Here is a 256922-nt window from a genome sequence, read left to right as displayed (position 1 = left end):
GAGCCAAACCGGCCAGGGCAATATACCCCCATTCTAATAGCTCTTATGGTTTTGTAGAGAAAGGAGAATTGATATTTGTAACCACTGATATAAACTGTTCTCAGTCAATGGTCAGAATAAAATAAAGACCCAGTCTATGACCAGAGGTTCTCTAACAACATTTAGATCATGGTGGCAATGGTATACCTATCATCTTTACTACATACAGTCACATTTCCAAAGAGCAAAAGCTTCAGTTATCATTTGGTTAAGCACCCAACTATTTAGGCACATCATGACTAAATGAATAAGCACAAGAAAATTTTAAGTCATGTGAAATACTCCATTAAAGAATATTTTAAATTTTAAAGGAATGAAACCAATTTGTCTCAAAGTTGTTCTTAGAGGAACATGATTTAATGCAATTAAGAAATATTTTAAACAAAGTAAAATTTTTAAAAATGAGTAGAATTCCACAACACATATAAACTGCAACAACGTCAACTGAAAACCAAAATAGAACTATCATCTTACTACAGTGTAGCCTCAGCCTCCTCCACCAACCCTGTGGCACCTGAGGGCCCAGGAGGAACTGAGGAGCCCATGGCAAAGAAGCATGCAGGTGAGCACAACAAGAAGCTGACAGCCAAGAAGAAGATGGACAAGAAGCATGCTCTGCGGCGGCTATAGTGGGCTCTTCCTTCCCCACACCTGCCCGACCCTCAACTCTGTCTCTAAGTTATTTAAGTAATGGCTGGGGTAGGGGAGGGTATGGGACACTGGGATCTGAATTTGTTTTGATAAATAAAGTTAGAAAAGCAAAAGAAAAGAAAACTATCATCTTACTACAGCAAGAGAGAACACTGAATTCTATTTCAAAAAATAGACTTCCAATTTAAAAGGAAAGTTAGAAATTCCAAAATGGCGGTGAAGTGAATGGAAGCTACACAGACCATCTCCCAAAACCAAACTAAAGTTACAACTAAAATATAGACAAATTGTTGGGAAAAAGCAACAGAATAGGTGCCTGCAAGGACCATATAACCAGGGACACTGACTCGATCTTGGGAGGATTGTGGAGGCGCAAGAGGTGGGCTGGGAGCCCACGAACAGCAGTGGTCTCGGGTGTGAACACTGCCCTAAAGGTTCAAGTCCCAAGCTAACTCCACAGTACAGAAGGCCAGGACAGAGCACCAAATTAGCTATAGCCACTCACCTTGGGCTCCAGCAGAGGAAGTGTGGACTGCACTGGAACTGTGTGGGGACACTTGGGTTTTGGAGAGTGCCCAGAGCTTTTGCTGAGGTGTGGCCACGCAGGATGGTGGCCATCTTACTCCTTCCCTGGGCTCTGGGGAGAGGCAGTGGCCACTGCCTTGAAGATTCAACCCCACCAAGGTGGGTAAAAGAAATGCAACCAGCATCTACCCCACCCTTGGAAAATCCTCTTAGCTGAACACCTCAGGGAGTTTCTCATTCAACTGAGAACCCAAGGCTCTTCAATTAACCAAGACTAATACCCTTCAGGCAAAGAGCTAGAGAACAACTGAACCATTCCTGGGCTTGTAAATCTACCCAGGAATGTAAGACTTGACAGTGGTGTTTAACATGGGTCTTCCAACACTCACACAAACACAGTAGAGAAAGCCACAAACAGCACAACACCAACACTCACCAGAAAAAATTGGCAGGCTCTAAAACCCACTGAGATAGCCAAAATGGTGAAACAAAGAAACAAATCACAAAAGAAAGAACAAGAGACCCCTACCAAAAATGAGATAAATGAAATGCAGTTAAGCAAGTTATCAGAGGTAGAGTTCAGGGCCAAGATCTTGAAGAAGCTCAACAGTATGAGTAAGGACCTCAACACCATAAGTAAAGATATAGAAGCTTATAAAACCAATAAAGTGAAAATGAAAAACCACCAAGAAAAAATGAAGAATTACATAGCACAAATAAAGAACACATTGGAAGGTCTAAACAGCAGAGTGGAGGAAGCTGAGGACCGGATTAGTGAATTAGAAGACAGGGTAGAATAAAAACAACCAATCAGAAAACCAAAAGAAAAAAACAATTAAAAAACAGACAGACAACTTAAGAGAACTGTGGGACAACTGGAAACGTAATAATATTCGCATCATAGGAGTCCTCGAAGAAGAAGAAAATGAGCAAGGGTTAGAGAATATATTTGAAGAAATAGTGACAGAAAACTTCCCTAATTTGGTGAAGGAAGAAGGCATTCAAGTCCAAGAAGCACAGAGAGCCCCAAGTAAGAAGAAATCAAACAGACCAAGAAAAGTACATAGTAATTAAAATGACAAAAATTAAAGAGAAGGAGAGAACCCTAAAAGCAGCCAGAGATAAGCAACAGGTTACCTACACAGGAACCCCATAAGGCTCTCAGCGGACTTCTCAACAGAAACACTACAGGCCAGAAGGGAATGACAATGAAGTAATCAAGGTCATGAAAAACGAGGATCTGAATCCAAGACTACTCTACCCAGCAAGGCTAGCAATCAGAATAGAAGGTCAAATAAAGAGCTTCCGAGACAAAAAAAAAAAAAGGCTAAAGGAATACATTAGCACCAAACCAGCACTGCAAGAAATGTTAAAGGAACTGCTGTAATTAGTAGAAGAAATAGGAAGAAAAATATAACCACACTAAACAAAAATGGCAATAAATAAGTACATATCAATAATCACCTTAAATGGAAATGGATTGAATGCTCTGATAAAAAGACACAGAGTAGCTGTTTGGATAAATAAGTATGACTCACATATATGTATTTTACAAGAGACAGAGACCTACCTCACAACAAAAGACTCACAGAGGCTGAAAGTAAAGGGATGGAAAAAATCTTCCAAGCAAATGAAAAGGAAAAAAAAAGCTGGGGTAGCAATACTTATATCTGATAAAATAGATTTCAAAATGAAGGCCATAACTAGAGACAAAGAAGGCTACTACATAATATTGAAAGGATCTGTCCAACAGGAAGATATCACCTTGATAAACATATATGCACCCAATTCAGGAGCACCAAAATATATTAAAAATCTTCTGGAGGACTTCAAAGGAGAAATCGACAGCAACAATCGTAGCAGGGGACTTCCAACACCCCATGGACATCACTGGATAGATCCTCCAGACAAAACATTAACAAAGAAACAGAGACTCTAAATGAAGCACTAGACCAAATGGATTTAATAGCTATCTACAAAGAATTACACCCCAAAAGTAAAGAATTCACAGTCTTCTCAAGTGTACATGGGACATTCTCAAAGATAGACCACATGTTAGGACACAAACTAAGTCTCTACAAGTTCAAGAAGAGTGAAATCATATCAAGCATCTTCTCAGATCACAATGGCATGAAACTAGAAATCAATTGCAACAAGAACATGCAAAGACATTTGAACACATGAAGACTAAACAGCATGCAATTAAACAATAAATGGGTTACTGAGGAGATCAAGGAAGAAATTAAAAACTTCCTGGAAACCAATGAAAATGAACACACAACAACACAAAGTTTATTAGATGCAGGGAAAGCATTTCGGAGAGGGAAGTTCATAGCACTACAGGCCTACCTCAAGAAACAAAAAAAATTTTAATAGACTAACCTCACAACTTAAAGAATCAGAAAGCAAGCAAAAAGAAAATGCCAGAGGAAGTAGAAGGAAGGAAATACTAAAGACCAGAGCAGAAATAAATGTCATGGAGCCCAGAAAAACAAGTCAAAGGATCAATGAAACAAAGAGATGATTTTTTAAAAAGATAAACAAGATTGATGGACCCTTAGCTACACTCACCAAGAAAACAGAGAGAACCCAAATATACAAAATCAGAAATGAAAGAGGAGAAGTAACAACTGACACCACACACATTCAAAAGATTGTTAACAAATACTATGATCAATGATATGGCAAAAATTTGACAATCTAAGCAAAATGCACAAATTTCTAGCAGCACATAGTGTCCCAAAACTGAACCGGGAAAAGACAGAAAACTTGATTAGACCAATAACAACATGTAAGGAAATAAAACATGTAATCAAAACTCCCCAGCAAACAAAAGCCCAGGCACGGATGGCTTCACGGGGGAGTTTTACCGAACATTCAAAGAACTCGGCAAACTATTTGAAAAAATTCAAGAAGAAGACTTCCAAACTGGTTCTATGAAGCCAGCGTAATTCTAATTCCAAAACCAGAAAAAGATACTACAAAAAATAAAAATAAAAAAAATTACAGGCCAATATCCCTGATGAACATAGATGCCACAATCCTGAACAAAATATTAGCAAATTGGATCCAGCAATACATCAAAAAAATTATTCACCATGAATAAGTGGGATTCATCCCAGGGATGCAAGGCTGGTACAATATTCACAAATCAATAAATGGGATACACCACATAAACAAAATGAAAGATAAAAATGACATGATCATATCAATAGATGCTGAAAAAGCATTTGACAAAATCCAGCACCCATTCGTGATAAAAACGCTCAGCAATGTGGGAATGGAGGATCATATCTCGACATAATAAAGGCCATATATGAAAGACCTACAGCCAACATCATACTCAATGGGCAAAAACTAAAAGCATTTCCCTTAAGAACAGGAACAAGACAAGAATGCCCACATTCGCCACTCTCATTTAACATGGATATCTTAGCCACAGCAATCAGACATGAAGTAAAAATAAAAGGAATCCAAATTAAAAAGGAGGAAGTGAAACTGTCATCATTCAAAGATGATATGATATTTTACATACCCTAAAGACTCCATCAAATATCTACTAGATTAATAAATAAATTTGGCAAAGTAGCAGGATACAAAATTAACCTCGAGAAATCAATGGCATTCTTATACATTAATGATGAAGTCACAGAAAGAGAAACTTAAAAAACAATCCCATTCACCATCGTGGCAAAAAAAATTAAGATACCTAGGAATAAACTTAACTAAAGAAGTAAAAGGCCTATTTGCAGAAAACTACAGGACAATGAAAAAGATAGAGAGGAAGATATAAAAAAGTGGAGCCACATACCTTATTCATGGATTAGAAGAATTAACATCATTAAACTGTCCATATTACCCAAAGCAATCTATGTATTCAATGCAATTCCCATCAAAATACCAACGACATATTTCACAGAACTAGAACAAATACTTCAAAAGTTCATATGGAACCAAAGAAGACCCCAAATAGCCATGGCAATCTTGAAAAAGAAAGACAAAGTAGGTGGAATCACAATACTAGATATCAGGTTATACTACAAAGCTACTGTAAGCTGGCACAAATCTACTGGTACTGGCACAAGAACAGGCATATAGACCAGTGGAACAGAACAGAGAACCTGGAAATTAACCCAAGACTTTATGCTCAATTAATATTTGCCAAGGTGGCAAGAGCATACAGTGGAGTAAGGACAGCCTCTTTAATAAATGGTGTTGGGAAAATTGGACAGCTATATGCAAAAAAATAAAACTAGACCATCAAGTTACATCATACACAAGAATAAACTCAAAATGGATAAAAGACTTAAATGTGACCCATGAATCCATAAAAATCCTAGATGAAAATGTAGGCAACAAAATTTTGGACATCATATGCAGCAGAATTTTCACTGATACATCACATAAGGCAACAGAGACAAAGGAAAAAATGAACACATGGGACTACATCAAACTCAAAAGCTTCGGCACAGCAAAAGAAACCAGCATCAAAATGGAAAGTCAACCCACTGTATGGGAGAGCATAATTGCCAACGATACATCAGATAAGACATTAATTTTCAAAATATATAGAGTGCTCATACAACTCAACAAAAGAAAGATAAAGAACCCAATTAAAATTGGCAGAGGAGCTAAATAGACACCTCTCCAACCAGGACATACAAATGGCCAAGAGACATATAAAGAAATGCTCATCATCACTAATCATCAGAGAGATGCAAATTAAAACAGCAATGAGGTATCACCTCACACCTGTCAGAATGGCCGCCATCAACAAATCAAACAACAAGTGTTGGCGAGGGTGTGGAGAAAAGAGAACTCTAGTACACTGCTGATGGGAACGCAGACTGGTACAGTCACTATGGAAAACACTCTGGTATTACCTCAAAAAATTAAAAATTGAACTTCCACTTGACCCAGTGATCCCACTTCTAGCAATATACCCTAAGAAGCCTGAAACACCAATCAGAAAGAATATATGTACCCCCATATTCATAGCAGCACTATTTACAATAGCTAAGATCTGGAAACAGCCCAAGTATCCATCAGTAGATGAATGGATGAAAAAGCAGTGGTACATATACACAATGGAGTACTATGCAGCTGTAAGAAAGAAAGATATCTTATCCTTTGAGACGACATGGAGAGACCTGGAGAGTATTATCCTAAGTGAAACACACCAAGCAGAGAAAGACAAATATCACATGATCTCACTTATTTGTGGAACATAATGAACATAACAGTCTGAGGAACAGGGTGAACCCAGAGACATGGAAGTAGCGTACAGACTGATAACCCTCAGAAGAGGGACTGGGTTGAGGGTAGAGATAAACCACAGAACTTACATGCATGTATGCATAACTAAAGGACATCTAAAGGACATGGACAACAAAGCTGGGGATGGGGTGAGAGGGATGTGAAGGAGAGTGTCAATGGGGAAAAAAGGAGAAACACCTTTGACTAAAATAAATAAAAAATAAAAATATAAGTAAATAAAAGAAATGTCATAGCTATCCTGTTTTGAAGCCAATTCAAGATTAAAAATAAAAAGGAAATAATGAAAAGAGTAAAATTAACTATTCTTTTATCAGCAATATCAGATAAGATTAAAAACATGGGCACCCATGCCTCCAAAGCAGTTTAATCGTATAATCTATGTTTGTAACAGGTCTAATTGTTTTGCATTCAAATATATATTTTCATGTCCCTGTATCTTTTTTAAACAACCTTTTAAAATGAAAAATTTATTATCTAACATACTAAAAAGTTGGAGATAGAAAAAAAAAAACCGTACCAATTAGAATTTTATCTTTGGAAAATTCAAGTTCTCTCATGGTAACCACTTCTTTTCCATTAGCTGCTGACTTTAATTTCTTTTTTTTTTTAATTCTCACCTAAGGACATTTTTCCATTTTTTTGTTCAGACAAAGTGGGAGGAAGAGAGGGGAAGAGAGAAAGAGAGAAATAACGACATGAAAGGGACACAACGATTGGCTGCCACCCACATGACCCCAACCAGGGCTGGGGATAAACTGCAACCTAGGAATGTGCCCTTAGCAAGAACCAAACCCAGGTCTCTCTGGACCACAGGCCGATGCTCTAATCACTGAGCCAAACCGGCTAGGGCAGCTGCTGCCTGTAATGTACTTGGTTCACGAGAGTCTCCAGCTCTGCTCCAGAAAAGCCAACAGCACCTCAAGCTATAACTTCTGGATCAACAGCTATGTAGACATAACACAATATATTAAAGTTCCAAAAAATGAATAGAAAGTTTCTAAGAAAAAACCCAAATTCCCAAAGAGGGACTGTGTGTGTGTGTGTGTGTGTGTGGGCAGCCATCACGAACTATAATTTAAAATATTTATCTTAATGAAAATAAAAACTAAACTTACTTTGTTAAATTCTAAGGGGGAAAAGCCAAACTTGCTATTCAATATGCCATGTCTTTGGGACAAATCACAAAACTTCTTAAATATGAATAACTTTGTGAAAACTAAAGAAATGTACAGTTATCAGACCATATTAAAACCTTAATTATGACCTATATCATTACTGGTCTAATGACAAATTGAAAAAGCATACCCATAGTAACATTTTGTTTTCTAATTTCATCCTGAACTACTTGGCACATAAACGCTGCCTTCATTATGAGAACCACATTTGGTTTTATAACATGATTCAGGCATCTTTGAAAGTACTGCAGCTTTAATAGCTGCATTTACTACCAGGGTTGGTCCATGATATTTCCTTTCCATGTGTTTTCTTTTACAGGTGGCTTTCCCCTCCTTTGGCACCAAAGTGATTATATCATAAGGCACTATGCTCATAATATACAGGTCTTTTTCTATTATTTCATATTTTACATATATACCTTTATCTTCAAGTATTATCTATCTGAACACTCAAAGAAAACTTTAATTAGAATCAGAATTCAAAATTATAAAATCTCCTGGATATACATTAATTATTAAATGGGTTTTTTAAAAGGGTATATAAATGGAAGAAAATAGAATATATAAGGAAACAGGTCTTTTAAGACACTGCTCAACTAAGACCCAAAAACTGGGTGGCTGACATATTTCCATTAAATAAAGGAAACAATGTTTGTGTCATGGAATTAGACTTACAGTGATCAAACTTTATTTTATGGAGACACCATTTGAAAATTTCTGCTCGACCTTTTTTTACATCTGGACTTGGAACTGTAACCTGCATGTCAAAATGACCAGGACAAATTAAGGCACTAAGGAGCGAACACAAAAAGAAAATGAAAATTGGTAAGCTGACTGTGCTGAAGGCCAGGTTAAACAGGACAACCTCACTAAGGAGATGATGGAAAGACAATGCACCTTGAGGTTAGATGGACTTTTCAATGTAAGGCTCCAGATAATGCATTGTAAAACATGGCTCAAATAAGTTTCAACAACCAGAAGACAGAACAAGGGTTCACACAGATATATATGTGTGCATCCAGATAGTACACACCCCTCAGAAACAAAAATGTGCCAGTCAGTCGGTGAGCAAATAATTCTATACCAGTCTATTATGAGAGCTACATGCCCATCTTAACTGCTGTAAGCACAGAATGTTAAATTAGAGTCTCAGGCTAAGACAAACTATTAGATCAAATGAAAATATAACTTCTACAATAAAATCAACAAAAATGTAAAACCATAGTAAATTTTATTTTTAAAATGCTCTCTGCCTTGGCCGGTGTGGCTCACTGGTTGAGCATTGGCTGGCACACAACAGGGCTGCAGGTTCAATTCCCTTTCAAGGACACATATCTGGGTTACAGGTTTGATCCCCAGCCACAGCTGGCGTGTGTGGGAGGCAACCAATTGATGTGTCTCTCTCACATGGATGTTTCTCTTACTCCCCATCCCTTCCTGCCTTCCACAATCAGTGGAAGAAACATCTTTGGATGAAGATTACCGGAAAAGAAAAATAAAATGCTCTCCACCCAAAAACATTTTGTGATATATAAGTCATCAGAAGGTTCTCTTAACTGCTTTCCTGAGATATAATTCACACACCACCAAATGTCAAGTGGATAATCCAATGAGCTTTTTCTCTCTCTTGAGCATGCCTGGGCCATTCTCTCTATCCTTCCCCCAGGCTCATTCTCTCTGCCTTTCCCTTTCCTAAGCTCCACGTGCCCTTCTTTTGCCTTGTAACTCATTTCCTCAGCCCATTTCTTCTATGGTTCACTTCTTCTACCTTTGTGACTTTCTAAATAAACTTTGACTTATAGTTGGAGTATTGGATCTGAATTCTTTCTTAGCCAGAATTCAAGTACTGAGTTATAGAATTCAAGTAACTCCACTGGTCTAAAACCTAATGTTGATTTAGTTAATTCTTTTGGTGTGACAGAAAATAAAGAAATATCAGTATGACTAGGAATTACTGCAGACCATTGGGGTATGATTTTTTTTAGCTTTGCCATTTGCTATATCCATATGACAATATATCATGAACAGTCCTCCAGGTCAGATGTGCTAGGTCTAGTTCTTTTCTTTAAATATGTTTTTACTGTTATTTTTAGAGAGAGATAGATAGATAGAAACATCAATGTGTCTCCTGCACACCACCTACTGGGGAGTGAGCCTGCAACCCTGGTATGTACCCCAGAAATCAAACCAGGACCTCTCAGTCCATGGAAGGACACTCAATCCACAGCACACCAGCCTGGCTCTAGTTCATTTTTAAAAAATAGATTTTATTGCCCTGGCCAGTTTTTCTCAGTGGTTAGAGCATTGGCCCGAGGACCTAAGAATCAAGGGTTCAATTCTGGTCAAGGGCACATCATAGCTTGGTTGAGGTTTGGTCCCCGGCCCTGGCCAGGGTTTCATGAGAGGCAACCAATTGATGTGTATCTCTCACATCCATGCTTCTCTCTCTCTTTCTCCCTCCCTCCCACCCACTCTATCTGAAGATACATGAGAAAATATCCTCAGGGGAGAATTTTTTAAAAAAAGGTTTTATTTTCCAGAGCATTTTTAGGTTCACAGCAATATGAGCAGAAGTTATACAAATGTCCCATTGGGGTATCATTTTTCTAGAGTAACATTTGGAAGTAGATGATCCATTCAACAACAAACAAAATTATTCATACCACGGGAATAATCTCATGACTAGGTGAATGAGTCACTATTTACTTAAACTGTTCTCACTTTGCAGGTGAAGGAGAGACCCTCTGAGTGGCCCAGGGCCTAAGTATGTATGAAGATGCCCTATGTTCCTCTGTTGGCCAGAGCACTTAGAGTCCTGCCGAGCTGGGGCACCTGCTTACATAACTGTAGATGGAACATCATTCTTTTAAAAAATATATATATTTGTATTGATTTTTTAAGAGAAAGAGGAAGGGAGAGAGAGAAACACTGATCGACTGCCTCCTGCATGCCCCCTACTGGGGATCAAGCCCACAACCTGGGCAGGTGCCCTGACCAGGAATCGAACTGGGACCTCTCAGTCCATGGAACCATGCTCAATCCACTGAGCCACACCAGCTGGGCTGGAACATCATTCTTTATTCATTACCCTGCACATCTATCACCAAGTTCTGCTGATTTTAATTCCCAAATATATGTCTCGAAGCAGGCCTCTCTTTCCCATCCTTGTTAACAATGCCTTATTTCAGGTCCGTGCCATGGATCACCCTGACTGCCACTCAACCTCTTCACAGAAACCACCACAGTCCTCAGACCTGACCCTTGAAATCCCACTGAAGCCAGAGGGAGCTATCTGAAATACTGATCTGACCACTTCCCTTCCCGCTTCAAACCCTTTGTGCCCCAACAGATGTGGCCGAGGGCCAGATGTGGCCGCTGTTTTTTTTTATAAGGTCCATGAGGTAAGAATGTTTTTCTATACTTAAATAAGAATTGGTTGGAATTCATATTTAAGTGTCTATAGATAAAGTTTCGTTAAAACACACCCACCCCTAGTCATTTGCACACTGTAAGGCTGTTTTCACATTGCACTGGTATATTCAGAACTTTTGACATAGCCCACACGGCCTGCAAGGCCTGAACTATTTACTGTTGGCCCCTTAAAGAAAAAAATCTGCCAACCCCTGACCTATGGGATATATTTGAAGGTACCGCAGGCAGGCCCCCCCTGATCCCCACATACTACTCACAGGCCCCAGTCACTGTCCCACACTTTCCCTCCCTCCTTCCTGTCCTCCCTCTGTCCCATGTCCCATCTGCAGGAAATGCCTTTCGACAGCTTCACTCTCATGTTGCTAATTCCTCTTCATCCTTTAAAAGTCCTAGTTAGTGTAGCTCAGAACAGCACCAGGTTCAGCATCTGCTCCAGACTCACAAAAACCTCCCCAACTAGCTCAGAGGCTCCTCATCTCCAGCCCTCAACTGTCTACAGACACTGCTCCTTTCCTGTCCCCATCTCAGTCACACTCACTGTGGCCGACCTGAGGGCAGACACTGGGGATCAGACCCTGGCCCCGGGGAGCTTCCAGCTGTAGATTTTAAATGAACTCCATATGTAATTATGAAATGAGAGCAGGGTCTCAAAGAAAAATGGCTGTCACAGGAGAACACAATGGAAGAGCATTCAATAGGCTGGTCAGGGAAGGCCCTCTGAGGACCTGTCACTGAAGCTCAGGCCTGAGGACACACAGGGCCAGCCACACACACAGGCACAGGCAGAGCTGCCAATGCTGAGTCAGAATGACCTGGCTGCTTGAATGGCACAGAAACCAGGGAGGGGGAGCTCAGTGTGGAGGCCCTCGTACCTGCAGAGGGGGGTCCACACCTCACACTCACACTGCCTCACAGTAGCTGGTGTGCTCTATGGGTCCCTGAGAAGTACAGGTTCTCAGTTTTTAAAGTTAATTTTCATACCTTTAAGGCCGCACCTGGTACCTAGAGCCAGCAACTGTCAGTAAAAATGTGCTGCAGTGAAAATAATCCTCTTCTAATACTACACTGTCCATATGGAAAACGCTGGCCACATGTGGGCATGTAAAGTTACATTTAAACTAATTACAATAATCACAGTAGAAACAGAGCTCCTGGGCCACATGCCTTATTCCAAATACACTTTAGGACTTTGGTTTCTTATAAGTTTTCAGTTTAGAAGCTGGATCTGAGGTACCTCTGAGTTTCTCTATGTGTGTTTCCTGTATTGTATACAAGTCTGGGAATAACTGGTCACCCACATGCAGAATCTGATAGGATGGGGCTTGGGATATAATTCAATCCCCAGGACCCCTGACAGCTGCCAGGACCACACCAGACCTGTGCTGTTCTGAGCTACACTGAACCTTCCAGAGCTTCAGAGCCTGTCCCGTCCCTGCCCTGGTTCCAGGTATGCAGGCGTTTCATTCAGCACATGATAGTCCTTGGGAGGAAAAGTGTTTTAGCAGTAAACAACTGAATATATTGAAAGGTAAGCAGACCTATTAGTATTAGAATTGTGACTTTTACTGCTGGGTCTTTGACCTTCTAGACTGAAGACCAAGAGCCAAAATGCAAGACACTCATCCCATGACAGAGATTTTTAAAAAGCTCTCTTAAATTTTTCTAAAGTAATTTTATCCCCAGAAATAAATCTGAAATGCCCACTTATAGCTTTGTCTCTTCTGCTACATACATATATGTACACAAAACATATGTGTGTGTGCACATGTATGAGACTGAGAAGCAGTGGGAGAACACAAGTTGTCCCTTTTTGTTGCTCACAGACCAATGTTTACAAAAATTAATAGACTTTAATTTTTAGAGCAGTTTTAAGTTCACAGCATAACTGAGCAGAATGTACAGAGTTGCCATGTACCCCTGCCACCCCACACACCATCCCTCTATCAACAGCCAGTATGAAGTCACATTTAAAGCCTCCTATAATTGCAATTCTTTTTTTTTTTTATCCTCACTTGACATTTTTCCATTTTTTGTTCAGGTAGAATGGGAGGGAGAGAGAGGAACAGAGAAAGAGAGAGAAACATCAACGTGAAAGGGACACATCAAGTGGCTGCCACCCACATGACCAACCAGGGCCAGGGACAAACTGCAACCGAGGTACGTGCCCTTAGTGGGAACCAAAGCCGGGACTCTTTGGACCGCAGGCCGATGCTCTACCTGTTGAGCCAAACCAGCCAGGGCTATAATTGCAATTCTTGAACAATCAACACATCAAAACTGATGCAGACAAGTTTTAATATGTACATTCGTATATCCGAATGTTTGCTGGGATGGCACTTATGAACCCTACCAGTTTTTTGTTCTAAGATACTCTGACTCCACAGTGCCACTGGAGAAGCCAGCCCAGGGAAAGTCAACATAGGCAAGAAAAACAGGTGCCAGTCAGTGTCCAAGAATACAGGGACTGACAGAGACATGCCAGCCCACCTCCCCACCATGGCCCATGTGAGACCAGCGAGACTCACCACAGCAGGAACTCATGTGAATTGTTAAACTGGAACACGTTGTCGTCGTCCTCCACGTAACTCTCCTTTAGCAAGGTGGACAACTCCTGAGCTACGGGACCAAACAGGTGTCGTGTCTGTGGTCTCTGAACCCACTCAGAAGCAATCCGCGTGAACACAGGTGTTGAATTTAAGAGCTTCACTCACCACTTCAGTATCACCCGGACCTACAGTGTCCCCCATAAACCCTGTGGCAAGGAACATGGTTCTTGATGCACATTGTCTTTATCTGCTTCGATTGCACCATGAGACATTATCACTTCATCTGGAGAGAAAGAGAGAAAAAGACAAACAGAGGAAATATTCAATTATGAAACATTCTGATGACCAATTTGGTCCGATACATAAAATAAAATAACATTTATGGCCCTTGGGTTTAATATAATCATTAATATACTATTATTTCATCTACCCCTAGAGTAAAACCAGGAAGTTAGGTAGTGGTGGAGAATAACTGCTATCTCACCACTAAAAGGAGAAATCCTCTGTCATGCAGGAACAAAGTATATAATGAAATGATGGTGATTTCTCAGTCTCAACCCCGAGAGTACAGATCAATTGTACAGCACCATGGGAGACAAGATAGTTCTGATGCCAGACTTAAGAGATGTTCCCTCTTTTCAATTTTATCTTTATTGTTGAACCCCCTTTTTCCCCAATTGACCCCCCTCCTCCCTGTTCGCTCCCACCCCTTCTGCTTTCCCCAAACTATTGTCTATATGCATTGGTTGTGCATATATTCATATAAGTTCTTTGGTTTATCTATTCTCAAGCCCCCCCTTCCCTCTGAGGTTTGTTATTCTGTTCCCTACTTCCATGTCCCCGGATCTATTTTGATCAGCAACCTATTTTGTTCATGATATTCAATACATAAGTGAGATCATGTAGTACTTGTCTTTCTCTGACAGGCTTATTTTGCTCAGCGTAATACTCTTTGGGTCCCTTCAAGTTGTCTCAAAGGATAAGAGATCTTTCTTTCTCACAGCTGCCTAGTATTCCATCGTGGATATGTACCACAGTTTGTTTGTTTTATCCACTCATCTACTGATGGGCACTTGGGCTGTTTCCAGATCTTAGCTATTGTAAATAGCGTTTCTATGAACACAGGTGTGCAGGTATTCTTTCTGTTTGGTGTTTCAGGCTTAAAATGTCCCTACTACCCAAAGCAATCTACAGATTCAATGCAATCAGTATTAAAGTACCGATGGCATATTTCACAGATCTAGAACAAATACTCCAAAAGATTATATGGGACCAAAAGAGACCCTCAAATAGATACAGCAATCTTGAAAAAGAAGAACAAAGTGGTAGGGATCACAATGCCAGATATCAGGTTATACTACAAAGCCACTGTAATCAAAACAGCCTGGTACTGACACAAGAACAAGCATATAGACCAGAGGAAAAGAACCGAGAACCCAGAAATCGACCTAAGACATTATGTGCAATTAATATTCGACAGGAAGCAAGAGAATACGATGAAGTAAAGACAGGCTCTTCAATAAATGGTGTCGGGAAAATTTGGCAGGTACATAAAAAAAATGAAGTTACATCTCCAACTTACACTATACATAAGAATAAACTCAAAATGGATAAAAAAACTTTAATGTAACTCGTTAAATAACAAAAATTCTAGAACAAAATGTAAGCAGGAATATCTCAGACATCACACATAGTGGAATTTGTACTGATATATCACCTAGGACAAGAGAAACAAAGGAGAAAAGTAATATATGGGACTAAGTCAAACTAAAAAGCGTCTGCACGGCAAAAGAAAACAGTATCAAAATAGAAAGGGAACCCACTATGTGGGAGAGCATAATTGCTAACAATACATCAGATAAGGGGTTAATTTCCAAAATATATAGAGTACATATACAACTCAACAAAAAGAAGACAAACAATCCAATTTAAAAATGGACAGACCTGAATAAACACTTCTCCAAACAGGACATGCAAGTGGCCAAGAGACATATGAAAAAATGTTCAACATTACTAATCATCAGAGAGATGCAAATTCTCTCATGAGGTATCACCTCACACCTGTCACAATGGCTGCCATCAACAACTCTTCCAACAAGTGGTGGCGAGGGTGTGGAGAAAAGGGGACTCTAGTACACTGCTGGTGGGAATGCATGCAGACTGGTGCAGCCACTGTGGAAAACAATATGGAGGTTACTCAAAAAATTAAAAATGAAACTTCCATTTGACTCACTGATCCCACTTCTAGGAATATATCCTAAGAAGCCTGAAACACCAAAGAAGAAGAGGTGTTCCCTTTTTATTCTGCACTGCAACTAATTGGGGGTGGGGAGTAGTGGAAGGAGAAGAACTGCAGAGACCTCTGACCTCTTCCAGCAAAAGCTAAAATTAATTTCACAACTGTTTGTGTCTCTCCACCTGGATTGCTGGCAGCACAGTTCAAGTCAGCAACGTTTCTAGCAATTTCCACAAAGGTGCCCTTTCCAATGTCTTCTCTGGAGCTTCCCAATGTGGCTGGGATAAATCCCAGCCTCCTGACCATGTCTCTGCCTGTCTGTCCACCCTGGTCACACCCACCTGGCCCACCTCCCCAGGCTTAGCCACACTGACTGCCCTCATGCTGGCCCCAGCTCAGAGCCCTCCTCAGGCCCCCCATGCTCTCCATGGGGCTGACCATTGAGTTTCTTTACATAAAAGCTCACACACAGCTTTCTCACAGCATCTTTCCCTGACTAAACCTTGCTCCTACCTGGAGTATACCCTCCCCTTCACCCTCACCTGGCCACCACCTATCCTACTTTTGCAGCACCATCTCCCCAGTATGTACCTCAGTGCCTTGCATTTAATAACAGACACTCAACAAATATCTGCTAAATATAATTCATCCATAAAAAAAGAAAGTCATTTCATTTGGACCACATGGATGGACATTGAGGGCATAATGCTAAGTGAATAAAGTCAGAGAAAGACAAATACCATATGATCTCACTTATGTGTGGAATCTTTAAAAACAGAAAGAATTCATAGGTACAGAAAACAGACTAGTGGCCATCAGAGGCAGGAGGTGGAAGGTGGGGAAGTAGGTGAAGGGGGTAAAATGGTGCAAACTTCCATTAATAAGATAAGTAAGTCCTGCCCTGGCCAGTTTGGCTCAGCGGTTAGAGCGTCAGCCTGCGGTCTGGAGAGACCCGGGTTCGGTTCCCGCTAAGGGCACGTACTTCGGTTGCAGTTTGTCCCCGGTCCTGGTTGGTCGTGCGGGTGGCAGCCACTCGATGTGTCCCTTCGCATCGATGTTTCTCTCTCTCTCTCCCTTCCTCACTCTCCCTCCCACTCTATCTGTACAAAAAATGGAATAATATCCTCGGGTGAGAATAAAAAAAAAAAAAAAAAAAAAAAAAGATAAGTAAGTCCTGTAATGTACAGCATGGTGACTAATTAATAATGCTATACTGCATGTTTGAAAGTTGATAAAAGAATAAATCTTAACAATTCTCAGTACAAAAAAATAACTCTAATTGTGTTGTGATTGACGTCAACTACTTACTATAGTGATCATTTTGCAATATAGACATTTATTGCATCATAGTTATACACCTGAAACTAATATAATGTTGTATGTCAACTGTACCTCAATAAAACAAACAGATAAATAAAACCAGGAAGGGGGGGTAATCCAAGTATCTGACTAAAAATGACCCTCAGGTACAGGTTTTCACCATCACAGACCTTTTGACAGGTAGAACTCACAGGGTTTGTACAAGCTCAAAGAGGTTTCCTTTTCCCTTCTTTCTAATCCCTGACTTTGTTCCATTCATCCTATCTCCACCCTACCAGCTCATCCCCAAAGGGATACCTTAGGCTTCCTCAAGTCAGCCCAAATGATTGGATTCTCAGTTGCTCCCTCAAAGTCTCTTCAGACCTTTGCTTAGGGCTTGGCTATCCACACATCATCAGGGGACCATCTCATTCAGGCAGCTGCAGTTGGCTGTGTTTAGAATCTGAGAAATAGCTCTGGAGAGCATGGAGAGGCACAGTTGTCCCGACTTTTACACTTTCTGGAGCCTGAAAGAAAAAGCAGGGAGAAAAATGTCTTCCTTCTTTCTCTCATACTTTGGAGTTCATGCTTGTTAAGTGGATTGGGGTAGGTGTGGGTGGAAGACAAAAGGTGACTTCAAATACCATTGAAAACCATCAGTGGAAGGCACATAGAAAAATTGTTTTCTGATTTATATGTGATAAAATTGATTATTTGTACATAACTGAGCTATTAAGATGGTATCCTGGTTAGTTTGGCTCAGGGTTAAAGCATCAGTCCATGGACCAAAAGATTGTGGGTTCAATTTCCAGGGCATATGCCTGGGTTGTAGTTCCATCCCTGGCCTTGGTTGAGGTCATGTGAGAAGCAACCAATCGATGTCTCTCTCTTACATAGATGTTCTTCTCTCTCTCCCCCTCCTTCCCTTCCACTCTATCTAAAAATCAATGGGAAAATATCCTCAGGTGAGGATTAACAAAAATTTTTTTAAAAAGAGTTTTGACTGGCAATTAATCCTTTATTTTACATAGATTGTGGAACTCAAACAAACAGAAAGAAAAATGGGAAAGTAATTATATAATAATCGATTGCCATTTAAACATAAAACAAAGCAGAAGATAAACATTGTCATGTATTTATAAACAAAATATGGCATTTTATCATCCTCTTGTTTTGCATAGTGTAAAGGAGAAACAATTAAATGACATTTATGGAAACAAGTGGTAAAAGTCTAAGTAAAATATCATGGAGCAGGCAAAGTGCTGAGGGAAGAGGCCAGTTTAAAAGGTTCCTACATGACTCAAAGCCCTCACAAAGCCCTTCAGAGGTGTCCCAATTTTCTTTATTATACTCAAATATGTATTAGCACATTGGGTATAATCAACACCACTGGTCAGTGTTCAGAATCTTACTGTTAAACAGCACAAAATTTTCTGTTTCAGTAAGATTTAATAGGTCAAATTATCTGTCCTCTGGAATAATAGAGATATGAAACTGTTAAAATTTTATGCATATGAGAAACAGCTTCACGAAGATCACAATAAAAAAAATATAGGGGGTTGGGGAGACTCCCTCTTTAATACGGATTTTTAATACACTAATGGTTCAACTGTGAGAAAATTGGAGAAAAGAAAATGACGGTGGAGTGAACAGAAGCTACAGAGACCGTCTTCCAGAACCAAACTGGAATTACAACTATAACACAGACAAATCGCTGGGAAAAAGCAACACAAAACCAGCTTGCGAGGACCATATACCCAGGGACACTGACTCCATCCTGGTAGGATTGTGAAGGCTTGAGACAGGGGCTGGGAGACCACAGACAACAGCAGCCTTAGCTGGGAGCAGTGCCCTCGGGTTACACTCCACAGCACAGAGCCGGGACAGAGGCTAAAATAGCCACAGCCACTCACCTTGGGCTCGGGCAGATGGAGGGCAGAGTGGACTGGAAATGTGTGGGGACACTTGGGATTTGGAGGGCACTCAGAGCTTTTGCTGAGTTGCACCCACCCAGGACAGTGGCAATCTTGCTCCTTCCCAGGGCACTGGGGAGAGGCAGCAGCCCCACTCTTGGAGATCCAACCCCATCCTGTGGGCCATTGAAATGCTAATTGAGGCTCACTAACGACCAGCATCTGCCCCACCCACAGGAAATCCCCTTGTGCTGAGCACCTGAGGGAGTTTCTCAATCAAATGACAACGCAAAACTCTTCAAGTAACCACTATTGCTAGCCTCCAGGGAAAAAGCTAGAGGATAACAGTACCTTTCCTGGGCTAGCAATTTAAACCAGGAAAGTAAGACTTGACAGTGGTGCTTAACGTGGGTCCTCCCACTAAACCCAGGACAGGGAGCCACAAACAATAGAACACCAACACCACAGGGAAAACTTGACAGGCTCCAGAGCCCACTGTGATAGCCAAAATGGTGAAACACAGAAACAAAAGCCAAATGAAAGAACAAGAGACCTCCACCGAAGATGAGATCAATGTGGAACAGTTAGGCAAGTTAATGGAGCTAGAATTCAGAGCCATGATCTTGAGGAACCTCAACAGCATGACTAAGGACAAAAAGATGATAAAAATAAACCAACTGGAAATTAAAAACCACCAACAAGACATAGAAAGTGACATATCAGAAATAAAGAACACATTGGAAGGTCTAAAAAGCGGAGTAGAGGAAGCTGAAGACCAGATCAGTGAATTAGAAAACAGGGTAGAAAAAAAATTAACCAATCAGAAAACCAAAAGGAAAAAATGATTAAAAAACAGGAAGACAGCTTAAGAGAACTGTGGGACAACTGGAAACGTAATAATATTCGCATCATAGGAGTCCCCGAAGAAGAAGAAAACTGGCAAGGGTTAGAGAATATATACAAAGAAATAATAACAGAAAAATTCCCTAATTTGGTGAAGGAAGAGGCATTCAAGTTCAAGAACCACAAAGTGCCCCAAGTACGAAGAACCCAAACAGGCCCACACCAAAACACATACTAATCAAAATGCCAAAAAATTAAAGACAAAGAGGGAATCCTAAAAGCAGCAAGAGATAAGCAACAGGTTACCTACAAAGGAAACCCCATAAGGCTCTCAGCTGACTTCTCACAAGAAACACTACAGGCCAGAAGGGAATGGCATGAAGTAATAGAGATCATGAAAAACAAGGACTTAAATCCAAGACTACTCTACTCAGCAAGGCTATCATTCAAAATAGAAGGTCAAATAAAGAGCTTCCCAGACAAAAAAAGGCTAAGGGAATACATTAGCACCAAACCAGCACTGCAAGAAATGTTAAAAAAAACTGCTGTAATTAGTAAAAGAAATAGAAATAAAAATATAACCAAACTAAACAAAAATGGCAATAAATAAGTGCATATCAATAATCACCTTAAATGTAAATGGTTTGAATGCTCCCGTAAAAGACACAGAGCAGCTGACTGAATAAGAAAGCATGACTGATCCATATGTTGTTTCCAAGAAACCCACCTCACAACAAAAGATTCACATAACTTGAAAGTGAAGGGATGGAAAAAAATTTTCCAAGCAAACATAAAGCAATAAACAAAAAAAGCTAGGGTAGCAATACTCATATCTGATAAAGTAAATTTCAAAACGAAAGCCATACCTAGAGACAAAGAAGGCCACTACATTATATTGAAAGTATCTATCCAACAGGAAGATAAAACTTTGGTAAACATATATGCACCCAATTCAGGAGCACCAATATATATTAAAAATCTTTTGGAGGACTTCAAAGGAAAAATCAACAGCAATACAATCATAGCAGGGGACTTCAATACCCCATTGACACCACTGGATAGAGCCTCCAAAAAAAAATTAGCAAGGAAACAGAGACTCCAAATGGAGCACTAGACTAAATGGATTTAATAGGTATCTACAGAGAATTACACCCCAAAACTACAGAGTTCACATTCTTCTCAAGTGTACATGGAACATTCTCAAAGATAGACCACATGATAGGATACAAACTAAATCTCTACAAGTTCAAGAAAATTAAAATCATATCAAGCATCTTCTCGAATCACATTGGCATGAAACTAGAATTCAATTTCAACAAAAACATGCAAAGACATTTGAACACATGGAGGCGAAATAGCATGTTATTAAACAATGAATGGGTTACCATGTAGATCAAGGAAGAAATTAAAAACTTCCTGGAAACCAATGAAAATGAACACACAACAACACGAAATCTATGTGATGCAGCAAAAGCAGTTCTGAGAGGGAAGTTCATAGCACTACAGGCCTACATCAAGAAATAAGAAAAATTTCTCATTGACAGAGTAACCTCACAACTTAAAGAATTAGAAAGCAAACAAAAAGAAAACCCCAGAGCAAGTAGAATAAAGTAAATAGTAAAGATCAGAGCAAAATTAATGTCATGGGGACTGAAAAAACACAATTCAAAGGATCACTGAAACAAAGAGCCGGTTTTTCGAAAAGATAAACAAGTTGATGGACCCTTAGCTAGACTCACCAAGAAACAAAGAGAGAGAACCCAAATACACAAATTCAGAAATGAAAGAGAAGTAACAACCGACACCTCAGAAATACAAAAGATTGTTAACAGCTACTATGAACCACTATATGGCAACAAATTTGATAATCCAAGCGAAATGGACAAATTTCTAGAAACACACAGTATCCCAAAACTGGACTGGGAAGAGATAGAAACTTGAACAGATCAATAACAACTAAGGAAATTGAAGAGGTAATCAAGACTCTCTCAGCAAACAAAAGCACAGGCCCTGATGGCTTCATGGGGGAGTTTTACCAAACATTCAAAAAAGAACTAACACCCATTCTCCTCAAACTATTTCCAAAAATTTAAGAAGAAGGAAGACTTCCAAACTCGTTCTATGAGGCCAGCATAATTCTAATTCCAAAACCAGAAAAAGACACTACAAAGAAAGAAAACTACAGGCCAATATCCCTGATGAACATAGACGCCAAAATCCTGAACAAAATACTAGCAAATCGGATCCAGAAATACATCAAAAAAATTATTCACCATGACCAAGTGGGATTCATCCCAGGGATGCAAGGCTGGTACAATATTCACAAATCAATAAATGGGATACACCACATAAACAAAATAAAGAATAAAAACCACATGATCATATCAATAGATGCTGAAAAAGCATTCAACAAAATCCAGCATCCATTTGTGATAAAAACGCTCAGCAATGTGGGAATAGAGGGATCATATCTCGACATAATAAAGGCCATATATGAAAGACCTACAGCCAACATTATACTCAATGGACAGAAACTAAAAGCATTTCCCTTAAGAACAGGAACAAGACAGGGATGTCCACTTTCACCACTCTTATTTAACATAGTACTGGAAGTCTTAGCCACAGCAATCAGACATGAAGAAAAAATAAAAGGAATCCAAATTGGAAAGGAGAAAGTGAAACAGTCATTATTTGCAGATTACATGATATTACACATAGAAAACCCTAAAGACTCCATCAAAAATATACTAGAATTAATAAATGCATTTGGCAAAGTAGCAGGATACAAAATTAACGTCAAGAAATCGACAGCATTCTTATACACCAATGATGAACTCACAGAAAGAGAAACTGAAAAACAATCACATTTACCATCACAGCAAAAAAATTAATATACCTAGGAATAAACTTAACCAAAGAAGTAAAGAACCTATTTGCAGAAAACTACAGAACATTAAAAAAAAAAGAAATAGAGGGAGATATAAAAAAGTGGAAGCACATATCTTGGTTATGGATTGGAAGAATTAACATCATTAAAATGTCTATACTACCCAAAGCAATCTATAGATTCAATGCAATCCCCATCAAAATACCAACGACATATTTCACAGAACTAAAACAAATAGTTCAAAAGTTCATATGGAACCAAAAAAGTCCCCGAATAGCTACAGCAATTTTGAAAAAGAAGGACAAAGTAGGTGGGATCACAATACCAGATATCAGGTTATACTACAAAGTGACTGTAATCAAAACAGCCTGGTACTGGCACAAGAACAGGCATATAGACCAGTGGAACACAACTGAAAACCCAGAAATGGACCCAAGGCAATATGCTCAATTAATATTGACAAAGGTGGCAAGAGCATACAGTGGAGTCAAGACAGCCTCTTTAATAAATGGTGTTGAGAAAACTGGACAGCTACATGCAAAAAAATGAAACTAGACCATCAACTTACACCATACACAAGAATAAACTCAAAATAGATAAAGGACTTAAATGTGACCCGTGAATCCATAAATATTCTAGAAGAAAATGTAGGCATCAAAATTTTGGACATCATACGCAGCAGAATTTTCACTGATACATCACATAAGGCAATAGAGACAAAGGAAAAAATGAACACATGGAACTACATCAAACTCAAAAGCTTCAGAACAGCAAAAGAAACAACCATCAAAATGGAAAGGCAACCCACTGTATGGGAGAACATCATTGCCAATGATTCGTCAGATAAGGGGTTAATTTCCAAAATATATAGGATACTCATACAACTCAACAAAAGGAAGACAAAGAACCCAATTAAAAAATATGCAGAGAAGCTGAATAGACACCTCTCCAAACAGGACATACAAATGGCCAAGAGACATATGAAGAAATGCTCATCATCACTAATCATCAGAGAGATGCAAATTAAAACAGCAATGAGGTATCACCTCACACCTGTCAGAATGGTCGCCATCAACAAATCATCAAACAACAAGTGTAGGCGAGGGTGTGGAAAGAAGGGGACTCTAGTACACTGCTGGTGGGAATGCAGACTGGTGCAGTCACTATTGAAAATAATATGGTGTTACCTGAAACAATTAAAAATTGAACTTCCGCCCTGGCCAGTTTGGCTCAGCGGTTAGAGCGTCGGCCTGCGGTCCGGAGAGACCCGGGTTCGGTTCCCGCTAAGGGCACGTGCTCCGGTTGCAGTTTGTCCCCGGCCCTGGTTGGTCGTGCGGGTGGCAGCCACTCGATGTGTCCCTTCACGTCGATGTTTCTCTCTCTCTCTCTCTCCCTTCCTCTCTCTCCCTCCCACTCTATCTATACAAAAAATGGAAAAATATCCTCGGGTGAGGATAAAAAAATAAAAAATAAATAAAAATTGAACTTCCATTTGACCCAGTGATCCCACTTCTAGGAATATACCCTAAGAAGCCTGAAACACCAATCAGGAAGAATATATGTACCCCCATATTCATAGCAGCACTATTTACAATAGCTAAGATCTGGAAACAGCCCAAGGGTCCATCAGTAGACAAATGGATAAAAAAGTGGTACATATACATAATGGAGTACTATGCAGCTGTAAGAAAGAAAGGTATCTTATCCTTTGAGACGACATGGAGGGACCTGGAAAGTATTATCCTAAGTGAAACAAGCCAAGCAGAAAAAGACAAATACCACATGATCTCACTTATATACAGAATATAATGAACATAACAGCCTGAGGAATAGGGTAGACCCAGAAACATGGTAGTAGGGTACAGACTGACACCCTTCAGAAGAGGGGGTGGTGGGGGTGGGGAGAGATAAACCACAGAACTCATATGCATGTATGCATGACCAATGGACATGGACAACAAAGCCGGGGATGGAGCGGTGGGGATGGGGAGGAGGGCGCCAATGGGGTAAAAAAGGAGAAACATCTGTAACAAAAATAAAATTTAAAAAATAAATAAATTTTAAAAATTGAAATAAAAATGAAAAAAAAAAAGAAAATTGGGTTTTTCATAGGGATAAAAATTAGACTAAAATTGTTGTTACTGAAAGGCAATGTCCACTGCTCAATACACAGTGGGGCAAAAGCAGGTATATAACTGTTTTTATGCAAAATAATACAATAATTAAGAAATAATAATATAAGAAAAAACTCATTTCACATACTCACAACTGTAAACCTACTTTTGCCCCCTATGTATGTATGTGTGTGTGCATGTGTATATATGTGTGTGTGTATATATGTATATATGTGTATGTGTATATATATGTATGTATATATACTTTTTTTTTTTTTTTATCCTCACCCGAGGACATTTTTCCATTTTTTGTTCAGGTAGAGTGGGAGGGAGAGAAAGGAACAGAGAGAGAGAAACATCGATGTGAAAGGAACACATCGAGTGGCTGCCACCCGCACGACCAACCAGGGCCGGGGACAAACTGCAACCGAGGTACATGCCCTTAGCGGGAACCGAACCCGGGTCTCTCAGGACCGCAGGCCAACGGTCTAACAGCTGAGCCAAACCGGCCAGGGCTATATATACTTTTTTTAAGAAGAAGAAAAGGATCACCTTTCTAATCTGTAATATAAAGCAAGTTACATAAGCAAAATGAAGCCTCTTTTGTGTTTTTTTTTGTTTGTTTTTGGGGGGAAAGAAAGGCAGAAAAAGTTTAGGTACCAGCTGTGTGTCCGAAAACTGGTATCTATGTTTGGCAGCCTCACTGATGCTCCTGGCGGGACCCTGGAACGCATATAACAGCTCCGCTGCTCTCTGGATGCCCTGCGACTTCTGCACTGGAATGGCAGTGTCAGCGTAGGTAGCTAGTTACTAATACAGCTAGTTGTTAACATAAGGAAGAAAGGAAAAGGAAACTGTTATCAGAGAAATGCGTAGATGGTCTTTCTCCATTGCTAGTGGGAGTGGGGTCTTTACTATATCTCGAGAAAAAGAAATTTTGAGACTCATACAGAAGAATGAATGATTTATTTATTAGATGTGGAATTACATCTCTCTGTTTCCAAAGTCCCATTTCCCTTAATCCAGCCCTGGAAGACATGCAGTAGGGGATTCAGTAGAGCTACAAGAAAGCCAGTGTCCAAAGTTTCCATTCCATGATGGAGCTGGGTCCACTTTAGCATTAGGCTAGTTGTAGTTTGTTAGTTGACTGTGTGTGGGGTCCACGTGGCTGTGGGCCATGGGGGTGAATGCAGGAGTGAGAGCCCCACAAGCCAGGAGTCAAGTGCAAGCAAGCCAGAGAGCTGAGAGCCAAGGGTAAGAGAGTTAACTCCTGTTTTTAGGAGATTAAATGATCTCCTATCTTCCTGAGCTTGTAGCGGCCACACTTACTCTGGCCAATGACCGGTTCCAAGTGTGACTAACAGTCAAGTGCCTTCCCTATGTCCCCCAGACTTTACTGGGTATGCATCTAGTCTCCTCTTGTCCAGTCCCCCGCCTCAGGATCTGCAGGGGATAGACTAGGGGAGTGTCAACTGCAGCTTCCTGGCAAAGCTACACAAATGACATGACTATACTATTTGGTCTTCCCCTTGCTCTTTTTCTGTTAATTACTAACTGGGTTCATAACCATGGTATCAAAACTAAATCTTTTTTTCTTTATTGATTTTGGAGAGAGATAGAAACATCGATGAGAGAGAACATCGACTGGCCACCTCCTGCATGCCCCCCAATGGGGATCGGGCCCACAACCTAGACATGTGTCCTTACTGGGAATCAAACCAGTGACCTCTTGGTGCATGGGTTGATGCTCAACCGCTAAGCCACACAGGCCGGGCACAGAACTAAATCTTAATAAACTATGAAGATGAAGTAGGTAGCAGTACAACACTCCATCTAGTATAATGGTAACCAGACACACTCACACACTCCAGGGAACTGCCTGCTAGGAGATTTAATCCTGGTAAAGGATAGAAAAACCAGCCGTGGGCTGCTAAAGGCCTTGTACCAGAGGGAGGGGTGGAAATTACTCTGCTGGGCTCATGCTCAATGACAGTCAGGGTGACAAAACAGAGGGGCAGGGCCTAGCCTGGGAACAATCGAAAGGGTAATCAGATAGGATAAAGGGCATGAAACCTCAGCAAAATTTTCTGGGTGGAGGGCCCAACTCAGGACCAGGAAAAATTAGAAATTTGGGTTAGATCATTTGAATGGTTCTTTGTTCTTTACCCGAACCAAGAAGATCTATGGAGGATTAACAGGAGCCTAGGGGCAGCCCTCTAGAGCCTGCCCACCACTCAGGGGTGGAGAACATCTGAACCCTGGGCCTTAAAAGGCCCTCAAAATTAATACCAGCTAACATCACATGCCTCACCAAATTAGCCTTACCAAACTATAGCAAGCTAAAGTTTAAGCTGGTAATTTTGTAAGGCTGGTGAATTATGTTATAAACATCCAAATGGCCTTTGGCATTGAAAAGGTTCTCCACCCCTGCTCCTGAAGGGTGCATTAATTCCCCTTAACTCACAATAAAATCTTGCTGTCACATTTGAACTTCTCCAAGAGTGTGCCTTTGAAATTCCTTTCTCATGACACAGCAAAAGAATCCATTACTTTTGCCAACAAATGCAGCATTTTGCAACAGCAGATACACACACATGGCGCGTGCGAGCGCACACACACACACAGACACACACAGACACACAGGCTATGAGGAAGCTGCCACTGATCCAAAAGCTGGAGCAGAGACAGACACATCTGCCTCAGAGACCGCAACACCAAAGAACAAAGAGTCCTCTTCTAAACCTGGTCAGGACCTTGGGCTCATGTATGCCGATATATTAAAATATAAGCAATCACATTATGTTAAAGATAAACATAACTCTGTAGTTTTACTGGGGCTCTGAATATTAATTTTGTATCCTACTATTCTGCCAAATTCATTTGTGAGATCTAGGAGTTTTCTGGTGGAGTCTTTAGGGTTTTCTATGTACAATTTCATGCCATCTGCAAATGCCAGTTTTGCTTCCTCCTTTACGATTTGGATGCCTTTAATTTCTTCTTCTTGTCTGATTGCTTTCACTAGGATTTCTAGTACTATGTTGAATTAACAGTGGAGAAAGAAAACTTCCCCGTCTTGCTCCTAATCTTAAGGGAAATGCCTTTAGTTTCTGCCCAGTGAGTATCATGTTGGTTGTAGGTCTGTCGTATATGGCTTTCATTGTGTTGAAATATAATCCTTCTATTCCTACTTTGCTGAATTCTTATCATAAATGGGTGCTGTCTTTTATCAAATGCTTTTTCTGCATGTATTGATATGATCATGTGACTTGTATCACTTTCTTCATGTGATGTATCACATTTAGTGATTTGCAAATATTGTACCAACCTTGAATCCCTGTAATAAATCCCACTTGATCATGGTGTATAATATTTTTTATGTATTGCTGAATCCAGTTGGCTAACATTTTGTGAGGATTTTAGCATCTATGTTCATCAGGGATACTGGCCGATAATTTTCTTTCTTCATAGTGTCTTTATCTGGCTTTGAAATTAGAATAATAGTGGCCTTGTAAAAGAACTTGGATGTCTTCCCTCCTCTTCAAATTTTTTGGAATAGTTTGAGAAGGATAGGTGTTAGTTCAGGATAGGTGTTAGTTCTTCGTTGAATGTTTGGTACAATTCACCTATGAAGCCATCTGGTCCAGGGCTTTTGTTTGCTGGAATTACTTTGATTAATACTCCAATTTCATTAGTTGTAATTGGTCTATTCAGGTTTTCTGATTCTTTCTGGTTCAGTTTTGAAAGTCAATATATTTCTAGGAATTTACCCATCTCCCCAAGTTGTCCAATTTGTTTACATATAGTTGTTCATAGTATTTTCTTAAAATCCTTTGTATCTTTTGCCCTGGCCGGCTTGGCTCAGCAGTTAGAGCGTCGGCCTGTGGTCCAGAGAGACCCGGGTTCGGTTCCTGCTAAGGGCATGTATCTCAGTTGCAGTTTGTCCCCGGCCCTGGTTGGGTTGTGCAGGAGGCAGCCACTCAGTGTGTCCCGTTCACATCAATGTTTCTCTCTCTCTTTCTCTTCCTCTCTCCCTCTCACTCTACCTGAACAAAAAATGAAAAAAATGTCCTCGGATGAGGATTAAAAAAATCCTTTGAGTTTTTGTGATGTCAGTTGTTACTTCTCTTATTTCTGATTTTATTTATTTGGGTCCTCTCTCTTTTTCTCTTGATAAGTTTGGTTTTATCAACCTTGTTTATCTTTTCAAGGAACCAGCTCTTGGTTGCATTGATCTTTTGTATTTCTTTTTAAGTCTCTGGGTCATTTATATTTACTTAGATATTTATTATTGCCTTCATTCTACTTACTCTGGGCTTTTTTTGTTTTTGTCCCCTCCTTTTGTCCCCCTCCCCCCCCCCCCCCAATTCCTTTAGGTGTAGAGTTAGATTGTTTATTTGAGATTTTTCTTGCTTCTTGAGGAAGGCCTGTAATGCTATGTATGAACTTTCCTCTTAGATGGTTTTGCTGTGTCCCAAAGATTTTGGGTTGTGTTCATGTTCATTTGTTTCCAGGTAATTTTTGATCTCTTCATTGTTCTCATTGTTAGCCCATCCATTGTTTAACAACACGCTATTTAGCCTCCATGCGTTTGAATGATTTAGAACATACAATGGTGCAAACACAGTCTCTTCAATAAATGGTGTTGGGAAAATTGGACAGTAAATGCCAAAAAAAAACAAATACACCACCAGCTTACACAAGAATAAACTCAAAATGGATAAATGACTTAAATGAAAATCACAAAACCATAACAATTCAAGAAGAAAACATAGGCAGTAAAATCTCAGACATCTCTTACAGAGCAATCTCAGACATCTCTTGCCTGTATGTCTCCTAGGGCAAGGAAAATAAAGGAAAAAAATAAACAAATGGGACGACATCAAAATTAAATAGTTTCTGCACAGCAAAAGAAACCGTCAGCAAAATGAAAAGAAAACCAACTGTATGGGAGAACATATTCAGCAATGATACATTTGATAAGGGGTTAACTTCCATAATATATAAAGAAATTGAACAAGTCAACACCAGGAAGACAAATAATCCAATTACAGAAGGGCAAAGGGCCCTGGCCAGTGTGGCTTAGTTGGCTGAGCATCACCCCATGCATCATAAGGTCACCAGTTCAGTTCATGATCAGGAACATACAAAGGTAGGGGGGAATCCCCAGCTGGGAGGGAGGGTATGGGAGGCAAATGGTTGATGTTTGTCTTTCATATCAATGTTTCTCTCTCTCTCTCCCCTTTCACTCTTCCTCTCTAATGTCAATGAAAACATATTTCAAAAACAAAATGGGCAGAAGGACCTGAATAGACATTTCTTCAAAGAGGACATACAGATGGCCAATGAACACATGAAAAAATGCTCAACGGCACTAATCATTAGAGAGATGCAAATTAAAACCACAGTGAGATATCACCTCATAGCTGTCAGAATCACTATCACCAATAAATCAACAAACAACAAGTGCTGGAGAGGATGTGGAGAAAAGGGAACCCTTAGGTACTGTTGGTGGGAATGCAGGCTGATGCAACCACTGTGGAAAACAGTTTGTAGTTTCCTCAGAACATTAAAAATGTAACTGCCTTTTGATGCAGTGATCCCACTTCTGGGAATATATCCTAAGAATCCCGAAACACCTATTGAAAAGACTATATGCATCCGTATGTTCAGCATTATTTACTGTAGCTATGGTTTGGAAATAGCCCAACTGCCCATCAATAGATGAGTGGATAAAAGAGCTGTGGTACATATACACAATGAAGCCATTAAAAAAGAAGGAATTCTTACCTTTTGCGACAGCATGGAAGGACCTGGAGATTACTATGGTAAGTAAAATAAGCCAGACAGAGAAAGACAAATACCATTTGATCTCACTTATATGTGGAATCTAATGAACAAAATAAACTGATGAACAAAATAGAAACAGAGGCATAGATACATGGAACAGTCTGACAGCTGTCAGAGGAAAGGTGGGAGGGGGGACTGGATGAAAGAAGGTGAAGGGAATAGCCAAAAAACATATATGCATAATCCATGGACACAGACAACACAGTGTGGGGATCACCAGAAGGAAGGGGGAGGGCTGGATGAAGGTGGGCAAAGGCGGGAGGGAGGAATGGGGATAACTAATATTGTCATCAAGAAGCAGATACTCTAAATGGCAGACCAAAAAGTCCAACTCAAAAGATCCAAAATTCACTATTCATGTTTCCTCTTCCAATGGATTAAATATATATTAATAGATTGCACATTCTTATTAAAGCCAGAGCGATAATGTGTGACTCCTTCCTCAATTCCATATTCAACTGGTTGACAAGTAAATCCTGTTCTTTATTTGCAATAGTCTATTCCCATTGCCTTAGCCTAGTTGAGACTATTAAATATTTTCACCTAAAATACAACCACCATCTTTTTTAAAAAAATGTTTTTATTTTTTTAAAATAAAAATTAAGGGTATGATCCGCAGCCCTAGTCAGGGTCGTGGAGGAGGAAACCAATGGATATATCTTGCTCACATCGATGGTTCTCTTTCTCCTTCCCTCCAACTGTATTTGAAAAAAATGACTGGAAAAATACTTCAAATGAGGATTAAAAAAACAAATGTAACTCACCGTATTTTTCATATAAACAGATTAAAAATTGATTACCCCCTAACATTAATCAGTATAACTTAAACCTCTTATGTGTACATGAAGAGTTTTATTTATTTATTTTTTTATTTTTTTTTTTTATGAATTTTTATTTATTTTTTTGTTACAGATATTTTACCTTTTTACCCCATTGGCACTCCCCACCACACCCCCCCTCCACCCTGTCCCCGGCTTAGTTGTCCATGTCCATTGGTCATGCATACATGCATATAAGTTCTGTGGTTTATCTCTTCCCACCCCCCCACCCCCATCCCCTCTTCTGAGGGATGTCAGTCTGTGCCCTACTTCCATGTGTCTGGGTCTACTGTATTCCTCAGACTGTTATGTTCATTATATTCCGTATATAAGTGAGATCATGTGGTATTTGTCTTTTTCTGCTTGGCTTCTTTCACTTAGGATAATACTTTCCAGGTCCCTCCATGTCGTCTCAAAGGATAAGAGATCTTCCTTTCTTACCGCTGCATAGTACTCCATTGTGTATATGTACCACACCTTTTTTATCCATTCGTCTACTGGTGGACACTTGGGCTGTTTCCAGATCTTAGCTATTGTAAATAGTGCTGCTATGAACATGGGGGTACATATATTCTTCCTGATTCGTGTTTCAGGCTTCTTAGGGTATATTGCTAGAAGTGGGATCACTGGGTCAAATGGAAGTTCAATTTTTAATTTTTTGAGGTAGCACCATATTGTTTTCCATAGTGGCTGCACCAGTCTGCATTCCCACCAGCAGTGTATTAGAGTCCCCGTTTCTCCACACCCTCGCCAACACTTGTTGTTTGATGATTTGTTGATGGCGACCATTCTGACAGGTGTGAGGTGATACCTCATTGTTGTTTTAATTTGCATCTCTCTGATGATTAGTGATGTTGAGCATTTCTTCATATGTCTCTTGGCCATTTGTATGTCCTGTTTGGAGAGGTGTCTATTCAGCTCCTCTGCCCATTTTTTAATAGGGTTCTTTGTCTTCCTTTTGTGGAGTTGTATGAGCACTCTATATATATTGGAAATTAACCCCTTATCTGACGAATCATTGGCAATGATGTTCTCCCATACAGTGGGTTGCCTTTCCATTTTGATGATTGTTTCTTTTGCTGTGCAGAAGCTTTTTAGTTTGATGTAGTCCCATGTGTTCATTTTCTCCTTTATTTCTGTTGCGGTAGGTGATGTATCAGTGAAAATTCTGCTCCGTATGATGTCCGAAATTTTGTTGCCTACATTTTCTTCTAGAATTTTTATGGATTCACGGGTCACATTTAAGTCTTTTATCCATTTTGAGTTTATTTTTGTGTATGGTGTAAGTTGATGGTCTAGTTTCATTTTTTTGCATGTAGCTGTCCAATTTCACCAACACCATTTATTAAAGAGGCTGTCTTGACTCCACTGTATGCTCTTGCCACCTTTGTCAAATATTAATTGAGCGTATTGCCTTGGGTCCATTTCTGTGTTTTCAGTTCTATTCCACTGGTTTATATGCCTGTTCTTGTGCCAGTACCAGGCTGTTTTGGTTACAGTCGCTTTGTAGTATAACCTGATATCTGGTATTGTGATCCCACCTACTTTGTTCTTCTTTTTCAAGATTGCTGTGGCTATTCGGGGTCTTTTTTGGTTCCATATGAACTTTTGAAGTATTAGTTCTAGTTCTATGAAATATGTCGTTGGTATTTTGATGGGGATTGCATTGAATCTATAGATTGCTTTGGGTAGTATGGACATTTTAATTATGTTAATTCTTCCAATCCATGAACAGGGTATGTGCTTCCACTTTTTTATATCCTCCTCTATTTCTTTTTTCAATGACCTGTAGTTTTCTGCAAATAGGTCCTTTACAGCTTTGGTTAAGTTTATTCCTAGGTATCGTAATTTTTTGGGCGCGATGGTAAATGGGATTGTTTTTTCAGTTTCTCTTTCTGTGAGTTCATCATTGATGTACAAGAATGCCGTCGATTTCTTGACGTTAATTTTGTATCCTGCTACTTTGCCAAATTCATTTATTAAGTCTAGTACATTTTTGATGGAGTCTTTAGGGTTTTCTATGTACAATATCATGTCATCTGCAAATAATGACAGTTTCACTTCTTCCTTTCCAATTTGGATCCCTTTTATTTTTTCTTCATGTCTGATTGCTGTGGCTAAGATTTCCAGTACAATGTTAAATAAGAGTGGCAAAAGTGGACATCCCTGTCTTGTTCCTGTTCTTAATGGAAACGTTTTTAGTTTCTGTCCATTGAGTATGATGTTGGCCGTAGGTCTTTCATATATGGCCTTTATTATGTCGAGACATGATACCTCTATTCCTACATTGCTGAGCATTTTTATCAGAAATGGATGCTGAATTTTGTTGAATGCTTTTTCAGCATCTATTGATATGATCATGTGGTTTTTATTCTTCATTTTGTTTATGTGGTGTATCACATTTATTGATTTGCGAATATTGTACCAGCCTTGCATCCCTGGAATGAATCCCACATGGTCATGGTGAATACTTTTTTTGATGTATTTCTGGATCCGATTTGCTAATATTTTGTTCAGGATTTTGGCGTCTATGTTCATCAGGGATATTGGCCTGGAGTTTTCTTTCTTCGTAGTGTCTTTTTCTGGTTTTGGAATTAGAATTATGCTGGCCTCATAGAACGTGTTTGGAAGTCTTCCTTCTTCTTGAACTTTTTGAAATAGTTTGAGGAGAATGGGTGTTCGTTCTTTTTTGAATGTTTGGTAAAACTCCCCCATGAAACCATCTGGGCCTGGGCTTTTGTTTGCTGGGAGAGTCTTGATTACCTCTTCAACTTCCTTAGTTGTTATTGGTCTGTTCAAGTTTTCTATCTCTTCCGGGAATAGTTTTGGGAGACTGTGTGTTTCTAGAAATTTGTCCATTTTGCTTAGATTGTCGAATTTGTTGCCATATAGTTGTTCATAGTAGTTGTTAACGATCTTTTGTATATCCGTGGTGTTGGTTTTTACTTCTCCTCTTTCATTTCTGATTTTGTGTATTTGGGTTCTCTCTCTTTGTTTCTTGGTGAGTCTAGCTAAGGGTCCATCAATCTTGTTTATCTTTTCGAAAAACCAGCTCTTTGTTTCATTGATCCTTTGAATTGTTTTTTAGGTCTCTATGTCATTTATTTCTGCTCTGATCTTTACTATTTCCTTCCTTCTACTTGCTCTGGGGTTTTCTTTTTGTTTGATTTCTAATTCTTTAAGTTGTGAGGTTAGACAGTCAATTAGAAATTTTTCTTGTTTTTTGAGGTAGGCCTGTAGTGCTATGAACTTCCCTCTCAGAACTGCTTTCGCTGCATCCCATAGATTTTGTGTTGTTTTGTGTTCATTTTCATTGGTTTCCAGGAAGTTTTTAATTTCTTCCTTGATCTCCTCGGTGACCCATTCATTGTTTAATAACATGCTATTTAGCCTCCATGTGTTTAAATGTCTTTGCATGTTCTTGTTGCAATTGATTTCTAGTTTCATGCCATTGTGATCTGAGAAGATGCTTGATATGATTTCAATCTTCTTGAAGTTGTAGAGACTTAGTTTGTATCCTATCATGTGGTCTATCTTTGAGAATGTCCCATGTGCACTTGAGAAGAATGTGTATTCTGTAGTTTTGGGGTATAATTCTCTGTAGATATCTATTAAATCCATTTGGTCTAGTGCTTCATTTAGAGTCTCTGTTTCCTTGCTAACTTTTTGCCTAGAGGATCTATCCAGTGCTGTCAACAGGGTGTTGAAGTCCCCTGCTATGATTGTATTGTTGTCAATTTCTCCTTGGAAGTCCTCCAGAAGATTTTTAATATATTTTAGTGCTCCTATATTGGGTGCATATATGTTTATCAAGGTTATATCTTTCTGTTGGATAGATCCTTTCAATATTATGTAGTGGCCGTCTTTGTCTCTAGTTATGGTCCTCATTTTGAAATCTATTTTATCAGATATGAGAATTGCTACCCCAGCTTTTTTTTGCTTTCCATTTGCTTGGAAAATTTTTTTCCATCCCTTCACTTTCAACCTATGTGAGTCTTTTGTTGAGAGGTGGGTCTCTTGTAAACAACATATAGATGAGTCATGCTTTCTTATCCAATCAGCTACTCTGTGTCTCTCTATGGGAGCATTCAATACATTTACGTTTAAGGTGATTATTGATATGTACTTATTTATTGCCATTATTGTTTAGTGTGGTTCTATTTTTCTTCCCATTTCTACTGCTAATTACAGCAGTCCTTTTAACATTTCTTGCACTGCTGGTTTGGTGCTAATGTATTCCCTTAGCCTTTTTTTTGTCTGAGAAGCTCTTTATTTGATCTTCTATTTTGAATGATAGCCTTGCTGGGTAGAGTAGTCTTGGATTCAGATTCTTGTTTTTCATGACTTTGATTACTTCATGCCATTCTCTTCTGGCCTGTAGTGTTTCTGGTGAGAAGTCAGCTGAGAGCCTTATGGGGTTCCCTTTGTAGGTAACCTGTTGCTTATCTCGTGCTGCTTTTAGGATTCTCTCTTTGTCTTTAATTTGTGGCATTTTAATTACTATGTGTCTTGGTGTGGGCCTGTTTGGGTTCTTCTTACTTGGGACTCTCTGTGCTTCTTGAACTTGAATGCCTTCTTCCTTCACCAAATTAGGGAAGTTTTCTCTCACTATTTTTTTAATATATTCTCTATCCCTTGCTCATTTTCTTCTTCTTCGGGGACTCCTATGATGCGAATATTATTACGTTTCCAGTTGTCCCATAGTTCTCTTAAGCTGTCTTCCTGTTTTTTAATCGTTTTTTCCTTTTGTTTTTCTGATTGGTTGATTTTTTTCTACCCTGTCTTCTAATTTACTGATCCGGTCCTCAGCTTCCCCTACTCTGCTTTTTAAACCTTCCAATGTGTTTTTCATTTCTGATATGTCATTTTTTTATCTCTTCTTGTTGGTTTTTAATTTCCAATTGGCTTATTTTCAGTGTCTCTATGTCCTTACTCATGCTGTTCAGCTTCCTCAAGATCATGGTTCTGAATTCTAGCTCTGTTAACATGCCTAATTGCTCCATAATGATCTCATCTTCGGTGGAAGTGTCTTGCTCTTTCATTTGGCTTTTGTTTCTGTGTTTCACCATTTTGGCTATCACTGTGGGCTTTGGAGCCTGTCAAGTTCTCCCTGTGGGTGTTGGTGTTCTGCTGTTTGTGTCTCCCTCTCCTGTGATTAGATGAGCGAGGGAGTACCCACGTTGAACACCACTGTGAAGTCTTACTTTCCTGGTTAAAGTTGCCAGCCCAGGAAACGTACTGTTATCCTCTAGCTTTTTGCCTGGAGGCTAGCAGTCTAGGTTAATTGATGAGTTTTGGGTTGTCAGTTGATTGAAAAACTCCCTCTGGTGCTCAGCCAAGGGGCTTTCAGGAGGGTGGGGCAGATGCTGGTTGTTAGTGAGCCTCAATTAGCACTTCAATGGCCCACAGGGTGGGGTTGGATCTCCGAGGGAGGGGCTGCTGCCTCTCCTCAGAGCCCTGGGAAGGAGCAATGTGGCCACTTTCCTGAGTGGCTGCACTCAGCCAAAGCTCTGAGCGCCCTCCAAATCCCGAGTGTCCCGACACAGCTCCAGTCCAGTCCACCCTCCCTGTGCCAGAGCCCAAGGTGAGTGGCTGTGGCTGTTTCAGCCTCTGTTCTGGCTGCGCTGTGGAGCCGCCTAGGAGTGTAACCCGAGGGCGCTGCTCCCAGCTAAGGCCGCTGCCGAGCTGCCGACCATGGGTTCCCAGCCCCGTCTCGCGCCTTCACAAGCCTACCGGGATGGAGTCAGTGTCCCTCATTGTATGGTCCTCGCAAGCTGCTTTTCTGTTGGTTTTTCCCGTCGATTTGTCTGTGTTATAGTTGTAATTCCAGTTTGGTTCTGGGAGACGGTCTGTGTAGCCTCGTTCACTCCGCCGCCATTTTTGTAATCTCTACATGAAGTTTTAAAAACTTGGTAGGCTCGATGGACTCCAAAGTGGCAGCAGAGTGAATGGAAGCTACACAGACCGTCTCCCAGGACCAAACTGGAATTACAACTAAAACGCAGACAAATCGACGGGAAAAAGCAAAAGAAAAGCAGCTTGCGAGGATGATATAACCAGGGACACTGACTCGATCCTGGTAGGCTTGCAGAGGTGTTGGGTGGAGGGGGGAGGCTGGGAGCCCACAGACAACAGCAGCCTTAGCTGTGAGCAGCGCCCTCAGTTTAAACTCCCAAGCGGCTCCACAGCGCAGAGCCAGGACAGAAGCTAAAATAGCCACAGCCACTCACCTTGGGCTCTGGCAGAGGGAGGGCGGACTAGACTGGAACTGTGTGGGGACACTCGGGATTTGGAGGGGGCTCAGAGCTTTTGCTGAGTTGCGGCCACGCAGGACGGTGTCCATCTTGATCCTTTCCACAGCTCTGGGGAGAAGCAGTGGCTTCTCCCTCAAAAATTCAACCCCACCGAGGTGGGCCACTAAAATGAAAACAGAGGCTCACTAACAACCAGCATCTGCCCCACCCACAGGAAATCCCCTTATGCTGAGCACCTGCGGAGTTTTTCATTCAACTGGGAACTCAAGGCTCTTCAAGTACCCGCTACCGATAGCCAACAGGAAAAAACTAGAGAATAACTGTACCATTCCTGGGCTAGCAACTCTAACCGGAAAGTAAGACTTCACAGTGGTGTTTAATATGGGTCCTCCCTGGCTCATCCCAACCCAGGAGAGGGAGACACAAACAGCAGAACACCAACACCCACAGGGAAAATTTAACAGGCTCCACAGCCCACTGTGGTAGCCAAAATGGTGAAACAGAAACAAAAGCCAAATGAAAGAACAAGAGACATCTACAGAAGATGAGATAAATGTGCAGCAGTTAGGCAAGTTAACAAAGCTAGATTTCAGAGCCATGATCTTGAGGAAGCTCAACAGCATAAGTAAGGACATAGAGATGTTGAAAAACAACCAATTGGAAATTAAAAATCACCAAGAAGAAATGAAGAATAACATAGCATAAATAAAAACACATTGGAAGGTCTAAACAGCAGAGTAGAGGAAGCTGAGGACCAGATCAGTGAATTAGAAGACAGGGTAGAAAAAAATCAACCAATCAGAAAACTAAAAGAAAAAAGGATTAAAAAACAGAAAGATGGCTTAAGAAAACTGCGGGACAACTGAAAATGTAATAATATTCACGTCATAGGAGTCCCCGAAGAAGAAGACAGTGAGCAAGGGTTAGAGAATATATTTGTAGAAATAGTGACGGAAAATTTCCCTAATTTGATGAAGGAAGAAGTCAACAAGTTCAAGTTCAAGCACAGAGAGCCCCGAGTAAGAAAAACCCAAACAGGCCCACAAGAAGACACATAGTAATTAAAATGCCAAAAATTAAAGACAAAGAGAGAATCCTAAAAGCAGCAAGAGATCAGTAACAGGTTACCTACAAAGGAACCCTCATAAGGCTATCAGCTGACTTCTCAAAATAAACACTACAGGCAGGAAGGAAATGGCATAAAGTAATCAATGTCATGAAAAACAAGGATCTGAATCAAGACTACTCTACCCAGCAAGGCTGTCATTCAAAATAGAAGGTCAAATAAAGAGGTTCCCAGACACAAAAAAAAGACTAAGGGACTACATGAGCACCAAACCAGCACTGCAAGAAATGTTAAAAGGACTGCTGTAACTAGTAGAAAAAACAGAAAGAAAAATATAACCAAACTAAACAAAAATGGCAATAAATAAATACATATCAATAATCACCTCAAATGTAAATATATTGAATGCTCCAATAAAAAGACACAGAGTAGCTGATTGGATAAGAAAGCATGACTCATCTATATGTTGTTTACAAGAGACCCACCTCACAACAAAAGACTCACATAGGCTGAAAGTGGAGGGATGCAAAAAAATCTTCCAAGAAAACAGAAAGAAAAAAACAGCTGGGGTAGCAATATTCATATAAAATAAAATAGATTTCAAAATGAAGGCCATAACTAGAGACAAAGAAGGCCATTACATAATATAGAAAGGATCTATCCAACAGGAAGATATAACTTTAATAAACATATATGCACAAAATATAGGAACACCAAAATATATTAAAAATCTCCTGGAGGACTTCAAAAAGAAAACGACAGCAATACAATCATAGCAGGAGACTTCGACACCCTGCTTACATCACTGGATAGCTCCTCTAGACAAAAAATTAGCAAGGAAACAGAGACTCTAAATGAAGCACTAGACCAAAGGGATTGAATTGATATCTACAGAAAATTACACCCGAACACTGCAGAATTTATATACTTGTTAAGTGCACATGGGATATTCTCAAAGATAGACCACATGTTAGGACACAAACTAAGTCTCTACAAGTTCAAGAAGACTGAAATCATATCAAGCATCTTCTCAGATCACAATGGCATGAAACTAGAATTCAATTTCAACAAAAACATGCAAAGACATTTGAACACATGGAGGCTAAAGAGCATGTTATTAAACAATGAATGTGTTACCATGGAGATCAAGTAAAAAATTAAAAACTTCCTGGAAACCAATGAAAATGAACACACAACAACACAAAATCTATGGGATACGGAGAAAGCAGTTCTGAGAGGGAAGTTCATAGCAGTACAGGCCTACGTCAAGAAGCAAGAAAAATCTCTAATAGACTATCTAACCTCACAACTTAAAGAACTAGAAAGCAAACAAAAAGAAAACCCCAGAGCAAGTAGAAGGAAGGAAATAGTAAAGATCAGAGCAATGACATAGAGACCAAAAAACAATTCAAAGATTCAATGAAACAAAGAGCTGGTTTTTCGAAAAGATAAACAAGATTGATGGACCCTTAGCTAGACTCGCCAAGAAACAAAGAGATAGAACCCAAAAACAAAATTCAGAAATGAAAGAGGAGAAGTAACAACTGACACCACTAACATTCAAAAGATCATTAACAGCTATTAAGAATAATTATATGGCAAAAAATTCGACAATCTAAGTGAAATGGACAAATTTCTAGAAACACACAGTCTCCCAAAACTAGAACAGACCAATAACAACTAAAGAAATTGAAGAGGTAATCAAGACACTCTCAGCAAACAAAAGCACAGGCCCGGATGGCTTCATGGAGGAGTTTTACCAAACATTCAAAAAAGAACTAACACCCATTCTCCTCAAACTATTTCATGAAGAAGGAAGACTTCCAAACTGGTTTGATGAGGCCAGCATAACTCTAATTTCAAAACCAAAAAAAGACACTACAAAGAAAGAAAACTACAGGCCAACATGCCTGATAAACATGGACGCCAAAATCCTGAACAAAATACTAGCAAATCGGATCCAGCAATATATCAAAAAAAAATTATTCACCATGACCAAGTGGGATTCATCCCAGGAATGCAAGGCTGGTACAATATTTGCAAATCAATAAATGGGATACACACATAAACAAAATGAAAAATGAAAACCACATGATCATATCAATAGATGCTGAAAAAGCATTTGACAAAATCCAGCATCCATTTCTGATAAAAACACTCAGTAATGTGGGAATAGAGGGATCCTATCTCAACATAATAAAGGCCATAAATGAAAGACATATAGCCCACAGCATAATCAATGGGCAGAAACTAAAAGCATTTTCCTTAAGAACAGGAAGAAGACAGAGATGTCCACTTTTGCCACTCTTATTTAACATAGTACTGGAAGTCTTAGCCACAGCAATCAGACATGAAGAAAAAATAAAAGGAATCCAAATTGGAAAGAAGGAAGTGAAACAGTCATTATTTGCAGATGACATGATATTATATATAGAAAACCCTAAAGACTCCATCAAAAATTTACCAGACTTAATAAGTGAATTTGGCAAAGTAGCAGGATACAAAATTAAAATCAAGAAAACGACAGCATTCTTATATACCAATGATGAACTCACAGAAAGAGAAACTGAAAAAAAAATCCCATTTACCACCGCGGCAAAAAAATTAAGATACCTAGGAATAAACTTAAGCAAAGAAATAAAGGACCTATTTGCAGAAAAGGACAGGACATTGAGAAAAGATATAGAGGAAGATATAAAAAAGTTGAAGCACATACCTTGTTAATGGATTGGAAGAATTAACATCATTAAAATGTCCATATTACCCAAAGCAACGTATAGATTCAATGCAATCCCCATCAAAATACCAATGACATACTTCACAGATCTAAACAAATACTTCAAAAGTCCATATGGACCTTGAATAGCCACAGCAATCTTGAAAAACAAGGACAAAGTAGGTGGGATCACATTAGCAGATTTTAGGTTATACTACAAAGCTACTGTAATCAAAACAGCCTGGTACTGGCACAAGAACAGACATATAGATCAGTGGAACAGAACAGAGAAACGAGAAATGGACCCAAGGCCATATGCACAATTATTATTTGACAAAAGTGGCAAGAGCATACAGTGGAGTAAAGACAGCCTCTTTAATAAATAGTGTTGGAAAAACTGGACAGCTACATGCAAAAAAATGAAACTCAGACCATCAACTTACACCATACACAAAATAAACTCAAAATGGATAAAAGATTTAAATGTGACCTGTGAATCCATAAAAATTCTAGAAGAAAAAGTAGGCAACAAAATTTCGGACATCATACGCAGCAGAATTTTTACTGATACATCACCTAAGGCAACAGAAACAAAGGAAAAAATGAACACATGGGACTACATCAAACTCAAAAGCTTCCACACAGCAAAAGAAACAACCATCAAAATGGAAAGACAACCCACCGTATGGGAGAGCATCATTGCCAATGATACATCAGATAAGGGTTTAATTTCCAAAATATATAGAGTGCTCATACAACTCAACAAAAGGAAGACAAAGAACCCTATGAAAATGGGTACAGGAGCTGAATGGACACCTCTACAAACAGGACATACAAATGGCCAAGAGACATATGAAGAAATGCTCAACATCACAAATCATCAGAGAGATGCAAATTAAAACAGCAATGAGGTATCACCTCACACCTGTCAGAATGGTCACCATCAACAAATCATCAAACAACAAGTGTTGGCGAGGGTGTAGAGAAAAGGGGACTCTAGTACACTGCTGGTGGGAATGCAGACTGGTGCAGCCACTATGAAAAACAATATGGTGTTACCTGAAACAATTAAAAATGGAACTTCCATTTGACCCAGTGATCCCACTTCTAGCAATATACCCTAAGAAGCCTGAAACACCAATCAGAAAGAATATATGTACCCCCATGTTCGTAGCAGCACTATTTACAATAGCTAAGATCTGGAAAGAGCCCAAGTGTCCATCAGTAGACAAATGGATAAAAAAGCAGTGGTACATATACACAATGGAGTACTATGCAGCTGTAAGAAAGAAAGATCTTTTATCCTTTGAGATGACATGGAGGGACCCGGAGAGTATTATCCTAAGTGAAAAAAGCCAAGCAGAAAAAGACGAATACCACATGATCTCACTTATTTGTGGAATATAATGAACATAACAGTCTGAGGAATAGGGTAGACCCAGAAACATGGAAGTAGGGTACAGACTGACAATCCTCAGAAGAAGGGGTGATGCAGGAGGGAAGAGATAAACCACAGAACTTATATGCATGTATGCATAACCAACTGCCATGGACAACAAAGCCGGGGACAGGACGGGGAGGATGGGGAGGATGGTGTCAATGGGGTACAAAAGGAGAAACATCTGTAACAAAAATAAAATTAAAAATAAAATAATAAAAAATAATTTAAAAAAATAAAAACTTTTTGGCTCAAAAGATAAAATTGCTTTCCAAGGTTATAACTTTACATTATTGTAGGTACCACCTACTACTCATACACTCAATGTCCTCACCACTGAAAACAGCAGTGCAGAAGGAAATGGCCTTCCTGGAGGCGGCCCCAAATCCACAGGGCTGAGGTAACCCAACTTCCTTTAGAGAGGAGCAGTCACAGATCCTCATACTTCTCTCTGTTGCTCCCTCCACACCTCAGTCATATCTACCAGCTCCAATGTCTGTTTAGAGCCCGTACTTCCAGGTTCACAAGTTAAAAATAATAGGTTTTAAGTTAAAAAATTAATTCAACAAAGATTTACTGAACAACTACTATGTGGGAAGCACTGTTGAGAACACAAAAATTAACAAGACAATTTTCATCTTCTAGAACTCATGATTAAATGCACACACACACACACACACACACACACACACACACACACACAAATAGCGCCTTATAAAGCAGATTATGTAAGTGCTATAAAAACTTCCAACAAGGTACAAACAGAGCTCTATGAAGAGAGAGAGATTAATTTATCAAAGAGTTATCTGAGAAGCTCCAAATGAGAGAAGGGTTTCTTTTTTTTTTGAATCCTCATCCAAGGACATTTTCCCATTTTTTGTTCAGGTAGATTGGGAGGAAGAGAGAGGAACAGAAAAAGAGAGAAACATCAACGTGAAAGGGTCACATTGAGTAGCTGCCACCCGCACTACCCAAGGAGAGCTGGGGACAAACTGCAACCAAGGTAGGTGCCCTCAGCGGCAACCGAACCCAGGTCTCTCAGGACCACAGGCAGATGCTCTAATCTCTGAGCAAAACCGGCCAGGGCATTCTTTAAATCAAGAATTAACATTCAAGATTTTCAAGATAAATTATTTTTGAATTAATAATTACATTTGTTTTAAGTATTTTTATTCACTGGAATTACAATAGAATTGAATTTTTCCATTAAAAATGTCCTGATTTGACATGTTAACATTTTAAATCAATTTTTTTTAGCTCACTTTGAAACATGGGGAAATGTATTTTACAGACAAAACTTGTGGCCTACCATTGAAAATAAAATTTTGTATGTTCAAGAGAAAGATGATAACACATCTAATAATGCATATTGATATTGACTTAAAATTATACTCCCAGAGAAAGGCTGAATACCTAAAAATGGGCCACCCAATTTTTACAGAAATTTGTTCAATATACTAATAGCATATTAAAAGGGAAAATACTGAGCCCAGTCCGTGGGGCTCAGTAGCTGAGCACTGACCCATGCACCAAGAGGTCACCAGTTCAATTCCCGGTTAGGGCAAATGCCCAGGTTCTGGGCCAGATTCCCAGTGGTGGGAATGCAGGAGGCTGCCAATTAATGTTCTCTCTCATCGATGTTTCTATCTCTCTCTCCTTCTCACTTCTTCTCTCTCTCAAATCAATAAAGGAACCCTGGCCAGTATGGCTCAGCGGTTAGAGCATCGGCCTGCAGTCCAGAGAGACCCGGGTTTGGTTTCTGCTAAGGGCATGTACCTCGGTTGCAGTTTGTCCCTGGCCCTGGTTGGGTTGTGCAGGTAGCAGCCACTCAATGTGTCCCTTTCACGTCAATGTTTCTCTCTTTCTCTTCCTCTCTCTCTCACCCATTCTATCTGAACAAAAAAAGTGGAAAAATGTCCTCATGTGAGGATAAAAATAAATAAATAAAAATAAAATCAATAAAGGAAAATAATAATGATAATAATAATAACCTTAAATGTAAATGGCTTACATGCTCCAATCAAAAGATATAGGGTAGCTGACTGGATAAGAATACATAACCCCTATATATGCTGTCTACAAGAGACCCACTTCAGAACAAAAGACTCACACAGCATAAAAGTGAATAGATAGAAAAATATTTTCCAGGCAAATGGAAACGAAAACAAAGCTTGTGTAGCCATACTCATTATCTGACAAAACAGACTTAAAAAATGAAGGCCATAATAAGAGAAAAGAAGGTCACTATATAATATTAAAAGAATCACTATGGCCGGCTTGGCTCAGTGGTTAGAGTTTCAGCCTGTGGTCCAGAGAAACCCGGTTTGGTTCCTGCTAAGGGCATGTACCTTGCTTGCAATTTGTCCCCGGCCCTGGAAGGGCTGTGTGTGTGGGAGGCAGCCACTTGATGTGTCCCTTTCACATCAATGTTTCTCTTTCTCTCTCTCTCTTCCTCTCTCTCCCTCCCACTCTATCTAAAAAAAAATGGAGCCCTGGCTGGTTTGGCTCAGCGGTTGGAGCATCGGCCTGCGGTCTGCAGAGACCCGGGTTCGGTTCCCGTTAAGGGCATGTACCTCAGTTGCAGTTTGTCCCCGGCCCTGGTTGGTCGTGCGGGTGGCAGCCACTTGATGTGTCCTTTTCACGTCAATGTTTCTCTCTTTCTCTTCCTCTCTCTCCCTCCCACTCTATCTGTACAAAAAATGGAAAAATGTCCTCGGGTGAGGATAAAAAAATAAAAAAATGGAAAAATGTCCTTGGGTAAGGATAACGAAATAAAATAATAATAATAATTATTATTATTATTATAATAAAAGGATGGATGCAGATCGGCCTGTGTGGCTCACTGATTGAGCATCGACTCATGCACCAAGAGGTAGCTGGTTTGATCCCTGGTCAGAGCACATGCCCAGGTTGTGGGCTCAGTCTCTAGTGGGAGGGCATGCAGGAGGTGGCCAATCGATGTTCTCTCTCATCAGTATTACTATCTCTCTTTCTCCCTTCCTCTCTCTCTAAAATCAATAAAGAAAAAATTTTTTAATAAGTAAAAATAAAAGGATCGATCCAACAACAGGATATAACACTGGTAAACATATATGCACCGAATACAGGTAACTAAAATATTTTTTAAAACTTCTGGAGAACTTCAAGAGAAAGAGTGACCGCAATACAATCATAATGAACACCCCACTGATTGACACTACTGAATAGATCTTCTAGACAAAAAATAAATAAGGAAGCAGAACCCTAAACAACACACTAGATCAGCTGGATTTAATTGATATTTACAGAACATTTCACCCCAAAGCTGCAGAATATGCATTCTTCTCATGCGCACATGGTCATTCTCAAAGATAGACCACATGTTAGGATATAAACAAAGTCTCTACAAATTCAAGAAGATTGAAATCATACCAAACATCTTTTTGGATCACAATGGCATGAAATTAGAAATCAATTACAATAAAAACACTCAAAAGCACTCAAATACATGGAGGCTAAACAGCAAGTTATTAGACAATAAATGGGTTACCAATGAGATCAAGTAAGAAATAAAAAAACTTCCTCAAAACTAATGAAAATAAACACACAACACAAAATCTATGGAACATAGTGAAAGCAGTCCTGAGAGGAAAATTCATAGCATTACAGGCCTCAAGGAACAAAAACTTCTAATAAACTATGCAACCCTAAAATTAACGATTTAGAAAGAGAACAACAACAACAAAAATCGCAGTCAGTAGAAGGAAGGAAAAAATAATGATTACAGCAGAAATAAATGACATATAAACTAAAAAAAAAAATCAATGAAACCAAGAGCTGGTTCTTTGAAAAAATAACAAAGATTGATCAACCTTTAGCTAGACTCACTAAGAAACAGAGAGGACCCAAATTCATAAAATCAGAAATTAAAGAGGTGCAAAAACTACCAACACCACATAAATACAAAGCATTGTAAAAAAAAAAAAATACTAAGAACAATCATATGCCAAATAATTTGACAACCTAGGTGAAATGGAAAAAATTGTATCATGCAGTCTTTCAAAACTCAACTGTGAAGTCAGAAAACCTGACCAAGACCAATAACAACAAAGGAAATAGAAACAGTAATCAATAACTCCTAGCAAACAAAAGCTCTGGTCCCGATGGCTTCACAGGGGAGTTTTAACAAACATTCAAAGAAAAACTAACACCTATTCTCCTCAAACTATTCCAAAAAATTCAAAAGGAAGAAAGACTTTCAAGCTCTTTTTATGAGGCCAGCATAATCCTAATCTCAAAACCAAATAAAGACAATACAAAAAAAAGAAAATTATAGGTCAATATCCCTGATGAACACAGACATCAAAATCCTCACCAAAATATTAGCAAATTGGATCCAGCAACATATTTTTTAAAATTATACACCACAACCAAGTGAAATTTATCCAGGGTTGCAAGGCTGGTACAATTTTTCCTTTATTGAGTTTTAGAGAGAGAAGAAGGGAGAGGGAGAGAGAGATATATAAATGTTGATGACAGAGAATATTGATTGGTCACCTCCTGCATGCCCTCAAGTGGGGGATCCGGCCCACAACCTGGGCATGTGCCCTGACCTGGAATCTAACAGGCAACCTCATGGTGAATGGGTCGACGCTCAACCACTGAGCCACACCAACCAGGAATAGCACCCATTTTTTTATAAGACCTCTCAGCAATGTGGTAATAGAGGGTTCATACTTCAACATAATAAAGGCCATATATAACAAACTAACAGCCAACACCGTACTCAATAAGCAAAAACTAAAAGCATTTTTTTAAGAACAGGAACAAGACAGGGATGCCCACTTTCACCATTTTTATTTAACATAGTACTAATAGAAGTTTTAGCCACAGAAATCAGATATGAATAAAAAAATAAAAGAGATCCAAATTAGAAAGGAGGAAGTGAAACTGTCACTATTCGAGGGAGATATGATATTATACAAAGAAAACCCTAAAGATTCTACCAAAAATCAACTAAATTAAATAAATGATTTTTGAAAAATAGCAGGATACAAAGTCAACATCCAGAAATCGAAGGCATTTTTATATACCAATAATGAACACACAGAAAAAGAAACTAAAAAAAAAAATTCCCATATACTATTGCAACAGAAAAATTAAGATACCTAGGAATAAACTGAACAAAAAAGTAAAAGACTTGTTCTCAGAAAACTACAGAATATTGAAAAAGGAATAAAGGAAGATATTAAAAAGTGGAAGCATATACCATGTTTATGGATTGGAAGAATTAACATCATTAAAATGTCCATATTACCCAAAGTAATCTACAGACTCAATGCAATCCCCATTAAAATACCAATAACATACTTCACAGATCTAGAACAAATAATGCAAAAATTTATATGGAACCAAAAAAGATCTTAAATAGCTACAGCAATCTTGAAATAGAAGAACAAAGTGGGAGAGATCATAATCCTGGATATCATGTTATACAAAAAATCATTATAATAAAATCAGCCTGGTACTGGCACAAGAACAGGTATCTAGATGAATGGAACAGAACAGAGAACCCAGGAATTGGCCCAAGACATTATGCTCAGTTAATATTTGACAAAGGAGGCAAGAGAATACAATGGAGTAAAGACAGCCTCTTCAATAAGTGGTGTTCAGAAAGTTGGACAGCCTTATGCAAAAAAATGAGAATAGACCACCAATTTACACCCTACACAAGAATAAACTAAAAATGGATAAAAGACATAAATGTGACTCGTGAATCCATAAAAATCCTAGGAGAAAATATAGGCAACAAAATTTCAGACATCACAGCACAGCAGAATTTTCACTGATACAGTGCCTAAGGCAAGAGAAAGAAAGAAATTACTAAATAGGACTACATCAAACTAAAAAGCTTCTGCACAGCAAAAGAGACAAGGGTCAAAATGGAAAGGGAGTCCACTAGATGGGAGAGCATTATTGCCAATGATACATAAGATAAAGGGTTAATTTCCATAATATACAGAGTACTTATACAACTCAGCAAAAGACAGACAAACAATCCAATTTTAAAATGGGCAGAGTACCTAAATAGGTACCTCTCCAAACAGGACAAATGGCTGAGAGACATGAAAAAATGCTCAATGTCACTAATTATCAGAGAGATGCAAATTGAAACAACAATGAAGTATCACCTCACACCTGCCAGAATGGCTGCCATCAACAAATCATCAAACAAGTCCTGGAGAGAGTGTGGAGAATAGGAGACCCTAGCTCTGATGGGAATGCAGACTGGTGCAGCCACTATGGAAAACAATATGGTGTTTCCTCAAAAAATTGAAAATTAAACTGCAATTTGAACCAGTGATCCCATTTCTTGGAATATATCCTAAGAAGCCTGAAACATCAATCAGAAAAAATATATGGAGCCCTATGTTCATAGCAGCACTATTTATAATTGCTAAGATCTGGAAACTGCCCAAGTATCCATCAAAAGATGAGTGGATAAAAATGCTGTTGTGTATGGCCAGTGTGGCTCAGTGACTGAGCATTGATCCATGCACCAAGCGGTTGCCCATTTGATTCCTGGTCAAGACACATACCCAGGTTGTGGACCTGATCTCCAACTGGGGGCATGCAGGAGGCGGCCAATAGATGGTCTCTCTCATCAATGTTGGTATCTCTCCCTTTTACTTCCTCTCTCTCTAAAATCAATAAAGGAAAAAAATGTTTTTTTAATCTTTAAAAAAAAAGCTGTGGTCCATATACACAATGGAATACTATGCAGCAGTAAGAAAGAAATCTCTCTTATGCTCTGAAACAACATGGAGGGACCTGGAGAAAATTATGCTAAGCAAAATAAGCCAAATATCACATGATCTCATTTATTTGTGGAATATAATGAACAAATAAGCTGATGAAAAAAACAGACCCAGAGACACAGTGGTAGGGTTCAGATTGACAAACCACAAAGGAGGCAGGTGGGGGGCAGGAAGAGATAAACCAAAAAACTTATATCCATATATGCATAATCAATGGTCACAGACAACAATGCTGGGGAGGTTGGGGGGGGGCAGGATCGGGAGGAGGGTGTCAATGAGGGAAAAAGGAGAAACATCTGTAACAAAAATCAATTAATTAAAAATTTAAAAATTTAGAAATATATTCCAAGTTGCCCCTACCTAGCATTGGATATGCTGAACACAGACAGATGAAAGGACCACACTGGTTTCAGATTAATATAACTTGCACAGAGGGGTGGGAAAATTCCCAGTTGACATGCCTATGGAACACTATTAATTTTTAAAATCTTTACTGTTGAAAGTATTACAGATGCCCCACCCCCTTTCCCCCATTGACCCACTCCTTCCTGCTCCCACCCTCTTCCTGCTTTCCCCAAACTACTGTGTCCATTGGTTATGATATTGGCATGTAAGGTCTTTGGTTTATCTCTTCCCAACCACCACCCCAGCAACCCCTTCCCTCTGAGCTTTGTCAGTCTCTGAGGTTTTCCAAGTCTCTGGATCTACATTGAGCAACAGCTTATTTTGTTCACGACATTCCATAAATAAGTGAGATCACGTGATACTTGTCTTTCTCTGACTGGCTATTTCATTCAGCATAATACTCTCCAGGTCCCTCCATGTCCTCTCAAAGTTACGAGATCTTTCTTCCCAATGCATACATTTTAAAAAGAGCAAATTATGATAAGGCAGAAATAAAAGCAAACTATGGAACACATAGAAAGAAGTATGGTATTCCAAATTGTTAGTATTGTTTTTAAAAAACTTCCAGCTTTTAATTACATTACAGAATTCATCACATGTTATGTAATTACTGAGCAGTTAAGCAACAATCTGTGAAAAAGCTTTAGGATAAATTATATGTTATTTTAAAAAACATATTTGCATTTAAATATTTCATTAAAACCAATCTCTTGAGATTAACTATAAATACAAAGGAACTAAAATCTGATTACACCCCTACCTGTTTTGGCCCAGCGGTTAGAGAGTAGTCCACTGTCCCCAACATCAGGGTTGGATTCCAGGTCAAGGGCATTTACCTCAGTTTCAGGTTCATCCCTGGCCTGGTCAGGGTCCTGCAGGAAGCAACCAATAGACGTGTATCTCTCCATGTTTCTTTCTCCCCCTCTCTCCCCCTTCCTCCCACTCTATCTAAAAACCAATAAAAAAACATCCTCAGGTGAAGATTAAAAACAAATAAAATCAGATTACAGATTTAGGCAGGGGCAGCTGGAATGAATATCTAATATAAATTGTGTATCATGCTACATGGTGCAGTGTCCTGCTACAGTAGTCAGGCGCACACAAAAACACCAGTAAATGGGTTGAGCACAGGAATATATGCACTAATTCAACAGCTAGCAGCTCTACCCATCCTTGGTCAAGTTCTTTGGGGCCTCTGACAGGTCATCCTTTCAACTTATAAAGCAGTCATCTTTCCCCCCAAGAAAATAATTTCTGTGCGGGGGAGCACTACTTGCTCACACTTCCCTGCCTGGGAATGAGCTTTCTCCAAGGTGGGGAAAGGTCTCCCTGGCTAGGAAGTTATGTAAAGTGGTCTTCCTGGGGGATCTTGACCAAGCTTGCAGCCCCGCAGACACCTGGGAAAGGAAGTGGGTGACCTGGAGAGAACCATGGGTGGGGGCAGACTTCGAACCTGTGTGTGCTCCAAGTGGCCGAATCTCTGACTCTCCCCAAGGCAGAGCCTCAGTCTCACCCAGGACTGAGAAATCCTGCAACTTTGGGGGAGAAGTGCCTCCCAGTAACACGCCCTCCAGAGAGAGGACATAGCCAGGCGGTATGGGGGGAGGAGGGTGACCCACTCACGTTCCTGAGCATGCAGGGCGGCGGGCTAGGGGAAGGTCTGCAGGCAGCGGCTGGGGAGCAGGGAGGCCTGGGCAGGGTGGGAGCCCCAGAGGAGCACAGAGGCTGCAGCTGTCAGGGCAGCTTGGCCTGGGAGGGATGGGTGGGCGGAGCTGCAGGCAGGGGAGCATGTTCCTAACAGGGCGTGGCGCCCGTGGGCTCCCCCAGGATCTACAGCCTGGAGAATCTTCATGGTGACAGACTGTTTATAGAGAAAAAAAAGAAATCAGAAACCTCTCTAGCCACATGGCCATCATATGCTCCATAACAAACAGTTACCACTAACAGGCAAAGGGTTCTCATTACAGCGAATTAACACCCACAAACATTGCAAAATGGCAATGGACTGTAGTATTACAAAATTTTTTAAATAACATTTTATCTATTAAGTCAAATAGGAAATATTCATTCTGAATATTTAACACACCAGGAATATTTCACATTTACACAGAACATCTTTTTCAGCATTCTTTAAAAGAAATGTTTTTATTGATTTTTGAGAGAGAAACATGATGTGAGAGACATACTTGGATCAGCTGCTTCCCGAACGCCCCCTACTGGGGATGAGCAGGAAACCTGAGAATGTGCGCTGAAGGGGAAGCAACCAGGACCTCTCTCTCAGTCTAAGGGGCAATGCTCAATCCACTCAGTCACATCCACAGGGTTTTTTCAGCATTTTTATTCCTTATTTAGCTTGTTTAGTAAACTAGCCATGGTTAATGGGAAAATACACATTCACACAAATATTCCACACACAAAATTATACAACTATGCAAATATTATTTCATTTTATGCTTCCTTTGTTGTATTTTAAAGACATAAAATAAAAATGCAGGTTTAAAAATGTTTCCAAATAATATAATATAATAATATAAAATAATACAAAGTCTGATAACCACATAACCTACTTTAACACTACCACTTGAAAAAAATTTCAAATCAAAACACTGCTTTAAGACAAAACATGTACAGTTTGGATTATAAAACTATGCTCCCCTCCTAAATTATATTTGGATTCCTCTAGACCATGCATTATCAAAATTTCTTTACATTGTTAAAATTACCCAGGATCCCAAACAGATTTTTTACATCAATTATTTCTACTGATATTTAGCATATTAAAAACTAAAAGAGACTTTTTAAGATTTTAGTGGTTCATTTAAATCAAACAATGATAAAACTATTGTTACATAATTAATATTTTAATAAAAAGTTATATTTTAAAACAAAAACATTGAAAAATATGTTATTTAAATTTTTTTAAATTAAATTCATGGGGAGGAATTGGTTAATAAATTACTGAAGTTTCAAGTGTATAGTTCTACAGTACATCATCTGTACAAGGCACTGTGTTCATCACCCAAAGTCATCTCCTTCTGTCACCATATATTTGACCCCTTTACCTGTTTATATCTCCCCAATTCCCCCTTCCCTTTGATAACCATCATACTGTTGCCTATGTCTGAGTTTCTGTTTGTTTGTCTTCTTTGTGAGTTTGGTTTCAGTTTTATATCCAACATGTAAGTGAAATCATATGATAGTGCACACAAACACAATTTAAAGAGACACAATGCTTTTCAAAGTTAAAATAATGTAATGTGTCAATGAAAATTGTTAGCTAGGGAATATGTTTTTTCAATAATGTCATCCAAAGTAGAAAACTATGTCAAGATCCACCTTGCACAGGTAAATTCCATTGATTTTAAACTTATATGTATTAACATAATTACATACAATATAATATATATAAAATTATATATACACAAAAATAACACCAATCTTATTTTATTAATTAATTTTTGTTACAGATGTTTCCGCTTTTTCACCCACTGATTCCCCCTCCTCCTCCCTCCCCGCCCTGCCCCCAACTTTGTTGTCCATGTCCATTGTTTATGCATACATGCATATAAGTTCTGTGGTTTTTCCTCCCCCCCTACCCCCTCTTCAGGAGATTGTCAGTCTGTACTCCACTTCCACGTATCTGGGACTACCCCGTTCCTCAGACTGTTGTGTTCATTATATTCCACAAATAAGTGAGGTCATGTAATATTTGTCTTTCTCTGCCTGGCTTGTTTAGCTTAGGATACTTTCCAGGTCCCTTCATGTCGTCTCAAAGGATAAGAGATCTTTCTTTCTTACAACTGCATAGTACTCCATTGTGTATATGTACCACTGCTTTTTTATCCATTTGTCTACTGATGGACACTTGGGCTCTTTCCAGATCTTAGCTATTGTAAATAGTGCTGCTACGAACATGGGGGTACATATATTCTTTCTGATTGGTGTTTCAGGCTTCTTAGGGTATATTGCTAGAAGTGGGATCACTGGGTCAAATGGAATTTCAATTTTTAATTTTTTGAGATAACACCATATTGTTTTCCATAGTGGCTGCACCAGTCTGCATTCCCACCAGCAGTGTACTAGAGTCCCCTTTTCTCCATACCCTTGCCAACACTTGTTTAATGGTTTGTTGATGGCGGACATTCTGACAGATGTGAGGTGATACCTCATTGTTGTTTTAATTTGCATCTCTCTGATGATTAGTGATGTTGAGCATTTCTTCTTATGTCTCTTAGCAATTTGTATGTCCTGTTTGGAGAGGTGTCTATATAGTTCCTCTCCCCATTGTCTTCCTTTTGTTCAGTTGTATGAGCACACTACATATATTGGAAACTAACCCCTTATCTGATATATCATTGGCAATTATGCTCTCCCATACAGTGGGTTGCCATTCCATTTTGATGGTTGTTTCTTTTGCTATGCCGAAACTTTTGAGTCTGATGTAGTCCCATATGTTCATTTTTGCCTTTGTTTCTGTTGCCTTAGGTGATGTATCAGTGAAAATTCTGCTGCATATGATGTCTGAAATTTTGTTGCTTACATTTTCTTCTAGGATTTTTATGAATTCATGAGTCATATTTAAGACTTTTATCCATTTTGAATTTATTCTTGTGTATGGTGTAAGTTGATGGTCTAGTTTCATTTTTTGGCATGTAGCTGTCCAATTTTCCCAACACCATTTATTAAAGAAGCTGTCTTTACTCCACTGTATGCTCTTACCACTTTTGTCAAATATTAATTGAGCATATGGCCTTGGGTCCATTTCTCGGTTCTCTGTTCTCTTCCAATGGTCTATATGTCTGTTCTTGTGCCAGAACCAGGCTATTTTGATTACAGTGGCTTTGTAGTATAACCCGAAATCTGGTAATGTGATCCCTCTAACTTTGTTCTTCTTTTTCAAGATTGCTGTGGCTATTCAAGGTCTTTTATGATTCCATATGAACTTTTGAAGTATTTGTTCTAGTTCTCTGAAGTATGTCCTTGGTATTTTGATGGGGATTGCATTGAATTTATAGATTGCTTTGGGTAGTATGGACATTTTAATGATGTTGATTCTTCCGATCCATGAACAAGGTATGTGCTCCCACTTTTTTATATCTTCCTCTATTTCTTTCTTTATTTTATTTATTTATTTATTTTTTTCGATATTTTGTTCAGATAGAGTGGGAGGGAGAGAGAGAGAAAAAAATATCAATGTGAAAGGGACACATCGAGTGGTTGCCACCCACATGACCCAAACAGGGCCGGGACAAACTGCAACTGAGGCACGTGCCCTTAGCGGGAACCGAACCCGGGTCTCTCGGGACCGCAGGCTGACGCTCTAACCGCTGAGCCAAACCGGCCAGGGCCCTCTATTTCTTTTTTCAATAACGTGTAGTTTTCTGCGAATAGGTCCTTTATTTCTTTGGTTAATTTTATTCCTATGTATCTTAATTTTTTTGCTGCGATGGTAAATGAGATTGTTTTTTTAGTTTCTCTTTCTGTGAGTTCATCATTGGTGTATAAGAATGCCATCGAGCCCTGGCCGGTTTGGCTCACCGGTTAGAGCGTCACCTGCGGTCCAGAGAGACCCGGGTTCGGTTCCCACTAAGGGCACGTACCTCCGTTGCAGTTTGTCCCTGGCCCCGGTTGGGTCGTGTGGGTGGCAACAACTCAATGTGTCCCTTTCACATCGATGTTTTTCTCTCTCCCTCCCTCCCTCCCACTCTGTCTGAACAAAAAATGGAAAAAACTGTCCTCGAGTAAGGATTAAAAAAAAAAACGCCATCGATTTCTTCATGTTAATTTTGCATCACACTACTTTGCCAAATTCATTTATTAAGCCTAGTAAATTTTTGATGGAGTCTTTGGTGGAGTTTTCTACATATAGTATCATGTCATCTGCGAATAATGACAATTTCACTTCCTCCTTTCCCATTTGGATCCCTTTTATTTTTTCCTCCTGTCTGATTGCTGTGGCTAAGACTTCCAGTACTATGTTAAATAACAGTGGCGAAAGTGGGCATCCTTGCCTTGTTCCTTTTCTTAAGGAAAAAGTTTTTATTTTTGCCCATTGAGTATGATGTTGGATGTATGTCTTTCATATATGGCCTTTATTAGGTCGAGATATGATCCCTCTATTCCCAGATTGTTGAGGGTTTTTATCAGAAATGGGTGCTGGATTTTGTCAAATGCCTTTTCAGCATCTATTGATATGATCATATGATTTTTATCTTACATTTTGTTTATATGGTGTATCCCTTTTATTGATTTGCAAATATTGTACCAGCCTTGCATCCCTGGGATGAATCCCACTTGGTCATGGTGAATAATTTTTTGATGTATTGCTGGATCCGATTTGCTAGCATTTTGTTCAGGATTTTGGCATCTATGTTCATCAGGGATATTGGCCTCTAGTTTTCTTTCTTTGTGGTGTCTTTTTCTGGTTTTAGAATTAGAATTATGCTGGCCTCATAAAACGGGTTTGGAAGTCTTCCTTCTTCTTGAATTTTTTGAAATAGATTGAGGAGAATGGGTGTTAGTTCTTCTTTGAATGTTTGGTAAAACTCCCCCATGAACCCATCCGGGCCTGGGCTTTTGTTTGCTGGGAAAGTCTTGATTACTTCTCAATTTCCTTAGATGTTATTGGTCTGTTCAAGTTTTCTATCTCTTTCCGGTTCAGTTTTGGGAGACTGTGTGTTTCTAGAAATTGGTCCATTTTACTTAGATTGTCGAATTTGTTGCCATATAATTGTTCATAATATTTGTTAACAATCTGTTGTATTTCTGGGGTGTCAGTTATTTTTTTCTCCTCTTTCATTTCTGGTTTTGTGTATTTGGGTTCTCTCTCTTTGTTTCTTGGTGAGTCTAGCTAAGGGTCCATCAATCTTGTTTATCTTTCAAAGAACCAGTTCTTTGATTCATTGATCCTTTGAATTGTTTTTTTTTTTTTTTTTTTGGCCTCCATGTCATTTATTTCTGCTCTGATTTTTACTATTTCCTTCCTTCTACTTGCTCTGGGGTTTTCTTTTTGTTTGCTCTCGAGTTCTTTAAGTTGTGAGGGTAGATATTCTGTTAGTAATTTTTCTTGTTTCTTGAGGTAGGCCTGTAGTGCTATGAACTTCCCTCTCAGAACTGCTTTTGCTGCATCACATAGATTTTGTGTTGTTGTGTGTTCATTTCCATTGGTTTCCAGAGAGTTTTTAATTTCTTCCTTGATCTCCTCGGTAACCCATTCATTGTTTAATAGCATGCTATTTAGCCTCCATGTTTTCAAATGTCTTTGCATGTTCTTGTTGCAATTGAATTCTAGTTTCATGCCATTGTGATCTGAGAAGATGCTTGATATGATTTCAATCTTCTTGAACTTGTAGAGACTTAGTTTGTGCCCTAATATGTGGTCTATCTTTTAGAATGTTCCATGTGCACTTGAAAAGAATGGAATCTGCAGTTTTGGGGTGTAATTCTCTGTGGATAGCTATTAAATCCATTTGATCTAGCGCTTCATTTAGAGTCTGCATTTCCTTATTAATTTTTTGTCTAGAAGGTCTATCCAGTGATGTCAGCAGGGTGTTGAAGTCCCCTACTATGATTATTGTATTCTATTGATTTCTTTTTTGAAGTCCTCCAAAAGATTTTTAATATATGTTGGTGCTCCCATTTTGGGTCCATATATGTTTACCAAAGTTATATCTTCCTGTTGGATAGATCCTTTCAATATTATGTAGGGTCCTTTTTTGTCTCTAGTTATGGTATTCATTTTGAAATCTACTCTATCAGATATGAGTATTGCTACTACAGCTTTTTTTTTTTTTTGCTTTCCATTTGCTTGATTTTTTTCCCAACCCTTCACTTTCAACCTATGTGAGTTTTTTGTTGTGAGGTGGGTCTCTTATAAACAACATATATATGAGTCATGCTTTCTTATCCAGTCAGCTACTCTGTGTCTTTTTATTGGATCATTCAAACCATTCACATTTAAGGTGATAATTGATATGTACTTATTTACCACCATTTTTGTTTAGTGTGGTTATATTTTTCTTCCTATTTCTTCTACTAATTACAGCAATCCTTTTAGCATATCTTGCAGTGCTGGTTTGGTGTTAATATATTCCCTTAGCCTTTTTTTTTTGGTCTGGAAAGCTCTTTATTTGACCTTCTTGTTTGAATGACAGCCTTGCTGGGTAGAGTAGTCTTGGATTCAGATTCTTGTTTTTCATGACCTTGATAACTTCATGCCACTCCATTCTGGCCTGTAGTGTTTCAGTTGAGAAGTCAGCTGAGAGCCTTATGAGGTTTCCTTTGTAGGTCACCTGTTGCTTATCTCTTACTGCCTTTAGGATTCTCTCTGTCTTTCATTTTTGGCATTTTAATTACTATGTGTCTTGGTGTGGGCCTGTTTGTGTTCTACTTACTTGGGGCTCCCTGTGCTTCTGGAACTTGAATGCCTTCTTCTTTCACCAAGTTAGGGAAGTTTTGTGTCATTATTTTTTCAAATAATATTCTCTAACCCTTGCCCATTTTCTTCCTCTTCAGGGACTCCTATGATTCGAATGTTATTATGTTTCCAGTTGTCCCACAGTTCTCTTAAGCTATCTTCCTGTTTTTTAATCATTTTTTCCTTTTGTTTTCTGATTGGTTGATTTTTTTCTACCCTGTCTTCTAATTCACTGATCCAGTCCTCAGCTTCCTCTACTCTGCTGTTTAGTCCTTCCAATGTGTTCTTTATTTCTGATATGTCATTCTTCACTTCTTCTTGGTGGTTTTCAATTTCCAACTGGTTGATTTTCAACATTTCTGTTTTTACTCATGGTGTTCATGCCCTACACATGTTGTTGAGCTTCCTCAAGATTATGGCTCTGATTTCTAGTTCTGTTAACCTGCTTAACTGCTCCACATTTATCTCATCTTCGCTAGAGGTCTCTTGTTCTTTCATTTGGCTTTTGTTTCTGCGTTTCACCATTTTGGCTATCACAATTGGAGCCTGCCACATTTTCCCTGTGGGTGTTGGTGTTTTGCTGTTTGTGGCTCCCTCTACTGGGTTTGGATGAGCCTGGGTGGGTCCACGTTAAACACCACGGTCAAGTCTTACTTTCGTGGGTAGATGTGCAAGCCCAGGACAGATTCGGTTATCCTCTAGCTTTTTCCTGGTGGCTAGTAGTCTCAGTTATTCAGTGCCTTCGAATATAGTCCTGGTGTTCTGCCTAAGAGGCTTTCCAAAGTGGGGGATAGATGCTGGTTGTTAATGAGCCTCAATGTTTATTTATTTGACTCACCTGGGAAAGGCTGAACCTCCACGTGGGGGGACAGGGTGCTGCTTTTCCCCAGAGCACACTGGCCACCATCCTTTGTGGCTGCAACTCAGCAAAAACTCTGATTGCCTTCCAAATCCCAAGTGTCCCTACAGAGTTCCAGCCCAGTCTGCCCTCCCTCTGCCGTAGCCCCCAGGTGAGTGGTTGTGGCTATTTCAGTGCTCTGTCCTGGCTCTCTAGGCTGTGGAGCAGGCTTGGTTTTTATTCCCCAAGGGCACTGCTCACAGCTAAGACTGCTGCTGTCAGTGGGCTCCCAGTCCGCCACCTTCTTGTGGGCTCCCAGTCCGCCACCTCCGCAGATCCTACCACTGTCCCTGGTTACATGGTCCTGTCCTACTGCTCTTCTGTTGCTTTCACGAGGATTTGTCTTTATTTTAGTTGTAATTCCCGTTTGGTCCTGGGAGATTGTCTGCATGGCTTCTATTCACCTTCTTTTTCATATCCTCTAAGCCTATCTTGTGTGCAGCTGGGTCGCACAGGCCATTTTGGTGCCCCCGCACCCTGCAGGTCCTGCGGGTAACTTGATCACACAGTCCCTCTGGGGACCTGGATCTATACCTATGTTATGTACTGCTGGGTCACACAGACCTCTCTGGTGCTTCATTACCCCACAGGCCCCGTGGGTAACTAGATGGCGCAGTTCCTGCTGGGTCGCACAGGCCTCTCTGGTGCTTCAGCATCCCACAAGTCCCTTGGGTAACTGGATCAAACAGTCCCTGCTGGGTGGCACAGGCCTCTCTGGTGCCCCTGCACTTTGCAGTTCCTGTGGGCAGGCAGCTGGATCGCACCAGTCTCTCTAGGGCTCAGGCTTCCCAGTGCTCTTGTGAGCTACTGGACCACACTGGCTTCTGTGGAGCCCCAGGTTCTGCTGCTGGCGGCTGGGGAGTGCTGCTGCCCAGTGGGGCTCAACTCCTGCTCAGCTTTTGCTGTAGTTTTTGGGGATGGTTTTCATCTGCTGGTCTGTGCTTCTGTTGCCTGGGAATGGATTTCTGCTCCCCAGCCTCTGTTGCTGGGGGTATATCTCGACTCTGATTGGGCTGCTACTATGGGGGATGGTGCTAGGCTCCGGGTTGTCCGCAGCTTCCACAACTGGCACCTTGGGAGCTCCACTACTATGCCCCGGTCTGTGTTGACACAGAGTGTCCACTGGTCCGATGGTGCCAGGTGTGCTGGTAGGCTCAGGTTGCTGGGCCCTAGCCGCTCCCACTGGCTCCTCCCATGGAAGACCCAGGATCTTCCAAAATGGTGGGACCTCCCGGTGGCGCAGGAAGAAGAGCCCTGAAGTGCAGCTTACCGTGGTAGCCGGCTGCTCCCGTCCACAGCACAGGAACCTTCCGCTCTGCAGCTCTGCACTGCTCAGGTTTGGTTGTCCACCTTCGTGTCCACTCACACTCTCTCACACTTGCTCACTCTCTCACACACTCACCCTCCCTCTGGTCCTGCCCGCAGCCATCTTTTTCCATAACACCAATCTTATAAAAACTCTTTATAAAAATAAAGTCAAACATACACCTACTATATGATCCAACATTCTACTCCAAAGCATTTACTCAAGAGAAATGAAAGTATATGTTCATACAAAACCTGTACACCAGTGTTTGTAGCAGCTGTATTGTGACAGCCCAAAATGAAAACAACCTAAATGCCCATCAACAAGTTCCTGAATGAACAAATTGTAGTATATAGATACAAGGGTGGAATACTGCTCAGTAAACAAAAAAACACCAAAAACAACAAATTTGTTTTTTGTTATTAATCCTCATCTGAGGATATTTTTTCGTTGATTTTTTTTTTAGAGTGGGAGGGAGAGTTAAAGGAAGGGAAGGAGGACAGCGAAAGAGAGAATGAAGGAGGAGAGCGAGAGAGCCATGCATGTGAGAGAGACACATCGACTGGTTGCCTCCTGGAAATCAAACCTGCAACCCAGGTACATGCCTTCCTTGACTTGTATCAAACTGTTGACCCTTTGACCCAAGGGCCTTTGCTCTAACCACTGAAAAAAACTGCCCAGGGCAAAACAACAAATTCTTGATGCATACAAACCTGTGAATGAATCTCAGAATTATTAGGCTGAATGAAAAAAAAATACATTAAACCAATGAGTTTACATTAAACTCTAGGATATGCAAACTCATTTAAAGGAACAGAAAGCAGATCAGAGGTTGCCTGTGAACAATGTGGAGTTGGGACGCAGGAAGGGTCAGGAAAATGGATTACAAAGGAGCAAAAGAAAACTTTTGGGGTGAGATGGATATGTTCACTCGATTGTGGTGATAGCTGCACAGACATATACCTATGTCAAAACTCACCAACTGTAAACTTTAAATATGTATGGTTTACTGTATGTCAATTATACCTCAGTAAAGCTGCTACAAAAATAAAATATCACAAGGAAGAATCAGGAGAATTAGGAGGACAAGGAGGAAGAGTCAGGAAGCAGGAGGAAGAGGTGAATAAACAATAGAGAGAAAAACTAGTCCTGGTGGTGGAGGCATTTGCACTGCCTGACATGAAGGCTCCCCACAATGCTGCAGCAGTCAAGAGGGGGTGGAACTGGCACAAGGACCAATAGGGAGATCACAACAATGGAGTACAGCACCCAGAATGGAGCCACACACACAGTTACAGTTCATTCTTGAGCCACATGGGTTTGAATTGCATGGGTCTACTTATATTTATTTATTCAATAAATACTGTTTTCTAACAGGTTATATTATTTTATATTCCCAGATAGAACACAGAAAACAGTAATCATAAAAAGTGATAACCTGGGCTTTACCAAATCAAAAGTTTTTGCTTTAAGAAAGTGATACATGTTCTTAAAAAGAGGAGATACATGGTGATGGATGAAGACTTGAGTTAGGGTGGTGAATGTGCACACACACACACACAATGTGTAGAAAATGAGTAGAAAACCCACAGTCTGGTAGAAAATATTCACAAAACATATACCTGGCCAAGGACTGGTATCCATAATATATAACGAATTCCTTCAAATCAATAAGAAAAAAATTGAAAAACATGCAAGCAATTTTAACCTACTCCATAATAAATGATAAAAAGCACACCACATGAAAAGTACTTAACATCATTAATTATAAGGAAGATGCAAATTAAAACCACAAAGAAATATCACAACACATCCACCAGAATGGCTGCAACTTGAAACACTGACAAATCTTTGAAACCATGTAAGGCATATGAACTCTCTTACTTTCCTGGTGAATGTGTAACATAGTCCAACCTCTTTGGAAAAAAGATCTGCTTGCCTTTTATAAAACTAAACATTTAGGTACTCTATGACCCAGCATTCCACTCCCTGGCATTTTCCTAAGAGAAGTGAAAACCTAAGACTTGTACAAAAAGGTCCCCAGCACCTTTAATCACAACAGCCACATCTTGAAAACAGCCCATCATCAGCACAGTGGATTAACAAACTGGGTATATACAGACAAGGGAGTACTGCTGAGCAGTAAAAGGAATGAACACTCATACATACAACAACATGAATGAAACTCAAAACATTATTCTCACTAAACTGTGGGACATGAAAGAGTACATAGTATGATCCCTTTATGTGACTTTCTTTTTTTTTTATCCTCACCAGAGGACATTTTTTCATTTTTTGTTCAGGTAGAGTGGGAGGGAGGGAGAGGAACAGAGAGAGAGGAGAGAAACATCGATGTGAAGGGACACATTGAGTGGCTGCCACCCGCACGACCAACCAGGGCTGGGGACAAACTGCAACCGAGGTACGTGCCCTTAGCGGGAACCGAACCCGGGTCCCTCTGGACCGCAGGCCGACGCTCCAACCGCTGAGCCAAACCGGCCAGGGCGCCTTTATGTGACTTTCTACAGCAGGCAAAACCAAATGCAATGGAAAGAAATTACAACAGTGGTTGCTTCTGAGGCAGTAGGGGCAGGGATTGAGTGGAAGGTGGAGTGAGGGTAATATATCTTGATGCAGATTGGGCTACACAGGTGCATGAATTTGTCAAAATTCATTAAACGGCACACTTATAATTTGTGTATTTCTTCTTATGTAAGTTTTTGCATACACACCAAAAACAGTATAGACAAGCACTAAACACTAATGATATGCATGCCAAATTATGAGAGGTGGAGTGTACCAATATCTGGAACATAATTTGAAATGCATAAAGATGAGTGAGTTGTTTTCATTACCCCAACTGCAGCTGAAAAACACCTGTCTATTTGCAATTGCTGTTCCAGAAGAGCTGCTGCATCTGTGGTCATTGTAAGTGGCGTCAGCTTCTTATCTGTGATAGTTGATACAGTAACTGCTTAGCTTGTGGTGGCCTCTTGGCAAAGTGGAGAAGCTGCTGAAAGAGCCTGTCACCCACCCTAAAATGTCCCACCTGGTATAATTCTGCCAAGGTTAAAGTTGCCTATATGCTGCTAGATGAACTGATGAATAGATATAGAATGATGGATAGATGGATAGTTACATGATAAAGCAACTATATTAAAATGTTGATTGCAGGGTTAATTGTAGAGTCTAGGTGTTAATTCTTTTGAGTTTTCTGAACGTTTGAATATTTTCACTGATTTTGATGTTGATGTAAACCTGTGCATTAAATCTTGATTAAGGCCTGAGATGGAGGACATAAGAGAGGTGAGTACTTGAACAAGCAAACTGATGAGTAGGCATTTCAATACAGAAGGGGAATGAAGATGATCAGAAGAGTTCAGAAACACTCAAGAGAACAAATCAGTCCTGACTCTAAGGGAGATGTATTCATTTTAAAAATATGCATGCTAGCCCAGCCCGTGTGGCTCAGTGGATTAAGCATCGTCCCACGGACTGAGAGGTCCTGGTTCGATTCCTGGTCAGGGCATATGCGCCAGTTGCAGGCTCGATCCCCTTTCGGGGGCATGCAGGAGGCAGCAGATCGATCTTTGGCTCTCACATCAATGTTTCTATCTCTCTTTCCCTTCCTCTTTCTCTAAAAAAATCAATAAAAACATATTTTTAAAAAATTGTTTAAAAATATGCATCCCATTTCATCAAAATATAATTTAAAAAGTGAAATATTGCAACTAACGTAGACGTCCTAAAGGAGAGAAGTTACAGTTCACACATACAACTCAATAATGTAGAACATCAAAAATCATGTTTCAAAACATATTCAATGATGTGAAAGTGCTCATGATATAATATTTAGTCAAGAGGGAAAATTAATTAAACTAGAACTATAGCATATAGCCTCTATTGGTAAGAAAAGCATGTAAATCTAGAAAAATGATTGGAAAAAAAAACATATCAAAATATCAGGTTGTTACCTGTCAGTAGTACCTCTGGTGATTTTTCTTTTCTTCTATATACCACAATTTGGTATAAATTCCATAACCTGGAAAAAATACATACTGAATGCAATCATTTTGTTTATTAAATTATTATTGAAGTTCTTCATAAAATTTTCCAGCCTAATTACTTTAGAAATTATGTATATATAAATTTTAAGTAATGCCAAATTTTAAAAAAGGTCAGAAAGCAAAGTATTAGACAAAGTATATATATATTTTATTTTATTATTATTTTTTTTATCCTCACCCGAGGACATTTTTCCATTTTTTGTTCAGATAGAGTGGGAAGGAGAGAGAGAGAGAAACATTGACGTAAAAGGGTCACATCGAGTGGCTGCCACCCACACAACCCAACCAGGGCCGGGGACAAACTGCAACCAAGATACATGCCCTTAGCGGGAACTGAACCCAGGTCTCTCTGGACTGCAGGCCAATGCTCTAACCATTGAGCAAAACCAGCCGGGGCAAGTATATATATTTTAAATCTTTATAATTATTCAATCAATATTTAAATATTTTCCATGAGCTCTGTATTATCATAGATTCTTTGGCCTAACCCAAATATAAAAAATGGTCCTATCCTTGGGGATATTACCAGCTAACTTGAGAATAAAGAGATTCTGAAAAAGGTAAACTAGATAAGATAAATATGATTTAATAGCATACATGGGGCTATAATGAAATATTCACAGAAATTAAAGAGCAGTCATTTCCTAAAAGAAGAAATAGTAAGAACCAACATATGATGGATGAGATTACTCCTCTGTTGGAGTAACTCATCCTAAAATATCATTTGTCATTTCTGGAGACTGCAGGAAATACCAAATCTGAGCAGGATGGCCTGGATTTGTTTTGTTGCTGTCCTAAGGGATAGAATGTAACTTGGTTTTTTGTTGTTGTTTTTTTAACTATACAATCTAACACAATGGCCCTCAATCTTCAGAGTAACCTGCAGGACTTTGAAGCTCAGACTGCTGGTCCTGATCCCCAGAGAATCTATCTCATTCAGGAAGTTTGGGGTGGGGCCCAAGAATCTGCTTTTTCAACAATTTCACAAATGAGGAAACTGCTGTTGATCCCCTCTTTGGGGGAGTGAGGGGAGTGGGTGAGTCAGAAACTCAGTCTGCATGGAGTCTTGATGGACAGAAGTGGAACAGGAGGCCTGTGTCTGCAGCACTGTCAGGGGTGTCTCTTGGGGCACCTGCCCACTCACAGTGACACCGCCATCAGTTTCTTAATAGAAGGGGGCAGGCTCCCTCTGGATGCAGCCACGTTCACATGCCTGCTTTGTGTGGGTATACCATGGGCAGGTGCCAACCCAATCTGGGCCAGTCAGAGCCAGTTCCCTAGAAAGTGGGTAGCAGAGTTATGCCAGTGGCATGTGGCTCCAAGCTAGTCCATTCTGACCTGCAAGAACTCAATGCTAAATTCTAGAGAATTTTGTGAGTCAGCTGTTAAGTGTAGCCATTATTAAAAGTTAAATGTTTATTTACAATTAAACACAAATAAAACTAATAAATACACAGAATTTATTACTAATTATATTACTATATTTTACTATTATTTATGCTCTTGGAGTTAGCTATGACTATTGAATCTTCATGTTGGAAATACTAGATACTATGGCTACTGCATATCTTCTACCCATTCCACACTTGAGGATGTCTAATATGGCAGCTTGGAATCCACCATAGCACGAGTATCCTTGCTACAGAAACAAATACTACAAATCTGGGTGTGATTTATTGTTTTGTTGATTATCTAAACTTTTTAAAGTTTAAAAAGTTATAGAGAGGATTTCCAAACTGGCAGTAGAGTGAATGGAAGCTACACAGACCGTCTCCCAGGACCAAACTGGAATTAACTAAAATAAAGACAATCGTTGGGAAAAAGCAACAGAAAAGCAGCTTGCGAGGACCATATACCTAGAAAACCTGACTCGATCCTGGTAGGGCTGCGGAGGTGTGAGAGGAGGGCTGAAAGCCCACGAACAGCAGCAGCCTTAGCTGTGAACAGCGCCCTCGGATTTACACTCCCAAGTGCCTCCACAGCGCAGAGCTGGGACTGATGCTAAAATAGCCACAGCCACTCAACTTGGGCTCCAGCAAAGGGAAGGCGGATTGGAACTGTGTGAGAAACTCCGGATTTGAGGGCGCTCAGAGCTTTTGCTGAGTTGCAGCCACACAGGATGGTGGCCATATTGCTCCTTCACAGGGCTCTGGGGAGAGGCGACGGCCCCTCCCTCGGAGATTCAACCCCACCTGGTGTCCACTGAAATGCAAATTGAGGCTCATTAACAACCAGTATATGCCCTACCCTCTGGAAATCCCCTTACACTGAGCACCTGAGGGAGTTTTTCATTCAACTGAGAACCCAACACTCTTCAAGTAACTGCTACTGATAGCCTCCAGGCAAAAAGCTAGAGGATAACTGAACCAGTCCTGGGCTAGAAACACTAACCAGGAAAGTAAGACTTGACAGTGGTGTTTAACGTAGGTCCTCCCTTTCTCATCCAAACCCAGGAGAGGGAGCCACAAAAAGCAGAACACCAACACCCACAGGGAAAATCTGGCAGGCTCCAAAACCCACTGTGATAGCCAAAATGGCGAAACAAAAAAAACAAACAAACAAAAGCCAAATAAAAGAACAAGAGACCTCTACCTCTAACAAGATGAGATAATTGAGGATCAGTTAAGCAAGTTAACAGAGCTAAAATTCAGAGCCAGGATGTTGAGGAAGCTCAACAGCATGAGTAAGGACATCAACACCATGAGTAAAGACATAGAAATGTTGAAAATCAACCAGTTGGAAATTAAAAACCACCAAGAAGAAATGAAGAATGACATATCACAAATAAAGAACACACAGGAAGGTCTAAACAGCAGAGTAGAGGAAGCTGAGAAAGGGATCAGTGAATTAGAAGACAGGGTACAAAAATGAACCAATCAGAAAACCAAAAAGAAAAAACAATTAAAACACAGGGAGACAGCTTAAGAGAACTGTGGGACAAATAGAAAAGTAATAATATTCGCATCATAGGAGTCCCTGAAAAAGAAGAAAATGAGCAGGGGTTAGAGAATATATTTGAAGAAAAAGTGACAGAAAACTTCCCTAATTTAGTGAAGGAAGAAGGCATTCGAGTTCAAAAACCACAGAGAGCCCCAAGTAAGAAGAAAACAAACAGGACCACAACAAGACACACAGTAATTAAACTGCCATAAATTGAAGACAAAGAGAAAATCCTAAAAGCAGCAAGAGATAAACAACAGATTACCTACACAGGAACCCATATTTGGCTCTCAGCTGACTTCTCTACAGAAACACTACAGGCCAGAAGAAATGGAATGAGGTAATCAAGGTCATGAAAAACAAGAATCTGAATCCAAGACTACTCTACCCAGCAAAGCTATCATTCAAAATAGAAAGAAAACTACAGGCCAATATCCCTGATGAACATAGATGCCAAAATCCTGAGCAGAATACCAACAAATTGGATCCAGCAATACATCAAAAAAATTATTCACCATGACCAAGTGGAATTCATCCCAGGGATGCAAGGCTGGTACAATATTTGCAAATCAATAAATGGGATACACACATAAACAAAATGAAAAATGAAAACCACATGATCATATCAATAGATGCTGAAAAAGCATTTGACAAAATCCAGCATCCATTTCTGATAAAAACACTCAGTAATGTGGGAATAGAGGGATCCTATCTCAACATAATAAAGGCCATAAATGAAAGACATATAGCCAACAGCATAATCAATGGGAAGAAACTAAAAGCATTTCCCTTAAGAACAGGAACAAGACAGGGATGTCCACTTTCGCCACGCTTATTTAATATAGTACTGGAAGTCTTAGCCACACCAATTAGACAGGAAAAATAAATAAAAGGGATCCAAATTGGTTTTCTTTCTTTTTTTTTTTTTTTATCCTCACCCGAGGACATTTTTCCATTTTTTGTACAGATAGAGTGGGAGGGAGAGAGAGAGAGGGAAACATCGATGTGAAGGGACACATCGAGTGGCTGCCACCCGCACGACCAACCAGGGCTGGGGACAAACTGCAACCGAAGTACGTGCCCTTAGCGGGAACCGAACCCGGGTCTCTCCGGACCGCAGGCTGACGCTCTAACCGCTGAGCCAAACTGGCCAGGGCAAAAGGGATCCAAATTGGAAAGAAGGAAGTGAAACTGTCATTATTTGAAGATGACATTATATTATTATACATAGAAAACCCTAATGAGTCCATCAAAAATCTACTAGACTTAATGAATTTGGCAAAGTAGCAGGATACAAAATCAATGCCAAGAAATCGATGGCATTCTTATATACCAATGATGAACTCACAGAAAGAGAAACTGAAAAAACAATCCCATTTACCATTGTGGAAAAAAATTAAGATACCTAGGAATAAACCTAACCGAAGAAGTAAAGGACTTATTTTCAGAAAACTAGAGGTCTTTGAAAAAATAAATAGAGGAAGATATAAAAAAGTGGAAGCACATACTTTGTTCATGGATTGGAAGAATTAACATCATTAAATTGTCCATATTGCCCAAAGCAATCTATAGATTCAATGCAATCCCCATCAAAATACCAACGACATATTCCACAGAACTAGAACAAATACTTCAAAAGTGCATATGGAACCAAAAAAGACCCCGAATAACCACAGCAAACTTGAAAAAGAAGGACAAAGTAGGTGGGATCACAATACTGAATATCAAGTTGCACTACAAAGCTAATGTAATCAAAACAGCCTGGTACTGGCACAAGAACAGGCATATAGACCAGTGGAACAGAATAGAGAACCCAAAAATGGACCCAAGACATTATACTCAATTAATATTTGACAAAGAAAGCAAGAGCCTACAATGGAGTAAAGACAGCCTCTTTAATAAATGGTGTTGGGAAAACTGGACAGCTACATGCAAAAAAAATGAAACTAGACCATCAACTTACACCATACACAAGAATAAACTCAAAGTGGATAAAAGACTTAAATGTGACTCATGAATCCATGAAAGTCCTCAAAGAAAATGTAGGCAACAAAATTTTGGACATATACACAGCAGAATTTTTACTGATGCATCACCTAAGGCAACAGAAACAAAGGAAAAAATGAACACACTGAACTACATCAAACTCAGAAGCTTTGGCACAGCAAAAGAAACAACCATCAAAATGGAAAGACAATAAACTGTGTGGGAGAACATCATTGCCAATGATACATCAGATAAGAAGTTAATTTCCAAAATAAATAGAATACTCATACAACTCAGCAAAAGGAAGACAAAGAACCCAATTAAAAAATGGGCAGAAGAGCTGAATAGACACCTCTCCAAATAGGACATACAAATGGCCAAGAGACATATGAAGAAATGCTCAACATCACTAATCATCAGAGAGATGCAAATTAAAACAACAATGAGGTATCACCTTACACCTGTCAGAATGGCTGCCATCAACAAATCATTAAACAAGTGTTGGCGAAGGTATGGAGAACAGGGGACCCTAATACACTGCTGGTGGGAATGCAGACTGGTGCAGCCACTATGAAAAACAATATGGTGTTACCTCAAAAAATTAAAAACTGAACTTCCATTTGACCCAGTGATCCCATTTCTAGCAATATACCGTAAGAAGCCTGAAACACCAATCAGAAAGAATATATGTACCCCCATGTTCACAGCAGCACTATTTACAATAGCTAAGATCTGGAAACAGCCCAAGTGTCCATCAGCAGACGAATAGATAAAAAAAGCAGTGGTACATATACACAATGGGGTACTATGCAGCTGTAAGAAAGAAAGATCTCTTATCCTTTGAGACGACATCGAGGGACCTGGAAAGTATTATCCTAAATGAAAAACGCCAAGCAGAAAAAGACAAATACCACATGATCTCACTTATTTGTGGAATATAATGAACATGAATAGGGTAGATCCAGAGATGCGGAAGTAGGGTACAGACTTACAACCCTCAGAAGAGGGGGTGGTGTGGGGAGGAAAGAGATAAACCACAGAACTTATATGCATGTACACATAACCAATGGACATGAACACAAAGCAGGGATGGGGTGGGGGGGTGATAGGGAGGAGGATGTCAATGGGGTAAAAAAGGAGAAACATCAGTAACAACAACAAAAAAAAGTTATAGAGAAAATGTTAATAATACAGACCAGGCTTTCTCAACCTTGAGCCAGATCATTTTTGGGGGGGATGGTGGGGAGCTGGGGTGGGGATGTCCCTGACTCTACCCATTAAATGCCATTAACACCCCTCCTACAGTTCTGACGACCAAAACCATTTCTGAACACTGCCAAGTGTCCCCTGAGCAGCAAAATCCCTCTCCACTTGAGAATCACTGACACAAATCAAATATAAACATGTTGCATCTGTAGCTGTTACATAGTCAAGAGGACAAAGACTTGAGGAGATACTCTTCCAAGATTGGAAAACTATTATCTAATTCATAAAGAACTTTCTTACATTATTGACAAATGCAAGATCTGAACATGCATCTTTGTCGTTTCACTTTTATTTTATTCACTAATTTATGCAAAAATATCAACCAGAGTTCATGTTAGGGCTGGATGCATTCATCACAGACTTGCTAGGGATATGAGTTCTGCAAAAATCAGTTAAAGCATTCTGTGAGAATCAACTGGTTACATAAAATTCACAATAAGGCTATTGTATACTTCATCATTATTTATGAATCATGCCCTCCATATCCTTTATATCAGTAAAAATTATATGAATATATACACATACATCTTTTCCTCCAAAGAGCCAATTTCTAAACATTTACCAGCACAGCACTAGCCATTATCCACCTCCTGTGTGGGCTTTGCTAAACAGTTTAGGAAACAAACTGGAATATCAAGAAAGGAATAAAACAGATTCACAAGAAGAACCATGAATGACAGACAATGGAGAATAACCCCCGAGGCCCTCTGGATTTCCAGTTCTCTACCCTGGTTTCCTGAAGTCTAATTTGCATTCATACCAAAAACCACTACTGAATTCTCACATCATATTTCTACCTTTTTAAGGTGTACTTTTTCCCCACATTTTAACATTTCTGAATTCGGAATGCCTCTAACAACCTATATGTTTGTAGTGAGTGCTATGGTATTCTGCCCACTCTCTTCAGGGCCAAGGCACCCATCCTCCCTGTTCTGGGTATAGGGAGCTCAACAGACACACCCTCACTGGGCACTGGTGACAGGAAGCACCCACAACCAGTGACTGACTCGCATGGAGATTCCAAGCCCCAGCTCCATTGCCTCAGCTGAGGTCAACTCTAAGTGGTCATCCTAGCTCCAGAGCTCCCCTTGGGATCACAGGAGTGTCAGTTGCAACCTCACTGTGGTCCAGTTTCTTTCTCTGCCAAATTCTGCCTTCCTCATGTCCTTACAAATGCCATCTCCAAAAGCAGTCCCTAGGAAACCACAAACACTTGTATGCAAAGAAAAGAAATGCACTGACAGGTAGACATAGGTATTCTGCTTTGTTTGTTAGGGAACTATTCAACTGCCACTCTAGCTTTCACATCAGTCATTTTTGTGGTTAGCCACAGTTACTCCAGAGTTTGATCCAAGCCTGTTTACACAAGCAAAACTGAATATAAGGATGCTAAAAGTGGAGAGGCAGAGCTTGGATCTTGGTGAAATCTACAACTATCAATGGCCATGTGACACCTAGGCCGAGAGACCAACTGACAATCCCCACTGACATCTTTTTCTCTTGAACTTTCGCAGTGATAAGATGAGGGAGACAGCCCCTACAGCACATCCGTCTCCTTCCTTCTTCCTTGACATTTCTTGTCAACTGTGCTCTCCTCTTCTACTCTTTATCCCAAAGCTTTTATATTGTTTTATCAGTGGTGTTTCTAAAATAAATGAAATAAAGAATGAGTTCAAAAGAAAAAAATCAAGATGAGGAAAAGGAGAAATAACCAAGGTACAAAAATTATTAAAGGAAATATGAGACATACTACCTGTGAATCAATAGCAATAAATTGTTCAACTAATAGAAAACTGAAATAGCAATCATAGCAGAGAGAAAGAAGTGATAGCCGGTCCTTTGATTTAAAAGATACCAGATCCGGATGTTTTTATTGCTGAGATCCATGTCATCTTTAAAGAACAGACAACTCAAACTTTCTGGTCTCAGAACCCCTTTTTATTATTCTTTTTTTTTTTTATCCTCACCCGAGGACATTTTTCGGTATTTTGTTCAGATAGAGTGGGAGGGAGAGAGAGAGAGAGAGAGAAACATCGACGTGAAAGGGACACATCAAGTGGTTGCCACACATACGACCCAACCAGGGCCGGGGACAAACGGCAACCGAGGTACGCGCCCTTAGCGGGAACCGAACCCAGGTCTCTCCGGATCGCAGGCCGACACTCTAACCACTGAGCCAAACCAGCCAGGGCCCTTTTAAATGCTTGAGGACCCCAAAAAGGTTTTGTTTATGTGGGTGATAACTATCAATATTTACCATGTTAGAAACTAAAACAGAAAAAATTTTAATGATTAATTCATTTTATTAAACATTTTTTTCTTTATTGATTTTTTAGAGAGACAGGAAGGGAGAGAGATAGAAACATCGATGAGACAGAACATTGATTTGGCACCCCCTGCATGCCTCCACTGGGGATTTGACCTACAACCTGAGCATGTGCCCTGACCGGAAATCGAACCGGCAACCTCTTGGTGCATGGGTCGACGCTCAACCAGTGAGCCATACCAGTTGGGCTGATTAATTCATTTTAAAAATAACAATACCAATCACAAATAATACATTACTGTGAAAATGATGTTTTCCAAAAATTTAGAGAACAATGGCATTCTTTTCCATTAATGCAACCTTTTTAATGTCTAGCCAAAATAAAAGCAATCTGGATTCTCATATCTGCTTCTATATTCAATCTGTTGTAACATGTTATTTTGCTTGATGTATGTGAAGAAAATCTAGCTTTACATAGATATGTAGTTGGAAAAGAGAAGAGTCTCTTAATCAGATAACCGTGGACATTCTTCTTAGATACTATACCCAAACATAACAAGTGGTAGTTTTCTAAAAGTTAGTTGCAATGTGGGATCTGAAACCATATCCATAAACCTTTCATATTGTTACATTAGAAATCTGCCCTGATTGGTTTGGATCAGCAGTTAGAGCATTGGCCTGTGGACCAATGAGTTGCAGGTTCTATTCCAGTCAAGAGCATATACCTCAGTTGCAGTTGGTCCCCTACCCTGGTGGGGTCGTGCAGGAGGCAACCAGTGGATGTGGCTCTATCACATCAGTGTTTCTCTGTCTCTCTGTCTCTCACTCCCTCCCTCCTACTCTATCTGATAATAAGTAGAAAAATATCCTCAGGTGAGGAATAAAAAAAGAAAAAAAAAAGGAAATCCATTGGTCTAGTGTGAACTTTGAATAGATCTTTTACTGATGCATGATTTTGTAACATCATGCATTGGTCATTTGGAAAATATTAGTTCACTGATTTATACAGATCTTCCAAAAATGTTGACACACTTTATTACACAATATTTTAAAAATCATATTCATTAATATCACCCCTTCATGTCATCAGAAAAGCCTTCAGTTATTGAGAGGATAATAAGCTCATGGTAGTGGATACAATTTGCTAATTGTAAAATGCTCATTTTTACTGACAGCTCATAATTTATCACCGGCAAGAAATATGGTCAGTCGTTTTCTTTAAGTGACAGGCTCACTTTGCTCATTTGCAAGACAATATCTATCAAATACCCAAGTCTAAATGACCATAATTTGTCTCTTGGTTATTTTTCAAGTAAAAGAAATGTCCCATTAAAAAAAAAAAAAAAAAAAAAAGAGCTACTTCAACTTGCAATTCAAACACTCACTGGGCGCTTTCCTTAAAGCCAAGCATCACACTTCAGTGTGCAGCCCAAGTGCTTTATGCACACTTCCTGCTTGATCCCACGGAATATTAAAAAGATGCTTAATCAAGTGTCTAGGTCTGAAAGAATAAATAATTTTTACTCATTATTAAGAACATTTTAAAAAGTGAAACTGACTGTTTTGTGCATGGGAGTGCATGGGAAGGAAGAATATGACTACTGTTCAGTTAGTGCCACTGCTTTGATTCAAGCTGATGCATCAGCAAACCTACCATTACTTTTGACCTTCAGTGCAAATGTTCCCTTTCCCAAAAGTAATATATAAATTCCACGTTTCACTTATAATTTTTATGGAATGGGGTTTGCAAAAGGAGAAAGTGATCTTTGTTTTTTTTCTTTGTTTTTTTTTTATCCTCACCCGAGGACATTTTTGCATTTATCTTCAGATAGAGCGGGAGGGAGAGAGGGGGCAAGAGAGGGAGAGAAACATCAATGTGAGAGAGACACACCGAGTGGTTGTCACCTACATGACTCCAAATGGGGCTGGGGACAAACTGCAACCAAGGTACGTGCCCCTAGCGAGAACTGAACCTGGGACTCTGGTCTGCAGGCCGACGCTCTAACCACTAAGCCAAACTGGCCATGGAAGAAAGTGTTCTTGAAGATCACAAGAAAGTATGCATTTTCAATGATAGTCAGAAAATGGTGAAAAAGCAGAGTGGATTGTTGCTCCTAGCCTGAAGGAGTAACTGCTACAGAACTTTTGTCCCATCATAAGAAACTACAAAAACAGGCAAAATATATGAAACAATAATTTTTCAGACATGGGGCAACAGGCAGAAACAGGCTATGGCTCGTAAGAGAAAGGAAACAAATGAGGTGAGTGCTAGCCCTGGGTTACTACCTGGAGGCGGTGTCCAGGATACAGCCCAGATATAGGAAACCCAAACATAGGCCAGTATCTCAATAAATTGAGGGAAAAGAGATTACAGTTCTAGGGGTCTGAGGAAGCTACATGTGTGAAGCAGAATATGAGAAATGAGAAAGTTGTTCAGCGGAAAATCTTGAGAGATCTACAAAGGAGTCCTTTATAATCATTGGCTGATTACTAATCTACATATGTTTAGATAAAACTCCCCAGGCTGAGTTAAGAACCACCATAAAGCAGTGGGCCATGCAACGCCCAGAGCTCACACAAGGATGGGCATATACCAGGCATGGGATAGAGTCTTCTGAAGGGAATCACCCAAGTAGTGGGGCCAAATTATCCTAGACTGAAGGCTGCACTTACTCACCTAAAAAAGCAGAAAAGCAAGCCTAAAGCATTAAAATGCATGTCAGATCAGAGGCCAATATTTTTTAAGGAATACAGCAAAATCCAGCACCCAAAAATATAAAAATCCAGTGTCCTGAGAGCTAAAAAAATTACCATGCATGCAGAAAATATAATCCATAATCAGAAAAAAAAATCAATCAATAGATATCTTAAAAATGATGGAGATGATAAAATAGGAAAGCTTCTAAGCCAGCTGTTATAAATATGTTCCAGATACTCAAAAATGTAGAAGAAAACATAAATACAATGAAGTGAGAAACAGAAGAAAACAAGATCCAGGCGGAACTTCTAGAGATGAAAAACAGAACATCAGAAATAAAAACAAAACAAAACTTATAACATTAACATCAGATTAGTTATAACAGAAAAAGTCAGTGAATTTGAAGACATCACAGTATATATGATCCAAAGAAGAAACAGAGAGAAAATAATTTTAAAAAAAGAAGAAGAACAGAGCATCAGTGACCAGTGGAACAGTACCAAGAAATCTAATGTATCTAAGGGTCATGGGGCAAGGGGGCTGATATTTCAAGAAATAATGGCCAACATTTTTCTAAATTTTATGAAAACTAGTAAACACACAGATCCAAGAAGCTCATGAACCCAGCAGAAAACTAAACCAAGACACATTATAATCAAATTTCTGAGAACCAGTGATAAAGAAATATGTTAAAAGCCATACCCACCAAGTTATTATATAATGAGTTACCAAGTAAAGAATGACTACAGACCTACTATTACAAATGATGCAGTCCAGAAGACAAAGGAGTGCCATTTTAAAATTATGATTTCCACACATCACTATCTGTAATTGTTGGAATAAGTAGACAGAAGATCAGTAAGGATATAGTAGGCTTGAACACTATTAACTAATATGACCTAATTAAAATGTATACACTCCACCCTAAGCTTCAAAATGCATACATGCTCTTTTAAAATACATTTGGAACATGTACTGAGACAAATCACATACTGGGACATTAAACAAGTCTCAATAAATCTTAAATTATTAAAAGTATACAGTATATGTTCTCTAATAACAAATAAACTAAAACAGAAGTCAATCACAAAAATATCAAGAAAAATCCCAATATTGGAAATTAAACAACACAGTTGTAGTTAACCCACAGAGTCAAAGAAAAAATCACAAAGGAATTTAGAAAGTATTTTGAACTGAATGGAAATAAAAATACAGGGTATAAAACTCTATGGGATAAAAACAAATCTCCAGGCCCTGATGGAGTCACTGAAGTTACCAAATATTTAAAGAAGCATTAAAAAAAATTCTGGACAATTTCTTCCAGAAAGTGGAAGATGAGAGAATAATTCCCAACTTGTTTTATAAGGCCAGCATTGCTCCAAACCAGGCAAAGATAGTGAAGAAAAATTACACACCAGTATCTACCATGAATTTAGACAAAAAAATATCTTACAAAGTGTTAGCAAATTGAATCTAACACGGTACAAAAAGAATTACATTCCATAATAAAGTGGTATGCAAGGGTGGTTCAACACCCACAAATCAATCAATATAATCCACTGTATCAATAGGCTAAAAAAGATAAAGCATGGGACCATCCTAAAAAGCATTTTACATCATCCAACACACACAGCAAAAGGCAGCAAGCTAGGAAAAATCATTTCACAGAAAAAAACAAAACAAAAACCCTATAGCTAAAATCATGTAGTAATGAAAGACTCAATGGTTCCCTACTGGGTTAAGGAAACAACCCAAATGTATATCAACTAATGAATGGATAAGTCAAAAGCTATATAATCCATTCAGAGAAATGCTATTCTGCCAAAAAAAAAAAAAAAAAATCAACAGCTGAGACAATCAACAGAATGAAAACGGCTCAAAACATTATGCAAGTGAAATATTCCAGACACAAAATCACACACTGGATGATTCCATTGATAGGAATTCTTTTTGTTGTTGTTGCAATTTTTATTAATTTCTTTTTGTTGCAGATAGTTTTCCTTTTTCCCTCATTCACACTCTCCTCTGGATCCCACCCTTGCCCCCCAGCATTGTTGTCTATGTTCATTTGTTACGTAAACATGCATATGAGTCTGTGGTTTATCTCTTCCCTCTCCCCCATCACAATCTTCTGAGGTTTTTCTGTCTGTACCCTACTTCTATGTCTCTGGGTCTATTTTGCTCATCAGCTTAATTTCTTCATTATATTCCACAAACAAGTGATATCATGTGATACTTGTCTTTCTCTGATTGGCTTCTTTTGCTTAGCATAATACTCTCCAGGACCCCCCAGGTCGTCTCAAAGGATAAGCGATCTTTCTTCCTTACAGCTGCATAGTATTCCATTGTGGTGTATCACATTTATTGATTTGCAAATACTGTACCATCCTTGCATCCCTGGGATGAATCCCACTTGGTCATGGTGAATAATTTTTTTGATGTATTGCTGGATCCGATTTGTTGGTATTCTGTTCAGGATTTTGGCGTCTATATTCATCAGAGATATTGGCCTGTAGTTTTCTTTCTTTGTAGTGTCTTTTCCTGGTTTTAAAATTAGAATTATGCTGGCCTCATAAAACGAGTTTGGAAGTCTCCCTTCTTCTTGAATTTTTTGAAATAGTTTGAGGAGAATGGGTGTTAGTTTTTTTTTTTTTTTTTTTTTTGAATGTTCGGTTAAACTCCCTATGGAGCTGTTGAGGCCTCAGCTTTTGTTTGCTGGGACTTTCCTTATTACATCTTTAATTTCCTTAGTTGTTACTGGTCTGTTCAACTTTTTTCTCTCCTCCAGGTTCAGTTTTGGGAGACAGTATGCTTCTTGAAATTTGTCCATTCGACTAGATTGTCCAATTTGTTGGCATATAATTTTTCATTGTACAGTATTCTTTAATGATCCTTTGTAGTTCTGTTGGGTCATCTCCTCTTTCATTTCTGATTTTGTGTATTTGGATTCTCTCTCTTGGTTTCTTGGTGAGTCTAGATAAGGGTCCATCCATCTTGTTTATCTTTCAAAGAATGAGCTCTTTTTAAAAAAAAAAAAAAATTATTTATTTTTGTAATAGATGTTTCTCCTTTTTCCCACATTGACACCCTCCTCCTGATCCTTCCCCACACCCCACAACATTGATGTCTATATCCACTGGTTATGCTTATATGCATAAGTTCTTCTGATTATTTCTTCCTTCTCCTCCGCCCCAACCCTCTGAGGTTTGTCAGTCTGAACTCTACTTCTGTGTCCGGGTCCATTTTGTTCATCAGCTTAATTTGTTAATTATATTCCATAAATAAATGAGGTCATGTGATACCTGTCTTTTTCTGACTAGCTTATTTTGTTTAGCCTAATACTCTCCAAGTCCCTCCATGTTGTCTCAGAGAATAAGAGATCCTTCTTTCTTATACCTGCATGGTATTCCATTGTGTATTTGTACTACAGCTTTTTTATCCACTCATCTATTGGTGAACACTTAGGCGTTTCCCTACCTTAAGCTACTGTAAATAGTGCTGCTATAAACATAGGAGTACATATATTCTTTCTGATTGATGTTTCAGGCTTCTTAGGATATATTCCTAGAAGAAGGGTCACTGGGTGAAATGGCAGTTCCATTTTTTAGTTTTTGAGGAAACACCATATTGTTTTCCATAGTGGTTGCACCAGTCTGCATTCCCACCAGCAGTGTACTAGAATCCCCTTTTCTCCACATCCTTGCCAGCACTTGTTGTTTGATGATTTGTTGATAGCAGCCATTCTGACAGTTGTGAGGTGATACTTCATAATCATTTTAACTTGCATTTTTCTGATGATTAGTGACATTGAACATTTGGTTTAATAACATGCTATTTAGCCTCCATGTGTTTAAATGTTTTTGCTGTAATTGATTTCTAGTTTCATGCCATTGTGATCTGAGAATATGCTTGATATGATTTTAATCTTCTTGGACTTACAGAGACTTAGTTTGTGTCCTTACATGTGGTCTATCTTTGAGAATGTTCCATGGACACTTGAGAAGAATGTGAATTGTGCAGTTTTGGGGTGTAATTCTCTGTAGGTATTTATTCAATCCATTTGATCTAGTGCTTCATTTAGAGTCTGTTTCCTTGCTAACTTTTTTTCTAGAGAATCTATCTAGTGATGTCAGTGGGGTGTTAAAGTCCTCTGCTATGATTGTATGGCTGTCGATTTCTCCTTTGTAGTCCTTCAGAAGTTTTTAAATATATGTTGGTGCTTCTATATTGGGTGCATATATGTTTATCAAGGTTATATCTTCCTGTTGGATAAATCCATTCAATATTATGAAGTGGCCTTCTTTGTCTCTAGTTATGGCCTTAATTTTGAAGTCTATTTTATTGGATATGAGTATTGCTATCCCAGCTCTTTTTTCCTTTCTGTTGGCTTGGAAGATTTTTGTTTCATCCCTTCACTTTCAACTTATGTGAGTCTTTTGTTGTGAGGTGGGTCTCTTGTAAACAACATATATGAGTTATGCTTTCTTATCCAATCAGCTACTCTGTGTCTTTTGATCAAAGCATTCAATCCATTTACATTTAAGGTTATTATTAATATGTAATTATTTATTCCCATTTTTGTTTATTATGGTTATATTTTTCTTCCTATTTCTTCTACTAATACAGTAGTCCATTTAACATTTCTTGCAGTGCTAGTTTGGTGCTAATGTATTCCCTTAGCCATTTTTTGTCTGGCAAGCTCTTTATTTCATCTTCTATTTTGAATGATAGCCTTGCTGGATAGAGTAGTCTTGAATTCAGTTCCTTGTTTTTCATTACCTTGATAACTTCATGTCATTTCCTTCTTGCCTGTAGTGTTTCTGTTGAGAAGTCAGCTGATAGCCTTACGGAGGATCCTTTGTAGGTAACCTGTTGCTTATCTCTTGCTGCCTTTAGGATTCTCTCTGTCTTTAATTTTTGGTATTTTAATTATCATGTGTCCTTGTGTGGGCCTGTTTTGGTTCTTCTTACTTTAGGCTCTCTGTGCTTTTTGAACTTATATGCCTTTTTCCTTCACCATGTTACAGAAGTTTTCTGTCACTATTTCTTCAAATATATTCTCTAACCTTACTCATTTTCTTCTTCTTCTGGATCTCCTATGATGTGGTTGTTGTTATGTTTCATGTTGTCCCACAGTTCTCTTAGGATGTCTTCCTGTTTTTTCATTTTGGTTCTCTGATTGGGCGATTTGTTCTACCTGCCTTCTAATTCACTAATCAGATCCTCAGCTTCCTCTACTCTGCTGGTTATTCCTTCCAATGTGATCTTTATTTCTGCCTTGTCATTCTTCATTTCCAATTGGTTGGTTTTCAATGCTTCTATATCTTTATTCATGCTGTTTACCTTCCTCATAAGTATTACTCTGAACTCTCCCTCTGATATCTTGCTCAATTCCCTTTCATTTATTTCTTCTCCTGTTGAAATATCATGTTTTTTCATTTGGGATTTGTTTCTTTGTGTCACAATTTTGGCTGTCTCAGTGGGTTTTGAAGCCTGCCAAATTTTCTCTGTGGGTGTTTGTGCTCCGTTGCTTGTGGCTCCGTTTACTGGGTTTGGAAGAGTGTGGGAAGACCCACGTTAAATACCACTGTCAAGTCTTACATTCCTGGGTAGATCTGCAATCCCAAGAAAGGTTCAGTTATCCTCTAGCTTTTTGTTTGGAGGCTATTAGTTTCATTTATTTGATGAGCCTCGATTTGTAGCTTTCAACTGAATGAAAACTACCTCATCTGTAAGAGGATTTAGAGTAGGTGGGGCACTCGCTCACTATCAGACTTTAGATATTAATAAGCCTCAATTTTCATTTCTCTGGCATGGCCTGGTGGTGTTGAATTCCTGCAGGAGGGTTTGTTGCTTCCCCCCAGGGCTCTGGGAAAGGGCTCCTGAGTAAGATGGCTAATATCCACCCATCCAGTTCTCTCCTAAGCCAGGAGCCCTGGACTCTCTCCACACTATTCCAATCCAGTCCACCCAATGTCTGCCAGAGCCCAAGGTGAGTGCCTGTACGTGATTTGTGCTTTTAATATACCCCTGCTGAAACTTTAATACCCTGCTGACATTACTGGATAATCTAAACAAAAAATTAACAAGGAAACACAGACTCTAAATGAAGTGCTAGATCAAACAGATATAATAAATATCTACAGTAAATTACACCCCAAAACAGAAGAATTCACAATCTTCTCAAGTTCACATGGAACATTCTCAAAAACAGATCACATATTAGGCCACAAACTAAGTCTCTACAAGTTCAAGAATACTGAAATCATATCAAGCATCTTCTCAGATCACAATGGCATGCAACTGAAAATCAATTGCAACAAGAACATGCAAAGACATTTGAAAACATGGAGGCTAAATAGCATGTTCTTGAACAATGAACGGGTTACCATGGAGATCAATCTATAGATTGCTTTGGGTAGTATGGACATTTTAATTACGTTGATTCTTTTGATCCATGAACAAGGTATGTGCTTCCACTTTTTTATATCTTCCTCTATTTCTTTTTTCAATGACCTATAGTTTTCTGCAAATAGATCTTTTATATCTTTTGTTTAGTTTATTCCTACGTATCTTAAATATTTTTGCTGCAAAGATAAATGGTATTATTTTTTTTTTAGTTTCTCTTTCTGTGAGTTCATTATTGTTGTATAAGAATGCCATCGATTTCTTGACGTTAATTTTATATCCTGCTACTTTGCCAAATTCATTTATTAAGTCTAGTAAATTTTTGATGGAGTCTTTTGGGGTTTTCTATGTATAGTATCAAGTCATCTGCAAATAATGACAGTTTCACTTCCTTCTTTCCCATTTGGATCTTTTTTATTTTTTCCTCCTGTCTGATTGCTGTGGCTAAGACTTCCAGTACTACGTTAAATAAGAGTGGCGAAAGTGGGCATCCTTGTGTCGTTCTTGTTCTTAAGGGAAATACTTTTAGTTTCTGCCCATTGAGTATAAAGTTGGAGCGATCACATTACCAGATTTCAGGTTATACTACAAATCCACCGTAATCACAACAGCCTGGTACTGGCACAACAACAGACATATAGACCAGTAGAACAGAATAGAGAACCCAGAAATGGACTCAAGGCCATATGCTCAATTAATATTTGACAAAAGTGGCAAGAGCATACAGTGGAGTAAAGACAGCCTCTTTAATAAATGGTGTTGGGGCCCTGGCCGGTTTGGCTCAGCGGTTAGAGCGTCGGCCTGCGGTCCTGAGAGACCCGGGTTCGGTTCCCGCTAAGGGCGCATACCTCGGTTGCAATTTGTCCCCGGCCCTGGTTGGTCGTGCGGGTGGCAGCCACTCGATGTGTTCCTTTCACATCGATGTTTCTCTCTCTCTCTGTTCCTCTTTCCCCCTCCCACTCTATCTGAACAAAAAATGGAAAAATGTCCTCAGGTGAGGATAAAAAAATAAATAAAATAAATGGTGTTGGGAAAATTGGACAACTACATGAAAAAAATGAAACTACACCATTAACTTACACCCTACACAAGAATAAATTCAAAATGGATATAAGACTTAAATGTGACTCAAGAATCCATAAAAATCCTAGAAGAAACTGTAGGCAACAAAATTTCAGATATCATACACAGCAGAATTGTCACTGATACATCACCTAAGGCAACAGAAAGAAAGGAGAAAAGAACACATGGGACTACATCAAACTCAAAAGCTTCTGTACAGTAAAAGATACAATCATCACAATGGAAAGGCAACCCACTGTATAGGAGAGCATAATTGCCAATGATATATCAGATAAGGGGTTAATTTCCAATATATATAGAGTGCTCATAAAACTCAACAAAAGGAAAACAAAGAACCCAATTAAAAAATGGGCTGAGGAAATTCCAAAATGGCGGTGGAGTGAATGGAAGCTACACAGACCATCTCCCAGGACAAAACAAGAATTACAACAAAAATAAAGACAAATTGTCAGGAAAAAGCAACAGAAAATCAGCCTGGAGGACCATATAACCAAGGACACTGACTCAATCCTGGCATGATTGGGGAAGCGCGAGAGGGGGGTTTGGTAGCCCAGACAGCAGCAGCCTTAGCTGTGAGCAGTGCCCTTGGGGTTACACTCCCAAGCCGCTCCACAGTGCAGAGCCGGGATAGATGCTAAAATAGCCACCGGCACTCAGCTTGGGCTCCGACAGAGGGGGGGCGGACTGGACTGAAACTGTGTGGGGACACTCAGGATTTGGAGGGCGCTCAGAGCTTTTGCTGAGTTGCGGCCAGGTTAGACAGTGGTCATCTTACTCCTTCCCAGGGCTCTAAGAGAGGAGGCGGCCCCTCCCTTGGAGATTCAACCCCACATAGTGGCCACTGAAATACAAACTGAGGATCATTAACAATCAGCATCTGACCCACACTCGGAAAATCCCCTTATGTTGAACACCTGAGGGAGTTTTTCATTCAACTGAGAAACCAAGGCTCTTCAAGTAACTTTGACTAATAGGCTCCAGACAAAAAGCTAGAGAATAACTAAACCATTCCTGGCCTTGCAACTCTGCACAGGAAGGTAAGATTTGACAGTGGTGTTTAACGTGGGTCCTCCCACGCTAATCCCAACCCAGTAGAGGGTGCCACAAACAGTAGAACACCAACAACAACAACAGGAAAAATTTGGCAGGCTCCAAAGCCCACTGAGTTTGCCAAAATGGTGAAACACAAAAAAAATGCCAAATGAAAGAACAAGAGACCTCTACCAAAGATGAGATAAATGAGGTGCAGTTAAGCAAGTTAACAAAACTAGAATTCAGAGCCATAATCTTGAGAAAGCTCAACAGCATGTGTAAGGATATGAGCACCATGAGTAAAGACATAGAAAGGTTGAAAATCAACCAGTTGGAAATTAAAAATCACCAAGAAGAAATGAAGAATGACATATCAGAAATAAAGATCACATTGGAAGCACTAACCAGCAGAGTAGAGGAAGCGGAGGACCAGATCAATGAATTAGAAGACAGGGTAGAAAAAATCAACGGATCAGAAAACCAAAAGGAAAAAACAATTTAAAAAAAAGAAGACAGCTTAAGAGAACTGTGGGAGAACTGAAAATGTAATAATATTCGCATCATAGGAGTCCTCGAAGAAGAAGAAGAAAGTGAGCAAGGGTTAGAGAATATAGTTGAAGAAATAGTGACAGAAAACTCCTAATTTGGTGGAGGAAGAAAACATCCAAGTTCAAGGAGCACAGAGAGCCCCAAGTAAGAAGAACCCAAACAGGCCCACACCAAGACATATAGTGATCAAAATGCCAAAAATTAAAGACAAAGAGAGAATCCTAAAAGCAGCAAGAGATAAGCAACAGATTACCTACACAGGAACTCCCATATGGCTCTCAGCTGACTTCTCAACAGAAACACTACAGGCCAGAAGAAATGGCATGAGGTAATCAAGGTCATGAAAACAAGGATCTGAATCCAAGACTACTCTACCCAGCAAGGCTATCATTCAAAATAGAAATAAAATTTAAAAATAAAATAAAATGAATAAATAAATAGAAATTCAAATAAAGAGTAAATAAATAAATAAATAAATAAATAAATAAAATAAAATAAATAGAAATTCAAATAAAGAGTTTCCCAGATGAAAAAAGACTAAGAGAATATATTAGCACAAAACCAGAACTGCAAGAAATGTTAAAAGGACTGCTGTAATTAGCAGGAGAAATCGGAAGAAAAATAGAACCACACTAAACAAAAATGGCAATAAATAAGTACATACCAATAATCACCTTAAATGTAAATGGATTGAATGCTCCCATAAAAAGACACAGAGTAGCTGATTGGATAAGAAAGCATAACTCATATATGTTGTTTACAAGAGACCCACCTCACAAAAAAAAGACTCACATAGGTTGAAAGTGAAGGGATGGAAAAAAATCATCCAAGCAAACGAAAGGGGAAAAAAAGCTGGGGTACCAATACTCATATCTGATAAAATAGATTTCAAAATGAAGGCCATAACCAGAGATAAAGAATGCCACTACATAATATTGAAAGGATCTATCCAACAGGAAGATATAACCTTGGTAAACATATATGCACCCAATATAGGGGCACCAAAATATATTAAAAATCTTCTGGAGGCCTTCAAAGGAGAAATCAACAGCAATACAATTGTAGCAGGGGACGTCAACACCCCGCTGACATCACTGGATAGATCCTCCAGACAAAAAATTAACAAGGAAACTCAAACTCTAAATGAAGCACTACACCAAATGGATTTAATAGATATCTACAGAGAATTATACCCCAAAACTACAGAATTCACATTCTTCTCAAGTGCACATAGGACAATCTCAAAGATAGACCACATGTTAGGACACAAACTAAGTCTCTACAAGTTCAAGAAGAGTGAAATCATATCAAGCATCTTCTCAGATCACAATGGCATGCAACTAGAAATCAATTGCAACAAGAACATGCAAAGACATTAGAACACATGGAGGCTAAATAGCATAAAGAATTGGTTACCGAGGAGATCAAGGAAGAAATTAAAAACTTCCTGGAAAGCAATAAAAATGAACACACAACAACACAAAGTTAATTAGATGCAGTGAAAGCAGTTCTGAGAGAGTTCATAGCAGTACATGCCTACCTCACGAAACAAGAAAAAGCACTAATAGACTATCTAACCTCACAACTTAAAGAACTAGAAAGCAAACGAAAAGAAAATCCCAGAGCAAGTAGAAGAAAGGATATAGTAAAGATCAGAGGGAAAATAAATGACATAGAGACCAAAAACACAGTTCAAAGGATCAATGAAACAAAGAGCTGGTTTTAAAAAGATAAACAATCTGGAAGGACCCTTAGTGAGACTCACCAAGGAACAAAGAGAGAGAACCCAAATACACAAAATCAGATATGAAAGAGAAGTAACAACTGACACCACAGAAATACAAAAGATCGTTAACAGCTACTATGAACAATTATATGGCAGCAAATTCGACAATCTAAGCGAAATGGACAAATTTCTAGAAACACATAGTCTCCCAAAACTGGACCAGGAAGAGATAGAAAATTTGCACAGACCAATAACAACTAAGGAAATTGAAGAGGTAATCAAGACTCCCCCAGCAAACAAAAGCCCAGGCCCTGATGGCTTCACCGGGGAGTTTTACCGAACATTCAAAAAAGAACGAACACCCATTCTCCTCAAACAGTTTCAAACAATTCAAGAAGAAGCAAGACTTCCACACTCATTTTATAAAGCCAGCATAATTCTAATTCCAAAACCAGAAAAAGACACTACAAAGAAAGAAAACTAGAGGCAAATATCCCTGATGAACATAGACGCCAAAATCCTGAACAAAATACTAGCCAAACGGATCCAGCAATACATCAAAAAAATTATTCACCATGACCAAGTGGGATTCATCTCCAGGATACAAAGCTGGTACAATATTCGTAAATCAATAAATGTGATACACCACATAAATAAAAAAGAATAAAAACCACATGATCATATCAATAGATGCTGAAAAAGCCTTCGACAAAATCCAGCATCCATTTCTGATAAAAACGCTCAGCAATGTGGTAATAGAGGGATCATATCTCGACATAATAAAGGCCATATATGAAAGACTGACAGCCAACATCATACTCAATGGGCAAAAATTAAAAGCATTTCCCTTAAGAACAGGAACAAGAAAAGGATGCCCACTTCCCTCACTCTTATTTAACATAGTGTTGGAAGTCTTAGCCACAGCAATCCAACAGGAAGAAAAAATTAAAGGGATCCAAACTGGAAAGGAGGAAGTGAAACTGTCATTATTTGCAGATGACATGATACTATACCCCAAAGACTCCATCAAAAATTTACTAGACTCGTCCTGGCCGGTTTGGCTCAGTGGTTAGAGAGCCAACATGCGGTCCGGAGAGACCCAGGTTCGGTTCCTGCTGAGAGTATGTACCCCGGTTGCAGTTTGTCCCCACCCTTGGTTGCGTCGTGTGGGTGGCAACCACTCGATGTATCCCTTTCACATCAATGTTTCTCTCTCTCTCTCCCCGCCCCACTCTATCTGAACAAAATATCGAAAAATGTCTCCGGGTGAGGATGAAAAAAATAAAAATAAGAAAAAAAAATTTACTAGACTTAATAAATGAATTTGGCAAAGTAGCAGGATACAAAATTAATGTCAAGAAATCGATGATGCCCTGGCTGGTTTGCTCAGTGGTTAGAGCATAGGCCTGCGGTCCAGAGACACCCAGGTTCGGTTCCCGCAAAGGCAATGTATCTCGGTTGCAGTTTGTCCCCAGCCCTGGTTGGATTGTGTGCGTGGCAGCCACTCAATGTGTCCCTTTCACATCGATGTTCCTCTCTTTCTCTCTCTCCCTCTCCCTCCTACTCTATCAGAACAAAAAATGAAAAAATGTCCTCGAGTGAAGATAAAAAAAAAAAAAGAAATCAATGGCATTTTTATACACCAATGATTAACTTACAGAATGAGGAAACTAAGATAACAATCTCATATTCCATTGCGGCAAAAAAATTAAGATACCTAGAAATAAACTTAACCAAAGAAATAAAGGAACTAGTCGCAGAAAACTACACGTTATTGAAAAAAGAAATAGAGGAAGATATAAAAAAGTGGAAGCACATACCTTGTTCATGGATTGGAAGAATTAACATCATTAAATTGTCCATATTACCCAAAGCAATCTATACATTCAATGCAATCCTCATCAAAATACCAATGACATACTTCACAGAACTAGAACAAATACTTCAAAAGTGCATATGGAACCAAAAAAGACCTCGAATAGCCAAAGCAATCTTGAAAAAGAAGAACAAAGTAGGAGGGATCACATTACCAGATTTCATGTTATACTACAAAGCCACTGTAATCAAAACAGCCTGGTACTGGCACAAGAACAGGCATATAGACCAGTGGAACAGAACAGAGAACCCCGAAATGGACCCAAGGCAATATGCTCGATTAATATTTGACAAAGGTGGCAAGAGCATACAATGGAGTAAAGACAGCTTCTTTAATAAATGGTGTTGGGAAAATTGAACAGCTACATGCAAAAAAATGAAACTAGACCATCAACTTACACCACACACAAGATTAAATTTAAAATGGATAAAAGACTTAAATGTGACTCATGAATCCATAAAAATCCTAGAAGAAACTGTAGGCAACAAAATTTCAGACATCATACGCAACAGAATTTTCACTGATACATCAACAGAAACAAAGGAGAAAATGAACACATGGGACTACATCAAACTCAAAAGCTTCTGCACGGTAAAAGATACAATCATCAAAATGGAAAGGCAACCCACTGTATGGCAGAGCATCATTGCCAATGATATATCAGATAAGAGGTTAATTTCCAACATATATAGAGTGCTCATAAAACTCAACAAAAGGAAAACAAAGAACCCAATTAAAAAATGGGGAGAGGAACTATATAGACACCTCTCCAAACAGGACATACAAATGGCTAAGAGACATATGAAGAAATGTTCAACATCACTAAGCATTAGAGAGATGTAAATTAAAACAACAATGTGGTATCACTTCACACCTGTCCGAATGGCCACCATCAACAAATCATCAAACAATAAGTGTTGGTGAGGGTGTGGAGAAAAGGGGACTCTAGTACACTGCAGGTGGGAATCCAGACTGGTGCAGCCACTATGAAAACCAACAATATGGTGTTATCTCAAAAAATTAAAAATTCAACTTCCACTTGACCCAGTGTTCCCACTTCTAGGAATATACCCTAAGAAGCCTGAAACACCAATCAGAAAGAATATATGTACCCCCATGTTTGCAGCAGCACTATTTACAATAGCTAAGATCTGGAAACAGCTTAAATGTCCATCAGTAGACTAATGGATAAAAAAGCAGTGGTGCATATACACAATGGAGTACTATGCAGCTGTAAGAAAGAAAGATCTCTTATCCTTTGAGATGACATGGAGGGACCTGGAAAGTATTATCCTAAGTGAAACAAGCCAGAGAAAGACAAGTATCATATGATCTCACTTATTTGTGGAATATAATGAACATAACAGTCTGAGAAATGGGGTAGTCCCAGAGACGTGGAAGTGGGGTACAGACTGACAATCCCCAGAAGAGGGGGTGGTGGGGGAGAGATAAACCACAGAACTTATAGGCATGTATGCATGAACAATGGACATGGAAACAAAGCTGGAGACAGGGCGGGGAGGGAGGAGGGGAGAATCAGTGGGGGAAAAAGGAGAAACATTTGTAACAAAAATAAATTAATTAATAATAAAAAAAAGTAAAGTAAATAAACCCCTGCTTTCTCAGTGGGAAGAACACACTGCTATGACAGCCTTCCATTGCTGTTTGTGGGCTCCCAGCCTGCCCTAATGCACCTGCGCAGTTCCTACCAGGCTCGATTTGGTGTCCTCTCTCTGTCCCTGGTTGTGCTGGCTCTCTTGAGCTTCTCTTCAGTTGTTTTTTCCCGAAGATTTGTCTTTATTTTAGTTGTAATTCCAGTTTGGTCCTGGGAGATGGTCTGTGTGGCTTCCATTCCCTCCACCACCATCTCTGTTCCTTCCATTGAGATGAATTCCTTAATTTTAAACTAGAATGATAAAGAGATTAGTGGTTGCCAGGAGCTAGGGCCTGGGCTGGCAATGGACTACAAAGGAGGAGGTACTACCATTCATAGCACCCAAGAGGAGGCAGAATACACTACAAGTGGGCAACAGTGATTCCATAAGAAAAGCTATGAGCAGCACACAAACGTTAGGAAAATCTATTAAAACACATTTATATGCTATAGTTCATCATTTTACATTTAACTTCTCTGAAACAGGGATGTATCTTTCCACTGATGGCACCATACAATTACAACTGGGTATGTTTCTTATTCTTAGTGGTAAATTTTTAAACATTGCATCGTAGAATGATGACAGAATTCTGACTCTGAATTTCCACAGAGTCAATAAAGTGCAGAATGGCTGGACACAGGTTCCATGAGATTTTGCTGTGCATAAGGGAGCAGAAATGAGAGCCAAGGCAGACTTGAGTACTGGACCCTATGCCTGGGCCAGAGTCTCCAACTTAATTATAAATGAACAGACCTGCCCACACCTATTCCTGTCCTTAGTTAAGGCTGAGGAGGTACCCTGGTAAGTAGTGGCACAGACTTTGGAACAAGGAGTCATTCATAGAAATTGCTGGAAAAGAATACAGTAGTGGTAGGGAAATGTTAACAAAAGCAGGTCCCATCTACCTCCAGCAGGTGGCACCATAAACAGAGAAGACACACAAGGTTAGGCAAGGATTGCTCAAGGAGGCATATGGCTCACCAATTGCATTATGAAATTAGGTAACTAAGGAACTTGCCACAGTGCTACTGGTGAACTAGACAACAGGGCCTGAATATTATAATTACTTAATCTTTCTGGATTTCAATTTTTTATCTGTGAAATAGGGATAATACCTACCTAGTAGAATGAATGAAATGATTAAAAAGAGATAACGTGTAAAAAGAACTAAAAGAATAATGCCTGCCATGCCCTGGATGGTTTGGCTCAGTGGTTAAGACATTGGTCTGTGGACCAATGAGTTGTAGGTTTGATTCTGGTCAAGGGCACGTACCTTGGTAGTGATACATCACTGGCCCTGGTTGGGGTAATTTGATTGGTAGCCAGTCAATGTGTGTTTCTCACATTGATGTTTCTCTCTCTCCCTCCCTCCCACTCTAAATAGAAAAATATCCTCGGGTGAGGATTAAAACTAATAATAAATAAAAAACAGTGCCTGCCATATGGTAAGTATTCGATAATTACACGTATCATTACGATCATTTTCATAAATATTTTTAAATTCATCCATCCATTTATTCATTCTTTCCAAAAACATTTATTTAGCAGTTAGGATGCTAGAAGCTGAGGGGTATTGTATTTCATTACTGTTCTCTAAGTCTTTTTTTAAAAACTATCTTGATTATTGTATGTATTACAGGTGTCCCCCATTTTTGCCCTCATTGACCCCCTCCTCTTCACTCCCACCCCTCTCTTGCCTTCTCCACACCAGTTTTTGTGTCCATCAGTTATGCATATAAGCATATAAGTTCTTTGGTTTATCTCTTCCTACCCCTCTCCCTTCTTCCCTTTGAGGTTCCTTAGTCTAACAACCAATTTGTACCTCTTAATCCCTTCACCTTTTCACCCATCCCCCCAATCAACAAAAAGTTCTTTATATCTGAGTCTGTTTCTGCTTGTTCATTTGCTTTATAGATTCAAATGATAGATATGTATTTATTGCCATTTTATTGTTCATATTTTTGATCTTCTTCTTTAAGAAGACCCTTCAACATTTCATATAATACTGGTTTGGTGGTGAATTCCTTTAGCTTTTTCTTGTCTGGGAAACTCTATATATGTCCATACATTCTAAATGACAGCTTTGCAGGATCGTGTAGAGGTTGTAGGTCCTTGCTTACCATCTAAGTCTTTTTAATCTGCTAGAAATGGCCAGTGATATATTCCAATTCCTCATAACTCTTACTTATCCTCCTCAATATATTTTATTTCTGTTCCATCATCCTTCCAGTAAAATAATTAGTTGAAAATATGGCCAGCGTTTTTACTTCTTTTTTTAAAAATCTTTATTGTTGGATATATTACAGATGTTCATTTTTCCTCCATTGACAGCCTCCTCCCCACTCCCGCCCCTCTCCTGCCTTTTCCCACACTGTTGTCTGTGTCCATTGGTTATGCATATAAGTTCTTTGGTTTATTTCTTTCCACCCCCCAACCCTCTTCCCTTTGAGGTTTGTCAATCTAGCAACCAATTTGTACTTCTTTATCCCTTCACCTTTTTCACCCATTCCCCTAACCCCCCTCCCATCTGGCAACCAACAAAATGTTCTCTGTATCTATGGGAATGTTTCTGTTCTGCCTGTTCATTTTGTTTGCAGATTCCATTGTCAACAGATATGTAGTCATTGCCATTTTGTTTGTTCATATATTTTATCTTTTTCTTCAAAAAGACCCTTCAACATTTCATATAATAACGGTTTGGTGGTGATGAACTCCTTTAACTTTTTCTTGTCTGGGAAACTCTTTATATGGCCATCGATTCTAAATGACAGCTTTGCAGGATAGAGTAATCTTGGTTGTAGGTTCTTGCTTTTCATCACTCTGAATATTTCTTGCCACTCCCTCCTCTGGCTTGCAAAGTTTCTTTTGAGAAATCAGCTGACAGTCTTATGGGAACTCCCTTGTAGTTAACTAACTGCTTTTCTCTTGCTGCTTTTAAGATTCTCTGTCTTGAACCTCTTGCATTTTGATGATGTGCTTTGGTGTGGGCCTCTGGGGGTTCATCTTGTTTGGGACTCTCTGTGTTTCCTGGACTTGTATGTCTGTTTCCTTCAAGTTAGGGAAGTTTTCTGCCATTATTATTTCAAATACATTTTCGATTTCTTGTTCTCTCTCTTCCCCTTCTGGCACCCCCAAGATGTGAATGTTGGCATGCTTAAAGTTGTCCCAGAGGCTTCTTACGATATCCTCATGTTTTTGGATTCTTTTTTATTTTTGCTGTTCTGATTGCGTGTTTTTCGCTTCCTTATATTCCAAATTAATGGTTTGCTTCTTGGCTTTACCTACTCTACTACTGAATCTGTGTAAATTATTCTTTATTTCAGTTAGTGCCTAACTGGTCCTTTTTTATACTCTTGAGGTCCTCACTAAGTTCACTGAGGTTCTCACTAAGTTCACTGAGCATCCTTATAGCAGTATTTTGAACTCAGCATCTGTTAGGTTGCTTATCTCCATTTCGCTTAGTTCTTTTCCTGGGGTTTTGTTCCATTCTTTCATTTGGGACCTGTTTCTTTGTCTCCTCATTTTGGCTGCCTCCCTGTGTTTGTTTCTATGTATTACTTAACGAGAGGTATGGGGCTGAGACCAGATGCTGGTTTTTTGAAAGAATTTAGAAAAACCTGAAGCAGGATCCAAGACAGGTCAATCCTATGGTTAAGCAACTGGCAACAGCTTGGGTGGGCCTGAAAGTTGGGTGGGGCAGGGCCTCAGGGAATCATCAGGTTGGGGTAAACTGTGTGAGCCAGGTTGCTGGAGTCCCAGATATAGCAGCTGTCTGCTGCCTTAGGGAAGGGCTCACCAAAGGGACAAAGGCCTCTGACAGTAAGTTTGTCACTGAGAAAGCCCCATCTCCAGCCCTTGCTCCAATGCCAAACAGCTCAGTTCTTCCCTGTATGTCTCTGGTGCCCTTTGAACTGCCTCCCCTCCAAGCTTAGAGGGAGTGAGTCCAATAAGTCTGTGCACGGGCCCTTTAAGAGGACCTGCCTGGGGCTCCAGCCGCCTCAGTCTCCCTGAGCCTCAGTTCCCGCTGGTTTTTCCAGCCAGAAGTTATGGGGACTTCTCTTCCTGGCACTGGAACCCTGAGTGGGGCACCTGGTGTGGGACGGGGACCCCCTCAGTCCTCAGGGAGGACCTTTTCAGCTGAGGTATCCTCCTGATTTTTATCCACCACACGAGGGTGTGGGACCAGTCCCTCCACCTCTGCCCCTCTTACCCGTCTCGATGCTGCTGCTTCTTTAATTCCGTAGTTGTAGGACTTCCATTCAGCTCGATTTCAGGCGATGTTGAATGATGGTTGTTCTGTAGTTGAGTTGTAACTCTGATGTGGTTGTGGGAGGACACGATACCGTGTTTACCTACCCGCCATCTTGACCGGAAGTTCTTTCACTCTTTATATTAAAACCAATACTATTGATTCATCATAGAAGATACCAGATGTTCACATGCCAACAAGATCTAGAAAAACACACACAGGACTAACAGAAAAGTAGAAAACGGCTTTGTCACTGAAGAGCTGTGACTGTGGGCCGGTTATTTGCAAATTATACTTTTTAATTTTTATATTTTAATTAAAGTTGACATACAATATTGTAAGTTTCAGCACAGCGGTTAGACAGTTATGTACTTTGTGAAGTGATCCTCCAATAAATCTAGTACCCATCTGGCACCATATATAGTTATTACAATATTAATTATATTCCTTATGCTGTATTTTATATCCTCACGACTATTTTATAACTACCAATTTACACTTCTTCATCCCTTCATCTTTTTCACCCAGCTCCCTAATCTCCCCATCTGTATCTATGAGTCTGTTTCTGTTTTGTTAGTTCATTTATTTTGTTTAGATTTCCCATGTAAGTGAGATTATGTGGTATTTATCTTTCTCTGACTGACTTATTTTACTTAGCATAATTCCCTCTAATCCATCCATGTTGTCACAAATGGTAAGATTTCATTCTTTTTATGGCCAAGTAATATTCCATTGTATATATGTACCAACACTTTTTTATCCAGTCATCTAATGATGAACACTTGGGCTGCTTCCATATCTGAGCTGTTGTAAATAATGCAGCAACAAATGTAGGGGTGCATGTATCTTTTCAAATTAGTGTTTTGGATTTCTTCAGACAAATACCCAGAAGTGGAATTGCTGGGTCATGTTTTCCACAGTGGCTGTACCAATTTGCAATTCCACCAACAGTGCATGAGGGGTCCCTTTTCTCCACATACTCACCAACACTTGTTTATTGATTTATTTATGATAGCCATTCTGACAGGGTGAGATGATATCTCATTGTGGCTTTAATCTGCACTGCTCTAATGATGATTGAGCATAAAGATAATACTAAACTGGTAGAGATTTTGAGAGAAACAAATGAGATGATGTAGGTCAAAATGCATTTATTTTCTAAGTAGACTTTAAATCATAATAGGTTTTTGTTATAAAAAATAACATGGTATACCTGAAACTAATATGTTATTTGTCATTTATATTTAAATATTAAAAAGTAAAAAATTCAAATAAAAAAATAACATGATTTTCTTTTGAATGATAAAGATTTTTAGTAATTAAATATATTTACATAGTAACTTCCTACAAAATAATTCCCAAATTCAAGTCTCAGAATGCCTAAGAGAAATAAAGGATAGAAATAATATATTATTATGAGTTTATAGACCACTTTTTATGGTATTGATAAGAGAAAATTATCCAAGATTTATTAGTGGGCCCTAGTGTCAGATCTAGAATCTGTACCTCCTACTTCCCAAGTTTGCATTTCTCTCCTTGAATTCTAAGCACCTTAACTTCTCAAATGAGAAAACTTACATCCGCACCAGAATTACGTGGGAGCTTTAGAAAAATACTAGTGCCCAGGTCTTATTGGAAACCTATTGCACCAGAATCTCTGAATGTGGAGTCTGGACATTAGTCATTCACAAAGCTTCCCAGATAATTCTAATGTATATCCAGTATTGAGAATCACCAGTAGAAAATTAAACACCAGTTATACAATGTGAATATCACACATGCTACAATACACTTTTCAGTGTCATTTCTCCTGAATGGATTTTGTCAACTACATACATACTCCATACAAAGCATAGCACTAAGTGTTGACTGTCATGGCATCCTTTCTTTTTTAAATCCCCATCTCACTTCATTTGTAATTTTCTTGTCGTGTTCAATAACCTGCCTTATTGTATAGCTATTTTTTTATTTATTTACACCGTCTTTCGAATATACCTTTCTTTTTTCTTTTTTTTTATCCTCACCCGAGGATATTTTTCCTTTTTTTTTTTTGTACAGATAGAGCGGGAGGGAGAGAGAGGAAGGGAGAGAGAGAGAAACATCAACGTGAAGGGACACATCGAGTGGCTGCCACCCGCACGACCAACCAGGGCCGGGGACAAACTGCAACCGAAGTATGTGCCCTTAGCAGGAACCGAACCCGGGTCTCTCTGGACCGCAGGCCGACGCTCTAACCGCTGAGCCAAACTGGCCAGGGCCGAATATACCTTTCTTAAAGGAAAGAACTGACAGTGCCCTTTAATGTCAGTCCTTTGTTAACTGTTTTTTAGTTGCCCACCTTATCATTTCACCTTGGAATGGTCTTGCATCCCATCTTTTTAGCCTTCACTCCCATCATGCACCTCGCTGCTATTACAACAATAATCTTCTCCTATTGTTCTCATAGAATTCCATTTACCAATCATCCTCATTCTTTCAAGTGCTTTATCCCCAAAATATTACTGGAACATCTTGACATTTTTCCTTTCCCTCCACAGTTCTTCCTACTATCTTTTTGCCTCGTTCCTTTCCCCTATCACTTAACTACCTTTCTTCTAAATTCCCCATAGGGGGTATTAGCCCTATTCAAAGGAAATCAGTTGTCAAATGGAAGGGAGCAGGGGTGCACAGGAGTATCGTTTCTGGTCAGTGTTCAAAGAGAGCTAGACCTTGAAACAGAGCAAAGGGTGGCAGTTGGGGGAAGAGGACCTGATCATTCCGTGTTAAATAGGCAGGGTGGGGGATAGGCAGAAAAAGACAATATGCTCCACTGTTAAAATGCCAAGTGGAAGAGGTAAGCCAAGACTATAGCCAGGAAATTCAAGGATCCAGCCAATATCCAGATAGGTTAGACAAACAGAGAGGAAACATAGGTAACACAGGGCAGAGGTCAAAGTCCATTAGCAAAACAATTCGATAAATATATATATACTTATAGCTGCCTAGTTTTAATGGCACTCCACAACTCTTTTTGCTGTACCCTGTCAGTCTTAAAGTGTTCATACTTAATGCTTTCTGCCTCTTCTCTCTGTAGATCTTGCTCCAGAGCATTAACAGATTGGGACTTTGTGCGTAAATGAGGTGAAAGTTGCTAAGAAGCTATAGTCCTTACAGTAGAGAGTAGGTTGATATGTTCGTTTCCTTTTGTTCTGATATGTAAGTTTCTTATATGTGGTTCCTATTAACAGGACTAGGGTAGAAATACCTGTCATAAATAGGTAATGTCAGGTGTTGTGGGGGCTGCGATGAACCGGGCAGAATTGCCAACTCAGAGAGGTGGAAGCAGAGATAATATTAGGGGTAAATGCAAGTGGTTGTTGTGAAGAAAAATCAGAATTCTATGACCCAAGGGTAGCCCAAAACATGAGATCAGAGAGGAGTATACAGACATAAGTAGGAGATAGGGGCGGGGGATCAAGAGCCAAAGTAATCCAAACTATTTCATGCAGCAGAATGGCATCATGAAATAAACATTTGGCATTCCAGGCTGTGCACAATGCATCAGAACAGCCATCCATTTACACTGAGCATTGAACTCATTGCTGGGGGAGGTGGCCAACTTAAAGACACAGGGTCAAGTAAGACCCACCAATAGGTCCCTCCTATCAAACAGGATAGTCCAGAGTTGCCCATTTGGGTTTTGTTTTATAGAAGGTGGATTGCTCTTTGGGTCCATATTAGTATCCCTTGAGGATCCTTCAGTGTGTGCCCCTCCCACTGAATCAGAGTTGGAACTTGTTTTGAAGGTTGTGGCTACATCAACTTCACTAATCATTTATTTGGGGCCTCATATAAGATTGCTGGGAGAGTCTTTAGAGTATGTAATAGAGGACAGGTGCTGATATTTGAGGTGGAACAGCACAAACAGAAGGAACTGAATATGGAAGTCAATCAGAGCTATAAACTGTAATTACAGAGAGCCCTAGATTCTCTGGCAAGGACAGATAAGAAGAGTGGTAAAAGGGGAGCCAGGAGATCTCACATCTGAATCATTCCCCTTGCAATTTGGGTTAATGACAATGGCCTGGTATTGTAATATCCCTTGTGGTGCTAGAGGTTGTGATGTAGATGTTTCTGAGCAGCCAGAGTTCCTACATAGATTTGACCAGCAGCTGGGTTCACAGAGGCTATGGACCATACCAGGAAGAGGTGGTGGTAAAGTCTTAAGTACACAAAAGGGAGTATTCAAGGGAGATGAGTTCAGAGAACTATTATAAACAAATTCAGAGGCTATTTCTGGACTACTTGCTTATCTGTTCATCTTTGCTCTCATTAAGGCAGACAAAAAGTGCCATGTTCCCCACCTCCTCTGAATATTGCTGTCCTCAATAAATTCTGGGCACCGCATGATGGTGACTTTCAAACTGTCCCAAGGAGACAGTATTTCAGAACTCATTGAGTCACACGTCATTAAGCATAGCCCTGCCCTAACCTCCCCCAAATGGGGGGTACAGGATCTATTCAGGGGCCAGCACCCTTCTCCCTCTGCAGTAACTTGGTGGGGCTGAAAGACAGCTCTATCAACAGCTCTTCCTTGGCCTGATTAGAACCACCCTCCAATCCCACAAGGTAAATAACATCACCCCCTGAGCAAACAGAGACATGTCATGATTAAGAAACTTGCCCACTGTCACTCAGCTATTAGTAGAGAACCTATAATTTAAACCCGGGTCTGCCTTATTTCAAAGTCCATGATCTCATCAACTATGTTAATACTGTGTCAAGGTAGAGATAAAGAACAGTACTGAGATAAAGAACAGTACTGAGATAAAGAACAGCACTGAGGGACAAAGAAGCACAGCTGAAGGCCAATGGTCAGGGTTTGTTGATTTCAATATTGATTGCCATCATGGCCAAACGGGAAGGGAAAGTGACTACAACAAAGTGTTGACATCTGGTGGCCTAGAAGGGCACTGAAGCCCAGCTATGTTAGAAATCAATACTAAATCCAATGCGAAGATTTTCAGTAACTAGGTTTTCCTTGGGGTGCCTGGAAATAGATGTTTTGATTGTTGTTGTTGCTTGCTTGTTTTTATTTTTTCATCAGGACCAAACCTGCTATTGGTGGTTCAATAATAACTTGCTGAAAATGGCTGCATTCATATTCACTCAAGACTTGTTCCAGGATCTAGGAGACATCAGAATACCAATTAATTTATCAAAATAATCATTTAAACATACATGGACTTAGTCTAAATAGGAAGTTAGAATTACAGAATCTTTAAAATTTTTTTTCTTTATTGATTTTAGAGAGAGAGGAAGGGAGAGTGAGAGATAGAAACATCGATGCGAGAGAACATCGATTGGCTGCCTCCTGCGTATCCCCAACTGGGAATCAGGCCAACAACCTGAGCATGTGTCCTGACTGGGAATCAAACCAGAGACCTCTTGGTGCATGGGTCAACGCTCAAACACTGAGCCACACCGACTGGGCAAATTACAGAATCTTTAAAACCAATATAACCATATTATAGATATTTGGAAAATAGAGAATATAAAATCACACAATTCCAACTCCATCAAACAATAATTGATATCTTTTATGTGCATATCTATAGTCTTTATAATTTTGTGCGTATTATTGTGTATCCTGCTTCTTTCCTTAATATTATATATGCACTTTTCCATTTTGATTGTCCTCATAATAGTTTGTTAATTAGTTACATAATATTTCATTAAGTGGGCTATAACCAAAATTTAAATAATTTTCTTGCTGTTAGATATTTAGGTCGTTGCAAGTTTTTGCTATTATAAATTATTCTGCAGTGAACATCTTCATGCAAATACAATTTCCATAAAATGTTTTTAGATTAATTACTTTTATGTTCACTACCACTCTAGGCCAGATCTTTTAAAAAAATTTTTTTCCTTTGATTTTAGAGAGAGAGGAAATGAGAGGGAGAAATAGAAACATCCATGAGAGAGAACACCGACTGTCCGCCTCCCACATGACCCCCCCCCCCCCCCCCAGTGAGGATCAGGCCCACAACCTGAGCTTGTGACCTGACCGGAATCAAACTGGTGACCTCTTGGTGCATGGGTCGATGCTCAACCACTGAGCCACATCAGCCGGACTCTAGGCCAGATTTTAAGCACCACACACCTCAATTAATGGATTAACATGCTGGCCAGTCTTTCCTGCTTTTATCATGCATACCACTAAGAGATCAGTCATCCTAAAATGCCACTTTCTTACTTATCTGCCTGTCTTCCAAGTAGTATGGTTTGACAACTCTTATAACCCTGACAGACCAAAATGTGAAGCAGGTCAGGTCCCCAAAGGCTATGCAGCAGGAACCATAAAATAACCTGGAGCTAGTGGGACTAGATTTAGGATACCACAACCCAGAAATGTTGGGCCCCAAGATGCATGCCACAGTGTCCACTGGAGCAAGAAAAACTTGGGCCATTTCAAGCTGAACCCTCCCAGGAGGTCTCATGTGGTAAGTGAGGGCACAGCAGTTAACGGTCTCTGAGTAATGGTAACACACACCGTCAAGCAGAACCAAAAATCAGAGTCCAAAACAACTGTATCCAGGTTGAACTAGACTTAGAGTGGAGTGGGCAGTGTCAGACACCCTGGGGCACAGGAGACAGCAAAAACTATACAGGGGATCAGAGTCCAGTGTAAGTTTGCTAGAGTAGAACCAGGGCAGAAGCCCAGCTGTATAAACTAGTCCTTCGTGGGGAGTGGTGGGGAAGGCTGTGCCCACATGCAGCAGACATGCTTGGAAGCAATCCGATTTTGAGGGAATCACCACAGTAGATTTCTGGTTGAGAGTAGTACATCTTGAACTTATGGACAGGGGTTTCTAATCTATTACCCATGGACTGAGAAAATCTATTACTCAGAGACTGTGAAGCCAGCCTGCTGATGTAGGTACCCACTATCTGTAGGCAGTAGAGACTGACATCCAGGAAGATCCACCAACAAAGACAAGATAAGTAAAACACATATCTATGTATTTATAATCAAATGCTTATACGGCACAGTCCACCAGCCTTTAGGACTCCTTTCTTTTGGTTTGAAGATACTATACTGTGAAAAACATATATAATGTTCTATCAGTTTCACAAAAACAACAATTTATCTGTTTCTCTACAAATTGAGAATTAGTTGAAAACTGATTCAGGTTGCAGGCAAAAGTGGGGCAAGAGGGAGTCAGAACAGGTAGTGGACTATTAGCCATTGGATTAGCCAGAGAGCCAGGGTTCTCCAAACAAAACCAATAGAATATGTAGATATGCATCTAGAAATATATATATATATATATATATATATATATATATATATATATATAATAGAATTCCTTCTTTAGGGGAGAACCTCTGTCATTTTCTCTTAAGATCTTTATCTGATAGGATGAGGCCCCTCACATTATGGAGGGTAATCTGCTGTAAACGAAGTTGATTTAAATGTTGGTCCCACCGAAAAAGCAGCATCAAGACTAGTTTTTGACCAAACAACTGGGTACCATAGCCTACACAAGTCACATTTTAAATAAATATAATTTTATATAATTATGTTATATTTATATCTGTTACATATATACTATTATTTATATATTATCATATATCTGTTCAAGTTTATAAAATTATAATTTTGCTCTCATGAAATTATAAAATTAAGCATCACACTGAAACAAATCAAAGTAATTGAACTTCTGAGAATGGAAGATAAAGACAAATGCATCTCCTCCCAATTCTTCCTAGATTGTGACCAAACCCAAACTTCATTGTTATATCTAAGGACTTAAGGACTTATTTCTCATGGCTCCTGAAAAGCTTCACTCATCCAGTCAGGTCAGCTCTGCCTCTTTCCAGTTCACTACCACTCACCAGTGGACCATGGCTACTCCTGCTCTATGAATCCCAATCTCTGACTATCCAGACCTCCCACTTCTTCAAGTATAAGTTCACAGCAGTGATTCTGAACCAAAATTATTTTTGCATATGGACTCAAACGAGAAGTGGCATTTCCCTTCTGATTAAATGCAAAAAAAGCCCAGCCGCTGTGGTTCACTGGTTGAGTGTCGACTGATGCACCAAGAGGTCACTAGTTCAATTCCCAATCAGGGCACATGCCCAGGTAGTGAAGGGCATGCAGGAGGTGGCCAATTGATGTTCTCTCTCCTTGATATTTCTATCTCTCTCTCCCTCTAAGAAATCAATAAAGAAAAAATATTAAATTTTAAAAAATTAAATGCAAAAGATAAAATGAGGCCACAGTTGGGAGAAATGAAACCTGGAACTGGTGTTTTTCCCTCTGCATATTAACCTGAAGAAGTCCTACTCTACAAGGGTTTGCATTTGAGAGCCATTCTCCACCATTCATGATGCTCAACAATGCAACATCTCTTCAAGGCCAAAAACACTTATTAATAGCTGTTCCACTTCCTTTAAACTTTTCAGTGTTGCATCATATATTTAGTTGACTACTACCAACATAAGCACAGATGACAATGTAGAGTTGATTTTATTATTGAGATAAAATTCACATGCAGTTAAGTCTACAGAACTTAAGTGTATTATTAAATGAGTTCTGAGTAATACATACACATGTAACCACCACCCTAATCAAGATGTAGACATTTCCATAGCTACAACTCTTTCCACATGGAATTGGCTTTTTACATTTCCTCTCTTCTCTTGAATTTTTTCTTTCTTTTAATATCATTTAGAGAGGTTTTGGGTATATAGAAAAATGAGCAAAAGTACAGAGCTCCCAGACACCCCTCTACCCCCTGCACTGAATTTCCCCTATTACTAACATTTTGCATGAGTATGGTACATGTGTTATAATTAATCAGCTACTACTGGCACATCATAATTCACTAAAGCCCGAAGTTTACCTTCAGGTTCCCTCTTTGTGTTGTACATGCTATATGTTTTGACAAATGTATAACAACATGTACACCATTACAGTATCCTACAGAATAGTTTTACTGCCGAGCGGATCCCTTGTGCTCTACCTCTTCATCCCCCCCACCCTCCTTCCTGCACTCTGAAAACCACTGATATCGTCTCCATAGTTTTGCCTTTTCCAAAATTTATAGTTGAAATCATACAATATATACTTTTTTTATATGTCTTCTTTTACTTAGCAATATGCAGATAAGCTTCTTTGCTGTTTTTTCATAGCTTCATAGCTCATTTCTTTTCATTGCTGAATAATATTTCATTGTATAAATGTCCCCCAGCCTGTTTATCTGTTCACCTACTGAAGAACATTTGGTTGCTTCCAACTGTTGGCAATTATGAATAAAACTACTATAAAAATTTGTGTGCAGTTTTCTGTGGACATTTTCAACACATTTGGCTAAATATCAAGGAACATGATTGCTAGATCATAAGGTAAGAGTACTTTTACTTTTGGAAAAAAGAAAACTGCCAAACTGCTTTCCACAGGGCTTGTATTCTTTCTTAAGCCCACCAACAATGGATGAGAGCGCCTGTTGCTCCACATTCTCACTAGCATTTGATGGTGTCAATGTTTTGAATTTCAGCCATTCTAAGTGGTATCTTGTTTTCATTTGCAATTAAAGACATGGTATTGAGCACATTTATTTTTAATTTTTATTATTGTTTTATTAATTATTTTTTTTGTTAAAGATGTTTCTCCTTTTTCCCTGACGGATCCCCCCGCCCCGTCCCTCCCCGCCCAGTCCCCAGCTTTGTTATCCATGTCCATTGTTCATACATCCATGCATACAAGTTGTGGTTTATCTCTCCCTCCCACGTCCTCTTCTGGGGACTGTCAATCTGTACCCCACTTCCATGTCTCTGGGACTACCCATTCCTCAGACTATTATGTTCATTATATTCCACAAATAAGTAAAATCATGTGATATTTGTCTTTATCTGCTTGGCTTGTTTTGCTTCTGATAATACTCTCCAGGTCCCTCCATGTCATCTCAAAGAATAAAAGATCATTCTTTCTTACAGCTGCATAGAACTCCATTGTGTATATGTACCACTGCTTTTTTTATCCATTTGTCTACTGATGAACATTTAAGCTGTTTCCAGATCTTAGCTATTGTAAATAGTGCTGCTATGAACATGGGGGCACATATATTCTTTCTGATGGGTGTTTCAGGCTTCTTAGGGTATATTCCTAGAAGTGGAATCGCTGGGTAAAATGGAAGTTCAATTTTTAATTTTTTGAGGTAACACCATATTGTTTTCCATATTGGCTGCACCAGTATGCATTCCCACCAGCACTGTACTAGAGTTCCCTTTTCTCCACACCCTCGCCAACACTTGTTGTTTGATGATTTGCTGATGGTGGCCATTCTGACAGGTGTGAGGTGATACCTAAATGTTGTTTTAATTTGCATCTCTCTGATGATTTGTGATGTTGAGCATTTCTTCATATGTCTTCTGGCCATTTGTATGTCCTGTTTGGAGAGGTGTCTATTTAGTTCCTCTACCCATTTTTTAATTGGGTTCTTTGTCTTCCTTTTGTTGAGTTATATGAGCACTCTATATATATTGGTAATTAACCTCTTATCTGATATATAATTGGCAATGATGCTCTCCCATAGAGTGGGTTACCTTTCCATTTTGATGATTGTATCTTTTGCTGTGCAGAAGCTTTTGAGTTTGATGTAGTCCCATGTGTTAATTTTCTCCTGTTTCTGGTGCCTTAGGCCATGAATCAGTGAAAATTCTGCTGCATATGATGTCTGAAATTTTGTTGCCTACATTTTCTTCTAGGATTTTTATGGATTCATGAGTTACATTTAAGTCTTTTACCCATTTTGAGTTTATTCTTGTGTATAGTGTAAGTTGACAGTCTAGTTTCATTTTTTTGCATGTAGTTGTTCAATTTTCCCAACACCATTTATTAAAGAGGCTGTCTTGACTCCACTATATGCTCTTGCCACCTTTGTCAAATATTAATTGAGCATATTGCCTTGGGTCCATTTCGGGGTCCTCTGGACTGTTCCACTGGTCTATATGCCTGTTCTTGTGCCAGTACCAGGCTGTTTTGATTACAGTGGCATTATAGTATAACATGAAATCTGGTAATGTGATTGCTCCAACTTTGTTCTTCTCTTTCAAGATTGCTGTAGCTATTCGAGGTCTTTTTTGGTTCCATATGCACTTTTGAAGTATTTGTTCTAGTTCTGTGAAGTATGTCATTGGTATTTTGATGGGGATTGCATTGAATACATAGATTGCTTTGGGTAATATGAACATTTTAATGATGTTAATTCTTCCAATCCATGACCAAGGTATGTGCTACCACTTTTTTATATCTTCCTCCATTTCTTTTTTCAATGACCTGTAGTTTTCTGTGACTAGTTCCTTTATTTCCTTGGTTAAGTTTATTCCTGGGTATCTTAATTTTTTTGTCACAATACTAAATGGAGTTGTTTTCTTAGTTTCTCTTTCTGTGAGTTCATCATTGGTGTATAAGAATGCCATCAATTTCTTGACGTTAATTTTGTATCCTGCTACTTTGCCAAATTCATTTTTTCAGTCTAGTAAATTTTTGATGGAGTCTTTGGGGTTTTCTACATATAGTATCATGTCATCTGCAAATAATGACTGTTTCACTTCCTCCTTTCCAATTTAGATCCCTTTAATTTTTTCTTCCTGTCTGATTACTGTGGCTAAGACTTCCAGTACTATGTTAAATAAGAGTGGCAAAAGTGGGCATCCTTGCCTTGTTCCTGTTCTTAAGGGAAATGCTTTGAGTTTTTGCCCATTGAGTATGATGTTGGCTGTAGGTCTTTATACATGGCCTTTATTATGTCTAAATATGATCCCTCTATTCCCACATTGTTGAGCGTTTTTATCAGATGGATGCTGGATTTTGCCGAAGGCTTTTTTGGCATCTATTGATATGATCATGTAGTTTTTATTCCTCTTTTTATTTATGTGGTGTATCACGTTTATTGATTTACGAATATTGTACCAGTCTTGCATCCCTGTGTGAATCCCACTTGGTCATGGTGTATAATTTTTTTGGTGTATTGCTGGAGCCGATTTGCTAGTATTTTGTTTAGGATTTTGGCATCTATGTTCATCAGGGATACTGGCCTGTAGTTTCTTTCTTTGTATTGTCTTTTTATGGTTTTGGAATTAGAATTATGCTGGCTTCATAAAACGAGTTTGGAAGTCTTCCTTCTTCTTGAATTTTTTGAAATAGTTTGAGGAGAATGGGTATTAGTTCCTTTTTGAATGTTCAGTAAAACTCCCCCGTGAAGCCATCTGGGCCTGGGCTTTTGTTTGCTGGGAGAATATTGATTACATTTTCAATTTCTCCTATTGTTTTGGTCTGTTCAAGTTTTCTATCTCTGCCAGGTCCAGTTTTGGGAGACTATGTGTTTCTAGAAATTAGTCCATTTTGCTTAGATTATCTAATTTGTTGCCATATAACTGCTCATAATATTTGTTCACGATCTTTTGTATTTCTGTGGTGTCATTATTCTTCTTTTTCATTTCTGATTTTGTGTATCGGGGTTCTCTCTGTTTCTTGGTGAGTCTAGCTAACTGTCCATCCATCTTGTTTATCTTTTCAAAGAACCAGCTCTTTGTTTCATGGATCCTTTGAATTGGTTTTCTGGTCTCCATGTCATTTATTTCTGCTCTGATCTTTACTATTTCCTTCCTTCTATTGATCTGGAGTTTTCTTTTTGTTTGCTTTCCAGTTCTTTAAGTTGTGAGGTTAGACTGTCAATGAGAAATTTTTCTTGTTTCTTGATGTAGGCCTGTAGTGCTATGAATTTCCCTCTTAGAACTGCTTTTGCTGTATTTCATAGATTTTGTGTTGTTGTGTGTTCATTTTCATTGGTTTCCGGGAAGTTTTTAATTTCTTTGTTGATCTTCCTAGTAACTCATTCATTGTTCAATAACATGTTATTTAGCCTCCATGTTTTCAATTGTCTTTGCATGTTCTTGTTGCAATTGATTTCTAGTTGCATGCCATTGTGATCTGAGAAGATGCTTGATATGATTTCAGTATTCTTGAACTTGTAGAGACTTAGTTTGTGCCTTAACATGTGGTCTATCTTTTTAGAATGTCCCATGTGCACTTGATAAGAATGTAAATTCTGCGGTTTGGGGGTGTAATTCTCTGTAGACATCTATTAAATATATTTGATCTAGACCTTCATTTTGAGTCTGTGTTTCCTTGTTAATTTTTTGGCTAGAAGATCTATCCAGTGATGTCAGCAGTAGTGGCCTTCTTTGCCTCTAGATATGGCCTTCATTTTGAAATCTACTTTATCAGATATGAGTACTGCTATCCTAGCTTTTTTTTTTTTTTTTTTTTTTTTTTTGCTTTCTGTTTGTTTGCAAGATTTTTTTCCATCCCTTCACTTTCAACCTATGTGAGTCTTTTGTTATGAGGTGGGTCTCTTGTAAATAACATATATGTGAGTCATGCTTTCTTATCCAGTCAGCTACTCTGTGTCTTTTTATTGGAGCAGTCAAACCATTGACATTTAAGGTGATAATTGATATGTACTTATTTATCACCATTTTTGTTTAGTGTGGTTCTATTTTTCTTCCTATTTCTTCTACTAATTACAGCAGTCCTTTTAGCATATCTTACAGTGCTGGTTTGGTGTTAATATATTCCCTTAGCCTTCTTTTGTCTGAGAAGCTCTTTATTGGACCTTTTATTTTTAATGTTAGCCTTGCTGGATAGAGTAGTCTTGGATTCAGATCCTTGTTTTTCATGATCTTGATTACTTCATGCTGGCCTGTAGTGTTTCTGTTGAGAATTCAGCTCAGAGTCTTATCGCGTTTCCTTTGCAGGTAGCCTGTTGCTTATCTCTTGCTGCCTTTAGGATTCTCTCTTGGTCTTTAATTTTGGCATTTTGAATACTGTGTCTTGGTGTGGCCTGTTTGGGATCTTCTTACTTGGGGCTCCCTGTGCTTCTTGAACTTGAATGCCTTCTTCCTTCACCAAGTTAGGAAAGTTTTCTGTCACTCTTTCTTCAAGTATATTCTCTAACCCTTGCCCATTTTCTTCCTCTTCCAATACTCCTATGATGTGAATGTTACTACATTTGCAATTGTTCCACAGTTCTCTTAAGCTGCCTTCCTGTTTTTTCATTGTTTTTTCCTTTTGGTTTTCTTATTGGTTGATTTTTTTCTACCCTGTCTTCTAATTCAGTAATCTGGTCCTCAGTTTCCTCTACTCTGCTGGTTAGTCCTTCCAATGTGTTAATTTCTGCTATGTCATTCTTCATTTCCACTTGGTTGGTTTTCAATGTTTCTATATCTTTACTCATGCATAGTTTTGATGTCCTTACTCATGATGTTGAGCTTCCTCAAGATCTGAACTCTACCTCTGATAATTTGGGATGGGGCGCGGGGATCCATCAGGGAAAAAGGAGAAACATCTTTAAAAATAAATAATTGACCTCATCTTTGATAGAGTTCTCTTGTCCTTTCATTTGGGATTTGATTCTTTGTTTCACCATTTTGGCTATCTCAGTGGGTTTTGGAGCCTGTCAAATTTTCCCTGTTGAGTGCTGGTGTTCTGCTGTTTGTGGCTCCCTCTCCTGGGTTTGGATAAGCCTGGGTGGATCTACATTGAACATCACTGCCAAGTCTTACTTTCCTGGGTAGATTTGCAAGTCCAGGAAAGGTTCAGTTATCCTCTAGTTTTTTCCTGGTGGCTAGTAGTCTCAGTTACTCAGTGCCTTGAAATGTAGCCCTGGTGTTCTGCCTAAGAGGATTTCCAGAAGGTGGGATAGATGCTGGTTATTAATGAGCCTCAATTTGCATTTCTTTGCCTCACCTGAGAAAGGCTAAATCTTCGGGGGGAGGGAGGGGAGGGCTGCTGCTTTTGCCCACAGCTCGGGGAGGAGCACACTGGCCACCGTCCTTTGTGGCCGCAACTCAGCAAAAACTCTGAGTGCCCTCCAAATCCTGGGTTCCAGCCTAATCTGCCCTCCCTCTGCTGTAGTCCCCAGGTGAGTGGCTGTGGTTATTTTAGTGCTCTCTGCACTGTGGTGCGAACTTGGTCTTTATTCCCCAAGGGTGCGGCTCACAGCTGAGACTGCTGCTGTCAGTGGGCTCCCAGCCTGCTACCCTCTCATGTCTCCACAGATCCTACCAGTATTCCCTGGTTATATGGTCCTGTCCTGCTGCTTTTCTGTTGCTTCTTTCTGAGGATTTGTCTTTACTTTCTTTGTAATTCCCGTTTGGTCCTAGGATATCATCTGTGTAGTTTCTATTCACTCTGCCTCCATTTTCACATCCTCTATGCCTATCTTGTGTGCAGCTGGGTTGCACAGGCTTTTCTGGTGCCCCCGCACCCTGCAGGGTCCGCAGGTAACTGGATCGCAAAGTCCCTTTGGGGACCTGGCTCTATGCCTATGTTATGGGCTGCTGGGTCACACAGGCCTCTCTGGTGCTTTATCACCCTGCAGGTCCCACAGGTAATTGAATGGCACAGTCTCTGCTGGGTTGGACAGGCCTCTCTGGTGCTTCAGCACCCCACAGGCCCCGTGGGTAACTAGATCGCAGTCCCTGCTGGTTCGCACAGGCCTTTCTGGTTGTTCAGCACCCTGCAGGTCCAGAGGGTAACTAGATTGCACAGTCCCTGTTGGGTCGCACAGGCCTCTCTGGTGTTTCAGCACCCCATGGGTAAGTAGATCACACAGTCTCTGCTGGGTCGCAAAGGCCTCTCTGGTGCCCCTGCATGCTGCAGTTCTGGGGGGCGGGCAACTGGATCACACCAGTCTCTCTTGGGCTCCAGCTTCCTACTGCTCTTATAAGCTACTGCACCCCACAGGCCTCTGTGGAGCCCCAGGTCCTGCTGCTAGAGGCTAGGGAGTGCTGCTGCCCTAGGGGCTCAATTCCTGCTCAGCTTTTGTTGTAGTTTTTGGGGATGGGTCTCAACTGCTGATCTGTGCTACTGTTGCCTGGGGATGGATGTCTGCTCCCCAGCCTCTGTTGCTGGGGGTAAATCTTGACTCTGATTGGGTTGCTACTATGGGGGATGGTGCTGGGCTCTAGGCTGTCTGCGGCTTCTGCGACCAGCACCTTGGGAGCTCCACTACTGTGTACCGGTCTGTGTTGACACAGAGTGTCCACTGGTCCAATGGTGCCAGGTGTGCTGGTGGGCTCAGGTTGCTGGGCCCTTGCCACTCCCACTGCCTCCTCCCAGGGAAGACCTGGGATCTTCCAAAATACCTCCCTGGGGCGCAGGGAGAAGCACCCTGAAGGGCAGTTTACTGCGGTAGCTGGCTGCTCCTATCCACAGCACAGGAACTTTCTGCTCCGTGGCTCTGCACTGCTGGGGTTTGGTCTTCCACCTTCATGTCCGCTCACACTCTCTCACACACTCACCCTATCTCAGGCCCTGCCTGCCACCATCTCTTCCTAGTTGTGTCACACCTTTACTTTTTAAACAAAATTTTTAATTAATAATCGAGAGAGGAAGAGAGAGAGAGAGAGAAACAGCGACGTGAGAGGAAACATTGATCGGCTGCCTCCGGCCATTCCCCAAACGGGGATGGAACCCACAACCTGGGTATGTACCCTTACCAGGAATCCAACCAGCCACCTTTTGGTGCACAGGGTGATGATCCAACCAACTGAGTCAAGACTCAGCCAGGACTCAGAACCTTTTATCATTATTTGCCATTTGTATATCTTCTTTGGTGAGGTGTCAGTTCAAGATCTTTTGCTCATTAAAGTAATTGAGCTGTTTGTTTTCTTATCGTTGAGTTTTAAGAGTTCTTTATATATTTTGGATACCAGTCCTTTATCAATTACGTATTTTGCAAAGATTTTCTCCCAATCTGTAACTTTATTCATTCTTTGAATGGTCTCCTTTGCAGAACAGAAGTCTTTTAATTTTAATGAAATCTACTTATCAATTTTTTTCTTTCGTAGATCATGCTTTTGGTGTTTTATCTGAAAAGTCATCACCAAAACCAAAATCACTTTGATTTTCTCCTAATTTATCTTCTAGGAGTTTTGTCATTTTGTACATTTAATCCTATGATTCATTTTGAGTTACATTTTGTGGAAGGTGCATAGATTCATGTTTTTGCATGTGGATGTCCAGTTATTTCAGCACCATTTGTTGAAAAAACTATGCTTTCTCCATTGAGTTGCCTTTTTTTTCTTTATCAAAGATTATTTAACTATATTTGGTTGGATCTATTTCTTGGCTTTTTATTCTTGGACTGGGATTGCATTGAATCTACTGATCAAGTTGGGGAAAACTGACATCTTGACAATATTGGGTCTTTCTATCCATATGCATAAAATATCTGTCATTTTCCTTGTATAGATCTTATACATATTTTCTTACGCTTATATCTAAGTATTACATTGTGAATGTAAATGGTATTATGATTTTAATTTCAAATGTCACCATTTGTTGTTATAAAAGAAAGCAATTGATTTTTGTAAATATTATCCTGCAACCTTGGTATAATTATTTATTAGTTGTAGGAGGTTTTTTTCTTTCTTTCTTTTTTAATTCCTTAGGATTTTCTACATAGACAATCATATCATCTGCAAACAAACACAATTTTATTTCTCCCTCCTCAACCTGCATTCCTATTTTTCCTTTTTCTTATCTTATTGCATTAGCTAGGACTTTCAGATGATGTTGAATAGCAGTGGTGAGAGTGAACATCCTTGCCTTATTCCCAATTAAATGGGAAAGCATCTAGTTTCTCACCATTAAGTATGATGTTAGCTGTATATTTTTTTGTATATCCCCCCTTATCCATGGAGGATATGTTCAATAATCTGAGTGGAAACCTGAAATTGTAAATAGTACCAAATCCTCTATATATTATATTCTTACCTATACATACATACCTATGATAAAGTTTAATTTATAAGTTAGGTACAGTAAGAGAGGAACAATAACTAATCATAAAATAGAATTATAACATATACTGTAATAAAAGTTATTGGGGCCATTATTCAGTAAAATAAGGGTTAAACACAAGCACTGCTCCCAGCTGGTGTGGCTCAGTGGTTGAGTGTCGACCCATGAACCAAGAGGTCTCCAGTTTGATTCCAGGTCAGGGCACATGCCCAGGTTATGGGCCCGATCCCCAATGTGGGGCATGCAGGAGGCGGCCAATTGATGTTCTTTCTCATCGATGTTTCTATCTTTCTCTCTCTCTCTCCCTTCTCTCTCTCTAATATCAATAAAGAAAAAAAAAAAAAAAACCCGCAATACTGCAACAGTCAATCTGATAACTGAGACAGCAACTAAGTAACTGACAGTCAGATAGTGCATATAGTATGGAGACTCTGGACAAAGGGATGGTTCAGGTCCTGGGTGGGCAGGAGGGTAAAGATTTCACCACACACTCAGAATGGTGCCCAATTGAAAACTTATAAATTGTTTATTTCTGAAATTTTCCATTTAATATTTTCATACCATGTTTGAGCACAGGTAACTGAAACCAAGGAAAGGAAAATCGTAAAAAGAAACTGCAAATAAGGTGGGGAGAATTACTGTATTCTTTACCAAGTTGAGAAAGTTCCCCTCTATTCCTACTTTGTTGAGAGATTTTATCATAAACAAGAGTTGGATTTTCTCAAAATATTTTTTCCTGCATCTATTCATAGGATCATACGACTTTTCTTCTTTAGCCTACTGAGGTGATGGATTACATTAATTGATTTCAAATGTTGAACCAGCCTTGCATAACTGCAATAAATCTTATTTGGTTGTGCTGTATAAATTTTTTATACATTATTGGATTTAATTTGCTAATATTTTGTTGAGGAGAAACTGATTTTTAAGCAACACTAAGACAAATATTATTTTACAGTACTATATTTGGATTCACGAAAAAAATTCTCTTTTTACATTCTTCGCATAAGAGAATGATTAAACAGGCATGTTAAGTGAAGCTATATATTTAAAAATATAAACTAAAGGGATTGTGCTTAAATAATGATATCTATGTATCTTTTGTATTTCCGACCCCCCACCCTTATCTCTACCTGCTGCTTCTCTCTCCATGAGTTATAGCTGAAATCTCTGCTCAATTCTTTCAGTATCTAGTTGCCATTTTTCCACTGGGCGCTTTGTGTTCTCCCACGCTGATGCGTACTTCAGTGATTCGGCCAGAATTCAAGCAGGGTTAATATGCATATCTGGGGACTCCATAGCTCCCTCCCTTGGAGGAACCCTCCTTGCTTCCCTGCTGTTCTAGTTCTGACCTCTGTACTCTTTTTTTTTTTAATGGAAGGAATTTTTATTCTTGATTTTTTTAGAGAGAGAGGAAGGGAGAGGGAGAGAGAGATAGAAACATCGATGAGAGAGAACATCGACTCGCCGCTTCCTCCATGCCCCCCACTGGAGATTTGGCTCACAAGCTGGGCATGTTCCCTGACCAGAAGTCAAACTGGTGATCACCTGGTGCATGAATCAACACTCAACCCCTGAGCCATACTGGCTGAGCAGACCTCTATACTCTTGATACGACCATCCAGTAGGGCTGAAACTTTATCCTGAGCCACCTAGTGTATTGGTGAGCATCTCTGGGCAAAAACTGCAAACTCAAAAATCACAATGGTGTAGTTCCAATCCTGTAAGTTTATATTCCTCTCCAATTTCTGTCTGCTTTTAGTCTCTGTCTAATGTATTTAAAAAGTCAATTTGCAATATTTTCATACATACTTTATCATTATCATCTATGGGAAAGTTAATCCAACTAAGTTATACCACCATTACCAGAAGCCAAAATTCCCAGCATTACTATTTTGTTCCATACTGAAATCATGCTCCCTTCTCCACCCTATTTTTGGTGGCAGTGGTGGTGTTGGAAGTGGTAGAATAGGAATTTTGTTCAAATGTCCATCCTCTTCCCAAATATCTCTGGGACTAAATCGTGAGTAGTCTGTGTCAGTGTTGTAATTCATTTTTCTTGCACCAGTGATATGTTTAGGAAGGGTCATCTGTCAGTCAGGGAACCAGAAGCTACTCTTTACAGTCAGGATGTAAAGTGTTTTAAAATAGGAAATTGGTGACTTACCCAGCAAAAAGACCTAAGGGAGCAATGGTCAGAAAAATCACCACTGGCCTTCTCAACATGAAGCACTCAAGCAAGTTGTTCTCAAAACTCATCTTGAAGTTCTCAGGAGTGTAACATCCACTCATGAGTCCGGCTCCAATGGACTGGAGAATAATGATGTCTCCATCACACTGGCTCAAGGATGCCTCTCATCAACACACTCCAGCCTGGAACCATACAACAAAGGGTATTCTGACAAATGTAGCTCCTGGCTTTTCCTCTTCAAAGCAATGGAGCTCTTAGAAGGGGTAGTGGTGATACCCTGTCGACAATGGATAATCCAACACAGGGCATGTGACCCAAATTAGTCAGGGGCACAGAAGGGGAGGGAGCTGGACAGCTTCTGGAGATCTATTTGCTGATAAACTAAATAAAACAAAGGCACACAAGAACAGTCCCTCTTCCTCTTCCACCGGATTTTTTTTCATATGACTCTTGGGACCAAATCCTGAATCTCATGATCATAATAGGAGCCCATAGGTTAGAAGCCAGCATGGCGTCTGAAGTCTGTCCAATTTGGACTTCTTGTTATGTGAGAATAAGTGCTATTATTTAAGTCATTTTCTTTTTTTTTTTTATCCTCACCGGAGGACATTTTTCCATTTTTTGTTCAGGTAGAGTAGGAGGGGGAGAGAGGAACAGAGAGAGAGAGAGAAACATCGACGTGAAGGGACACATCGAGTGGCTGCCACCCGCACGACTGACCAGAGCCGGGGACAAACTGCAACCGAGGTACATGCCCTTAGCAGGAACCGAACCCGGGTCTCTCGGGACCGCAGGCCGATGCTCTAACCACTGAGCCAAACCGGCCAGGGCTATTTAAGTCATTTTCAATCGTTTTTTTTCTGTGACTTGTAACAAATAAAGCATATTATTTAGATTATGGAGGTTAATCTCAGACGAAACTATTTAAAGGGATGAAAGTGGGAGCCTTCTGGAAGCAATACTGGGGATAATGAGATGTGGTGTTTATTCATCTTGCGCTATTATACATTGTAAAGAAGATATATGCACTACTCGAATAAAAATTAAAAAAGAAGTTCTGGTCAGTTGACTCAGCAGTTAGAGCGTGGCCCGCAGACCAATGAGTCATGGATTCGATTCTGATCAAGGGCACGTACCTCAGTTGCGGTTCATCCCCGGCTCTGGTGGGGTCATGCAGTTGGCAACCAGTAGACATGGCTCTATCACACCGATGTTTCTCTCTGTCTCTCTCTCCCTCCCTCTCTCCCACTCTATCTGATAAGAAGAAGAAAAATATCCTCGGGTGAGGACTAAAAAAACAATTTAAAAGAGAAAAGGGACAATCTGACAACTTAATTCCATGCCCACATCATGGTTTTCTTGATTTACTCTGACCTATAGTACAGGAAGAAATGACAGCTAAATGCAACAGTTCTTCCTCACTCTTATTTCAGGCAATCACCAACTCTAGCTGCCTATTGAAGAGCTTCCTGAGTGAACCTCATTCTCTTCCCCTTGATCTACTGTCTGTCACCAAGATAATCACTCCAAAGGGCAAATATGATTGCATCCCTCTTCTGCTTAAAATCCCTTATTGGATTCACATGGTTTCTACAAGATCCAATCCAAATTCCATAATATGGTATCCAAGGCTCTTTGTGATCTGGCTCCCGACACTCTCTCGCATGTATATTCCAGATATTCTGAAACTCTTGCTTTTCGCTACACACCCATGTCCTCTCAGCCCGCCACTCCTTGGCACACACTGTTTCTTTGGTTTGGAATGTCCTTCCTCACTAATCCCTTTTCAGCTACTTCTTCTGTGAAGATGTCTTACTCCCCTAGTCCTTCTACAACTCTCCAGATATGGATCAGGGATCTAAAGCCTCCATTAGCACAAATTATACTACACAGCACAAATCATATACTGGAGTCTGAATTCAAGAAAAATCTATAAAAACGAAAACAGTTTGGGAACTCATTTGATGGCAAAAACAGAACTGAACTATTTAGATTTGTAATTTGAATGTATTCCACTTTGTGTGAGTGTCCACTAAATCTGTTACAGAGTACTAATGGGTTCCATTGCAGAATGGAGCCCCAGGCCCCTGGTGGTCTCATGTGACTGTAGCACAAGCACCTGTGGCCCATTCCAAACATGGCTACTATAGTATTTCTTGTCCCACAAGCTCTACAACTTGCACTACTCATCAAAAAGTGAGGTCGATTTGCCCCTTGAAACTGGGAGTGACTTTATAACTGCCTTGAAGAAAGCAGCAAAATGACATTGCTTTTTATTACTTTTTTATGACTTCCAAGGCAACATCATATAAGGTGATATGCTTGTCTTCCTTTCTCTCCCAAAATGTTTGCCCTGGGAACCAGTCACCACATTGTGAGGAAGCCTGGCCACATGGTGAGGCCACATGTCGGTGTTCTGGCCCACAGAGGTCTCAACCAACAACCAGCATCAATCACCAACCAGCATCAATTGCCAACCAGCATCAATTGCCTGACATGCAGGTGAGTGATGCCTTCAGGTGATGCCTGTGCTGGGCATTCAGGTGCCCCAACTGTGGTGCGAGTGGAACAAGCTAGTGCAACCAAGTCCTGACCAAAATGTAGACTGATGAGAAAAATTAATGTTTTTGTTGTCTTAAGGCACTAGGTTTTAGGGTAATGGTTCTGGGCCCATAAAAACTAAAACTCCATCCTATAAATTTGAGAAAAATGTGAAATATTATGAATTCCAAAACCCATCAAAGGTTTCAGATAACATGTGTGCACTCTACTTGTGCATCCGGATATCCATTTCTCAATGGAATTAGAACTTGAGTACTAGAACTAAGTCTTCTCACCTGATACTCTCAGAGCCAGTGTCTAAGACTGGGTGAGTCCTCAAGGCCTGTCCATTGAATTAATGTTGAATGAATCAGTAAATAAACACAGCTCTAAACAAATGGTTATTTTGAACTACTTTCTTGGAAGATTCTGGTTTCATTCAACTCAATTCATTGCTCAAAAATCACATAGAAAGACTTATTTGTACAATTATCTTCAGTTGATGAACTTTATAAAGAATTTCATTAATTTTCCTATCCTGTTTTTATCCAAAAGTGTTATCTACTACGATTACATACTTTATCTACCAAAATATGTTCCAATTATCATTGGCTGTTTCCAAAAGTTAAATGCATCTTTAAGGATGAAGATTTTCCATTACTGGGGATAATAAATATTTTGACATAAACTCTGAAGGTTATTCCAAAACAGGAGATCCCAATGTTTTGAACAATGCAATGTTCAAATACAATGCATTGATGCATAGATGCAATGATTTTAGCACCCATGGTGACAACTTTGGAAGAAAAAATTCCCATTAATCTGGAGTAAAAGTTCTACTTTGCATGACAAGAACATACTTATTTATCTCATGATCACACATCATGCCACACATACAGGGGTGGGCAAAAGTAGGTTTATAGTTGTAATATACATAAATAATACAACAATTAATAAATAATAATACAAGAATAAACTCTGTTTCACGTACTCATAACTTTAAACCTACGTTTGCCCGCCCCTGAATATTTAACTATATGAGGGAAAAGAGGAAATCAATACATAATGTCATGAAGACATGACTAGATAATGTTGGCTTTTTAATGTTCCTGTTGGGAATAACTGTTTTCACTCTTCCCATGAAATGTTATAACGATAGAATAAATGAGGTACTACTTTTGCAGTTTTGTTGCCCAACACTGGGTCAGAATTTAATGGGTTCTTACTTCCCTGCTTTTCCTCCTTCCCTTACTTTGTGTACATGTCATAAGCTAGTTTATGTAGATATGTAGACATATCTCAGGATTATTCACATTAAGAGGAAACATCACGTGACAGCAAAAACAGTCTTTAGATAAATATAAATATTAACCACAGTGTCTGAAAAATATGTAAGACAAATCTTATAACCTAGAGCAAAACTTCTTGAAAATCTTTTCCTTTCTCCTCTCTGATATGTCACTGTCCTCCCCCCCCCCCCCAGGAACACTGCCTCAAGGCCCCCTTCTTTCTCTACATATTCCTCCCAACTCCTCCACCCCACATGACCCCTTCCATACGCACATGACCTTGTTCTTTTTCTGCTCTACCTCTCTCATCTTCTGAATCCCTTCTTTTGTCATCTAGCCACTTTTTGAGATCAATCATACTGGCCTTGGCTGCATTTACTTCCTTCCCTCTTCCATGAACCCGGTCCCATGCAATGCTGGGACCAGGGAATCGGTGCAGGTAAAGACAGAACTCTCCTGTTCAAGGTGAGGAGGGGGGAAGGCTGTGCATCCTCAAATATTAATTTTCCTCTTGTCACACCAACATCTTACCAGCAAAATACATTCCACTTAATAGGAGTAGTAGGATGGGTAATCTTAACCAGATATACTGCTAGGACATCATGAGGTACAACATGACCTAGCTATAAAGTCCAGATGAACAGCTCAAGGATCACATATTACTGATATATGTTGCTGCAGCCCTGCTGGGATCTGCGTAAATGGTATTGATTTCAATGGATGCATAAAGCCCTGGCAGGTGTAGTTCAGTTGGCTGAGCATCATCCCATGCACCGAAGGGTCACCAGTGGGAGGCAACTAAAGGTTACTGATCAATGTCTCTCTTTCTCCTTGTTCTTTGTTCTCCAAAAATCAATAAAAACATATTTTAAAATAATAATAATAAATGTATGCATAAAGTTTCATGAGGAACTATGTTATTCCTGAGGTCCTCCTCATTTTATCTTATACCTCAGCACCACTTTTCTAGGCTGAGAAGGAAGTTAAAAGCTCCAGACATTGACAAGAACCTAGTAATGAAAGTCAACCACTCCTTCCTGTATCCCCAACCCCTGTCCAACTGGTGTGGTACAGTGGTTAAGCATTGACCCAGGCACCAAGAGGTCACCAATTTGATTCTGGGTCAGGACACATGCCTGGGTTTTGGACTTGAACCCCAGTAAGGGGTGTGCAGGAAGCAGTTGATCGATATTGATGTTTCTCTCTCATCAATGATTTTCTCTCTCAAAACTCAATAAAAACATATTTTTTTAAAAGCATTCACTTTTTTTAAGTTTTTATTTATTCATTTGTTTCCCAATTGACACCCTCCTCCCCCATCCCCAGCAGTCTCTGAAACAGCAGGATGAGACAGAAGCAGTCTGGAGCATTAAGAAGCTTAAGTAGCTAAAGTGTTCTATTGATTTTCTACAGACAGAGACCCAGTCACCTTGTCCTTGAAGAATCTATGGTTCTATAGCCACATGGAAGTTTACTTGTCAGCATACCCTGTATAGATGAGCTCAAATGTGTTCTCAGTTCCTGGAAAGAAATTTGGGAATTTCAAAGCAAAATGTTGAAAGGAATGTTTCAAACTCTGAAGGAAATCTGCATGGCCAAATTGAAAAAACATAAATCAAAGATACTACAATAAAATAGAACTACACTACCTGAAAAACTTGAAGAGGGGTGAGGGGAGGCATCAGCCAAAGTGCCCCCCTCCCCCCAAAAAAGTTATGAGGATGTAAAGTACAACATAGGTAATGTAGTCAGTAAGATTATAATAACTATGTATGGTGACAGATGGGTACTAGACTTACCTTGGTGACCACTTCATAAGGTACAGAAGTGTCTAACCACTATGTTGTACACCTGATAATAGTAGAATATTGTATGTCAACTATAGTTTTAAAATAAATTAGTTAGTTAGAAAAGCTCATGATTCTTTTTCTTGAAAAACACTAATATAGACTGAGTAGAAAAGTGAAAATCTAAAGTGATAAATACAGTCTAATCTGGCTAATTCTCACTTTCTTATCTTCAATCTTGATCATTCTCATAAAAAAAAGAAAAATAGGACTCTCACCCTAATTCTTCAGAGACTGAAACAAGTGCAGTGTCACATCCTTCATAGGACTAAATCATTATTCTAAAAGAAAATCTGGAATCTAATTACAATGTATTTGTTATGTAATTATAAACTATATCAGTCACATTAGTAAAAATTATTAGAAGTGCAAAAATGTATCTATGTAGATCATTAATTACTAATAATCAAATTATAAAACCAGATGAATCACTAAATCACCCAAGTTTCACAGCAGATATCCAATTTATTTATTTTTCCTTTGCTGTTTTTTAAAACTACATTACCCCCATAAGATACAGGGCTCATCAAAGCAATCTTGAGCAAAGTTCCACTACAAAGGATCCTGCAGATGAGATGAGACCCTTTGGTCACCCCAGGGGGATGGACAGGGCGTATGCCGTTGAGGGGAGCAGCCTCCATGGAGGGTGATGAGTGCTGAGCCGCCTCCTGTGCCCACAGAGATTCCCTGCTGCCCCAGTGTTTGGGGATTCACAGGAAGGCAGGGTCAATGAGGAGACTCAGCCTGCGTGAAAGCAGAGCTGCCCTGAGAACAAAGCAGGGAAACAGGGAGAGGCCCCTGGAGCAACTCAGATGAATGAGATCAGCTGAGGTTCTGGAATGAAGGCCCAGCAGTCACAGATACAACTGTCCTGCTTGTGCCTTCTCTGGACAAGTCCAAAAATTATTTCCCACTTTGAGCTCTATGTTTGAAAGGAATGTTATTCTGCTAAAATGTGTCATCAGAGTGGTGATGGTTAAATGTTATGTGTCTACTTGACTGGCCATGGGGCACCCAGATTAAATGTTACTTCAGATGAGATCAGCAGTTGAATCAGTGGACTCAGTAAATGGCCCTCCACAATGTGGGTTGGCATCATCCAACCCACTGAAGGGCTGAATAGAACAAAAAGGCAGAGGAAGGAGGAATTCACCCCTTTGCTTCCTACCTTGCCTGCTTGAGCTGGGACACTGGTCTTCTTCCCTTGCACTAGGACTGACACCATCCTCTCCTTTGGTTCTCAGGCCTTCCAACTCAGACTGGATTACACCAACAGCTCTCCTGGGGCTCCAGCTTGCAGAAACAGACCGTGGGACTTCTCAGCCTCTGTAATCATGAGATTTCCTCAAATGAATCTCTTTATGTAGATCTTTGTCTATATCTATGTCTACATCTGTCTATCTCTACATCTACATCTATGTCTGTATCTCTCCTATTGGTTCTGTTTCTCTGGAAACTCTAACACAAGAGTAAAAACAAGTCCACTGAGCATCCTAGATGGAAATAAACCTATACCCACCCAATCTGGCAATCTCCTCCTGCATTAACCCTCTCCCTATCCCACATATCCATCTGAACTCCAACTCCCATTTTCATTTAGTGTTTTAGAAGCGATGGTCCATGTGAAGACAACAGCTCTTTCTCATTTTAGCAGTTAACCAAACTGTACAGTCACTGAAGGCAGGAGCTGTATCTCAGAGATCTGTATTTCCTACAGGGCCTAAAACCTAGAAACCAGTGCTCTATACACAGGTAGGTGTTTCAGTGAATTAATGAATGCAAACTAAATGCTAATGTTTAAGAACACTAGTATTGCATTATTAATCTCAAAAGTCAAAGAAAACTGAATCACAGAGAAACCATCATGCTGTTTATAGTTCTCACCCAGACTCCTTTAGAATGAGACTGAAGTACAGGTCAGGGAAGTGTGGAACAGACTGCAGTCTCCAAGCTATCAGTTTGGCCCCCTTCACCAGCATTAAATTAGCCATGGTAAAATGAATAAAACTGCTGTCAGCATGTTATACACATTAGCAAAAAGAACAAATGAAATTACCTTTTTTTAAAATCCTCATCTGAAGATATGTTTTTATTCATTTTAGAGATAGAGGAAGGGAGAGAAACAAATGTGAGAGAGAAACATTGGTCAGTTGCCTTTAGCCCTAACCAGGGATTGAAGTCAACCTAGGTATGTGCCCCGACCAGGAATCAGACAGCAACCTATTGGTGTACAAGACAATGCTCCAGCCAACTGAGCCACCTGGCCAGGGTACAAATGAAATCATTTTGACAAAATCTGTCTCTCTTCTATAGAATTGCTCATTTGATCTTTATCTCAAACCTTCTTTGACATGATTAATAAAAGATTGAAAACTGAAGATATGAGACACACAAAAACCTATTGGATTGCCCGGCTGGTGTGGATCAGTGGTTGAGCATCGACCCATGCACCAAGAGTTCGCCAGTTTGATTCCAGTCAGGGCACATGCCCAGGTTGTGGGCCTAATCCCCAGTGGGGAGCATGCAAAAGGAGGACAACTGATGTCCTCTCTCATCAATGTTTCTCTCTCTCTCCCTTCCTCTCTCTCTAAAATCAATAAAGAAAAAAAATATTTTTAATAAAATAAAAACCTATTGGATTATCTAGTCCACATTTTAGGCCACATGTACTAGAATGTGTTCTCTAGAGAAATATTTTCTATAATTTTGTCTAATCCTTTTCCAGTAAACTTTCTCTAAATGTTTTGTAGTCTTTTCAAGAGCTTATTCTAGTTAGACGCATCTTAGATACCTGACAGTTTTTCTGAAACTTCTATTTCAACTTGTGTTATTTACATTTTGTCCCATTACTCCTGGTTAATCCCTTTTCCTGTCACTTTATTGTAGACAGTGTTCATATTCCTTCTTAGGCATAATTTAACCATGCTTCACAGATTAACTTGAGGAGACAGTATGGTATAAATTACAGAAAACAGTGATGTATAAAGACATTCCGTGGTGAATAAATTAAAACATTAATTTCAGACATATCAAACTAACATTTTTAAAATTTGTGGTTCTTATAATTTTCAGACCTATTTCGAAAGTCTTTGGAATGGGGGAATTAAATGGAAGAGATTAGTTTAAAACTTCTACTTTCACTTTATAGGTTGGAGATCAGCCAGTGCCATGAATATTTAAAAGAGGAAAAATCTTAAAAGGTAATTTAACACAGCGGTCCCCCTCAGACTTAAGATGCTGACATTCAGACATACAGGTGAAAAAGACTGGGTTTAACAACTCATCAGACATAATCACCACCAATCTGGTACTTAACAGAGAAATAAGACTACTGCCAATCAGAAAAGAACCTTATCACTCCTTGAGTATATGTGCAGCTTGGTACAATAACCCTGAATTGACTGAAGAAGTGAACATGTTTATCACAGTGTAAAGGGAAGAGTTAAAAAAAAAACCTAACTCCAATTTAACCAAAATCTCTATGGAGAAAGGAAAACATTCCTAACACAGACTTTCCTGGGATCCTGGTGTTTCTGATTTCCACAGGAATACATGGAACTGGCATCAATGCACACACACAGTGCCTTTTTAAATAGTAAGATGGAAAAGAATCAAGTATATCCTCATTCCCAGTTTTACTTTTCTTCACAGATTATTTATAACATATTTCATTTATTTTGTTTATTGCCTATCTCCCCTAGCTCCCCACCTAGAATCCAAGCAGCATGAGAACAGAAATGTTGTTTTGTCTTATTCACTTCAGTATCCCCAGGGCCTAGAACACTGCCTGACCCATAGTAGGCAATTAATAAACACTGAACAAATTAAATTTGGCACTGATTTCTCTTATTTAAAAACTCAAACAGAAATATATCGTGCATATTTCTCTGCTAAAAAGTAGACCACTCCCCTCCAAATTGTTATACTAATTAGAAGTTTTTACATTTCTAAAGGTAGGCCTTGAGATAGTATTAATCCTTAAAATATTACCTAGGAAGCATCTCAAATCTGACCATCTAATTAATGGTACTAAAGATGAAGCTCCATGAAGACAGAGGCAATGTCTCTATTTTCTATCAATATCAGCTTGAGACATGGACCTGGTGTGAGGCAATACATAAGAGGCAATCGAAATAGCTAACTGTGCTAGACACCGGCCTCAGCACTCACATGCACGCATTCATCCATTTACTTTTTATAACAATTCCACGTGAGGGGTACATTATGATCCCTCGATTTCAGATAAAAAACATAAAGCATAGGGATTAAATAACTGTTAGTTATCAATGTATTGTCTCTCAGCTCCAAACCCACCCCTCTTTGCCCTTTGCAAGCTGGAGCTGGAGGAATGTTGGGCTATGCCAACAGAGGGAACCAGAGGGACACTGCAAGGCTGCATCCCCAGGAAGACCCTCCCTTACAGGTCTGACCCTCTATGGTCTTTATTCAATGTGGGAGCCCAATGGCCAGTGTGATAGAGTCCCAGCTATACCTTGATACCTTGGTCCATACTCCCCTCAATGGTCCCTTCTTCTGCAGACCAGCTCTGGCCCCATTTCTTGAAAGTATTTTACTACCAGGAAGTTGCATGACCCTCTAGTAGCCACAGCTTCTCTGAAAAGAACGGAATCTGAAAAGGTGAATCCTCCCCTTGTCTTTAGTTCCTTTATTGTCCCCTCTCCCTCAACCAAGAGGCAGAGGCTATACTATGCCTTCTGTACCCCTTAGACACGTTTACCCGTTTTCACACTAACCCCCCTTCTAGTTAACAATTCTTACATTTTTATTTATTTTTGTGTGTGTGTGTGGTACATGCCCCTAGCTGGAACCGAACTCGGGATTCTCTGGTCCGCAGACCAATGCTCAACCGCTGAGCCAAACTGGCCAGGGCAACAATTCTTTATATTAAATTATCCCTGGATATAGTACTGGGAGTGTACTCTTATATCAGTACCCAAATCGTCCAAGATTGTGCCAGTAAGAATCAATCAAGCAGGGCTTCAAACCCAGGAAGTCTGATACCAGAGGACACACTCCAAACTATGATACTACACTGTCTCAAACATTTGGGATAAAATCCAGGCTAACTTCTCCTATGGCCTGGACCCACTTTTTTTTTTTCTTTATTGGTTTTATAGAGAGAGGAAGGGAGAGAGAGAGACAGACAGACAGAAACATAGATGAGAGAGAACATCGACTGGCCTCCTCCTTCATGCCCCCCACTGGGGATTTGGCCCACAACCTGGGCATGTGTCCTGACAAAGAATTGAACCAGCGGCCCCTTGGTAAGGTATTCAATTTCATTTTCTCAATGAACTAGCATGGATTAATACCATATGACCCTAAATTTTAATATTTTAAATTACTTTTACATGCAAGACTTTACTGAAACAACTTTGTAAAAGTATGCCATTATTTTTATAAATAAAGAAACTGAGACTCATAGATATTAAAATTTGGCCTGGGTAGTTGCACTTATTTCCAAACTCCCAGCCAGAACTTGTCTATAATATGACTGTCTTGCCTTGAGCTTTAGTTATTCTGGAGTTAATCTGACTAGAAGACTTAAAAATGGATCTCCAAAACATCCACATCCCAATCCTTGGAGCCTGTAAATATGACCGTATATAGAAAAGGGTTACTATAGATATGATTACATTAAGAATCTTGAGATGGGGAGATTATCCTGGAAAATTGGGTAGGTCTTAAATGCCACCACCAGAGTTCTTAATAGAGAGGCAGAGGGAGACTTCACACACATAGAGGAGGGGTATTGTGAAGAAAGAGGCAGAGACTGGATTGATGTCGCCACAAGCCAAGGAATGCCTGCAGCCTCCAGAAGCTAGATGAAGCAAAGCACAGAAAGAGGCAAGGCACAAATTCTTCTGGTAGCCTCTGGAGTTAGCACAGATCTGCTACCATCTTGATTTTGCCCCAGAGATAGTGATCTCTGACTTTTGGCTTTTAGAACTGTGACACAATAAATTTCTATTGTTTAAAACACCAAGTGTGTGGTGATTTGTTGTGGTAGCATCTGGAAACTATTACTCAGATGAATTCAAGTTTAAAAGAAAAGTATGCAGGCCCTGATTGGGTAGCTCAATTGGTTAGAGTATCATCCCAATACACCAACGTTTTGAGTTCCATCTTTAGTTAGGGCACATACAAGAATCAACCAATGAATGTACAAATAAGTCAAACAAAAAAATTCAATGTTTCTCTCTATCTGTTTTTCTCTCTCTCTCCCTCCCTCCATTCCTCCCTCCCTCCTCTCTCTACCTAAACATAAAAAAATATTTAAAAAATAAAAAAGTTTACAGAAAGCCTTGGTCAGTGTGGTGCAGTGGTTAGTGTCAGCCCATGTACAGAAGTGTCTCGGGTTTGATTCCCAGTCAAGGGCACATGCCAGGGTTGCATATTCAATCCTCAGCCCACATTGGGAGTGTGGGAGGCAATCATTCAATGTGTCTCTCTCACATCAATGTTTCTCTCTCTCTCTTCCTCCTTCTCCTTTCCTCTCCCAACTTACCCCTCCCTCCCTCCCTTCTACTCTCCCTCTAAAAATCATTGGAAAAAATATCCTCGGGTGTGGATTAAGAAAAAAAAATTAAGTATATAAATAGAAAATAATTTAGTTAACATGACATAAAATGATCTATAAACCCAGCTTCACAAAATTTCATAATTTTAAGAACAATGAGAATGAAACCATAAAGTACAGATTGGGAGAAGATATCTACTATACAAACATCCTTCAAAGGACTTATATCTAGAACCCAGAAAGAACTCCTTCAAATTAATTCAAAAGACCAACAATGTAAAACATTTTAAATGGGCAAAAGACTTGAACAGGCCCATTACAATGAGGATTCTCAATGATAAATAAGTATATGAAAATGTGCTTCCCATCATTGATGAATTGGGGCATCACATTAAAATCCCAAGAAGAGCCCTCCGATGCTTGGTCTGCATCCGGGGAACATGGCAGCGGCCGCGAGGGCCTGGTGGCGGGGGCTCGTGGGGGCTGTGGCGCTGCCCAGGGTTAGGAGGGAAAGTGCCGCAGCGGACACGGGCCATACCCACTGTCAGACCACAGAATGATATGGCCCACAAACAGCTCTCAGCTTTTGGAGAGTATGTGGCTGAAATCCTGCCCAAGTATGTCCAGCAAGTTCAGGGATCACACCAATGCACAATTCATATCCTTGGCTGACTTGACAGCAGTCGACACCCCAACCCGCCAGAACCATTTGGAGATTGTTTACAACCTGCTGTATCTGCGCTTTAACTCCCAGATCCGTGTGAAGACCTATGCAGATGAGCTGACACCCACTGAGTCCACTGTCTCTGTGTATAAAGCAGCCAACTGGTATGAGAGGGAGATCTGGGACATGTCTGGAGTCTTCTTTGCTAACCACCCTGACCTAAGAAGGATCCTGACAAACTATGGCTTTGAGGACATCCTTTCTGGAAAGATTTCCCCTTGTCTGGCTACGTTGAGTTACGCTATGACAGTGAGGTGAAGCGGGTGGTGACTGAGCCAGTGAAGTTGGCCCAAGAGTTCCTCAAGTTAGACCTGAATAGTCCATGGGAGGCTTTCCTTGCCTGTCGCCAGCCCCGAGAGTCTCAAGCTTGAAGCGGAGACAAGAGACCCGAAACCAAGTAGCTCCAGGGAAGGCATATGGATCCTGGAAAGCACCTTATCTATAATTGAGTGTCCATGTAAATAAATACCTACTTAGACTCACCAAAAAATAAATTAATAAATAAAATAAAATAAAATCCCAAGGAGAGCCCTGGACAGTCTTGCTCAGTGGTTAGAGCGTTGACCTGTGGTGCAGAGAGACCTGGGTTCGGTTCCCACTAAGGGCACGTACCTCAGATGCAGTTTGTCCCCAGCCCTGGTTAGGTCGTGCAGGAGGCAGCCACTCGATGTGTCCCTTTCACGTCGATGTTTCTCTCTCTCTCTCTTCGTCTCTCTCCTTCCCACTCTATCTGAACAGAAAATGGAAAAGTGTCCTCAGGTGAGGATAAAAAAAAAATCCCAAGGAGACAGGGATTTACTACTACACCCCTGATAATACCCTGTGTTGATGAAAATATGGAATAGCTAGAACTTTCATACACTGCTGGTGGGAGTGTAAACTGCCATAAGTACTTAAGAAAACTATTTGACAGTATCTACTAAAGCTAAACATACGTATATGCTATAATTCAGAAATTCCACCCATGAATATATACATGAGATTAAGTGTGCTATGTCCACCAAAAGAAGTGGACTAAAATGCACAACAACATCCATCAACAGAATGAATGAAAACGTGAGGTATATTTCTATAATAAAACAATATACAGCAATGAAAAAGAGGGAACTACTCCTATATCAACAATGTGAATAACTCTCACAGACATAATGTGGAACAAAATAAGCCTGACACAAAATAAGACACACTGCATAATTCCATTTATATGAAGTTTAAGAACAAGCAAAACCGAGGAGAAAGAAATGACAGCGGAGTGAATGGAAGCTACACAGACCATCTCCCAGGACCAAACTGGAATTACAATGAAAATAAAGACAAATCGTCAGGAAGGGGCAACAGAAAGGCAGCCTGGAGGACCACATAACCAGGGACACTGACTCAATCCTGGTAGGCTTGTGAGGACACGAGTGGGGGCCGGTAGCCCACGGTCAACAGCGGCCAGGGCTGGGACCAGCGGACTCCTCTGGGACCACGGGACTCAGCTGGAAGCTGCTGCCGCCTCAGCTGCATACAGCGAACGCGGCAGAGTCCTGCATACTCGGAGGGGTGCCACGCCCTCGGCTGGTGCCCCAGACGCGGCCGCCCTTAGCTGGAAGCAGTGCCTTCGGGTTAAAAGTTCCAGGAGGCTCCACAACGCAGAGTCTGGACAGAAGCTAGATTGGCAACAGCCACTCACCTTGGGCTCCAGCAGAAGGAGGACAGACTGGACTGGAACTGTGTGAGGACACTCGGGATTTGGAGGTTGCTCAGAGCTTTTGCTGAGTGCAGCCATACAGGGCTGTGGTCATCTTACTCCTTCCAAGGGCCCTGGGGAGAGGCGGTGGCCCCTCCCTCGGAGATTCAACCCTACCTGGTGGCCACTGAAATGCTAAGTGAGGCCCCTTAACCACTAGCATCTGCCCCACCCTCGGGAAATTCTCTTACACTGAGCAACTGAGGCAACTCAGAAACCAAGGTTCTTCAGGTGACCTCTACTAATAGCCTCCAGGCCAAAAAAGCTAGAGGGTAACTACCATTCCCTGGGCTAGCAACTCTAACCAGGAAAGTTAAGACTTGACAGTGGTGTTTAAAGTGGGTCCTCCCTACCTTATCAAACCCAGGAGAGGGAGCCACAAACAGCAGAACATCAACACACACAGGGAAAATATGGCAGACTCCAAAGCCCACTGTGATAGCCAAAATGGTTAAAAACAGAAACAAAAGTCAAATGAAAGAACGAGAGACCTCTACCGAAGATGAGATAAATGAGGTGCAGTTAAGCAAGTTAACAGAGCTAGAATTCAGAGCCATGATCTTGTGGAACCTCAACAGCATGAGTAAAGACATAGAGATGCTGAAAATAAGCTCATTGGAAATTAAAAACCACCAAGAAGAGATAAAAAATGACATATCAGAAATGAAAAACACATTGGAAGGTCTAAAAAGCAGAGTAGAGGAAGCTGAGGACCAGATCAGTGAATTAGAAGACAGGGTAGAAAAAATCAACCAAACAGAAAACGAAAAGGAAAAAACGATTAAAAAACAGGAAGACAGCTTAAGAGAACTGTGGGACAACTGAAAACGTAATAATATTCACATCATAGGAGTGCCCGAAAAATAAAAAAATGAGCAAGGCTTAGAGAATATATTCAAAGAAATAGTGACAGAAAACTTTCCTAATTTGATGAAGGAAGAAGGCATTCAAGTTCAAGAAGCACACAGAGCCCAAAGTACGAAGAAAGCAAACAGGCCCACACCAAGACACATAGTAATCAAACTGCCAAAAATTAAAGACAAAGAGAGAATCCTTAAAGCAGCAAGAGATAAGCAACAGGTTACCTACAAAGGAAACCCCATAAGGCTCTCAGCTGACTTCTCACAAGAAACACTACAGGCCAGAAGGGAATGGCATGAAGTAATCAAGGTCATGAAAAACAAGGATCTGAATCCAAGACTACTCTACCCAGCAAGGCTATCATTCAAAACAGAAGGTCAAATAAAGAGCTTCCCAAACAAAAAAAGCCTAAGGGAATACATTAGCACCAAATCAGCACTGCAAGAAATGTTAAAAGGACTGCTGTAATTAACAGGAGAAATGGGAAGAAAAATAGAACCACACTAAACAAAAATGGCAATGAATAAGTACATATCAATAATCACCTTAAATGTAAATGTATTGAATGCTCCCATAAAAAGACACAGAGTAGCTGACTGGATAAGAAACCATGACTCATCTGTATGTTGTTTACAAGAGACCCACATCACAACAGAAGACTCACATAGATTGAAAGTGAAGGGATGGAAAAAAATCTTTCTAGCAAATGGAAAGGAAAAAAACACTGGGGTACCAATACTCATATCTGATATATTAGATTTCAAAATGAAGGCCATATCTAGAGGCAAAGAAAGCCACTACATAATATTGAATCTATCCAACAGGAAGATATAACCTTGATAAACATATATGCACCCAATATAGGAGCACCAAAATATATTAAAAATCTTCTGGAGGACTTCAAAGGAGAAATCAACAGCAATACAATTGGAGGAGGGGACTTCAACACCCTGTTGACATCACTGGATAGATCCTCTAGACAAAAAATTAGCAAGGAAACAGAGACTCTAAATGAAGCACTAGACCAAATGGATTTTATAGATATCTACAGAGAATTACACCCCAAAACTACAGAATTCACATTCTTCTCAAAAGCACGTGGGACATTTTCAAAGATAGACGACATGTTAGGGCACAAACTAAGTCTCTACAAGTTCAAGAAGACTGAAATCATATCAAGCATCTTCTCAGATCACAATGGCATGAAACTAGAAATCAATTGCAAGAAGAACATACAAAGGCATTTGAACACATAGAAGCTAAATAGCATGTTATTAAACAATGAATGGGTCACCAAGGAGATCAAGGAAGAAATCAAACTTCATGGAAACCAATGAAAATGAAGACACAACAACACAAAATCTATGGGATGCAGCAAAAGCATTTCTGAGAGGGAAGTTCATAGCACTACAGACCTACCTCAAAAAAGAAGAAAAATCTCTAATAGACTATCTAACCTCACAACTTAAAAAACTAGAGAGCAAACAAAAAGAAACCTCAGAGCAAGTAGAAGGAAGGAAATAGTAAAGATCAGAGCAGAAATAAATGACATAGAGACCAAAAACACAATTCAAAGAACCAATGAAACAAAGAGCTGGTTTTTCAAAAACATAAACAAGATTGATGGATCCTTAGCTAGACTCACCAAGATACAAAGAGAGAGAACCCAAATACACAAAATCAGAAATGAATGAGAAGTAACAACTGACACCACAGAATTACAAAAGATCGTTAACAACTACTATGAACAATTATATGGCAACAAATTCGACAATCTAAGCGAAATGGACAAATTTCTAGAAACACATAGTCTTCCAAAACTGGGCCTGACAGAGATAGAAAACTTGAACAGACCAAAACAACAGAAGAAATTGAAGATGTAATCAAGACTCTCTCAGCAAACAAAAGCCCAAGCCTGGATGGCTTCACGGGGGAGTTTTACTGAACATTCAAAAAAGAATTAATACCCATTCTCCTCAAACTATTTCAAAAAACTCAAGAAGGAAGACTTCCAAACTCGTTTTATGAAGCCAGCATAATTCTAATTCCAAAACCAGAAAAAGACACTACAAAGAAAGAAACCTACAGGCCAATATCCCTGATGAACATAGATGCCAAAATCCTGAACAAAATACTAGCAAATCGGCTCCAGCAATACACCAAAAAAATTATACACCATGACCAAGTGGGATTCATCCCAGGGATGCAAGACTGGTACAATATTCGCAAATCAATAAACGTGATACACCACATAAATAAAAAGAAGAATAAAAACCACATGATCATATCAATGCATGCCAAAAAAGCCTTCGACAAAATCCAGCATCCATCTGATAAAAAAGCTCAGCAATGTGGGAATAGAGGGATCATATCTAGACATAATAAAGGCCATGTATGAAAGACGTACAGCCAACATCATACTCAATGGGCAAAAACTCAAAGCATTTCCCTTAAGAACAGGAACACGGCAAGGATGCCCACTTTCGCAACTCTTATTTAACATAGTACTGGAAATCTTAGCCACAGCAATCAGACAGGAAGAAAAAATTTAAAAGATCTAAATTGGAAAGGAGGAAGTGAAACAGTCATTATTTGCAGATGACATGATACTATATGTAGAAAACCCCAAAGGCTCCATCAAAAATTTACTAGACTGAATAAATGAATTTGGCAAAGTAACAGGATACAAAATTAACATCAAGAAATCGATAGCATCTTATACTCCAATCATGAACTCGTAGAAAGAGAAACTAAGAAAACAATCCCATTTACCATTGTGGCAAAAAAATTAAGATACCTAGGAATAAACTTAACCAAAGAAATAAAGGACCTATTCGCATAAAACTACAGGTCATTGCAAAAAGAAATAGAGAAAGATATTTAAAAAAAGTGGAAGCACATACCCTGTTCATGGATTGGGAGAATTAACATCATTAAAATGTCCATATTACCCAAAGCAATCTATAGATTCAATGCAATCCCCATCAAAATACCAACGACATACTTCACAGAACTAGAACAAGTACTTCAAAAGTTCATATGGAACCAAAAAAAATACCTCGAATAGGCACAGCAATCTTGAAAATAAAGAACAAAGTTGGAGGGATCACATTACTAGATTTCAGGTTATACTACAAAGCCACCATAATCAAAACAGCCTGGTACTGGCACAAAAACAGGCATATAGACCAGTGGAACAGAAGAACCCAGAAACGGACCCAAGGCAATATGCTCTATTAATATTTGACACAGATGGCAAGAGCATACAGTGGAGTAAGGACAGCCTCTTTAATAAATGGTGCTGGGAAAATTGGACAGCTACACGCAGAAAAATGAAACTAGAACATCAACTTACACCCTACACAAGACTAAACTCAAAATGGATAAAAGACTTAAATGTGGCTCATGAATCCATAAAAATCCTATAAGAAACTGTAGGCAACAAAATTTCAGACATCATATGCAGCAGAATTTTCACTGAAACATTACCTAAGGCAATAGAAACAAAGGAGAAAAGGAACACATGGGACTACATCAAACTCAAAAGTTTCTGCACAGCGAAAGATACAATCATCAAAACGAAAACACTACCCACTGTATGGGAGACCATAATTGCCAATGATATATCAAATAAGGAGTTAATTTCCAATATATATAGAGTGCTCATACAACTCCACAAAAGGAAGACAAAGAACCCAATTAAAAAATGGGCAGAGGAACTAAATAGACACCTCTCCAAACAGGACATACAAATGGCTGAGACATATGAAGAAATGCACATCATCACTAATAATCAGAGAAATGCACATTAAAACAACAATGAGGTATCACCTCACACCTGTCAGAATGGCCGCCATCAACAAATCATCAAACAAGTGTTGGCGAGGGTGTGGAGAAAAGGGGACTCTAGTACACTGCTGGTGGAAATGCAGACTGGTGCAGCCACTATGAAAAACAATATGGTGTTACCTCAAAAATTTAAAAATTGAACTGCCATTTGACCCAGTTATCCCACTTCTCGGAATATACCCTAAGAAGCCTGAAACACCAATCAGAAAGAATATATGTACCCCCATGTTTGTAGCAGCACTATTTACAATAGCTAAGATCTGGAAAGAGCCCAGTGTCCATCCGTAGACGAATGGATAAAAAAGCAGTGGTACATATACACAATGGAGTACTACGCAGCTGTAAGAAAGAAAGATCTCTTATCCTTTGAGTCTACATGGAGGGACCTGGAAAATATCTTCCTAAGTGAAACAAGCCAAACAGAGAAAGCCAAGTATCATATGATCTCACTTATTTGTGGAATATAATAAACATAACAGTCTGAGGAATGGGGTAGTTAGTCCCAGAGATGTGGAAGTGGGGTACAGACTGACAATCCCCAGGAGAGGGGGTAGTGGGGGAGAGATAAATCACAGAACTTATATGCATGTATGCATGAACAGTGGACATGGACATCAAACTGGGGACAGGGCAGGGAGGGAGGGGGAGAGGGGAATCTGGGGGGGGGGGGGGAGAAACATCTGTAACAAAAATTAATTAATAAAAAATAAATAAATAAATAAGAACAAGCAACACCAATCTATGGTGGTAGATGTAAGAATTGTGATTTCCTTGGGGTGTTGAGGGACCACAGGGGAGCCTGCTGGTATGCTGGAAATATTCCCTTTCTTAGAGAATAAGTGTGGAGGATACATGGATGTGCACATAATTAAAAGAAATTGATTGAGCTTTACACTTAAGATTTATGTTCTTTACTGTATATAAGATAGATCTTAAATAAAAAGAACATTAAAAATTTATGTTAAGGAAAGGACAGAAAGGTATTAAGGTTAATGCATCACATTTAAGATAATGAGGAAACCAGTGTGCCATTCGAGTTTCACTAAAAAAAAAAATAGTTTTATGGACTCACACAGGATGAAAGTGAAGGAATGGAAAAAAATCTTCCAAGCTTATGGAAATGAAAAAAAATCTGGGGCAGCAATACTCATAACTGATAAAACAGACTTCAAAATGAAGGCTGTAAGAAGTGACAAAGAAGGCCACTACATAATATTAAAAAGATTGATCCAACAAGAAGATATAACCAAAATAGGAGCACCAAAGTATATTAAATGTATTTAAACATTCTGGAGGACTTTAATGGAGAGATTGATAGCAACACAATCATAGCAGGGGACTTCAACACCCCACTGTAATCACTGAATAGATCCTCTAGACAAAACATTAACAGGAATACAGAAACCCTAAATGACTCACTAGATCAGATGGATTTAATTGATATTTATAATGATACCACAAAACTGCAGAATATACATTATTCTCAAGTGCACATGGGACATTCTCAAACATAGACCACATGTTAGGACACAAACTAAGTCTCTACAATTTCAAAAATATTGAAATCATATAAAGCATCCTCTCAGATCACAATGGTATAAAACTAGAAATTAATTACAATAAAGACACTCAAAAATACCAAACACATGGAGGCTAAATAACATGTTATGAAACAATGAATGGGTAACCAAGGAGATCAAGGAAGAAATTAAAAATCTTCCTGGAATCAATGAAAATTAACACACAACAACACAAATCTATGGGACACAGAGAAAGCAGTTCTGAGAAGGAAGTTAATATCATTATAGGCCTACCTTAAGAAACAAGAAAAATTTCTAACAGACTATCAACCTCTACAATTTAAAGAACTAGAAAGTGAACAAAAAACAAACACAAAACAAAGTAGAAGGAAAGAAATAATAAAGATCAGAATGGAAATAAATAATATGGAGACTAAAAAAAAAAAACAAAAGATCAATCAATGAAACCAAGACCTGGTTCTTTGAAAAGATAAACAAGATTGATGAAACTTTAGCCAGATTAACCATGAAACAAAGAGGGAAGACGCAAATAAACAAAATCAGAAATAAAAGTAACAACTGATACAACAGAAATACAAATGATTGTTAGAAAATACTATGAACAATTATTCAACGAAAAGTAGAAAACCTAGGAAAATAGACAAATTCCTACAATCATACTGTCCTCTAAAACTCAACCGGGAAGATCCTGAAAATCTGAATAGACCCAAAACAACTAAGGAAATTGAAGACATAATCAATAAACTCCCAGCAAACAAAAGCCCTGGTCCAGAAGGCTTCACAGAGGAATTTTACTGAACATTCAAAGAAGAACCAACCTCTATTCTCTTCAAACTATTCCAAAAACTTCAAGAGAAATGAAGACTGCTCTGGCCAGTTTGGCTCAGCGGTTAGAGCGTCAGCCTGTGGTCCAGAGAGACCCAGGTACAGTTCCCGCTAAGGGCACGTACCTCAGTTGCAGTTTGTCCTGGGCCCTGGTGGGGTTGTGTGGGTGGCAACCACTCGATGTGTTCCTTTTACGTTGATGTTTCTCTCTCTCTCTCTCCCCCTCCCACTCTATCTGAACAAAATATCAAAAAAATGTCCTCGGGTGAGGATAAAAAATTTTTTTTAAATAAAAAAAGAGAGAAATGAAGACTACTCAGCTCTTTTGGTGAGACAAGCATAATCCTAATTTAAACAAGATAAAGACACTCCAAAGAAAGAAAGTTAAAGGTCATTATCCCTGATGAACATAGTTGCCAAAATCTTCAACAAAATATTAGCAAAGCAAATCCAGCAATATATTTAAAAAATTATTCACCACAACCAAGTGGGATTTATCCCAGGGATGCAAGGCTGGTACAATATTCGCAAATTCATAGATGTGATACACCACAGAAACAAAATGAAAGATTAAAATCATATGATCATATCAATAAATGATGAAAAAGCATTTGACAAAATGCAGCACCCATTTCTGATCAAAATGATCAGCAAACTGGGAATAAAGGGATCATACTGCAACATAATAAAGGCCATATATGACAAACCTATAGCCAACATCATACTCAATGGGCATAAACTAAAAACATTTCCCTTAAGACAGGAACAAGACAGGGATGTCCACTTTCACCACCCTTATTTTACATCGTACTGGAAGTCTTAGCCACAGCTATCAGACAAGAAAGAAAAATAAACAGCATCCAAATTTGAAAGTAGAAAGCAAAACTGTCATTATTCACAGATGACATGATATTGTACACAAAACCCTAAAGACTCTAAAAAAAATGAAAACTACTAGATTTAATAAATAAATTTGGTAAAGTAGCAGGATACAAAATTAACATCCAGAAATTAAATGGCATTCTTATACACCAATAATAAACACTCAGAAAGAGAAAGTAAATAAATAATCCTATTTAAAATTGCAACAAGAAAATTGTGATATGTAGGAATACACTTAACCAAGGAAGTAAAAGACCTGTTCTCAAAAAACTACAGGACATTGAAAGAAGAAATAGAAGAAGATATTTTAAAAAGTGGAAGCATATGCAATGTTCATGAATTGGAAGAATCAACATCATTAAAATGTTTATCCTACCCAAAGCAATTTACAGATTGAATGCAGTCCCTATTAAAGAACCAACGGCATATTTCACAGATCTAGAACAAATACTCCAAAAGTTTATATGGAATCAAAAAAGACTCCAAATAGCCACAGCAATCTTGAAAAAAGAACAACAAAGTGGGACGGACCACAATACCAGATATCAAATTATACTACAAGGCAATCATAATCAACACAGCCTGATACTGGCACAAGAACAAGCATATAGATCAATAGAAAAGAACAGAGAACCCAGAAATCAACCCAAGACATTATGCTCAATTAATATTTGACAAAGGAGGCCAGAGCATACAATGGAATAAAGACAATCTCTTCAATAAATGGTGTTGGGAAAATTGGACATGAACATACAAAAAAAAAAAATGGAATTAGACCACCAACATAAACCATACACAAGAATAGACTGAAAATGGATTAAAAACTTAAATGTAAGTCGCAAAACCATAAAAATTCTAGAAGAAAATGTAGTCATCAAAATCTCAGACATTACAAGTAGCAGAATTTTCAGTGATAAATCGCCTAGGGCAAGAGAAACAAAGGAAAAAAATAATAAATGGGACTACATCAAACTAAAAAGCTTCTGCACAGCAAAAGAAACCATCTTCAAAATGAAAACAGAACCCACTCTTTGGGAGAACCTATTTGCCAACGATACATTGAATAAGGGGTTAGTATCTAAAATATGTAAAGTACTCACACAGCTCAACAAAAGGAAGACAAACAATCCAATTTAAAAATGGGCAGAGGACCTGAATAGACACTTCTCCAAACAGGACACACAAATGGCCAAGAGATATATGAGAAAATGCACTAAGTCACTAGTCATCGCAGTAGTTTTTAACCTTCCTAATGCCGCGACCCTTTAATACAGTCCCTCATGTTGTGGTGACCCCCCAACCATAAAATTATTTTCGTTGTGGCTTCATAACTGTAATTTTGCTACTGTTATGTCTTAGGTGATCCCTGTGAAAGGGTCGTTCGACCCCCAAAAAAGTCTCGACCCACAGGTTGAGAGAAATGCAAATTAAAACCACAATGAGGTATCACCTCACACCTGCCAGAATGGCTGCCATCAACAAATCATCAAACAACAAGTGTTGGTGAGGGTGTGGAGAAAAGGGGACTCTAGTACACTGCTGGTGGGAATGCAGACTGGTGCAACCACTATGGAAAACAATACTGTGTTTCCCAAAAATATCAAAAATGGAACTGCCATCTGACCCAGTGATCCCACTTCTCGGAATATATCCTAAGAATCCTGAAACACCAATCAAAAAGAATATATGAACCCCTATGTTCATAGCAGCATTATTTACAAAATCTAAGATCTAGAAACAGTTCCAGTGCCCATCAATAGATGAGTGGATAAAAAAGTTATGATACATTTACACAGTGGAACACTATGCAGCTATAAGAAAGAAACTTTGAGATGACATGGAGGCACCTGGAGAGTATTATGCTAAGCAAAACAAGCCAGTCAGAGAAAGACAAGTATCACATGATCTCACTTATTTATGGAATATAATGAACAAAATAAGCTTACGATCAAAACAGATCCAGAGACATGGACGTAGGGAACAGACTGACAGACCTCCGAGGGACGGGGGGATAGTGGGTGGGGGAGTGGGAAGAGGTAAACCAAAGAACTTATATGCACATATGCATAACCAATGGACACAGACAATAGTGTGGGGAAGGCAGGAGGAGTGGGGTGGAAGCAGGGAGGAGGGGATCAATGGGGGAAAAAAGGAGGAACATATGTAATACAACAATAAAGATTTCTAAAAATAAATTTTAAAAAAGATTTTAAACTGTCTTAAGAAAACAAATTTTCCTCATTTGCAAACTTGGAATATTAATATCTTCCAACCTCATATAGCAACTAAACCTATTAGGTCATATATAAATATCCTTATGTTCCTTTAAGAATAGCTCTACAAAACATATAAGGTAATATCATTTTGGAGCATTCCAAGTTCTCATTTCACTTAAGTAATCTCATTATAAATACTGCTTACTTTCTCTTAAATTACAACCACTAAAACCCATAAAGCAAATGAAAGTGGAAACTTGAGTAAGGCCAACAACAAATTAATAAATTGGGGCAAAAGTAGGGATGCCTGTTCTTTTCATGACCGTTATGATGGACAAATGTCATAAACCTGAAAAATTGATATGTATAATTATTAAATCTTCCTGAAGGATGCTAGAATCTACTTAGTGACAGGATTTTCAATTCCAGAGACTCCAATCAAAAATTTGTAAACAGACATTCAGGTCAAGATGGCCGCATAGGAAAAGGCGCTATCGCCTCCTCCCACGACCACATCAAAATTACAACTAAACTACAGAACAACCATCATTCAGAACCGCCTGAAATCAAGCTGAATGGAAGTCCTACAACTACAAAATTAAAGAAGACACATCAAGACTGGTAAGAGAGGTGAGCTGAGGACAGGCTGGTCCCACACCCACGTGTGGCAGATAAAAATCAGTAGGGCTACCTGGGCTGGGAAGGTCCTCTTTGAGGAGTGACGGTCCAGTTTAGGGTCTCAGTGCAGGAAGGAAAGTCCCCATAATTTCTGGCTGTAAAAACCAGCAGGAACTGAGGCTGAGGGAGGCTGAAGCCTCTGGAGCCCCAGGCAGCACCTCTTAAAGGGCCCACGCATGGATTTGCTTGGACTTGCTCCCTCCAGGCTCCAGGGCTGGGGGCAGCTTGAAAGGCATCAGACATATACAGGGAAGAACGAAGTTGTTTGGCATCTGGGTGAGAACTGAAGAGGCAGCTTTTTCCCAGACAGACAAGCTGGCTGAGGCCTGTGTTCCTTTGGTGAGCCCTTCCCCCACAGGGCTGGCAGAAGGGCTCCATATCTGAGACTCCAGCAACCTGGCTCACTTGCCCCTCCCTGGTGACTTCCTGAGGCCCTACCCCACCCAACTTTTGGGCCCACTCAAGCTGTTTCCAGTGGCTTTACCATAGGATTGGCCTATCTTGGCTCCTGCTTCAGAGTTTCCTAAATTCTCTCAAATAAGCAGCACCTGGTCCCAGTGAGCCCCATACCTCTAGCTAACTGGCTCCAGGCCTGGCACTAAAGGCAGTCAGCCTTGGTTCACAGTTTGGCTTTGCCTGGGCACCTCCAATCCCAGCACAAGAAGCAACTATTGGCAGATCACTTTCTATCTTATGCCTGGTGGCCGGGGGTAGAACACAGGCAGAGGCTGACCTTGTCCCAGAGCCAGCACACCCAGTAGACAGCTTCAGACCATGTTGAAGCACCACCACACAACCACCTCTACACAAGCAATACACTCAAGGAAAGGACTCAGTGGGTACCTGAGCCCTGCTGAAGTAAGTCTTGCTCTGTGTGGTGGGCCCCTGCACAGCTGGTCCTCCAAGGAGGTCAGAGGTGAGTGGTCAGTGGGCACAGCCAGTCCTTGCAGCTGATCAGCCTGAGTAGATCTCTCCCACTGAAGTGCTAACAGCAATCAAGACTCAATTATAACAGTCTAGTTGGTGTGACTCAGTGGGAGAGCATCAACCCATGCACCAAGAGGTCTCCAGTTCAATTCCAGGTCAGGGAACATGCCCAGGTTGTGGGCCCAATCCCCACTGGGGGTATGCAGGAGGCAGCCAATTGATGTTCTCTCTCATTGATGTTTCTGTCTCTCTCTCCCTCTCACTTCCTCTATCTCTAAAATCAATACAGGAAAAAACAATTTATTTAAAGACTCAATTATTACAAAAGTGTATTTAGTCCACACTAGGGGTGCACCTCAAGGGCCCAACTGAGGTGATCAGGGAGGCTGTGCCACTGGAACCTACTACAATAGGCCACCTTATGAAGCCTAAGAGACATAGCAACTCTACCTAATACATAGAAACAAACTCAAGGAGGCAGCAAAAATGAAGAGAAAAAAAAACATGTCCCAAATGAAAGAACAGAACAAAACTCCAGAAAATGAACTAAATGAATCAGAGAGATAAGCAATCTAACAGATGCCAAGTTCAAAATACTGGTTTATAAGGATACGCAAGGAATTTAGTGAGGACCTCAAGAGCATAGAAAAGGACCAGTCAGGAATGAAGGGTGCACAGTCAGAATTAAAGGATGCACTAACTGAAATAAAGAATAATTTAAAGGGAATTAATAGTAGAATAGGTGAAGCCAAGAAGCAAACCAGTGGTTTGGAATATAAGGAAGCAAAATATACTCAATCAGAACAGCAAAAAAAAAAAAAAAAAAAGAATCCAAAAACATAAGGAGCCTCTGGGACAACTTTAAGCATACCAACATTTGAATCACTGGGGTGCCAGAAAAAGAAGAGAACAAGAAATTGAAAACTTATTTGAAAAATAATGACAAATAACTTCGTGAAGGAAACAGACATACAAGTTCAAGAAGCACACAGAGTCCCAAATAAGATGAACCCAAAGAGGCCCACACCAAGACACATCATCATCAAAATGCAAAAGATAAAAACAAAGGGAGAATCTTAAAAGCAAGAAAAAACCAGTTAGTTACCTACAAGGGAGCTCCCATAAGACAGTCAGGTGATTTCTCAAAAGAAACTTTGCAAGCCAAAAGGGAATGGCAAGAAATATTCAAAGTGATGAAAAACAAGGGCCTACAACCAAGATTACTCTGTCCAGCAAAGCTATCATTTAGAATTGATGAGTTTCCTAGACAAGAAAAAGCTAAAGGCCCTGGCCAGTTTGGCTCAGTGGTTAGAGCGTTGGCCTGCGGTCCAGAGAGACCCGGGTTCGGTTCCTGCTAAGGGCACATACCTCGGTTGCAGTTTGTCCCCGGCCCTGGCTGGTCATGTGGGTTGCAGCCACTCGATGTGTCCCTTTCACCTAGATGTTTCTCTCTCTCTCTCTTCCTCTCTCTCCCTCCCACTCTATCTGAACAAAAAGTGGAAAAATGTCCTGGGGTGAGGATAAAAAAAAAAAAGAAAAAGCTAAAGGAGTTCATCCCCACCAAACCAATAGTATATGAAATGTTGAATGGGTCTTCTTAACGAAGATCAAAAATATGAACAATAAAATGGCAGTAAATACATATCTATCAGTGATCGAATCTACAAACAAAATATACAAGCAAAACAGAAACAGACTCACAGATACAGAGAATTTTTTGTTGGTTGCCAGATGAGAGGGGGTTGGAATGGGCAAAAAAGTGAAGGGATTAAGAAGTACAAATTGTTTGTTAGACTGACAAACCTCAAAGGAAAAAGGGGAGGGGGGAGATAAACCAAAGAATTTATATGCATATATGCATAACCAATGGACACATACAATAGTGTGGGGAAGGCAGGAGTGGGGCAGGAATGGGGAGGAGGGGATCAATGGAGGGAAAAGGGAAAATACTAATAGTATTTTCTTGTCTTAGTACCAAATTAAGTATTGTAGAGCTGTAGGGCTTAACAGAACTCAGTCTTGTACTGCATTTAACAGCAGTATGACCTTGGTCAAGCTATTTAACTCAGTTCAACCTACTTTTATTAAGTTTGTGAAATATTTATAATCGGCCAAACCTACTAAATATACTATTTTTCACTAGGTGTTAAGTGGAAAGATCTCTTTGTTGTTGTTGTTGTTGTTTTTAATCCTCACCCAAGGACCTTTTTCTATTTTTGTTCAGATAGAGTGGGAGGGAGAGAGAGAGAAACATCAATGTGAGAGAGACACATTGACTGGTTGCCTCCCACACGACCCAATCAGGGCTGGGGCTGAACCACAACCAAGGCAGACTGGAATCGAACCTGCGACTCATTTGTCAGTGGGCCAACACTCTAACTTCTGAGCCAAACCATCCAGGGCTCTTTATTCTTATAATAGGCTCCCACCCTATCGTCTTTCTAGCTTTGAAATAGAAGCATACCTACAAATACTGACTAAAATCTTATTATGCTGCAGGAGACTGTAATACATTCAACAATAAAATTTAAAAAAAAAGATTTATAAACAGCCTCAAGCCCAAAAATACAATTCAGCTTATCTCCTTTGTTTTGAGGGTTACTGATTAAAAATATTAAACAATACTGTAATCTGGTTGAAGTCATATCTATGTATATAGCATGGTTCAAATCATAGAAGTCTTTTAAATCTTAGCTGTCCAATATGTCCACTACCCACATATGGTTATTGAGCACTTGAAATATGGCTAATCTGAATTGATGTATCTTCTAAGTATAAAATACACACCATTTTCAAACCTTTGTAACAAAAAAGAATGTGAAATATCTCATTAATATTTTTATATTGATTACTTATCTAAATGATAATATTTTAAATATACTGGGTTAAGACATATTATTAAAATTAGTTTAAACCTGTTTATATTTACTCTTTTTAATGTGGCTAATAGAAAACTTTAAATTCAATATATGACTTGAGGTATATTTCTATTGGCAGCAGATCTCTAAATAAAGGTGGAAATTTTCATAATGCTATTCCTTTTAAGACAGTTTTCAGAGAGTTTTAGAATGAGGGTTAAAATTAATGTTGCCCTGGGCAGTATGGGTCAGTGGTTAGAGCGCTGGGCTGCAGACCAGAGAGTCCTAGGTTTGATTCTGGCCAAGAGCACATACCTCAGTTGCCTTTTGTCCTGGCCCCAATTAGGGTCGTGCCGGTGGCAACCACTCAATGTGTCTCTCTTACATCGATGTTTCTCTCTCTTTCTGTCCCCCCCCCCCCCCCGCCCTCCCACTCTGTCTAAAGATAAATGTAAAAATATCCTTGGGTGAGGATTAAAAAAAAAAAAAAAAAATTTAATGTTTTCTGGACAAATTAACCTGTCATTGACCAAGATTAAAATCTACATTTAATCTTTATCTATAATCAGCTGAGTTTTGGAATGCTCATGTAATACAAAGTTTGTTTTACATGAACTCACAGAATATTTGACATACATATTGATATGAGTGTTTAACAACATGTAAACCTGCAGTTCTAAAACTTTTGAGTGCTTTGAACTACAGAGGCAGAGAAATTACCTTAGTACATCTTCTACAGGACTTCCCAGGACACTCCAACACAAAAACTATATTCAGTTACAAAAACAATACTGATAAAGACTGAATTTTGTCCACCCAAAATTCACTTTGAAGCCCCAATTCCCAATGTCATGGTATTTAGAGATAGGACGAACCACTGGGAGGGCATTAGGTTTAGATGAGGTCACAAGGGTGGGACACTGGTAATGGGATTAGTGTCTTACAAAAAGAGAAAGAGATCAGAACTCTTTCTCTTTCTCTCAACCATGTGAAGACACTACAAGAAGGTGGCCATCTAAAAGCCAGGGAGGAAGCCCTCACCAGAATTGAAACTGCCAGAACTCGATCTGGGACTTCTAGCCTTCAAACCTATGAGAAAATAAATTTCTATTGTTTAAGCCACACAGTTCGTTGTGTTTTGTTGTGATAGCTCAAGCAACTAATACAGATACCTACCACTTAAAGCAATTTCTTCTTATTAAATATCATAGTTAGTATTTACTTAATGCTTATGAATACTCACTGTTTTGTTGTATAAAGGTAATGTGATTTGCACCATGTGAGGAGTAATTAAATATCTATTGATTTTCTCTATATGTCAATAAGACAAACCTGACCTATGGCCTCTGGAGATCAACTGGCTCATAGACCATCTTTGGAAAAAAGTTCCAGGAAAATGACTATTACTTTAAAACATTATTAATTTGAAATATTTTCAACTATATCAACAATATTTTCTTCAGTAAATGGAATTCATATTCCCATTTGAACTGAAAATACTAAGTTGTTAATATCTCCCCTAGGGATTTGCTTCTTTGTATGGCACTTTAAATCATTTCATTAGAGTTAAGCATAATAAAATATCATTTATGCTCCAAGGCATGAACGATCCTAAATGTTCCACAATCAGTCTAATACTCAGCCTTGTGGCTTTTAGAATAACATGTTTGAAACATTACAAAAAAAAGGAAAAGGTCCCAGCCTAGGAAACAAAGTCCTATGCTTTTTTTTCTTTAGAAACATTCAAAACCTCCTCAAGTTTTTAACTGCCTGGGGAGAGAGAGAGAGAGAGAGAGAGAGAGAGAGAGAGAGAGAGAGAAAGAGAAATAAATAATAAAAGAAGAGAAACAAATAGGGTAATTGATTTAATCCCTGTTGTCACTTTAATCCCTTCTGCCCCTTTTAGAGCTTCAATGGTCTAAGAACTCCAAGAAATCTATACAAAATTTTGTTTGTCCTATACATATTTTCTGGGGAAAGGGTCCTGAGCTTTGAATGCAATCTCAAAGGAGACAGTAATATCAAAGTTTAAGAAACTCCTGTTTAAGAGTTTGCTTTAAGGAACTGAATGAACAGTTCTGCTGGCACCTGGCCAGGTATAACTGCCAGGCACTTGCTGCATAGCACTTAAGACCTCAGGATGTGTACCAGGCCCTGCCTCCACTACTTGGTTGGCTACCTTGTTCCTTGGTTTTGTTTCCCAGTGTGTGTATCTTTATGCTAGTTGCCTTCAACTTCTCCATTCCTGCCAGTTGTCCTACTCTGAGTATCCCTGTTCAATAAGAGTGAACCGAGTGACTGTCTCCTCATTTCGGTGAGACTCACAGTAGAACTTATCGTGTTTGTCAACACACTCTTTTCCCTTATTCCTCTTTACTCTTTGGGGGCCACCCGAATTTGTCACAGTACTGGATATGTTGTCCACCTCTTTACTCTCTGTATTTGGGTCTAGAAATGATCAGTTTGGCCAGGTACTTTAAAGCTTGTCATATCCTGCACTGCCATTTCCAGGTGCTGTAAAATTCTTTTCCTTTCCCACCTTAAAGATGATAGCTCCCCAGAAAAGAATATTATATAAAACTAATAAAAGCATTCTGTTTATGTCAACGATTGTGGCCCTATTATATCAAGTGGCAGAGTCTCCTGCACCTGCTTTGCCCATTTCTTCCCTAAGACTCAGCAGAGCAATCAAGCAGCCACAGACTCTGCACCCCTTCATCCTTCCACCAGCTCCAAGTCCCACGTACCAAGTTGTCTCCTTAAAGGAAAAACATATGTAACAGAAATTAATTAATTAAATAATAAATAAAAAATAAATAAAAAATATTACTCTGGCTCTTCCTACACCCCTCTTTGTATTGGGGTATACTGAAGCTCACTCTTGCTATACCCACCAATAAATTCTAAAATCTCTTCCTTCCCTAGCAGAGTGCAGATGGGTAAGTTTTTGGTATTTGTTTCTCCTAAAACTTACCCAAAAACAGTGAGTCTAGCCCTTGGACATCCTGGATCTCAAGGCAAGGAGGGGCGGGCCAGGAGGATCCCCAACACCCAGGACTATTTATAACACGATCCACCCGAGGGAGCTGCACCCCACTCCTCTCCCCGGAGCCAGCCTAAGGACCCCGGGGGAAGGCCAGCGGGCTGGGCCGAGGGTGCTGTGTCCTCCGCCTCCTCCTCGGGGCGCGCGGCCAGGTTGGTGGGTGGCGGCGGCCGGGCCCGGGGATGGCCGCGGCCGCGCTCTGCCAGCAGGTGGCCCGGGGTCCCAGCGGCACCGCCTCCTCTCGGCGCCCCTCCTCCCGCGGGGGCGGTCAGCGCCCTGACCCGGCTCGCACCCCGTCGCCGCCGCCGCCGCCTTCAGCCCGCCCGCCCGCCGCCGCCGCCGCCGCCGCCGCCGCCGCCGCGTCCCCGGGGCCGCGCTCGCCGCCGCCGCCGCCACCTCCGCGTCCCGAGCTGCACCCGGGCCGGCCCGCGTCCACATCCCGGGGCGCCCGCTCCGCCCTCCCCGCCCCCCACTCGCTCCCCAACGGAAAGTTCGGCTCCGGCCGTTTCCCCGGAAGCCGGCCAGGAGCCGGGTCGGGGGCGTGTGGCGGGACCGGGCGGCGGCCGGGAGGGAACACTTCTCCCAGGAAAGCGCCTCCCGCCGAGCCCGCGCGCCGCAGCCCCCGAGCGGGTTCGCGGCGGTTCTTCCCTCCCGTGGCCTCCCCCCGGCGGATTCCAGAGACGGACCTTGGTCTGGGCGCTCCCGCGGGTGAGGAGCCAGCGCCGCCGCCTCGGCAGCCCGCGGCCGCAGCCCGGCCTCCCGCACCATGGAGTTCTCCGAGAGGAAGAGGAGCAGGAAATCCCAGAGCTTCAAACTGGTGAGCGGAGGTAAGCGGCGCCGGGCCGGGCGGGCGAGGACGGGGCTCCTGTAAACAGCTGCGCGCGCGGCCCGCGCCCGCTCTGGGCTTCGGGACCCCCGACTTCCCTCCGCAGGGGCCGCGGCGCACACGCGGGGAGGCGGGCAAAGTTGTGCGGAGGGAGACGGGAGGCTTATTCCGCGTAAACAAGTCGGAGGCCACTAAGGAAATTAGCAAACAATGACACTTGGGGAGCAGAGAGCCCTCTTTGGTATTCCACTCCAGTGGCCAGGTTGGGGGCTGGGGGAGAGCCGCCCTTGCATCAGGCCCTGCGGACACCGATCGGACCAATGGTTGTGGGCTTGGGGTTTTTCCCCCAAAGAGAAGGGGAAAGGGTGGACGTGATTCTTTTAACAACGAAAAAGCAGTTCATGAGCCACACAAGCCCATATAAGAATAGTTGATACCCGAAATGTTTTCTAGATACGTTATTTGGGTAGCAAAGGTGTCTTAGAATAGATCGCTTGTCAGTCAGACAAGTATCATTAAAAAAAAACAAAAAACCCAGCCAGTTCCCGAGGATTTAACAGGTGTGCACCACATTCTCTGGGCTTGGGTTGATTTTATCAGGGGAGGGGAAAGTTGAATGGTGTCATCACTTGAACAGTGTGTGTTCAGTTACTTGTCAGAGGCTTTATTTTCCTGATTTGACTTAAAAAAAAAAACGGTGAGAATATAAGAACAGATGTAAACTGGAAATGCATTGTGTCACTTTAAAAGAGAGGCAGGTGACTTTTTTTCGTGGCAGTGTTACAAGTCCTAATACTGAGTTTAGAATTACTGGTTTAAATATCTTTGAATCAACTTGAGGTCAAAACCAAACCACAGAACCTGTCCATTTTTCCCTGGTTGCTTTGTCTAGCTCTGGCATCAGAGTAGAGAGCAAGGCAATTGTCTTAACCTAGGGAAGTCACACATAAGCTGATGAAAATTAGAGTGCAATTGCAAGTAATAGAGACTTTCAAGCTACGCTAACTATGATGTAGAGTCAATAAAATCTGCTTTCGGTTGTTCTGAAAATGGTTTTCTTACAGACATTTTGAAGATCTACTCGTATCTGTTTCCCCTGCTTCAGTTTGACACTGTTTAATGAAAGAGTTCTGAAATAGTTTTACGAATTCAAAATATTTGGCTCTTTCCTCTTTCTGTGTACATTTTTTCCCCCTAGCAGTGTTGATTACTCAGTCATTTGTACTTTTAAAATTTCTCCATGTGTGACTGGCCTGTTTGTCCCTCTGATTCATTTAGGAATGTATGCTGCCTTCTTATTTATGGCCTCAGGGAACTTACTACTTTATCTTAAAAGTGAGAGTACTTCTGTAGACCTTGTCCTGTGAGGTCCAAGGCCAAAAAAAGGGATTAGCTGTTAAGAAGGAACTTCTCTTTCCTTACCTAGGCAATCCTACTTTTTAGAAATAGATTGCCAAAGCACTGTGGCCACGAGAAGCTTGTAAAATACTGTATTTTAAAGTTTGACTGACATAGCAAATTGTTCTCCTTTTTTTCTTTTTCCCCCTAAATATGAGTCTGATTCTTCTCTCTGCTGTGCAGGTGCTTTTTAGAAAACAAACTACTACATAATAAAGTATAGTAGCTGAATGCAGAAGACTCACTTGTGTGAAAGATGGGAATCTTGCTTTCTTATCCAAGTTACACTATGTTTGAAATAATAAGTCAGTATATTTGCCTCTAAGCTGCTTAAAGGCAGGGCTTTATCTGGGTAAACTGAGAATGTCAGGTAACTCTAAAGCATACTGTGATTCATATGCTCATGAAAATGGGTTGTGAAGAAAAATTTGGAATCCTCCCCTGGCCTATGATTGGGCATGGTTTTCTTTTTCTTATAAACATCCTTTTGAATGAAGAGAAGCCTAGTAATTGGTATCTGTGGGCCAAATTTACTCTGAAAACCATATAGTCAAGCAGAGCTGTTTTCTAAAGTCAAAGTAATGTTTCAAGTTTGTGTACTTCATGTAAACAAAGTTTTAGGGATTATTAGTAACTACAAATTCTGTGATTGACCAATTTCTGGAAATTTATATTTTTAAATTAAAGTATAGGTTATCCATATTATATAGAACAGCGGTTCTCAAACGGTGGGTCACAACCCCTTTTCCCTTTCACAGGGGTTGCCTAAGACCTAACAGTAGCAAAATTACAGTTATGAAGTAGCAACAAAAATAATTTTATGGTTGGGGGTCACCACAACATGAGGAACTATATTAAAGCGTCACTGCATTAGGAAGGTTGAGAACCACTGATATAGAATGAGACTCCAGTCTATATTGCTTATTCATATCGTGCAGGTCATTAGAATTCTAATCTTTGGTTGTCTTCTCTCCCAGATTACCATCAGGAGGCATATAAGATCTCAGAATTCAGCAACAATGTCAATGGGGAGGCCAAAGAGACACAATCCATTTTTTTAGGTAGGTCCCTATGTCAATTAATTTCTCAGCAAAACAAGGTGGCCATTTGCAATTGGGGGGGGGGGGGCGTTGTGTCAGAATAGGAAATGTCTGCCATTGCTTAATGTATGACATTCTTTTCAAGACCCTTTATTTTACAGATTGCCAATATATCCCTTATTAACATTGGTAAAAGTTGTAATTTCAGACATAAATGTTTATTAGTGTCTACACACAGTGCTAATTATCACTCACTCCCAGAGCCAGATGCTGACGGTGCAGTTGTGTCGCTGTGTGCTCACCCCATTTACATTGCATATTCGCTGGCACGCTTCAGTGGCGATAGTTTGTGTAATTGGGGTATTACATCTTTGACATCTGGATAACAGAAATTCAATTTCCAGGAAGCCGCTATTTGTTTGGTTTTGCTTCTGCCTTGGGTGGGATAGAGGATTAATACGCTGTCTTGTTATTATGTCCCTTCACCTTTGTGGCCCGATTGCTAATCCTGCCATGACAAAATTAAATTAAATCTACAGTCAAAAAGCATAAGGAAAATAAAAGTGCGATTGTCTGCCTCACCTCCTCTTTATAGTGCTAGTGATCACTGCGAAGCTCCTCATTTCCTGGCTTTGTGTTCATTTCATGCCAACATTTGGGGTCAGAGACTAGCCATGCGTTGCTCTCCCTGTCCTCATTCCTAGCTCAGTTAAGGGACACAGAGCAAACGCACCATCTTTGAGACCTTTGGTCAAATGTAGCTGCATGATGAATGAGTAGGTAGCCCAAAATGTTGCCACTGGTTCCATGTGTAGTTTTGGTACCTTGCATGTGCAGTTTGTTATCTTCAGATCAGGAGCCCACAATTAGGATTTGGCCTCTAGGAGTGCAGGACCCATAAAATCAGAGTAGAGAGTAAATGGTGGCATTTGTCTATGACCTTGCCCATCCTGCCTGCCACTCCACTACTGGTAGTAGGGGGATAGCTGGATGCTGCACAACAAGGAAGCAGAGAAGGGGAGCAAGTCTGGGCAAGAGTGATTAAAAGCAAAGGTCAGAACTGGGGAGAGTTGACAGGGCTTAAGGAAGCAGATTGCTGCTCAGACCCAGGGTGAGTAGTACTACAAAGTAAAACAATGTGAAAGCCAGACTCCATAGTGGTCTGTCACTAGGATCTCTCTCTTTTATGCTTTGAGGACGGGTGGGTGGCAAAGGACTGAGAAGTCAAACTGTTACTTAATAGAGGTAAAATAGGAAGGACATATGTAGCATTTCTTAGCCAAGCGATCATTGAAGGTACATAGATCTTTCCAAAGAAGCAGAGACTAAGGCCCGCACTGCTCTCAGCACCTGTTTACTGTTAAAACAACTAAAAACCAAAAAGTTAATAGTCAAGTGATATGCTGTGACCCAGAAGGAGAGTATTTTTGGATTGTACTCTTTCCAGTTTCTTAATCAGTTGGAATTCTGTATTTTCAGTTTCTTCAACTTGATTGGTTGGAAATCTTATGTCTAGGTACCACTCAATTTATCCATTGAAATGAAGAATTTGCCTGTTAGTAGAAAATGTACATTTATCATAAAAATGGAACAGCATGTCTTTGGGTTAGTATGCTCCAGTGAAGCAGGCTTTTTCCCCCTTTCTGCTATGCACTTGGAAAACAGTAAGGATGCTTTATAGTAGGTTAATTCTGGATATAAGAGAGTGCAGGAAGAAGAACATTAAGATACTAGTGCTCAAAATTCAGTAAAATGTACACTCTTGAAGGGGCAAAAATTGCTGCTTTCATTTTTCCTAACTCGAGTCCAGGAAGATAAGAGAACATCAATGACAGACCAGGGTTGGGATAAGCTTTCCAAACTTGGCAGGAAGGTCTTAGACATCAGGAGACAAAAGACTGAACAGCATGAAAAGGTGCCTAGCTTACTTCTCAATCTTTTGCTCATCCTGAGTGAGAATTGATATGCTTCCTAAAGAACATGTTTATTTTGTGATCTCCAGGTCAGTTTTATTTTTAAGGGGAAAAAGCAAGTGATTACACAAACATCATTGCTAGGGTAATTGGGAATAGTTATGGATAGCCTATAAAATGAAGGATTTTGCTGACAGTGTTGTAAAATGGACATTTTTTAGTTTGCAGTTACTCTTCTAAAAACATGGATTTAAATCATGTTTGATTTGTAAGTCACCAGCATCTACCCATAGTATTCCTTGTGGTGTAGAACTCGGTGTGAGGTTTATGACATCCAAGGAAGTTTGTTAGCAAAACCCCAGAAGGACTGTCTCACCCATAACACAGCTCTAAAATGTGGCCCTCAGGTTGTTGTGCGGCATTTTCTGTGCTCACGTGTGTGTTACCCGTGATACTATCTGCACCTATAAGATTATAAAGTTCATGTCTTGGGGAAAGAGAATGCTCCAGAATTTACCAGAGGTCCCCAAAGGAAATCTATTTCTTTGCAATATTTTTAGGCTGTTGACTATGTAGAGCGTCCGCCGTGGGAGGACGCTCAGTAGTGGGGGCGGCTTGGCTGTGTGCTTTGGGATCACACATTTTACTGTGATAATAGGGCCAGCAGAGGTTACTCTACCGTATGTACATTGACTTTGTCAAGCTGGCTGTGATGGACTGTTGTAAAAACTTGAGCACTGTTTAGAGAAGAACAACTTAATTCACTTTAAGCAATTCAACAGGTGTTTGTGGGGGAAATACGAAGAACTGAGCACTTTTCTGGAATGGAAGTGGGGTTAGGGGGTAACAAAATAAATGATAGGACAGGGTCCCTTCTCTCAGGGATGAAAATGCAGTTGGGGAGATAGGACAAATTCAGGACACAGTGAAGGAACAAGATTCAGTAGTCATAGCAGCTACAGTTGTTTGAGTGCTTACTGTATGCACAGCCTTGAGTATTTTATGGGGATGATGTCATTTCCACTGAGAGCAAATCTGTAAGAGTCATTATCATCCCTGTTTTGTACATGAGACTGAGAGATGCTAGAGGTAGCCTGTTGAAGGTCTCAAGTAGCAAGTGCCACAGCTGGGGTCCCCTGCAGGTCTGCCTGTGCTCTAAACACCCCACTTGTACCCCCTCTTTCTGTGACTGATAATGAAATGACAGTTGTGAACCATTTGGGCAAAAGTCGAGTTGGAAGAGAAGGATCCCATTCAGAATCTGGGGGAGAGCTCCTGAGAATCTAGGGAAGTAGGTAAAAGTCATTATAAACTGACTTTGGGTGAGGGCTGCATCTCAGAGTTCAGATCGTGCTTTCACATCTCCAGTTCGTGGTGTTTACAGTATTCCCATGAGATAGTTAGGGCGGGTGTTGTCAGTCCCTCTGACCAGAGAAGGAAACAAGCTCAGAGTTAAGTGACTTGCTCATAAACCGCAGAACCTGGAGCAAACCCAAATCTCCTGTCCAAAGATCTGTTCTCTCTAACAAGTTGAGCCAGGCAAGTTCAAGGATCACAGAAGAAGCCTTAGCTGGTAGCAGGGCACTTTTAGAAAGTATTTTAATGAGGCAGTTAATTCAGTTTATTATTCGGAACAATCACACAAACACTGAATACAATCTCTTTGTATACATTGGATGTTGGTTTATTTAGATTTACTGTTATAGTATATAAATTTGAAACATGTTTACTTTTCAGGTGTTCAGTGTCAATCATGTATTCATTTAATAAATATTTACTGAGCTCCAATTATGTGCTAGGCCCTGTTTTTTTCAATATTTGGTTCAGCTATATAACTTCTAGAAGGTGAAGCACAGGTGTAGTAGCTCTGCCAAGTGAGCAGGGTTGAGATCTCTGAACTTGAGTCTGGCTTTCCTGACAACAGCTGCCCCCACCAGGGGCCCCAGAGTCTCCTCAAAGATGACACATTCGAAAGATTCCTTCCCACTTTTCCAAGTGAGGGAATTAGGCCCTGACCATAGTGTAACTCTCCTGCCCGAGAAGTGGACAAGTCCATGTTTTAGATGGGGTGGGCTTCCCCTAGGGTCCAGTGGCCTGGGTCCCTTCCTATTCTTGTTTGGCCTCAAAGGGCTCGGGAGCTGGGCCTCCTTCTAAGCTCTGATGTTTCACCATCTCTGTGGCTGGCGTTCTGAGAGTGAGAAGCAACCTCAAATAAATGGAAGGTCCAGGCCCTGGCCGGGTGGCTCTGTTGATTGGAGCGTCATTCTGTACACCAGAAGGTTGTGGGTTCGATCTCCTGGTTGGGCGTGTACAGGAGGCAACTGAATGATGTTTCTTTCTCACACTGATGTTTCTCCCTCCATCCCCCCTAAAAATCAATAAAAAACATATCCTCGGGTCAGAATTTTAGAAAATGAAGGTTCAGCCCTGGCCAGTTTGGCTCAGCGGTTAGAGCTTCGGCCTGCGGTCTGGAGAGACCTGGGTTCGGTTCCCGCTAAGGGCACGTACTTCGGTTGCAGTTTGTCCCCGGCCCTGGTTGGTCGTGCGGGTGGCAGCCACTCGATGTGTCCCTTCATGTCAATGTTTCTCTCTCTCTCTCCCTTCCTCTCTCTCCCTCCCACTCTATCTGTACAAAAAATGGAAAAATATCCTCGGGTGAGGATAAAAAAAAAAAAAAAAAATGAAGGTTCAAGAGAGGAACAGAAAGACCCCCGAAAGGCACGTTGTTTGGGAACAAGAGTGTTTTTTCTCTAAAGCTCCATGCTCAGCACCAGGGCCCACTGTGTCCCCATGTCCCTGACCTTTTTCATGTCAGTTCTTCCCTTTTTTTGGCAGTAGAATGAAGGGGACAGAATAGTAAGAGTGGCTCTTAGGGTTAGGAATGTGACCAATGATAATAGGTGTCATTTATGCAGAGCTGGCTGTGTGTCAGGCACCAATCTACCGACTCTGTATGTTGTCCTGTTAATTGTCCCAAGAAGGGCATCATTCCCACGTTATGGATGAGGAATTTAAGGAGTTCACACAATTACTAGGTGACAGAACCAGGATAAAACCAGGGTCAGTCTGTCTGTCTCCAGAATCATGCCCTGAACCCCATGAAATGCTTTGGTTAATGCATTCCCCTGTGGAACCCCCAAAATGTCTAACAGGTGAAAGGGGATGGGGCTGCTTCAAGCAGGTTGAGGAGACTCTGAGCACCTGTACCATGTCCCACAGTCCTCTGCCTGCCCCCCCCTGCAGACCTCTGCAGGACTTTTAGGGCACCCTCATCACAACTTAAAAACGTCCATCTAGATTGTTTCCAAGGTTTCCTGCCGCACTAAAAGTATATGTGGTTCTACTATGGATCCAAAACGTGGCTCAAAGCAATTGCAGGGATAGAGGTATAAACAGTTATTTTATTGTAAAACACATTGAAATTTCTGTATTCCCTGGTGATCATACATTTTCTCTTTTTAAAAAATAATGTAAGTCTAGCCCTGGCCAGTTTGGCTCAGCGGTTAAAGCGTCAGCCTGCGATCCAGAGGGACCCAGGTTCGGTTCCCGCTAAGGGCATGTACCTCGGTTGCGGTTTGTCCCCGGCCCTGGTTGGTCGTGCAGGTGGCAGCCACTCTATGTGTCCCTTTCACATCGATGTTTCTCTCTCTCTCTCTGTTCCTCTCTCTTCCTCCCACTCTACCTGAATAAAAAATGGAAAAATGTCCTCGGGTGAGGATAAAAAAAATAATAATGTAAGTCTTCATTTTTATGCCATCTGTTAATTTGCCAACAAGTTACCTTGTAAATGAGAAGTTATGATAGTCCTGCATTTTAACTAGTTTTGATTTATAAGTTTGATACTGTGAGGCAACTATTTAACATTTTTATTTCAGTTATTTAAAAGGCATTTAGAGCTTTAAGAGTGATTTTTATATGCAGTGTTGTTTTAAATTTTGACTAATTTCATAAAATTGCAGTACTTTTCATTGTAAGACAACTTGAAAGTCCATTGGATGTTCTTCAAGACCACAGACAGGCTGGCTTTGGTCCCTTTTTTGTTCTATCCTCACCCGAGGATATTTTTCCATTGATTTTTAGATATAGAGGGAGGGAGGAGGAAAGGAAAGAGAGGGAATGGGGATAACATCAATATGAGAAAGACACATCGATTGGTTGCCTGCTACACAACCCGGACTGGGACCGGGGATCGAACCTACAATCCAGGTACATGCCCTTAACCAGAATTGAACCCAAGACCCTTTGGTGCATAGGTCAATGTTCTAACCACTGAGCAAAACCAGCCAGGGGTCACTTCTACTATTTTTAAGAATAGGACCTATTGCTTTTGATTACTATATGAGAATTGAATGAATTCACTCCTGGATGAAGGAGATAAAAAAGACATTTAACTCATAACTTTTATATTCACCAATGTAGTAAAAAAATAAAGTTCTCTCTCTCTCTCTCTCTCTCTCTCTCTCTCTCTCTCACACACACACACACACACACACACGATTGCAACAAAGCAAACGATGAGAGCCTCTTGAGGAAAGTTCAGCACTGGTGGCATCTTTGAACATAAGTGCACAGGTTAACGTGTTTCTGTAGCTCATTCTTAGATATTACTTTCTGTCCAAAGTTTGGGAGGCATTTGCAGTTAGGCATGTCTCATACTTTTTCATTAATCACTTAGTTAATATCACAACTACATCATAAGGTCAGTGTTATACCTGTTACATGCATGGGAAACTGAGCTCAGAGATGAAATTGGTTTGCCTAAGGGCACACAGTAGTTATTAGTTACAACCAGTTCTGCACTCTTCACTCTTCACTATGTCAGAACTACCTGCAGTCCCCACCCCTCCCATTCTTCCCACAAGGGCTGATCTTAGTCATAACCCTCATCCTCTCCCCAGCAGAGTGGGACTTGCAGATGTGGAGGGGAACCATAGATAGCAGGAGAAGGGTGGACATGGGACAACTCAGGGCCCATTTGGGAAGCGAAGAACTGAGGTTTGTTTAACATCTGTAGGCTGGGCACTTCCCATACTGTATCTCATTTACCCCTCGCACTGATTATGAGAAGATATTTTTATGTCCATTTTTAGATGAAAAAGCAGGCAGGAAGTAATGTAAAAACGGGCCTTTGGAAATGTCACTTGCCTAAGGTCATCTAGCTCATAGATAAGAGCCTGGATTTGGACTTGACTTGCCACATTCTTTGCGATTGGCCGTGAAACCCACTCTCCTCCCTCCTTTGCTGTTGTCTGACTATTTCTAACTTTCTAGCCTTATCTCCCTCCTCGCCCTCACTAAAAACATTTTCTTGTGTCCAGCTGGTCTCTCATCGTTACTTCCTGAAGCACCTTTCCTTTTCTCTCCTTGGTTCCTTTCACTATCCAGTGTCTCCATACCAGTACTCCGTCTCAGCCCAGTCCACACTCCATCTGTTGCAATCCTGTCTCTCCCATCATTGTTTAAAGCCCAGTTCAGTGTGGCTCAGTGGTTGAGCGTCGACCCAAGAGGTCGCTGGTTCAATTCCCTGTCAGGGCACATGCCCAGGTTGTGGGCCGGATCCCCAGTGGGGGGCATGCAGGAGGCAGCCAATCAATGTTCTCTCTCATTGATGTTTCTGTCTCTCTCTCCCTCTTACTTCCTCTCTCTCTAAAATCAATAAAGGGGGAAACATTTTTAAAAATAAATAAATAATAAAGCCCAGTTCAAACATTACCTAGGAAACTTTTCCGTTTATAAAGCATAGTAGAGAGAAGTAAGGTTTACAGTCAGAAAGCCTTGATATAACCTCAGGTAGACAAAACTGTTGAGGGTTTTATCTACTGTGATAGTATAGTAATGTTGGCCCTCCACCATCATCAGGGTTTCTTACAGCATATAGGAAATCCTATATGGTGAAACACTTTTTCAATTAGAAAATGCTGTATTCTTTACCCCTCTCCCTCTTCTTCTGAATTGGAAGATATCTCAAGGAAAAGTTTAAATCTTTGTTATCTAAATGCATGAATATATTGGACACTGTTGTATAGGATTCTGAAGATCTGTTTTAAAATATTGCTGTTTTGAGACTTTAGTGACATTTAGTGAGCCAAACTAAAATGTGCTGTATTTAACTGGAAGGAGTTTTTTTAAATATACTAAACTAGCATAGAGATTTGGGGTTTCTGAGGTTGATTTGTGAGATTCCACTTGAAATCTTCTGGAAAGCCAGCTATATGTTGAAAAGCAAGATTGAAAAATAGCATATGCTCTGTCAGTTCCAATTTCTGCTGTAACATTGAGGTGCTTAAGATACTATTGACCTGTTTATAAATTGATTTTGGCATTGTCTAGTGCTCAGCTCCACAGGAGGCAGGTTTTTTCACCTTAATGTAAGAAAACAAAGCCATGCATTAAACACAACAGACCTTGGCAAAAGTCACGTTTGTGCAGGGATGGCCCCTGCATGCAGCTACAGGAGGTGGGCCTGCTCCCCAAGACTCATCTGGAGGGAAAACTGCCTCCTTCTGTCTTCCATGAAGGCTAGTGTGGTTCCACCCTTGCCCTATGATTGACTCATGTGATGTGTTGTGATAGTTTGCTTTTCCTCCACCAATTGTGACCAAAGCATTAAAAAAATCCCCACAAAGGTCACACTCTGAGGAGATGTATTAACAATTTAGCCTCCCTGGTTCCCATGGGAATATGGATTTTTTCTTTTGGAAGAGAATAACATGGCCATCTCTTAGATGAAATAAAGATTTAGGAACTGTGTTTGCATCTCAAGGTTAAAAATTGATCTAAGAGTTTACACAGCAAGTCTGTTATTATAAGTCAGCAGATGATTGGCGAGAACGTGACCCGGAAGGGCGGGTAACAGCAGTGGCAGGGGTGGGCCTTGGGATGGGGGCAGACAGGAACCTGCACTGGCCTATCTGGGGCCGCCCTTAGCTCCAGGAGCACCACACGACTCTGAGGACTGCCCCCTGCCAGAGATTCGTTGTGTCCTCTGTGGCTTTCAGGTTAGGATGGACTCTGAGCATAACCAGGAGGACCCTGCATGCACTGCCACCTGTCTGCTTCGAGCTTCCTCCTGACCCTTCCCTCCCACCTCCCGGGCTCCAGTGGCACCTGACCTCTTCTCTGGCCAGCAGCGGGCCCTGCTTCCTTTTAGGCCAGTCACTCTCTCACCTCAGTAGCTACATGTGCCACCTCCTCTGCTTGGATGCCACACTTGCACCTTCCTGCCTCCCCTTTGCTGGCTCTCTGTTATCCCTAAAGTGTCCAAGCTGACATCATCTCCTCCAGGAAGTCTTCTCTGATTCCCCTCTCAGCTGCCCTTCCACAGTGTCCTGAGCATGTCCCTGTGGAAGTTACATACCTTTGTCACTGGGTTGGAAACTCCCCAAACATCATCCCAGTGTCCACACTGCCTAGTGCCGTGTTGGTAACGTGACAGACATCATTCTATGTTCAGCGAATGAGTGAGGAGTCCAATTTTAAATGCAAAATAAAGTGGCGACGTCAGCCATTTTGAAACTTTATTATCCAACTCTTTTACCTCTAGGCTCCCACCCTGGCTTTCGAGATGAAGATTTATACATCCTCTTAGTAACTAACTGGACCTCACAAATCAGGAGTAAAATATGTCAACACTGACAAGGGAATGTTTATTTTTCATTATGGGTTTTTTCTTTTCATTAGGTTAATGGCAGGCCCCTTCGAAACTTGAACTCTGAAACAGGAGGCACCACGGTGCCCTCGTGTGGACAGCAGCCCACCAGGGCCTGGCAGACTCATTGCACGGTGTGGAGGTGCCTCTGGACTGTTGCAGTATCGTGGCCCTGGCATCTGCTCTGCCAGGTGTCGTTCTGGAATGACTGCTGCCACCTTTGTCTGTATGATCCTTTATATCCCTCAAGTCTCAGCTTGAATTCCTGTAGGACAAGACCTTGAGTTCACTGTGTTCCTAGCACCCAATACTTGAGTAGAATCTCAAAAAGCAATTTTGAATAAATGAATGAGTACCATTTAAAACATGTTGAAATTGCCCTGGCTAGTGTGGCTCAGTTGCTTGGGCATCATCTCATGCACCAAAAGATTGCCAGTTTGAGTTCCAGTCAGGGTACATGCCCAGGTTGCAGGCTCCATCCCAGTAGGGAGCCTGCAGGAGGCAGCCGATCAGTGTTCAGATTTCACGTTAATGTTTCTCTTTCTCTGTCCCTCTCCCATCCTCTCTCTCTAAAAATTAAAAACAAACAAAAAAAAAAACAACACATTTTTTACTTATTTTTTAAATAATTTTTATTGATTGATTTTAGAGAGAGAGGACAGGAGGCGGAGAGAGATAGAAACATCAATGAGAAAGAACATCGATTGGCCGCCTCCTACACAACCTGGGCATATGCCCTGACCAGGCATCAAACCGGTGAACTCTTGGTACATAGGTCAACGCTCAACCACTGAGCCACACTAGCCGGGCAACAAAAAGTTTTCTTTAAAAAACGTGTCAAATGTAACTTGCCAGCAGTTAGGAAGGTCTGAGTCGGGACAGTCTTGTGCAGGACTGTCCACATTGCAAGAGGTCTTGATTCCAGCCTCTGAATGTTGGCAGCATAATATATGCAAATGTTGGAAGCACCCATCTAGTCACTGTGACAGTCAGAAATACCCCTACATAGTGAGCTCGAGCGTGGTACTTAGCAGCCAAGGTTCTAGGGTCATTTAGCTTTGTATACAAAAAACTGTTGCATTGCCCTAGACATGAGACCCTTCCCTCATGGGTTGTCTCTCAGATGCCCGGATGACTGGGGAACAAAGGAGAAGCTGTGATGGACCCACTGAGCCCAACACCATACCCAAAGAGAGAGATCAAAGGGTGCATTCCACTCATGGTCAGATTATTGTACTTCCTTTCTACACAAAGGATAACTTATTGCATGCACATTTGATCATATATTATAAAATTATTAAGAAGTTTAGACAGATTTTATTTCAGTATTCCAGACAATCAGTATCCTTATAAATAATAATCCATAAAATTGTTTTCTTAGTATTGCCTATTTTTTCAGACATGTACAAATATACTGTGCTATTTGAATTCCAAGGGTTTTACAATGTTTTTTTACTTGGAAATCAAATTTTATATCTGAAAGGTTAATGGAGAAAACTAATTATGCTATCTGGTAACCAAATGTGTGATGAGACATTTGTCTCTGTAATTAACAGCAAGGAACTTTTATAGTTTCATAAAATTGAATGGTACATAGGGTATTGTGTGAGCATTTGTTTGGACGAGGTGTCCACAGCAGAGATGTTTATGGGTGATATAAAGTTGAACCGGCATGTAGTGCAGGTGCCTCTGCATCCCCAGCATTTCTCATTGTTGAAATGGAAGCCAGAAGATTAATAACTTCAGTTTGTCATGATAAAATAAGTAATGTGTTCTTGGAACAGTGGTACAGCACATAAGTTACTCAGTAATTCCAAGAATTTATTCTCTTCCAGGAATAATATCTTTAACAATTTATTTCTACAGAAAAAAGTTGATACAACATAATGGCCTATGAAGTTGCTTGTATGGCTAATGGAATTATATCTCAAATATGACTTTATACCTACATATAAAATGTAAAGAACCCCACACAAAAAATGCAAGGTCAAGGTACAACATAAAAATAAAAAGTCAGGAGATGCAAAAGTTAAAGTTCTTCTGTTAACATTAACTCATTCTCATTGCACATATATAATTTTTTCAATTACCAGCAAGACTTTAATGGGCACCTTAATAAGTACTGAATGAAATACAGTTTAGATGGAGTTGCTACAGAAATGTTAGCTTCAGCGTTCTCGATTCATCCGCTGTCCCACTGTTTACTGTGGGGGAGAGAGCTTGGTGCCCGGAGCAACGGCAGCTCTGAGGGCTTCCTCTGGTTTACTTTTGTCATTTTGGGCAACCAGCTTAGTCTTCTAATTTGTCAGATGGGAGAAACAGCTTCCTGTCTATCATCTTCGATGAACTAGGAAGACAAGGATGATGGGATATGTTCCTTTGGGAAAGCTTTCATAAGAAGACATGATTGACTACAGGCACCAGTGGCCTCTGGTTGCCACCAGCACACAGAAATCAGGAGACATTCTTTCAGAGGTGTTACAGGTGTTGGTTTACCTCTTGCACATCTTTTTTTTTGCACATCTTTTTTTTCCAGCTTTTCTTCACAGTGGCTTCCTGTCATATCTGATAGTAGAATTTACTTGTATTCGTTTCATAGGCATTTATTGAGTAGCCATTAGTGGCAGTTAGGACCATTTAAAGCCAACTAGTTTGTGATCAAGAAAATTAAGGGTTCTACGGAACATGGAATGGGAGCCTCCCCAGGCCTGGTGGATAAATGGTTATGACCCTTGAGAAGATGACATTTAAGCTGAGTCTTGAAGGATAAGTATGGCGTTGGGGCTGAGGATGTGTGAATCCAGGAAGTGAGAGCACTTCCCCGACTGTTGTATGTAAAGCTGGGGGCCCTCTGGCTGTCCATTATAGTCACTAATTAGATTTGGATTTCATTGTCCTGAAATGAGGCCTGGGCACTGGTATTTTTAAAGTTGTCCCAGTGATCCAGTATGCAGCCAGACCTGAGAGTCACTAATTTAGAATAAGGCGAGATATTGCCAGAGCCTAGGCTAGAGAAAGGGACGGGGGAAGCTGACGTGGAGGGCCAGCAGTAATGGGGAGCCAGGCTCCTTCCTGAATTGCTGGCACTCTGCTGAGATGAATCATGTAATGAGATGTGCATGTTTGAAAGATCACTCTGGCTGTAGGGAGGAATATAGATTGGAGGGAAGCAACACTGAAGGCCTTTGGCAGTAGTCCCATCAAGTGATCTTGGAAATGGGTGTGGAGAGAAATAGAAGGAGTCAAAGTAATTTAGAAGTTACAATAAGCAGGACTTGGTGATTAATTGTCTGTGAGAGGTAGGTAAGAGAGGTAAGTCCCACGTTTCTGGCTTGGATGGCAGAGTAGGTGCCGTTTCTTAAGGCTGAATGGTTGTCATAAAATAGATTTTTGAGCCCTAGCCAGGTGGTTCAGTGGTTGGAATATCATCCTGTCCGCCAATAGGTTGTGGGTTTGATTCCCAGTCAGGGTATATCCTAGGTTGCATATTTGGTCCCCAGTCAGATATGTACGGGAGGCAACTGATTGATGTTTCTCTCTTTCTCTCTCTCTCTCTCTCTCTCTCTCTCTCTCTCTCTCTCTGTCACACACACACACACATACACATTAGTAAATATATCCTCAGGTGAGGATTTTTTTTAAATACCTTTTTTAATATAGTTTTATGTTGCTTTTGAAATGTTCAAGTGGGCTGTCTGGTAAGTAATTGGACGTAGGGGTCTGGAGTCCTGAGGTAGGGTCAGGACTGGAGTCCTCTCATGCAGAGATAGTCATTGGAGCCGGGAGAGAGGATCAGTGGATCCAGAAAGAGTGTGGAGGCCAGAGTCCTGAAAAACTTTGACATTTAAGGTAGTGCTTTTCACACCAGTCATTGGACAATGTTTGGATTGATCCCAGTGTTTCCCTAGTAAAATGATGCTGCAGTGAATATCCTTGTACATATGTCATAGGTACTTAAATGGCTATTCCTGAAAGATAAATTCCGGTAAGTGGCATTGCTGAATTTCTCTCCAAAAAGGTTCCCCACCACCAACATTTGAAAATGGCTATTAACCCTACACTTTCACCCAAAAATGAGCTTTAGGAATCTGTGGTCTTTGTCAAATTAGTAGACAAAGAATTTCCCATTATTTAATTTTTATTACATTAATAATTGGGGAGTTTAAGAGATTTAAACTGTGTTATTTCTTTTGTAAATTGCATGTTCATGTTCTTTGCCCATTTTTTCAATTGTTAGTATTTGTCTTCTTCATTGTACTTGGGGTTTTAACTCTTTGGCTCTATTACTCCTGAACATTACTTGAAGTGGTGGCTTCTGACCCAGTCATTTAATGATGACTGGAGTCAGACATGAAAGGAACATTCGGTAGGGCAACCATGTTATAGTTGTGAGAAAATAAAAGTTAGTTGTCCATGATATGAGAACATTTGGAAGAGGGATAAGCAGATAAACTGAACTGGTTGGGCAGTTCCGGCTGTGTCGTTCCATTCTGTCATGAAAAAACTTCATTGATTTCCTGTCATTTTCAGGGTAAAGTAAAAACATCAAGGTCCTTCTGTCTTTGAGTTTGCCCATCCAATGCCTTAACTTCAGCTAAGCATAGTCCCTATCACCCTCTTTGTTTGCCTCTGCCCTCAGGCTTTCTTCAGTGTTATTCTCTCTTTTTCCAAAAATGCCAATGGAAATGCTGGCCATCTTTTATTGACCAACTCAAATCTTACCATCTTTCTGATGCCAGCTACCATCCTCCCATTTTTTTTAAACCTCACCTGAGGATATTTTTTTTATTAATTTTTAGAGAGAGAAGAAGGGGAGGAGGGGAGATAGAGGAGAGAGAGAGAGAAGAAGAAAAAAAATAGTCCGTGTAAGAGAGACACATCTTTTGGTTGCCTCCTGCACATGCCCCAGCGGGAGTGGGGATCAAACCTGCAACCCAGGTATGTGCTCTTGACTAAGAATCGAACCCACGGCTTTTCGGTGCTCAGACCAACGCTCTAACCACTGGCCAGGGGCCACCTCCCAGTTTAAATGCCCTCTTCCTCTCTTTGATTTCTGGAACACTTGTAATTTATGCAGTGTCCAAGGCATTTCTCATATATCCCCTTGGTTTTGCCTGTTCCATCATGGGCGCTACAAATGTGTTCCTAGAAAGTGTAGCTGGGAACGTTTAAAAACCTGACTTAAAATAAGCAGCCCCGCCCTGGCCGGTTTGGCTCAGCGGTTAGAGCATCGGCCTGCGGTCCTGAGAGACCTGGGTTCGGTTCCCGCTAGGGGTGCGTACCTCAGTTGCAGTTTGTCCCCGGCCCTGGTCAGTCGTGCGGCCCTGGTCAGTCGTGCAGGTGGCAGCCACTCGATGTGTCCCTTTCACGTCGATGTTTCTCTCTCTCTCTCTGTTCCTCTCTCTCCCTCCCGCTCTACCTGAACAAAAAATGGAAAAATGTCCTCGGGTGAGGATAAAAAAAAAAAAGCAGCCCTTTGCTTTCTGTGATGGTCCAGCCCACCCTTCCACTGTCCAGTGCATCATAAACTGGCAGGTATGTAACTGTGGGTGTCCCATGTTCCAAAGGCTACGGGAATCTGCATGTCTTGGTTCGTGGAGAGCAGAGTATAATATTTGCATTTTTTAAAGATAAAGACTTCAAAGAAAATTTTTCCTTAGTCTCCTCTTATGCCCCCAGAATTTTCATGAATGTTTCTTTTCCTTTGTAAGTGTTCTTTGAGGAGCACATTTGGGTAGCAGCTTGACAGCCCATTTCAACTGCTGGTCCTTGATTCATTTCCTGGTATTTCTCTGCTCCTTTGCCCCCTTAATACCCGTCTCAAGCTTTTCTAGCCTTTTTTACTTTGAAGACCTATTTCCAGCCAGTATCCATGGCATTATCTCTTAGTACCTGGCCTGGCTTCACATTCTCATCCTGCTTACAGAGCTTCAGCCTCCCACCCTGGCAGCAGGTGGCCCATACTGGGTAAGCCTGCCCATGCGTTTAAAGAGAGGCATTATATTCTTAGAATTGTTTGTGCATTCATTTTTCTCCCATGTTAGATTGCAAACCCCCGAAGAGACTGTGTTTATATTTCTTTCTTTTTCTTTTTTGGTCCCAGTATCTCATATTTAGTAGTAGTACAATAAATATTTATTGAATGGATGAATAAACTGAATATTATCTAAATAGATTTGAAAGGAATTTGGTTGTCCTTTAAATGACAATGTTATATATACATTGGACTAAATTATTCTCTAGCTATAACTCAGTTTAACTGTCCGCAAACCTGTGGCAATGAATTTGTAGTTTAGGTGCTCCTTATCATAGTTGATCCAACCAACTAATTGATTCCATAGCCACTTTTTTTTGCCTCTTCCTTCTCTATGTTGTGTTGCACACCTGGAATTCTTGAATGTACTGCAAGCGCTGATTCAGGATTGTGTGCTCTTGCACATTCTCTTCAACAGAACTGTGCTCCTTTTCATTTATTGGGGTTCTGCTTAAGATTGCATTGGAAAAAAAGGTCTCACTTAGAAACCATTGCTCTGTTCTACAAACTAATGCTTTTCAGACCATTTTTGCTGAGTTAGAATCCCAGGCTTGCTTGTCCCTTATAAACGTGGCTGTTGTCCGTGAGGGCAGCCAGATGGGTCCTTGATAGCATCTTTGTGTCCATACGGGTTTGGGATCAGTGTGCCGACTTCAGGTCCTCTCATAGCACCAAGTCTTCAAATTCCTTTGCTTGTAGACTCATTGGCTGAGATTTGTGGTAAGGGCTGCAGCACAGACATGAAGGACAGTCTCCTTTCTCCTGTCCCTCCTCTCGTTGCTGTCCTGTGACAGGCTGTAGTTCCGTCTTTCCTACAGCATGGCCCTGTACTAACTTCTAGTATGTGAAAAGAGATAACCGAACCATTTAGTACAAATCCTGATTATCTTAGTATTTCTTATAGATGCACTCAACTTTTTCTGTTTATTTTAACATGTCAGTACCTGAATAATGCAAGGAGTTTTAAAGAATTCTTTTTTTTTTTTTTAAGTATACTCACAGTGTTGTGCAACCATCACCACTATCCATTTCCAGAACTTTTTCATCTTCCGAAACAGAAAAGCAATTCTTTTTGTTGTTGTTAATCCTCACCCAAGGATATTTTTTCCATTGGTTTTTAGAGTGGACGGGAGATAGGGAGAGAATGATGTGAGAGAGACACATCAATTAGTTGCTTCCCACACGACCCCAACCAGGGCCAGGGCTCAAACCTGCAACCCATGTATGTGCCCTTGACTAGGAATCGAACCCAAGACCCTTCAGTCCAGGGGCTGACACTCTAACCATGGAGCCAAACCGGCCAGGGCAGAAAAGCATTCTTATTGTCACTTCTACACATCTTCTCGGCTGCTTCTGCACGGTTTCCAACGTTTATGAACTGGAAGGGTCATCTCTTTGAGACCATATGATGCCCAGCCTCCTGCCTGGAAGCCACAGTTTCAATCCATGTTTTCCTCGTTGATATAGAACAATATCCTACCCATAATAACCCATAGTATACTTGAAGATAAGCCATTTAATAGCCATTTATTTCTCAGTGAAACAACTCATTTCCTTTCATCTTTCTTTGTTCCTTTACTCTTTTTGTTGACTTTTTCATTATCTCCTTAAGATTTTCAGCAGCCTCTTTAAAGCAATGCAAAACTGGCCCTGGCCAGTGTGCCTCAGTGGCCAGAGTGAAGGGTCCCTCCCTCCCTCCTTCCCTTCCACTCTCTTTAAAAATCAATGAAGCCCTGGCCAGTTTGGCTCAGCAGTTAGTGCATCGGCCTGCGGTCCACAGAGACCCGGGTTCCCGCTAAGGGCACGTACCTCGGTTGCAGTTTGTCCCCGGCCCTGTTTGGGGTTGTGTGGGAAGCAGCCCTTGATGTGTCCCTTTTACGTCTATGTTTCTCTCTCTCTCTCTCCCTCCCATTCTGTCTGAACAAAAATGGAAAAATGTTCTCGGGTGAGAATAAAAGAAAAAAAAATCAATGGAAAAAATATCCTTGGGTAAGGATTAACAAAAAAAGAATAATAACATAAAATAATACAAAACTGGACATAATACTATAATAAAATCAATTAATACTGAACATAGTGGAGTAATTGTCCCTCAGTTTTTTAAGATTCTGTCAATCCTTCTGCTGAGGTGAGGTACCAAGTATGGCATCCTTGGGTGAAGGATTTGATGTCGGGGGCAGGGAGAGCGAGAAGTTGGAGGCGGCTCCATCCTGACCAAGGTGATTGCTACTTGTCACAGAAATAGGAAGTCAGGAGGGGTTGGTTGACTCACTTTACCAGCCTGGAAACAAATGAGGTCACAGCTTTTTAAATATTGAAATGGGGGTATTGAGCTCTACATGCTGGATTAATAAGAAATCTGGTGTCTCCAAAGAAGGTGTCTTTTCACCCCCTGAATTGTTAATGGACCCCAGGGCCTCTCAGTCCAGAGACTGCCTACTACTAACAGAACAGTTTTGGAGTACTGCTTCTTCGCCAGCTTTATGTACCACACAGCTGTATTTCCAACTGTCTGCTTATCTAAATTTTCTTTGTCAAAATTAAGCTCATTCTATCCCCACTTTTCTGCAGCCTTTTTCCCTAATTGTCTCGCTGGTATTAGTACCCATTAGTCACTCCAGCTAGAAATCTTAGAGGTATCTTTAATGGATTCTTCCTCTTTACCACCCTGACCCCCCGCCCTGGTTCTAGTCAGTCACCAGGTCTGTGTGGTGAAGCTTCCTGTGTCTCTGTCTCCAGCCCCACCCCAGAATCCTGGTACAGACCCACACTTCACTCACTGGGCCGTTAGTAATAGCATTCTAACTGGTTTTCTCTCCTACGCCACTCTCATCATAGTTTTGCCAGAATTGTTATTCTAAAGGATAGATCTGATTATTTACTATCTGTATATTAAAAAAGATAATGACTTTAAAATTATCCAGAGTAATAACCCAGTATCTCCAGTGTAAAATTACTCTTCCTTAGCCTGGCAGGTGAGGCCCTTAATGGGATGACCTTCCTGTATGTTTCGACTTCATCACCTGCCACATCCCCTTAAGAATCTTAAATTCCAGCCACAGAACTGCTGTTCAGAAAGAGCGGGAAATGGTACAACTCCATGACATTGACTCTGAGCTTCCTCCTGGGCTGGAAAGTAACATTTTGGGGAGCCACCCTTCCCAGCCCCAAGGGAATGGGAGGTGAAAAACTCATGCAGGGGCTTCCGGGAAAGCAGAGTCCTTGGGGAAGGTCTGTTAGCTCTAGCAAGGAAGCAGAGTCATCTGCAAACAGTAGGGCATTTTGCTCTTTGGAATTCTGGGATACACAGTTAAAAGAGGTAGAGATCAATAGGCAGGGAAAAATCAGGACCAATTTTCAGAATGAATATAAAGGGATTTAGATAAAAGATATTAAGAGATTTGGAGATGGGGGGGTGCCTTTTAATTTGTACCAGACGATCTTTATATCTCTGGGGCCTGTGAGGCATTTGGTAATTGTTTGTTGAACAATTGATTTCTGGTACTTTTCTACTCCATTCTATTAAGATACTGTTTGTTTATGACCTTAGTATTACATTTAATTTTACTGGATTCATTCTGGTTCTGATCATCCATTTCTTTCATAACTCGAAAAAGGTTTATGGAATACCTAGTACACATCAACACTAGTTCATCTGTAGGACAGAGATGTGACAACTGTTCTTCACGAGGCTTCATAAGAAGACACACAGAGATGGACATCCTGATGTACAACTGCTTGCTGTTTTTTGTTGCCGCCTTTATCTTTTAAAATCCCAGACCGTGAATAATCAGTCCTGTTCTGTGTAGTATACCTTTCTCTCCTGGCCAAGCGAAGGGAGGTCCTGTATGATGACTTCTCTGTTGCTAAACTCTGTACGTGATATTCGCATTCTTTATGTGAAGGAAAGTGATCTGGTGGAGTCTTGAAATTTAGCAAAGGGTAGAATTCAGCCTGCAACCTTTCTTTTAAATCCTCACCCGAGGGTATTTTCCCATTGATTTTCAGACAGAGTGGGAGGGAGAGGGAGACGGAGAGAAACATCAATGTGACAGAGACATACTGATCAGCTGCCTCCCACATGACCCCGACCAGGGCTGGGGACCAAACCACAACCAAGGTACGTGCCCTTGACCTTAATCAAACCCTCGACTCTTGGTCTCTGGGCCAAACGGGCCAGGGCCAGCCTGCAGTCTTTTTTAAGTCTTGTCCAAGGAGCACAGTTACTAAATTCTGTAACGGATTTCTGTTAAGGTGGTCTTATCTGTAAGGGAGCCACATAGCGTAGATCCGTTTTAGTTAGATTTCTCGCTGTTTGTTTTGTCCAGAAAGATTCCATCTCTTGGCGCTGAGTATAAATGAAGACAGAGAGAGGTTGAAGTGCAGATTTCTTATGGGATTGCACTTCTTTAGATCCCCATTGCTCCTAACAGCTTCCTCTTCCTGGCATTTATACGCGTACAAGATATTGACTGGTTAGAACCGGAAAGACAGTGGAGGGCAACTAATGCTTCAAATCTCAGTCTCTTACATACTTTGCACCATTTTTTAAAAATCAAAGAACTTGGGCTCCTTCAATTAAAAAACACACAACTTGGGCTCCACAGTGAGGACAGAGTCAGCTCACTTCTTCTGAGGACACCCATGACTTTCAGAGGGCTCAGGCTCTGCCCCGTCCCTGCGACTGCTGTGCACCCCTTGGTGCGGAGCTGAGGTCTGGTGATCATGTCGTGACTCAGAAAGCGGAATTCTGGAAAGAGTAGGTGACTTGTCTCATATCAGGTAACAAGTTAGCACATTTAAGAAGCAAGTCCAACCCTGGCTAGTTTGACTCAGTGGTAAAGCATTGGCCCACGGACCAGAGTCTTGGGTTCAATTCCAATCAAGGGCATATAACTCGGTTGGGGTTTGGTGCCCGGGCCTGGTCAGGGTTGTGTGGGAGGCAATCAGTCGATGTGTCCTTCTCACATCGATGTTTCTCTCTCTCTCTTTCTCTCCCTCTCTCTCCTTCCCACTCTGTCTGAAGATAAATAAAATATATCCTTGGGTGAGGATTTACCAAAAAAAAAAGCAAGGCCAGGTGTCAGGAATACCCACCAGGCCTGTGTGTGCCCACACCAGTACCTGGGAGCTGAACTGCGGGTTCACCTGCTCACTGAGGTCAGCACCCACTCCATCCCAGTACGTGGGTTGACTCGGCTTTTTTGGTCACCCCTACTTTTAGTCTTCAGGTCTCCTTTCTGACCCTCTGCTCTTTCTGCCCCAAATGTGCAAGGAAACACGTCCCTCAGTCTGCCAGAGCCCATCCTCACCTGCATGTGTAAGCGGCTCCAGGGCCTGTCCCCATGGGTGATATTTTCAGAGCTGCTCCCTGCTTCTTTGGCTAAACTTAGGACAGTTCCGTTACCCCAGAACCATTCGTGCATGTCCAGCGTCCTGAGGGGATGCCAGGCTCATCTCCTCTCAGAAGCTGTCCCCCAATCAGCCCTTCTTCCACCTTCCCCACAGTCTCTTCACTTTCCTCTCGTTGGCTTCTGCAGTTTTCAGCCCTTTAAAAAGTCCTCGCAGCTCGCGAGACTGTGGCTCCGCGGAGTGAAGTCGGTCGGGGTGCCTTGGCCTCTGCTGTCCTCTTTCTTCCGCTTGGGTTCCCCAAGTGCTGATTTGTTGCTTGGTTTTTGCTTTGACTTTGGAAGAAATGTTTTCAAACATTGCAGGGGCAGCCGACAACCAGACTGTCCCTTCCCACTTGCCCTGCGGCTTAGGGTTCTGGTCTTCCACGTGAACGTGAAGGTATGCAAAACTCACATCGTATTTTTAGTCTTGTGATTTTCAGAGGTATAACTTCTGAAACTAGGAATCTAAGTGTCCTAACGAAGCAGATATGCTCTTAGAAAGTTCCAGAATCCTCGGGACTTCTTTCCCCACCTAAAGACAGTGCTTTATTCTAGCATTCGGTCTCCAGAGCAGCGGTGGAACCTTTGAAAAGAGGGTATCCCTTGCTGATGTGCCTGCGTTGTTGTGGAGAAGCAGGCTGGCACTGGAGCGTGGCCTCACGGCAGCTCTTACCAGGGAGCCAACGGGAGGGAGTGGCAGCCGCCAGCCAGCACCAGCGAATATCCGTGTGCTGCAGACTTTGGTGGGTGCCCAGTGTCCCTGATCCAGGAGATTGAGGCAAGATCCCTGCAGGAAAGAAGCCTCTTCTTGCCCAAACCGTGCTCTTAACTAGCCATGAAAGTGTGTGTTTGGGTGCTGAAAGTAACACCACATTCGCCTGCAGTTGTATCTTTCAGAACTCCTCCGGGAGCTCCTGCAGTCACACCCTGTTCCAGACGGCTGAGGAGGGTGTAAATTCTGGCTGTGTCACTTACTCTGTGCTCAGTCATTCCCATAAACTCTGGAGTGTGAGTTATTGTTTCGGTATTGCAGCCTTCACAGGTGTTCATGTAAAAATGGTTCTGTTACAAACTAAAACAGTTCTCGTCTGGAGCATATAGCAGCAAAGAATAATACTGTAAGTTTGAAAGTCTGTGTCACTTCTGTGTCCACCCATGTTAGATAGTAAAGGCAGAATTAATATTTTATTGTCATTTTTAAAAAGGAAGATACTTATTTCAAAACAGTGTATAAAAGTTTCCTCATAGTCAGTATTGTATTTATATATTAACTAACTAAATATCCAACTACACAACACAAAAGACCTAGAGAAAAGACCTAAAGACCTGTGAAAATACCTCAGTTCCACAGAGAAATCTGGCTTATATGATACTAAGTGCATTAAAACATCATCATATTAAATGTGCTGAATTCATTTGCAGGCGCTGTTTTTCCTAATAGATACTTTCTGTGGGCTTTTTTCTTTTTTAACCTCATAGTTTAAATTTCAGGCATTTAATAGAGTGACTGCATGAGTGTGTATATAGACCCTGAGATAAGACTTTCATTTTAACACCCAGATTAGAAGGGGGAAATCCACTTTTCTTAACCTTTGTAAAAATACTGGCTGATGCATAATTTAAGAAGCCACTATGTTTGAAATAGCTTGTAAAGATATCAGCATCTTCTGCCCTGGCCGGTTTGGCTCAGCGGTTAGAGCATCGACCTGCGGTTTGGAGAGACCTGGGTTCGGTTTCCACTAAGGGCGCGTGCCTCGGTTGCAGTTTGTCCCCGGCCCAGATTGGGTTGAGCAGGTGGCAGCCACTCGATGTGTCCCTTTCACGTCGATGTTTCTCTCTCTCTTTCTCTTCCTCTTTCCCCCTCCCACTCTATCTGAACAAAAAATGGAAAAATGTCCTCAGGTGAGGATAAAAAAAAAGATATCAGCATCTTCTGTTGTCCTTATTTATAGAAAATATTTTATATCTGTATAATTTGACAGTTATCTTTAAGTAATATTTACTAAGTGTTCCCAGTGCTGGGCAGAGAAACCTTAGTTTAAAAAAAAATCGCCTGTGGGAAAAAGAGTCTTTAAAACAAAAAGTCAGTGTGAAATTTCTTGAGATCTGTTGCATAACAATGTGAATATACTTACCTGTGCACTCAAAAGCGGTTAAGATGGTAAATTTTACGTTACATGAGTTTTACCACTATGTTTTTAAAAAGTCAATGCATAGGTGAGCTGGGCTTGGAAACAACCTATTCTATTTTGTAGCTGCCAAGTGGAGGTGGCCCTGGATTTGGTCCTGGTGGGGCAGAGCTGGGGGCAGGAGGGGGCTGCACTTCCCCTTCCGGTGCCTGCACAGCAGGGACCCCTGGACCTCGCTGGGCTGAGTCCACCGTTCTAGGGCGGCGCCCCTGTGAGCTGGGCTGAGAAGACAAGGCCTTCCTCCCTCGCGTCGATGTCTCTCTGCTCCTACACTGTCGCCTCTGAGGGTGATGACTCTGCCGACTGTACCCTCATCAGTGGTGCTGTTGCGGTGCCAACAGCCTCAAATAGCTCAGAAAGCTCTGCCCCCCAGCCAGTGCCATACATTCGTCCTGGGGTCTGCGCCTGACTGCCACAGGTGGTGTTCGCCACCAGGAGCGGAGGCAGCTCCAAGCAGGGGTGTCAGTCTTGTGGCCCCACCTCCGTCTTCTGCCTCAGCTTTTTTCTTCCGGCACCCTTACCCAGAGAGCTTTTATCATAAGAGAATTTGGCCAGAAAGAGACTAATCTGAGATGCGCCCGGAATATAGTCAGTTTCTTCAGACCACAGCCAGTTTCCTTGCCTTCGGTGTTCCTGGACGACTTCAGATCTGGAAGCTGTCACCTGGGACAGCCCTCTTCGCCAGGGAAGGGTGGTGGCATTGTTTGGTAGTGGACTGTTTTTTCTTTTGCCAATTCACAGTGCTCTCTTTGGCCTTGTTCCCATTAGGAGGTGAAAGCATGGAGATTAAGAAACAAATCACAGGCATGAGAAGACTGCTGAACGACAGCGCGGGGAGGATCTATCAGCGTGTGGGCAAGGAGGGAGAAAAACTGAAGGAAGAACCCCAGGATGTGGACTCCCTCTGGCCCCAGCGTCTGAACGCCACCGAGGCCCCGCCAAGCCTGCACCCTTCTCGGGGTGTGTGGACCGAGTTCCCAGCCCAGAGCGGGCAATTCGCGGGGCAGTCTGGCCCCCGCCCCAGAACCTTCCAGGCTCAGCACCACACTGCTGGGAGCTCCAACGGTATGGCCATTATCAAACGTTCAGTACGCTCGTGTAGGGGCTGTCCGAATGTTGTTTTATCCCTAAATGTTTACTGTGTTCTTTGAGTTCAAAACAAGTCCTCACTTAATGCTGTCAAAAGATTCCTGGCAACTGCGACGTTTAAGTGAAATAACAAAACCAGTTTTACCATACACTCATAACAAGAGTAAGTTCCTACGGCCTATTTCTGGTCACAAAAGCATCACCAAACTTGTAAATAAAGACCCAAAGCACTTCCAATATTAAACATTGAAGCAAGTGGGAGCTACCCATACATTTAACAAAGAGGAATAAAAACGAGGATTCTTTGTCAACCCGCTGATTTCAGTTCAGGGTCGCGGGTGGCCAGAGCCTCTTCCGGCCGCTGGGTCCAAGGCAGGGACCCATCCTGGACAGGACATCTTCCATCCCAGCCCCCTCACACGCCCACACTCACTCAGATGGGACCACGTAGATACGCCAGTAAACTTCATGCCCATCCCCGGATGTGGGAGGAAACGAGGCCCTGCAGAAACTCACAGACACAGGGACAACGTGCCAACTCCGCACAGGGGTGGCCTTGGCTGGGAACCGATTGCTTTCTCATCAACATTATAAGAAAATGATGTTATTTGAGGACCTGTTTACACTAAGCCCTCCCTTAATCACCTGCCTTAGCTCAGTTATTTTAAAAGGGAAGACATAATGGGGAAAGTTGCAGACTGTAAAATGCCAGAATTGAGAAGCAGAACTACGGGGTTCTGTAGTTGAAGTCGTGATTTCTCAGTAGAGTTTTAGCCCTTTAAGAAGTTGAAGCTGTCTTTTGCTGATGCATAGGTATTGTCACAAAAGACTGAACATGAGGGCAGTAAGAGCCCCCTTTTGTCATTAAAAGAAACTTCCTGGTCATATGGTGTATTATTAACATTCCCCTGCTGACATCATTGCTTTTCTTCATTATCAGAAGAGTCAGAGTTAAAGGGAGAAGGGAGGACTGATAACCCAGCACCCTCGTTCCTTCCTTTTAATCTCACATCCCAGCTGCTGGTCCAAATGATCTATATTTCATAACTTGCTTCCTTAGAGTTAAAATGTAGTCCTTTAAAGTAAAATTTCCTTAATGGAAGTTTCTAATTGTTTAGAAAAAAATCAAATGGGAATTTTGTTTTTCAAAGCTTAACGAAAAAAATGGATGATTTTTTTCTGGTCGTGTTCATTTCCATCCAGTGACATGGGATGTTACTTGTTCTATAAATTATGCATAGATGTGCAGTTCTGTAGTTACACAAAGAAAACAAGAAAAAAGTAAGAACGCATTTTCAGTTTCCTTAAAAAGTAAAGGATTTTTTTCCCACTTATTATCCTTCAAAATTAAGAGAACTGTTTCGATTGTGTTTTTTAAAACACAATTTCCAGTAAGCAGTTCAGACTCATGAAAAGCCATCCTGAGGCACTGCTGGTGAGACAGTGGGGGACCCCAAGAGATGTACTGGTGTCTTCTCTTTCCCTCAATATTACATAAGTCAATATCAGGTTCACAGCCTGGCATGCTTCCAGGTTGGAGGGGATGGCTCTTGAAAGACTCCTCCATAAAAATAAAAGGGCAGTTCTCTTTCAAATTAGAAAATGATTTATAACAAGCTGAAAAGAGTCGGTTTGTCCTCTAAAAAGGGTAAAGACAGTACTTAGAATAGTGACTAAGAATATTCTACATGGCCCTCCTGATTCTTCAGCCGTGGAGGAAACGAGGAGAGAAGTCAGATGCCCTCGGGTGTGGATGGAATTAGTACATCCCCACGTCAACACGTTTCAGGTGAACAGAGTTGTTTCCAGTACACAGCAAAGAAAGTGTGTTTACTTTGGGAAAATGTTATGTTAAAAGCTACAAACAAATTCCCTCATATTCATTTGAAAATAGATCTCTTCTGTGGTTTCGTGTTTTCAAGAGAAATGTATTATATATAACTGTAACTGTATTGCATTGAAATTATTTGCAATTTTAAGGTGTTATATAACATCTCAGTTTGCTACAACTTTGAATGTAAATAATTGTGCTACTCCAAACATTATCTTTAAGTATTTAATGGTTTTGCTGTGGTGAACTTTTCTGTAGTATCCACAAATAATGCATATTATAGGATTTAAATTACATATAATGTATAATAAAAGATATACCTGGACCAAAACCTTAGAACTTACCTCCTCCACCTGTGAAAACACCTGAGTGAGAGCAGTGTCTTACATGGTGCATGTTAACGGTAGTGGGCTGGTGCTGATGCAGAGGGGACACCACGGAAAGTGATTTTCCAAATGTTCTCTTTTATTCTAGGAACAGTAGGAAGATTTTGTCTACTTATAAGGGAAACGGAACAGGATAGTTATTTTAATGAAAATGTATTGGATTTATACAGTTAAAAAGAGACTAAAATGAGGGAAATATAAGAAATAGGAATGGAAAAAAGATATAGGGACATTGCCTTTATTAATTTGGAGAAAAGCCAGCGCATCAACACATTTTAACCCAGCGGTTCTCAACCTGTGGGTCACGACCCCTTTGGGGGTTGAATGACCCTTTCACAGGGGTCGCCTAAGACTGTAGGAAAACACATATTTCGGATGGTCTTAGGAACCCAGACACGGCTCCTCTATCCGTCTCCAGGCAGGTCCGCCCACATGCAGATACGCCCACATATAACATGAGGAACCGTATTAAAGGGTCACGGCATTAGGAAGGTTGAGAACCACTGCTCTAACCCATCAAGTTCAAATGTATCCTCCCATAATCTGCACCCTCACTCTTCCCCACACACCACACCCAGAGAATGCCCTAAAAGTGTTAATGTGTTGACAGTTCTTAATTTTTGAAGTAACATGCTTAATACTAAAACTTTTTTAATAGTTAGACATTTAATTCTTAATACGAACTCTTATAACATGCAACTATACCAGTTTCTTTGGAAGGCTGTTCTCAGAGCTAGTTTTTTTGTGCCAAGTATTGTGAGCCGGTTTCTAGTGAATTTTGACACTATTGTTATCTGAGATGAACTAACTGGTGTGACAGTGGGGAGGCCTGCTGTGACAGCACATAGTATGTGGACATTCCTGCAGGCTCACCACCCTGGGAACGGCACGCAGCTTATCATACAGAACCCTGGATACTTAGATCAAGTCAGACCCCCATATTTATTGTGAAAATCATTGAGTACATTTTGCTTAGGCACGGTCTCCTAATAATTGCACAGGCTTCAAAGTCCTGTCAAGATACCTCTACCCCACCCCACCCCCACCCCCCGTATACTTTTGCTGGTGTTTAGAGTATGTCATTCTTTTCTTTTGTGCTCAGGAGAACTTCCAGTGGCGAATTCATTGGTTGGATCGAACTGCTGTACTTGTAACTGCCAGTCAACATTGCAGGCAATCCTCCAAGAACTCAAGACCATGAGGAAATTAATGCAAATTCAATCAGGTACAGAGATCACACATCAGATCGAGTCCTCCTATTCTTAATACATGGCTGACGTCTTCAGTTGGGATGTTTATTGTGCTTTCATTGTTGAGTTCTTCCCTCTGTGCTGTCTTGCTATGGTTTTTCAAGTATCCATTTTCTCAGCTTTTTCTCTAACCTATTTTCCCTTTAGAGAATCTAACACATTTTTTGTTGTTAATAATACTATTCGTATGCTTAATGTACGTGTGCTCTGTATACCTCACACCCTGACCTCCTAGCAGCTCTCAAATGTCAGTTCATTATAGTCTGAAGCAGTTATACATGAAGGTGGGCAAAGTCCTTCAGCTCATTGTCCGAGTGTGAATCAACAAAGAGATTCTGATCAGGAAAGAAAATGAGGTGCCTCCTCTGGCCCCTTGAGGTGTTAAGTGTGGGGGCTGCCTGCATCTTGACAACCTCCACTCCTGCATCATCCCTTTGGGGCTTGGGGTGACAGTGGAGAAGCCACACATTTGCAGAGATCTGGAGGAGCCCCTTGGGAAGCGTGGCCCTGCGGATGGCTTGCTTCCCTAACATTCAGGACATAGAAGTTCAGAGACACGTTTTTGTCTTCTTTATTTGCATGATGTCTTTTTAGTCTCGCTCCTGTTAGGTCGAAGAACAGAACAGTGAATTTGTAGTTTGGGGTCAGAGTTCAGTTTCTCCTCTTAGACCTGTGTGACTTCTCTGAACCTCAGATTTCTCCTCTGTCTTTAGGGTATCAACATCTCACTCTCAGGGTTTGCAAAGGAGAACAAGATCATAAATGAATTCTGTAAAGCATGGCACGAGCATAAGCTCGTTAGTGTTGTTATAAAGACCACAGAGCATTTCATAGAAGTCTGGATGTCTAGATCTTGATGATAGCGGCTCTGTCTTCTAATTTTCACAATTATGAGGGAAAAAAACAGAACTTTTTTGTTACAGGTACTGAAAATAATGGATCGTTTCATTAAGCTTTTCTTCTTGCCAGGAAAAACTGCTCCTTAACCTTGGCCTAAAGCAAGAAATAGCACAGTGTATGATGAGCATTCCCCTCTTTTCATTGCAAAGGTATTCACGAAGGTCATCATTCAGAAATTGTACGTGTTGCCTTTTAGTGAAGTCTAGTAAAATTTTAATATTAAGTGATGTGGTTTTGATATTAAAAAGCTTAATACTTAAGACATCTCAGTCACCCAAGATCACATGAAAGTAAGGTGAGCAAAAGGCTCTCGGAAAAGCAACATCTAATTGTATCTGCTGAATTTGGTTTGAATTCAAGGAGGGGAGAAAGCATTTGGTCACACCAGTAAGCATTTAACTCACCTTACTCCACCACGATAATCTGTGTTCTTATTAACCTTACAAAGGTTAACATCTCCTAAATAAGGAACTCAGAAATAAAGGTGACTTCACTGTGTACAGATTCTGTTCTCAGAGGAAGAATTTGTTAGCACCTAAGAAAATATGCATAGGAAATTGTAATGATTTATTTTGTGACTTAAGCTCCTTACTACTGAAATGGCAAACTGCAAATTGCAATCATTTTAAATCCTTGACTGAAGCCATTTTACAATCTATTAAGTAAAGGCCACTTTGTCACTGTTTTCTTTTCTGAACCTTTCCAGATTAGGGCAGCACGTAAATCCAAAAGTATAGGAGAGCAGAGAAGATCAACCAAATAAATTACTCCTCCTTAATTTTCTTGAACTTAAGAATTTGTGTTGTGTGGCTAGGGTTAATTGCCTGTAACACTCAGATTTAAATTATATATTGAGGAAGTTTTACCTTTAAGGTAGTAGGATCAAGCGATAAGATCTGGATGCAAGAAAGTTCGGCTATGTCTAGACTTGCAAAAGGAGAAGGAATCTGAGATAGTCCCTGCATTCTTGAAACCAAAAACATTTTTACTTTTAATTTAGAATGATGATGCTTGGAGAGATGTATGTTCTAGATTATCTTGATAGTTGTTTCAATCATCCACTTGACTTTGGGGAAAATTCAGAGAAAAGTTCTTCACTCTGGCTTGCACAGTAGAGTTACTTGAGGAACTTCAGAAAAATCTCAGTGCCTGGGCACCACCCCTGTGAATTCCGATTCAATTAGTCTGGGGTGAGGCTGAAGCACTGACATTGTTTTCAAGTTCCAGGGTGATTCTGATGTGCAGCCATGGTCTCAGAACCAGTGAGCTCGATAAATTACCACATGGTGATCAAAAACTTTTCAGTGTATATGCAGTGCAGTTTGTTTCTAAGTTATACATGTCTTTCCAGGCTGGAGATGAAAATATCAAGTGTAAAGTATAAAGTATAAATATTATTTATTTGCAAACTGATAGGAAATGATCCATATTTATTTGCATTTAAAGATCTTCATTTTCATTTCTCATATTTATAGGTGTGTTTCTATAAAAAGGCAGGCATATCCTATGGTCACACGGAGTAAGCCACATTAACACATGACAATTTTATTTTTTTCTGTTAAACTTTCCGTGAGAGTATTTTGAAATAATTAACAAACATTACTTCTCAGAGTGCACCTGTGAAAACTATAATTGCCATCCTTGTGTCTTTCAGTATTGGTACTTAGTTCAGTGCTTTTTGTCTTTGGAACGCAAACTGTTTCCGCATTTTACTCATTTGCTTGACTCGTGTAGAACTCTATTATTTCTATTTTTCAGCCACATGAAACTGAGGTATGGAGAAGCAGCCTGGTCGGAACCAGCAGGGTAGTGCTGTGGAGATATTTGATATGTGGACAGTGTTGGTTTGTGAGGAAGGAGTTGCGGGACCTGACACGTGACTAGCAGGCTTTGCCCACATGCTTACTGGTCCTGGTCATTCCAGACTATTCATTTGTTCAGTCCTACCCAAATGATCGTCCTTGTCCAGTCTTGGTCCATTTCAGTGCTAGAAGGTGATTGGTTTAACCCCAATGACAACTGGAATAGTCCTCAGCATGCTTGGCAGAAAGCATGGACATCTACACCTCAGTTTAAGTTCCAGGGTTCTCATTTATATATAAATGTCCTGTGACCTGTGAAATCATGCTCAGATGTCTCCTCATAGCTCATCACCCTTTTCCCTCACTGAACCTGGCAGCAGCACCGCAGTCCGGTTATTCACCAGCACGTGCAGCCCTCGCTCTTGGCTGTGTCCCTGCCTGGGGAACTTCCGAGTCCGCAGAGCCCGCAGGGCGCACGTCAGGTCCAGTGGCTTTGTTTCACCTCGGTGCGCTGGTTCCTGAGTGAGCCCCGCTGCAGTCTCAGCTCGTGGGGCATGCAGATAGAGGGGTGAAAAGCTTCCCTAAGTCGGACACAAGTGCCTGTACCATATTTTTGTTTATTGTTCACAGTTGGAACCCAAAACAGACAACAACCCCCAATTTCCCTTATATGCTCCCAGCGAACTGCTGTCTCACGCAAGAGAAATAAAAAGAAAAAAGTGCCCCCAAAGACTGTTGACCCTGCTACTGTGAAACAGAAGCCCGGTGTGCTAGAGACTGAGAAGACCGCCGCGGCCTCGGACCAGGCTGTCCCCCAGGCGGCCGAGCGCACCTCCGCTGGGGAGAACCGCGTCCTAGGATTTGGCATTGTTCTGGAATCGCCTTCCTCAGATGTAAGTTGACGTTTCCTGGCTAACACTAATGTGATGTCACGTCAGGAATTTTATCATTTTACTACACTGACCCTTAACTCATGCTGCCCAGGCAAACTGGGGAAACGTGCAGAATGAATGTGGGAAACAGGAAAGGAAGACGAATCATTTCCTTGCCTAAAATTTTTTCTTCTATAAATCTGATGCCTTATTTGTTTAAACATATTTCCATTGTGTATCTCTGGAAGAAGAAGGTTGGTAGATAGAATAAGGAATCTACTCACTAATTTCTTTACCGTTTTTAATTTTGAAGTGGCCATTTTCAGTTTCCTCAGTGTAGAGAGAGAAAAGAACATAATTAAATCCTCTGTAGATGGGCATAAATGAACCGAACCTAACAGATAAGGTGACACCTCTTCTAGAAACACAAACTAATAATAAAAAAGGAGCAGTAGTGCTAATTTTATTGCATAGACTCACGCTGCCCTGCTAATGAGGCTGCAGCACCGTGTCATTACTCTGTGGAATGACAGGTTAACACTTTGCAAAGGTTTTTCTGCTTTAATATCGTAGCCAGAATGTTGTGGCAAGTCCAAGATGTTGGACCACGTCTAAGATATCCATCTCACTTGCTCTTTTATATTCAGTGACCATAGTGTGTGCTAGATGTACAATTGCATATTCTCTTTAGATTATCTAAGCACATGGATGGATATTGCGAACCCCAACTTGTTGGTAAAGTTCTTAAAATGAACAAGAACTAGTGATCTGTTATCAGATCGTATAGAATGAGAATCCTGCTGAGAACTCCCACAGGCCTATATGGGATTGGAGTTTTGACCTACCTTTTAAATAAGAAATAAGTTGCTGTTTTTAAAAAGTGTTCCTTTTCACATTGCACAGGAAGACAGTTTGCTAACATGTCCGCTTTGGGGCTTTAATAGAGGGAGGCAACACAAGTAATCATCTTGTGACTTCTTTAGAGTAGAAAAATCACTCAAACTTTTTTTTTTATCCTCACCTGAGGACATTTTTCCATTTTTTTGTTTAGATAGAGTGGGAGGGAGAGAGAGGAAGAGAGAGAGAGAGAGAGAGAAGCATCAACATGAAAGGGACACATCGAGTGGCTGCCTCCCACACAACCCAACCAGGGCTGGGGAAAAACTGCAACCAAGGTACGTGCCCTTAGCGGGAACCGAGCCCGAGTCTCTCTGGACTGCAGGCCGACGCTCTAACCACTGAACCAAACTGGCCAGGGCCAAACTTTTATTCAGTCCTCAACGTCAGGGGTTTTTTGTTTTAGTTTTTCATTTATGAACATATGATATAATTGTTAAGAAGTTCTTCTAGACTAAAACTTAATTTAAAAACATTGTTAATGATTATAATGTTCTATTCTGGACCAGTCAGCTCCTTTGTTTAGATCGTAGTGTCATTGAAACTAAGGCTCTGGCTTCAAAACCCATGTAGATCACATATTTAAGAACAGAGGTACATTATTCCATAACACAAAGTATATTCTATCATAAGCAGTTTTCTTAACAGTTATATTTTTTTCTTAGCATTCTTTTCTGATAGGCATTGATGTGTCAGGAGCATTCATTTCAATTGTATAAATAATCTCCTAAATGGGTTCATGCTAATAACTGAACTTTCTCCTTTTTTAATTTTTAGGCTCCAAATGTACTTCAGAGATAAGTTGAGGACTAGCTGATAAAGGCCTATGTGCATTAGTGAAATCAAATTTTTTATTTTTATCAGTATTAGTATTATAATTTTATTTAGACACTAAATAAATATAATTTGCTTTTTGTTGTTGTTGTTAATCCTCACCCAAGGATATTTTTCCATTAATTTTTAGATAGAGTGGAAGGGAGGCAGAGGGGAAGAGAGAGAGGGAAACATTGATGTGAGAGAGACACATCGATTGGTTGTCTCCCGTACAACCCTGACCAGGGCCAGGGAATGAACCTGCAACCCAGGTAAGTGCCCTTGACCGAAATCAAACCCTCAAACCTTTGGTCCTTGGGCCAATGCTCTAATTACTGAGTCAAACCGGCCAGAGCTAATTTGCTTTGTATTCATGATTATTTTTTGCTAACAAGAATGATTAAATTTAATAATACACGTTTAGAATTGTCCATGAAAACTCAGGTGCTTATTACCTTGATGGAAGAATAACATACTTATAAAGAAAAGTAAAACATACATATGTATATTATCTTTACATTACCCAGCTAATAAGCCATTTGATTTATCTGTTCAACAGAAACACACTGCACGTAGAGGTCTGTGCAGTGAGTCCCATCAGTGGATGAAGAAATTCTCTCTATGTGCTCAGTGTGCTCACTGGCATTGAGGCTTGGCTGAGAAGTCCTTGGTGGAGGAGACTGACTTCCTTAGGTGACAGGACCATCAGTGCTAAGGCATCCAAACCTAGATGCCTTTTAGTCTTATTATTTCTTTGCCATGAGGCTTTTAAAATTTGGTAGAAGCCTAGAGGAGAAAACAAAACATATAATAATCTTAAAGAAATCTTCCAATAAAATATATTGGAGAAAATGTAATTGGATATATACATATATATAGTGTATTTGAAGATGGCCTTTGAAGAGTACCCAGCATTGGGAGGATTAGGTCCGAAGTTGTAGGAGCTGGCATGTGGTAGCAGATGGTGATATAAAAGCGGGCCAGGTGGTGAGAGCTGTATAAGGTCTTAACCATTGCCCTTGGCCTTATCACATGGGCATTAGGGAACCATTGCAAGTTTTAAGTAGAGAAATAATCATGCCTGTGTTTTAGAATGGAAACTGGAACAACTTTGTGGATGATAGATGGAGAGATGGATGCTAGAGACACAGAGACCAGAGGAGATAATTAGTTAGCCAGGCAAGAGATTGGGAGGGTCTGTGCATGAGCAGTGAGCCTGAAGAGAAACAATGAGAGACATTTAGGAGGTACCCACACAGTGGACTTGGTAACTCAATAGGATGTAACCCCCAATTTCTATCTTGGAAAACTAGGTTGGTTATTAAATGGGCCTGACTTTTTTTTTCTTTATTGATTTTTAGAGAGAGAGAAACATTGATGAAAGAGAACATCAGTTGGCTGCCTCCTGCATGCCCCCCACTGGGGATCAGGCCCATAACCTGGGCATGTGCCCTGACCAGGAATTGAACCGGCGACCTCTTGGTGCATGGGTCGATGCCCAACCACTGAGCCACCTGGGCCGGGCATGGGCCTTTCACTGAGACAGGGAAGGAAAGAACAGAAGCCGCCTTCAGCTCTGGATGGGAAGTAAAAGTAAGTTTAGTATCCTCAGAATGTTCATTAGATATCTGGAGCACAGGACAAAGGTTAGAGCTGGAAGCAATGAAAAAGGACACATAAAAACCTATTTATTTTTTTAAGTGTAAAAAAATCCTGTACATTTTTTTAAATTCACATTGTATTAAGTTATCTATTTTATGCTGTGACTTTTAGAGTCAACCAAGTACAGTACAAATTTGTATATCTGCGCAGGAACACAAGCGCCTGCATAAGTCTGTAGATGGTTACAAGTAGAACACCAGGAACGACTGACTGCTTGAAGGTGGAAAAACAGTGAGCTCTAATCACAGCAAACTGCAGTGTCAACACCTCAGACTCTTGTAAACACTAAATGATACAGAGGATGTGGGAAAACCCTATTGCAGTGCCTTGGTGCTTAATAAAGGTTACTTTATTGAAACATCTGCATTTGCATTAAGTATAATGTACAAAATTAACATAGGAAACTTTGGGTCTAGGACTCAGCTTTAATTTAGAACCCTCCCCTCAATTTAACCCTCGTTTTCTCATTCTTTCCTTGTTATCCCCGCCAGGGACTAAGATGATTTCAACAGTCCTTTCTCATAGAACTTTTTTACTGGTTTATAATATTTGTTTACTATCCTTGCTAAATAATTTATCACACTTCTTCTTTACTCTTAGGCATGAGTGTTGTCTGTTTATAGGTAAGGGAACTGTGGCAGACAGGGCTTAAAGCACACTTTCACACAGCCAGAAGGGAGGATCTATTCTCAAACCTAGGTCTGCAGCGAGCCCTTATCTGAGTGAAAGACTTGAGCGCCTGCCCTAGCGCAGTTCTTGTACACGTGCAACACAGTTCCTGGGATGATTGTTACACGAAAGAGAACTGAAAGGTTCGACTGCTGGCTGTGTAGTCTCTTTACTTAGAAGTCCCTGGGTAGGAGAATTTATTGGTTTAGGGTACAGGCTCTGAGGTCAGGCTGCCTGGGCTAGAAGCTCAGCTGTGTGACCCCAAACAAGCGCACCTCCCCTTGCCTTCCTCAGCTTTCTCTCCATAAAATGGGGAGAGTGATAATGCTGACCTCACAGAGTTGGCCCGCTGCAAGAGTTAAATGAAGCAGTCTATGTAAAATACTTTGAATAGTATCTGGTAAATTTCAAGTGCCCAGTAAATAATTGATTCTTTTTAAACCTTAGCAGTCCTAGCTAAGTACCTTTATAGGGATGAATATAAATATTTCTGCCCTGGCTAGTGTGGCTCAATGATTAAAGTGCGAGCCTGTGTGCTGAAGGGTTTTGGGTTCGATTCTCATTCAAGAGCACGTACCTGGGTTGCAGGTCCAATCCCTGGCCCCAATCAGGGTCTCTGCAGGAGGCAACTAATTGTTGTTTCTCTCTCACATTGATGTTTCTCTCTCTCTCTCTCTCTTTCTCTCTCTCTCTCCCCCCCCCTCCTTCCCTCCCTCCCTCCCACTCCTCTCAAAAAAGTCAATGGAAAAAATATTCTCAGGTGAGGATTAACAAATATATATATATATATGTATGTATGTATATGTATATATATGTATAAATATACACACACGTGTGTGTGTATATATACATATATATATATTTGTTAGGTAACTGTGTACATATAAATGCACAAATATATATGAAAAAATAGCATTTTTTAAAAAATGAGTGACCAGAAATGTTTCTCTTTTGGGGCAGAAATATTTGACCATTTTAATTAGCACATTAAATAAAATTGAAACCTAAATCACACCAACACAAAAGCAGAAACCCAAAACCAAATTTTAGATATAAGTACAATATTTAATTCTTTCTTCATGCATGTACAACCCAGTACTCTGGTAGTACTCAGACAAGACAGTTGTGAATTTTTTACAGTTACTGTTTTTTCCTATTTGTGTTTTTCTATTTGTGTTTTTCAGATATACATGGTTTAGGTTTGTTTCATTTTTGTTGCTTCTTGTTTGGCTTATTTTTTGGCTTTGGTGAAACACTAAGATCAGTTTTTAAAAATATTTTAAAATGTTTTTTAAAAACATTGTTTTTTATGTATTGTATTGTAATGACTGTGAATATTTTCTAGTAAATCCTAAATTACACAAAAGCTATCAGGATAAATCTGTTGGCATCTATCAATTTAAGATACTTTTGTTAATGTTTTTTTTTGTCATTAAATAATTTTTTTAAAAAAATTTTCTTTATTGATTTTAGAGAGAGAGGAAGGGAGAGGAAGAGAGATTGAAACATTGATGAGAGAGAACATCGATTGGCCTCCTTCTGCACGCCCCACACTGAGGATCAGGCCCACAACCTGGGCATGTGCCCTGACTTGGAATCGAACCGACGACCTCTTGGTGCATGGGTCGACACTCAACCACTGAGCCACGCCAGCCAGGCTACACACTTTTTGATAGAACTTTTGAGCATTTTTTACTCACTACAGATCAGCCACCTTATAATATTAGTCTTGATGTAGCACATCCAACATGGTGCCTCTGCCCCATCCATCGACTGTGATTCTCTGCTCTGCTGCGTCCCCACATCACACCTGGTTTGAGCTGGTAACAGGTGTTAGCTGGACCAACTAGAGCAGGCAAGCCTTTCGATCTAGTATGTTCTTTTGACCATGATCTTGGAATAACATTTAATAAAATGGTAACATTCGTTCTTGTTAAATCCACCTGCAGCAGACCTGGGTAATAGGAAACAATTTTTTATTTTTTTCAAACAGAAGCAAATCACATTTGTGAGCAAAAAACATCAATTGTGAAGGGGCTTTGTGTTTTTAAAATTTTCTTTTCATAAACTAAAATGTATTTTTCTGGAAATAGATCTAATATACTGCTAAATAAATACTAAATGAGAATAAAGAATCAATGTATATGATAGTACTGTGAACAGAAAGACTAAATTCACAGGCTTTAGACATTCTTATAAATTCTGTTATATGTTTTCAGTCCAAAATCAATTAGTTTTATTCAACAAAATCCTGCCTCGTCATCTGCAGTTCTCTAGGTTTCAGTAATGAGCCAGTCTGAAACTTGACCAGCCAGCCTGCCAAGTGTACACATTATTGTGTCTAATATATTAACTTACAATTGAAAATCTGGGACTGGTGCCCAATATGAATATTCATGCACTTCTTTTTACTCTTTTAACCTATGATCACATATAGCTTTTTATATGTCTTACTAAAATTTGGTATCGATAATACCTTAATATAAAAAGCCTGTATCAGACATGTTCCGTCTGTGAATAATTTGTATGATTTCTTTTAAATTGTTTTATAGCCCTGGCCAGTTTTCTCAGTGGATAGAGCTTCATCTCACGGACTGAAGGGTCGTGGGTTCGATTCTGGTCAAGGGCACATACCTGGGTTGCAGGTTTGATCCCCCACCCTGGTTGGGGTCATGCAGGTGGCAACCAGTCGATGTGTCTCTCTCACATCGATGTTTCTCTGTCTCTTTCCTCTCCTTCCCTCCCACTCTCTCTCAAAAGTCAATGGAAAAAATATCCTCGGGTGAGGATTAACAAAAATAAATAAATAAATAAATAAAATTGTTTTACGTATTTTTCTTAGATTATACAGGGGAGTTGTGATAGTCTCATAGGGACTTAGAGGAGAAATTTTTTAATTTACCTGGTTAGAGGACCTACCCATACTAGGCTTTGACTCAGACTACAGTTGGCCCTTAACAATGTGCCAGGTAGGGGTGCCAACTCCCCACACAGTAAAAAAACCCACAGTTTTTTCTCAGGGCCTGAGGGGGATTGGTTCCAGGACCCGCTGTGAATACCCAAAGCCACAGATGCTCAAGTCCCCATGTAAAATGGCATAGAACAGTCCATACGGTGGGCCCTTCATATCCTCAACTTCCAACCACAGATCAAAAACAGTACAGGTATTTATGGGGGAAAAAATCCACATGCAAGTTGGCCTGTGCAGTTTTAAACCTATGATAGTCAAGGGTCAACTTCTAAGGAAAGGGAGACCACAACTGAAATGGAAGGAGAAACAAGATAATTAACGTTCACAAGCCAGGGTCCAGGAACATTTTCAAGAGTCCATATCACCACAAGCAGGTTCTCCCTCCAGAACTTCACTCGGTGCGAGATGTAATGCCCCTGGTCAGGAAACCAGCATTCACCACGGTACTGTATATGTGCTGAGGTACTAACATAGGCAAGACATGCGTGAACAAATTTATAGTGGGAATTCAGACTCTTAGCCTTAAAACGGTGAGTGTAAGTGTCACAAATTTCTGCCCCATACTTTGGATGTCATCATTCAAAGCTCTTAAGTATTCAGTGGAATTTATTGAATACATTATTACTTCAGTAGTCAATAGAACCCGAAAATTAGTGTGCTAGCTGTCTGTTTTCATGCAGGTATCAGATAATGGTTCTGTCAAAGCACGTCTAGTTTTTGAAAGGAGATTCACTTGGAGTGGTGGTTTCCATCACAGCCATGATCAGTAAGCAGAAAGATCTCATTTAAACTTGAGACAGGAAACTAAAAAGAGATTCAAAGATACAATGAAAGGGTTTTAGCCTATTTTTAAATATATGTACAAAGATGTGGATCATTACATGGTAGTAATCCACCATGGTTTTATTTAGAAAATGGAGGAAATAAAGGTTTCATGTGAAAATTTGAGATTAGTTAACCTGTTATCTCTTTACGCCTCACAAAGTGGAGCTACCCATTTTTTTTTTTTTTTTAAGAAATTGGTTTGCTTTGTGGCATGTTGTAGATAAAATGTGAGCGTCCACTCACCACCAGATAAGAAATCTGCATAACAGAAAGGACCTGCAGAGCAAGAGGGGCAGAGATTTGTCATGTGTGCTGCTGCTGCTCAGCTACTAAAACTGGCTCCCTTGCAAGGGGCATGTAACCGGGTGAGGTCATGTTCCCTGATCTGAAAAGGATGCTTCAAAATAGTATTTTTCTGGCAATAGAAAGTGATGCACAGACAACTCCTGGTTTGGGATAATGTCTCAGAAATCAAAATACTATTATGATCTCACAGGAGTCTCTCGGCTCCACAGAAACTTCTAGATATTTAGCTTTAGGACTCACAGCAGATGCCAGAAACAGCAACTGCACCTGTCTTCTAAGTCCTACTGCCAGGGCCCTGATGAAACGCTGTCCTGTCCCCTCCTGAACGCTTTCACCCCTCACCAGTCAAATGCTGCCTGATGCTCTGTACCCCTCTTGTATGTAGCATCTGTCCCTTTCTACTTTGTGTAGTAGGTATTTGTGTATATGTCTCATCTACTGAGCCCGTCTTTAAACTCCTTACATGCAGAGGGTGCTCAGTAAATATGCATTGATGAGGCAGGTCCTTGTTCTCTAGGTACTCTGCTCTCTGAGTCAGCACAGGTACTGTATGAGGAGACCAGGACACTGAACCACGGCCCTCAGACTTTCAAACCCACTTCCTCATTTATACAGGGATAAAAAATCGATAAGTCAATGCTAGCCATGTTGAATGAATTTCTACATAGCATTTTTGTATTCTGACAAATAGGTATGGGGCACTAATCGGGGGTTTGGCACTCTGAGTACAAAACAGTGCACATTCTGATGAGAAATACACTCTCAACTGGAGGAATGCAGCGTGAAAAGGGCCGTAAACGTAGCTCATAGAAATACTGGAAGTGGGTGAAGGAGGAAGTGGCTAGTTCTGCCTGGTGGCTAATTCACGTCAGGGACCAAGTCCTACAAGGTGAGTCCCAGGACAGGTTCTGGGAGTCTCAGAGGTCAGGTGGCTGAGCGCTCAGAGCCTGTGTGATGGCATCAGAATCCAGCACAGGTATGTGAATGAGACGAGTCCTACTATTCCCTCTCTTGCAGATGTAAGAGCTCCTCTTCCTCCTTAGACCCTTCGGTAGCTGTGAGTTGCTGCTCCTACAGAGTAGACAGGAATTATTTTTTCATGGCTTTCCAATGATACAGAAGCACTTAGCAAAAATCTGTGATCAATTTAGAATAAAAGGTCTAAATGCAGTTGTAGAATGCGCAAAATAAAATTCTGGTTATGAATGAAACTTTGTCTGAGATTATGGTGGTAAAATCCTCTCAGTCCTAATATTTCTACATTGAATCATTCAACAAATAAGCATCGGGTGTCTGGGGTGTGCCAGTTTCTGCTCTAGGAGTTGGAGGTCCAGTCCTTAGCTCCCATCAGCCTCCTCTACTGACCTTTACCAGAAGCAAGATGCAAATGTCGGGAAACAGTCTGACAGCACTGTTTTCACAGTGATATTTACCAGGCATTCAGACACCAAAAGTTGAATGGCAGAGTGAAGCGGAGAAATGAGATGTCTTTCTGGACAGTCCAGCTGGGAATTTCATTTGGGAGGGGCAGGGCCCAAACTCTTTCCCGTATCCTCTGAATAATTTAAGCCCTTCTCTGAGCCCTCTTTACTATGAGGTGCTAGGCATTTTGAAAAGCAGTAGTACAAATAAAAATAATACTTCCTATTTTTCTCTCCAGGAGAAAAACTAATCCCGAATCCTTGCGTTTCTAATATGGTTTAGAAAAACCTGAAGTAGTGTCAAGTTTGTAAAGTGATAAATATAACTGAGAATAAGCTATTAGAATGCATCTTACTTAAGTGAGGTTTCCTTCTGACCTTTTTTTAAATGAAAGTTGACCACTTACATTTCTTCATATTAAAGTTACCATTTTAAAGTTATGTTATGACCAACAGTAAATGACCTAATAGTTTAGATTATGACTAATGAGTTTTGTTTTTGTTTTTGTTTTTGTTTTCTTTTTGGTGGTACATACCCCTAGAGGGAACCGAACCTGGGACTCTCTGGTGCGCAGGCCAACGCTCCTCTGGTGCGCAGGCCAACGCTCAACCGCTGAGCCAAACTGGCCAGGGCTGACTAATGAGTTTTTATCTACTGGACAAGAGTTTATTGAGTGCCTACTATGTGCCAGGGCCTAGAGATACAAAGTCAGAGTTCCAGGCATCAGGAAGGACTGCAGTCTAATAAATAATTAGAATACAGTGTAATAAGTACAAACATATAAGCATGTCACATAATTACCAGTGACAAAAGAGCACACAGCCGCCTTCTTGGGTCAGAAGGAGTTAGGAGTCTTTGGAAAGGAAATGATGTGAGCTGGGTGGAAAGGTGAAAAGGAGAGTTGTAAACATCCATGCCGTGATGACAGAGAATGTATTATTAGTGTCTGAGCATCTACAGTAGCGTTCAAGTTGAAAGACACCTTATAGATCTTCTGACCCCGTGTCCCAGTCATGAAATCCCTGACAGGGAAGCAGTGCGACTGGAGCATTGGTTTTCCACGGGTGTCCTGGGCGTAGCTTCAGGTTCCTCCCCACTGTGAGGGTCAGGTGGATTTAAACTGCCTGGGGCACCTGTCCATCATTTATATTTATTTCATACATTAGTTTACATGAGTTTTCATTGGAGAAAAATAATACAGTTCTGCAGCTAAAAATCACTGGCCTACTACAAAATGCATGGGACCTGTGGGAGAGCCCCATATTTGTGTCCTTAGGCAAATGAAATTAAGTTGTTTAATGTAGGAGAAAGTGATCTGTCAACTGTAATGCACTGAGTATATTTAAATTATTTTTAAGTCATTTGGGCCTGAGTACCTTCATTTAAAAAATGAGGGTGTTTCTCCCAGGAGTTTCAAGTCCCCTGTAGCTCTAGAATTATATTGTTTTGTGATTGTCCAGCTTTCCCTTGACTATTTCTAAGACAAGAATGCTTTTTCAGTGTACTCCTTTCCATTGCTTTTGAGAAGACTTAACATTGAAATTGGAGCATCTTGTTTTGTGAATTATAGCTAGTAATTGGTTTTGTAAATTGCAAATACTGACACACAAAGCTGAGACGTGTGGTTCGTAGGCTGTGGACATTGCAATAGCTAGTAATGTGTTTTTGTTGCACATATGCCCAAAGTCAAATGCTTCAAAACTTGCTTTTAATAAAATATTTATGTTCTTTTGGTAGCCAGAAGTGCAACTTGCTGAAGGCTTTGAAGTGTTTATGCCTAAATCTCAGCTGGACTCTATATTGTCAAACTACACTCGCTCAGGAAGCCTTCTGTTTAGAAAACTGGTGTGTGCATTTTTTGATGACAAGACTTTGGCTAACTCCTTACCCAATGGGAAGAGGAAAAGAGGACTCAATGACAACCGGAAAGGACTAGACCAAAATATTGTGGGTGCAATAAAAGGTTGGTCTGCATCATTTCATTTTTGGGTTCTTTGTTGAGCTTTGCTTCATTCCATAAAGATGCAGCTGAAATTGTAGTAGACTAAGTAGTGGCTCATTTAACAGACTATTGTCAGTTTACCCACTGGCATGGCTTTTGAGTGTGAGCTCTGTAACTCAACACCCCAAATACCACTAGAATGTGCTAATTTGAGGTGATATGATATTCATCTGTTAAAGTCACAATTTAAGAGCTAGATCAATCTGCTGCAGAACCAAAAAGTAGTAGTTTCTTAATTGATTTTTAAAATGAAAGTATTTTTTTCTCTCAGTAATTTCTAACTAAGAAGTTCATCAAATATGATTTCAACTTAAATTTTTTATTATAAATATGAATAAAGCTATGATACTTTTTTTGAAAATTAAGTAAAACAGTTCTCTCCAAAGGTCAGAAGTTGCTTTTAGAAGGCCATTGCTTCTAAAGACATTTTAAATGTAAGCAAACCCACTGTGAAACCCTACCCTGGGCATCTATCTCTACACACTCCTGGTCTCCTCTGCTTTTCTGGCTTTGTGACATGGAGTCATGCCAATTACATGCAAAGAAGACCATGGGTTTCTTCCTTTTAACACCTGTGAACACGTGTCTGAATTCCACTGCATTACAATAGCCATGCAGGTACATGTATGAGTAGATATTCATTTATATCCAGTTCCACATCCTAGACCTATTTCTTAATTTAAAAATGGTTTTACTTGGGTCTCTGATAAATGCTATTTTAGCTAATAGAGGTATATGTTATTTTTTTTAAATGAATTCTCAAATATAAACACAACTACCATGAAAATGAAATTGTATATCAGGACTTAATTAATACTAGAATCACTGCGTCACTTCCTTTTTGACTTGATCCTTCCCTCCCCCGCCCTGCACCCATTACTCTGCAAAATGAGTAAATTAATTTGATAGTACTTAAAGGATACCTGGAAACCCACAATTAATTTTACAAAGTAAGCCAATTTTTAAACAGAGTCAGCAAGTTCCAGACACCCTTTGTTCATGAAGGACATAAGCCTTCATTAATAGAAAATTTTTCATTCTCCAACAGAATTTTTTTTCACTTAAAAGTGACAGTTGAGTTGTACTAAGAAATGCAACAGAGATACCATAATCCGTGTCATTTCTGGAAAGACTGATTCAGCCTGAAGTGACACTAAAAACAAGATGAGAGAATTTGAAAACTGGTCAGGGGAGTAACTAGGACTTGCTGATGTGAAGAAGGGTCCCATGTCGACTGAATGTGGCCACCTGCTAGGGACATGAAGGCCACAGTGCTGGCGCTTTTCATTGCTGACACTTTTAAACACACTGAAATGTAGCCAGGGGGCTTTAAGTTTCTCTTTTTCAGGACTGTATGTTAAGATTATGAAAGTGTTTGGAAGTTGGGGAACCATAAATGACCATGTTCCAGTTTAATAACAATAGAAATTACCCTAATAATAGATGGTAATGAAATACATCATTCCAAGTAGACTAGTAGGGGTTTACGCTACCGTTTTCCATTTAGACTGGACATTATACAGTAGTTTGAAAAAGTGTAGTACAAACAGAAATAAAGGAGATATCTTATTTTCTTCATAGCCCTACTCTTTAGCTAGAAATAAATATGGCAATGAGGTGTTTGCTCCCAGTGCATAATAAACCAGATTATTCAAGTCAAAGAAAAAGTTTCTAAACGCTATTTATATTGTTGAATTAAATCTGCATTAAAATTCTTTTAGAACAACAAAATAACTATGAAGCAGACAGAAATCTACCCATAAGCGACAAACAACCTAAGTCAATAAATATTGTATATTCACTTGTTTCTATGCAGTGTGTGTCATAGACATTTTGTTTCTTTTTCCTGATTACAGAAATAATACATGCTTGTAAAAATTCCACACCGTAAAAATAGTATGGAAAGCTGAAAGGCCTCCATAATTTCCCCCTGCAGAGGTTGCTGCGTACTTCCCTGCAGTCTTTTTCGTAAAGTGTGAATGTGGTCTCAGGTTTGTCTTTTTTTTTTTAACCTCACCTGAGGTCTTTTTTTTTTTTTTTTTTTTTTTTTTTGGCGTTTATCTTCAGATAGAGCAAGAGGGAGAAAGGGAGGAAAAGAGAGAGAGAAACATCGATGTGAGAGAGACACATTGACTGGTTGCCACCCATACGACCCCAACCAGGGCTGGGGACAACTGCAACCGAGGTACGTGCCCTTAACGGGAACCAAACCCAGGACTCTCTGGTTTACGGGCCGAAGCTCTAACCGCTGAGCTCAGGTTTGTCTTTCTTACAAGAATATTCTATCTGCACTGGTCAGCCAGCATCCTCCCTGGATGGACTCTGATAGTTTCTTGTGAGCATCTTGAGGACAGCTTGGTCTTAAATGTTTTTTATTGCTTGTTACACTCTACTAAGAGCTTTGTACAGAGTAGGGTTTCTGAAAATATAAATTGGGTGAATGAAGAGACATAGGTTTTTATTTTTCATCTTGACTTTGGCCTTAATTTATTGACCTAATGGGTCTAGAACTCAACATGTATCCTCATGTCTTCTAACAACTCATTTGTAATGATCAACATCAAAACATTGTTATAAATGTCTACCAGTTAATAAAATGCCATGAAAGCAAAGAACGGGAAACCAAAATTGAATATAAATTTGAATACACTTCTCTTAATTTCCTAATACTTTTTTTCCTTTACATATTATACATTAAGTTTATTAACCCACATATTGCAATATGAAATGATTTTGGAAGTGGCTATTAAAGGTCTTTTAGAATAACTATATTCAGTTTTTCTTGCTAATGATAGAGATAAAAATAAAATTTTTTTCTCTAAACCACGTCTTTTGATTCTGAACAAACTGGGAAAGTGATAAAATAGTTTATTTCTACAGAACAGTGGCAAGGCACTATTGCTGTCTATCACATACTTTGAAAAGATTTTGCAAATACTAAATATTCAGTCTTTCTCTGCCCTTTGAGATAGTGCACCAATACTGTATTTATGTGAAAGGTTCTACAACCTAGGAATATGTGAAGACTGGTAGATTTTATAACATCTTAGAAGTAAAAATGACAATGGAGACCGGATTTTGTTGCAGAGTGATTAGGTTGGCTAAGACAGCGGTGAGGAAAAGGGTGAATGGAAACCTGTAAAATGCTGATGGGAAAAATAGGAACAGAAATGGACTGAAAAAGGAAAGCGTTTATTCTGCAATAAATACAGAGCTCCTTGTAGTGATAATTAATATCCCCCATGACAGAATCTTAAAAATAAAATATAATCCTCTTTGTAGAGATGACATTTTCACATTGTCTCATTTGTTTTATGGTGGCTAACAGTTATTGGTAATTCATTAAAAATTCACTTATAGGGACCTGGCCGGTTTTGCTTAGTGGTTAGAGCATCAGACCATGGACTGAAGGGTCTTGGGTTCGATTCCAGTCAAGGGCATGTACCTGGGTTGCAGGGGTCGTGTGGGAGACAATCAATTGATGTATCTCTCTCTCTCCCTCACTCCCTCCCTTCCACCCTATCTTAAAAAAAAATATATATATATATATATATATATATATATATATATATATCTATCTCAATGGGAAAATATCCTCAGGTGAGGATTAATAACAACCACAAAAAATTCACTTTTAGGTATTACCCAAGGATCCTTAATTAGAAACACCTGAATACTTTGCATTCCACTGGGAAGAAGCAGCGTATTCTCTTATTGAGTGGAGCCTGAGGTCTTGGTGCTGAGGATAGTTTAGCATCTTGGATTTAATTTGGAATTGATTTTACAGCCAGCACATGGATGGAGGTCAGTGCCCAGGTACGCTCTACTCACTTTGTGCTGTACCTGCTGAAGACTATCCGATTCTTGCTATCATATACCAGGAGACCATGAGTTTGACTAACGAGAGCCATCTAATAGAGATGGAACCATTGGATCTTTGAATGCTCTTAGGAAAATATAGTTATGGCAAAGCCATCTTTAGAATCTGGGTTATGATATTTAGTTCAGCTTCATAGGCATTAGCTGAGAAAGTTTTGTTAGTATCAAACTACACCAGATTCTTGAATCCTCTTACATTCAAGGAAACTACAAATGCTTGTCGAGTCAAAGAGCTGGTCAACTGCCTGAGGCAACAAATGCTTGCAGCACACTCTACTGCTCTCCCGGGGCAGGCAGTGCTGCTCTGCCAAGGCAGACAGCGGGTCCAGAACCGCCCTGGGAGGGAGCACTGATTGGTTGGTGGTACTCCAGGCTCTGACCTGTGCTTAGAAGATTAGAAAGCCTGCCGACATTTGACACCCCCTTTCATCGGCTCTGCCGAACAGACCACCAAAACCTCGCACTTCAGCAACTCTCAAGGCTTGCAGGGTCCATATTTGTCATTTCAGAATACCTTTCTTTTCTACTTTTTACCGCCTATCATTGTTTATTTCCTTAGATTTAATCAAGAGATGTGAATAGCTGTTTTCTATCTTATTTCACATAGGCTTAAATGAATTTGGTTGGGGTATAATTTACATCTGATTTGTTACTTCTTGATAGTAACTTCTGGATTTTCCCAGAACTGTCTGAGAATGAGTCCAAAACATCGCCTTACGTTTGAATATTCTTACAATGTTGATTTCTTTTTCACTTATAGGAAAGGAACCTAAGGCCATGAGAAATTAAACTTACTTAAATTAACTTATAAACAGCTAGTAAGTGGTAAAGCCAGCATTTAATCTCAGGCTTCTCTGACCCAAAGCCACAGTCTAACTTCACTCCGTTTATGAGGAGCATTTGAGAATAAAGAGAGAACGATATCCCAATCTTAAATTTCTATTTTAAAATTTAGCATTTTGGATTCTTTGTGAATTTCACTAGAAGGCTGTCATACCAATTACTTAAAACAGCTAGTCGGTTCTTGTGTCATACAAAGCATACTCAGAGTGAATTTGGAGGTAAAGTACAGCCATGCCTCAGTTTATTCACCAGTTTCAGGGGCTGGTCTTCCCTTGAAAACGAGAATCAGCCCCATCATGCGGGGGAGGAAAACCTAAGTGTGATCCGTTCTCTCAGAAAGGACACACTTCTGAGACTCCAGGACACAGAACCACAAAGAAAGAGTTTGGAAGTCACACTCATGTAAGTAGTCTTTCAAAGGATGTAAATTAAATTCTAGTGTAATTGTTTGGCAGTTGGAACCCATTGATGAATGCTTTAATTTAAAAGTCCTTTTGGAAGATGAATAATCATTGTCAGCTTATCTGTTCATATTTTTACATATCAGATGAGCTTAAAACAGGACAGAACTGCATAATATATGACAACAAAATAATTTGTAGCAACTATATAATGACGTCAGATGCATAGCTGGTCTCTCAGCTCTGTCTGTAACTATGACCTAGTGATCTAAGAAGTGTCTTCCCACTTCCGTGTGGCCCAGTGACAGAAGGGGGTGTTGAGTCTTGGCCATTATGTTTGAAGAGCATATGTTCAATCCCTTCACTGCTCTCCTAGTCTAGTGTGCAGTGGAATTACCTGAGGTATTGGTTCAAAATTCAGATTTGTGGGTCGTACCCTCAGAAGTGATTTCATAGGTGCAGGGAAGTCCCAGAAATCTGACTTTTGAACAAGCCACTGCGGCGACTGACACAGGTTGTTTTCCAACCTCCCTGGAGAAGCAGTGCCACCCAGCTCCTGATCCTAGCAACTCTTCCCACGAGTCACATCTATGTGGGCAGCATACAGCGTTCTCCTGTGAACCTGTTCCTTGCTCTGTTTCTTAAGCATACCCCATTTTCTGAAGGCTGCCCTTCTTCTCTCTTGAAACAAATGGGAAGACAGCATGTGTCAGCAGCCCTCATACTTGGAACCTCTGGGATTTAAAATGATATTTTCTGTTGTGTCACCAAGGATCCTGGCTTCAGAAAACTGCAGTGCCCGCCAGGACCACACTGATAACTGCCTGGTTCACCAGGCTGCACGGAAGGCGGTGCAGACGGCAAATGGGCAGACGGGCACATCGCCAAGCAAATGCCGTGCTGCCTTCCTTACAGCCTTATCATTTCAGCCTGGAAACAATGCAGTCTCCACTCTAGGCCAGCTCCCAGCCAGGCTCCCTGATGCATATTGGAAACCAGGTTTCTTCACCAAACAACGTGATACAGAAGACATGGTCTTTGCTGCTTTTCTGATACTGGATGAGTCACGAGAACACGCTTACGAGAACACCAAAGCGTGTGCAGGATTTTCATTGACCTTGCGAACTTGCCAGTCCTCAGCAAGCATGAAACTTCTGTTCATAGCACTAGTGTTTACCGTCCACCTGCTGTGAGTCAGGAACTGGTGACATGAAGACAAGGAAGACTTGGCCCCTGACCTTAAAGAATGTGCATGCTGTGGACACGTCAACAGCGAGCCACCGTACGGAAGCATACTGCCACACGGAAAGATGTCAGTGTCAGGGCCGTTACGGGATGGAGGGGAAAGCATGGACGATGCAGATCCCTAAGAGAAGACTTCAAGAAATAGTGTCATCTGACCTAGACCTTGAAGGATGAACAGTGTATCAGATGCAAAGAAAATGGAAAAGGCTTAATCACAGGATAAGTTGAATGAAGCTTAAATAAAGCTTGAGGTCAAAGTCTCTTGCCTCCAGAATTGTGTCTATTCTAAGAGATGGAGCTTGAGTCCTTAGTAACCTGTTTACCTTCGGGTGGTTAACTTCCTGAATATAGATGCCAATGAAATGGACTCAAACACAGTCTACACACAGGGATTTTCAACCAGAGCTGTGCTTTTTAAAGTGGCTTCTGAAAGCTTCCTAGGACTCACCCCAGACCTGATGAATCAGAACCCTTGGGGTCGGGGCCATAGCCAGTCGAAAGCCTGTCCCTGCTTGTCACTGGCTTTCCCTAAGCACAGAAATGGAATCTTCTCTTCCTCAATTTATAGGTCCATCTTCTTGGTACAGAAGGAGGGAATAGAAATGTGAAGTTCGTTAAGAGGAAGGTTGTGGCTCTTCTTGATCTTTCTTTGGCCTGTCATATAATGGATGAGAACCAGTTATGGATTAATTGACAAGGATTCAACTGACTCCCCGTTACTGAATTCTAAACAAAACCTGCATTTTAACACCACTGTCAGGGTTGACAAAAACAGCTTTCTGTCAAAAGAGAGATGTTTCTGCAGCACAGACAGGCCGACATGACTGTGCACTGCACAGCATTACAAGTACCCTCCCGTTGTTGTTGGCATGTTTATTGAGACAGTTTCTGGCAGGTGCCAGCAAAACGTCCTGAGGAAGGAGCACCTCTCCGACAATGGCCACCTACGGGCTCTCGCTGACTGCAAACGTAGACAGCAGTATTTTTTGCACAGCCCATCCTTTTCCTTTAAATCCCTGAATTGTTTGGCTGGTCTAAGATGCTCACCAGCATCTCTAGGTGATGTCACATCTCACGTAGTTTCTTTTCCATGGCAGGGAGGCAGAATGGTGCATTCTGTAGAATTGGCCAAATCACATTCTTTATAGCTTTTCTCTAGGACCTAAAGTTGATACAAGTAATCTGGCAAATGTTTCAGTTCCATGAACAGTTATTGATTATCTCATACAAGTTGTGCATCAAAAATCTGAGAGACTCAAGAACTGAACTTTGCTTATATTTTTGCCCTAAAAGTGCATATGCAAATGATCAGGGCATGTTTGTAATCACTGTAGTACTATGGGCTAATGGTAAACTCACAAAAAGAGTAAGGATATATGTCAGCTTCCATTGAGAAAACCCCTTAAAGGTCCACAGGCCTTCATTAATCTTGAACTGGCAGCTGCATCGGGTTGGGCTGCCTTAAAGACGTCTTTCTGTAAGAGCAAGCATGGCTGCATCTGTCCTTGAAGAGAGAGGTGCTGCCTCTTGGAATTTGTCAGGTCTTCCCGCTGACTGCTCCATACTGTCAGATCTTACACTGACCGTGTTTCCAGGCTCTTTCTGGCATCTGGCTCTTGGTTAGACCTTGATACCTCTCCACGTTCAGCTCCTGGTATTACTCAGAACCTTGGTGTCTCCTCATCAGCCCCGCCCTTTGACGCAGAGTAAATCCACTATTGGTTATTTTAGGTAGTTCCTTCCCCACACCTCTCTATCACCACGTGCACTTATTTTGGGTCAGCTCGTTGGGTACAACAAAGTGGGGACAAATCCAAGTAGAAATGTGGACAGAAATAAGGAGCAAATGACAGTGAGGACTAGGACATGCAGGACATGCCAACTTAACTGTGGGGCTTGGGGTCTGTCCTGGCCTCTTTCTAAAGAAGCAGGTGTGGTCCTTCTTACCCACAGTGCATCACCTGAAAGGTGGCATGGGCTTCTGACAACAGCGCCCCCTGGCAGCCACGTCATTTTTGACAAAGACATCAACATTCTCCTACTTCGCAGGTTTGAAAGCTCAGGATCAACATTAGTGCCTTTTTCTCCCTTTACTGCTAATCCTGCTCGGTAACCCGGCCCTGTCAGTTCTTTGCATCCTTCCTTGTTCACCATCCTAGTCCAGCTGTGTACCACCTTGTCCCTGAAGTTCTGCAATAACTCTGTATTAGTTTCAGGTGTACAACATGATTTAGTATTTGTATGTATTGCAAAATGATCACCACAGTATGTCTTGTTAACATCCATCACCATAAAACACTCTAAATACCCTCCCTGCCCCTCATTTTTTCCTTCCAGTCCATTCTGTATGTTAACAGCCAAGTAACATTTGTAAAACAAGATATTGTAACCTTTTTCTACTTAATTCCTTTTGCCCATTAAATCAAGTTCAAACTCGAGCCTTTTCTAGACTTCCCATAACTGACTCTTCTCTCCTTGCCGCTGTATTTCCCAGTGCTCCTACCCAGTGAACCAGCTCCTGCTGACACTATTCCCCAAGCTTCACATGCTCATTTCGAACTTGGAGTTACACTGTGTGTCCCAGGGTACAGTGCTCACCTGTCTTTGTAGACGAATCCAACTCATTCTTTATGGTTCAGCCCAAGTCTCATTGCCTCTATTGTGAGACTTTCTCCAAATGCCCTAGCCTGCCTTGACTTCCCCTTTCTCCAAATTCCTACAGCACGTTACCTTTTCATAGTCCAGCAATACATCTGGATTAACCCTTTATTTGGCTATTCTTGGTTTATGAGGAGGATGACTATATCATTTGTTTCCCCAATAGACACTTTTGAGAGCGAAAATGATGCTGTCAGTCATTTCACTGGGAAAACAGGCATTTCGAACTGTCTTGAGAAAATCAAGATATGGGGTCTTTCTAGTTGTGTTTGGATGTCTTGTCTTCCCAACAACCATACGTTCCTGTGGGGCGGAGTCCACGTTCTGTAGCTGATGCCTGTGCTGAAACAGTGCCACTCGCAGAACTAACGATTAATAAATACAGTCGGCCCTTGTTTATCACAGTTAGTCAGTTCCAGAATCTACCGCGATAAATGAATTTCTGCGAATAGGATTCTTTATTTATTTACAGTCGTCCCTCGCCACTTCGCACTTCTGCTATCGCAGATTTTAAAACCGAAGCACGAAGTGGCGAGGGACGACTGTACAGGAAGGAGGGATGGAGGGAATCAGGCAGTCAATTTCTCATCACTGAAAACGGTGGTTTCTTAAAAATCAGAACTCCACTCCACTGCGGTGATGTATGCAGGACACGAATAGCAAAATAGCCACACAGCTTCTCTGTGACAAGTTGGAAGAGGGTAGCTGAAATTCAGACAGGCAGAATATAAGTCTGAAGACTTGAAGAGACAACAGCAACAGACAGATGGAGTGGTGCACAGCATTACAGATGGTACAGATCCTGACTATTAAAAATATCAAGGGGATCTGCACATAAACCCAGTTTGTATTCAACTGGGGGCTCTGAAAACGCTGATTAGTGTTAATTATCAAAGAGGAACATATGCACTCTGCAATATGGAAGATATCATTTATCATGCATTTACACATACCAGAGAGGAATCATCTTCAAAAGGTTGAAGTATAATCATTGCATTTTGGGATTTTGATTTAAATACACCCAATAATAAAATCCATAATCAGGCTTAACGTGCCATTTCTTGTTTTTACCATCTCAAGACTTGATAAGAACTCCGTGTTCTTATACATCTTTGTGTTTTTTAAACATCATCACAGCAACTTTGTGCCTCAAAGAGAGAGTATCAAAGAAATGTTTGAGAACTTTTATAATCAGCCTCAAAATGTGAGCCCAAAATTTTCCTAGAGCTGATCTCAATCAGTAAGGAGGTGCCACCATTCAAGTAGAATGGAAAAGACAACCTTTCCTCTGAGGCCTCAGCCTGGTCCGAACACTCAGCATCTTCACCCTGATGGTGGCAGGGATTGTGGGTGGGTGTGTGGACCTGATGACCATCCTCGTAGGCGAGACCCCATCACCACCACACTCTCCTGACTCATCATTCTTTCTCTTACAACCTTGGCCATCTCTGAATTGGGGTAGTTGTGAGGGTCAGGAGGGCACCTGAACTCCTGACTGTCATAGCTCACTCTGCTACTGTGGCCATTGCTTCCAGACTGGCTCGTGGGTGAACTCAGTACCTTAATGGGAGTGACTTGGAAAGTTTTTATACCAAGAAACTCTATCTTTAAAACCTGAGAGAAAACCCAGTACTTTCTCATTCGTTTACATAAAGAACGGACAGACACACCGACGTGTTCGGCAGAGCGGAGCTTTGGCTGAGAGGAGCGTTCGTGTGCGTGTGGTTTTACGCCACTTACCTGATAACTGTTTGAGTTGATTCCAGTCTTTTACATGTTATTTCACTTGGGCCTCAGTTACTGATCTGTAAAATAAATGAGTTGTACTATTTCCAAGATGCCTTCCAAGAAGAATTTCTATAAATCGATGATTTTGAAACATGTCTCTTTGCCAAAAAAGGGGGAAATAATAAGGCGCCATTACATCAGAGCTTGTTGTTGCCCAGATCTTAATATTTAACAGATACAATGTATTCCCTTGAAATATACTGAACAGTTAGAAAATGTATTTTGTAATTCATCTAGCCAAAGGAAAGTGTCCATCATGTTCCCAATAGCTGTATTATAAATAAGCTCTGTTCTGGGCTTTCTTAAACTGACACAAATTAAAATTAACTTTATTTAATTTGAGGAACCACTAAAGGCACTTTGTTTTAGACAGAGATGCCATTGTAGCAAAACGCGAACAAAGGAAAACAGGGATGTTGTTCTTTCCCTCCAGACAACTCTGGCTTCGAGTATTTGAGAATGGCTGTGATTAAACAAGATTGTTCAAACCTCAAAGTCCCACCAGTTTGGGGACAGTGAAAGGAGCATTGTGGGATGTGTATTTACTCCTGACTCTGCCATTTAATATCTTGAAACATGACCTTCTCTTAAAAATAAATAAGCAAATAAATAAACAGGGTGATTTGTCTAAATGTTAAAGTCTTCCAGTTCAGAAATTCTGTGGTTCAGTAGTTTTTGTCCAAATTCTCAGAAGTAAACCTATAGAATGAAATAAATATGACAGAATCCCTTTTATGGATCCTTAAGGTCCCTTTCATTACAACAACCAACTGAAAGGGACAGCACCATATACATGATGGTCATCGTGACCCGCTGACTGCCCTGCAGTCTCTTATATACATAATTCAGTAGGGTATTCTGATTTCATCAACAAATACAGTATTGCGTGCATTGCTGTATTTCCTGTACTTTTAAAGATTGCATTTTAGGTGCATTAGTTGATGAACTCTGCTACATCTTACTGTGAAACCTGAAATGAACTTCAGGGCTCAGTGTATTTCAAGACTTATGGCTCTTTACCGAAGAAATTCTTTCTTCCGTCCTTTCAAATCAAGTCACAGAGCAGAGAAAGAGTTTCTCAGGTTCATTCTTTCACGAACCACACATCTGTGCTGCCTGTAATGTGCCAGCCACGAACAAGAGAGCCGGGATCTCTGTCCTTGTTGAGTTTATGGTTTATTTTATTTTATTTTATTTTTATCCTCACCTGAGGATATTTTTCCATTTTTTTGTACAGATAGAGTGGGAGGGAGAGAGAGAGAGAGAGAGAAACATCGACGTGAAGGGACACATTGAGTGGCTGCCACCCGCATGACCAACCAGGGCCGGGGACAAACTGCAACCGAAGTACGTGCCCTTAGCGGAAACCGAACCCGGGTCTCTCTGGACCGCAGGCCGACGCTCTAACCGCTGAGCCAAACTGGCCAGGGCAAGTTTATGGTTTAGATGATGAGTAGACATTATTTAAAAACCACCAGTCGACAAACTCAGGGAGACCTCGACTCAGAAGGTCACATGTCAGCTGAGACCTGCAGGATGATGGCCTCATATCTTCACCCTGTTAATCCTAAGCTCTCTTTCAAAGATAGTGCTTGGTGCTTCTCCCAGCAGAGAGTGTATGTAAGGCATGTACTTGACATCTGGTCAGTATCGACATTTTCACAGCATCATCTGAGGAGAAATTTTCTGATTCATTCAGACACTGACTGAAGAATGACACTTGTCCCCATTAGCAGTCGTCTTTAGGTCAGAAGTGGAAATTATATTCCTCATCATCTTGAGTGTGTTGAAGACAGTTTCCAAGATGCATTTTCTCTCTCCTTACCACTGGGACTTAAAACAGATTTTCTATTTATTTCCTACCCACCTTCTTCTGTTGTTTTTTTTTTTTTTTTTTTCATAAGAATCAAAATGTCCCTATACCATCCATTCACTTTCTCTTTCTCCTCCTTGCTCCCAAGTAACCTGAAGTTGGTGTGCATCTTTCCCATTTGTATTTTTCTGTTTCACTCAATATACATCACATTCACTACTATTTTGTGAATTTATGAATCTACATGCAGAGCCTCATACTGTACTTTTACGGTGTTGTGTCCTTTTAATCAAGATTATTCAAATAAATAGAGCAGTGTCTTTCTCCAGTCTTCCATGAAGAGAAGTAGGTTGCCTCTCCTTCTTCACTATTCCCTGTGGCAGCAGTGCAGTCCGTGTCTGCTGGCCCCTGCATGACGTTCTCCAGGGGCCACAGGGAGTACGCATCTTCAGCTTCGGGAAGCATTGCCAGGTGGCTCTCCAGAGTGACCAGTATCATTCATTGTTCACCAGCACCGTATAGGAAATCCTATTCCTCCTCATTCTGGCCAACACCGGTGTTAACAAGCTTTAATTTCTGTGAGTCTGACTGGTCTCAAATGGCACCTCAGTGGTGGGTTCCCTGATTATTAATGAAGTTGAGCATTATTTCATATTTATTACTATTTGGTTAGCTTTCTCTATGAATTTCTAGCCATTTCCAATTTTTTCGTGAGGTTGTTTTCTTAATGATTTATGTGAATTCTTTTGGCAGTTTTGTGTGTTACTAATATCTTCTCTTATTTTTCAATTTGTGTGAAAACTTTGTATATGATACCTTTTATCATAGCGAGATTTAGATGTATAAGTCAGATTATTTTATGCTTTGTGCTTTTTATGCTTGTTTTAAGAAAGTCTCCCTACCCTGATTATATAATGGTATTCTCTTAAACTTTTTCCAACTATTTTAAAGTTTTTGTTCTGTCTGGGGTTCTTTTGTTTTTCGGGGTTTTTTTAATGCTAATTTTTTTTTTTTTTTTAGAGAGAAAGAGGAAGGGAGAGAGAGATAGAAACATTGATGTGAGAGAGAAACATCGATTGGCTGCCTCCTTACAACCCCCTACTGGGGATCAAGCCCAAAACCCGGATATCTGCCCTGACTGGAAATCGAACTGGGACCTCTCAGTCCATGGGACAACGCTCCATCCACTGAGCCACACTGGCCTGGCCCAGCTATTTTAAAGTTTTGTCTTTTATTTACTTTAGTGTAAACTGTGAGGGAGGGATTTCATTTATGTTTCTCTATGGGTAGTCGATCATTCTAACACCATCCTTTTTTTTTTTACATGAACTGTAATTTTGTTTCTGTCGTATATTGAACTCCCACTGCACGTGTTCATGCTTGGTCTGTTCTCTGCCTCTGAGCCAATACTACACAGTTCCCATGAGTTTGGCACTTTAATAATTCTTAATATCTCACAGGCCATGTCCTCCTTCCTTCTCTGCCGCCCCCAGCCTCCGCTGCTTTCAGTTTCCTGAGGTGGTTTTCACATTGATTTATGTGAATTCTTTTGGCAGTTTTGTGTGTTACTAATATCTTCTCTTATTTTTCAATTTGTGAAAACTTTGGTTATGATACCTTTTATCATAGCAAGGTTTAGATGTATAAGTCAGATTATTTTATGTCTTCCAGATTCCGTGGCTGGGAATGTGCTGTCGATCTGTGGCTGTTGTGTGGATGACCTGCCTGTTCTATCTAGTTGCCTTTACAATTTCTCTGCCTTTGGCATTCTGCGGTTTCTTTGTTTTACATTTAGATATATCTTTATTTTTATTAGTCTGCTTGGTTGTTATGCTTCTTGAAACCAATACTGGTCATTTTTACCTATTGTCTCTTCAAATTTTGCCTTTCATTCTTTCTCTCCCTCTGAAACATCTGTTACTGTTAACCGGATATATTTATTCTGTCCTTTTTGTCTCTTAATTTGTCTGTTATGTTTTCATACCAAAAATATGTTTAAATACAACTTAGCCTTCTCTTAGTACTACATTCTGGGTAATTCTTCAGATCTATATCCGTTTTCTATTCAGCGATACTAATGTATTAACTAAGCTGTTCTTTGACTCTTTAAATGTCAAAATATAGTCATTTAAAAATGACTACATTTTCAATTTCTATAAATTCTTCTTGAAATCAGCGTCGTTGTTTTCTTAATGATTTAGGTCCTTTAATATCTTTCATTATTTTAAACATACTTTGTAATTCCATTGCCTTAACTTACTGGGGGTTCAATCCTTTTCTTGGGTCAGCTGACTTGCTTACAGGGCATTTTTTCCTACATGTTACACTATTTTCACATGTAAGTTTGTCTGCAGTGATCCTGTGGTTGTTTTGTTTGCCATGAGACTCTGTTGGGCCCCAGGTTGTAGGAGTCAGTCTGCATCTCCCCTTGTCTGAGCTCAGGGCCATCAACAGCAGTGCTTATGTCCACTTATGCAGGTATATAATTTCAAATTGCAAACCCGTGGGGGGCCCCGGCCAAGCATTAGCATTTTCCATGGAAACTCTTTCCCACCTTCAAAGGCTAGACAGAGCTTGTTGCACTGGTGGATAGATGGTCCCCTTTTCACTGTGGTGTGGCCCCTCTGTGCCCTCGGGTTTGTACAGAGGCTGGGGTGCTAACCTCCCCATGTAAGCCCAGACCTCCTTCTCTCTTCCCTTATAGGAGTGGACGCCTGAGCTTCCCAGCTAGTGAGACTGCCTCTCTCCACACCCCTCAGGGCAACTGCACGTTCTGGAACATTCTCCTTCTCTCCCCACTCTTCATCTAACCTCCACTCTTTCCTGGGCTTCAGCTTAGCCACCACTTTATCCAACAACTTTCTGCAGATACCCCACCACCAGGAGGGCTCACTGCCCCTGCTCTGTGCCCACTTCTGTCATCACAGCTTCGCTCTGGACCCCTCTTGACTCCATTCGCCTTCATCCTCCATTTCACTCTAAGTGTTTTGAGGACAAGGGACCATCTGTTCCCTGGTGCCCAGCAGGGTCTGCTGGGTGTTAGGTAAATATTTCTTGAATGAGTGCATGTTATTTTTATAATTAAAAAGTAAGGTCCAGGTGCTAGATGTGTATGAGATCAGAAAACATCATCCACTGTCATTGCTCTTAATAAGAATCAGCACAAATAGTGAGATAAGCCATACACTGAAGTAATGGCGCCTCAAAAGATCACTGGAGACTGTGTGTCTCAGCCTGTACCCTGAAGATCTTTGTGCATAGAGGCTGGCCAGGCGCGTGTCAGTGCCCACTCGTACCAGAGGCGGGGCGTTAGAGTGTGTTGGTCCTGATGGGCCATTGATGCTGGATTAAGAATCAGGCTAACCTGGCTGGTGTGGCTCAGTGGATTGAGTGTCCTCCCATGCACTGAGAGGTCCCGGTTGATTCCTGGTCAGGGCACATGCCCAGGTTGTGGGCTCGGGCCCCAGTAGGAGGCATGCAGGAGGCAGCCGATTGATGTTTCTCTTTCTCTCTTCTTTCCTTTCTCTAAAAAATCAATAAAAAGCTATTTTACAAAAGAATCAGGCTAAAAAAATTAAAAAGAATCAGGCTATACTCCAACCACTGCAAAATGTTCTCTTCAAGAACCAGTATCACTCAAGTTCCCTTAGGAAACGGGTGCTGTGAGGGTGGCGTGGACTGCAGGCTGCTCCCAGGCCAGCCTGTGCCTCGAGGCCCTGCCTCACCAGCCGCAGTCTCTCTGGCTCTCCGCTCTGCACGTCTGCCTCACGTTCCTCTCCTCAACAGCTGGCTTCCTCCACTTTGCTTCTGCCCCTCAGTCCTGGTTTGCACAAGGTGTCAGGGCTACTCACGCCTTCATGCCACCTACTCATGCCTTCATGCCACAGCTCTGCCTGCCCATCCTCTCACCGCCTGCTACACTGCGGAGGGTGTCGGAGGGTCTCATCCTTTCGGGAAGTCTGTGGCTCGGCTTTCCTTAGCTCAAGGGCCCGTCTCTGCTACACTCAAGCTCTGACTTGGAGGGTGCTGGTGGCAGCAGGGCCAGGGATGGGCAGTTTCCCATAAGCATCCTTAAGTGTGGCTGGCCCACACCATTCGGTGACCTCTGCTTCTCATCCAGCAACCTTCTGTTCAGTTCTTCATTCCAGCACGTTGATTCCAAAAAGAGGGAGTACTGGGTGATGATAACAAATGTTGCAGATGCTAGGAAGATAATCACCCCATTACACATTACTTAGTTGTCATCCTAGTTTATTTATCAATCTCCTGTAGGTTTAGTTACTGTGAGCTGGTTTCTAGGGCTGAGCTCCTGGTGGTCCGATAAAATCAGAGTTCGGGACCTGCACAGCTGAAAGCCAGTCCCGAGAGCAGTAACAGTTGCACCAAGGAGTACCTTAAGGTCTTGCACCATAGCCAGACTTATTCCAGCTCTTCTCTCCTAGTGCCTTAGTGCCAGGTTTATGTCACTTTAATAAATTATTAGAGTGGATGTCAGGCCTACAATTTACAGGTTTCAGCTCTCTGCATGAAATTGGGCAACGAAGTACCATGATATCATCAAAGAAAATACATACTCTGTGATAACCATATAAAATTTGGACCAGAGTCATCAACCTCAAACCAAAAATACCTATACACCATCCTGCCCAGGCCCAGTCTCCGCTCCCTTCCTTGCCTCAGGCCCTTCCATGCTTCTGTTCCGTGCAGTCGAAAGTCATACCAATGCTCACAACTTTCACATGCAAGTATTGCCTTTGCTATTGATTTGCTTATAATTGGAATTCAGTAATTTTTCTTTTACGGAATCTGTGCTCATTTGCAACGTAAAGTTAAAAACGCATTCATGTGGAAAATAACCCCTATTAGCTGTGCCGTCTTGGGCGGGTTATGTCACCTGCCAGTGCTTTGATGTTGTCATCGTCATATGGGATCCCAATACCTCCTCCACTGGGTTATTGCGAAGATGAAATGAGATAGACATGAAGTGCTTGGTTCATGGAAGATTTCAAATGTCAGCTTTAAAAAAGTAAAAGGAAAGGGGGAAATGTGGGAGGGATGATGGTTTTCCATGCCTTCAGATGTGAGGAGGTGGAATTGGAGCAGCCTGCAGGGAACCTGTCTCCCGCCCCCCTCGCCTGTGGGCTGGCCCCAGAGTTCCCTCTCCTTTGCACACCCCCAGCCACAGGGCGTCCCCAGGACCTACTGTGCACAGTTCTTTCTCACCCTCGCCCCTGGTCCCCCTCGGGCTCTGGGACTTTGGCAGATCTAATGAGGACCCAGCTTCCAGCTCTGCTTGATGCAGCCTGACTTTCACTTGTCTGTTTGACCAGAAGTTAGAGCTGAGTCATCAGATCGGAAGTTGTGCCCTCACTACTCGCCAGAGCTTTTGCCTTAGCCGAGTATTTCACAGTGAAATTAAAGCTCTGCTCTCTACTTCTGCCCCTTCAAGTGTCTGTCTGATCCAATGACTCCCTTTCAAAGTCCATACCATATTCTTCTTTTCCCAGCACAGAGAGCCAGGAAAATCCAAATGAAGAGTCCTCGAGGAACTACCGTGGGAACATACAGCTGTTGGGGGAGCCCGGCCAATCTGCTCTGTTCTCAGCATGTTGCATTCAGACACGCCACACGCTGCTGTGTTCATTGATGATGATATTAAATGCCTCGTCCCTAGGGAAGGAGGGATCTGCTCAGTCACCACGAGCTCTTTCATTATTTATATACAGTTAAAGGGCATGGCTCCAATGAACGCAAGCATCTGAGAAAAGTCATTATTCATGTAGAGATCAAGTTGAACATTTGTCATTTCTCCAGTGACTTAACATACTCTTTGTGCCTTGGGATCTCAAATGATAATAAGCAGTATAGATGCTTTAGCTCTTTTTAGTTTAATTGTTGGCCTTCATACACTTGTTCAGATTGCTTGGACTTGTTTAAAATGAGCCCTTGTTTCCCCTTAATATGTAAAATAGAAAAGGAAGAAAATTTCTTTTTAGAACCTATTACATTCTAAGGATGAATGCAAATTGTTCTCCTATGATTCTTAATGACCCACTATTAACATAGTAGGAAACCCAGCACATTAATGCAGTACCTCTTTTCACATCATTACTCCTAATGGAACTGTTACCAGGATAATAGCTTGACCTTTAGCTATAGAATCAGATAGCAAAAATATATTCTGCTTACTCGATACCTCTGTTCACAGAGCCTATTGAGCGTTTTCAGGTCAATACAGTCACAATATTTTGGCCTAAGGCCTCATCTGCGCTTGCAACACAATAGGATTTCATCTTCAGTAGGTAGATTCTAGTTAAAAGTCTCTTTTAAGCATGAATGCAGCCCTGGCCGGTTTGGCTCAGCGGTTAGAGTGTGAATGCAACTCATGAAATTGAATGTCAGTAACAGTCCCAGTGGAAACATCTGTTTGCATCCGTATTTTTAAAGAAATCTAATGTGCCTTCAGCTGTCTTGGACACAGATGCAGGACACAGAGACTTCCTGGCTTCTTTTTATGGAAACTGGATAGGTTTTAACTGAAAAAAAAAAAAAAATCAGAAATTGTTGCCCTTTTAGTGAGGGACAGAATACCTGAGCTTAGGATTAGATTCAAAAGCTCTGCTTAGAAGCTCCTCACCGAGTGGGAGAGACATTCCAGAACCCTAAGCCTGGTTGCTCACACAGCTGGTGGCTGGGTGTCCTTTTGATAAAGGCATCACTCAGATCGACTGTGTGAACTTGGAACCACTACTTTCTAGTGGGTGCTAATCTGACACCTGCATTTCACAGTCTACGGAAAGAGGGGTTGCTGTGGAAATAATTATATAAATATTATTACAAGGAGGGAGATGTTTATCTGCTAAGAAGGTATACTCAGTCCTCCTGGTGGTACACATTTTCATATAAACTAATAGGGTGCTAAATACAATTATGTTTCATTTTCTTTGAAACAGGACTTTGAGAACCTTTTGGAAATTCTCTGATAAGTAAACATTATTGTGGGCATTTGAATGTAATAAAACCTGTTTCCTTAACTATATCCTATTAATTAAGACTTCCTACTAATTCAGATAGGCCTCCTCCCCAAATGAGTCTACCTTCGTGAGCTGTTATATTTGCTTCCATTAGAAACAAAACTAGAAAATAGGTTGTTTATTCATCAAGTGTTTATTGAGTTTTTACTCAGGACAAGGTATTGTGGTAGGTGTTTGAGGGAGGCAAAATGAAGACCCTGAGGTGTCTACAACCTGGTGTGGGAGAGTCAAAAGCACACTGCCCCCCAGAGGTGCTGTTCCCCACGTGTCTCCCACATGGAGACGCTGACTCGCGTGGGCACGTATCCTGTACTGGGCAGCCTGGTTGGTATTTTCCCTGATCCCTAATTCTGCTTTCCAACCATCACTCCTCATCAGGTGGGCTGGGCTGGGTCCTTTCCACTAAGGCTTCCTTGTCGCGCTGTCATCTTGGATAACTTCACTGTCCACATGGAAGGTCCGTCTGACCCCAGCCATGTAGCATCCAGACCCCATCCGCAGTGACGGTCTCCTCTGCCGTGTTCCAGCCTCCCCCTGAGCTCACCTAGGCATTCTCGTCGCTGCCACCATCTGTGCTCCAGCTCCCTACTCCCGACCGCCCTCTCCTCGGCACCTCCTGGCCAGCCCCGTTGGTATTTGCAGTTCCTGGTCTCCAAAGACGTTTTCAACTCTGTGAGCCTTTTTCTGGCTTCACTTCCTTCCCAGATTTGGGTGGGAATGGGGAGCGAGGGAAGTTGAGGTCATTCATTCCAGGTGGCATCTTCACCAAGTTTCAAGTGCTTTGTGTCCCTGTCCTTCTGCCCGATCTGTCCGGCGAGATTCTCACTCAAGACCATCCCTACCATTCAGTGTCTCCGCTCCCAAGGAGGAGCTGCAAGGTGCGTGGGAGAAAGCAGCCTGCCCCTTGCCCTGCACAATTGCCAACTCCACAGTCCTGCTTGGTGTCCTCCCGTCCTCAGTCTGCTGCTTTCCTACTTCTGTTCTTCTCAGAGGCAGTCCCAGACTCCCCCACACTCTCCATTCCCCTCACCATAAGTTCAGGGAGGACTCAGGAGTGGTGACTCCAGCCTCTAACCACTTCCCCATAACCTGCCCCTGTCTTCTCTTCTTCTGGGGTCAGAGGAAGAAGTTCCTCTGAGGGCAACCCCTCCATTTCTATCCTGACCCCTCACCTCACGGTTTCCCTGCGATGGTTCCTTTAATGGTCTCCTTTTTCCTGGATCCTGTCTTCCCCAAGCATTGCTGCCTGCCTCAGCCTGTAAACATGCTCAGTCCTTCCTCTCTTCCCCCACTGAACCCAGTTTCTTTGAGCGTGTCATCTGTGGCCACCCCCACCACTCCTCGATGACCTTCCGTGGACACTTTCCAAACCTTCCTTCCTGTCCCTTCTGCACTGAGACTAGGGGTCCTCCCAATCAGCACTCGCTGGCCCTTACAGGCCCCCTCCCGGATCTCCGGATTCTGGCCCATCTGGGCTCCTTCCTGGACTCCTGCTCCGTCCTCTCCATTCAACCACTGGGCTCTCTGGCTCTGTGCTCGGCCCCGCGCTCTGTTGTCTCGACATTCTCCCTGGTCAACATTTCTTTCTCTCCTTTTAACTACCACTGTATGTTTGTGCCTCTCAAACTAGTGTCAGCCTGGACCCTTCCCTGAACTGTAGGCTTCTTTCTGTACAGAAATATCTGGTAGCCACTTCCACCTGGGTGCTCCACAGACACCCAAGCTCGGCAGGTTCCAAACCAAGCTGCGTACATCTGCTCCCCTCCCACAAACCTCCCCTTTCTTCTGTAGTCGCCAGGTCAGGTGATTGAGTATAAATGCCCATTCTAGACTCAGTTCCGGTCACCCCTCCATCTTCACTAACACGGCCCTAACTCAGATGGCTGCAGTGGCTTCCTCCAAGGGACCCTGCCCTCACAGCCCAGATCCCCTCCTCGACGGCCACTCCTCTCCCCCTGCACCACTGGATTCTTTACATTTGTGGGGGGCGGTTCTCTTCTTTCAAATTATTTCCTTAGGATAACTTTCTAGGAGTAAGATTTCCAACCCAAAGGTAGAACAGTTTTATGCCTCTCATTACATATTACCATCTTATTTCCCAAAAGGGTTTTGCTAGCGTATGCCAACAGTGATATTTGAATGTGCCTCGTCCCCACAGTTTTATCAGTGTTAAGTATTAGCTTTTTGACATTATTCTTCTAATTTAGTAGGTATATAATGTGTTTTGCAATTTGGGGGCTTACACATTGAACATATTTCCTAATGTTCTCTGCTAAATACACTTTGTGCGTTATCTACGGAGACTTTTGTCGCTGCTCTTTTATTTGAGTGAGTGATTTGTATGGGGTAGATGTTGAACCTTCTCAGTCACATTTAGTGCAATTAGCTTTTCTCATTCTAATGAAATGTTTGTTTTCATTCAATAGAAATGTTACAGTTTTACACAGTAGTTCAATCTGTCAACATTTTCTTTTGTCGTTTCTTTTTCAAAGAAGCCTTTAAAACATGAAAATGACCATTGTTTTAAATACCAAGACAGCAAGCAGTGTGATGTGCGTGCACACTCGGCCTTGGCCTTGAGGGAGCAAGTAGAGACAGCTCGGGAGTGGCATGTGCAGCAGGAACGTCCACGCTGGCCTGAGTGAGCAGCACACTGTGTGGCTGCAGGAAGATAGCCAGTCTGGCCTCCCTTTCACCCCATCCTGTGCCCCATTGTTTCCTTTACGCATAATAGTAGCTCTTTCCTGGAAGCCAGCGGAATATTGCAAGAGGTTGACTCCATGTAGCATTGCAACTTCCCTTAAGACACAACTGCGTTCTGTTTATTGAGAGCTGATTGAGGTAGTAGGAATCGCCGTGAGAACATCATCGCTTTGTGTAATTTTTGCATTCGATTTTGACTTGATAACAAAAAAGTAAAATATTTTAATACAGTTGCTGAATTTTGTCATGGGGCCAGTGGATTCATTGGACGCATTTTTTTCTCTGTTCATAGGACATATGTATATACATGGACATGGAGCAAGTAGAAAAGGCACTTTCCATAAAAACTACTAAATATTTATAGCTGGTTTCATTTTGAAGCCCAGTACATTCTACACAGTCGGGGCCCTGCCAAGCTCCACCTTTACCAAAGGAAAGTAATATAGATATTGAAGATCTACTGCAGGACCGATGTCTTTTAGCAATATACTTTTTTTGTAGCTTGGGAAATATTTCTGTTTTGGATCTGCCTATTTTATGTATTAAAGCATTTAACAATATTTTGCATTTTCTTTTCAGTCTTCACAGAAAAGTACTGTACGGCTAATCATGTGGATAAACTTCCTGGCCCGAGAGACTGGGTACAGATTCTACAGGATCAAATTAAACTGGCCAGAAGAAGGTTAAAAAGAGGCTCAGGTATGAATAAGCTGCGAGAAAATAACTGCAGAAGCTTTTTATTGAATTCTGAGACAGCGCAAAGCACCCTCTTTACTCTCGGGTGCTCGTTGTCTCTGGTCTTTTGAAGGAGATGCGCTATTTACTGTGCTATGGTTTTGTATTTTGGAGTCTTATTCAAATGAATTTTGAAATTCACTTGAAGATTAAATAGTGAAAATATGTCAGGCCATTCACTTTGAATAGCACAAAGGGAAAAGACTGCCGACCTCATCCGGGGGCTTACGTGTCTTGTGGATGGAAATCAGTCTCTTCTGTGATTGGCTTCCATTGCTTATTGATCTTTGTTTGTTTGGATCTGTCTGACTTTATCAAACATATTTTTTGTTTAAGGGAAAAAGATAACAGTAATCATTCCACCTGAAACACTACATGAAATAGAAAGGGATTTCAAGTCAAATATTTATTTAAATTTTTTCTTTTTAAGTTTATCTGGGCTTTGTGATTCTGGGATTTCTTCCAGGAAAAGTGACTACTAGCTGAATTATGACTACTTAGTCATTTGAGGTCTGACCCTCCCCAAAATGACAGTGGGCCAGTTTAGCAGTGAAGAATCCCCTAGAGGTCAGTTTTCTGCCATCATGTGAAAATAATCATCTCCAGGAGGTCACAAACATGTGTGTGTGTGTGCGCGCATATTTTAATCCTCACCTGAAGATACTTTTCCCATTGATTTGTAGAGAGTGGAAGGAAGGGCGGGGGGGGAAGAGCGAGAAAGAAACATCAGTGTGGTAGAGACACATCAATGTGGTAGAGACACATCAATTGGTTGCCTCCCCCACACACCTCAACCAGGGCCAGGGATCAAACCTACAACCCAGGTACGTGCCCTTGACCAGAAATCGAACCAGAGACCCTTTGGTCCTTGGGCTGACACTCTAACTACTAACCCACACTGGCCAGAGCCATATATATAAATCTATATATTTAATCCTGATCAAACTTAGGATGCCTGGCCTTCCCAGAGACCTCTGTGCCTCTGGAGCTTGAGAGTCTGGGAGATGGACCTGGTGTGCTGAAATGTGACAGGCTTGGATGGCACGGGGGACCATGAGAACAGCACAGAAGCACGGGGCTGTGTCACTAACAGGCCCCTTTATGTATGTGAACACAGTGAGTAGCAGTCACTGTGGCAGAGCCTATGGAGGGGCACAGCTGATGGCCCGGGGAGAGCCCCTGGCACGGGCATCAACAAGAACAAGGTGCCGAGGGACCAAGTGGTTTTCAGTGTGAAAAGCCTTAAGCTCTGTTCTCTTAAAGTACCTACCAAGACTCTAAAATGTTCAGCTGTAGGGTCACCCATGTAGGCTCTACCTGAGCATCCTCTGACCTACTATGATAGAGTTATGTAAGTAATTCGCAAAGCTCTAGGTCCCAAGGCCATGTCCAAAAAAGATAATATTTAGCTGCAGATGATTTTTTAATTTATTTTTTATTGATTTTTCAGAGAGAGAGAGGAAGGAAAAGAGAGAGAAACATCGATGTGAGAGAAATATTGATCGGCTGCCTCCTACACGCCCCCTACTGGGGATCGAGCCCACAACCCGGGCATGTGCCCTGACCGGGAATCAAACCGGGACCTCTCAGTCCATGGGATGATGCTCAATCCTCTGAGCCACACCAGCCAGGCATGTAGATGATTTTTTAATTAAAAATCTTCCCATTATCTTTTTTAACCTTTTGCCTTCTTTTATATGTACAGTCAGCCCTTGTTGGTCGCAGTTAATCAGTTCCAGACTCTACTGCGATAAATTAATTTCCACAAAATAGGATTCTTTATATACAGTGGTCCCTCACCACTCGCACTTCGACTTTCATGGCTTCACTCTATCGCGGTTTTTTGTTTCTTTTTTTTTTTTGATCCTCACCCAAGGACATTTTTTTTGCATTTATCCCAGATAGAGCAGAAGAGGGAGAGGGAGGGAGGGAGGGGGAGAGAGAAACATCCATCTGAGAAGAGACACATGGAGTGGCTGCCACCCACACGACCCCAACTGGCCGGGGACAAACTGCAACCGAGGTACGTGCCCTTAGTGGGAACCAAACCTGGGACTCTTGGGTCCACAGGCTGATGCTTTAACCGCTGAGCCAAACTGGCCAGGGCTATCGTGGTTTTTTTCAAATTAGTATAGTATAGTGTAGTATAGTATAGTGTAGTATAGTGTAGTATAGTATAGTGTAGTATAGTGTAGTGTAGTGTAGTGTAGTGTAGTGTAGTGTAGTGTAGTGTAGTGTAGTATAGTATAGTGTAGTGTAGTATTTGAAAAAAACGCGATAGAGTGAAGCTGTGAAAGTCAGAGCGCGTAGTGACGAGGGACGACTATAATTGGTGCTCTTTCTACTAATAGACTACTAATATTTTTAATTGGTAATAGACTACTAATATTTTTAATTGGTAAAAAAGTATATTATTACATCAAGTAATAAGTCATAATGAAGTCAGAAGATCTGGTTTTTAGTCTGTCGTCTGTTCTTTACCAGCTCTGGGCCTCGGGCACATCACCCCTCTTTCTGACCCTCGGAGTCCCTCTCGTGAAGAAAACGTAAACTTAAAGCCTGTCTCATCACAGTGGTGTACTCCGACACGTGGTGTACACCAGTGTCATTATATAAGCTAGCGCGTCCCTCTGAGAAGTCTGTGTCGTGCAGCATGGAGTCCTGACCCCGTGGGCTCGTACCTAGGTGGGACCCCAGCCTGCTGTGCCTGGGCTGTCCTGCTCTCCCTGTTGTCCCAGCGTGGTTAGGAATGCCCTTCACTCCAAGGTTCTCCAGCTTGGATCAGTGATCTGGTCGTCCTCCCGGGTCTCTCAGCGTTCACCGCCTTCTTCATTACAACTCATCGCAAACAAACGCAGCGTGGTGTGGTGGAAAGGACAGGTCTGATCCCTAGCTGGAGCTGCCATTTACAGATTCCTGGGACTTTTGGACAAATTATTCAACCTCCAGAATGCAAAGCTTTGCATTCTTCCTTTGTATAACGAGGCTAACAGCTACTGCTCAGGGGTGTTGTCGGAGTCAGGAGCAGGCAGTGTGTTGCCTCTGACAGAGCTGACATACGCTGATGCTCAGGAGACGTTCCTGGCCTCATCCTCCCTTTGCCAACCAGAAGCAAAACCTTTTATCCTTGCCATTTCATAAGCCACCACCTCCTCTTTCTCCTAACGTTGGTCAGGAATCTTCCAAAAGGGTGTGCATCCCTGGGTGGGCTCCTTCACCCCAGTTCACTGCAGAATCTGTTCCACTTTGCCCTCTGACCTCACTCCTCTGCCTGAGCTCTTGCTGCACTCACGTCCCAGTGATCAGGTCTCTTGTCGAAGTACACTGACCCTCCGACTTGACCTCCGTGTTGATTTTGACTCTGTCAAATCTTATCCTTCTTGAACCCCTCTTCTGTGGGGTTCTATGACTTCATTCTCGTCTCCTCCAAATGCTCTGGCACTGCCTTCTGTCTCCTTCGCCACCCCTCTCTCCTGGGTTTCCTAAACCCAGCATTCCCAAGTTTCTGTCCTCGGTACTGTTCTCGTTCTAAATCCTCAGTCCTGACTGAACTGCCCCATCGTCACTGGCCCTGAGGAGGCCATGGCTGGAGACCCAGACTTCATTCTCTGTGCCTCAGCTAAAGAAATCTGGTCTTGCCCGCCCCAACCAAATACTTCTGCTGGCTTCCTGTCACCCCACAGCGTGAACTCCTTTCTAAGTTCATCCCCCACTGCCCCTGCCCCTGTGGCCGCGAGGCTCCTCAGTCAGCCCCGCCCCACCAGCCTCACCTCCGGTTCACTCTCCCTGTCCTGAAAGATGCTAGGTTTTCGAATTCATGCTTTCCCTCTGCCTGGAAACGGCGCCTCCTCCTGTCAAAGCATCAAGGTTCTTCCTCCTGGAGCACAGGCAGTTGTGGTGCCTTAGTCTTTGGCCACCGGAGCAATCACCCACCTGTTTGCTCCAGGGACCAGGAGAGCCGCAGGAGCTGAGATGGCATCTGAGTCATGTGTCTGTCCCGAGTGTCTGGAGCAGTGTGTGGTGCGGCGTGGAACCGATGAATGAACCAGCGAGTCCGTCGGTGGGGAAGAGGGGCAGTAGTCCACAACAAAAAGGCCTCATTGTTAGGCTCACCTAGGTCATGTGAGATCCTGGAGAATGTCCGTACATCAGTTCCTTCCTTGAGGTTCAAATACTTGTCCCAGAACCCACAGGGCAGCAACGTCCCTGAGCTCTGTCCTGAGGAACAGGGTCCTTAGGGCTCCTTGTGGCTCCTTAGGGTGTGCCTGTGGCCACACCATGGGCGTCCCAGCGGGCCCTTTCCTCCTCCTCCTCAAGCCCTTTCTCCTGTTTCCTTCTGCACACTCCCATCTTCGTGGCTCCCCCCCAATTTTCTCTCTCCCCCCCCCAATTTTCTCTCTCCCCCTTCCTTCCCCAAAGGTCGAGTCTTATGTCAGTCGCCTGAGCGCACTTGGGAGGTCAACTGGGCAGCTCCGCAGAGTGTGCTCCTGCCAGCAGCGTCCCTTCTCATGCTGAAGGTCTCCCACCTCAGCCTTGGCTCACCTCACAAAAGCCCCTCGTATTACTTTAGCCATTTAGATTTCAGGCTCCAGAAAGGGATTGGGGTGGGGAAAAAATGTTTTACAGTGAGTGATGGGCATTACCAAAGACGCTGCCCAGTCATTTTACACAGTAAGCGACACCTAAGCACTGGTTCCGTGTTGGGGGCTGTGTCTCCGGTGTTATATCCCAAATCGCATTTCAAGTGTGGAGCCTGAGTGGTGTGCTTGCTAGTATTGAGTTGGTCTTGTGTTGTCTGAATTCTGCCAGTCTTGACTATAGCTATGGCGTAAGAACTTCCATTTGTCTAATGTTCTGCAGGGGAAAATTGTTGACCCCCCTCCCCAAAGAAAATGACGCTAAATATAATATTCAGGGTGGGGAGAGAGCTCAGGTTTGTCACAGTAAAGAGACCTAAGGAAAGGCAAAGGGCCAGAGGAGCAAGAACCAGCGACTCTTTGGTTCTCCACACCGCCCCAGCCGTGCCCCCAACTTCTAGCCTGAGCGAGGCCAGGCGTTCCTCCACTCGGAACCCATGAGCATGCCGGCTCCTCCCGCTGCACAGGGGCTGGTAGGAGTAAATGGAAAACGTGAGAAATACCCGGAGCTCCTAGAGAGCTTGAGGGAAAAGAACTGTAAATCCAGAGTGCTGATGTTACTAATCCAGGTGCGGCAGAGACAACCCAGGGAAAGGAAGGAGGGAGAGGGCTTTGTGTTGCAGAACACGTGCCCCTACCTGGAGATGACTGCCAGTCCCTATAGGACCTGAAATGTGGGAGACAAAAAGTGGGGAGGCTGTGGGGTGCCTACTGAGTGTATTAGGGGGGGCCTCTTCTCAAAGACACAGAACCGGCCTTCCTGGTGGTAGGCCTGTGACTGAAATAGGAAGTTTGGTTTAAATTCTGCTTCCCCCTTACTGTATATTTTTTACATAAACATGCCCCCCCCCCTTTTTTCTTTTATTTCAGATGCTAAGATCAATGATTATGAATTCTGGTCTCCATTCCCTTCCCAGCTTCCCCCCAGCAGACACATGCACAGCGTGGAGACTTCCTCCCACATTCCTGCTCCCCATCTCCACCCCCAGACTGGCCCGTGGACACATTTCCTAACCACTCAGTATTCGTGTTAGTAAATCACACAGCCCAGCTCATTTCCACACACATGCCTACTTCTACAGACTGGCTCCCAAACTGTAAACCGCTCCCACCCCTCCCCTCAGGGGAGCCCCTCATGTGCTCAGGACACTGTGTGCCCTGCCCCGTGGTTCTCGTCATGTTTGATTTTGGACATTTTCACTTTCACCAGTGGATGTAGATTATCCTCCTAGATGTTTGGGGTCAGCACCTCACCACTCTTCTGCCTCTCTGGAAGGTTCTGTTAGCATCTGAAAAGTGGAAGGTGCTGCCCTGGCTGAGTGGCTCAGTTGGTTGGAGTGTTGTCCCAGTCACCAAAAGGTTTTGGGTTCAATTCCTAGTCAGGGCACATACCCAGGTTTTAGGTTCAATCAACAGTCGGGTACCATTGATGTTTCTCTCTCACATCAATGTCTCTCTCCCTTTCCTTCCCCCACCTCTCACTCTCTAAAATCAATTTTTTTTTTTAATCCTCACCCGAGGACATTTTTCCCTTTTTTTGTTCAGGTAGAGTGGGAGGGAGGGAGATGAAGAGAGAGAGAGAGAGAGAGAGAGAGAAATCGATGTGAAAGGGACACATCGAGTGGCTGCCACCCGCACAACCAACCAGGGCCGGGGACAAACTGCAACCGAGGTACACACCCTTAGCGGGAACCGAACCCTGGTCTCTCTGGACCTCAGGCCGACGCTCTAACCGCTGAGCCAAACTGGCCAGGGCTCTAAAATCAATTATAAAAAAACAGAAACTTATCCTGGAGTGAGGATTTTTTAAAAAAATAAAAAGTGCCTACAGAATCAACCCTGACACACGGACCAGACTGTATAGGTTCTGTTTCCCAATTCTTTCACATCCTGTTACCCTTCGCCTCAAGCCCCCCAAAAGTGGGGCCCAGCTAACTGAAGCGGGAGCCCCTGTGTTGCCGTTGTCACGCTGACAGGGACTGCGAGGCCTCTCAGGGATACTGCTCACTCTCCGGCTTTTTGTCCTGATTATTTCCTTCTAAATGGTAATCCAAACAGTGCCTCGTAGGTACTCCACAACTTGAACCTTGTTTATCATATTTGGCTCAATTCCTGGAATTAGATGGATAAATACTCCACCTGGGCAAGCTAATCAGCTCACTGTTTAAGAAAGCTCGAACTGCCTCTTGGAAAAGCGCCCCATGCAGATCAGAAAGGTTGTTCTCTGAATCCAAACAGAAATTCATCTGGGGCTCTCATTTCATGTCATAATTTTTTTTCTATTACTGGAATGACTCCTTTCCTGGTGTGGATTCTTATCATTTTCATTACATTATTTTCTCAGAGCTGAAATCACAATTGTGTGTGTGTGTGTGTGAGATCTAAGGGTAAAGCTGTCACTGCTATTCAATTTTTATTGGACTTGCTCAGTCTTTTCCAAATTTCACAATTTGACTGCCACCGGGGAAGGAAGATGGGGAGCTCCTTGTTACAGTCCCATGTTATAATGAAAGTTAAGGAACACAGTCATGTCTTCCTCCATGACCCTGGGCCCTGTTCATGCAGCTGGCACATACCAACTTACATGCATTTTTGTTTATGTATGTTCTGTTCTTACTAAAGCACTGATTTTTGTTATAACTAAATGAAAAGCAGTTGTACATGGAAAGGGGAGAAAGTTACTGAAGTAGAAAATTAACTAAAACTTGAAGATTTAAAAATTAGCTCAAAATGATACATACATGTGATATGTGTTTGGACAATTAACAGCAGAGATTAGGAGCCCAGGCATAAACCTGAGTCAAATCCTTGGCAGTGTCACTTACTAGCTATATCACCTTAGGCAGATTTCTCAACCTCTCTGCCTCGGTTTCCCCATTGTTAAAATGGCCATAATAACAGACCTGCCTTGTGGGGTTTTCTAAGGGTTGGATAATATAAAGCATGTAAAGTGCTCAGTAAATGGAAAGCATCTAATAAATGGTGGTGGCTAGCATTGCTATTATTATTATTGCTGGAGGATTTTTTAAATCCTAGACAATGAAAGAATTACTATGTAGTCCATCTACCAATTCAAATCCACTTAAACCAGTTGGAAGAGAATAATGTCTTCTAAATATAAAAACAACATGTTTGTTATTTTTTAAATATACAGAATACTTTTAAAAGCACAAAGAACAAAATTTTAAATACCCAAACTGTTAATATTTAATTTGTCCTGTATTTTGTCTATAAGTCTATATACAAAATTTTATTCTTTCCGTTTGTCTTATTGCTTGACTTAAATGTTTTTATTGTTTTAATGTTTAAATGTTTTATTCATCTACAATATAATTTTTAGTAGCTTCTGCTCTTTTCCAACCAAAATTGGCCTCGACTATCCTGTGTCTTCTCTGTGTTTTCTCTCTGTGGTGGATTGGACAGGTCAGCTGACTGGCTCTGTCACCGAGTCGATGTGTAGCAATCTAGCAATCTGAGGACAAAATGTAAGAGAGGGACTAGACTGGAACTCTCTGAACCCTGCTTGTGTTTAAAGCAACACCAGTAAAAACAAGAGCACAGGATAGTTTGCTTTCCACCAGCTGAGCATTACAAAGTGATGCAAATGCAGCCCTCATCTGGCTGCCTCACCTGACCCAGGCAGGGCTGGGAGGAAGGTGGCTGCAGGCAGGAAGCGTCCCCCTGGGCCACGAGCCCTGGGACAAGGGAGCACCACTGAAATCATGCACATGGCCGTAATGAAACGTTTTGACTTGTCCTGTAGTATGTTGGGGAGACAAATAAGCCCATCAGGTCTCAGGAGACCTATGGGCACCTGCTTTTATGTATTTAGTGGAAGGTTTGCTATGACCGAAGGCTCTACCTTTGGAAAACTCTTAAGGAGATTGAAACATATCAGAGATGAGCAAAGGTTTGCATTTTAAAACATAAGAAATGCTCTTTTAAAGAAATGCTTATTCCTTCTGGTTTTCTTTATGATTGGATTGATGCCAACTTAGATGGGCAGCTCCCAGATCTGAATTTCAGCCATCTCCAAAGAAAGATTCATTCTCAAAATTTCCTAAGGCTGCCTCACAGACATGGTTCTGGAGATGACAAGCAAAATTCTACCACAGGAATTCAATGATCATATGTAAACAGTTCACACCAATTTCTGGGTCGATGTATGAGCCTATGTAAATAAAAGAAATTCACTGAAATCATCAATGATTGATAGAATAAGTTTGATAAGATAAAAAATTAATACAGGAAAATTGATTTTATATTATCTTTAAAATGTTTTCTTTAAATACTGGTGCTAAAATCTGTAATGTGAACCGACTGGAGCTGAAAAGGTGAAAACGGTTATGTATACTGGAGATTCTAAATTGTGCGACTGTATTCGGTGAAATGGATGTGCTCCCTGAAACTAATGAGATTTGTGTTTTATGTTTGTAACCAGCAGAGGTAGCTGACAGTGATGAAAGACTGGACAGCGTCTCTCTACCCCCAACAGGTAAAACCTATTTACATTCTCATCACCCGCTGGAAAACACAGCACAGGAAAATATTTGCATTGAAAATGTTTTTAACATTAGAGATGCAGATGCTGGAGCAAAATCTTCTGTAACAGACCCAGACTCTAGTAATCAGAGATGCTCAATTCCCTATGTTCAGACATTTTCCATGTTGAATGTGAAAAGCTACATTTTTCTCACCCTGTTTCATAGTCCTAAAAACCTCAGAACAGCAAATCCTAAGAATTTAGTGTCACAAGATTTTGCTTCCCAAAACCTTTGGACATTAACATGATATGACATTTCTTTTAAAAACAGGAATCACCAATTTTATGATGAAATTCATGTCCATTCTGTCCTCTCCCACCTGCCCCAAAGGGCTGTGAGAGGCAGTCAGTCATCGCTGTTCACACAGTGGGCACCCAGTGAATGTTGTGTTTTAACTGAGTGATTGAGTAAGTCAGTCCATCTGGCATGGGTGGCACATTACCAATGTTACAACCAGATCTCCCAAACACAACATTCCATTGAAGTGTCTGCTACAGTATTTAGCCATAGACATAATTCTGACTTCACATTATTGAACTCTCAAGTGATATGCCTCTGACCCTGGCCTCCTGCCTCTGCATCGGTTTGTACCTGAGAGCCGGAGGGGTAGGTGTCTGATCACTGAGCCATGTGACAAACAGTTCATTCCCTCAGTTGGCCTCAGGACTCTATTGGCTGCCTTCAAAAGAATACCTGAAGATTTTCTGTCCACAAAACCCAGATGCCCAAAAAACCCTCCAAGTGAAAAAGCTCAACTCAGTGTTTTCTCCTCTAGATTTGGGCTGTAAGTTTTAAGTGGAAATCAGCAAATATGAATGGAGCCCCGAGTCTCCGTAGGCACTCTACTAGGTCATGTGTTCATTGACAGCACTTACCCTGGGATGGCGACCGAAGCAGAGTGCACGGGTGTAGGACAGACATACCTTAGTGAACTCCAAAGCAACGAGAAAGCTCAGACATGTCAATGGTACAGTGCTCTCTGTCACTGAGTAGCTAAGCAACAGAGCAATGGACAAATAAAAAAGGGCCCTGCTAATATCAAGCTTTACTATTACAGTCATTGTATAAAAGGGATTTCTGTTCTTGTTTGGCTATGTTTCCACATTTATGACTCAAGAGAATTGAAATGCATGATCTCTACTGTTCCTTCCCATTCTGTCCTCTGAATATCAGGACAACTCATATGCTTATTACCCCTGGCCATTCCCAGTCGACTCCTGAAATGCAATTAGTAGTAGTGAAATTGTGCCGTTCAGGAGGCCCCGTGGAGGGATGCTGTGCTGCTCTGGTCGTGCTGTCCAGGGTCCCCCCTCCAGCCCGCTGCCCAGGGCATTTCCACTGCTGTCCTCACTGTTGCCTCACACAGTGGGCTTTTAAAATGTATTATTACTTGAAAATCATTCCCCTTTGCATTTTCCTATCTAAAGATGGAGGCAGAGAGATGTTTCAAATGAGAAAACTGAACACAGGATGGTAGAACAACCTCGTAGAACGGAAAAGAATTTCAAGGAATCTGAGAACGAAGGAACATTAGAGAACATTTAGTCCCATACCTTCTTTTTATCCAGTCATTTTATTTTACAGGTAAAAAAGCCTGAGGCCCAGAAACTAAATGACTTTCTCAAGGTCTCACAGCTGGTTGGTGGCCTAGCCAGAGCCCAGGCCTCTCGACTGCCGGTCATTACACCGCATAACTTTCTTATACCTAAGCCAAAGCCAGCTTTCTCTGCATGTTTCTTAAAGATCCCAAGAGTTGGTGGATGTACTGAACCCTGTAGGATTCCATCTCAGTGTCTCACAGTCTCTGCAATTAGAATGTCCGTCGTGAGTCCCCGAGTCCACTGCAATTTCGAACTCGTGGAATTCTTTCTGGAACATTGCCCAACGCTGTGACGTCATAACGCAGATAGGACTAGGACGGCCCTGCACGTCTTTTCACTAGATTCTTGGTAGATATTTGACACAAATCACTAAACACCACGATAAATAATTCTGTCTATCACTTAGAAAAGGGGGAAAGAATTCCCAGTTTTGGTGCCCAAAATTTGCAGTAATGAAATTAAATAATCTTGATTGAAGTAGCCAGTGTCTTGAATGCTGCCAGAGTAAAAGGCCAGTCTGGCGGTTTCTCTGAATACAAGGCTATGACTGACCCCTCCTTCCTGCACCCCAAGGAGCGTAGCCGAGGGGTGAACTTCGCCTTTCTTGTACGGGAGCTTCTTCCTGGGATTTGAGACTCACTGGCCAAACCTTCTTTCTTGTGTTTATCTGAGCTGGCAACAGTTGGTCCGTTTTAAAGATTTAACAAAGCTTTTATTAACTTTAAATGTTTTTTTTTTCCCCTTCCAAATTCATGTATATTGAGCGGGGGGTGTGAATCTATGAACCAGAATCAAGCATGTCAGGGTTCTAGTCTGGCAGTCAAATGACATTTGTTTCAATCCATTACATTTAAGCAACCTTCTGTGTCTAGTCTTAACAAAAATGGGTACAGATTTTATAGTGGGAAAACATTTTCTTTCTGGTCTGTGGGCCGACACTCAAACCGCTGAGCAAAACCGGCCAGGGCGGGAAAATATTTTCTTAATTTTGTTTCCCTCAACCCTGTCAGTGAGCATTTCTGAGCAGCTCCCAGGTATCAGTACTGTGTCAGGTTGTGGTGAAGAAACGGCCCTCAGAGAGCCCGGCCACTGTGACAAGCAGAAGCCAGGCGTGGAGAGAGCTCTGACGATGACAAAAACCATCGGGACTTGGGACAATCGGGGGAGCGGGGGAGAGTTTAGAGAAAATAAATCGTATAAGTGCCTTCTAAAATTTCAAAAGGAGGCTTCTGAATTTGAAATAGAGTAGGGCAGAGCTCATCTGGGCTTAGCAATCTTTGTCGTCCATTGGCATTCTTTTACATATGTTTTAAAAATTAATAAAGAAAAGTGTAAGGAAGAAAATGCAGATTAATTTTACCACCCAGAGATAATCACTATTGGGTGTTTTTCTCCCAGACTTTTCTCTGTTTGCTTTACCCAGAGATCAAACATATGAAATTGTGTTTCCTCAGTTGTTATTTTATCCTAACAAGCATTTTCAATTTTATTACAAATTTCCATACATATTATTTTAATTGCTGCATGATACTTTGTCTTACAGGTAAATCATATTTTATTTAGCCATTTCTGTTACTGAACACCATATGGACACACTCTAACAGTAATACACACTCAAGGGCTTTCTTGCAAAAGTAATCATTATAGATCTCTAATGGCTAAAATTGCTTATTTAGCACAACTAAAGCCTTGGTTAAAAATTAGCGATTTAAACATTAAACACAGACATCTCACCAACAATGTTCTTCATGTATCCAAACTACCTGTAGCCATGTCATAGGCAAGGGTACAACTCTGCTTCAGAGAAGGGCCCCCCTCATTTCTTGTCTCTGTTGTAGATAATATATTTGACACCAGGGGAGAAAACACGGCAGACACAGAGCCAGATCTCACTGCTTAGACTTCCCTTTAGGGACACTGTTCATTAGCACATGCACCTCTTCCCTCTGGATGTCCGCAAAGAGCCACGGTAGCATTTCAGTTACTGCAGACAGAGTGTGTGTTCTGTGACATGTCCCCGTCCTGTTTGAATAGGGTTCATGTACTATCACGTCATCTGTGATCAGCGAGCCTCCAATTTGGTATATACGCTTTTTAAAAATCATTCCTAGAGTTGATTTATCACCTGGAAGTCCAACGTCGGATCCAGTTAGTTCATTGTCCACTACAGACAAGCAGCGCTCTCGTCGCTGCCCCCCGCCCCCATAACTTCAGTGCGAATATATGGAGTTGTGAAGCATAGTTATTTTAACATGAACTGTTTAGATGCTATCTACAGGAGAATGGCACTTTCCAGTACTGAGGGAGCAGTTATTAAGGCCAAAATTAATTACACCTTCATCCACTTAAAAGAGGAAAAAGATGTTTTGGGAGACAGGATAGCCTTGATCTGTTAGATGAAATTGTTTGTGACACCAGTTCCCCCAAAATAACCACTTGTAACTGAATAAGGGCAAATGATATATGAATTCTTAGAAAAGAAAAGCCTTTGACGAGGTTGTGTCGACCCAGTGACAGCATAAGTCACCGAAAGGGAGAAACAGAGTGAGCAGCTGTGTGCGTGATGCCGCCCTCAGGTCGACAGCTGCTGGCGAGGTGCCGCGGCAGTGCCTGGCCACACGCGTTTCATTAATGTTACGTATTTTACTTGATTCCTAGTACGCTCACACTCCACTTCTTATAAATCCAGCGGGTGAAAATCTGGATTCATTTTAGAGTTATCATGCCATGTGGGCATTTGTTTTACAGAAATGTTTATGTCTGGATTCCTTTCTCTCATAAGATGATGAATTTAAAATACCATTTTATTTAGAAACACTGCATTTACACCTCATTTATTGCATAAAGCAAACTACCGTGAATCTTTGGCACTTGACCCAAAGGCCAAAACTTGGCTTGAAAGAAATGTGGGTTAGAAACACCAGGCCCCAGGGGGAATTTGCTGTGCTGCTGTGGAAGGCATTTCCCTAGCACTTACTGTGCCGAGTGCCAGCTCAGAGTTATGCAGGTCCCTTCGTCCCACCCCCTTCCTTGCAGGTGAGGCAGCTGAGGAGTGAGGGTCATGGTAGCCCGGGGCCAGGGAACCCCTCAGTGGCCTGGCCAGGCCTAGCACCTGAATGCCTTATTCCCCTGTCCAAGGTACTTGTGTCACATCACACTGAACAGCTAAGCCTGAGCAAGGAGGGGAGCCCTGGGATGAATCAGTTTTCCACTGAAGACCAGCTCATCAGCCAGCGGTGACAGGAAGCTAGTGCTAGGTGCGGCTGGTGGCATCCATCCAGCTGCTAGACAGCAACATCTCATGCATGTGTGTTTTTCACTTGTCTTCCTTTTGAAGCTCCCAGGAAGGTCAGAGTAGTTGTTCCCGTCACACCCCTGGTTGGTAGCCTTTTACAGTTGGGGCCCATTGGTAATCCCTCCCCTGAAACCAGTTCCTCTGCTCATCAAGTGTCTGGTGAAATACTGTGAACTAGGGCTTTTGTTTTTCTGCAACACACATTTTCAAACTGGTCTGCTGCCTCTCAGAAGGAAATATCTCTCAAGGTAATTGAAAAGATGAATTAGTGACCTTTCAACTCTGCCACAAGACGATGAATATGTTGCTAATAGAGGTAGAAGCGTCCACCTTCCCACTGCGGCATCTGTTAAATATCCACTGTGAACGGTCAAAGCACGTCCTTCCTAGACTGGGCGACAGCGTGGCGTGTCCACCGCACGAGGAGGGTGGGGGCTGTTCAACCCATGAGTATGTGCAATGGATCCCCAGATTGGAAATACATATCATAAAACTGCGAGAGTGAAATCATACTTTGTAAATGAAAATTGTTATTTGTGTTTACTTACTGTGACTACTGTTCAGACTTTATTCAGAAATCCTTTCTGTAGGCTTTCTTAGCAAAAACAAATTATTCCATATCTATGAGTAATGTCTCAATCTTCTGTATATATGTTTTATTAATATGTAAATATTTAGAATTTTTAAATTACTATGTTCTTTTAAAAAAAATTTCAACACAAGGCTAGTTGTGAACATGGTGTATGACGTTGTGTTGTGATATCAATTCCCAAGACGCTCTTTATGTCCATTCTGGAAGAACACAATAAATTACTTTAATTGAAAGTGCCTGTTCTGTGCCTGTGTGCCAGTTCTCGATTATGGAGAGGAGTCCATGCTAGCCATTAATTAAAAGGTATTTATTAATACTCTAGTGATCTTACCCAGGAAGTTTTATCTCCTTATGAGAGATAAATTTTTAATAATAAATAAACCAGATTGCTACCAGCAAGAGCACCTTCAAACGTAGAAAGTCACCGATCAATGGCTGTAGCAAGTCCCCCAATAACACTTAAGCATTAAGCACTGATATGCTTGAAGCCTAATTTTGCATGAATTAGGTAGCTTCATAATCTTCACTTAGAAGGTTAAGCCCTGCTTCTATGGAAACAACACATCAGAAGGACAAATCAATCTTCTCTAAGGCAGAGTGGCTGTTAAAACATAATTGCTTTATGCTCCTCTCTGAACACAGGAGGGCGCTACTCCTCCCTGGGTACCTGCCCCCTCCTACATCCCAAAGGCTTTCCTAGCCCCCAGCCTAGAGCACCCCCAGGTGGTCAGTTCTGTCGGGGGTTCTTCAGCGGCTCTCATTTCGGAGGGGCCGAGCTGTTTCACAGCCCCGGGGAGTGGTGGACATGGGCGGTGGAGAGGAACAGCTACCTAAGAGAGCAGCTGGATTCTGGAAGAAGAGGCAACAAGGTGACTTGCTTGCAAAAGTAGAATATCTAAACTACAGCCGACCTTTCACATACCTGCACCTGTTGGTGGGAGCCTGGCACCAGCCCACCCCTCCTGCAGCAGTGCCCCCCAGGCTTCATGTGGCCTTTGCACCATGAAATTATTTGTAAGGGGCCCACTTCACATTATTTGAACCAAGGCCCCTGGGATGCCCTTGCTCCCACACGCTGGTAAGGATCTGTGCTTTACATGTGGCCTGGCTGGCAGCCCGAAAGGGCTCTCAAATCCAGTGTGAGGGGACCCACTTCCACCACAGGAACCTCCACCCAAAGGGTGTTCTCATTGTAGAGGAACAGCTCATACACCTGCCTCCTTCATCTCCCCTCCTGCAGGCCCAGCCCTGTTCTTACCAGGGTTGGGATGCAAGAGGAAGCATGAGAGCCAGCCTTGGCTGGGGAAGGTTGACCTGGTCCCAACCACCCCAGGCCTTGTGGACCATTCTAAGAAGCTGGGAAGTCGTGGGGGATGCTGGAAACATCCTAAGAGTTTTGATCAGATTCACAGGCTATATTGCTCCATCTGACCAAAGTACAGAACATTAGTGGGAGAGGGGCAAGCTTAAGCAAGGAGCCCTGTTAAGAAGCTGTTGGAATAGCTAGGGATAGATCAAGAGGATCCAAGGGGACAAAATCCCAAAACCCAAGCAAAAGAGATCCCACAGGACTTGGTAACAGGCCATCTTAGGGTGGAGAGGGGGAGTCTAGCTTTAGAGAAGAGGAGGAAGTGTTGGAGCTGACACAGGTCTCTGCCTGGGGAACCATGAGGTTACTTGGCTAAGACTGGGAACACTGGGAGGAGTGATTTGGAGGATGACAACCGAGCTCAGGTTCAGACGTTATTCCGTTCATTCACTCAGCAGGTGCTTGCTGAACACTCGGGGTATTCATGGCCCAGTGCTAGGGGTGCAGCAGTCATGGAGCTCATTCTGATGACCACTCACCGCTGTGGCCCTGGGGAAGCACCAGGGCAGGGAACTTAAACTTGGTAGCTTTATCCAAAATTAGAGGTGATCAAGATCTGAAGCACTCTTCATTCTGTATAATTCACGTCTCAACTACATTTCGTCATCACAGAGGGATTTGTGTCTACCAGCTCACAAGTAACCACCTGTCTCCACCATCCAGTCATGGTGTCCCTGCCACTCTCTGAAATTGTCTTGCTATGTGTGTGTTTTTTATTATCCATTTTTCCTCTGGATTCTAAGGCCATTAAGATTCCAGTCCCTGGCCCTGGCCGATTTGGCTCAGCGGTTGGAGCGTCGGCCTGCGGTCCTGAGAGGCCCGGGTTCGGTTCCCGCTAAGGGCATGTACCTCGGTTGCAGTTTGTCCCCGGCAACCACTGGTTGGTCATGCGGGTGGCAGCCACTCGATGTGTCCCTTTCACATCGATGTTTCCCTCTCTCTCTCTTCCTCTCTCTCCCTCCCACTCTGTCTGTACAAAAAATGGAAAAATGTCCTCGGATGAGGATTAAAAAGAAAAAAAAAAAAAAGCCCTGGCCGGTTTGGTTCAGCAGTTAGAGCATCAGCCTGCAGTTTTGAGAGACCCGGGTTCGGTTCCCGCTAAGGGCGCGTACCTCGGTTGCAGTTTGTCCCTGGCCCTGGTCGGTCGTGCGGGTGGCAGCCACTCGATGTGTCCCTTTCACATCGATGTTTCTCTCTCTCTCTGTTCCTCTCTCTCCCTCACACTCTATCTGAACAAAAAATGGAAAAATGTCCTCGGGTGAGGATAAAAAAAAAAAAAAAAGATTCCAGTCCCTGGTAAAAACACATTCTCAGGACTCCCTCTCCCCCTCTTCCCCAGCACGTGTGGACTGGGACTCCTGGGGAGCATCAGTCACCGCAGCCTCCTGCTTCCCTCCTGACATCGATCACGTGCACTTCCTTTGTCCCTGCATCACAACTCTGCATAAGTGGTGGGGAAACTGTCTGTAGCTCCACCAAAGAGATGCTGGGTGTACCCCATGAGAATTTTGTAAAAAATATTTTCCTTGCCCTGACCGGTTTGGCTCAGCGGTTAGAGCGTCAGCCTGTGGTCCAGAGCGACCCAGGTTCGGTTCCCGCTAAGGGCATGTACCTGGGGGGCAGTTTGTCCTCAGCCCTGTTCGGGGTTGTATGAGAGGCAGCCACTTGATGTGTCCCTTTCAAGTCGATGTTCTTTTTCTCTCTCTCACTATCTCTCTTTCCTTCTCACTCTATCTGGACAAAAATGGAAAAATGTCCTCAGGTGAGGATAAAAAATATATAAATATGCCCTGGCCTGTTTAGAGCATCAGCCTGTGGTCCAGAGAGACCTACCTGGGTTCGGTTCCCGCTAAGGGCATGTACCTCGGTTGCGGTATGTCCCCGGCCCTGGTTGGTCGTGCGGGTGGCAGCCACTCGATGTGTCCCTTCACATCGATGTTTCTCTCTCTCTCTCTCTCTCTTCCTCTCTCTCCCTTCCACTCTATCTGAACAAAAATTTTCTTTATTGATTTCAGAGAGGGAGGGAGAAGGAGAGAGAGATAGAAACATCAATGAGAGAGAACATTGATTGGCCGCCTCCTGCATGCCCCTCACTGAGGATTTGGCCCACAACCTGGGCATGTGCCCTGACTGGGAATTGAACCAGTGACCTCTTGGTGCATGGGTTGACACTCAACCACTGAGCCACACCAGCTGCACTACTCCATGGGAATTTGATCACTAATGATTTAAAGCAACATTTTGAATTGACATAAATCAATGAATGCCTCTGCATTTTGTAACCTCAAAAGCATGAAACTGATCATGCCACCTAAAACATATATATAATATACATATGTATATTTGTTTATTATTTATTTATGTCGATCTTGTTATCAGTAAAATTAAAAGAATGTATGAGTCCATGAAAAAGCCAAAGAACAATCTGGGAGCAGAGCCCAGTGGGCTTTACTCACACTGGTGTTCCAGACAGACTGGGTACTCCAGGGTCTTTTTAATTGGGGGAAGGGGACTGCCTTGTTTTTTGTTTGTTTGTTTGTTTGTTTTAATCTGTTAGTGCTAAGAAATTGGAAGATGTTTTAAACCTACACTTGGAAACTAAGTGACTTTAGATGATTCCTTTAAAACACTCACCTAAAATAAAGCTGAAGTAAGCATGTTAAATGGGGCAGCTGGTCAGAAACCAGCTCCCTGACTTCCAGTTGTGCCTGCTCTCCACCACGACGCCATAAGAGATCGAAAACATAGATATGGAGAGAGAAATCAATTTTACAAAGGAAATCGAGCATCCTAAGGGTTCAGTGAAGTGGGGGACCAATTGCACATTCTGGTAGAGAAACTACTTCTGCTGTACTCTAGCAATGGAGGGAGAAAGGGAATGCATTATAACAAATGGCACTTACTCGGTATATTACTAAATTAAGCATCCTCCGAAAGTGATGTATTTCTAACCATTGGATAGGGAAAGTCAGAAGTGACTCAATTAGCAACCCCACGCAAACCCCACCCCCACCTCTCGTTGAACATGGTAATGTTGCACTGTCCTTAGGAGAAACGTTTCACGGATGTGAAGCTATGTCACCTTCCTATCACCACTTGTGACATGGACCTACAGCTGCGGGCAGCCGTTAAGACTGTTTGTTTCTGTGATTTGTGTCATGCACTGTTCGAGTGTGTTCGTCCCACCCACCTCCAAGTTGGGGTTGCCTGAGAGAGAACCACAGCTGGCCCTTCCCTTCCTTTGTCCCAGTGGGACTGGCTGACCAGTTATGGTGGAGTGGGTGTATTTTTTTTTTTTTTCTTTATCAATTTTAGAGAGAGAGGAAGGGAGAGGGAAAGGGAGAGAGATAGAAACATCGATGAGAGAGAACATTAATTGGCCGCCTCCTGCATGCCCCTCATTGGGGATCAGCCCACAACCTGGGCATGTGCCCTGACCGGAAATCAAACCAACATCCTCTTGGTGCATGGGTCGATGCTCAACCACTGAGCTACACTGGCCGGGCTGAGTAGGCGTATTTTAAATGTCAGACTCGTCCTGACCAGAGTTTGGTTCAGTAGTTGGAGTGTCAGCCTGTGGACCAGAGAGTCCCAGGTTCGGTTCCTGCTATGAGCACATACCAAAAATAAAAATAAATAAATGTCAGACTGACTCCTGGACACTGTCTGCTGACCATACTAAGAGAAGCCGAAATGCACCTTAATCATACCTAGGCTTGCATTGTAACACACAGCTTTAGAAAATGAACAGAACTCTCAAAGACCAAGAATGACTTGTTTTTATTAACCCTCACCTGAGGACATTTATCCATTGATTTTCAGATAGAGGGGAAGGGAGGGAGGGAAGGGAGACAGAGAGACACATCATGGGTTCAGTTGCCTCCTGCACAGCCATAGAGCCAGGGATAAAACCTGCGGCCCAGGCACATGCCCCGGATTAGGAATTGAACCCACGACCCCTCCTTCCATGGGCCAACATCCCAATTGCTGAGCCAAACTGGTCAGGGCAAGAAACAACTTTTAATTGGAAAATATTCAGTAACTTAGGAGGTGAGAAGAAGGAGGTAGCAGAGTTGATAATATTAGTCTGAATTCATTGAAAGACTGAATGCAGGAGAAAAGCCAGAATATATAAAGAACTTTTACAACTCAAAAACAAACAAATGTCCTGGCTGGTGTGGAGCATCATCCAGTACAACACAAGTTCACAGATTCAATTTCCAGTCAGGGCACATACCTGAGTTGCAGGTTTGATCTCTGGCCAGGATACTCGGGGTGCCTACTGGAGACAACCACTCGATGTTTCTCTCTCGCATCAATGTTTCCCTCTCCCTCTCTCTTCCTCTCTCTCTAAAATCAACTTTTAAAAAAAGTAAAATGCTTTCAAAATAAATAAATAAAAGTGGATTAAAGATGGAAACAGCCTTTTCTTCAAAGATATAAAAATGACTGCCCGGCTGGTGTGGCTCAGTAGTTGAGTGTCAACCCATGTATCAAGAGGTCGCTGGTTCTATTTCCGGTCAGGGCACATGCCCAGGTTGTGGGCCTGATCCCCAGTGGGGGGCATGCAGGAGGCGGCCAATCAATGTTCTCTCTCTTTGATGTTTCTCTCTCTCTCTAATATCAATAAAAGAAAAAAAAATTTTTAAGATATAAAAATGACCAATAGGCTGAGAAGCATATGTAAAGATACTTAACATCATAAATCATTAGGGAAATGCAAATCTCAAAACCACAATGACATAGCACTTCAGAACTACAAAGATGGCTATAGTCAAAATGATAGACATGAGGAGTGTTGGAGACACTGAACCCTTGATATTGCTCGTGGGAATGTACAGTCTTTGGGAAAGATTGCCAGTTCCTCAGGAAGTTAAACATAGAATTACCATATAACCAAACAATTATACTCCTAGGTAATTATACCCAAGAAAAGTGAAAACATCTGCATACAAATACTTGTACACAAATGTTCAGAGCAGCATTATTCACAATAGCCAAAAAGTGGAAACAACTTGAATACCCATCAACTGATGAATGGATAAATAAATGTGGCGTATCCATGCAATAGAAAATTATTCAGCAATAAAAAGGAATGAAGTACTGATACATGCTAACATGGATGAACCTTGAAAATATTATGCTAAGTGAAAGTAACAAGACACAAAGGTCACATATTCTATGATTCTATTTATGTGAAATGTCTAGAATAGGCAAATCCATAGAGACAGAAGGTAATGAATAGTTGCCTAGGGCCGAGAGGGGGAGCAGTAATGAGGAGTGATAGCTAACGGGTACAGGGTTTCTCTTTGGAATGATGAAAATGTTCTAAAAGTAGATAGTGGTGATGGCTGCACAGCTCTGTGAATATATTATTAAAATCCACTGACTTGTACACTTTACATGGGTATATAGTATGTGAATTATATCTCAATAAAATGGTTATTAAAAAATAATAATAGCCCTGGCCAGTTTGGCTCAGCAGTTAGATCATTGGCCTGTGTTCCGGAGAGACCTGGGTTCGGTTCCCGCTAAGGGCATGTACCTCGGTTGCAGTTTGTCCCCGGCCCTGGTTGGGTCGTGTGGGTGGCAGCCACTCAATGTGTCCCTTTCACATCGATGTTTCTCTCTCTCTCTCTCTCTTCCTCCCACTCTATCTCAACAAAATGTTGAAAAGTGTCCTCTGGTGAGGATTAAAAAATAATAATAATAATAATAATAATAGCCCTGACCAGTTTGCTCAGTGGTTAGAGCATCAGCCTACTGACCAAAGGGTCTTGGGCTTGATTCCCAGTCAAGGGCATGTACCTGAGCTGCAGGTTTAATCCCCAGCCCCAGTCAGGGTCATGCAGGAGGCAACCAATCAATGTGTCTCTCTCACATTGAGGTTTCTCTCTCTCTCTCTCTCTCTCTCTCCCCACTCCCTCCCCTCCACTCTAAAAAAAAAAAAAGTCAATGGAGCCCTGGCCGGTTTGGTTCAGCGGTTAGAGTGTCAGCCTGCGGTCCAGAGAGACCCAGGTTCGGTTCCCACTAAGGGCACATACCTTGGTTGCAGTTTGTCCCCCACCCTGGTTGGTCGTGTGGGTGGCAGCCACTCAATGTGTCCCTTTCACGTTGATGTTTCTTTCTTTCCCTCTCTCTCTAAAATCAATAAAGGGAAAAAAAGTGTGGTCTTCATCTGTTTAGATCTTTTTAAAAAAATACCAGAAATGTTTAAATTAATATTTATAATAAGGCAGAGGAGATAAAGGATTTCCCAAACATAGTGCCATAGGAAGAAATTATCAAGTAAAAATTAATTCATTTTATTAACTAAAAAGTTTAAATGCTACTTCAAAATTTTATAAAATTAAATAGCAAATAACAAAATGAGAAAAATATTTGTAGAAAAGAAGGGGTTTTAAGAAAGCATATACTTAGTATATATTCAACTCATAAGTCAAATGGCCAATAAACATTAAAATGCCAAAATTAAACGAAAAATGCTCATTTTAAAAGGAGTATGAAATATTTGGGTTATTCAATTGGCAAAAATAAAGAAGGATATCACCAGTGTTCCTTGTGGTGAACAGTCTGATTGGCATGTGAATGGTACAATATTTCGGAGGGCAGTTTGACAATGTAAATGAAATTTAAAACCTTTGACCCAGCAATTCTACTTGAAGGAATTTGTCTGAAAGAAATAATGATTTGCCCAAAGATTAAGCCACTGGATATTCATTACAACATCGTTTAAGTAGTTTTTAAAAATTGATGTGTACATCCAATAATATTTTAAATTATAATACATACTTAAAATGGAATACTATGCAGCTATTTAAGTGGTGTACATAGAGTCAATTAATTGGGAAAAGCAGGTCACAATAATATGGACTGCAGGATCTTTTTTTTGGTAATACACATACTCTTACTCATAGAAAAAGTCTAAGAGAAAACACACACGAAAATGTTTGATGGTGGCTACCTCTGAATTGTAAGATTATGAGTATTTCTAAATTTTTTTCTTCTTATTTACTTAAATTAATTTTTATGTAATGAACATTTGCTACTTTTGCAATGAGGAAGTTATTTTTAAATTTTTTAATAAAGTAGAAGAATATTTAATGACATGGAGAAATGTTCATAATATATGTATTGCTAAATAGTATGTTCAACCTGATCAGATATTTTTTATTTCAAAAACACATTTATTTTATAAAGTTGGATTTAATTATAATTATGAGTAACCACAAACATGGACAAATTGCAGTATATCCAAAAAATATATACCAATAGTCACCAACAGCTCTACAAAGATATAGATGATGTGTTGACCATCAGCCTGACCAATTTTGTAAAAGAAATATTTATACGCCGTGCACACACAAAAAAGAAGTTGTTAACAGTGGTTACCTCTGGGTGATAGAATTACATGTGATTTTAAAAGATTATTTATGTAAGTCTTCCACAATGAACATATCCTGTTCTCAAAATAAATAAAGGTAAAGGAAGAAAAATGCTCAGTGGTCTACATCTGTGCATAGACGTAATGTTTGCCTTTTGGATACTGTTAGGCATACTTGAAATATCACCTAAGTGCCAGTGAAGACTTCAGCTTGTTACTCCAGTAACATGTAACTCCTTGTTACTTCAATAATATATACCTCGAACCTATTTTACAGGACTCTGCAGATTAATGCTTTACTTTGAAGGGGGGTGGGGGGGAATTATTCTGAAGCTTGACAGAAAAAGCAGAAAAAGGATATCCTCTCCATAGCTTGAAAGGAAACTGGATGCTTTATAAAAAATGTATCAGTTGCAAGACAAGAAGATACCCATCTGAGGTATAACTGCACTTGACACATCAGTTCAAAACACAATTCCGTCAGGGCTGCTGGGGTTTGAAGAGAATGACGACCTCAGAAATATGACACGCCGGGCGGGCTGCTCTAAAGGATGAGTGCGTGCGTGCGAGCAGGAACCTAAGCAGGCGGATGACAGTCCACTCGGCGTGGGCTCACTCACCTGCGCAGTTCCGCACTGACCTCACAGGCCATGTGCTTCGGGAAACAGACCCGGGCCGTCTGTTGCAGGTGCTGCACCAGCTCAGAAAACCTGCTAACAAATGTGGGACACGTGCGAGCCAGGCACCGCTCTAACGCCTTAACATCCAGTTCAACTCACCTAATCTCCAAAATAGCCTAAGAAGTAGATAACATTATCCTCGTTTAACAGATGAGAAAAAGAGGCGACTTGTTCCAGCTCACATAACTGAGGAGGAGGTGTAGACAAGACTAGAGCCCAGGAAGTGTGACCGCAGCTCCCACTCTCAGTGGGAAGAAGCGTTCACAGTAACCCCAGTGAGTGCTTTTCCTTGCAGGCCTCTTTCTGCTTAGTCTGCACAAAAGCACTGAACCAGGGAGCACAGCACACACTGACTGAGTGCCTCTTGTGAACCAGGAACTGTCATAAACTGTAGATAGTAATTCAGTTGAACCCCATTATAACCCTGGACGCACGATGATCAGCCCCATTTGACAGATGAGGAGACTGAGTTACAGATAGCTTAACTAACTTGCCCAAAGTCACATAGCTGATAAGGGGCAGAGTCAGGACTCAAGCCCAGACACTCTGACCCGGTGGCTGTGCTTCTAGTCTCTGTGCAACAGGATGTCTGTCCTTCCACGTGAATGTGCTGGGTGCTTGTTCTGTGTCAGGCCTGGAAAGTGTTTTTCATGGATCATCTCAACCACTGCCAGAGAGAGGCTGGGAAGTAGCTGTCATCGTCCACCTGACACAGGTGTTTATAAAAGGTTTCTAAGAGAGCATAGCAGAATGGGTAAAAAATGGAGTTTTGCCATCTGAATGACCAGCATTTACTGGCTCTGCCATTTATTCAGCTCTGGTATCTTTGTATCCCTGATTTCCTCACTTTCCATTGTCCATCAGTCCACCAAAAGAATTAGAGGAGACTTAGATGGAAGTTCAGCCATGCCCAGAGTGATGAACGCCACTGAAATCACTGAGAACCCGCCCCCCTTCAGTGTGGAGGTAATTGCTGCAGGTGGCAGGGCTGGAAGAGCGAGAAGGAGATGATGCCAAAAACCTGTGCTCTTCAAAGTGTGGCCCCCAGACGGACAGCAGAAGCTCCACCTGGGAACTTGCTCGAGATGCAGAATCTCTAGCCCTGTCCTGAACCTGCTCACCCAGAGGTTCTGGGGTGGGACCTAGGTCTTTTAAACTCCGCAGGTCATCCTGGTTCACAGAGCAGGTTGGGACCCACAGCCCTTGAGCACCTGGGAGATAAGGCAGGGCCCCAGTCTCAGAGCTGTGAAGTTACTTGTGACTAATGAGAACAAGGTGTGAATTCACTCCTGTGATGCAAAGTGCTGAGGTCTCAGAACACCTCAGCATATTGTTCTTGGATTCCGAAGAAAAACCTGGAGGACTGGCTGTGAAAGACATGGGTGTAATAGGACTTACGTGTGCACTGGCGGCCACCCAGCAGTGAAGTCGACCACTGCACCAGCCGCCACCTGAAGTTATTCTGCTAAGTCCCATCTGACCTGCAGATGGGCCACACTGGGGGAATTGGCTGGTGTCACTGTTTTGTGCACCCCCCCCCCGACTTTCCTGACACAAGGTTTTAAAGAGTACAGAAAACGGCGTGCAGAGGGAGGGGGACGAATATGAGATCAAAACACTAGCTGTTTACAATCCAGGCTCACATCTAGAAGCAGTTTCTCTTTGGCCTTTCTTAGACTGAGTTGCTGGCCAGGTTCCCAAGGTTTCACAGTCTACTCACAGATGGCCTTCACTATAGTCCCACAGGGTGGGAGGGAGAGTTGGAGCATGGGAAGGGGCCCATATTCCCATTTACCATTCAGCTCTCTTAATGAATCAGCAGAGTCAAAGCTTTGTTTGTGACAGCATCACTTCCCTTACATTCTGAGTGGGGAGGACTGGGTGATATCACAGAAGTACTGGAAGTGTCAGTGCCCCCGTGACCCCGTGGAGATGGGACAAGTGTGAAGACATGGACTGTTGGCTATGGGGAAAAGTTGAGACCCGGGCCCCTTTTTATTGGCTGCTGGGCTGAGGCCCCTAGAGGGAAGAGAGGAGTTAGAGGCAGAGACTGAACCAGAATTTTCTCACTCCCTTAAACCACAAAATCAGCCTGTCACTCCCTTCCCCAAGGCCTTCTCAGCAGCTGTGTGCTCCTGGACCTTCCTTCGCATGGTTGCCCTAGAGCAGTGGTTCTCAACCTTCCTAATGCCGCGACCCTTTAATACAGTTCCTCATGTTGTGGTGACCCCCAACCATAAAATAATTTTCATTGCTACTTCATAACTGTAATTTTGCTACTGTTATGAATCGCCATTGAAAATATATGTTTTCCAATGGTCTTAGGCGAGCCCTGTGAAAGGGTCGTTCGACCCCCAAAGGGGTCATAACCCACAGATTGAGAACCGCTGCCCTAGAAAGTCACATAATCCACTTGTGCTTGACCAGCACTCCAGAAGGACCCTGACCATTATGTCCCAGGAGGTCAGACAGCACCAGCTGCAGAAGCCATCAAAACCACAAGATCCAAAAGACATTAAACAAGCCAACAACTCTTTACTGGGCACCTGCTGTGCAGAAGGCCTTGCACCAGGACTAAAAGAACCTATATATGGTCACTGCTTTCAAGGGGTCAGCGAGGATACAAGACAAAACCCACCGCAATTACAACAGCACTACAAGCTCCAGGAACTCTATACAATAAGAGGACAAAGGGTGCCTCCTCGTGTCTGGCCAATAGGATGTACCAGACAATGAACAAAATGAGGAGTTCAGAGATGCACACAGGTTGGAAGGCTTTATGGAGGAGGAGAGACCCAAGCTGAGTTTTAGAGGGTGGAGAGAACTTGCACAGCCTGAGAAGAGGGGTGGGAGTCACTCCTGCAAAGCAGCCAGCACAAGGAGAAGGCTAGGATGAGAAAGGGCGACATACACAGACCTCAGAAGTCTGCGCTCCCAAAGGGCAGGAAGTTGCAGGCATAGGTAGAGGCGTGGGAGCAGATGAAGCTTGGAGCCAAGAGGTCAAAGACTTTGAAAGGTGGAGTATGGAGTCCTGAAATTTATTCTATAGACCAGGGTTTCCCAGAGTGTAAGTATCTTTCTCAGAACATTCTCTTGGTAGAATTTTAATAGATATTATGGGACTAAATGGAGTCTGGTACCAATTCCAACATGGGGATCGGGTTTCCCCAAACCCACAAGCTATTCTCAGACACCAGCTGGGTGTCCTACCATTCAACTCAATTCTAACACTGGCAATCTGGAGACAGCATCAGATTCCACAGATTCAGGGCTGTCCTACAAACCCTTCACTTCAGATGCCAATTGCAAGTCCAGGTTGTCACCTTTGCTTCTGACCAATTATAAATCAGACTCCAAAGACCCCCTCCTCAGGTTGAATTAATTTGCTAAAGTGGCTCACAGACCTCAGAGAAACATTTTACTTACTAGATTACCAATTATAACTCAGAAACAGCCAGACAAAAGAGATGCCTAGGGCAAAATATGGGGAAAGGGTGAGGCGCTTCTATTTTCTCCCCAGGTGCAACACCCTCCCCGGATCTCCACATGGTCTTCAACCCACTCTTCAAACCCTGTCCTTTTGGGGTTTTGTGGAAGATTTCCTTACATAGACACGATTGATTAAATTGTTGGTGATTGATTTATTCCCCTGCCTCTCCCACCTCCCAGGAGGTCAGGGGGACGGGACTGAAGTTTCCAACCCTCTAGTCACATTGTTGTAACCCAGGAGATAGACCACACTCAGACTCAATTTTTCAGTTTTGGGGGATGCTTTATTACCTGCGCAGGGACTGCAGCCAACCTACACAGAGGAGAACTGCAGCCCCGAGCTCAGGGGGAGGGTTGCTTATATAGGGCCGGGGTCAGTCAAGAGTTTAGCAGAGCAAGCAAGCTGCTTGTACAGAAGCGGAGGCAGTTAGCGATCAGCAGGAGGGAAGGGGGGGGGGAGCTGAGGCGAAAGGGAACTGGGTGAACTGGGTCAGCATACATCTATCCTGCTATTCATTCCATTATCCAAGTTTTCAAAACTAACAAATTCGAGACGCATATCAGCGGTCAGTCAGGTGCAATACACACATGTTTAACAGTTACAGTTTTATGGGGTAAAGGGAGCTTCAGTTTCTCCCTATCAGTTTCTTTACAGAGCATGCAGGACACTCTGGCCTTGGGGCCGTTTCTGTCCTCCCTTTTCCTGAAGGATGTTGCTTTTCAAATTCCCAGTGAAGGTCAAACTCTGGTTAATTTTTATGGGGCTAAAGCCGTCTATAACATTCCCCATTGTTCATCTTGCTGTCCCTGAGGTTGTTAATTAGGGCAGCTCAAAGACAAGTTGTTTTTCTTTATTGGATTCTAAGGACAGTGAAGCTACAACAACATGGCTGGTTCTCCAGGCAACCAGGCTCCATCCTAGAGTGGTTTCCAAAATCCACCTCATTAACAGAACAAACAACACCTGTGTTGTTCCCGACCCTTAGGAAATTCCAAAGGGTCTGGGAAGTGATGAGCCACAAATGTGGGCAAGAACCAACCATGCTCAGGCAGACTTCAGAGATACAAGGGCTTGGATCCAGAAGACCGCAGCAAAGCACATACGCAGACCCGCGCAATAACGCAGGTCGCAGGAGTTTTTTGGTTTCACAGAGTATATGAAAATCATTTCACTGTATGTTGTCTATTAAGTGCGGAATAGCACTGTCTTTTTAAAAAATATTTTTATTGAGTCTTCTGGTCAAGACGCTGCGTAGGTAACCGTGGTATCGCGTCTTCCCACAACCACATCAAAATTACAACCAAACTACAGAGCAACCATCAATTAGAACCACCTGACATCGAGCTAAATGGAAGTCCTACAACTACGGAATTAAAGCAGCAGCCACATCCAGACTGGAAGGAGGGGCGGAGGCGGAGGGGCTGGTCCCGCACCCACATGTGGAGGATAAAAATCAGGAGGACACCTCGGCTGGGAAGGTCCTCCCTGGGAACTGAGGGGTCTCTGTTCCACACCAGACTTCCAACTCAGGGTTCCAGTGCCAGGAAGAGAATCCCCATAACTTCTGGCTGTAAAAACCAGCGGGAACTGAGGCTGAGGGAGGCTGAAGCTGCTGGAGCCCCAGGGAGCTCCTCTTAAAGGGCCTGCGCACGGACTTACTTGTACTCACTCCCTCTGAGTCCAGCACAGAGGGGAGGCAGCTTGAAAAGCACTGGAGACATATGGGGAAGAACTGAGTTGTTTGGCATCAGAGAGAGGCCACTTTCTCCCGGACAGATGTGCTGTGGGAGGTCATTGTTCCTTTGGTGAGCCTTTCCCCCATGGGGCAGGCAGACGGGTGCCATACCTGGGACCCCAACAACCTGGATCACACTGTTTGCCTCACCCTGATGATTTCCTAAGCCCTGCCCAACACAGCTTTTGGGCCCACCCAAGCTATTTCCAGAGGCATTACCATAGGATTGGCCTGTCTTGGCTCTTGCTTCAGATTTTTCTAAATTCTCTCAAACAGCATCTAGCCTCAGGGAGCCCATACCTCTAGCTATCTGGCCCCAGGCCTGGTACTAGAAGCAACCAGCCTTGGTTCATGGCTCGGCTTTTCCTGGGCACCTCCATGCCCAGCACAAGAAGCAGCCATTGGCAGATTGCTTTCTAGCTTATGCCTGGTGGCCACGGGTAGAACACAGGCAGTGGCTGACCTTGTCCCAGAGCCAGCACACCCAGTGGACAGTTTCAGACCACGTCAAAGCACCACTGCCCAACCACCTCCAAAGTGACACACTCAAGAAGTGGACTCAGTGGGTACCAGAGCCCTGCTGACATAAATCTTGCTCTCTGTGGTGGACCCCTGCACAGCTGATCCTCCAAGATAGTCAGAGGTCAGTGGTCAGTGGGCACAGCCAGTTCTTGCAGCTGATTAGTCTGAGTAAATCTCATGCCAACAGCAATCAAGACTCAATTACAAAAGATGGGTGGACAGTCCACACAATGGTTGCATGCACCTCAAGGGCACAGCTGGGGTGACCAGGAAGGCTGTGCCACTGGACCCTACAGGATACCTACTACAATAGGCCACCCTACGAAGCCTAGGAGACATAGCAACTCCACTTGATACATAGAAACAAACACAAGGAGGCAGCCAATATGAGGAGACAAAGAAACATGTCCCAAATGAAAGAATACAACAAAACTCCAGGAAAAGAACTAAACAAAATGGAGATAAGCAATCTAACAGATGCAGAGGTCAAAACACTGCTTATAAGGATATTCAAGGAACTTAGTGAGGACCTCAAGAGCATAAAAAAGGACCGGTCAGAAATGAAGGAAGCACTAACAAATAAAGAAAAATTATAGGGAATCAATAGTCGAGTAGGTGAAGCCAAGAAGCAAACCATCAGTTTGGATATAAAGAAGCAAAAATCACAGAACAAAGAATCCAAAAAAATGAGGACAGTGTACGGAGCCTCTAGGACAACTTCAAGTGTACCAACAGTCACATCATGGGGGTGCCAGAAGGAGAAGAGAGAGAGCAAGAAATTGAAAACCTATTTGAAAAAATAATGGCAGAAAACTTCCCTAACTTGGTGAAGAAAACAGACATACAAGTCCAAGAAGCACATAGAGTCCCAAATAAGTTGAACTGAAAGAAGTCCACATCAAGACACATCATCATCAAAATACAAAAGATTAAAGACAAAGAGAGAATCTTAAAAGCAGAAAGAGAAAAGCAGTTCCTTACCTACAAAGGAACTCCCATAAGATTGTCAGCTGATTTCTCAAAAGAAACTTTGCAGGCCAGAAGGGAGTGGCAAGAGATATTCAAAGTGATAAAAAAAAAAAACAACAACAACAACAACCTACAACCAAGATTACTCTATCCTGCAAAGCTATCATTTAGAATCAATGGACATATCATGAGTTTCCCAAACAAGAAAAAGCTAAAGGAGTTCATCACCACCAAACCAGTATTATATGAAATGTTGAAGAGTCCTCTTAAAGAAGAAAAAGAACAAAAATATGAACAATAAAATGGCAGTAAATACATATCTATCAACAATTGAATCTACAAACAAAATGAGCAAGCAGAACAGAAACAGACTCATAGACACAGAGAACTTTTTGTTGCTTGCCAGATGAGTGGGGGGTAGGGGGATGGGTAAAAAAGATGAAGGAATTAAGAAGTACAAATTGGTTGTTAAACTGAGGAACCTCAAAGGGAAGTGGGGAGGGGGGAAGGAAGAGATAAGCCAAAGAACTTCTATGCATATATGCATAACCAATGGACACAGACAATAGTGTGGGTGAGGCTGGAGGGTGGCGGGAGTGGGGAGGAGGTGTCAATGGGGAAAAAACGGGGTACATCTGTAATACATTTAACAATAAAGATAAGTTTAAAGAGAAAAATAAATAAAATAAAAAATATTTTTATTGATTTTTAGAGAGAGAGGTAGGGAGAGGAATAGAGAGAAAGAAATATTGATGTCAGAAACCTCCTGTAAGTCCCCTCTTGGGGATCAAGCCCACAACACAGGCATGTGCCCTGACCAGGTATCCAACCTTTCAGTACACGGGACACACCCAACTGAGCCATACTGGCCAGGGTGTATTATGTCCTTAAAAAGTACATACCTTAATTAAAAATGCTTTAACATACATAAAAATTCATCAAGCTATAAAAAAAATGCATTATTGCTAAAAAATGCTATCACCTGAGCCTTCAGCAAGTAGTAACCTTTTTGCTGGTAGAAGGTCTTACCTTCAATTTGTAAAAACACAATATCTGTGAAGTGCAATAAAGCACAATAAAACAAGGTATGCCTGTTTTTCTTCTTTTAAGTCACAATAGCATCAGACAGAAGTATTAGGGTTTTGTTTAGGCTGGTGACACAGGTTTGTGAAAGAATTCACAACCGAGAGAAGAGAGAAAAAAGAGGACATTTATTTTGTCTTTCCCCACAGACAGAGAAAGGACCAAGTACCATGTGGCACTGGGCAACAAAAGGTAGGCGAGTTGCCCTTTTATTGGAAGGGTCGTGTTTGAAGTCACAAAGATGCCTTCAGAAGGTTGGTGGCCTTGAGGAGTTTCAGTTTCTTGGCTCTTCAAGAGACAGAGGGTGTTTCTTATCATCTCTTCTTTAGCTGGTAAAATATGCTTGGGAAAAGGGAGTTTCACCTGAAAGGATTGCAAAGAATTCAAAAGAAGCTAAAATGGCTGGGAAAGGGTCCAGCCCTGATCTATTTTACTGGTTGTGAAACCAGACAACGAATGGGTCCAGGCCACCTGTCACTACTTGAGTCAATTAAACGGAGACAAGGTTGCCAATATTGCTGGCAGTATGGGGAGCGGTGGGTAATCCCGTAAAATCTGCTCTGCTCGCCTCACTTGCCAGCTACTTTTATTTTATTTTATTTTTTATTCATTAATTTGAGAGAGAGAGGAAGGGAGAGGGAGAGAGAGATAGAAACACTGACGAGAGAGAACATCAATTGGCCGCCTCCTGCATGCCTCCCACCTGGAACTGGGCCCACAACCTGGGCATGTGCCCTGACCAGGAATCGAACCGGTGACCTCTTGGTGCATGGGTTGACACTCAACCAGTGAGCCACACCGGTTGGGCACTAGCTACTTTTAAAGGGTAGAGAAACAATGACTATGTGAGAAAAGACAGTTCCGCAAAAGGAAAAAAAAATGGATAAAATGGTCCAGGCGAGGGGAGAAGGAAAGTGGACAGAGGTGGAGGGGTGGGGGGTGCTGTAGGGGCTGGTCACCAGTGAGTGGCAGTCATGGGTCCAGTGTTTCTATAATCAGGTGGTTAATCTTTCCACGATGCCAGGTAGTCTCCCTTGTCCTCAGATTAGGAGAATGGACAGTTTGCTCAAAGTAAACCCCCGAGGTGCACACCTCCTAGCCAGGTCAGAATGGGCTTTTCCTCAGTCAGAACAAAGCAATCATGACCAACACTGAAAAGGATGATTAACATTTTTCTAACTATGGCTAGTGCCCCACTATGATTAGTTTTCTTACTCATCTAATATTTTCTATTAATTCTCATATTCTTTCCTGCCCCTTTCAGTTGGGTAGAAAGGCAGTTTGAAGTTGCAGACACCAGCAAACTCAGTGTTTAATTACCAGGTGCTTCTCATTGTGGAAAAATCATAAAATAAAATTAAAAAAGAAAAATCCTATCTCCTGTTCTTACAAAAAGTTTGCACTCTCACAGGTCTTTGACATTCCGGGTTGAACACTTTCACCGGTCTCTTTCCTGCAGGAACTCTTAAATTGTGAATGTCCAAGTGGTGGGTGTATGCTACGTTTTCCAAACTTATTTCAACACAGAACCCTTTTCCAGGCTTCTGCCCCAGGTAAAAAATGATTTATAGATTCCAGTTGGTAGGTCTGTTCCTGTTGTGATCTGCTCAGTAGCCTGGTAAGAACACAGCTTCAGAGGGCGTTTAACATGCCTTCCGAATGAAGCTCACGTATGACTCCAGGTGAGTCTAGTGTGTAATCGGGTTTGAGAATGATTTCCATGGTTGCAGCTGTCTTCTAAGGTGCCAGTGGTGATGGGAAGGGAAAGGTGGGGGGAACGAGTGGAGGAATAATGAACAAGGCCATATGGCTTAGAATACAGAGGCACTGAGATGTGGGGGCTGAGGGGATCTGGGGGCACTGTGAGTGTAAGGTCGGTGGGTTCCGGGGTGTCGCATGACCGGGAAATGGAAACCTAACTCGGGTGCTTCGCCTTACCTGGATGTGGCTGAGAAGACACTCCTGGTCACATGCCACCACCCTTCCCAGCCGATCAACATGCCACACCCGAATCTCCCCAGCAGCTAGCCAGTCATCTGACGCCACACCTAATCCCCCCACCCAGGTCCCCAACATCCCTATAAATCTTCCCCGGGTGAATAACAGTGCGACGTCCCTGGCCCCCGCCACTTGGACCAGTGAACCTCGCCCGGGAAGCTTCAGTAAAAGTTTTTGCCTGCTTTTGCGGCTCCATGTCTCTTTCTTCCTCCGCGAGACACCTTCCAGTGGGGAACAGAGGTACCAATGGTCAGGAACAGAACAGAGCGTGAAAGGAAAACCTCATTTCATGGTAAAAATGGCCAACACTTGGGGCGCGGCTCATAGTTTACCAAGTATCTTCTAAAATACCAATTCTGTCTTCCTTACAATCCCAGGAGGTGGGGCAGAAAACCATCATCTCCATTTTTCTCGGTTTAAGGAAACCAAGGCTGAGTGAACTGGGCAGGTACTGTTTTCTTGGTGCTGTCCGGTAGCCGACTCCTCTTCTCACTCTTGGGGACAGGGGCCTGCCTCCCTCCAGAGTGGGGCAGGCGGGAGGAACACCCGCATCCCGGACAGCAGGTCCTGCCCAGAACACGCTCAGGTCGGGCTGTGGACACCACTGCGTAGCTCCTAGAATGCCACACTACTGCTCCTTTCCCAAATCTGGTCCCCAGCCTTCCTTCCTGCCGATTGTGTGAGCACCCCGATGCATGCCTTTTCTAAGTTAGCCTGGGTGGCTTCCCATGGCTTCCAAGAAGCGTGACCTGAATCCGAAAGGTGAAGGCTAAGTGCGAGCATGAACTCCCATCTCAAGATTCAAAATTCTGCACATTCTCCTCTGTGGAATTGAAAAGTATAATGAATTTGATTTTAGTCATACAATAATGTCAGTGACAAATATCCAAGTGGAAGTTTCCAGCAGGCATCTGGCCATCCAGGTCTAGTGTACAGGATAGCAGTCGAGATAAAAATAGGGATTTAGAGATTATTCCATTGAAATCATAGCTATTAATGAAATATCTTCTAACAGGGCGAGTTGTGACCGCAGGCACTGGAAGTCTTCTGGTGATCTGAGATAAACAGAGGGCAAGACATGTGAGAAGACTTCAAGTTGGATGTCACCCTTGTGTAGAGAGGCAATTTCTTAATATAGAAAGGGAAAGCTTTCTATATGAAAACAAAGCTTGCACTAAATAGTATGTTCTGCATGATCTCATTTTATTTTTTAAAGATGTGTGTATTTGACTCAGCTGGTGTGGCTGTGGTTGAGCATCAGTCCATGCATCAAGAGGTTGCCGATTCGATTCCTAGTCAGGGTACATGCCTGGGTTGTAGGTCAAATCCTCAGTGTGGGGGCAGGCAGGAGGTAGCCAATCGAAGTTCTCTCTCATCGATGTTTCTTTTTTTATCCTCCCTCAAGGACATTTAGGCATGTACCTCCAGATAGAGAGGGAGGAAGAGAGAGAGACACATCAACTGGTTGCCACCCACATGACCCCAACTAGGGCCAGGGACAAACTGCAACAGAGCCACGTGCCCTTAGCAGGAACTGAACGCAGGACTCTGGTCCGTGGGCCAATGCTCTAACCACTGAGCCAAACTGGCCAGGGCTCATCGATGTTTCTATCTCTCTCTCTCCCCCTCTCCCTTCCTCTCTTTAAAATCAATAAAGAAAAAAAAACTTTAAAAAGATGTGTGTATTTGCATAAGGGTCTGGAAGGATTGCCCTGGCTGGGTATCATCCCGATACACCAAGGTTGTGGGTTTGATCCCTGGTCAGGGCACACACAAGAATCAATGAATGAATGCATAAATAAGTGGAACAACAAATCAATGTTTCTCTCTCTCTCACCAATCAATAAATAAAATTTAAAAAAGAATCATAATGACCCAAAGGCTGACATTTATTGGATGGTTTCTTGACCCTGGGAGGACTCGTGTAGATCTTTCTGCATGCATTGTCCCATTGAGTATTGTCCCCCAGACAACCCTGATTTGGGAACCTATTCTAGAGTCGAACAAAAGGAGGTTCAGAGGTGAAGTCACATGATGAGCTTTATAACACTGCCCCAAAGCCAACATAATGAACCATCCATGGTGACAGCTAAAAACCCATCTCTCTCTTCTGCTAAGCTTTGCAGCTGCACACCTAAAGAACAGTCTCCATAAAGCCCCACCGTGTTACCTAGATGTCTTCCCACTGGAAAAAAAATCTTCTCGAGATGAGTTTTCACAAGCAAGTCAGGTACAATTTATCATACTCTGAATGCTAACAAATTCTGGAGGTGCAAAACCGATAGCATATGTATAAATAATTTGACACAGCGTTGTAAACATTAATTCAATGCTTTAAAAAAAAATGAACAACCTTGTTTCTCTGAATTGTTGTTATACTGCTTCTCTCCTTCTGGATTTTTTATTGTTTCATTGGTGCCAATAGAAATGGGTTCGAAAACTGATTAGCCCCAAGAAAGACTTTGTCATAAAATAATTCTAAAGTTAGGTGTGCTTTCAATTTTGTTTAGAGGTGAGATATTTTTTTCAGCTATGCCTTGTCTCCCAAAGAAAGCTTGGTATCTTTTGTGTTTTGAAACACATCCTCTTCTGTGAATTCAAAGGACTGCAGAACCAATTCTGTTTGTAACTGACCAATTTCAGCTCCCGAGAAAGGCCTGTGGAGAAAGTGGTATGTGAATAAGATCTAAATAAAGCGTATTATTAGATCTCAAAGAGAATCAATAGAATCTAATGTCGTTTTCCTTGCATTGCATCGATAAAGCAACATTGTTAGAAGGCATTATAATCTTGTCTTCTCTTGGTTTGAAAGCTTGTTTATTTGTTGTGGTTGATTTGCCTCTCGGTTGTCTGTCCTAAGGACTAATTTGTTTGTTTTTTCAGCTCATCATCACTGCAACCAGAACTGAAGGCTCCGAACACCTAGGGAGATAAATAAATGTTATTTTTATTACCTCTGCTTTATAAATAAAATCTAACCTGGAAAGATTGCATGGCCTCAGTCACACACTCAGCTACCTTTGGAAGGTCGATGCCCAGTTCTATAATGAGCCTTAATCTGCTTAAAATCAGGATGGATCTGGGGGGATGGGAGGGGGCATGGCTCACCCCTTATTTAATTAAATTAAAATGACGTCAATAGGGTGGGCCCTAATTGAACATGACTAGTGACCCTAGAAGAAGGGGAAGTGTGGACACAGACATGTGCAGGAGGAAGTGGTCGCTTCCTCCACCAGAAGATGGCCATCTACAAGCCAAGGAGAGCACCTGGAACAGATCCTTCCCCCACAGCCCTCAGAAGGAACCAACTCTACCTACACCTTGATCTTGGATTTCCAGCAACCACAACTGTGAGAAAATAAATTTCTGTTGCTTGAGCTGCCCAGTATATAGGGCTTTGTGATGGCCACCTGAGCACACTAATACAGGGGCCTTTACAGCCACTTTACTGATGAGACAGACCCCAGTCTCCTGACACGCAGCCTCACGCCTGGCGATGGTGCCATTGAGGCTCCCGGTGCCGGAGCCTGAAACCACAGGCTCACCAGGGTCTGGTGCTCCGGAGCCTCGTGTTTATGTTGGACAGTTCGGAGAACAGGGACGCTGAAGCCTCAGTATTCTCCTCAGTCAGGGCTGCCTCCCCAGCAAATCTTTTTTGCTTTTTTTTTTTTTTTTTTTAATTTTGAAATTTTCTTTGAAAATTCTGTTTCAAAAACCACAAATTTAACCAAGGACACTTTGATATTATAAGCACTTTTAGGGTTGAAACTCTATTTCATTTTTTTAATAATTACCTAATGTTGCTCTAGTAATTTATGTACAAATACCTATTAAATAGTCACTAATAGTCATAAAGGTAACCAGCACTGCAATTAACTATGAATAATGGAACTGAAATCAGTTCCATATTCTATTATCATATTACTTGGCAGTTTGGCAGTTTGACAGGCTGGCAGTTTGGCAGTTGGACAGGCTGGCAGTTTGGCAGTTTGACAGGCTGGCAGTTTGGCAGTTGGTGGTTGGCAGGTTAGAATCTCCCCACCCAGAGTCACAGTAACAGAGCAAAGGTGCTGACATCACTGAACACTCACATAGAGGCCTAGTGGCCCAAGGGTACCCAGCCTGCACGTGCCAGGCCCACGCCTTCAAATCCCACTTATGGCCCCAGACTTTAAATAAACTGCAATTAACTACTTCAATAATGCTAAGTACTATTCTATCAAGAAAGAAGTTAAGAAAACTATACATACAACTTACACATTGTTTGTTTGTTTTTACTGTTCTTTTATTACCAGAACTTCCTTCCTCTGATTTCATCTACAGTAGAGCCACCTAGAGTAATTCACTATCAGAACTCTTACCAAGATTGCTCCTCTCAGAAGATGTTTTAGGTTTTGTTTCATCCTCATTTTCAGAAGTTTGTTGTTGATTGCTCTCCATCTCATTGATTGTAGGTAGAGCTGCTCCACTGTTCAGTAATAATGACACCACTTGCTCTGTTTTCACGTCGAGAAAGTGAAAGTGGTGTGAGCCCATTCCCGGACAGCATGGTGCAGGGCAGTGTCGCCGCTGATGTCCACCACGTCAGGTCGGCGCCGTGGTCCAGGAGAATCTCTGCAGTTTCCTCTTGCTGGGATTGCACCGGCTGGATCACAGCTGTTCTGTTATCAATGTCACTGAGGTCCAACAGACATTTTCTCTCCACTAGGAGACGTACCACTTATGGATGGCCATGGGCACAGGTCAAATGTAGAGCAGTCATTGCAGACATGTTCCAGGGTCAGGAAAACACAGTATTTCACTCCTCTTTTAATGTAAATTCCTTTTCTTATCGGTGACACTAAATATTTTTTCCTATGTCCACTGGTCATTGTAGATATGTTAAAAGTGCTTTGCACAATGTCAAATTAGAGTTTTTTCTTGTTGATTTCAAAGTTTTTTTCTGTTCATCTTGTCTCTATCATCAAGCTATTTATTTGGAACAACAGAATCTGCTACACTTTTGCTACGTTGCCCACGCAGGCAGCTTTGTGTGTCTTTCCCAGATCTTTGACTTGCATGTTGTACCCAGGCTGAGAGGTGCTCCTGTTCGTCCTCTTAAGCCTGTCTCCCAGGCTGTTCCTCCCCGGGCTGCTGGAGGACCTCAAGGGCTACACGCCCTTCCTACTCCCAAAGCCAAAAATCTTCTTCATTGCAGATAGCCAAAGGCTTCAGAGAAGCCTCCCCTTCCCCTCAGCTGTTCACCAGCTGGCTTCTGAGCCCAACACGAAGGCTCCAGAAAAGCCAGTTGCCTCAGGCCACAACCGCCCCCCAGAGAAGCACGCTGGTTTGAAATCTTTCAGCCTAGAATGATAGTGACCAAGCAACGCCCCCCCAATTGTGCCTGCGCACCTCAGAGCAGACATCAGTGCACAATGTAAATCAAAACTGAATAATCCATATAATTCAAGAAACATTTTTATTCTAATTTTGAAACAAATTATTATGCTGATGTTTATCTAAAAATTATCTTCAAACATTCATCAGATAAAAAGGAAAGATCATAATTACCTAATTCTGCCCTAGTAATTTATGTATAAATACCTGTTAAATACTTACTAACAGTCACAAAGGGAACCAGCACTGCAATTAATTAAGGATGATGTAACTGAAATCAGTACCATGTTCTATTATCATATTACTTGCTTTTAAAATAAATTTTTAAGTCAATGCCAAATATTTACTTAGGGCACTTACTGTTGTGTAGAAAAATTTCATACAGCAGGCCTAAGACTGCTATCTTTAGAAACGCCTGCTTTGAATGGCCAGCCCTTGGTTGGTGTCTGAAAACCTGAATCAGGAGAGGGCGTCCACCATGCCCTGACTGATAAGAGTGGCTCACTGTGCCTGAGCAGTTTGTACAGCCAATGGGGTTCATGCTGAACACTTCTCTCCTTCTGGGAGTCTAGGATTTTGGTACACACTGTGGGGAAGGTGTGTATGGGACTAGCATCCCATAAAATCCTTGGCACTGAGTCTAAGGAGACTCTCATACTGGTAGATGACATTTCAGGTGTGTTGTCAGAATTTCACACTAATAATTAAGCACATCCTGGTAACTCACAGGGAGAGGACACTTGGAAGCTTGAGCCTGGTTTCCTCCACACTTTGTCACACACACCTCTTCTGTGCAGATTGTGCTTTGGTCCTGTCACTGTAATTGTAAGAACGAGGTGGAACGAGGTGGTGCCAGGGTCTCCAGAAGAGCAGGTTTATTGAGAATTAGCCTGCCGGACTACCTCTAAGGAGAGAGTAGCCTTCTTTTTTTTTTTTAATCCTCACCAGAGGACATTTTTGCATTTATCTTCAGATAGAGTGGGGGGGGGGGGGAGAGGGAGAGAAGCATGGACGTGAAAGAGACACATCGACTGGTTGCCACCCACACGACCCCAACTGGGGTTGGGGACAAACGGCAACTGAGGTCCGTGCCCTTAGCAGGAACCGAACCCAGGACTCTCTAGTCCATGGGCCGACACTCTAACCGCTGAGCCAAACCAGCCAGGGCTCCCCAGCAAATTTTAATGGAAGATTTACAACTGGAGCGTCTGATCAATTGGCTGGGTTGGACTGATGTCCTACTTGTCTCTCTCCAGTTCTCTTGCCGGGGAAGGTTTCTCTGCGGAAATCTTCTCATGTCCTGATT

The 256922-nt window shown here is 41.3% G+C and overlaps 1 protein-coding gene, 1 long non-coding RNA gene and 1 pseudogene across 6 annotated transcripts; 2 read left to right on the top strand and 1 right to left on the bottom strand.

Moving 5' to 3' along the window:
• Window positions 1-25592: 25592 nt before the first annotated feature.
• On the bottom strand, window positions 25593-147125 carry LOC118634715. 3 transcript variants are annotated; one of them, XR_004960391.1, is made up of 3 exons: window positions 136626-136663; window positions 121596-121753; window positions 25593-25756 (listed from the first exon to the last, which is right to left on the bottom strand). It is a non-coding gene; the product is annotated as an uncharacterized LOC118634715 (long non-coding RNA). The 3 variants fall into 3 exon arrangements; XR_004960392.1 differs by lacking the exons at window positions 25593-25756; window positions 136626-136663 and adding exons at window positions 120007-120101; window positions 147036-147125; XR_004960390.1 differs by lacking the exon at window positions 25593-25756 and adding an exon at window positions 120007-120101.
• Window positions 127409-128093, top strand: LOC118634710 (annotated as a pseudogene).
• A 745-nt stretch (window positions 147126-147870) lies between the features above and the next one.
• On the top strand, window positions 147871-228048 carry BEND7 (BEN domain containing 7). Of its 3 annotated transcripts, XM_036273808.1 has the most exons (9): window positions 147871-147931; window positions 150306-150389; window positions 174314-174610; window positions 177954-178076; window positions 181434-181696; window positions 192978-193203; window positions 216186-216305; window positions 225420-225473; window positions 227107-228048. In XM_036273808.1, the coding sequence occupies exons 1-9, from the start codon at window positions 147871-147873 to the stop codon at window positions 227118-227120; spliced, it is 1242 nt and encodes a 413-aa protein (XP_036129701.1). In that variant the 3' UTR covers window positions 227121-228048. The 3 variants fall into 3 exon arrangements, with proteins under 3 accessions (XP_036129701.1, XP_036129700.1, XP_036129699.1); XM_036273807.1 differs by lacking the exon at window positions 150306-150389 and having other exon boundaries at window positions 147888-147931; window positions 225423-225473; XM_036273806.1 differs by lacking the exon at window positions 150306-150389 and having other exon boundaries at window positions 147888-147931.
• The last annotated feature ends 28874 nt before the right edge of the window (window positions 228049-256922 follow it).

The sequence above is a fragment of the Molossus molossus genome, unplaced genomic scaffold (assembly GCF_014108415.1).
Source record: "Molossus molossus isolate mMolMol1 unplaced genomic scaffold, mMolMol1.p scaffold_m16_p_1, whole genome shotgun sequence".
NCBI lineage: Eukaryota > Metazoa > Chordata > Mammalia > Chiroptera > Molossidae > Molossus > Molossus molossus.
This window is presented reverse-complemented; position numbering and strand designations above follow the sequence as displayed.

Coding starts and splice junctions, on each gene's coding strand:
- BEND7 (XM_036273808.1), top strand. CDS start 147,871: ATGGAGTTCTCCGAGAGGAAGAGGAGCAGGAAATCCCAGAGCTTCAAA. Junction 150,390..174,313: donor GACACAATCCATTTTTTTAG/GTAGGTCCCTAT, acceptor TGTTCCCATTAG/GAGGTGAAAGCATGGAGATT. Junction 193,204..216,185: donor TATTGTGGGTGCAATAAAAG/GTTGGTCTGCAT, acceptor TTTTCTTTTCAG/TCTTCACAGAAAAGTACTGT.